This window comes from Podarcis melisellensis (assembly GCF_964234715.1).
Source record: "Podarcis melisellensis genome assembly, chromosome: 11".
Lineage (NCBI taxonomy): Eukaryota > Metazoa > Chordata > Lepidosauria > Squamata > Lacertidae > Podarcis > Podarcis melisellensis.
Window position 1 is genome coordinate 15,016,492 of NC_138543.1, and position 271,872 is coordinate 15,288,363.

A 271,872-nucleotide genomic window follows, 5' to 3' on the forward strand; every position below is an offset into this window, starting at 1 on the left:
AGCCAAGCACACGGTGCAGGTCCGCACGGATCACAAGAACTTAGAGTATTGGCGGACGGCTAAGTTGCAGACCCAGCGACACATGCGCTGGGCGGAGTTCTTCGCGGACTTCGACTTCAAAATAGAATACATCCCAGGAGACTCCAATGTTATTGCAGACGCGCTATCCCGAAAGCCGCAATACTTGGAGGAAGCAGCTCCAATCGCAGCAAAGCACATTTTCGCACCGCAGGCGTGGACGTGCGCTACCATCGCAGTCGACCTGGACGCGGTGCGACGCGCGTTGCAAAGGGATCAGTTTGCACAGTCTAAGATGGAGGAGCTACGCGGAGGGTCGCGAGACAACGATGAGTTTCACTTGCAAGATGGACTTTTGACTCGTAAGGGTGCCCTTTACGTGCCCACCGACGAGCTTCGAGCCAAGGTTCTGCAACAATTGCATGACGCCCCTAGTGCAGGCCATTTCGGCAAAGAGAAGACGATGGAGTTGGTGGCTAGAGACTTTTGGTGGCCCCAGATGAGAGGAGAGGTGGCGGACTACGTCGCCAGGTGTGATATCTGCCAGAGGTCCAAACCAGTGCACCAGAAGCAGGCGGGATTGCTAGAACCGCTGGAGACACCGCAGCAACCGTGGGAGAGGGTAGCGTTGGACTTTGTTACAGACCTGCCCAGCTCCAGAGGTAAGACGGCGGTGTTAGTGGTGGTGGACTTGTTCACCAAGATGGCGCACTTCATCCCTTGTGCCAAGGTGGCGACGGCAGAACAGACCGCAAAGCTCTTCATCGATCACGTCTTCAGAGTGCATGGACTTCCGCAGTCCGTCTTGTCCGACAGGGGGCGCCAGTTTGTTTCCACTTTCTGGCGAAAGCTTCTGGGCATCTTGCACGTCAAAATCAACCTGACATCGGCGAGGCATCCACAAACCAACGGTCAAGCGGAGAGGGTCAACGCGATCATGCAGCAGTACCTGCGGTGCTACGCCAACCAGCGACCTGCGGCGTGGGTGGACTATCTGCCGATGGCTGAATTCGCCTACAACAACACGAAACACGCATCCACCGGGGTGACGCCTTTCTTCGCGAACAATGGCCGTCATCCCAGGACCTTCCCGAGATTTGCGGCACCAGGAGGGGGGGGGCCTCAAGATGCCGACCAGTTTGCAGCGGAGTTGCAAGAGGTGCACGAGGAGCTGCGGAGACATTTGGAGCTGGCAAAACAGGCGTATAAGGTGCAGGCCGATAAGCACAGGAGGGCGGGAGAGGACATCCAGGTTGGGGACTGGGTGTGGTTAGCAGCCCACGCGATGCCGGCCAGGTCATTGGCCAAGAAGAAGTTAGGACACAGGCAGCTAGGGCCATATCAAGTTGAGGCTAAGATCAATCCGGTGGCTTTTCGTCTAGCCCTTCCGGAGGGTTCCAGGGTGCACCCGGTCTTTCATAGGTCGGTGCTCACTCCCTACAAAACCCCACACAGGTTTCAAGAGTCAGGAGCACCCCCAGAGCCACGTAGGAGGGCGCCTGAGAGGGGGGAATCGCCAAGACCAGAACCTCTTAACGAGGTCACAGAGATACTGGACTTGAGATGGGGGGAGGAGGGAGTTGAATATTTTCTCGCCAGGGAAGGCACTCCGGCCTCTGCCAATAGCTGGGTGCCGGGTTACGCGTTGGACGAACCCCTGTTGAAGGAGGAGTTCCATGCACTTTTTCCGCACAAGCCCATGCCCGAGGAGTATTTTGATGATTGGCTTTTCACGCCCACTTTGTCGGACAGCACGTTCGAGGGTTTCTCCTCGCCCGAGGGCCATACGCCCGAAACAAGCCCGACCAGGGATCCGAGACTGGGGGGGGAGGAGACAGGCCCTTGTTGGTGGGTGGATCAGCCAAGGGAGGCATGGAGTCAGAGATGGATGGTAGGTCCTTGGCAGGCAGCGCCAGGAGAAACAGTGATGGAGGAAGAGACTGTGATGTCTTTGGGTGGGGAACCCGAGTTCGAACACACATATACGGAGCTGCCAGAGGAGAACGTTGAAGTGGACAACCTGTATCCTGAACCGACCCCGGAAGAACCACGTTTTCCTCAACCTGCACCCGGCGAGCGGGAGGGGGGAAGGGGGGGCTTCGAGGGGGGGATGGATGTCAGGGTTTCTGGGAGAGAGGAGGAGATGACAGAGGAGACGGAGAGCGAGTGGGAGGAGGGGCAGAAGGATGAGGAAGAAGATGACGGAATTCTAAGGGAATCCACGAGTCTGAGCAGCGAGTCAGAGGATTCTCAAAAGGGGGTTACCTTAATCAAGCAAAAGGGAGGAGAAGGGAGAAGCGGAGAGGAGCCCAGTGGAAGACAGACGCAGCAAGAGGCGTCTCAGCTGGAACGGAGTAAAGGGGGTGGAGTCGTCAGCCTCTCGGAGGGAGCAGGATTAGGAGAGAACAGAGAAAGGGGGTTGGAGCAAGGTGTTCAGCCGGAAAGGGTGGAGAGCAGAACAAAGGGTGGTGTAGCGGTCGAAAGAAAGGTCAGGAGCAACGTACGCGCGCCAAGTTCAAACGTAGAGGCGCGCGGAAGTGGAGAGAGCTCAGGGGAGGAGCCCGGCCCCAAAGCCAGAAGGAGGGGGGAAGAGGCGGCAGAGGATTCAGCCTCAGGCGAGTCACGGAGAGAGGGAACCCAGGGGGGCAGGAAGACCCTGCGGAAAAGAAAGGAGAGGAAGAGGTGGTCTAGAGCCAGGCTATTAAGTTGGTGTGGAAGAGGGGAGGAGTCAGAGGGGACTTCAGCGTTCTAACGTGACAGACGTACGGCCACAATGCTGAACTGTATGAGAAGCAGAAATCTTCAATAAACTTTTCCTGTAAATAAACTGCAACGGAGTGAGGTCTCTTGTGAGCTGGGACCCATCCTGGGTGGCCGTGACAACACTGATCCTGCATGTTTCAGAAGATAAAAAAGGCTGAGAAAACACAATTAGGAATGGGCAAATAGTAAAATGATACCTTCGGCCTCTGAGCAAAACCTTGAGCTGTATTTTCTAAAGCCAGGAGCAAATGGGGAAAAACATCTAGCTGGCTGAATGAGAGCATTTTTGGGAAATCTTTTAAAGCTGTTTCTTTCTTAAACTGAGAGAGTTAAAAAGGTTAAAAATGTTGGGAAAGGCAACTGGCTTGGCTGGAGAAGAAGCTTCTTCCTATTTTATTTTGAGGCTGGAGAGGAGGGTGAAAGGGGGAGGTGTAAACTAAAAGAGGCTTCTTTAAAAGCTGTTTTTCACTGAGTTCCTTCCTTTTTACTTTACAAAGGTTTTATTCTTTTAAAAGGCTACCTATGATAATGTATGAAATATATTAGCTTAAATATATTGGCTTAAATGTAATTATGCAAAGGATTTAAGAAATGCTAGATTCTTAGAGTCATATTGCAATAGGAGACCAGAGGGGCAAATGAGCCTAGCCCCCCTTGCCAGACAGGAGACGCCATCGAACACTCCTGATATATAGTTGTCAGGCATTTGTTTAAAAGACCCTCAAATGAAGGAGATCTTTCAATGATGATTAACTCAAGATCCTTGAAGATAAAAATGTAAGATTAACCATTTGTTTTAGAAGGCAATAGGGCAAGGAGGGCAAGAGGTGAGCTGGTAATTAAGATTCCATGTAAGATATATTATTACTTATTTGTCATTTATATATAGCTCTTTGTCTCCCTTATAAGGATAGAAGGAAATGGGTGTATCTATTGTGATTGGTTCTAGCAAACAGCCAATAGGAATTTCAACCAGGCTGATTGGACAGAGGCAGCCACAGGAGGAGCAAAGGGGGCTGGATTAAGGGAATATAAGTGCTGGCCAGAATGGCAGGAGGCCAGGCCAGAGCTTGGTAACCATATACCACTGAGCCTCTCATTTATTTGTCTGACAAATAAATTATTATTTTAATTTCTCTATTGCTGCGTTGAATATTTCATTCCAGCTAAGCGTTAACCACAAGCAGAGGTGCTACAAAAGTATTGTATTGTAACCATAATCGAGGTCCTTTTCCACGATGTCCTGTTCTGTTCTGCTCCGGTGGAAGCTGCAAATTCCAAGAAATGGAAATGCTGCCTGCATCTTCCCACTTGCTCTCACGCCATTGCATTTTACATTCCGGTTTGCATTTTATATCGTAAGCAGCCCTGTCCTCCTTTGATTATTTATTTAATAAATAATAATTGTGACACACTGCACGCTGCCTTGCAGATCCTGACCTGGCATGCTAACTCCTTTGCTCTGTGCCTCAGAAGCCAGCGGCAACTTAATATGGAGCAGGATATGACAGTGATGAAGATCTTGCGGGATCAGTTGTCTGAGAATATGTTAGCAAGGGAGCTTCATGCGTCCTGCAGTTTCATTTAATTGCTGTCTGCCTCCCCCTCTCTCCTGAAGCATCCCTGCTTCTTGTGTGATGAAGCCAAAGCGGTGCTTCAACTGCGGGAATGTTGAGGATGGTAGGAGAGGATATATTGAGCTAGAAGCAGAACACATTCCCCTGTACATTGCAGGAAGCTAGTTGATGGATTCGTGAGAACCGTTTGAGTTAAGAAATCCAGTCTGGCTTGTCCAGATTGGAGTGTTCCTGGTAAATCCCCCTTTAGCTCCCTCTTGAAAACAGTAATGACACAGCAGTCTTCTTTTAAAGTAATGATAAGGATTATTTACATTCAGTTCACAGTATGATCCTAAAGGCAGGCTTTAGCTTGTAGTTACACTTACAGAGAAAAGTGTGGGTTCATCCTCTTGTGAGGGATGAGCCCATGTGCTGCTGGCTGAGAGCCAGCAGACAGCAAAAGGCATCAAGGAGAGATGGGATCAAGAGAGTGAGAGATGGCTTCGTGACTAGCCCCTTTATAGGGTCTGCCAGGGTCACACGCAAGTTGTGACAGGAAGTCCTCCTGCCTGGTGCAACAATCCCCTGTGAAATATGCTCGGAGTCCTATAGTGATTTCATGCTCTTTATTGCAGCTTGTAAAACAGTGATTAAATTGCTCCCCAAACCTCAGGCTTTTATATACATTATTTACACAATAAGTCCCATCTGATTGGCTGATTCTGCTTCCCTCCTAGAGCCTGATTGGTCTTTTCCTGCAGGCCAATCAGTTGTTGCATTCTCTGATCCTACCAGCCTAATAGGCTGATTAACTTCTTCCTGGAGCCTGATTGGTCTTCTCCTGCAAGCCAATCAGTTGTTGCATTCTACGATCCTACTTGCCTATTGTTCTAGGATCCAAGGTTAGTACATAACACCCTGTGTGTCTACTCTGGGCAAACAGGAAATGTTGTCTTTGACCGCTTCAGTGATGTTACACCCAACATGAACCATATGAACACAAGGTAATGTAGCAGAGCTATAGTTCTTTGGACGCATACAATAAAACACATAATTTAAAATGGCAACATTTTGGAGGAGGACTTTGATTGTGTTAACCTTTCCATGTTCTTTCTCCAACTTCCTTGAAAGGTTTGCACTGCCGAGTTCCATAATACTAATTCCCAGAAAGCGTTGTCTTCTTGTCCCCCTGCCCCCCGGCTTTATATTCTTCTGCTCTACATATATCTGGGTATCTGCACGCTTAGCTGCGTGGATGAAAATCAAGATACAGCAGTGTCAAGGTCAAAGCTGTCCATCACTCATTGACAGAGAAGATGAGCACCTTGTCAGGTGCAGCAAGGACGTGATACAAATCACTCACACTAAACTGCAATTAGGATGGCAATTTCTGGATTCATTTCCTGCTAGAAGCTTTAAGGTTGAGATATCAGATAGAGGAGGCTCTTCTTGATGTTAGTGGGCTACAGCACCGATGGGGGAATCACATCTGTTGACCAAATGCCCCTTTGGTTTCAGATAGTACTTGGGTAAAAGGTAAAGGGACCCCTGACCATTAGGTCCAGTCGCAGATGACTCTGGGGTTGCGGCGCTCATCTCACTTTATTGGCCAAGGGAGCTGGCATACAGCTTCCGGGTCATGTGGCCAGCATGACTAAGCTGCTTCTGGCGAACCAGAGCAGCGCACGGAAACGCCGTTTACCTTCCCGCAGGAGTGGTACCTATTTATCTACTTGTACTTTGACGTGCTTTCGAACTTCTAGGTTGGCAGGAGCAGGGACTGAGCAATGGGAGCTCACCCCATCGAAGGGATTCGAACCGCCGAACTTTTGATCGGCGAGTCCTAGGCTCTGTGGTTTAACTCACAGCGCCACCTGCGTAACCCCGTACATGAGTCTAAAAAGCCTAGGACACAAATTTTCACTGCCCTCTAGCAGCTACGGTGGCTGATTTACCAGAATGAATGTATTTAGTGTTAACTCTGGAAGTGTATACACGAATCTGACTGAACCAAGCCTCCTGGTGTATATTGTCCTCTAAGAAGCTTAGTTTGGTCAGGAACAATTACATAGTTTCAGAGTTAACACCAAATACATTACTTCTGGTAAATGAGCCACCATAGCCTCTAGAGGGCATGAAAATTTGCGTCCTGGGCTTTTTAGACTCATCGTACAATCTGAAACCAAAGAGGCACATTGGTTGCCAGACATGAACTATATTGGCATTATTTTCAGCTCTCCTACCTGACTCCGTGGAGTAAAGTGGTACCTTGGTTCTCAAACTTAATCCATTCCGGAAATCTGTTCCAAAACCAAAGCGTTCCAAAACCAAAGCACACTTTCCCATAGAAAGTAATGCAAAATGGATTATTTCCTTCCAGACTTTTAAAAACAACCCCTAAAAAAAGCAATTTAGCATGAATTTTACTAACAAGACCATTGATCCATAAAATGAAAGCAATAATAAATGTACTGTACTATAAAATAAATAAGACAGTATTGTAGAAGATAAAAATAAAAAACTTTTTTTTCCTTATGTGCACTGATGATAGTGTTTGGATTTTATCCATTTCCGCAGTCACACAATCAATCAATCAGTAGCTAAACTGGGTTCTACACAGTCACACACAAAAAACAAAAAGAGCCACAAAAACACAAAGTAAATAGCAAAAACAGACAGACCTTAGACTAACACTCAAAACAGAAGTGTGGCACTCAAATAATCAGTGTGGCACTCAAATCGGAAGTGTAACACTCAAAATGGAGCATGTTTGGCTTCCGAAAAATGTTTGTACACCGGAACACTTACTTCCGGGTTTGCAGTTTTTGAGTTCCAAGTTGTTTGAGTACCAAAGCGTTTGAGAACCACGGTACCATTGTAATTCTACCGGTCTCTGTAGCTCAGTAGGTGGGGAAGACATGCCTCATGTGAATCATTAAATCAGAGCTTTCCAAACTTTTCATGTTTCATTTCTTTTAAGATATACATTATTTAGTGATACAGTAATTCAGATTTACTAGCAAACTGGAGGTTCAACTAACCCATTTCCAGTCCTGGGAGCAGCAAGCAAGCGTTTGCACGACACACCTATACACACTGCAGGTGTCGCAACACAGAGTTTGGAAAACTCTGCCTTAAATGAAGTCTGGAATTAGCATCACAGGGGAGCAACTGGTGACCTTAAAGAGAGACAAGGCAACATGGGTGACCCCAGTCCCCTCATGCCAAGTTTTGAGTTAGCAGAAGAAGAAATCCTACTTACATTTTTAACGTTATGAAGTTTCTCTGTAGAAAGGTAATTTAAGACACACAACCAAAACCTATGTTTCTACCTCCCTAAAACCCACATAAGCTGCTCCAACCCCATCCCTAAATATCAGTCTAAAAATATACAAGGCTATGGGAAGCATTAAATAAAATGATGAATGAAAATGTGTAAATACCAAAACAAAATATAAATCCTCTTCTCCTCTCTCACACGCCCATGGACACATTCTCACACTGCTGCTACCACTCCTGACTCCTGGACTGGACACCTCTGGTTTGTGACTTTTAAGCCAGAATTCAAAAAGATGTCACAAAGGAGGGCAGGTCACTGTTACCTTGACAACCCACCTACCTGGGCATTGCTCTTCAGTCTTCAAAGTTCTTCAGAACTTTGAGGCACCTGGTAGTCTGTGTGAAACATCCTGTTGAAACATCTTTGTGTCTTGCCAAATGCGAGGTGGTTCTTTTTATGAGATTCAGAAGCCACTGGGAAGCCCTCAAGAAGAGGCAAAGTGACCCAAAGGTAGCCTAAGGTTGCGTGGCTAGATTTTTTTTGTTTCACTTACTAGAACATGTCAACTTGTTGTGGGTGTCTGACTCCTACCAGCACTTATAGACCCACCCAAATACCTCCAGGAAAGGGCCTCATGCGGACATGTTGGTGCTGAAAGGCATCTGGGGTGACTGTAGCCTATAGCCTGTGCATTGCCAAACTGTGGCATGACCTTGGAGGGATGGGAGCAGGAGGACTCCCAAATTTGCTGTGCAAGCTGCTGTAATCACAGAAGCCTTTAGGCATGAAACTTATTATTCTAGAATGAAATCTGGCATGTAGTTATGGGATCTGGCTGATTTTTATCCAAGTCTTGGGGAAAACCCACACACGCCAGTTTTATAAAAGTGGAACAATGGAGTTCTCCCATACCTAATGCACGCATTCTTATTCTTATTCTTTGGTGATTACTCATAGCCAAGTAAGATTGTCTTCCATAAACACAGTTTTAACAGTGAGTCCATAAGTGACTGTGGAGGCCAATTCTGGATCCACACATCCTTCCACAGTGGGGACATAGGTTTCCGGGTGGGAGTTGATCACAGTGAGGGTTTGCCAAGCATGCCTTCCTCTTAGCACATTTCTTGTCCTGAGTTCAAGTGTCTTCAAAGCCCATGCAACCTTTGGTAAAGGCTATTCACCAATTGGAGCACTTGCAGGCCAGTGTTTCCGAGTTGTCGATGTTTATACTACATTTTTTTAGATTTGCCTTGAGAGAGTCTTTGAACCTCTTTTGTGGACCACCAGCATTACGCTTTCCATTTTTAAGTACGGAATAGAGTGGTTGCTTTGGAAGACGATAATCAGGCATCCGCACAACATGACCCGTCCAACGAAGTTGATGTTGAAGAATCATCGCTTTGACATTGGTGATCTTTGCTTCTTCCAGTGCTTAATTCACCTATCTTCTCAAGTGATGTGTAAAAATTTTCGGGGACACCGTTGATGGAATCTTTTGAGGAGGTAGAGACGGCATTTATAAGTGGTCCCATGCTCTCCCATACCTAATTGGTATGCACTCTATTATATGCAGGCAGCTTAAGATTGCCACTTAGAAAGCCAACAGGCACGTCTACAGGGGAGGCAGCTGAAAATTACATTACTTTTCAATGTGCAGGCTGCCAATTTCAAAATTGCACATTTCTCTGGAACTAAACTGGCACAAGAATTCTTTCTCAAGAGCCAATTGATCTGTAGTGCACCTTCTCATTGAAGGTCCAACATCTGCTTGCTCAACTCATTCAGAAATTATTGCTGGCTGCACAAGATGGTATCCAATGAGTGTTTGTCTGCTGAAGGAAAACATCTTTCAGTGGAATGGGTTGGAAGGCAATTCTCAGTGATTCCTCCTTCCCCTATAGCTTCCTGTGTCCTCTGAAAATCTGTCCCACAAGGTCCTCTATTCCTTCTGAGCAGATTTTGGGCACCATGCAAAAGACCCAAAATGGTCTTGCATCCTATTGAATTGATGGGTGCCTTCCATCCATAGAAGAACCAATGGGATACCACCCATAATAAATGCAATGAAAAACTATTGTTTTAGAATAAACCAACTCTACACTCTGATTGTAAATGTATTTTCTTCAGAGGCCATTCCAGTTACTTCAGTGCAGCTAAGTAAGTATGCATCCTTCGTTTTTAAATGCTTCTTATTTGAGTTTTGCTGTCTTTAACAGTTTATTTTGCAGGAAGTGGACATCACTGTTCCAAACTGCTCATCCTGGTTTGGAAAGTACAAGTATGACATTCCTGTCTTTCATTTGAATGGGCAATTTCTAATGAAACATTGTGTGGATATACAAAAATTGGAGTATCGGCTGTTGAATCTGGAGCTGCAAGATAATGGCAGTGGGTGAAGAAAGGATTAGTGGTTCAGCTGTGGGCTGCAGAAGAATGCTTAGATCATTTTGTATCGCCTTCTTCACAAATGAATTGCATGCATTTCTTGAAATTCAATTTTATATGTTTAACTTGGTTTTGCAACCTTGATAAAAACCCTGCAGAGCAATGCATACCCAGCTCTGTTCCCATTTCTGGCTACCAAACAACTTGACTTTTAGATAAAAAAGAATCTTTGTCACCATCACGTTGGCCTCCATGTTGTTAAAATGATGCTCCTTGCAAATGAAGAAATGACAAGATTATGTCTGCATACTTCTGTGCTTGTAGGGATTTAACAATGCACTTCAATTTCTTTTGCTCAAAGCGGAAAGGAGAAAAGGCATATTTTAGATTAAATGTAACTTAGATGATGAAATACAGTTGCTTGGGACTCTAGAGTATCATTGCAGCTTTTCAGATACCTGACATGTGACACAGCACTAATATCTATGTAATCATTTATATTTATTGGGGAATCTTAAGCTCTTTGGAGTTCCTGCTAATACCATCTGCATCAGCTCATAAGTGTCTTTGTTGAAAGTCAACCAGCATAATGCGACTTGACCCTGAAATAAAATGGAACATACTGACTATGCTTCTCTGTGCCACCTTTCTCTCCACGTTATCAAAAGCGATACAATTTTCCTCGCAAGCCTGCTAGCAAAAGATTAGGGATGCTCACATTCTTCTTTTAAATTGCTACTAAGGGCAGGATATACAGTTTTCTAATGGTGCTGAAACATTGTTTTTGCTTAAGGGCCTTTGGGATTTATTGGATAGGAGAGCCATTTCAAACAATTGAAAAAGAGCTTGGGTTGCTGTTAAATGTGGTTGGCTAACCTGTGGCCCTCTAGATACTGCTGGACTACAAATCCCAACAGTTCCAGCCAACTTGCTGGTAAGAGATGATGGAACCACCGTCCAACAATATCTGAAGGTCCAAAGGTTATCCACCCCTGTTAAAGCTGGGGATCTGTAAATGTTACTGAGCCTAGAAATGAGTTCCACAGGCATGCATAGAACATGCCTCCCCAGCTTGGACTACAAGTCCCATCATCGTCATCCCCATTTATTAAATTTCTCCGTCATAGCCTGACCATTGGCCGTGCTGGCAGAGTTTGATCGGTTGTGAACACATTGCCAGCTTAAAAAGTAGCTAACTTATTTCCCCCTGTTGTGTTTCAAAGCACATTTGCACATTGATGTTAATGTGCAATTAGAAGTATTTCTAAATCGCCAGACTCCCCAACTTGAATAAAATATTGTGGGGGGCCAGGTGAGCCCCACTGCGCAAAATTGATCATAAGATGCGGCACACATCATTTGTTGCTTTTTTGAAATCATTTTTATTTGATTTTACAGGTGTAGAGTTACAACAATACAAAGTGCATATCCATATTTACAGATTTCTCCAAATCTCTAGAATTCCCACCATCCCCTCCCTGGGTCCTATTATAAACCTTTTCAACTACATATTATTTCATCATCCAAATTTTATATCTCTCCATTTTCTCCTTAATATCTTCCACATTACAAGTGTTACTGTAATCCTGCTAATGTTTTCATTTGCTTACAGTGGTCTCTCAAGTAAATTATATCCCCCCCCCCCGCCCATTCTTTATTGAAGTTTTGGTCTTCTTGGTTCCTGAGCTTTCTGGTCAGTTTTGCCATTTCGGCATAATCAAACAGCTTAGTTTGCCATTCTTATCTGGTGGGGACTTTGTCTTCTTTCCATCTCTGGGCTAGTAACATCCATGCGGCTGTTGTTGCATACATTAAAAAGTCTTTTCTGCTCCTTTGGGATCTCGGTACCTACAATTCCTAATAAAAAAGCTTCTGTGTGGTTTTTTTTTACAAAAGTTATTTTAAACATTTTCTTCAATTCATTGTAAATCGTTTCCCAGAATGCTTTTGTTACCATACACGCCCACCACATATGGTAGAAGGGTGGCACACGCCATTTGAATGGCAGCGGCCATCAACTTTGGGGTGCCCTGGCCCCCTCAAATATTTTAGGGGGGGATGAAGAGACCTTGGCCCCTAGGAGTTGGCTCCTATGGTCCGTCCACCCCAGTAGTCGCAGAGGGAGTGTGGATGCCTTCAAATGGCTTACATTTTGAAATCGGATCAAGGCTGGGTTTGGCAGGAAACGTATTAAAAAGCAAGAAAGTGTAGGATAGATGGGAATGGCGGCTAATGTGCACACACAGCTTCAAACCCGCAGTGGTGTGTGAATGCAGATGAAAGTATGTACACGGCCTGAGTTTGCTATTAGTACAGTGGTACCTCAGGTTAAGTACTTAATTCGTTCCAGAGGTCCGTACTTAACCTGAAACTGCTCTTAACCTGAAGCACCACTTTAGCTAATGAAGCCTCCGGCTGCTGCCGCACGATTTCTGTTCTCATCCTGAAGCAAAGTTCTTAACCTGAAGCACTATTTCTGGGTTAGTGGAGTCTTTAACTTGAAGCGTATGTAACCTGAAGCGTATGTAACCTGAGGTACCACTGTATATGTGTTTTCCTCACATCTGAAAACCCTGTTTATCTAGGAACAAAGTAAAGCTAAGCCGCACTCTTTCATATTGCTTTGAAAAAGAATACGTATTTATGGCGGAAGAAGCACACATCCAACTTCTTTGCTAACCTTGTTTCTACATAATTTCCCTTCTGCTGTAAGACTTTATTCTTAGTATGCTTATGCCTCATTAAATATCATTATAAGGAGCTACCATAAAGCAAGGCCCCTGCGTCAGCCCTGAGTGAAAGCCCCTGATGTGATTTGCTTTTACTCTCATGGAGATGTAGACAGAATGAGTTGAGAGGTTATCACAATCAGAGTAAGTGCACTTACTTTGAATAAAGGATCGAGAGATTCTGTACACAGTGATATTCAAGCTGGGCTTCCCAGTCAACTCAATCTGATAGAAGGCTTTTTATAATCTCTCTTCTAAAGAAAACTGCTTGAAGGACACTGTTTTCCCAGCAAACTCAAGAGCATTTTAAAAAGGGATAATTACGGTATTCATTAATGCCGAAAATTAAATATTTCAGTTGTCAGTTTAGTTGTTAGCTTTCTGAATAGATCTTTGGTAAATGGAGATTAATATTCCCTTTATGTGCTTTCTCTGCCCCGCTCTTTAAATCCTTTCCTCCCCCCCTTCATCCCCACTCTTTGATGCTTCTGGTTGCTTTGATTACAATTTGTGTTCTTTCTGCTTCGCACTTTGAACGACTAAAGCATATTGCTTTAAACAACGAGAGCTTATTACGGTTATGAACTCATTCATCTTCATAACTGGTCCAAGCTGTGAGTGAGATTTTTAATGCCCACCGTTCAAGCAGGGAAACGGAGGCTCCGGTCCAAAAACAATTGTGTGGAAAGTAAGTGGCTTTAAAGAGTTGAACTTTGGCACTGTGGCCCTGATCCAGGCATTTATGCAGCAGCAGATTGTATGCAAACTATTCTTCTGCAATAGCAAACTAGGCGCTGGCAACTTTGACAAGCACTGATCCCACCCAAAAGTGGGAATTTTGGAGTGACTGGAACAAGCCTTCCCACATCACCAGCATGTGATTGGAATTATCATCTGTCCATGGCAGTGGGGAGCGCACTTCTGAGTCCTATGGTTGGGTATTACCCAACTGAGCACCTTTGCCCATGGGACCCAATTGAGGAACACAGGTGGTGCTGTGGGTTAAACCACAGAGCCTAGGACTTGCCAATCAGAAGGTCAGCGGTTTGAATCCCCACGACAGGGTGAGCTCCCATTGCTCGGTCCCTGCTCCTGCCAACCTAGCAGTTCGAAAGCACGCTAGTGCAAGTAGATAAATAGGTACCGCTCCAGCGGGAAGGCAAACAGTGTTTCTGTGCACTGCTCTGGTTTGCCAGAAGCAGCTTAGTCATGTTGGCCACATGACCCGGAATCTATACGCTGGCTCCTAATGGTTAGGGGTCCCTTTACCCTTTACCCATGGGACCCAATTGAGGAGGTGATATACAGGTCACAGATTACCATTCTTGGTGAGAAATGAATGTGTTGAGGCATCCCTCCTCTCTCTGGGAGAGTTCTGCTTCGGGTTTTGTTAAACTTCAGTGCTATTTTTCTAGAAAAGGAGGTGCCAGAACTCACTGCAAATACCTCCCCTTTTCTCTTATAATGGCAATGGTGCCCAGTTGAGAGATGCCGAAACTGAGTTCCAGCTGGAAAAGCCCTGGTTATTTTAAACTCTACAAGACAACTACAAAGAAAGTGGTTTGCCCTATAGGTAAAGGTAAAGGACCCCTGGATGGTTAAATCCAACCAAAGGTGACTATGGGGTTCCGGCGCTCATCTTGCTTTCAGGCCAAGCGAGCCAGCGTTTGTCCACATGTGGCCAGCATGACTAAACTGCCTCTGGCGCAACGGGACACTGTGACGGAAACCAGAGCACACGGGAATGCCATTTACCATCCTGCCATGGTGGTACCTATTTATCTACTCGTGCTGGTGTGCATTCAAACTGCTAGGTTGGCAGGAGCTGGGACAGAGCCACGGGAGCTCACCCCGCCATGAAGATTTGAACTGCTGACCTTCCAATTGGCAAGCCCAAGAGGCTCGGTGGTTTAGACCACAGCACCACCTGCTCCCACAGGAAGTATAATAATAATAATAATAATAATAATAACAACAACAACAACAACAACAACAACAACAACAACAACAACAACAATTTATACCCCGCCCATCTGGCTGGGTTTCCCCAGCCACTCTGGGCGGCTTCCAACAAAGTACTAATATACAGTGGTCTGTTAAACATTAAAAGCTTCCCTAAACAGGGCTGCCTTCCGATGTCTTCTAAAAGTCTGGTAGTTGTTCTTCTCTTTGACATCTGGTGGGATGCTCCAGTAGTGCCCACCAAAGAAGAATGGATAAGTAAAGTGATGCGACCCTGTGGAATCCGCAGAGCTACCAGCTAAAATAAGAGAAATAAATAAGGGGGAGGGGGAGGAGATAAAATAAAATAAGAGAAGAACCTAATGGTGAACGTTTTGTGGAAGAATGGAAAGCTTTCTCGGACTATTTGGAACCGCCGACCTTCCTGTGGGCAAACCCAAGAGGCTCAGTGGTTTAGCGCCACGCGGGGACGAAGGAGTTAATGGGCAGGTGTGCGGCGCCAGCTGCATCCGCCGCATCTACCTGGAGCATCTTTCCGGCGCTCTTACCTGGACGCTTTTCCCGGTTGGCTTCCCCTCTGTGGCCACTAGGGGTCCTCCCCGCCGCCCTTTGTCCTCCTTAAACGCGGCTTCCTCCGCCCGGTTCCCTTTCCCAGGGCGAGGAAGGCAAAGAGGAGGCGGCTGTCAATCAGGAGAGCTGGCCCCTCCCCCCCCGCCTGGGCTGCCTCTCTTTCCAGCGCAGGCAAATAGATCCATGAATTGCCGGCGCGGGGGGCGGACTCGGCTGCTCGCCTGCCCGTCTCCGGATCCCGCAAGGGCAGAGACGCGGCTGCCCGGCGCCTCCCGTGCCGGAGGAGCTGCGCCTTGAGAAGCGGGACCCCTCCGGAGAAGGAAAGAAGAAAGAAAGAAAAAAGGGTGAGTGGATCTTTCTTTCTTCTCTCTCTCTCTCTCTCTCTCTCTCTCTCTCTCTCTCTCTCTCTCTCTCTCGCCGGGCTGGACCCGGTGGAGACGTGGAGTCTTCCATCAGGTCCGCGCGTGATTCCCTTCTTCCAGGCAAGAGCTTGCATAGGGACCCCCCCCTCCCCAGTTTGCAGAAAGGCTGGGCTCTTCCCTATCCCCTAACCCCCAACTTAGTTCATACCAGCCAGAGAGAGGAGAGGACGAGGGTTTTAAGAAGAGGTTGGCACGGAGCAGCGAGTCTCCTTTTGCAAACCTAAAACACAGGAGGCCGGAGAATGGTAGAGTTGGAAGGGACCCCGAGGGTCATCCAGACTGACCCCCTGCAATGCAGGAATCTCAGCCAAAGCATCCATGACACATGGCCATCCGACCTCTGCTTAGAAACCTCCAAGGAAGGAGAGAATCTGTTTCACAGTTGAACAGCTCAGAAAGTTTTTCCTGATGTTTAGTCTTGTAACTTGAAGCCATTGGAGTCCCATCTTCTAGAGCAGGAGGAGGAAAAAAAGAAAGCCACCTCCCCCGTTTCTCATATTTGTTACCTTTGCTCCCCCAGTATTTGCCCATCTGCTTGAGAAACTTCCGTTAAGGTAAAATCACAGGGTTGTTGCTCTGCTGAGAGCCACGGACTTTTAAAAATAGGTCTTTAAAATTGGGGACAACGGCGAATGGGGAAAAGTTGTCATCCTTCCTTGGCAGTAATTTTCTTCACAGTATTTGGTTTCTGTTTCCACCACCCAAAGGGCAGAGTATGCCGAGGGAAGCTTCCCTGATGGTGTTTCATACTGTAATGCGATAATTACCTGGTGTAAAGATGGAAAAAGCAATTAATGGAGCACACAGAAGGCTCTGTGTAATACAGATGTGCAATACAGAGCCTATGTCCTAAATAAACATGCATGCAAGCCATCTCTAATGCAGAGCGCAGTTGCTGTACATGTCAGAATTGTGTGTATGTGTGTTTATTACAAATATAACACATGCCATGGTAACTATTTGGTTGTAAACACAAACTAACAAAAGCTGGCTGGCTTGGACTAAATTTCCACTTGGGCTATCTTTTCTTCCTGTCTTAGAATAGCAAGAGATGGGAATAGTTTTTCTTAGGGCAAACAAATAAGTAGCCATCCTACCCTTAATTTATTTTCCTCCTATATGCTGGATTTGACAACAGGGGGAAATTTCAGTCACCATCCATGATAGTTGCCCAATGCCTCTTTCCGCATCTCTTGTTTGCAGGCTGTGTTAAGAGATGCTAATTTCTTTGGAGACTGTATGTGTAGTATTTTTTGTTTCCCTTCCTTTGTTTCAGTCCAGATGAGGAGCTGCAATGTATGTGAGAGGATTGTAATTCCGAATGCCAAGTCTTGAACTTCCCCTGCGCGGTTGGGGGATGGAGGCAGACTGCCTAGCGATGTGTACTCTGTGTGTGACCTCCTCTGTGTGCGACTGCGTACAAGTCTGAGTCTGCCTGTGTCCGTGAACTTTACGAGTGCTCGGTTCCAAATCATTCAGTGCAGATTCCACACGGCTTGCTGGTTTACAGCCCACAGTCTGCCAGCCAGCCCATCTGTTAAAACACACTCCAGACAGAGCTCAAGAATCCAGGAAAGAGTCGCAAAAAGAACACTGCCTTTCCTGAATCTTAAAACACAGTATGAAATTAGGCACGTTGTTGAACTTGTGTGTAGCTTTGGAAATGGTGGTTTTGAGAACCTGAGCACAACTGAGTTAACATCCTGGCAAATCAAGGGTCTGGAGGGCTTTTGTTGTTGTTGTTTTTTGGTCCCTTGCCAAATTGTTTTTAATGATAGGCTTCTGTGAATGGTTGGTTTGTTTGGGCTATTTTGAGGCTGAGAGGCAATGAAGAGTTATCTAATTAATGGGAAATCTTCACATCTTCGTCTGTGCCAAACCATAGCTGGTTAAGGAAATCTTGCATGCCGTTTTCCTTAACTGTTTGTCAATCCAAAGCTGTGCTGTGCCTGTAACAGGAAAAACTATTGCATTTGGTGCTAGAAACACAGACATTCTGCTGACCCTGAGGTTTATTGAAAAGTAAGTCCAATAGATTTCGGTAGCACTTACCGTGAAGTAAATATGCTCACAATGGTAACCTGAGAGGAATAAATGCACAGTGATTAAAGTGAGTATTCCACCTCAGTAACTGAATGGTTTACCAACAGGTTCTGTGGAAAACTCAGAATTCCTCTAGGTGATGGTAAAGGACACATTGCTGGCATATTCTAGATTTTGTGTGTGTGTTTTGTGTTTGCACTAGCTGCGTGTTTTGTGTGTGCACTAGCTGCAAAGAGATAATCCTGTCTGTCTTCACTTACTGGAAGGAGCAGCGTTGTGTATAGGAAATATTTGTTTAAAAATATAATTCTATAGACAAGATAGATATCTGTGCTGAACAGATATTGCACAAACTTCGAAAGGTGGGGGAAGAGGATTAAGGCCAAGTACAAACACTTTTTTGTTTTTATTGTAAGAGAGATATCCAAATCTGTACCGGGAGAGGCTGGACTGATGTCTATATGTGGGTCAATAAACGCAGACTCAATATCAATAAGGTGGAGCTTCTTTTGGTAGATGGTTACTCAGTCCAAGAATTGGGGAAACTTCCCTGATTCCAATTAATTCACAACTTTGTTATTTCTCCAAATTCCTTCAAATATGCTTCTATTACCTGCACATTTTCTACTCGATTTTCAATTATCAGCAAGGCGCCACCTGCAAATAAGCTCATTTTCTCTTTTCCTTTATTACCTTTCCCTTTTATATTTTCATCGTCTCTAATTACGTTGGCTAAAACTTCAATAAGTAATACAAATAAAATTGGAGAAAGGGGGCATCCTTGTCTTGTACCTCAGGTTTAGTGTTATTTGTTCCATTACGCCATCGTTCACTATGGCGCATGCCTTATTCCTTGAATATCATTGGCTTACAGGAATCAGGAAAAGTTCCTGTTCTGGGTAGCATAGAACTCCCCACCCCCAGAGAACAGGTGCATAAGCTGTTACTTGAGGCCCAAGTAGCTTCAGCTGTGAGGACTGCCTGCCCAGCTAGCTATGGACTTTCCTGTATCAGAGTAATCTGACTGCAGTGATTCATGCTGTAATAGCAATCTATGGGGCCACCTTGAAGACAGTCCGGAACCTGTTGCTGGTGAATTATGCCACTAAAGGTAAAGGGACCCCTGACCATTAGGTCCAGTCGTGGCCGACTCTGGAGTTGCGGCGCTCATCTTGCTTTATTGGCTGAGGGAGCCGACGTACAGCTTCCGGGTCATGTGGCCAGCATGTCTAAGCTGCTTCTGGCGAACCGGAGCAACAAACACACGGAAATGCTGTTTACCTTCCCGCTGGAGCGGTACCTATTTATCTACTTGCACTTTGAACTGCTAGGTTGGCAGGAGCAGGGACCGAGCAATGGGAGCTCACCCCGTTGCAGGGATTCAAACCACCAACCTTTTGATCGGCAAGTCTTAGGCTCTGTGGTTTAACCCACAGTACCAGGTTGCTATTGAGGAGCAGCAAGACGGGATCATGTGTTACTGATCCAGGCAGATGATTTGTGCTTCCTTGCAAGAGGGGATGGTTCCCGCCTGCTTGAAGGAGGCAGTGGTAAAACCACTCCTCAAGAAACCTCCCCCAGTTTCTGATCTCCCCTTCTGGGGCAAAGTTCTTGAGCAGGTGCTTGTAGACCAAATCCAGGCACCCTTGGAGGAAACTGATTTTCTACATCCATTTCAACTGGGGTTTAGGCCCAGTTTCAGGAAAAAAAACCTCTTTGATCACCGTGTCAAGAGAGAGGCAGAGGAAACATGTCCCTGTTAATTCTCCTCAACTTCTCAGCGGTGTTCAATACCATGGTATCCTTCTGGAGCGGCTGTCTAGGTTTTGGGTGGCATCACTTTGCAGTGGTTCCGGTCCTACTTGAATGGAGGTTTCCGGGGGGGTGATGCTTCAGCCCTATGGAGCCTTCAATGTGAGGCTCCTCAGGGTTCAATTTTATCCCCTATGCTGTTTAACATCTACATGAAACTGCAGAGTGGGGTTATCTGGAGGTTCAGAATACATTGTCAGCAATATGTTGATGGCACACAACTCTACTTCTCCTTTGCATCTGCTGGTGAGACAGTGGAAGTGCTGGACCATTATCTTGCCTCAGTAATGGACTGGATGATAGCCAATAAACAGAAGCTCAATCCAGATAAGACGGAGACCCTGTTAGTGGGTGGTTCCTAGACCAGGTGGATGGGAGGCTGCCCGCTCTTGATGAGGTTACACTCCCTCTGAAGGAGCAGGTATGCAGCTTGGGGTAATTCTGGATCCTTTGCAGTCCCTCGAGGGTCAGGGGCACAGATGAGGAGAGGCTTGTAGCCCCCTGCTCCTGTCCAGCAGCCCATGGGACCACACCACAAAACAGGGCCTTCTTGGTGCCAGTACTTTGCTTGAGGAACTCTTTCCCTGTGGAGATTTTGTTGTACCCCATGTAATTGTCAATTTAAAACATATTTGTTCAGGCCTTTGGTCTGCAATTTGAGTGGAGTTTAATAGTCCCACGTCCTGTTGTCTGCTGCGTCGTATTGTTAATGTTGTTTTTAATTATTGTGTTATGCTGACCATGAGGCAATTTTTCAAAGAACTAAAGCTGATCTATATCTCACAGCATCTCTTGGCTTTCTGCTGAGCCCTAAATGCATATTAGTAAGTGGTGATTCGCACAGACAAATGTACAAAGAGCCGTTATGGCAAATTATAATGAATCCAGAGAAATTGCTGGCAAAATCACCTGGCTGTTTTCAGTGGAGAAAAGGCAGACGTTAGGTTCAGGAATACCTGACTTGGGCTCACGTTTCTCTTCATTCATGGATGTTTGGTCCTTTGACAATTGTATGGTGTGACCAAGAGTTCATCCAACCTCAACTCTGATTGCTTTCTGGCAATAGTCTTTCCTGGTACAGCATTGACAGTGCACTGAGGGATGAATCTGAACATGTGAGATAAATTATTGGATTTGAGAATGAATGGTGAAATGCTGTCCCTGGTGATGGCACTTTGTACTAAGGAAGACCTTTCTATCACCTATGACAAAAAAAGCGAAGTCTCTTGTCCTTGATCTTCATGTGGTTTTCCCAGAAGGGAGAAGCACCTCAGTATAGGACCAGGCATTTGGCTTCATCCATACTTCCCAGAGCAGTCTAGCTAAGAGAGCTGATGCTAGGAAGGACTGGAATCCATAAATTCAGGACTTGTGTTCCACATCTGTCGCCTCTAAATTATACCCCAAATTCATCATTCAACATTAGCTCTTCTGGAGCCTTTAGTCTGCCTCACAAATGGCCTAGCCATGATTAGGCTAAATAACCAATGTGAGAGGGAGAAGGAACAGCAGACCCAAGACATTTTGCTACTTGAGCTAAAAGGCAATGTGGCAACCATCCTTCTGTACACAGAAGCTGACCAGACTGGAAGTTGCATCATGTTTCAACACTGATGGCAGGGCAATGTTCTTTGCCACATTGTGGGCACAGGGCAGGTTGTCTGGTGTTTGTACACACGCAGTTCTTGGTCACCCCTTCCCTTGTCTCCAGCATTTGCTGTCCGAGGTAGCTGCCTCGCCCTGCCTTACGGTAGGGCCAGCGCTATAACTATTTTTTATGTGGATAAAGCTCACAGTTATTTCCGTACTATAGCTTTCAATCTGAGCTGCCTCTTTCACCCAGCTTCACTTCATTTCTCCTGTGTGTTTGAAGTCTTTATTATAATGACATGCATTGAATGCCTTTGGAGAACTTCTGATACAGTTTCCAGACCCTACAAGTGTCCCTGTTTTCCAGGGACCATCCTGGTTTTACAGAAGCCGTCTGGGTTTCTGATTTGATTCCAAAATGTTCCGCTTTTACTTAGGACATCCCTATTTCCATCAGAGAAATGTTGGTGGGTATGGTAGGATGTCCCTATTTTCATTGGAGAAATGTTAGGGGGTATGGAGTTATCCAACCCCCTGAGTCATTTGAAGGCAGCCCTGTTTAGGGAAGTTTGTCAATGTTTAATTATGTTTTTATATGTGTTGGAAGCCACCCAGAGTGGCTGAGGCAATCGAGTCAGATGGGCAGGGTATAAATCAGGGGTCAGCAACCTTTTTCAGCCGTGGGCCAGTCCACCGTCCTTCAGACCATGTGGTGGGCCGGACTATATTTTTTTTTGGGGGGGGGACGAATTCCTATGCCCCACAAATAACCCAGAGATGCATTTTAAATAAAAGCACACATTCTGCTCATGTAAAAACATGCTAATTTCCGGATCGTCCATGGGCCGGATTGAGAAGGCAATTGGGCCGCATCCAGCCCCTGGGCCCTAGGTTGCCTACCCCTGATATAAATAGTAAAATTATTACTATCAAATAGGACGTCCCTATTTTCATCGGAGAAATGTTGGAGGGTATGAGTTTCTTTCCTTTATAATAAGCATATAGTTCAAAACACTTCACAGGAATATGGAAGTATCCTGCCTCTGTGGAAACCCAGCCAGATGGGTGGGGTATTAATAATAATAATAATAATAATAATAATAATAATAATAATAATAATAATAAGTGATATTAAAGGAGATATAGCCACAATGCCTAGTAGTCAATAATGCTCTTACCCACCATGAATTTGCCTAATCCCCCTTTGAAGCTATCAATTTGGCAACCATCACTGCATCTTGTGGTATCAAATGCTGTAGATTTTAACTATGTGTTACAATCTAGCATTGTGAGACAGTGAGGAAAACATCTCTCTGTCCCCTTTCTCCACGCGAAGCACAATGATATTCTCTTCTAACATGTTTCGTCCCTGAATCAACTACAAAGGCCCAAATGTTGCAATCTCCCCTCAGCCAGTCAGCATTTTCAGAGGACTATCCGCCATGACCCCAAGGTCTTGATCCCCGTCAGTCACTGAAGGTTCACCCCCTGTTAATGTATATGTGAATTTAGGAGTTTTTGCCCCAGCATGCATCACTCTGCATTTGCTTACATTGAACTTTTAATGTTTAATCCTTACAACCAGGGCATTTTTTCAGCTGGATCTCACCGGAACTCTCAGGTGGGCGCCATTGCCATTATAAGAGAACAAGAGAGTGGTTCATGGTGAGTTCCGGTACCTCTTTTTCTATAAAAAATAGCCCTGCTTACAACCACCCTTTAAGATAGATCCCTATTATATTTTCTGTACAGTGGTACCTCGGGTTAAGTACTTAATTCGTTCCGGAGGTTCGTACTTAACCTGAAACTGTTCTTAACCTGAAGCACCACTTTAGCTAATGGGGCCTCCTGCTGCTGCAGCACCGCCGGAGCACAATTTCTGTTCTCATCCTGAAGCAAAGTTCTTAACCTGAAGCACTATTTCTGGGTTAGCGGAGTCTGTAACCTGAAGCGTATGTAACCTGAGGTACCACTGTATATGAGGAGGAAGGGCAGGCAGAGAGACAGACAGACAGAGAGACAGACAGAGAAGTTTACTCAAGGCCACCGAATTTTGACAGAGGCAAGACTAAAACTCATGGCTCCCTGCTTCCAAGCTCGGCTTCTCAGCCGCTATACTACAGTATCTGAAAGCAGCCCGAGTGAATTTGATTTGAGGGACACGTGTGCTGTTAGACCCCTGCGAGCGAGGAGAATTGGGTCTTTAAAATAGAACTCTGACTGCTTGCTAGTTCTTCATGGGTGCTCTGATGACAGCTGAGGCAGAAGCCATCAGCCTCATCTGTCATCCGACACAGAAATGATGAGCCTGTAATACTGACCTTGAATAATGTTATGCTGAGTGAAGCATGCACAAGAATGGGGACTGGACCGGACTCCCAATTAATTTAGTCCTGGAAGTTGCAGCTTTTCGGCAATGCTGAAATGAACGGGGTAACTTTCCTAATAAAATCTGAACCGTCTCATTGCCGTTCACCAACACATTCAAACTTGCACCTTAGCAAAAGTTCACCTGTCCTGAAATAATGGCAACTTCAGCATGAAACAGGGATGCGCAGGTCAATGTGTGAAAACAATGGCGCAAGGAGCATTGCTCCTGTAGAAAAAAAGGCCTGAGTGTTTACACTAGGTTTGTGTGAATATCTGATCAGATCTGGAGATGAATTATTTTTTTAGGTATAACTTCAGTAGCCAAAATTTCATATGATCTAGGGTTGCCACATTTTGAAGAGCAAAAAAGAGGACACATTTGCCTACTTGCCCAATATACCTGAAGGAGCATCTCCACCCCATCGTTCAGCCCGGACACTGAGGTCCAGCTCCGAGGGCCTTCTGGCAGTTCCCTCACTGCAAGAAGTGAAGTTACAGGGAACCAGGCAGAGGGCCTTCTTGGTAGTGGCATCCGCCCTGTGGAACGCCCTCCCACCAGATGTCAAGGAAATAAGCAACTATTTGACTTTTAAAAGACATCTAAAGTTTAGGGAAGTTTTTAATGTTTGATATTTTATCGTATTTTTAATATTCTGTTGGAAGCTGCCCAGAGTGGCTGGGGAAACCCAGTCAGATGGGTGGGGTAATAATTAATAATAATAAAAACAATACTTCTGCTTTTAACTATGGATTGCTATGACAACTCTTATATTACATACCCATGAAAAAGAGACTGTGTCCTGCAAAAAGAGGACACATGGCAACCTTAATATGATCATGCATGGAATTCAAACAATTTCCAATTCATTATATGGCTCTGTTATTCTGTGACTATAGTACCTTCACCTGCTGCTCCAGTCAGGTTTGTTTACACTTTAGAGACTGAGTTACACATGTTGAAAGCAAGAGGAAGCATCTCTAGATGATGATAAGCTCTATGTTGTCCTCTGTTGTGATAACATTACCCTGTATATATAGGTAAAAATGGGCAAACACACAGTGGTCTGATACACTCTTTTGTTGCCTTTATCAACAACTTCTTAGGAATCCTTCCAGTATAGACAAGAGGTTGGTTTTCAGGTTAGCTCTAAACCAACAGTTGAGCATCCTTGATGGTATCTGCATATGGTCACTGATCAACAATGGAAATGGCAACACAAAATACCCATCACTATCATAATTGGCCCTTGATGAACAAGTGAATGCCCCAAAATTCAGGTAGTTTGAGGGAGCTATGCGGGATCTTTTTAGCTAATTTCTTAATGTATGCCAGCTTCCCCCAATCTTACGCCTTCCAGATGTTTCGAACCATTACTCCAATTGGCATAGCCATGTAGATTGGGGAAGGCTCATGTATACAAATTGGCTGTAATCTCTAGTTGTATATGGTGATGTCACCTTACTTTTATATGTAAAAACTATTAATATTTTAATATTAATTTGCAAGTGCCATGTTTGCTTTTAGCAAACTAACAAATACTATCAGTTAATGGAAATCTGTTTGTGAACTTCTTGAGCAAAGCAAAATGGAAAGATTGCTCATTCTGAGTTCTGAATTGCTGTGTCTGAATTATTGAAGTATATGTATCTAATTTTTTTTGTAATTTTCATTTATATACATTATGGCAATTATTTAACCATACTTTTAACATTTTAAATTCCGAGTCCCTTCCTCCTCTTTCTGCAGTTCCTTACATTTATTTTTGTCCTTTCCTGCATACTCCAAATTGCCTTAACTTATTCTTTTAGTCATCTATTCTCATATATATCTTGTATATATATTTAAAACAGCAGGTTTTTACGATAATCCTGCCAATGTCTTGATCTGTTTACAGTTTGTTTGTAAATACTTAATAAACCATTTCCATTCCTTTCTAAAAAGTTTGCTTCCTTGATTTCTCATTCTTCAGTAAGTTTCACCATTTCTGCATACTCCATTAGTATCTGTATCCATTTTTCTTTTGTCGGGAACCGCCAGAAGGCCCTCGGAGCTGGACCTCAGTGTCTGGGCTGAACGATGGGGGTGGAGACGCTCCTTCAGGTCTACTGGGCTGAGGCCATTTAGGGCTTTAAAAGTCAGCACCAACACTTTGAATTGTGCTTGGAAACGTACTGGGAGCCAATGTAGGTCTTTCAGGACCGGTGTTATATGGTCTCGGCAGCCGCTCCCAGTCACCTGTCTAGCTGCCTCATTCTGGATTAGTTGTAGTTTCCGGGTCACCTTCAAAGGTAGCCCCATATAGAGCGCATTGCAGTAGTCCAAGCGGGAGGTAACCAGAGCATGCTCTATTGCCATATTGTCATTCCATAGGAATGGGCCATAACTGAGTTTCATGCTGAGTTTTGTGAGTGTGTTGGAGAGTCTGAGGAGCCCCATGCATAGGCATCTACTCTGAGGGGCCGAGATCCCTTCAGGGGCCTCATAAAACATTTGAATCCCCCCCCCCCCCAGTATTGAGAACAATTGGGGGTGTAGAGGAGGTTGAGGGAGGAGCCGAGCTTCTAATGGCTTCTGTGGCTGGTGACTCCTTCTCCACCTCCTCTTTGTCCTCTTGCCATGTAGGGGAAAGAGAGGGGGAAACAGCCCCAGGCCAGTGGCGGCGAAAGGAGCAGGAACAGATCTGCCAGCCATTGAAACTGGGCTGCCGCTGCATTCAGCAACACCATCTGGCTTCTCCCAGCATCCCTGTGTCACAGAGACATCATGCCCATGTCATTGATCTTCTGCTCAAGTTGGTGCCTTTGACCCCACGTTACCTAAGAAGCCACTCCAAAATCATAAACGGCTCAGGACCGTAATACCTCAAGGACCGCCACTTTCCATACGAACCTACCTGGACCCTGAGATCATCTTCTGAGGCCCTTCTTCATGTGCCTCCTCCTTGAGAGGTCCGGAGGGTGGCAACACGAGAAGGGGGCCTTCTCTGCAGTGGCTTCCCATCTGTGGAATGCTCTCCCCAGGAAAGTTAGCCTGGCGCTTTCATTATTCACCTTTAGGCACCAGGCAAAAACCTTCTTTTTTTAACTAGGCCTTTGGTTGACCTGGGACGCGGGTGGCGCTGTGGGTTAAACCACAGAGCCTAGGGCTTGCCGATCAGAAGGTCGGCTGTTCGAATCCCTGCGACGGGGTGAGCTCCCGTTGCTCGGTCCCTGCTCCTGCCAACCTAGCAGTTCAAAAGTGCAAGTAGATAAATAGGTACTGCTCCGCCGAGAAGGTAAATGGCGTTTACCTGCGCTGCTCTGGTTCGCCAGAAGCGGCTTAGTCATGCTGGCCACATGACCCAGAAGCTGTACGCTGGCTCCCTCAGCCAATAAAGCGAGATGAGCACCACAACCCCAGAGTCGGCCACGACTGGACCTAATGGTCAGGGGTACCTTTACCTTTACCTTGGTTGACCTGATCGACATTCTATACCCTTTGAAAGTGCGGCTCTTTTTGGGGGGATGTTATTGGGCTATTGTTTTTATTTTGATTTTATATATTGTGATCTTTGTTGTGAACCACCCTGAGACCTCTGGCATAGGGCGGTATATAAATTCAATCAATCAATCAATATCAAAGGAGGCCTCCATCCGTTGCAATGCTAGGTACAGTGGTACCTCGGGTTAAGTACTTAATTCGTTCTGGAGGTCCATTCTTAACCTGAAACTGTTCTTAATCTGAAGTACCACTTTAGCTAATGGGGCCTCCTGCTGCTGCCGCGCTGCTGCTGCACGATTTCTGTTCTTATCCTGAAGCAAAGTTCTTAACCTGAGGTACTATTTCTGGGTTAGCGGAGTCTGTAACCTGAATTGTCTGTAACCCGAGGGACCACTGTACTGTATTTTGGAAATGTTTGAGAAGCACTTCTGTGTATATGTGGAAGCTGCATATGTCAAACCAAGTTTTTGGGTTCTCGCCATGTGCTGTAAGTTTCATATTTGGCCGGAAAATAAATGGAATGAAATATTATTTGGTCACCCATGTAACTAGTAAAGCTCTGCCCAAAATATACTTGTTTCAGGATAGATTCCGTATGACATCCTTCTTCTCGCTTGTTTAGCAATCCTACAGTAACTACTGTCTTCTAGAAAGTCAACATTAATAGGCAGCATCCTGTTTATCTGAAGTAATATTCTTTTACTGGATCTGCCTTTTGACATTTATTAACAGTAAAACAGCTTGCACAAACAGCTTCCAAATAACTTCTGACAAATAAAAATGAAAATCCCTGATAAATAACACCAGACACCACAACTTGGACAGATAACTATTATGTTATATCCTCCACTGTTAGCTGTAGGCCTAATTTGAGCCAAGGTTTGTGTGTTCAGACCCGGAAACCTCCCCCCCTAAATAAATGCACACATGGCTCAAATTTTTGGTTTGGTTTTTGGCAGAATTTAGGCCACAACTTTATTGATTACAGAAAGTGACTGGTTGCACAGGGTCTGGTTCGACTAGCTCCCTGCCATGCAGGTACCGCTGACCCAGGGTTCCAGCATAGGTCAGCCAAGGGTGAACACCTGGATAAGCGGAAAGCCGGACACGGGGTAACTCTGCCACCCAGATGTCCCCCTGGACTCAGGCATGGGCACAACCCCCTCTCAGGGGTTGACCAAACCATCGAGTCCCTGGATTCCTTTAACGGAATACCCTTCACATAGGGATGACGAGAGCATTCTCCCATCCCTATCACCTGAACCAGAGCCTATCCGCAACCTTACAAGTTTTGACGATTTGCTACGCGGCAGGCAAAACCCAAATGGCAACAGCCAATCAGCCAAGTGGGGAAAATTCCTGCCATGCCCCTGTCCTAACGACAGATGACACACGACGGCATAGCAAGGTCAAGTGCAACAAGCCCTAAAAGTAGAGAGAGGTGGGTGGGTGTTCTGAATGCACACGCCGAAAGAGGAAGCTCTGGGTCACGTACATGCACATAAATAGGTCCTTCGAACCGTTTGGACTGCGTCCCATCGGCCAGATTGTACCCAGCTTCAAGGGACCTTCCAATTGGGTGTTGTGGTTGACCAGTTGTACCCACCCACAACACAGGGTGTTGGTTTGCCAGGTCTCAATACAATACAATCCTCTTTAAGAGAGGACCCGATTTACTAGTAGAATAACAGTGTGCAACATTTATACAGTGCTTTCGGTGCCTTTCACACGCCATCTTCTTGCAGCAACCCTGTAAATCAATATTATTCCCCATATTGCAGATGGGAGGACTGAGGCAGAAATGGCATCTCTAAGCCTAATAGTGAGTTCATGGCCGAGATGAAATTTTATTGAAGGACCTCCTGATTGGCAGTCCAATTTCTTGGCCACTCTGCTACAGCATCTCTGGTTTTTAATACAAGGTGCAATCCTGGATCATGTGAAATCAGATGACTAGATATGAGCAGATAGAGTTGTTGACCTCGCTACTGAGTCACTCACATTCACGGCTCTTGTGATCTGGATCAAAAATAGATTCCATGCCAAGGAATGTGGCTTCCCTTCAGGATTGGGTCCTGTCCTCCTTTCAAAATAGTGCTAAGCAAGTGTCTGTAAAACTTTTTTTTAAAAAGAGTAAGCCAGTGGTCTGAGGAAATCATGAGGGTGAAGAGCAATCCTTCTGGTGAAAAGTCTACATCACAATGGAACGGCAAAGAGTTCGGCACCTCCTGAGGCGTGAAAGGTGTTGAAGGTTCCATACCCTCCAACATTTCTCCAATGGAAATAGGGACATCCCATTCCATAATGATAATTTTACTATTTATACCCCACACATCTGACTGGGTTGCCCCAGCCACTCGGGGCAGCTTCCAACATATATACAGTGGTACCTCAGGTTAAGAACTTTAAAAAATAAATAAAAAATTATTAAGTTTTCCATTTTAACAATCCAATCAGATCACACTCAGGTTAAGAACTTAATTCGTTCTGGAGGTCCGTTCTTAACCTGAAACTGTTCTTAACCTGAGGTACCACTTTAGCTAATGGAGCGTCCTGTTGCTGCCGCGCCGCTGCTGCGCGATTTCTGTTTTCATCCTGAAGCAAAGTTGTTAACCCAAGGTATTCTTTCTGGGCTAGTGGAGTCTGTAATGTGAAGCGTCTGTAACCTGAAGCATCTGTAACCTGAGGTACCACATAATAAAACATGAAACATTAAAAAAAAAATCCCTTTACAGAATTTCCTTCAGGTTGCTCGGTTGTCTGATAACTCCATACCCTTCAACATTTCTCCAATAAAATAGGAATGTCCTAAAGAAAACCGGGACATTATTGGATGAAATCAGAAACCAGGACAGCTTCTCTAAATCAGGGACGTTCCTGTAAAATAGGGACACTTGGAGGGACTGAGGTTCCTGTGCACACATTTAAATGAACATTAGTTACAGCTATTGCCATACTCTGGGAAATTAAAAAAATAACTTTGGAAAGCAAATGTCCCCTTTAAAAGGCAATTATATGCATCTTTGTCTTAAAATCATTGTTCCGCACCAAATATTCAGAGACACAATTTCATACAAATGTTGTCTCTACTGATCCTAGAAGTTTAAAAAAGAAAAGAAAAAACCCAGCTAGTCTTACCTTGGAAGCTCTGCACTTCAGAATTTTAAATAGAAACTATCGTAGGAGACCTTGAGCAGTAAACAAATCCTGTTTTTGCCTTGCAACTAGACATTCATCAGTCATAACCATGACATCTTCATCTTTTGGTCATGTGGGCCTTTCTCCTGTTGTTTTCCTAAGAGGCCCACCCAATGGCATCCCTGAAAGATCATCAGGATCAATGCGTCCTGCGAATATTGGGTTCTGTTTGTTTTATGATGAGATATAAAAGAGAAGCTGCCTCATTTCCCCTCTCCAGTTTGCCTACCAATAAAGCATTGCCACCAGTGAAATTTCATTTTTCATTGAAGTGTCAGAAAGCATTTAGGTCCTACTTCTGCAGGGAGCCCAATTTCCATAATGTTGTGCTACTGTTTCATTATTCCAATATTAGTTTGTTTGTGTGGTTCTGTTTTGTTATTTTAATTGTGATGTTTTTGTACCTTCTCGACCACCATTTGGCGAAGGGCGAAATAAATAAGAAATGGCAAACTTTAGACATGCTTTAGATTTTAGGCTTTTCTTGTGGCATTCCCTGACAGAAGTATGGTATGCACAAAATTATTTTGCTTCACTGTGGGGTATTTGTAGAATGTTGACGGAAATTGGAAATTCAGTGCAGAAGTTGGAATGTGATTTTTTTTTTTTTTTTTTTTTACAAGGCAGCAAGCAAATGGCAAAGATCACCATTGTTATACAGGATTAGCAATCTGTTATATAAATGTCCTGCGGTAATCTTCATGAACAGCAGGGACCCAGGCTGAGTGAGCCTTAGCTGTTGCCTGTTACTTTACGATTACTTCCTTCCAATTTTTCAACCCAGAGTAAAGAAAGATTATGGAAGTAATAGTGCATAGTGAATCCAGTCTTGGGTGACAGTTCAGCAAAGGAAATGAAACCACAAGAAAACAAAATTCAAATTTCGTAGGGGAGTTCCCATACGAGGCCGGGGGGGAAGCGTGTTGGCACATATGTCCTCATGTATTTTATTCACCTTATTTGGGTGTTCATTCATATGATTTTAAGAATCGTGTAGAGGGGAGAAAGGGACCATGCTCACTGGCTCACCTGTTTGGGAAATCTGGACTGTGTTAGAATCACTTCTGCCATTGTGGAAGCGCTTTCTCTAGTAGCGTTTTCTCCCAATCCACCTCCATCATGGACGTAGCTTCCGACTACTGCCTGTTTGGTCACCCAGCTGTTTCTATAATCAAAACCCTAGAAATCAATAAATGGTAGGGTTTTGATTATTTGGGATGTGAAGGGAGAAATCAGAGAATTCCTGGGCTAAGCCTATGCAAAATGACCTGGCCAAGCTAGGGCCGTTAAGAAACCATTGAGGGCCATTGGCAATGCAAGAGAACTGTCCTTCTCCCCTTGTCCTGAAGTGTCAACAGAGACTGGGCTTTGAAAGGTTGCCAGGGCAACTGGGTGTGAGGTTTTAACAGGCTGTTCTGCGAGGAAGAAGCAGAAAGAGAAAAAATCGGGATCCATCTTGGGCAGGTTGGCTGAAGGCTGGCTGGGAGAGATGGCTTGGACACCATGGACTGCTGTGGAGGACAATGAAATGACCGTGCTGTAAGATCTGGACTCCCTCCATGCACACTGAAGGTGAAGAAACCATATTTCTTAAAACTATGACAGTCTCCACCGTGTCTCAGTTCTCCAAAGGACCACAGGCCCTGGGTAAGTGCCTGGAACCCCCTGAGATCTTGCTGCAGCTCAGTTGGAGTAGAACTCAACTTTTGTAACACAGCGCCCAACCACTGCATGTTTGGTTACCCAGATGTTTCTCCCTGTAATCCTGTAATCAAAAATAGAAAGAAGCGGTCATCGTGCTTGTGTAGCTGGGCTTGGATTAATTCACATATTGGTAACAAGGAATGCTGTAACATCTCTTTTATGAAAAATAACAACTTGAAAATAACAATGTCCTCTACCAGGGCAAGCAGCCGGTGTCCCAGAGAGGCAAGAAACAAGCACACACCATCCTTTCCCTAATTTTGTTGCCAGAAATGGATTGTGTTCTTGCTGAAAGGCAAAGCGGCCCTAGTGATATATTAATGATCTGTTATAAACGATGAGACCAACTAAATCCATACTTTAAAATTACAACAGAGCCAGAATAGTTGTTCAGTGATACATGTGCTCTATCCTAAGCATTTGCTTGTTGGACAGCAATATATTAAATCTGAACAAGGAAAATGAATAGGTAAACACTGGCAAATAATTATACCTATAAACTGATCAACTTTGTTCTACTGTTAGAGAAACACATATACAATGGTACCTTGGTTCTCAAATGCCTTGGTTCCCTTGGTTCCCAAACGCCAAAAACCCAGAAGTAAATGTTCTGGTTTTTGAACGTTTTTTGGAAGCCAAAAGTCCGATGCGACTGTCAGTGCTTGCACCAATCAGAAGCTGCACCTTGGTTTTCGAACATTTTGGAAATCAAACAGACTTGCGGAACAGATTAAGTTTGGCGCTTTTGTTTTTGCTATTTATTTTGCGTTTTTGTTTCTGAGGCTTTTTAAAAACAGCCACTAGCACAGGGGGCAGCAAACTTTTTTGGGAAGGGGCCAGTTCACCGTCCCCCAGACCTAGTGGCGGGCCGGACTACTTGCGCAGGCGCGTGCACACTTGGTGCAGGGGGCTTCTCTCTCCCCCAGCCCCTCCCCTCCCCCTGCCTACCTCCTCCGCCACTCTGCCTGCAGTTGGGAGCTGGCGGCGGTGGCAACGCTGTTAGGATATAGTTCCATTCCACCTTAAAAGGAGCAGGCATGGCTGGTGTATCACATGCCTGTTTACTTCCAGCTCTCGCTGGGAACTTCCGTTTGTATATAGCTTTTGTATTGCTGCTGTTTTTCCTGGACATGGAGGCAAGCAGTCATGTTCTTCCTTTGTTCTGAACTAGGTTGAATAAAGCTGTAAATATGCGCTCTCTCTGTCTGCATCTTTCATTGTAGAGACTTACACACTGCTGAAAGGGCGTGCATGGGTCTTGGAACGTCTCTGAGGCTCGTGTTGCTAATTGACTGATGCTGTTCCACGGGAGACCGGTGATTGTCTGGAGACAACTGGGTGCCTGCCTGATGCCTCCGTCAGGGTGGAGTCAGTGTGGTCAGGAACCAGTGTGGTGTAGTGGTTAAGAGCAGTAGGTTCGTAATCTGGGGAACCGGGTTCGCGTCTCCGCTCCTCCACATGCAGCTGCTGGGTGACCTTGGTCTAGTCACACTTCTTTGAAGTCTCTCAGCCCCACTCACCTCACAGAGTGTTTGCTGTGGGGGAGGAAGGGAAAGGAGATTGATAGCCGCTTTGAGACTCCTTCGGGTAGTGATAAAGCGGGATATCAAATCCAAATTCTTCTTCTTCTCTTCTTCTGTCTCCCTGGACTTATCTGTGCTGGTCCCAGGGGGAAGGTTACCGTTTGCGTAGTCAAAGTCCGGTCCTGGGTCACTAGCCTGGAAACAGTTCACAAGGAGCAGGGCGAGGTAGGGCCAGGCAGGGACAGGAACACTGGAGGGTCACGTCTGGGTCCGGGCAGGAACAGGTACTCAACAACGACGCTGCTCCCGCAACCTGGGACCGGGATGACTGGCCTTTATCTTCTCTGAGGCCAGGGGCGGTCCCGGCCCCCAGGAGACCCGCCTCTCCTGGCCTTAAGGCAAGCACTCCTCCTGGGAGAAACCAGTTCCCTTCGCCTCTCTGCCCTGAGCCTCTGGAGTTCAGGAGAGGCTGAAGGGTTACTGGACCCAGGGGGAGACTCACCTGTAGGCACTGAGTCCTCAACCACCTCTGGGGCCAGAGTGGATTCACCTGGTACCTGCTCCTGAGGATCCGGCACGGGTGCAGGCACTTCAGAATCAAGGCCCTGCCCCAGTTCAGCCGGCCCTGGAGGCGGGGACTCCTGTGCAGGCTGGGATTCCTCCGGCTCAGCCTCTGAATTGGATTCCCAGGCCATCACAGTATCCCAACAAAAGTGCCTTTCCTTTTCGGGCCAGTTTTCTCGGACACCAGGCACGCCAAGCTCCAGCCCACAGCGCAGCCATGGGGAGAGGCGGGTGGTGAGGCTTCCTATCAGAGCCCAGCCCCCTTCCTCTGCAGGGCGGGGAGAAGCCAGGAAGGGGAAGGGAGGAGAAAAAATTGCAAAAAATGGCAGTCGCGTCGCTCCAAGCGGCGATTGCAGAACCGTTTGCGGGCCAGATCCAGAGGGCAATTGGGCCGGATCCGGCCCACGGACCTTAGTTTGCCGACCCCTGCACTAGCACAACTGCTTTGTTTTCTGCTTCCATAACAGCTAAGTTTGTGCGGAACTCAGTGGAAAGCAATCATGAGCTCTAAGCCACTCTTGGCATTTCCCCAGGTACCGAACAGTTCACAGTAAATCAAGTTCATTGGGGGAGACCTTGTTTATTCAGAAGACTTTTGCAAATGTCTTGCAGCATTCAATACGTTCTCCTACGCTCAGGCGAGTTGAAAAACAAAGCCATTAGAACAGAAACTTGTGTGATTTCTTGGCAGCAGCTGACTGCTGTCAATAGACGCGGTATGCCAAGACTTGCCGTATTAATAATACAAGGGGAGAAGGCAAGAAGAAGAAGAAAAATCTGATTGATTGATAAAATACCAGGTTCAATTGGCTTGTCTATCGAACAGGTCATGCATGTGTTTTCACTTCCTAACTTCTCGGGGTAGCAAAGCAGCATGAATTCATACAAAATGTATAGCATAAGTTTTTGCATATATATTTTTTAAAAAATTTAGATTCTGGAATGGGCACACATAGCTGGAATATTTCTCAAGTAATCTGAGCAATGCTCTTTGGGTAAAACCACAGCCGGGCATGTTCTGCTTCCTCTCTCTCTCTCTCTCTCCCCCCCCTTGTGCACACACTGTATTTTGAAAGCTCTTTTATGATGCACGAAAGCAGCTGTTTTGGAGCTGAAATGGCACCAGGCTTTTTAAAACGCCGTTTTAACTAGGTATGCTACAGACTACTTCCATCTGTGCTAGGCTATTTGGTGGAGCTGAGCCTTGGGAGTGATGGTGTTCGCCCACATTTTGCAATGCAGATAAACCTCAGTAGAAGATTTAGCTCTGCACCTGGCTGTAGTTTAAACAGGACTGCTTTCTTGCAAGCAACACAGCTGTGGTTGGTAGTGCCATTAAAAAGTAAGGTGTGTACCGGGATAGTAAAAAGCAAAATGTGTATTTTAGGAACATACCCGTTACCAGGGTCACATTCCTCATTACATTTTCTGGCGAGGCTTTAAGCATTGTTGTTGTGTTTGTTTGTTTTTTTAAATAAAAATCCCAGTGATTTTGAAATGGAGAGGGTCTTCATTAGATTTTATGAGGAAAAGGTGAGAACAGATTAATAATAATAATTTATTATTTATACCCCGCCCATCTGGCTGGGCTTCCCCAGCCACTCTGGGCGGCTTCCAACCGTATATTAAAATGCAGCAATACATCAAACATTAAAAGCTTCCCTGAACATGGCTGCCTTCAGATGTCTTCTAAAAGTTTGGTAAATGTTGTTCTCTTTGACATCTGGTGGGAGGGCGTTCCACAGGGCAGGGACCACTACTGAGAAGGCCCTCTGCCTGGTTCCCTGTAACTTGGCTTCTCGCAGTGAGGCAACCGCTAGAAGGCCCTTGGCGCTGGACCTCAGTGTCCCGGTAGAACGACTGGGGTGGAGATGCTCCTTCAGGTATACTGGACCGAGGTATATGGTAACATAATATTAAGACCAGTGTTCAAACATAGCCAGGCGCATTTTGCACCTGACTCTTGTCCACTTGCGACCAAGTGAAGAGGCCTGGGTGCCAGGATGGCACCTGACGTCTTCAACAGCGTTCAACACCTGACTCTTGTCCACTTGCGACCAAGTGAAGAGGCCTGGGTGCCAGGATGGCACCTGACGTCTTCAACAGTGTTCAAAACTTCCATTGTTCTGGGAACCATTTTTGTGACAGGAGATTTCATTAACACGAGCCGTTTCTGAGCTCAGGGTGCAGTACTGTGCCTGAGATTTCAGATTAAAACTGCTGAGTGGAAGGAAAGGAGGAGCTTTTTCTGCCTCCCCACTTCCAGCCGCTCTCTGAAGACCGTAGAAGAGACCCTCATAAGAATATTAAGGGGGTGACCCAAACTGTATAGAAATTTATTCATGTGTGCAGCTACAGCCACAAGAATGCTACTTGCCCAAAAATGGAAAGAAGAGGAAGTCCCAGTAAAGGAAGAATGGATACAAAAACTGATGGAATATGTGGAAAGGAGAAACATTACCTGAAAAATAGGAAATCAAGATACCAAACTTTTTATAAAAGAATGGAAATGGTTTACTGAATATTTACAAACAATCTGTAAACAGATAAGTACATTGGCAGGGTTATTGTAATAACCTCCAGTTTCATAAGAGTATATATTTAGAGAAGATGATCAAATGAGCAAATTAAGTTAATTAGGATATGCAGAAGATATTAAAAATAAATTTAAGGAACCCCAGAAGTCAAGTTTTGAAATGTCAAAATAATTGTAAAATCAGTGAAATGTATAAACCTAGAAAGTATAAATAAAAATTGAAAGAAAGAAAGAAAGAAAGAAAGAAAGAAAGAAAGAAAGGTAAGGCTATCGAGCCGTTTTGTCCTCAAATGGCAACCAGACATTCTGTTTTGGCATTCTTGGTTTCAGGAGCCATTTGGCACCTAGCTGATATATCTTGGGTTTCTAGCGCCGATTAAGCATCTTTGAAAAGGCAGTACAGTGGTACCTCGGGTTAAGTACTTAACTCGTTCTGGAGGTCCATTCTTAACCTGAAACTGTTCTTAACCTGAAGCACCACTTTAGCTAATGGGGGCCTCCCACTGCCGCTACGCCGCCAGAGCACGATTTCTGTTCTCATCCTGAAGCAAAGTTCTTAACCTGAAGCACTATTTCTGGGTTAGCGGAGTCTGTAACCTGAAGCGTATGTAACCTGAAGCATATGTTGTAACCCGAGGTACCACTGTAGTAACTTGTGAGTTAGTGACTTTTCTTTTCTGCACATAGCTAAGAAGCATCGTTTTTTCACCACGTCTTTCTGTTTCTTTGTTACATTTCAGGTTTGGCCAGTCGCCTTTGGTCCCAGCAAGCCAAGTTGGAGCGTTTCACCACCACCACCGTTAATCTAAAGCTCGCTGCCAAAATGACAACCGGCGTCAAAGGTATGGCCTCCGCCGCAAGTAACAGAAAGATGTTTTCCGATGCTCCAGTGAGAACGCTTGAGGGGAAGGGGGTTGTCTTTGTCCGTCCTTCCGTTGGCGCTTTGGTGAGGTGAGACGAGCCCCTTTGCCACTCGGATGACGCAGGTGGTAGCATGCTAGCCTATTCATTCCCTTTGCTGCAGGAACATGGAGTGATCAGGCTGAGAGCATGGGGAACTGTGACGCAGGTGTGTTCAGCAGCCCCTTGTGCAGAGCATATGGATGCGCCGTTTGCATGTGTGTAGGCCCTCTGGAACCCATCAAAATGAGGATTGTGCTCAGGCTTTCTATTGACCATTCAGATGGCCGAAAAGAAGCCGCGCATGCCTCGCCGTGCCAGTTTAACTCAGCACGGGGACTGACTGAACGGGTGGCAGGGTCCGCGGACCAGATTTACGAGCCTGGTAGGGCGCATCTGGCCTGCGGCCCGTAGTTTGCCGACCCCTGGTCATTGTTCTTCCCTTAATTCTTCCAGAGATGGTTGTAATGCTCCTCTTGAAGAAACTTGACCTCTCATTATTTCTCTGCCTAGCATCTAGTAGCAAATCTCCATTTGGGGGCAAGGTGCTTGAGCAAGTGTACTTAAAAGCTTCAGGTGCAATACTGATTTTCTGGACCCATTTCATTGTGGCTTCCAACCTGGTTATGGAATGGAAATCCCTTTGATTGTCCCCAATGACTGATCTATGCCAGATGTGTGATGGGGAGTGAATCCCTGATTATTCTACTGGATCTCTTGACTGAAAGTAAATTGGAAACACTGTTTCTCAGAAGATCTGCAAGTTGGTTCCAGAAGGTGATGTTGCCAGATTGGAATAGGGTATCATAGTACTTGTTTTATGGTATCTCAGTTCTGTTCTGTCCCCATGTTACTCGAAGCACAATTCAAAGTGTTGGTGCTGACCTTGAAAGCCCTAAACGGCCTCGACCCAGTATACCTGAAGGAGCATCTCCATCCCCATTGTTCAGCCCGGACACTGAGATCCAGCGGTGAGGGCCTTCTGGCGGTTCCTCACTGTGAGAAGTGAGGTTACAGGGAACCAGGCAAAGGGCCTTCTAGGTAGTGGCACCCACCGTGTGGAACGCAGATGTCAAGGAAATAAACATCTATCTGACTTTTAGAAGATAGGCAGCCCTGTTTAGGGTAGTTTTTAATGTTGGATGTTTGATTGTGTTTTTAATATTCTGTCGGGAGCCACCCAGAGTGGCTGGGGAAACCCAGCCAGATGGGTGGGGTATAAATATAATGTTGTTGTTGTTGTTGTTGTTGTTGTTGTTGTTATATTGCATTATGGGAATGGTCATCTGAAGTTGGGCGCTATCAATATGTGGAAGACACCCAACTCTGCTTCTTCTTTTCATTGGAACCTGGTGTAACTGTAAATAAATAACAGGTAGATGGAGTCAGTAATGGGCTGGATGTGGGTTAGTATACAGATTAATACAGACAAGACCGATGTGCTGTTTGTGGTTCACTTGTCAGCTGAGGGAAAGGATATTCAACCTGTTCTGAATGGGATTGTGTTCCCTCCTAAGGATCAGGTCTGCAGCTTGGGTGTGATTTTAAATCCCCGATTGCTGATAAGTGCACAGGTGGCATTCATAGCTCATATTGCCTTTCATCAGTTCTGGCATGTACGCCAGCTGCACCACTCCTTGGAGAGCTATACTCCGGTCACAGTTATTCCATCTCCAATGACATCCTATGGAATAGGGCATAAATTGGTTAGGGTTCACATGAATGTCCTCACTTCTTAATTCCAGCTTCCTGCACATAAACTAAAATGCATCAGTCCTTTGAAATTTGCACTTCTCTGCGTTTTGCAATGTTGTTTGACCATCAAAATGGGACAAAAATGTATGTTTGGGGAAAGTGTGTACACAAATGGGTATATTAGTGAAAGCAACGTGTAGAAAATTAATTATATCACAGGGAAACGACTTGCAAAAATGTGTATATCGGGCAACAATGTGTACAAAAATGTATGAAAGAGGAGTAAGGTACATGAAAATGCTTATCAGGTTTTGGATAGAGATTGCTATATAAAAATTGCAAATTGGTGCAGAAATGGGGTGAACTGGATATAAGACTGGAGAAATGAGAAACCAGGATTGCTGGATTGTTCCATCCCTGTGAGTCACCCATGGAGCTGCTTTTAAAAAGCTTTTTGCAACTATAGCTGGCACATTTGGGCTGACCACGGAGAACGTTTTACACCAGTGCCTAAATGATCTGCGCTGTCTGCTAGTTTGATGCTAGGTGGAATCCAAAGTGCTAGTCTTGCAATTCCCATCATCCCTGACCACTGGTCTTGCTAGCTAGGGATGATGGGAGTTGTAGTCTAAAAAATAGCTGGAGACCCAAGGTTGGGAAACACTGGTTTAGCACTTTAAAGGCCATCTATAGGGATGTGGGTGGCGCTGTGGGTTAAACCACAGAGCCTAGGGCTTGCCGATTGGAATGTCGGTGGTTCGAATCCCTGCAACGGGTTGAGGTCCCGTTGCTCGGTCCCAGCTCTTGCCAACCTAGCAGTTCGAAAGCATGCCAAAAAGTGCAAGTAGATAAATAGATACCACTCCGGCGGGAAGGTAAATGGCGTTTCCATGCATTGCTCTGGTTTCACCAGAAGTGTCTTAGTCATGCTGACCACATGACCCGGAAAACCTGTCTGCGGACAAACGCCGGCTCCCTCGGCCAGTAAAGCGAGATGAGCGCCGCAACCCCAGAGTCGTTCGTGACTGGACTTAACGGTCAGGGGTCATTTACCTTTACCTTTACCTTGAACCTGCCCATCAATTATAGTTTTTATCAGAAGCTCCTCTTAAGATTATTATAACAAACATTAAAGCAAGGGATATTTTTGCTATTAAATTCTATAAAATATTAAGGATTGGTTGTATTCATTCTTGATTTATAGCAGGCCCAATTAAGGCATGACTTCTCCTCCTTATTTGGTCAAGCCCACATCCACTTGCCCTATATCAGGAGTGGGTTGGGTTAAGTAATGGCTAAGACAAAAAAGGGGTTTGCAGGCTGTTTGTGGTCCTTTGTAAGTTTTGAAGATTTGTAGTGCTTGAAGAGACTGGTGTAGTTAAGGAGGATTGGAAACCTTTTATAAAATACTTAAAAAGTGATTGTAAACATACTAAAACACAAGTAGGATTTGAATAACGAACAGCCATGAACTATGTCTTTTGTAATAATATGGAGACGATAGGGTGCAAAGTGAGTATAATATGCAGCAACATTAGAAATTATGGGGAAACCACAGAGTGGAAGTCAAATGTTAGTTGAAAATTATGGGGGAATTTAAAGATGTATGTGTATTAAGCTTGTAACCTTTTGAAAATTAGTATTCTCAGAAGCCCCAACGATCTGCTGATTGTCACGGCTTCAAAGCACTGCACAGGGCTCTAATAATCAGGGTTGCAGGGGACCCTGTGCAAAGTTTTGAACCTCTCAGGGGCAAAAAATGGGTCACCTGACTTCATCATGTCAGGTGATTGACAGGCAGGCAGCCCCACCCACCTGGCAGAGGTGGCCAGCAGTCCCCTGCTTTACACTGTCATTAGTATATTTTAACATTTATATTAATACCAGAGATGTACGTGGCATTTCACAGAGGATCGTAGGTGAAAAGAAGCTTACAATTTAAATGTTGACGAGAGAGAATGAGACCAAGGCAAGGGCAGCTAGGGAAGAATGCAAGCAATATTGGAAAGATGGAACACTCTTATTAAATAGTTCTCCTCGCACAAATATGTTTAGAATCACAGAGTGTGGCTTTGTATCATAACAGACAGAAGAATATAAAAGAACCACACAAAGAATGCAATGCTTTTCAGAACCAGTGGTGGGCAGATCTAAAATAAAGATTTAGCGTTTCAGATTTGAGGTTTTTAAAAGCTCTGACAATCCTATAGAACAGAACAAGGAAAACACTCATATCAAACACGAGACAGGATATGTCATGGTAAGCCGAACTGATGCATTTTCCACCAGCCCTGACACTCCTCTTTGTACATTGTTGCCATCTGAAAGAGTTTCTGAACTATCTGAATTCATACCAGTCGGAGAGAATGAGCGGGAACCCTCTTTCCCCCAATTCGGATAATGCCCTTTTTCATTCGGGAAAAGGTAACTGAAGTATTTGGGCTTGTCTGCTGCTGTGATCTTAGAACCATGCGAGACATCAATGTCTGTGCTGTAATAAAGAAGCAATTGCTGTGGTGTAGCAGGAATGTGAAATAAGCTTGTTGCCGGTGGGGGGGAGAGAGAAGGGCTGAAAACACGTGAGAGAGCAACGTCTCCTTCTGAAGAGGAAAATGAGAAGGATGCCAAAGACCTCGGTTTTAAAACCAGCTTCCATAAACGTCAAGATTTAGAAGTTCACGTGGCCATCCGTTTGCTGTGATTTCTGCCATACGAAGGGACTTCATCTGTTTCCCACAAGTTATTTTCTGAAAACTGCAAACCATCTTCTTTAACCACTTTGTTGTGTATATTTATTTGCAAACTATGTACAGTGGTACCTCAGGTTAGAGATGCTGTAGGTTACAGACTCCGCTAACCCAGAAACAGTATCTCTGGTTAAGAACTTTGCTTCAGGATGAGAACAGAAATCGCGCAGCGGCGGTGCGGTGGGAGCGGGAGGCTCCATTAGCTAAAGTGGTGCCTCAGGTTAAGAACAGTTTCAGGTTAAGAATGGACCTCCGGAACGAATTAAGTTCTTAACTCGAGGTACCATTGTATTCCACTTTTCCAGTAAATTGTGCTCATATTAAAGCCCAGAGGCTGCCCTGTATACTTGAAGGAATGTCTCCACCCCCATCGTTCAGCCCAGACACTGAGGTCCAGCTCCGAGGGCCTTCTGGCAGTTCCCTCCCTGCAAGAAGTGAAGTTACAGGAGACCAGGCAGAGGGTCTTCTTGGTAGTGGTGCCCGCCCTGTGGAATGCCCTCCCACCAGATGTCAAGGAAAAAAACAACTCTCTGACTTTCAGAAGACATCTGAAGGCAGCCCTGTTTGGGGAAGTTTTTAATGTCTGATCTTTTATCGTGTCTTTAATATTCTGCTGGGAGCCGCCCCGAGTGGCTGGGGCAACCCAGTCAGATGGGCGCCATATAAATAATAAAGTTATTATTATAATAAAATTATAATCAGTGGGTACTACTCCCCTCTCAATTTTTCTGGAATTAATAAAATTGTCAAAATTGTCATAAGGAATGTTTTAAACAATGCTATTTTCATTAATTCACTGTTAAGATACAGTTCCAAGTTCTCTGTTAAGATACAGTTCCAAGTACTCTGGTACTGAACAGAGTATGCACATATGTCCTAAGAGCGTATTGTCATGAAAACTGTGCTGCCATTTCCGGCACAAGGGACATGATAGATTTCCTTAATAATATGCCAGCTCTTTCCTATGTTGGTGCCATCTTGTACCATGGGCACCCATAGTGTGGGACACATCTGCTTTTATTTCCTTTTCAGCTATTGTTAAGGGTATTTGATCTTCTGCGCTGGGTGTTATTAGATTGTGTATCTCCTAGTGCAGTCTTTCAAAGTTACACAATAGATTGATGCTTTTCTCTGAGACAAATGGAACCATCATCTGCACACACACCCCAATCCAATCTCTCAATGAGTTGCCAAAAATCCATTCATATCTTCTGGTTTGTAAAAGTTTGCAGTATACACATACTGAGGTCTAGCTTTGTGTGAACCCCTTTCTGTTGGGATTTTATAGCACAGTAATAACCCACCAATTGCTGTTTTGGGGAAACCAAGTTTGGGCAAATTGGAAAGTGGCTCAACGCATATGCAAGATCAGCCCAACATAAGATATTTTGATATGAAAGAGAGAGAAAGAGGGGGAATAAAGGAGCTTTAAAATAAGTTAGGATCATAAGTGACCTGCTGGATTGGGCCAAAGTCCCATCTAATCTAACATCCTCTTCTCACAATGGCAGCCGACTGCAGACCCTCCAAGTGTCCCTATTTTCCAGAGACAAACCCAGATGTACAGAAACCATCCTGGTTTCTGATTTGATCCAGGAATGTCCCACTTTTCCTTAGGACATCCCTATTTTCATGGGAGAAATGTTGGATGATATGGAGTTATGCAACCCCCGAGGCCAAGGAGATAAGCAACTGTACACCCTTTAGAAGATTTTTTAAAATGTTTAATAGGGAGGTTTTTTAATGTTTAATGTTTTATTATGTTTTTATACATGTTGGAAGCCACCCAGAGTGTATTATTATTATTATTATTATTATTATTATTATTATTATTATTATTATTATTATTTATTGATGTCCCTATTTTCATCAGATTAATGTTGGAGGGTACATAGCTGTGAATGAGAAGCCTGCCTGTAGATGGCACTTAGCATGGATTGACTTTAGAAATATGTGCATCTGAAACTTAAATCTTCTATATCTTCACCTGAGGGGTTCCTTACAGCCCCATGATTCTTGATTGTGAAACAGAAGTTTGATCAGAAGAGGATAAATAAAACCAGGAAGAGTGGTGGAGATTATCTTGACTTGATAGCTCTGGCAAAAGCGGTCAACTACCTGCTTTTGTTAAGGTGATTTGTCTCAATGGATGGTTTCTCCTTGATAGGAAAGAGCCATTTGGAAATCTAGGCTTATCCACCCCTCCCAAGGTTCCTTGTGTGAGAGATAAAGAGGGCAACAGTCTAGCAGTCTTGTGTGAAGTGAACACAGAAGCCTGCCGCTCTGTGAGAACCAAGTGTTGATGCACTTTTGAAACCTTATGTGGGTAAGCAAAAGTTAAAGGACCCCTGGATGGTTAAGTCCAATCAAAGGTGACTATGGGGTTGTGGCGCTCATCTCGCTTTCAGGCCGAGGGAGCCGGTGTTTGTCTACAGACAGCTTTCTGGGTCATGTGGCCAGCATGACTAAACCGCTTCTGGCACAACGGAACACTGTGACGGAAACCAGAGCGCACAGAAATGCTGTTTACCTTCCTGCTGCAGCGGTACCTATTTATCTATTTGCACTGGTGTTCTTTTGAACTGTTAGGTTGGCAGGAGCTGGGACAGAGTAATCGGAGCTCACCCCATAATGCGGATTTGAAGCATCGGCCTTGTGATCGACAAGCCCAAGAGGCTCAGTGGTTTAGACCAAAGCACCACCTGCATCCCGAATAAACAAGCACACAATCACTGATAGGTCCACCCGCCATTGTGAGGATCAAAGCAATAAAGATGATGCCTTCCCATCTGTTGCCATTGGCTGTGGGTTTCTTGTGATGTCACAAAAGCACTTGGCAACTAAGTGGATATAAAGGCAGGCCACGGGGAAAGCGCTTTTCTATTTCCAACAGGACACACCTGGCAATGGATGGGACATTCAGCACTGCCCAGGTTTCTTCCACTTGGAGGAGGCAAACTGATGAATGGAAGGAGGCAATCCTCTGGCAGTGGGATGCTAGGGAGTGATAATAAGGCAAGTTCACTTGCTTGAAGGCTGCTGGTATCTGTGGTTGGAAGCTGGAGGACGTCTCATGATGGACCTAACAGTAGCTTCTGGCACAATGGGACACCGTGACGGAAACCAGAGCACATGGAAACAGTTTACCTTCCCGCTGCAGCGGTACCTATTTATCTACTTGCACCAGTGTGCTTTCAAACTGCTAGATTGGCAGGAGCTGGGACAGAGCAATGGGAGCTCAGCCAGTCACAGAGATTCAAACTGCTGACCTTCTGATTGGCAAGCCCAAGAGGCTCAGTGGTTTAGACCACAGCGCCACCTGTGTCCCTTATGTGAGAGCAGAATTTGTTTGAGTGTTGATACTATGATTCCCCCCCCCCCCAATAATTTGTTTGGTCTGCTTTCATAAATAAAGCATTATCACAGAAACCCCATAGGTCTCCAGTAACCTTGTTCAAAGGAAGCAAACCCCATGGCATGAGGTGTACCCACTGAAATCTCTTGCCACTCGGAGACTGTGGTGCATGCTATATCATCAGATATGTTTAACTTGACTAAAAGAGCATGCCGGTATTTATTTCAGAGTTGCTGCTCTGTGTGCTGTTTTGGTAAGAGTGGTTTTCACTGAGGAAAATAAAATCTCAAGCCTTCATTCCCCCTGCACAAGGAAACTTACTTGCAAATCAGCTATGCTTGATAAAAGACACAGTTTCTATTTAGGTCCTTGGCAATCTCAAATTCTTAAGATGCAGGCTACGCAAGACCAACAAGATGAAATATCTAAGTTTATCTTTAACAATAATGATATTGTAGTGCTTGCTTCTAAGAATGGGGGTGCCGAAAACACAGCTTAGCATTCATAAGGCACTTTCTCTGTGTTGTAATCTTTACCCCTCTCATCTTTGCAACAAAGCTGGGAGGTAAGCTTTAATATTGGAATTAATAAATATGATCGCCACCAAAAACTTACTAGAATGGCCGCTTCCATTCTGTGAACTGTTGATCATAGAATAAATTTTTCCCCAGCATCGCTTTTTAATAATAAATGAGTAATCTGATTTATTTATTTACTGTTTTTTTTCTCCCTCGCTGCCACAAAGTTTTAAAATGCCACACAAATGCTTCCTATCAACAGCTTGATAGGCCTTGGCTGGGCTAACTGTGCTGCATGAATCAGTCTTGATCAGAGCACAACATGGATCTTGCCTTTGGGCATTTATTTTCATTTATATTTAAAATAATGTTTATATACCAGCTTTATCTCCCAATAATCTCAAGGTGGTGTGCATGAGGCGGGTTAAGTGAGCTTCCTGGCGGAGTGGGGATTTGAACCCTACTCTCCCGTGTCCTAGTCTAATGCTCTAACCATGGGTGGTGAAAGAACGCATGTGCTTCCTTTCCCTCTGCCATACATTGGACTTCTGCAATGCGCCGTTCTATGTGGGGCTACCTTTGAAGGTGACCTGGAAACTACAACTAATCCAGAATGCAGCAGCTAGACTGGAGACTGGGGGCGGCTGCCGAGACCATATAACATTGGTCCTGAAAGACCTACACTGGCTCCCAGTATGTTTCCAAGCAGAATTCAAAGTGTTGGTGCTGACATTTAAAGCCCTAAACCAGGCATAGGCAAACTTGGCCCTCCAGATGTTTCGGGACTACAATTCCCATCATCCCTAGCTAAAAGGACCAGTGGTCAGGGACGATGGGAATTGTAGTCTCAAAACACCTGAAGCGCCAAGTTTGCCTATGCCTGCCCTAAACAGCCTCGGCCCAGTGTACCTGAAGGAGTGCCTCCACCCCCATCGCTCAGCCCGGACACTGAGGTCCAGCTCCGAGGGCCTTCTGGTGGTTCCCTCACTGCAAGAAGTCAGGTTACAGAGAACCAGGCAGAGGGCCTTCTCGGTAGTGGCGCCCGCCCTGTGGAATGCCCTTCCTTCAGATGTCAAGGAAATAAAAACTATCTGACTTTTAGAGAACATCTGAAGGCAGCCCTGTTTAGGGAAGTTTTTAATGTTTGATGTTTTATCATGTTTTTAATAATCTGTTGGGAGCCAGCAGGGTATGAATCATAAATTGTTGTTGTTCTTGTTGTTGTTCTTCATGTTATTATTAAGAATGGTGTTTTCTGCTGCTCCAGAGAAGCGGACACGGAGCAATGGATCCAAACTACAAGAAAGAAGATTCCACCTAAACATTAGGAAGAACTTCCTGAGAGTAAGAGCTGTTCGGCAGTGGAATTTGTTGCCAAGGAGTGTGGTGGAGTCTCCTTCTTTGGAGGTCTTTAAGCAGAGGCTTGACAACCATATGTCAGGAGTGCTCTGATGGTGTTTCCTGCTTGGCAGGGGGTTGGACTCGATGGCCCTTGTGGTCTCTTCCAACTCTATGATTCTATGAATGCTATACAGTCATTCCTTGAGTTGACTGTGCTTTGGGTTGAGCGTGTTCGAGTTGCGCTCCGCGGCAACCCGGAAATAACAGAGCACGTTACTTCCGGGTTTCACTGCTCATGCATGCGCAGACGCTCAAAATGACGCCACGCGCATGCGCGGAAGCAGCAAAACGCCACACATGCAGACGCGCCGTCGCGTCTTATGTTCTGTTCGGAATGTGAATGGGGCTCCAGAACGGATCCCGTTTGCATCCCGAGGTACCACTGTATATGCATCCCAACCTCTTGGGACTTTAACGCTCCCACATGCGATGGGCCCTGCACAAGGCAAAGATAAGTAGTGGTGGCTGAACTCTCTTTTAGAGAAATTGTAATCTGCTGCTCATGATTGAGAAATTCCCAATTACGCAGTTGGTCAGAAACCCACGGGGTTTCTTGGAAAACAGTTTGAAAGCTGCTAATCAATCCTGAAAATACGTACGGATTTCTGTGCTTCGTTATGGATTAGTAGCAAGCCCCAAATCTTGTAGCTGAGATGCTTTTGTTCCCGGGCACTCCTGGAGGAGAGCATCTGCCTTCCGAGGACACTTCCCATGCTCTTGTTTGCGCACTGAACCAACAGCGTGGGAAGCTGCCATGTGGATGTGCCCTGAGATAACCATATGCCACAGAAAACTGCGCAGCACTTTGTTGCATAAACACTGGGTATTTATTGACGAGGCTTGAGTCGGCTTGGCAGCAACTGCAAACACCATCGTGCAAAATGACACCTGGGCTGTCAGGGTCCCTGTTCCCCATTGCTAAGGAGTACCATAATCTTAGAATTATTCATTTGGTTATTATTATTATTATTATTATTATTATTATTATTATTATTATATATTATTATATATTGTATATTGTATTGCACCCATCTGACTGGGTTGCCCCAGCCACTCTGGGTGGCTTTCAACTAGTGCTTTTTCCCTTTTTTTCTTTTATTGTTGTTAGCCACTCTGAGCCTGGCTTTGGCTGGGGAGGGCGGGATATAAATAAAATTCTATTATTTCTTCTTCTTCTTCTTCTTCTTCTTCTTCTTCTTATTATTATTATTATTATTATTATTATTATTATTAGAAAAAGAGGTGCTGGAACTCACCATGAAGTACAGTAAATCCCACACATTTTAACAACAACAAAAGAGGTGCCAGTATTTTGTACCCTTGGGTACCCCCTGGAGGAAAAAAAAAGACTGCTTCTAATGCATATAAATAAGAAAACATTTTGGAGGACTGCATTTGGGGAGAATAAATTTGTTTGGCAATCTTCCCCTTTTTTGTGTGGGTAATAAACTCTGAACAGGAGGAATGAAAGAGTCGGCTTTCTATGACTTGCAAGGTTCTGCAGTAAGCTAAGAAGCAGGGAGGCACCCCAAGTCAATTATTTGTGTATTGATAAAAGCACACACCAAAATTGAACATGCCGTTTGAAAAGCTTGCAGAGCACATTGCCATTCATCACGAGAGAGTGGGCCCTCTCTTCCGTCTCTAATTCCGTGTTTGCTGGTGCTACTTTGAATCTTTGCTTTGGATGGTGATAGAAACCATCCCCTCATGCTAGATTAAGCACTTGGATCCGTGCCCGAAATGCCTGGGGTTATTTGGATGCGTCGATGGAAGCATGCAGTGATGATTGAATTTGAATCTGTTATGAGAGCAAGTATTCCTTCATTTGCCAAACAGCAGAAATAACCTAAGCCTATGAACATAGGGTACCCTGCACAGATGGCTGTGGAGCTGTTGAAGTTAAGAGGCTGTTACTAGGCTTCCTCCCCCCATCCCTGCCCCCTATCCCCCCACCCTTAAGAGAGTTACATGCAATACATGCGTTGCCATCAAACCACCTTCTGAATGCGTATTCTCTCTCTTTTCCTTTCAAAGAAGTTTTTAGGGCATATTTTACCTGACATGAAGCTTACCAGGGCAAGGGACTATTTTGAAGTTTTTTGAAGTCCATCTTACTCAAGGCCAAGGCCGATGACCTAGTATTCCCTCTCCCTCCCCCAATTCTTTTAAAGAAACCGTGGTAGGTTGAGTTCCTGCCGAAAATAGCAGGGCATCACACATGTTTGGAAGAAGGATGCTACAGGAGGATTTTGAGCCCAGGAGGATCTTCCTTTTGCTTAAATGAGAAAGGAATAGATTGGTCTGCAGAGTGCTCTGCCCTTGAGGGTTTTGCTCCCTGCTGCCGCAAACAGAGGCATCGCTCTTTTTGCCTTCTGTCTCGCTTCATTCTCTCTGGTGCCAGACAAGGGTTTGGAGGGGGGGGGAAGGAGTTGTAAGCACATTATGGAGCAGTGTGATTGGTCTCTTGGGAAGATGCCAGATTCTCAGCTCTCCAGCATCTTTCCCCCACCCCTGGCAGAGAGCAGCAGTGATGTATTTTTTTAAAGAAATCTGGAGACGTCCCAGCGATCTGTCTCCAGCGATGAGGATAAAACTGAGTGACCGGGTAATAAAGCAGAGCTCTCACCTTTATGCTCACCTGGACTATGAGGTTGTTGCTTTTACTTGAAGCAAATAACTGAGACTGGAAATGCTGCTTTTCTGGGAGACCGACACTGGAGAATGACAATGTCACCAAACAGCACCGCTTTGGTAAGGATAGTGCAAATGTAGCCAAGAAGCTAAAATCAAAAAAGTTAAAAAAAAAGGTAAAGGACCTCGGGATGGTTAAGTCCAGTCAAAGGAGACTATGGGGTTGCGGCGCTCATCTTGCTTTCAGGCCGAGGGAGCTGGCGTTTGTTCACAGACAGCTTTTCAGGTCATATGGCCACCATGACTAAACCGTTTCTGGTGCAACAGGACACTGTGACGAGTGCCAGAGTGCACAGAAATGCCATTTGCCTTCCTGCCGCAGCAGGACCTATTTATCTACTTGCGCTGGCGTGCTTTCGAACTGCTAAATCAAATATATGACTTGACACTCCTCTTTGGAAATTAAACCAATGTCCAGACTTTAACATTCCAAAACTTTACTTGCAGAAACTTATAGATGAATTAGAGCATAATATTTACATGCTTCTCCAAGCATGGGCTTACAGTCTCTTCTTCTTACTTCCAAACAACGATATTTTCCTCTCTTTCCAGAGCTCAGCACTTTCAGCCTTCTGTATCTCAATTAGGCCATGCCTTGCAGCTCCTATGAGAGATTTCCACTTTTTCCTTCTCCTGCAGCTTTGCTTTTTCTCTTTCAAGCAGAGAAGAAGCACTCTGACACTCTACTCAACTTAGCTGTGTTCACAGTGGATTCTAAAACACAGTCACCTTGCATCACATAAAATCACTGGTTACCCTCCATGTGTCCAATGTCAGCCAATTACATGAGAACTACTAGAGAACTCTCTAGAATTCAGTTACCGAACTGTCAAATTTTAACACATAGTAAAGTATGTAATCATTTCAGTGAATTAAATTACTATACTTAACAGAGCTGGACATTGAATATGTGGTGGTATGTATATCACCTTGGCTATTGACTCCTTTGATGGAAATCCACTTGAGGCCTTACAGCTGTCTAATTAATTCATTCATTCATTCATTCATTCATTCATTATTGCTTAAGTATCCAATTTTTCTTCATGCAGCTCAAGGCAGCACACATGGTTCTCCTGCTCCTTATTTTATCCTCACAACAACCCTGTGAGGTAGGTTAGCCTGAGAGATAGTGACTAGCCCACTGTCACCCAGCGAGCCTCTTCATTGAGTGATGATTTGAACCCTGGTTTCCCAGGGTTCATTAAACAGGGCTGTTTTCAGATATCTTTCAATAGTGCTTCTGAAAGCTTAGAGAGGACTCATTTCATTTCCCCGGATTTTGAATTGCGACTTGAGCTCTGGGGAAAAGAAAAAAGATTGAATCAGCGTTCAATGAGTTCAGCACCTGGAATGGGCCCTATTTTGTCTCTGAAACTCTGTGCCTCTTGAAAACCTACTCCAGAAGGCTGGCGACATGGAGAAATGGCATGGGAGGTGGTATGGAGTCGGGGGAGGAATTGATGGAAATTTCCCACGCCCCTACTTCTACTTGTGGAAGACTCTAAGATCTAAGACCCTTGCATTCACAAAAGTGCATCTTATTTGAGTGAAAGACTCCTTGCTTTGGGGATCCAACCAATTGTCACTTGGGCAGAAATTCTGCCTTAAGGAAAGACAATGTTCCACAGCAAATCTTTTATAAATAAACGACCGTGCACTTGCTTCACTAGAAACTAATGCTCTGGCAACGTCCTTTAGCCTCAGTTTTCCTGCCTAGTAAAATGAGGACCATGATCACCATATTGGTCTGTTATGAGGATAAATTAGAACAGGGAAATGTGCTTCTCTGAGGTTTGGAGGAAAGCAAATTATTTGAAAATAGATAAGACAAAGCCGTTTGTTTACAGTGAGATAGTTCTAATGTTCTCCTTGAGAGATGTGCGACAGGATTGTGTTTAATCCATTTGAAAAGTGAACGAGAAATTACTGTTTTCAGAGTTGCAAATGACAGCAATACCTGCAGCAACTAATCCAGCTATGTCAAGATGATTACTTCATAAGTACACCCCTTCCTTCACCACAGGCTTCTACATCGGGAGAAATGTCTCTGTAACCAATTAGTTGTTTTGACCTTTCCTGGGTTCTTGCATTGTCCTCGGTCACAAAAATAGACAGCTGCCTTCAATGACTAGAGGCATGTATTGTTACAGGGGGGGGGGGGACGGGGACTCTGTGTCACAAGAGATGAGGGTGACAACATAGGAAAAACTGTTCAATCAATTTAACAGGCTCTGCTCCCTCAGGGAAGGCAAGCTGGAACTGTCTGTTTCGTTCGCTCTGGGCCAGTCCAGCTGTGGGTAACCTCATACTTCGCGCCTGTCTACTAAGGCATGGATGATGCACATGGGAACACTGAAGGCACACCAAGACATGCGTTTCCCCCCAAAACATTGGTTGATGAGCCTTTTCCAGGTGCCATTTCTGGGTTGTTTTTATTATTATTTGTATTCAAAATGGGGGGGAAGGGGTAGAATTCCTTTTAAAGTAAAGTGGTGTTGTTGTTTAGTCATTTAGTCGTGTCCGACTCTTCGTGACCCCATGGACCAAAGCACGCCAAGCACTCCTGTCTTACACTGCCTCCCGCAGTTTGGTCAAACTCATGCTGGTAGCTTCAAGAACACTATCCAACCATCTCGTCCTCTGTCATCCCCTTCTCCTTGTGCCCTCCATCTTTCCCAACATCAGGGTCTTTTCCAGGGAGTCTTCTCTTCTCATGAGGTGGCCAAAGTATTGGAGCCTCAGCTTCATGATCTGTCCTTCCAGTGAGCACTCAGGGCTGATTTCTTTCAGAATGGAGAGGTTTGATCTTCTTGCAGTCCATGGGACTCTCAAGAGTCTCCTCCATCACCATAATTCAAAAGCATCAATTCTTCGGCGATCAGCCTTCTTGATGGTCCAGCTCTCACTTCCATACATCACTACTGGGAAAACCATAGCTTTTACCATATGGACCTTTTTAATGTAAAGTATGACGCTCCAAACAACAACAACAACAATTTATTTATACCCTGCCCATCTGGCTGGGTTGCCCCAGCCACTCTGGGCAGCTCCCAACAGAATATTAAAAACACGATAAAACATCAAACATAAAAAACTTCCCTAAACAGTAATAAAAATGCAATTAAAAGTCATGCAGCACCTACAGTGTGGAATTGCGGTGTGTATTTTCCTTCTTCCGTTAGTCACTATGTGTAAGACAGTGAGCTATGAATGAGGGTAGATTGTGGTGTTTTGTGTGTGTGCTTGTCAAACTGATTTGATTTAATATTGGTCATGATGAGAAATTCCTGAAGTAATAGAAGATTTTTTTTTTTAAAAAAAAACTTTTTATTGGGAAAGATAAAACCTATTTAGAGAGGCTTATGAGTAACCTATAAATCAAATATAAGTATTTTAAATATATGTATATACAGGCCCCATTCTAGGCAGCTTTGAAAATTAACTGCAAAATTTCCTTTCTTGTGTTTGGTTTGACATGAAGAATAATTGCTTTAATTCTCCAAACTTGTAATCTATAAACACTGAGTTATGTTAACTGTCTGAGTTGGGCCAGGTGGTGATGTGGATCTTTAGGAAAAATAGCATTGGCTCTGAAAATGTTGCAGTACATGGAAGCAGGCAGCATTGATTTCTGTCTCATTTCTAGCCAGAATGCTGGAGTCACTTAGCCAACCCTGCAAAATACTGTTGCTGTTTTTTCAGATAGAGATCTAATAAACAAATCCAACCTTTTATGCTTAATTAAATTTCAATGTGTTTTTTTTAAAAAAACACACCTCACCAACCTCAATTTTTACTTCTTTGTATCCAAATAAACTTTCCATCTGCCTGGTTTTATGTCCAGATTTATTCATGGCAATCTATTCGTAACATCAGCTACGTTCAATAGCAGGATCAGAACTGCTCACATTGACCAAAGAAGTGTAGATAACTACCATATTTTTTGCTCTATAAGACTCACTTTTTCCCTCCTAAAAAGTAAGGGGAAATGTGTGTGCGTCTTATGGAGCGAATGCAGGCTGCACAGCTATCCCAGAAGCCAGAGCAGCAAGAGGGACGCTGCGCAGCAATCCCTCTTGCTGTTCTGGCTTCTGGGATTCAGAATATTTTTTTTCTTGTTTTCCTCCTTCAAAAACTAGGTGCGTCTTATGGTCTGGTGCATCTTAAAGAACGAAAAATACAGTATATGGTTTGAAATTGTGCCACAGAAGGCACCCTTAGTGCAGAATCTGGGAGCTATCATGCAAAAACTGAACACTCATTTTAAAACAATAGCGGATTTTCTGCTGTTGTTGCCAAGAAAACCTCTAGATATGAACAACTTGGTGCTTCTACCAGAGGCCTCAAGAGTATTGTTGAGTATGAAACTTCTTACTTCTGGCACAGATCCCACTTACCTGTTAACCCACAAAGGATCCTAAGTTATGCAATAAAAGGGCTAGTAGAAAATATGAACAACTGAACTTAATTTACTGACTCTTTTCATGCAGTGCTGGACCCAATTTGATCCTATGAATGCATCAGCATGGTCCCTGGGTGTTCTCTCTTTCTCTCTGAGTAGAGATTCGCTCTCATTAGAAAGCTACTCTTCTGACAGGCGGAATGAGATCTATGGAAATGTTATACTTTTCATACAAATCAATATTATTCCTGCGCTGAGCCTTGGAGAGGTTAGATTCTGTGGCCATCACAGCTGTGAAATGCAGTGCTCATAAAGTCGGCAAGATGCGCAGGTTCATTAAATGAGTTGCTTGTATGTTTATGTTATCCAGATGGCCTCTAAGAAGAATGGCCACTTCACCCTTGTGCTCTTATAATTCTGGAAGATTCCCAGGGGACACCTGGGGGAGGCAGACAGGAAGAGACTTATGATGGAAATGTCTCCCCAAAAAACAATTTTGGTTTATTTTTCAAAAAATAAAAGCCCACACGCATTGGAAATAAATCCACATATTGCATCTGCTCTGTAATCATCCTGCCATTCTTTGGGGGCAGTGCCCCTTTCCTAGGGGTGCTGCCAGTTCCAAACATTCAGACTTCATGCAGCTTTTGTAACCTCTGAAGGGCTAGTTCCATAAATGTTCCCCTGGCGTCTCCCTGCCAAAGGCCTAAAAGCTTCTCCCAGCTCAGGGAGGGAGGCATGATGCTCTGAAGGGTCCAAAGTCCCTCCCACCTTCCCACAGCCTCCTTGGATTTCGGAAGAAGAAAGGGCGGCTCCAGAATCCTGTCAGAGGCTGGTAACCTCCTTCCCAAACCTACCCGGCTTAGGGAGGGAGGCGCGATGCTCACATGCACAATATCAGGCGTGCAATGTCCCACATCGCCCTTGGAAGCTTGTGTCTGTTCCCCTGCGAAACATTTCACCACACGCCACTGGCTACTGTTGACCTCACATTTTGTGGACCTTTCAGGTAGTAATGTTCTTTTTGGAAGCCAACTTCCTGGGCTGAAATATACTTCCAGATATATGTATTAAGATCTCTTCTTTGGCGATCACTCGTAGCCGAGTAAGATTGTCTTCCAGAAACACAGTTTTAAAAGTGAGTCCGTAAGGGACTGTGGAGGCCAATTCTGGACCCACATGTCCTTTCACAGTGGAGACATGAGTTTCTGGGCAGGAGTTGATCATGGTGAGGGTTTGCCAAGTGTGCCTTCCTCTTAGCATGTTTCTCCCTTTCGTCCTGAGTTTGAGCGTCTTCACAACCCATGACACCTTTGCTAAAGGCTGTTCTTCAGTTGGAGCGCAGTGTTTCCCAGTTATAAGTGTTTATACTACGTTTTTAAAGATTTGCCTTGAGAGAGTCTTTAAACCTTTTTTGTTGACCACCAGCACTATGCTTTCCATTTTTAAATAGAGTACAGTGGTACCTCTGGATGCGAACAGGATCCGTTCTGGAGCCCCGTTCGCATCCTGAAGTGAATGTAAGATGCAACTGCTCGTCTGCGCGTGTACGGGTCATGTTTTGCCGCTTCCATGCATGCGTGTGATGTCATTTTGAGCGCCTGCGCATGCACGAGCAGCAAAACCCGGAAGTAACGTACTCCGTTACTTCTGGGTCGCCGCGGAGCGCAACCCGAAAACATTTAAGCTGAAGCGTATTCATCCCGAGGTATGACTGTAGTTGCTTTGGAAGGATGCAGGTGGCGCTGTTGTCTAAACCATAGAGCCTAGGGCTTGCCGATCAGAAGGTTGGCGGTTCAAATCCCCACGACGAGGTGAGCTCCCGTTGCTCGGTCCCTGCTCCTGCCAACCTAGCAGTTTGAAAGCACATCAAAGTGCATGTAGATAAATAGGTACTGTTCCAGCAGGAAGGTAAACAGCGTTTCTGTGCGCTGCTCTGGTTCGCCAGAAGTAGCTTTGTCATGCTGACCACATGACTTGGAAGCTGTACGCCGGCTCCCTCGGCCAGTAAAGCGAGATGAGCGCCGCAACCCCAGAGTCGTCCGTGACTGGACTTAACGGTCAGGCGTCCCTTTACCTTTCGAAGACGATAATTGGGCATCTGCACAACATGACCAGTCCAACAAATTTTATGTTGAAGAATCATTGCTTCGACACTGGTGATCTTTGCTTCTTCCAGTACACTAGCATTAGTTTGCCTGTCTTCCCAGGTGATATGTAAAATATTTCGGAGACACCGTTGATGGAATCTTTCAAGCAGGTGGAGATGGCGTTGATAAGTGGTTCCACGTTTCACAAGCATACAGTAAGGTTGGTAGTGCCATAGCTTTGTAAACGAGCATTTTGGTTTCCCATTAAGATATAGGTATGCAAACACACACCATGTTTGTGTGGAGGGGAGTTATTAATCTCCATAAATTGTAATATGGAAGGGATGTCACACTCTCCAAATGTTCAGTCAAAGGTGTGAGAGGGCAGATATCTCATATCCCCATGTCTACTGCTCCATCTCCTTCCATTTCCAAAGGGTGGAGACAATTGATGCTGCCATGTGTGGGGGCCTGAGGATTGAGGCTGGCATGCACAGCTCTGCACTTTTTAGATAAGTTTATGCTCTCGTGCCTTTGGCTGAGCACTATTGTGCCAGATCTGAACTTCACAAAATACCCTGGAAAATCTAAAAAGGGGGATAATAATAAAATGCCTTTGTCTCATCATAGCCATATGGTCCTTTGTCTTCAATTTATTTTCGTAATCACTTGTAAAGGTGGTTAATGCGGCACGCAGGAACCATTTTTAACTGAAACCGCTGTGCCCAGAAATCTGGGTGTTAAATGTTGGGTTTTTTTTTTATTTTGACTCATGTAAAGTTTTCCTGAGAAAGGATGTGATGTTGACGATGCGCTTTATCAGCCTTTGCTATGGCAACTAATGGCAACAAGATGGGCTCTTCTCCTGGGCAGAGAGTCTTCTACAAAACAACGGTACTAGTAGTTCTATCAAACAATGTTAAGAATGTTATTTTGAAGAGACAAGTGATATGTCAGCGGATATGTCAGACAAAGGAGATGGTGTTGGACTTTCGGAGGAAGAGAGGGGAACTAGCCCTGTTGTATATCAGGGGTGTGTGGAGAGAGTCTCCTCCTTTAAATTCCTGGGAGTTTACCTTAGTGAAGACCTCACTTGGAAAAACAATATAACTCGGGTGGTTAGGAAGGCCCAACAGAGACTCCATTTTCTCAAGGTCTTGCAAAAGAACAACGTTAAACAACAATTGATGACCTCCTTCTACCGGTCCACAATAGAAAATGTCCTCTCATATTGTATCACAGTGTGGTACGTTGGCTTGACAGCCATGGACAGAAAGTCTTTACAGAGGGTGGTGAACACAGCACATGATATCATGGGCTGTCCCCTGAGCCTGCTAGATGACATCGCAAGGGATCCTTTCCTTAGGAGAGCGAGAAAGATTCTCAGGGATGATTCACACCCCGGCCAGCACCTCTTTAATCTTCTACCCTCGGGCAGGAGATATAGAAGTATACAGTAATCAGTTGTATAAACAGTTTTTATCCGTGGGCTATTAGGCTGCTGAATGGAAAATAATATAGTGCAACTGACTTTCGGGGTTGGTGTTTTGTGCGACAAGCACAGAGTGCAATGAGATTGAGTTTTTTTGGGGGGGGGAGGCTTGGTTAATTTCATTGTACACAGGTTGTACGTTAACAATAAAGTTATTATTATTATTATTATATTTCCCTCTGCCACCTTCCACTTTTCTCTTTCCCAGTAGTCATTCTGCATTCTGTAGACCTCACTGGACTGTTTTCTGAGGGGAGATATATATATTGTTACTGGAATTTATGGAAAGGTGGGGGGGTGTTGCTCCTCCAGCTGATATCATACACTCCCCACAACTACCAAAATCAACACAATCACTCCTGCAAATGTCCCCACAAAACACTTCATCACACAGTTCCCCCACCACCACCTCTATTCAAAGGGCCTCCTCTGCACATTACCAAATGTTCACTGATACATGTCTGTATGTACTGGCTTATTAGGGAAGCGGATGGGTTAAACGACAGAACCTAGACTTGCCAATCAGAAGGTTGGCGGTTCAAATCCCCGTGATGTGGTGAGCTCCCATTGCTTGGTCCCTGCTCCTGCCAACCTAGCAGTTCGAAAGCACATCAAAGTGCAAGTAGATAAATAGGTACTGCTCCGGCGGGAAGATAAATGGCGTTTCCATGCACTCTCTGGTTCGCTAGAAGCGGCTTAGTCATGCTGACCACATGACCCAGAAGCTGTATGCCGGCTCCCTCAGCCAATAAAGCGAGATGAGCGCCGCAACCCCAGAGTTGGTCATGACTGGACCTAATGGTCAGGGGTCCCTTTACCTTTACTGGCTCATTGGGAAAGCTTTAGAAAGTCATATAAAATTGCTCCAGCATCAGAATTGCGCCATTCCAACTTTGTTCTGTTCAGGGAAGGAATGGCTACCAAGGGGGAAACCTGGAATGTGGGCAGCCATAATCCCTTAAGCCTGAGACCACATACTCAGCAGCCTCTTGCCTGGATGAAAATTGTTGGCATCCTGGCCCCTGAGTGCCAGACAGGTAGCCATTCCAGAAACAATGGTAAACCCAGCCTCAGTTGATTAGGATCTTGGTCAAGACAAAGGGGTGTGATTAACTTGACTGGGAGAACAGGAAAATGTACTGTCAGGGGCTCAGGAGCAGAGGCACAGGAAAGGGAGGAAATGGAGAGCGAGGGGGAGGAATCCGAAGGAAATGTAAGCGATGACAGTGGTCCGAGGTCTCTGAGTCTTTCCAGCGAATCGGAAGATTCACAGAAAGGGGCTCCCATGGTCAGAGCAAGGGGGTGCCTAGGGGGACACCCCAGGAAGAAGGGGCCAGAGGGGACCCAGAGAGCAGCAGTTGGAAATCAGGACCAGCTTCCCCACCAGAGCGCAGTAGGGGGGAGGAGTCCCAGGTATTGGGATCAGGCTGGTCACCACCAGCGGGAGGAGATGAGTCAGGATTGGCCACGCCTCCATCGGAGAGCGGGGAAACGGTCAAGAGGAAGGTTGGAGGCTGGGCGCGCGCGCCAAGTTCAAATGTACAGGCGAGCGGCACAGTCGGTAGCCCGGATAGGGAGCCAGGTCCTAAAGCCCGCCGAAAGGAGGGGCAGGAGTCAGGGGGGTCAGCGTCAGAAGAGTCCAGAAAGGAGGAGACCCAGGGGGGCAGAAGGACCCAGAGGAGAAAGGAGAGACAGAAGAGGTGGAGTAAGGCTAGAGTCTTAAATTGGTGTACAGGGGGTGGAGACTCAGACGGAGCTTCGCCGATCTAGCTTCTAGACGTAGAGCTGCACGCCGCAGCTTGTAAATGGAAACAGAACTTCAGTAAAGACTTTTGTACATTACTACCGGCTAGCGTTGGTCCTCTGTGAGCTGGGACCTGGAGGCAGCTCTGACACGTACATATGTACTCACCTTTTGTTTTACTTAATGGGTGTGAAGTGGAGGTCAAGGGAGGGATGGGGCCAAACCTAATACTCAGGTTTCTGCCAGGAGACCCTTCCCAGATTGTGATCTATAAATAATGTATGTGTGATGCTTCACTAAGGGTGTTGTGGGTAAAAAGGGAAACTTATAAAAGTTGGAGCCATCCTTTGTTCTGGGCTTCTTCCTGCTTCTTCCATGTGGTGGGTGGAGGTCCTGTTGCAACAGTTCCTTGAATAAAGATCAGGCCTACAAGCTGCTGTTTCGCTCCTATATTCTTGGCTGGTGTCTTTGTTTTGCAATCCAAGTGAGCCCAGGGATTTCCTATAACACACACACACACACACACACACACACACACTCTTTTAGGTTTGCAGTTTTTAAGAAAATGTTTTTTTAACACTTGTATAAACCTTTCTTTGTTTTTCTTTCTGTTTTTGCTTAGTTATTTATTAATTTATTAAAATATTTATATACCACTGTACAGTGGTAGCTCTGGATACGAACGGGATCCGTTCCGGAGCCCCATTCGCATCCTGAAGTAAACGTGATTCCCCGCTTCTGCGCATGCGCTCGATGTCATTTTGACCATCCGCGCATGCACGAGCGGCGAAACCCGAAAGTAACGCGTTCCGTTACTTCCGGGTCGTCGTGGAGCACAACCGAAAAACGCTCAACCTGAAGCAACTTCAACCCGAGGTATGACTGTATCTTAAAAAATATATCACAGTGGTTTGCAGCAATATCAAAACCAAAGTTCCCCTGAGTGTCTTCCTCTTCTTTCTCATGGACTCTGTTTCGACTCCAGTGAGGGGGTCTTTCCATTCGGAACTCCCCCCCCCGAACTCTGTTCCGGCACCGCTCAGGTGGGTGCCATTGCCATTCCAAGACAACAAGTGAGGTGTTTATGGTGAGTTCCAGCACCTCTTTTTCTAGAAAAAATAACCACCTGAGTTTGCTATTAGAAAGAGTGATCCTGCGTGATATAGGGCACTATGATGTCACTTTGTGGAGATGCACAAGAAATAAAAGAGAAGAAGAAGTGGGAAGCAGTGGCTCAAATTTTTGCATATAGCAATGGATTGTGTTGCTTTTCCCATCTGTTATTGTGCCTAAAAACGATTTAAGCATGAAAACATGTTGCAACAATGTGAGCCATCTCAATTCTGCAGCACTTTGGCTCGGTCCTTAATCATAAGCAAACTTCCTGGAACGTTTAAGTTCTATATTTTCTTATTTTGCATGCTCTCTTTTTTTGACAGGCCATTTAGTTCATTTAGCTGCTCTGCTTCCTTACTGCTTTGTGCTGATTCAGTTGCCCAACTCATTTTGCATCATTTCTGCCTATCACAGTTGTGTTGATCAGTGCAGAAATAAAATGGCTCTGCATCCTAATCTGCGTGAACTCACAGGAACTACAGGCCTTGGAGCCATGCGAAGTCCTTTATCCATGCCGTAAGCTGCAATTTCCAAGTGACCCAGGTATGTGTTTCCTGAGATGAAATTTGAGGCAATCTCATTTTAGGACCCAGCATTTCTTTAATGGAGCAAGCTGATGGGGGGCCTTCTCGGTAGTGGCACCCGCCCTGTGAAACGCCCTCCCATCAGATGTCAAGTAAATAAACAACTATCTGACTTTTAGAAGACACCTGAAGGCAGTCCTGTTTAGGGAAGTTCTTAAGGTTTGATCTTTTATCGTGTTTTTAATATTCTGTTGGGAGCTGCCCAGAGTGGCTGGGGAAACCCAGCCAGATGGGTGGGGTATAAATGTGTTATAATTCCTGCTCCGTTATTGCAGTCATGGGATTTTTGTCTATCACATGACGGTGTATGTTTTGACTCCACAGAGTGGGAAGTGATGGAGACAGGATATTTGTGTTACCAGTGGCGTAGCGTGGGTTGTCAGCACCCGGGGCAAGGCAAGTAATTTGTGCCCCCTAACCCGTGGATTTGCGCCCCCTGACCCTAACCCCCAGATGTTGCGCCCAGTGCGGCCGGCCCCCCTGCACCCCCCACGCTACGCCACTGTGTGTTACTGTGTTCCGTGAAGTGGGACTATTGTCCTTTGTTCTTCTTTCTCTTTGCTGTCTGGCGCTAGAGAGAGAGGGAGCCATGTTGCAGTGCTCCGTGTATGTTTATATGTAAATAAATTAGATTAGCCAAAATGCTGAGTTGCTGAGGTCTGTCACTCAAGCTGCGAAGACTCTGCGGATCCCTAAGTGTGCTGATGTCTGTTGGCATCGGTCGCTGTGATGTTCGGGCAGAAGAAAGCTTTTGAAGCTTGGAATGATCGACCAGGAGGGAGGGAGCATGCCAGTCGGACATGTGTCTCTGCCAGGGTCCTACTCGAGTGTAGGACTAGCTCCTGACAAAATGATGGTGATGATGATGTCTGGTCCTCAGCCAGAAGCCCCATATGAATGCAGCAAAACTAAAAGAATGTTCAGTTCAAGTATTTGCAACAAATAGCACACCCTCCAACATTTCTCCGATGAAAATAGGGATGTCCAATTAACTAAGAATAAGAATTTTATTATTTATACCCCACTCATCTGGCTGGGTTGCCCCAGCCACTCTGGGCAGTTTGTAACACACATAAAAACATAATAAACCATTAAACATTAAAATAAAAAAAACCCTTTCCTATACAGGTCTGCCTTTAGATGTATTCTAAAGGTTGCAAAGTTACTTATCTCCTTGGCTCGGGGGTCACATAACTACATACCCTCCAACATTTATCTGATGAAAATAGGGACGTCCTAAGGAAAAGCAGGACATTCTGGGATCAAATCAGAAACCAGGATGGCTTCTATAAATCCAGGAAAATGTTCTTGGAAAATAGGGACACTTAGAGGGTCTGCAACAGCACTTCAGACAATCATAAAATGATTGTTGAGTCATACAAATTTGCTCACCATTCTTCTTCTACCACAAACCATTTCGCACTTCTTTGAGCTTTACGCCATCTGCCCACACCTGTAATTCCTGTAGCACCTGGTATGTGTAATAGCTGTAGCTGAACTTTTGTTTATAGCGGAGCAGAACTTGTGTGCCATCACAAAGCCTCACATACAGTGGTGCCCCGCAAGACGAACGCCTCGCAAGACGAAAAACCCGCTAGACGAAAGGCTTTTCCGTTTTGGAGGCGCTTCGCAAAACGAATTCCCCTATGGGGTTGCTTCACAAGACGAAAAAAATCTTGCATCCCCCGCGGGGTTTTTTTGCTTTTTTTGCCCTTTTCTTAAGCCGCTAAGCCGCTTATCAGCTGTTCCGCTGATAAGCCGCTTAACAGCTGATCGCTGGAAGCCGCTTGACAGCTGTAGCGCTAATCCGCTAAGCTGTCAATGGGCTTGCTTCGCAAGACGAAAAAACCGCTATACGAAGAGCCTCACGGAACGGATTAATTTCGTCTTGCGAGGCACCACTGTACATCCATTACCAAGAGTACAACAACACCCACAGCACCTAATTGGTGGGTGACTGGAGAGTGATGTCAGCAGGACATGTTTTTTCCTTTTCTTGGAGGAGCTAATAAGAATAAAATATCATTGGAAATTAATAGGGCTAGTTTTCCAGTGGTGTAAAAGATCTGGTCTGCTATTAAGATTTTTTACAGCTATAGGTAACTGTGGATGTAACTGCATTGTGCCCCTCTGAAAGCAGCCCTATATCAGGAAATTTTATTTTTTTAATTTTTTTGTTAGAGCGTTTATTAATTTTCCATGTATCAGGAAATTTTTAATGTCTGATATTTTACAATTTTTTTTATATGCCCTGGAAGCCACTCAGAGTGTCTGGGGAAAACCAGCCAGATGAGTGGGGTATAAGTATTATTATTAGTATTATGCAGACATCTCCTGAGCAATATGCTTAAAACAATGAATATTGTTTAAGCTGCTCCTAGATTTTGTTCCCCACCTCCCAGTAGTTCAGGGGATCTCTTGTTACTGCCACAGATCTTCCTGGTTTTTGCAGCCCACTTTTGCCTCAGTAGCCGTTCAGCAGTTATTAATCCACCATGAAAGGAAAATGCGACTTCCTAGGACTCCTCTTGGAAATGAAATAGTGTCACACAAGGAGTCAGAAGAGCACCACTTCCAAATGCTGAACAGTTTTAAGTTGAAACAACCAGTTTTCACAGCTGTACCAGTCTTTACAGTACTTAGCGGATTTTTCTACTCAGGGAAAACCTTTGTAATGCTGCGTGACTCGCAGGCAGTGTGGGAAAAGAGATTGGGACACGTTCTGTTCCAGTGTTATGATGAGTTGATGTGCAGGTGAAATGAGTATCTGAGATGCTGCAAATGCAAAATGGCTGATGCTAGAAGCACCCTCTGTTACAGTAGTTCAAGGGGGGGCCACGCCATTCCTATCTTGAATGCTGCAGTTTGGCCAGAACAATGTACCAGATAGTATGGGAAACAGCCCTGGATGGTTAGGTCCAGTCAAAGGCGACTCTGGGGTTGTGGCGCTCATCTCGCTTTCAGGCTGAGGGAGCTGGCGTTTGTCCACAGACAGCTTTCCGGGTCAGGTGGCCAGCATGACTAAACCACTTCTGGAGCAACAGGACACCATGATGGAAACTAGAGTGCATAGAAACACTGTTTACCTTCCTGCCACAGTGGTACCTATTTATCTACTTCCTCTGGTGTGCTTTCGAACTGTTAGGTTGGCAGGAGCTGGGACAGAGCAATGGGAGCTCACCATGTCATGCGGATTTGAACCATCAACCTTGTGATCGGCAAGCCCAAGAGGCTCAGTGATTTAGACCACAGCTCCACCTGTGTCCCAAATAAACAAACACACAATCACTGATAGGATCACCTGCCATTGTGAGACTCAAAGCAATGAAGATGATGCCTCCCCAGCTGTTGCCATTGGCTGTGGGTTTCTTGTGATGTCACAAAAGCACTTGGCAACTGAGTGGATATAAAGTCAGGCCAAGAGAAAAGTCCTTTCTTTTATTTCCAAGAGGACACACCTGGCAATGGATGTGACATTCAGCACTGCCCAGGTTTCTTCCACTTGGAGGAGGCAAACTGGTGAATGGAAGGAGGCAATCCTCTGGCAGTGGGATGCTTGGGAGTAATAATAAGGCAAGTTTGCTTGTTTGAAGGCTGCTGGTATCTGTGGTTAGAAGCTGGTGGACATCTCGTGATGGACCTAACAGTAGCTTCTGGCACAATGGGACACCGTGACGGAAACCAGAGCCCATGGAAACCGTTTTCCTTCCTGCTGCAGAGGTACCTATTTATCTACTTGCACTGGTGTGCTTTCGAATTGCCAGATTGGCAGAAGCTGGGATAGAGCAACGGGAGCCCACCCCGTCATGGGGATTCAAACCGCCGACCTTCTGATTGGCAAGCCCAAGAGGCTCAGTGGTTTAGACCACAGCGCCACCCATTGCATTAATATATAAGGTAAAGTACAGGTCATGACCAGCTTACTTGAGGGACACCTTTATCCAGGGCTATTTTTCTAGAAAAGGGGGAGCTGGAGCTCACCATGAGCTCACCCTTGTTCTTTTAGAATGGCAATGGTGCCCACCTGAGAGGTGCCAGAACTGAGGTCCGCTGAGCTCCGTCTGGGGGGAAAAATTGCATATGTTAACTAACTGCACTTTCCAGAAACTATTTAAGATATTTTTGTTCTGGCAGGTTTTCCCAGCTAGATAAACTGGTCTCTACCACGAGTGTCTATTTTGTATGGTTTTTGTTTTGTTTTCAATGTATCTGCTTGCGTTTCCTTGTATGTTTTTAAATGTTTTAAATCTGTTTTGTGTTTTACATCACATTGAGGCAATTATACAGAAGATGATTAATAAATTAAATAATAATAATAATGAATTTGGTCTATGATTATTAAAACATTAAAGTTTATAAATCTTCAGTATCATGGTATTGTTCAATGACTATTTTAATAATGTATGTAAGATATTATCTTGGTAATTTGCACAATGATCCTGCAAGATAAACCAGTAATAATATCCCTAAGGCAGATACTTTTGTAGAGGTCTGATTTCCCTTCCTGTTTATTTCTCATATTATTTTAGCATTGTCTGCCTTTCCCGGGCCTTCTGCATGATTAGTTTAAAACACCAGTACAGCATTTTTCATTAGCGTGTTCAGGCCAGCATGCACCTGTAAAATCAACTCCATGCTCCATAAATTATACTAAATTACTATGGCTGTTGTGTCCCAATACATCATGCACCAAAAATTCTGACAATCCTTGCATTTCTATGTGATGCAGTAAATTATAAGATTTTTAATAGCCCAGCTTTTAAAGTTCTTCTTTGCTCTTGGCATGCAATAATTGAAGTGCTTGGAAAATCTCAATGCCAGACACAGCTTATCTTTTATTTTTACATGTAAGCCAATACCCACTACAGTCATAGAATAAAATCAATGTCCTCTTGTAGGTCATGAACTAGGTGCATAACAGGAAGCAGAGCATGGGCATAAATGCACTGTTTTCTCAACAGAGGGATGTAGAAAGTTGAGTCTTCCCAAGTGTCAATAGTGGAAGCTGTGCTTTTTAATTTGTTCATAAACAATCTAGACCAGGGTTTCCCAAAGTTGGTTCTCCAGCTGGTTTTGGACTACAATTCCCATCATCCCTGACCACTGGTTCTGCTAGGTAGGGATGATGGGTAGTCCAAAAACGGATGGAAACGTTTGGAAACTCTGATCTAGAGTTAAGTATAAGCATATCATCATATGCTGGTCATAATTGTTCAGGATCAACAAAAAGGGATTGCAAACTGCTTCAAAAGGACCTATTCAACCCGACAAAATGGGCCATAACAAGGCAAAATCCGGTACTGTCCCTGGAAAATGGAGACACTTGGGAAAGTCTGATACAGTGGTACCTTGGTACCTTGGTTTTTAAACGTAATCCGTTCTGGAAGACAGTTCAAGTTCTGAAATGTTCAAAAACCGAAAACTCAATAGCCAACAGCTACGCCTCCAGATCTTGCTGTTAGAATTCCTGCTCCATGATTGCAGTCATGGGATTGTTATCTATCACATGACAGTTTTGACTCCACAGAGGGGGAAGTGACAGGATGTTTGTGTTACTGTGTTCTGTGAAGTGGGACTATTGTCCTTTGTCCTTTTTCTCTTTGCTGTCTGATGCTAGAGAGAGAGGGAGCCATGTTGCAGTGCTCCGTGTGTGTTTATATGTACATAAAGTAGATTAGCCAAAATGCTGAGTTGCTGAGGTCTGTTACGCAAGCTGTGAAGACTCTGCAGATCCCTAAGTGTGCCAATGTCTGTTGGCATCGATCGCTGTGATGTTCAGGCTGAAGAAAGCTTTTGAAGCTCCCGAACGATTGACCAGGAGGCAGAGAACATGCCAGTCGGGCATGTGTCTCTGCCAGGGACCTACTCAAGTGTAGGACTAGCTCCTGACACTTGCAGTCAGCTGAAGCCGCGTGGCATGTTTGACTTCTGAGGCGTGTTTGAAAGCCGAAGCATTTCCTTCTGGCTTTACGGCGTTCGGGAACTGAAATGTTCATCAACAGAGACATTTGAAAACCGAGGTACCACTGTATACTTCTTTAGACACAGAACATTTTTAAATCTGTGGAATTTGCTCCTGCAAAAAAAGGGTTAGGGAAATCCATGGAGGATAAGGCTATCAGTGCCTGCTAGGCATGATGGCTATGCTTTTAGGGCTGGAAGCAGTATGCCCAGTATGCCCAGTTGCTGGAAAACACTGGAAGTGAGATTGCTCTTGTGCTCAGGTCCTGCTTATGGACTTCCCATGGACTTCTGGTTGGCCACTGTGGGGACAGGATGTTGGATTAGAAGGGCCACTGGGCTGATCCATCAGGTTCTTCTTATGTTTTTATATTCATAATAAAAACAAAACAAAACAAAAAAAATTCCTTCCAGTAGCACCTTAAAGACCAACTACATCTGAAGAAGTGTGCATGCACACGAAAGCTCATACCAAGAACTAACTTAGTTGGTCTTTAAGGTGCTACTGGAAGGATTTTTGTTTTGTTTTGTTTTGTTTTGACTATGGCAGACCAACACGGCTACCTATCTGTAACTATTCATAATAAATTAAAGAAGATGTCAGTTTACATTTCCTAGTGCTGAAAGTATTGATCTGATGTGTGGAGATCTTTCCTATTCTAATTAATTCAAGAGGGTTCTGAAAGCTTCTCTGTGTGAAAGAAACAAGCAGAAGGTTCATGTTGTTTGGGTTATTGCTTCAGAGAAGCTGAGTACAGCTGGCTTAAACTGGCTCTGTTATCTCTTTCTGTCAAGATCATGCTGACTATAATAATAAGGCCAGAAGGAGCCAGGGTTTACTTTCTATCGCTCTTTCCTTCTGGTGTGGTGTTCTGTATATAGTATGCTTAGTGTTGAGGTTTTAGACTTATTATAAGTTATTTTAAGTTTAAGTTAAGTCTGCTGCAACTGGATTTCTTATGGATAGGGCCAATCCTGATTGTATCGGATTTGTGACCATTATGCTCGTTTGCCTTCACTAGCAGTAAAGCTCTGCTGGATGAAATATTAATTGCCTCTGGTCTATTTTTGGGGAATCCTGCAATGTGTTTAGGTTTTTACTCTGGTAACTATATGTCGGAGTTCTGCTCTGGATCAATAAGAGTAGTATTTAATGACAGAAGAAGCCACTTATTACCCACTGGTTAAGTCTTAAAATATTTTAGAATCAATTAGTTCTAAAATATTTCAGAATTGTTACATCGTAAATATGCTACCACAAGAATGTGGAGTCCTGTGTCCTTAATGCCACAGAAACTGAGAGAGTTCTTCCAGTTTTAGTCATTGTAGTAGGGTATTTGGAATATGCCATTCCTAATTTGTCACGGGCTAATATGGGTTAGATCATAACAGCCACTTAGTTGTCTAGCTGGAAGAAAAGTGACTCCGTATTACTATAAATCTTTATCTTTGTTGCTTGGGTGGTAGCTTTTTTTATTTTCCTGTCATTGAAGAAGGAAAGACAGAGGCGAGCAACTGGTTATCTGATCTATCTGCTACAAGTAGAGCCGCTGATATAGCAAACATCACTACAAGCACTTGAAAATAATGGTTAGCACTGCTCAGTCAAAAGCTAGATCCACCAAGGGATATGACAGGTGACTGCTTCTTCATCTCCATCTTCTGCTTGTAGCACCGTTATAGAAGAAGAAAGAAATCCCACAAGAGTGGTCTGTGAATTAGAGCAGATCTGCACTTGTTTTCTCGCTGTCTTTTCCCCTACGTGCTGTTCAGATGATGTGACTAATATTACAAACATTGTGTTTTGTGTATGGCTACCCTTCTCAGCAACTGCCTTGCTATTGGAAAGTATTTTCGTTCCGTCCCCCTTTTTCCTCTCTCTCACTAGCGAAATTGATTGTAACGAAGGCTATTTGTTGATTTCCATCTGGTCAATTTTACCACGTCCACTGACCTTTTTCGGACCGTGGGAAGGCAATGCAATTAGGAATTATGAAAGGGAACAGGTCCCCCTCCTCTCTAGCCTTCATTTGTTGATTTGCCTCCTGATACTGAATCGGCAACTGTAGAATGACTGTAGAAATCACCTTTTTTGTTTTGTTCTGCCTATTAATCAGTATAATCATCTGTACAAGACAAAATACACCGTTTGGTACACACAAAAGAAAAGAAATGGAAACCAAAGTTAAGGCAGCTGAGATAAATAATCTTAACTATCACAGAAAACATGCTGAGAAATTAACCTAAAAAACCTGGCAGGGCAGCATAAAAAAATTGCCAGGTGTTGTTTCACGTATTTTCAATCCCCATCCCCACTGACTTCTTATTGTGAAAATATGTGGTGGCGACTTATATCAGACATTAAAAAGGATACAGTGGTACCTTTGTTTTCGAACATCTTGTAAGTCGAATGTTTCAGTTTTCGAATGCCGAAAACCCAGAAATAAATGCTTTGGTTTTCAAATGCTTTTCGGAAGTCGAACATTAAACATGGTTCCCGTATTGAGTTTTTTGCAAGTAAATGCTTCTGGAAGTAAATGCTTCAGTTTTCAAACGTTTCAGAACACAAACAGTCCTCCGAAACAGATTGCGTTCGAAAATAGTGGTACCACTGTAGCACAAAACAAACAGTTCAGTATAAAAAAAAGGTTTTAACCTTGATTAAAGTATTGTACACAGTATAAACCAGCATAAACAGATGTTGATACCATGGTGACAATTATGACAGCACCAAGAATTCTGAAAGAATTCTGAAATCTGGGTGACAAAACAAAGAAGCCACTCACCTAACTTCTGAAAAGCGGGAACCCGGATAAAGGTCTTAAAAATTATATTAACTGTTGAGAAAGTACACATGAGAGAAGGCAGACCATTAAATGCAGTACCAAGCCCCTTGTGATAAGATTACACCTTCAAGATAACCATAATATGCGGCCTGGCTCTCAGCCAATGGTGGTGATATTTTTTATATCGGTATTCACATATTCACAATCAACTAATGAAATGGCCCTTTCGGCACATGGTGGGACATATATTAGGGATTTTTTATAATTAAAAAGGGGGTTTTGAATAAAGTTTGTCAATATGACAGTCACCGTCACTCGAAACCCCCCCTGTTAAGGAAATTATACCTTACTGATATTTTAAAGGTAAAGGTAAAGGGACCCCTGACCATTAGGTCCAGTTGTGACCGACTCTGGGGTTGTGGCTCTCATCTCGCTTTATTGGCCAAGGGAGCAGGCATACAGCTTCTGGGTCATGTGGCCAGCGTGACTAAGCTGCTTCTGGCGAACCAAAGCAGTGCATGGAAATGCCGTTTACCTTCCCACCAGAGCAGGGACCGAGCAACGGGAGCTCACCCCGCCGCGGCGATTCGAACCGCGACCTTCTGATCGGCCAGTACTAAGCTCTGTGGTTTAACCCACAGCACCACTTGCGCCCCTACTGATATTTTACCATACTGCAATAAAGCATTTTTTAAAACTGGGGGGGGGGGAGAGAAAAAATAATGGAAGATCCTTCTCAGGTTTTATGAAAATCAGGACCAAGCCGAAATTGCCTTCCCAATGTCTTCCTGCCCCATTTGCAGGTGGTGACATGGGGAACATTTTGATGATTATGGGTGGGGGAATGAAACTGTTGCTTTCTGTTGCCGGCTGGCTGCTGCTATCTTTCCCCCAATATCCTCCATTCCTCCATCACAGTGATATTATGTCGCCACATAGCTGTGTTCCTTGGATTTTGGGGGGCGGTGGGAGGATGAGGAGTCAGCAGCTGTTGGAAGAATAGCAGTGGGATCTCGCTCTCACAAATTTTGTTCTTCTCCCTGAATTTTGCCAGGGGATTTTGAAACACTTTGGATTTCAGCTCCCCTTTTGTCCCCCCCCATCATAATTCAAGCTAAATTTGGACTCTAGCGTCTGAAGTCAGTTGAGGTTGATGTAAAAGGGTCATTGTGACACTCTGAACTTCTGTTAACTGAGGTGATGCAAGACCTCTGTGACATAACATTTCTTTTCCTCCCTGAACTTAAAATCCAGTCATGCATTTGACTTTTACACCTGGAAAGTATACATATATGAGTAAATAAGTTACTCTTTTTGGTGTTCCTGTTTATTTTGAAGGAGGAGAGTTCAAAGAAGAGACCTTTGCAGAGATGCGCCCTCTTTTAGAGGGTGGGCAATTCTGTGTCTGGAGCATTTGAAACCAGTTCCATCCTAGCCATTTCAAAGATGGCGCCTGCTTAGATCATGGTGTTGGATTCACAAGTCTTGAGCTTGAACAGGGGCAAAGCCAACAGTTATCCTTTAATTGTGGGCCTAGGCAAGTCATTTTTCTCTTTTACAACACAAATTTTAGAAATCACTGGATGAAGGAAATCTGATGAGTTTGGGAAGCTTTGGATAAGTGCTTAAGGACTCATTTTACCCAATTCCACCCTCCCCTCCCCCCACTTTGGGCTTAACAAATACTTTCCCTGGAATTGTTAGTGTTTGCAGAGCAAATATTTGGTCACTATGTGGCTTGAAGGAGACTAATTTGGTGCAAGGTTCGAGAGCGCTAAACTGCGCATTACACTAAGTTTGTGTGTTTATTTGTGTGGTTTGTGGTAACAACTGATTGTTTGGGGTTCTTTTTAGAGGGGGCTGTCTAGATTGGTAGAGAAAAAGTTCAACTCTTTTGTTAGGGTCATAGAGCTCACTAACTCTCTTCTTACCCCCCCCCCAAGAGCTGCCATAGGCTCCAAATCTATGGGGCCCTGGTCTCTTCAAACCCCCCAGTAGAGTATTTAGGGGAGCTCCCAAAAAAACATTTCCTGCAAGTTAGTGCCTTCTTCCCTCCCTTGGGCAGACACCTCCCTGCCCCCCCAGCCACACACCACCATCTTTTCCTGACTTGCCTACCAACTTTTGGCACCATTTCCAAGCACATCTGAGCCGGGGCAGCTGGAGAGGTCAGTAGGAGAGGTAGGTGGTGGGTGGGCATGGGGGCAAGCGGCAGGGTGTGGGAGGTGGGTGTGCAGGCAGAAATTTGTTGCAGGCATGCGGGGGGGCAAGAGGCAAAAAAAGGGGGGAAGGGGAGGCTTGTGCCCGGTTGCAAGCAGGGTCAGAAGGTGTGCGCTGCAGAAGTGCGAGGAGGGGGGAGAAGTGTGGTGTGCCCCCCCATTCAGGGGTACCTTGGTTCTCAAACGTAATCCGTTCCAGAAGTTTGTTCCAAAACCAAAGCGTTCCAAAACTGAGGCACGCTTTCCCATAGAAAGTAATGCAAAATGGATTAATCCCTTCCAGACTTTTGAAAACAACCCCTAAAACAGCAATTTAACATGAATTTTACTATCTAACAAGACCATTGATCCATAAAATGAAAGCAATCATCAATGTAAAGGTAAAGGGACCCCTGACCATTAGGTCCAGTTGTGACCGACTCTGGGGTTGTGGCACTCATCTCGCTTTATTGGCCGAGGGAGCCGGCATTTGTCTGCAGACAGCTTCCGGATCATGTGGCCAGCATGATTAAGCCACTTCTGGCGAACCAGAGCAGCGCACGGAAGCGCCGTTTACCTTACCGCCAGAGCGGTACCTATTTATCTACTTATTTATCTACTTGCACTTTGACAAAGAAGAAGACTTTGGATTTGATATCCCGCCTTTCACTCCCCTCCAGGAGTCTCAAAGCGGCTAACAATCTCCTTTCCCTTCCTCCCCCACAACAAACACTCTGTGAGGTGAGTGGGGCTGAGAGACTTCAAAGAAGTGTGACTGGCCCAAGGTCACCCAGCAGCTGCATGTGGAGGAGCGGAGACGCGAACCCAGTTCCCCAGATTACGTGACTACCGCTCTTAACCACTACACCACACTGGCTCTCAACGTGCTTTCGAACCGCCACTAGGTTGGCACAAGCTGGGACTGAACAACGGGAGCTCACCCCATCACGGGGATTCAAACTGCCGACCTTCTGATCAGCAAGTCCGAGGCTCTGTGGTTTAACCCACAGCGCCACCCGTGTCATCAATGTACTGTAATATAAATAAGACAGTATTGTAGATGGTGAATTTATTTTATTTTATTTTTCCATACCTGCACTGATGATAGTCATTGTTTGGATGGGGGGCTTTTATCCATTTCCGCAGTTGCACAATCAATCAATCAATCAATCAATCAATCAGTAGCTTAACTGGGTTCCACACAGTCACAAAAACAAATTAACCGAAAAAGCCTCAAAAACAAAAGTGCAAAATAAATAGCAAAAACAAAAGCACCAAACTTAATCCGTTCCGGAAGTCCATTTGACATCCAAAATGTTCTAAAATCAAGGCGCAGCTTCTGATTGGTACAGGCGCCCTGGAAACTATAGCCAACATTTGGACGTTTGGCTTCTGAAAAACGTTTGCAAACTGGAACACTTCCTTCCGGTTCTGGCGTTTGAGTACCAAAGCATTTGAGATCCAAGGTACCACTGTATTTTGTTCAAGTTGGCCCCAATGCAATCAGCTATTTGTCGCTGGAAGGAAGTTGCTTTTGGATCCAGTAAAGAAACTCTTGCTTTCCTGCATTTTAAGAATGTTTCCTCTCAATGAATGGTCTTGGATTCCATTAAGAGACTCTGAAGGCTCCTACTGGCAGAATAACAAGGCAATTTTTGCCAATTCTCCTTTCCTTCCATACTGCTCTGGCAGGTCTCTAGAGTAGATTTTGGGGAGAGTCGAGGGGGCTGTGAGGGCCTCCCCGCTTCTGCCAGTGGGGACCTTCTGTGAACAGGGTTCAGCTCTTAAGCAGTCTGGATCCAAGCCATTGCCTCTGCGGAGAACATGTCAAATAAAGCTATGATAATGCAATACAAGGAAAGGAATGGCCAATTATAGAAGAAGCTGTCAGTGTTGTCTGAGCTGTTCTGCAAGAGAGACTACCTAATGCTACTGCAGTATATGAAAAGCTTAACCAGTCCTGCTGAGGACCTTTGGAATTGCAGCTGAGGATCCTGTACTGATGCCAACAATATTTTCAAGCCAGTTGTATCGCCTCCACCTTCACCCACTTACGTTATCCTTTCTGGTTTCAGTTGCTGGATCAGTGCTATTGGCTTCAGGACAAATGTTTTCACTCAAGCCAGAGACAAGAGGAATCTCTGCCAAGCCAAGGCTAATGCAGTGTTGGTTTATTCTGTTTTTACAATTTGCCGAGTTTATCTGGCAGTCATTAACTGACATTCAACACATCTGCTCTATCGCTTGATATGCATTTTAATATAAAACCAAGTGATAAACAAAGCTTAGGATCTCAGGGTGCCAAGTTCTCATTTTTAAAAAAGTCAGAATGTCGATCCAAACTTCAAATGTGGAGTCCTGACTTTGTGTCTATAGAATAAGGCTTAGTAAATGTCTTCGCGGCTTTGCAATACAGTCGTACCTCTGGTTAAGAACTTAATTTGTCCGTTCTTAACCTGAAACCGTTCTTAACCACTTTAGATAATGGGGCCTCCCGCTGCCACCGCACAATTTCTGTTCTCATCCTGGGGCAAAGTTCTTAACCCGAGGTACTACTTCCGGGTTAGTGGAGTCTGTAACCCAAAATCTTTGTAACCCGAGGTGTTTGTAACCCGAGGTACCACTGTACAGTCATACCTTGGATCCCAAACACCTTGCGAGTTGAACGTCTTGGCTCCCAAAGGCCGCAAACCTGTAAGTAAGTGTTCCAGTTTGTGAACATTCTTTGGAACCCAAATGTCCAACGTGGCTTTCACGGCTTCTGATTGGCTGCAGGAGCTTCCTGCAGCCAATCGGAAGCCGTGCCTTGGTTTCAAAATGTTTTGGAAGTCAAACGGATTTCCGGAATGGATTCCGTTCGACTTCCGAGGTACCAGTATACATGGTTAAGAGATTTGCTTAATGGCAAGAAGTTGTAGTACATAACGATCAATATCCAATCTGGCACGTGGATGATTGTGCAGGGGGAATTTCCTGCTACTTCCTCCCCAGTGGAGACCCTGTTCACTCTCTAAAGCCTCTCCTAAGAATCCAGAGAACCCCAGGTAAAGCCTGAGAAATGAAAGTCATACCCTCCGACATTTTTCCAATGAAAATAAGGGTGTCCTATTCCATCATCATCATACTCAGCCCATCTGACTGGGCTGCCCCAGCCACTCTGGGCAGCTTCCAACATTTATAAAAAACATAATAAAACATTAAACCTGAAAACACTTCCCTCTACAGGGCTGCCTTCACATGTCTTCTAAAGGTTACATAGTTATCTCCTTGGCTTGGGGGTTGCATAACTCCATACCCTCCAACATTCCTCTGATGAAAATAGGGACGTCCTAAGGAAAATGGGGACATTCTGGGATCAAATCAGAAACCGGGATGGCTTCTGTAACTCCGGGACTTCTCCTAGAAAACAGAGACACTTGCAGGGGCTGGAAACTTGGGAGGGCTGCATTGAGAGCAGGCCACTGGGTAAAATTGGGTGAGGGCAGCTTATGAGAAAGTGCTGCGAGCACATAGGCAGTAATCCTTAAGATGGCAGCAGTGCAGGGCACGTGAAAATGATGCAACATGAGCAAGGAGGTCATGACAGGAAGTTAGCCAGTTGACATAATAAATGTACCCTATCCAGTTTTTACCTTTCAGTTTTCATCCAATGAACTACTCTATATTTCTTCTTTTTTATAAAGTTGAATCATTGTAGCTATGGTATGGCACGCCGATTCCAACTCCCAAGGTGGCTGGTAACAATGAATTAAACCCTGAATTGGGTCTGGAAATGAATGGGCAACCAAAACAGCAGTTTTAAAATGGGGGTTATTATCACAACCAGGAGGCATGTTCCATTTTTCTCCTCCAATCCCTATACAGTGGTACCTCAGGTTACATACGCTTCAGGTTACAGGCTCCGCTAACCCAGAAATAGTTCCTTGGGTTAAGAACTTTGCTTCAGGATGAGAACAGAAATTGTGCTCCGGCGGCACGGCAGCAGCGGCAGGCCCCATTAGCTAAAGTGGTGCTTCAGGTTAAGAACAGTTTCAGGTTAAGAACAGACCTCCGGAACTTATTAAGTACTTAACCCGAGGTACCACTGTAGTTTTTTGGGTTGGTTTTCTCCAATTTATGCTCCTGAAAATACCACTTGGAGAGACTTGGAAGTCTATAGATAGTCAATAGATAGGCTGGGATAGGAAATAGTATCCCAGGCTTCTCCAGTTTGGTGCTGGTCAGATGTTTGTTCGTCCCCATTGGTTGTGCTGGCTGAGGATAATGGGAATTATAGACCAACACACCTGGAGAGCGCGAGCTTGGGGGAAAGTGTGATATGCGATTAAATGACTAAAACAGTTCTTCAAACTATCCTGTTTTTTTAAGGAAACATCTATTGGGTATTCTGCATTGGCAGTAAGGAAATTAACCTTGTTTGCCAGTAGCTTTTCCAGAACATGCTTTGGAAAAAGATTCCAGAACTGAAAGGGGAAGGAACTGAAATTAAAGAGATTTGTTTATGTAAAAAGTTATATAAACAAGAGTCAAAGCTGTAACTTTTTTGTATTTTTTTTTTAAAGTTTGCCTCCCTTTATTGAGCACTCATGTTTAAAAAACAACGTCTATTTTTTGGCTGCTGCCTTGTATCCACTGAAGGTGACAGGACTTACTTCTGAGCAAATTTGTATGGGATGTCATGGCACGTGTTCATTTTCTTTTGGCTCAAGTTGCTTCAATATTTTTACAAAAAATACTCAGGCAAAGAAAAAAATGTGATCACACCTAAACTCATTATATGTTGTGAAAAAAAACAACTTTGATGATTATCCAAGCAATTATTCTTGGATGTAATTAGCATTCAGGATCAGAACTGAAGACTGAACAGTCATTTTCCTTTAAGACACTAATGTGTTTGTTAATGGTTTCAAACGTTCTTTGTTTCACTGTTGAAATAATGAAGCTGCAGATGATTCTTTTGCTTCGCCATTCAAGATCCACCATTTAAAGTGTTCATAATCCTTAGAGTACCTTTAAAAAAACCCCACAGAACCGACATATTATGGGAGAATTCTTATGACCATGCCTTTACTTTCATTTCAAAGAACGTCTAATAAGAACTGCACCAGATTAGCACAGGAGAATTTGCTAAAATTGATGAAGTTTGCTGGTGAATTTAGTTAGTATATTCAAAGATTAATTCTTGGCCCTCCATCACAATCTTCTTCATTTGTGATCACTTGTAGCTAAATGAGATTGTCTTCCATGAACACGGTCTTAGCAGAGTGTCAAAAGATGACACAATGTCACAGAGGCATCAACATAGTTTCTGCTCTTTAAAAAATCAAAACAAAATTCTTGAGTTGCCCTGGGGTCAACAAATGCTGGCTGCTCTTCCTAGGTCACACATAACATTAAACCATGGTTTTTTAAACTATGGCATCGTCCTAAATTGCTGGACAAGGTTCAAACATAACAATGGCTTGACAACAAACCACACCTAGGTTTGTTTTCAATATTGCTTGCTGTCTCACCTTCCTTAACCGTTCTTTGTTCTCTAGTAACATTTTCCAGTGGTTGCAAATAAGGATTCAGGTGTTGACAAGAAATCTCACTGTTTCTCAAAAGCTCCTGCAGAGATTTGTTGGGCTGAAGTGCAGACACAATGTGATTGCCTTTTGATAAAAACCCAGTACGTATTTCTTCTAGTTGGGTATCTGTTGCACGCCGTAGAAAACTCTCTCTGGACCTTGAAGTTACTTAAGCTCCTACACTTTTGCCAGAGAATTCCCAGAATTAGAAGCCTAACCTTGCTCAGAACTGTGGCTGGAGATCCTTCTTGCCTAGTGAACAAGTTCACCACGGCAATTACTCTATAGGAATTGAAGTTTAAAATGAATAAATAGATCCTATGCTGACTCCAGGGAAAATCCCACCATCTTTTACTTTTATCCCAGTTTACAAGAATCCTTTCTGGAGCTGAGCAGAAAGAAAGCAGTCATCTGAACGCTGCTGACCACTCAGAGCTTGGGGCTGCTTCTTTCAGCTGCTTCTGTCCGTCTTCATCACGCTGTTTGGGATCATCTAGGTGGTGCAAATGTTGAATCAGCTGTTGCTGAAGCTACTGCTCTTTTGCAAACACGTGGCCGGCAGGGACTGCAGGAAGCTGCGATTGTTCACTCAGGAAAGTGACACAAGTAAAGCAAGGATGTGATTGATGAATGTGGTTGGTTTTCTTGTGGTTCGCAGGATCAGAAAGACTGCTTTGACTCTCTCCGAAACGCAGGCTGAATGGACCACGAAACAAAGGGACTCGTGCCTTCTTAGCAGCATACAGCGCTTACTGGAATGCTAAGTCCTTTTGCGATGCTTTTAAGGACAAGCTCCTGCTCTTTTGCATATTGAAAGTCAATTCAGGTTAATTTGAGAATGGAGGTCTACAAAGGCAAGGCGCTTCATTATCACCATGACATTTCAGTAGCTTCTGGGGCAGTTGCAATGGATAAGGCAAAATACCAGCTCAGCAGAGATCTGTTCTGTGGCCCGAGTACACACTTCAGAGGATGGCATTTGGGTCATGCAGCTGCATGTACTTCATATAAGTCACTACCATATATGCTGGCTCAGCGGCTCAATTGCAAAAGCGGGGAGCTTAAAGGAAAGAGAGGAATGCCGGCAACCCATAAGCTAATTTTCGCAGCAATTTTGCTTGCTAATAAAATGTATGGAAATATGTCTGCATGGTGATGAAAAGAAAACCCACGTGGAAAGTTGCACACTTTACTTGATTAATGTCACCCACTAATCAATTGAAATTAAAATCTTGTTAAAATCTCCTCCTACTGCGGTTAATTGTTGGGGGCTGACAGGCCAGCACAATACATTTTCCTACCTGAAGATTAGGCCAAATGATCCTCTCCTTCTGTTTTTGTTTTTGTTTTTTTAAAAAAATAAATGTTGCAGGTTATGCATGAAAGAGCAAGCCCGAGGAGCTGAAAATTAAGTGAAGTCCTACATCTCTTTTAAGACCTACAGCCATATAGGCTATGCAAAATATCTTTTAAAAATACAAATAACACAATAGCTCATGTTGTTTGTATTATTGTTGCATACTCTCCAACATTTCTCCGATGAAAATAAGGACGTCCCATTCCATAATAATAATTTTACTGTTTATACCCCACACATCTTACTAGGTTGCCCCAGACACTTTGGGCAGCTTCCAACATATATAAAAACACAATAAAACATTAAACATTTTTTTAAAAAAAAACAAAACACTTCTCTATACAGGATTGCCTTCATATATAAATAAAATTAAAAAAATAGCACCTTAGAGACCAACTAAGTTTGTTCTTGGTATGAGCTTTTGTGTGTGACAATTTGTTTATTTTATTTATATATTTCTACTACATCAGACCAACTCGGCTACCTACCTGAATCTAGGATTGCCTTCAGATGGCTTGGAGGTTGGGTAACTCCCTACCCTCCAATATTTCACCAATGAAAATAGGGACAGCCTAAGGAAAAGTGAAGGACGTGGGTGGCGCTGTGGGTTAAACCACAGAGCCTAGGACTTGCCGATCAGAAGGTTGGCGGTTTGAATCCCTGCGACGGGGTGAGCTCCCGTTGTTCGGTCCCTGCTCCTGCCCACCTAGCAGTTCGAAAGCACGTCAAAGTGCAAGTGGATAAATAGGTACCACTCCGGTGGGAAGGTAAATGGCGTTTCCGTGCGCTGCTCTGGTTCGCCACATGACCCGGAAGCTGTACGCCGGCTCCCTCAGCCAATAAAGCGAGATGAGCGCCGCAACCCCAGTGTCAGCCACGACTGGATCTAATGGTCAGGGGTCCCTTTACCTTTTAAGGAAAAGTGGGACATTCCAGGATCAAATCAGAAACTGGGATGGCTTCTCTAAACCAGGGATGTCCCTGGAAAATAGGGACACTTGGAGGGTCTGTTGTTGTAATCTGAGCTTCTCTACTCAAAATTACACATTTCTGAAACTTCCCTTCCTTAGAGCAGACAAGCTGACAAGGTGTCTTCCAGATTGCAGCTCTCATCAGCCCCAACCACCAGGATCAGTGGTTAGAAATGATGAGTCTGTAGTCAACATCTGGAGAGCATCCTGTTAGCTACCCCTACCCTGGTGGAAGTGATTCTGAGTCTTGTTCCATGCATTCTTGTTTCCCACATAGTTCTTCCCTATAGCAGCTTTCTACATTTTTCACTATAGCTTTGAGCAGTGATGTTGGCGTTTAGGTGAAATAGGTGCCACTGTATTCTTTAAACCTGAATTTCCCACAGTAGTGATGTGTAGGTCTTTGACATCTTAATTTGTAGGTGCCCATTACGGATGTGGTTCTAATTCGGCCACATGCTTCATATTTCAAAATTTGAAATATAGGCAAAGAATGGTCTTTTGCAAAAAGCAAGCAAGCAAACAAACTTTCAGTTAACGAAACAGACAAGCCTGTTTGTTTGCTTCCTTCCTGATCCTTAAAAGCACTTTCGTTGGTGTGTGTGTTTGTGTGATAATTGCATCTTAATTCAATAAAATAATCAATTTGTTGATTTTAAAATCAATACCGAAGGAGAGGTCTGTATACAATCCCTGCCCCCCTACACACACACACACACACACACACACACACACACACTATTTTGCATTATTTCTGTGTTGTCTTCTATGCTCTAGCTCAATGGCAAGCCAGGATTCATTCAACAGAACTACAGTCGTACCTTGAAACCCGAATGCCCTGGAACTTGGACGATTTGGCTCCTGAACGCCGCAAACCCAGAAGTAATTGTACCAGTTTGTGAATGTTCTTTTGGAACCCGAACGTCTGATGGGGCTTCCGTGGCTTCTGATTGGCTGCAGGAGCTTCCTACAGCCAATCAGAAGCCATGATTTGGTTTTCAGACGTTTTGTAAGTCGAATGGGCTTCCGGAACAGATTCCATTTGACTTCCAAGGTACGACTGTACAAGCTTCTCCTGGATCTTGTGCTATATTTTAAACCTAGGCAAAGGTTTGGTAAAAGGTAATTATTCTGTATCCTGACCTTAGGGAAATTACTCAAATTCTAATTGGGTAATTGAATTATGTTTGCCTATGATTCTTCTTGATATGTTAAGCATTATATCATTGGCTGAAGCTTTCAGATACAGTTGCTAAATATCCACTGCACCCCCCATACTTAGGTTCCAGAATCATGGAGATGATATAATCTCTTCTTGGTTCATTTACTCAGTCCAAATATGTCCAACTTTACTGTGAATGCTTTCCCAGTATAGAGAATGGCTGTAATTGGACGGTACAAGATTAATGTCTTTACATAGCAAATGATTTGCTTGACTTCTTAGGCTGAAGACAGATGGTAGTTGCTCCAGAGGGTAGAGGATAGCATTGAAAAGGAATAATCACTCCTAATGCCTCCTCCATTTGCCTCTGGTGCAATCTGTTCTTCAGATTTTCACTTGGGACTCATCTATACAGCTGCAAATAAAAGGTTTTAAGCATGTTTTTAGTGCAATATGCAATGTGACACTAGATGGCGGTGGTGAGCCTCATGGAAAATTCAATGTATTTTTTAAAAAAGCTTTTAAAACAAAGCATTTTCAGACGGTTTTTTATCTGTGTGTAGATTCCACCTTGGTTTTGAAAATCTGCGAAATGCATTTGACTAGAGAGCTGGTGAAATTTGTGTGTACGTTATGGGAGACAAAGTCTCTCTTGCTAATTGGACAGTTCCCTTAAAATCCATTGTGATTCTCTAGTCTTTCAGGGCAAGTCTGAGCATGTTTACTTTGAAATACATCCCAATGCCTTCGTTGGTTATCATAGTCTGGAGGAGGGCCTAACCGGCTGGAATCTTGACTAGGAACATTCCTGTTAGAGGGCTAGGATACACTGCAACAATCTGTTGCAGACATCATGTGTCAAGTTCAAATCTGCCTAAAACGTCTTGCAAGCAACCTCTCATGCACTGGCTCAGTTTTGAAAGGAAATCTTCCAAAGAGTGCTTTTTTGATCTTCAGTTCTTGCAAAGCTTATCTCAGTTGTTGATAATACCGTTTAGAAAAAAAAATATCCCTGGACAAATACTTGAGATTAGTCACCTAAAATTAAACTTGGCAAACAGAAGAGATTAGTCACCTAAAATTAAACTTGGGCAGACAGAAGAAACAGTTGAGGTGATTAAGATGCAAAGGGGATACAAGGCTGCAGTCTGGAAATTGATGCTATGCCATTATTTTCTGTCCCACCTGGGAGATGTTGCAGTCACTTTTTCTCCCACAGGTTTTGCATATTTCCTAAGGGAAGGTGAGAAGCTACTGCTGACTCAGGAGACGCAGGTGGTGCTGTAGTCTAAACCACTGAGCTTCTTGGGCTTGCTGATCAGAAGGTTGGCAGTTTGAATCTCTGAGACAGGGTGAGCTCCCATTGCTTGGTCCCAGCTCCTGACAACCTAGCAGTTTGAAAGCATACCCGCGCAAGTAGATAAATTGGTACCACTGTGGTGGGAAGGTAAAGGGCGTTTCCATGCGCCCTGGTTTCCGTCACGGTGTCCCGTTGCTCCAGAAGCGGTTTAGTCATCCTGGCCACATGACCCGAAAAGCTGTCTGCAGACAAACACTGGCTCCCTCAGCCTGAAAGCCGCAACCTCATAGTTACCTTTGACTGGTCTTAACCATCCAGGGGTCCTTTACCTTTACCAAAAGGTTTGAAAACCAAGGAGCCGCTTCTGATTGGCTGCAGGAAGGTCCTGCAGCCAATCAGAAGCTGCAGAACCCCGTTTGGGTTCCAAAGAACATTCGCAAACCGGAACACTCACTTCTGGGTTTGCGCGTTCGGGTGCCAAAATGTTCGACTTGCAAGCTATTTGGGATCCAAGGTACGACTGTATATATATATATAAATCTGTATATATATATATAAATCTTAGACAATTAACTTAATGGTTTTACTGAGGGTCCTTTATGTGCTTCAGTTATGAAGCACTCAAATATCTCCTCCATCTCAGCAGGCAAAAACTGATCCTATGCATGGTGTCTCAGAAGTAAGTCCCGCTGTGTGGCGCAAACCTTATCCCCAAACCTCCTCTAAATTACGTCTTCTTAAATTACTGTATTCCTCCTAATTAATATTCTGCCTACATGACGATTGCCCCCAGTCAACTTCTCCTAATATATTATGCACTCAGATCCTGCCCTCTGCTCCCACCCTCATACGCCATAAGATTAAAACTTTCTATTTAGTTTGTGCACTGACCACAGGATTGGGTTCAGATCTGTCTCTGTCACTTTAGGAAGCAGTCTGATCTATTCTGCGTCTTTTTCTGAACCATCCAATTATACTTTTATTTCTGGTCTGAAGCTGTTTAGCTAAAATCAAAGCTCAGTTCCTCACCATTCAGTATTAGAGGGAATAAAAAGTGGCCATGTTATTATTATTATTATTATTATTATTATTATTATTATTATTATTATTAGCTTCTTTTCTAGAAGCGGATGACATTTGTAGGCATAGCATCCGCTCCTCAGAGTGGATTAAGACTGCCAATTTACAAGCAAATCCATCCAGGGGGCTTTAGGGCTGGGCATTTTGAAAAAGGAATTGCCTCCAACTTGTTCGTTGGAGGGGAGAACCGGATGAAATTTGCAGCAAAGGCATCGCTGCCAAATTTCAGAAGAATGGCTGTGATGCTTTTCCTGCAAGAACAGGCTTTGCAGTCTGGGATGTGTAAAAAAAGAAGAAGGAATCGCTCAATCACCCATAGTGTTTTGTGGCTTGAAAACTGAAGACACACGAGAGGTGCTCTTGAATAACAAACGCGTCAAATTGCAGACAAACAGATCCAGGGGCTTTTGTGCTTTAAAGTTGATTGCAGGTAAGTAAAATGGATTCACTTTCCTCTGTGTGGTCTTCTTTCTACTTACTTATCCCTCCCCCAAACCATTGTGACTGCAGAGCCATGGTAAATCTTCCCTGCTGGTTAAAAGTGAGACATGTCGAAAGACGCTCCCTTTTCTGCACATTTCCTTTGTATATTGTAAACTTTACATCTAGAAAGCTCCACCTTACCTCTATCCCAAAACAGGCGTTTCCTGTATGCAGTGGTGTTTTCTGGGGGTACGCATACCCCTAAACATTTTGTGAATCTTTGTACTTTGGTCCATTTACTGTATTTATTTCCCCCGATCTGAACTATAAAATGGTGATTTTCTTGAGTCAAAAGGAGAGTACCCCTAAACAATTTTTTTAAAGAATGAAAGCACTGTCCCTGTTATGTACTGTTCTCACCCTGGGCCAGCAGGAGGATACTGTAGATAGTTCAGGTCCACATATGCAAATAAGGAATTGAAAGTAACGTTCAGTGATTGGATAGTTACAGAAAATTGTTACAGTTATGTTGTACTGGAGCTCTATATAAGCAGGCTGGCTGAACCCTTCAGTTCAGTTCTGTTCTGACCTGTGAATAAACAAGAACTTTTTGGAGAATCGCTGTGTCGTCTGATATGTTCACCACAACTTAACAGTCCCTACCTGGAGATGTTTGGGATTGAACCTGAGAGCTCCTGCTTGTAAAGCAGATTGCCTAATGCTGTGTTATCGATATGCGTTTCGTATTGTATTTAAAAGGAGAGTGGGGTGGTTCTCTTAGAAATCAGGATAATCTGAAATGGAGATACGAATATAAACAGAGATGTTTCAACAAGAAGTATCAGGTGCCTCAACAAAGGTCCGTATAGTAAAAGCTATGGTTTTCCCAGTAGTGATATATGGAAGTGAAAGCTGGACCATAAAGAAGGCTGATCGCCGAAGAATTGATGCTTTTGAATTATGGTGCTGGAGGAGACTCTTGAGAGTCCCATGGACTGCAAGAAGATCAAACGCATCCATTCTTAAGGAAATCAGCCCTGAGTGCTCACTGGAAGGACAGGTCCTGAAGCTGAGGCTCCAATACTTTGGCCACCTCATGAGAAGAGAAGACTCCCTGGAAAAGACCCTGATGTTGGGAAGGGGACAACAGAGGATGAGATGGTTGGATAGTGTTCTCGAAGCTACCAGCGTGAGTTTGACCAAACTGCGGGAGGCAGTGGAAGACAGGAGTGCCTGGCGTGCTCTGGTCCACAGGGTCATGAAGAGTCGGACACGACTAAACGACTAAACAACAACAACAAATCAGGTGGCTCAAAGTTCTGAAGAACTTTGAAGACTGAGGAGCAGTGTCCAGGTTGGTGGGTTGTCAAGGTAACAGTGACCTGCCCTTCTTTGTGACATCTTTTTGAATTCTGGCTTAAAAGTCACAAACCAGATGTGTCCAGTCCGGGGGTCAGGAGGTAGAAAACATAGGTTTTGGTTGTGTGTTTCTACAGAGAAACTTCATAATGTTAAAAATGTAAGGATTTCTTCTGCTGCTACTCAGAACTTGGAGTGAGGGGACTGGGGTCACCCATGTTGCCTCGTCTCTCTTGAAGGTCACCAGTTGCTCCCCTGTGTTGCTGAGTCCAGACTTCATTTAATGCAGAGCTTTTCAAACTGTGTGTTGAGACACCGGCAGTGTGTATAGGTGTGTCGTGCAAACGCTTGCTTGCTTCTCCTGGGGCTGGAAATGGGTTGGTTTAACCTCCACTGTTTGGCGTTCTTCCTGTGTATTTCTCCCACTTCCAAACTGCAGCTCCAAGCTCCAGTTTTTCTGAGATCAGCGCTAGAGTGGTACCTCGGGTTACATACGCTTCAGGTTACAGACTCCGCTAACCCAGAAATAGTGCTTCAGATTAAGAACTTTGCTTCAGGATAAGAACAGAAATCGTGCTCCAGCGGCGTGGTGGCAGCAGGAGGCCCCGTTAGCTAAAGTGGTGCTTCAGGTTAAGAACAGTGTCAGGTTAAGTACAGACCTCCGGAACGAATTAAGTACTTAACCCGAGGTACCACTGTAGTTCAAAATCCACCCTATGCTCAGCTGGAAGGAATAAAGAGGTAGGTGCTTTATTTACACACACACACTCTTTGGGACCTGCCAACATCTGCCCAAAGGTCGGATGCTAATGCCGCGCCACTGGTTCCTTGTGATGCGTTTGCTAGTGTAATGCTCTCCCTTCCCTAACCCAGCTCTAAACGGTGGACATGACATCTTCCTATGTTAGCAATAAAAAATATTTGGTTCTGCTGATCACACTGATGCTTAATCAATGTTTGGTAATAATGGATGGTGGGAGCTCTGTTGTGAAGGATGCATTAATTTTCCGGGCCTGCGATGATCTTTCTCCTCTTGAAGCATCCTTGCCAGTCATGCCATCAAGTAGCTCTCTTAATGGATGTTGCACATCTAACCCTTAACAGCTGGAAGAAAAATGGCTTTGTTAATGGGCAGCGCAAGACGGAGCTTTGCATTCAAAACAGAGCTGCAGAATTAAGTGGTGGAAGGGCACTGGCCCTTGTATAACACCAAGCCCATTGTCTGCAGTTGGGGTTTTTAAGGTGGTTTGTTAATAGGGCAATAAAAACGTAGTAGTTAATAGCCAGGATTTTCATTTTTTCCTCAAGACTGTTTGGATATTTCCCCGATGGGAGCACATGTTTAATGTTTAATAAAAGGAATTATGTTTGCAGTTAAACCAATATTCTTAGGGTGATTTTCAGCTAGGTTTTACTCGGACTGGACTTCTTGAAATGAATGGACCAAAGTTAAGTCATGTTCATTAATTCCAGTGGTTTACTCCAAGTAAAACATAGTTGAACGCCACCCTTAATGCTTTCCTGCCTGAGATCATCACCGTCTGTTTATTCGTGTGCCACTTTCCCAGAAAATTGTTCTGTAAGCGATTCACGGCATATTAAGTGGTTAGTAAGTAAAACAATGCAGGAAACGAATGAGAAAAAATTAGAAATACCGTATTTTTCACCCTATAGGACGCACTTTTTCCCCTCCAAAAATGAAGGGGAAATGTGTGTGCGTCCTATGGGGCGAATGCAGGATTTCGCTGAAGCCTGGAGAGTGAGAGGGGTCGGTGCGCACCGACCCCTCTCGCTCTCCAGGCTTCAGGAGAGCCGCAGCGCCAGCCCCACAAGGTCGGGGGACAGCGGGGAGGTGGAACGCTGCCATCCCGCTGTCTCCCGATGTGGTTTGGAGGCTGACGGCGGGGAGACGCGTGCTTCTCCCCGCCGCCAGCCCCGCAAGCTCCAGGGACAGCGGGGAGGCGCAGCGCGTCTTCCCGCTGTCCCCGGACCTGGTCTGCAGGTGGGCAGTGGGGAGAAGAGCGCTTCTCCCCGCTGCCGGCCCCACAAGTGCCTGGGGGAAAATATTTTTTTTTCTTTATTTACCCCCCAAAAAACTTGGTGCGTCCTATGGGCCGGTGCGTCCTATGGGGTGAAAAATATGGTAATCATAATAGTAGTGAGCATTTTTTTTTCAAAAAACAAACACCCAACCTCCACAACATCAGCTTTTACATAACGTCACCTTTTAGTTCAGCTACTGTATGTACATTTCTCCGATGAAAATAGGGACGTTCTATTCTACATCTGCTATGCCAACCTAGCAGTTCGAAAGCATCCTCGGGTGCAAGTAGATAAATAGGGACCGCTTTCTAGCGGAAGGTAAACGGCGTTTCCGTGTGCAGCTCTGGCTCGCCAGAACAGCGATGTCACGCTGGCCACGTGACCCGGAAGTGTCTTCGGACAGCGCTGGCCCCTGGCCTCTTGAGTGAGATGGGCGCACAACCCCAGAGTCTGGCAAGACTTGCCCGTACGGGCAGGGGTACCTTTACCTTTACCTTTTTATTCTACATCAAGAAACCTCTTCCGCATTTGATCTCACTGAATATATGTATATGTCATAGACACATCTACATTAGTCACTGTGGGCCAATGGCAACCTCTCTGCTGAACTTACCTCACAGGATTATTGCAAAGGAAAAATGTGTGAGGGAAGGGATTGTGTGCATTATCTTCCACTGAGAAATGGAATGAAATATTCCTTTAGTGATAAGCTGTCTTGTGTCCCTGTCAGAAAAAGGCAGGGTATCATCATCACCATCATAACCAAGTGGATTGGTGACCTCTTCCTTCAAAATTATGGGAAGGGCTTCATATGCCCACTTCACCATTTCCTTCATTTGGTGCAGGTATTTTATTTTCAGTATACAGTAAACTCAATTTTTGCACCTACGCACAAACCCCACTTTTAATTGTTCTTTGAGACATGGAGGGGAGGAAAAAGGAAAAGCGGGACATTCTGGCATCAAATCAGAAACCGGGATGGCTTCTGTAATTCCAGGATTGTCCCTGGAATATAGGGACACTTGGAGGGTATAGACCAGGCTGTCAAGAGAGCTGCGCCCTGTGCCTACACCTACGGGTCAAATGTCTTCTCTTGCCTCCAGCACATCTATTTCCCATAAGGTTTTACCAGAATGGAATTCAGCAGTGCTCCCGTTTGCCAGGTATCAGCAAAGATAAACTTGCAGATTACAAGGATACAGGAAATTGTCTTACGCTGAGCCAGACCATCTAAGTCTTCTTCTTCTTCTGCGATCACTCGTAGCTGAGTAAGATTGTCTTCCTTGAACACGGTTTTAAAAGTGAGTCTGTAAGTGACTGTGGAGGCCAATTCTGGATCCACACATCCTTCCACAGTGGGGACATCAGTTTCCGGGTAGGAGCTGAACATAGTGAGGGTTTGCCAAATGTGCCTTCCTCTTAGCACTTTTCTCCCTTTCGTCCTAAGTTCGAGTGTCTTCAAAGCCCATGACACCTTTGGTAAAGGCTGCTCTCCAGTTGGAGTGCTCACAGGCCAGTGTTTCCCAGTTGTTGGTGTTTATTCTACATTTTTTTAGATCTGACTTGAGAGAGTCTTTTGTTGACCACCAGCATTATGCTTTCCATTTTTAAGTTCGGAATAGAGTAGTTGCTTTGGAAGACGATCATCAGGCATCAGCACAACATGACCAGTCCAATGAAGTTAATGTTGAAAAATCATTGCTAGTATCCATCTAAGTATTCTGTACACTGACCAGCAGTCCCTCTCCAGGGTTTCAAACAGAAGATACCTGGAATTGAACCTGGAACTTTTTACACGCAAAGCTGATGTTCTAGGACCAACCCTGCCTGTCAACATTTGCCGTAAAGAAATGATTTGAAACCAAAATTATCCTTCTCAGAAATGTCAGCATGTCACGGCAAGATTCAGGCACAGCTCAGCAGTAGCTCACAAGGTGCCAGGAAAGTCACTCTTTATTCAGAGAAACAAAACAGCGCAGGGCTAAGGAGCACAGCCACTTTCTTTCTCCAGCTCGTCCCTTTGTCTTTTATAGGAATCCTGTGGTTGAAGTACCTTCACAGACATACTCTTGCTAGGGGAAAATTTTCCATGTGAGCAGATAAGTAACTGCATGAAATAGTGGAGTAATATAAGGGGTAATTGGACCCATCTTTAAAAGACTCTGTTATGAGGCGAATGACTGCAATCGCCTGCCACTAAATTCATTCCATTTGAAATGGCTTATGGGCAGTAAAAAAAATTACGAACACGGTGAGTTTTGGTACCCTATGAGCATTGAAACTGCAGAATGGAATGGAATGATAAGGCTCTGAAAATGCAGCTTAGGTTTTTCTGGAGACTTTGGGATGCTTTTTTTTTTTTTTTTGAATGAATGAATGAAGAATATCAACTGACTAAAATAAGAATTTTAAGCACATGCATCCAAAATGTTAAGAACCAGGGTCATGACCCCAGTCAAGCTTGCAAAAATTTATCACTTGCCGGACAATAAATGTTGGAAATGTAAAGAAAATGAAGGTACATTCTTTCACCTTTGGAGGACGTGCCCAAAGATTAAGGCGTTCTGGGAAATGATATATAATGAACTGAAAAAGGTATTTAAATATACCTTTCTGAAGAAACCAGAGGCCTTTCTCTTGGGCATTGTCAGCCAATTGGTGCCAAAGAAGGATAGAACATTCTTTATGTATGCTACAACAGCAGCAAGAATACTCATCGCAAAGTATTGGAAGACACAAGATCTACCCACCTTGGAAGAATGGCAGATGAAGGTGATAGATTATATGGGACTGGCAGAGATGACTGGCAGAATCCGAGACAGCAGAAGAAGTTTGGAAGAAATTCAAGGACTATCTTAAGAAATACTGCAAAATTAATGAATGTTAGAATGATGTTGGTTTAGAAATTATGTGGTTTCCAGCTGTAATGGATAAGTAAAATAGAAAAGAGAGACTAAAAATTAAATAAAAAATAAAGGAAAGGATTTGCTGAATTAATAAATTAGAAATTGGAATACAGCAAGGGGAGGTATGAGGAAGTCGGGGAAGTAAGTTATAAGAAAATAAGGGATTGAAATTATACTTGTTTTTATTTTTGTTTGTTTGTATTACTGTATTGTTTTGTTTTGTTTTTATAAAATGTTTGAAACTTTAATAAAAATCTTTTTAAAAAAGACACAAAATGTTAAGAACCGCTCCATCTCTGGTCAAGTTGTGAGAGGAAACGGTCTAGGTTGTAGGGTACTACATGAAGTTGCTTCTGGTTCATTTGAAGAATTAGGGAGAAAGCAAAACAGGGCACCATTCTCTTGCATAGCCTCTGTTGAAGCAAAATGGAAGCTGGGTGAGCGGTGCTGGTTGTGCTTCTGGGGCAGTCTTCCTTCTCCTGAGGATCTCCAGATGGTTTCATATACAACTCCCAGCAGCCAGAGGCAGCATGGTTGATGGGACCTGTAGTCCAAAACATTTGGAAGGCACCAAGCTTGAGAAAACTAGCTTAGAAAGAGAACTAACCTTTGATGTCCTTAGAATTCCACCAGTCTTCAGATTCTCAGTATGTGACTTAGGAGTAGCAATATTTTTCAAAATAACTTTTGTTTTCTCTCTGAATGTGTGTGTTTTTTGGTAGCCGGAAATAGAAAATGGAAGGGTAATGATGCACTAGCTTAAAAGGAGCAGAATGTATTTCGGAAAGTGCTTTTATGAAAAGAAATTATACATACCAAGAGCTTTAGCCTAGAAATGGTGTGACAAGCTAGAGAGATAGCAAGCATTCAAGTGAATTGATCTGAAAAATCACCTACTATCCCAAATTATGCAAGAAAGCAAAACTTCAGATGGGGAAGGTTAATAATACTTAGAACTTTGGTTTCTTAGATTTCCGAAAGCTAGGAGATAGGCTGGAAGAGAGGGTGACAGACCCTCCAAGTGTCCCTATTTTCCAGGGGCAGTCCCAGATTTACAGAAGCCATTCTGGTTTCTGATTTGATCCTGGAATGTCCTGTTTTTCCTTAGGATGTCCCTATTTTCACCAGAGAAAGGTTGGAAGGCATGGAATAGGACGTCTCTATTTTCATCAGAGAAATGTTGGAGGGTATGGGGGTGAGTGTAGACCAAGATAGCTCAGTGAGCATCGTGGCTGAATGGGGATGTGAACCTGTGTCTCCACAGCCCTAATCTAACACTGTAACCCAGGGGTAGCCAACATGGTACTTTCCATATTGGTGAACTACAATTCCCATCATTCCTAGCCATTCCTGTCTAATACAACTTGCAGTTCAAGAACACATGGAAGGCATTATATTCACTACCCCTGCTCTAACCATTGCAATTCATGGGGTTGGACTAGATGCCCCTTAGAGTCTGTTCCAGTTCTATGATTCTTTGAACACTGCCCCCCACCTCCATATGATGATTTACAGTGGTACCTCGGGTTAAGTACTTAATTCGTTCCGGAGCTCCGTTCTTAACCTGAAACTGTTCTTAACCTGAAGCACCACTTTAGCTAATGGGGCCTCCTGCTGCTGCCGTGCCCCCGGAGCATGATTTCTGCTCTCATTCTGAAGCAAAGTTCTTAACCTGAAGCACTATTTCTGGGTTAGCGGAGTCTGTAACCTGAAGTGTATGTAACCCGAGGTACCACTGTAATCCCAAAAGGAACGAGGCCAGGATATCATACAGTGGTACCTCGGGTTACAAAAGCTTTGGGTTACAAACTCCGCTAATCCAGAAGTAGTACCTCGGGTTAAGAACTTTACCTCAGGATGAGAACAGAAATCACATGCTGGCGGCTCTGCGGCAGTGGGAGGCCCCATTAGCGAAAGCGTGCCTCAGGATAAGAATGGTTTCGGGTTAAGAACGGACCTCCAGAACGAATTAAGTTCGTAACCTGAGGTACCACTGTATATTCTTTGTAAATATTTTATTAGTTTTAAAAGGGCTGGTGTGATATCTACTATAGACGCTCCATTTCTCCATGTTTAATAGGTCATATTCACTTAAAACATTCAGCCCTGAGGCTAGCGGTTGTGCTCCTGGATTTCTAACATCATTCTTTGGCTTCTTTTCATCTTCTCTTTCCCAGCCTCCCAATGCTTTCCTACCGCTCCAAAAAATAAATAAACCCCTTTTAAAACTTGAGTCTGGAAATGTGAAGAATGGGAGGGATGAATGGGTTGACCTGTGAGGATGTATAGTCTAGAATCAAGGATGATCCTTTGATGCTTATCTTTGTTGTCATTCCTCAGTCCCAAGAATGTAAGGCTGGGAGATGAACTATGATAAAACAGCGATATCACCAAGGAAATAGAACTGTCACCGCTCAGTGATAAGTGCAGTGCTTTGCATGCGAAGGTGCTCCTAGGTGTAGTCTCTGGCATTTCCAGAGCTGGGCTGGGAGAGACCCCAACTCAGAGCCACTAGCCCCTGCCATTCAGTATGACAATACTTTTTGTTTCCTCCTTTAACTTTTGTGCATCTTTGGCTATCTCAGAAATACCAAACAATGTGCTGGAAGTGGAAAGACATTTCACTTACTTGGCTGGTTTGAGGAAGGAACTGGAAGTTCCCTTTTATTGTTTTTAAAATATCAAACTACAGCTACAATTAAATGCCGACTTCCTGTGTGTTGGCTTTGGGGGGGGTGGGGTTTGCATCTGTCTATAGCAGGTTGAAAGGAAAGATTTGAAAAGAATGGAGGTGTTATTTCCACATCAACCAGACCAAATTATTTGTAATCTCTCTACCCCAAGCCTTGCCTGTCTGGGAGAACAGAGCAAATAAGAGAAAAGAGATCAGCTTATTCTCATACTTAAAAAATAGGCAAAGGTAAAGGGACCCCTGACCATTAGGTCCAGTCGTGACTGACTCTAGGGTTGCGGCGCTCATCTCGCTTTATTGGCCGAGGGAGCTGGCGTACAACTTCCAGGTCATATGGCCAGCATGACTAAGCCACTTCTGGCAAACCAGAGCAGCGCACGGAAACGCCGTTTACCTTCCCGCCGGAGCGGTACCTATTTATCTACTTGCACTTTGATGCACTTTCAAACTGCTAGGTTGGCAGGAGCAGGGACCGAGCAATGGGAGCTCACCCCGTCGTGGGGATTCGAACCGCCAATGTTCTGATCGGCAAGTCCTAGGCTCTGTGGTTTAACCCACAGCGCCACCCGCATCCCTGTACTTAAAAAATAATAATGTGTTAATGTGTAATTTCCCACTTTTTCTAACTTGTGATCAAAGGCAACCTGCCAGCTAGGTAGGTGGGTTTATAAACTTTTGTTTTTTACGGCTTCCCTGGAACACAAAATGTTGAGGAAATGTCAAGCAACAGAGCATTGCCGTCTTGGGTTTGTTGAGTTACAAGTTGTGCAGACTTGCTCCATCAGCATTGAACCATTACAATAATATGGAAGGGTTTGGCTGGGGCTGGTGGAAATTGTAGTCCAAAACACCTGGAGAGCACCAGGTTGTTGAAGGTGATACATATGAGGTTATATGAGGTTGAATCCTGACAAGACAGAAGTACTGTTTTGGGGGCAGGTGGGTGTGGGGGACTCCCTGGTCCTGAATAGGGTAACTGTGCCCCCTGAAGGACCAGGTGCGCAGCCTGGGAGTCATTTTGGACTCACAGCTGTCAATGGAGGCACAGGTCAATTCTGTGTCCAAGGGCAGCTGTCTACCAACTCCACCTGGTACGCAGGCTAAGACCCTACCTGTCACGGACTGTCTCACCAGAGGGGTTCATGCTCTAATTATCTCCCTCTTGGAATACTGCAACGCGCTCTACGTGGGGCTACCTTTGAAGGTGACCCAGAAACTGCAATTAATCCAGAATGCGGCAGCTAGACTGGTGACTGGGAGTGGCCGCCGGGACCACATAACATCGCTTCTGAGAGATCTGCATTGGCTCCCAGTACGTTTCCAAGCACGATTCAAAGTGTTGGTGCTGACCTTTAAAGCCCTAAACGGCCTCGGTCCTGTATACCCGAAGGAGCATCTCCACCCCCATCGTTCAGCCCAGACACTGAGATCCAGCGCCGAGGGCCTTCTGGCGGTTCCCTCATTGTAAGAAGTGAGGTTACAGGGAACCAGACAGAGGGCCTTCTCGGTAGTGGCGCCTACCCTGTGGAACACCCTCCCTTCAGATGTGAAGGAAATAAGCAGCTATCCTATCTTTAAAAGACATCTGAAGGCAGCCCTGCTCAGGGAAGTTTTTAATATTTAGCATTGTACTGTTTTTAACACTTGATTGGGAGCCGCCCAGAGTGGCTGGGAAACTCAGCCAGATGGGCGGGGTATAAATAATAAATTATTATTATAATACAGAATAACACAATATTCCTGTTTTGGATGGAAGTGTTTGGTTCAGCAATTGATGGATAATAAACAACCGCCCAACAATAAATAGGTAATGTTACTGGAACATGAGTGGTTTTGCAACGCTTTATCATGAAGTAGGTGTAATATCAAAAGACAATCTAACAAACGTTTAGGAGGGGAAATAGAGGGACACAGGAAATTGTCTTGGCCCGGATTCAATCATCTGGTCCATTTCAAAGCGAGGACAAGAAGTCCGGTTATCTAATTGCATATCTGATGTTCTCATGACGATATCGCTCCTTACAAATAGCTCTCCTTACGTAAATAATTCATGGCAATGAACTTTGTGTTGCAGAGCAGTATGAAAGATTCTGAATGTTCAAACACACCCACAAAACCACACACAATCTGTAAAAGATCAGACATCAAGAGAGAGACTGAGACACAGGTACAGTGGTACCTCGGGTTAAGTACTTAATTTGTTCCGGAGGTCCGTTCTTAACCTGAAACTGTTCTTAACCTGAAGCACCACTTTAGCTAATGGGGCCTCCTGCTGCCGCTGCACCGCCAGAGCCTGATTTCTGTTCTTATCCTGAAGCAAAGTTCTTAACCTGAAGCACTATTTCTGGGTTAGCGGAGTCTGTAACCTGAAGCGTATGTAACCTGAAGCGTGTGTAACCCGAGGTACCACTGTATATGCGAAATAGATTTTAGACAGCCAAGTAGTACGAAATCCCTATTGAAAAGTACCGGGTGGATGAAAGGAATCTTGTGGCTTTTTGTGTAGGGATATCTCCTTTTCTTTTTATTTTGTTCCCAGTATTACCCTGTATAAATTGTGTACCTTAAGTCCCTAACCAAGGATGACTTCGGAGTTCATTGCGAGCACGGCTGGGATTTGCTTGTTCATTGAAATATTTTGTGGGTCTATACAGACAATACTCATTTTATGTTCCAGACTCCCGTGCAGGTTGAGGGAGTGTGCATAAGCCCGCCCTGCCCCTGCCCTTTGGGGGTCACTTCTGGCTTTGGCGCTGTGCGCACATGCGCAATTATGCGCCATTCAGATGGGCCTAAATCAGTTGTTGCTTGTAGTTGCTTATGTGTTTCCTTTTTCCCTCTCAGCTGAATACACTGATTTCTAGGGACTGGGATGCATATGGAATGGCTCCATCTTGACCCCTGCAGGGGACTTTGAATATTCCTTCTTTAACTGCTCCCCTTTCTAGCTCTTGTTTATAATGGATATAAGGTAAATGTAAAGGGACCCCTGACCATTAGGTCAAGTCGTGGCCGACTCTGGGGTTGCGGCGCTCATCTCGCTTTACTGGCCGAGGGAGCCGGCGTACAGCTTCTGGGTCATGTGGCCAGCAGGACTAAGCCGCTTCTGGCAAACCAGAGCAGCACACGGAAACGCCGTTTACCTTCCTGCCAGAGTGGTACCTATTTATCTACTTGCACTTTGACGTGCTTTCGAACTGCTAGGTTGGCAGGAGCAGGGACCGAGCAACGGGAGCTCACCCCGTTGCGGGGATTCGAACCGCTGACCTTCTGATCGGCAAGTCCTAGGCTCTGTGGTTTAACCCACAGTGCTACCCACGTCCCCTATAATGGGTATAGCATACACTGAAGCCTTATGATGGAAGAGCAAGAGTATAAATGTCAGGTAGCGGTGACATTATGAGCTCACAAAACTCAGAATAAAAAGGCAGTTAATGTCAAGTTGCTAATTTGCATTAATGATGCGCTAGTGGGGCATTCTGGTTTGATGATTGTGAAGATGGACATCAATACATTTTGGTTGGACTTTATTTACATTTTGGGATGCCACCTTGGAATATTTTGATGAAGTGCAGTAAAGAAATCACAGAATCAAAGAATTGTAGGAGGTGCCAAAAGGGTCATCTAATCCAACCCCCTGCAATCCAGAAATCTTTTGCAGAGATCGAACCCCTGAGATTAAGAGACTTGGGCTCTACCAACTGAGTTATACCAGCTACAAATGTTTTAAATTAATATGAGTTGGTAAGGTCAAAGCTTACTAGGAAATTATATATAATGAATTGAAAAGGATGTTTCAAATAACCTTTGTAAAGAAACCAGAAGCTTTTCTTTTGGGAACTATAGGGACAGAACTACCTAAATCGTATAGAAAATTATTTATGTATACTACTACAGCAGCAAGAGCATTACTCGCCCCAAAATGGAAAGAAGCAGAAGTCCTAGCAAAGGGAAAATGGATACAAAAATTATGGAATATGCAGAAATGGCAAAACTTACTGGAAGAATAAGAAATCAAGATAACAAACTTTTTATAAAAGAATGGAAATGGTTTATTTAATATTTACAGATAAGTTTCAAACAGATAAAAACATTAGCAGGATTATTGTAGTAACCTGCAGTTTAACAGGAGTATATATTTAAAGTAGATAAGCAAGTGAGCAAATTAAATGAATTTGAACATGCAGAAGATTATTTATATATATGTGTGTGTGTGTGTGTGTGTGTGTGTGTGGAACTGCAGAAAGAGGGGGAAGGAAGTCAAGTTTTGAAATGTTAAAATGATTGTAAAATTAAGGAAATGTATAAACCTGAAAAGTATAAATGCAAATTAATAAAATAAAATAAAATGAATACACTTTGAATGAAAAACTGCAGTTGCCGAGGTTAACCATGAAACACTAAAACACAAGCTAGCTTGGCATTTTGACTGAATTGGCACGGGATAAATACTGCTGTTTTGCACTAATTCTATGGCCTAGCAGTTGGGTGGTTCCACCATCACTGCCAGCCGAGGATGCCATGGCAGTCATTTGCTCAGTCGAAACTTTACTGGCTCAGTAGGCACCTTGGCAAATGAACTGAAAAGAAAGGCTGGGTTCCCACTTAGAAATATAACGAGGAGAGAGTAGGTCATCTCTTGCACCTGAAACATTAGAGATTTAGCAGGCTAACAGTCCAGTCCTCTAAGAATTTATAGTGCAGCTCCATAGATGTTTGTGCTAGATGACTGACTTGAGGATTTCTGGCCACTGGGGTCCTTTGTAGTAATTGGTAGTTCATTAAAAGGACTGTCTGGCAGCCAATGGTGCTGCACTTTCTGGGGGAAAAGGGAAGTTGATAACGGTTCCCATTTAATTTCATATAATGCAGTCGCAGGCTTTATTAGCAGAGAGCGAGGAGTGAAAAGAAATGTGCTGTCTTGACCTCTTCTAACTTGTGAGATACCGTTTTAACATTGTACCTGCTAAGGACAAAATAGTTGGATTTATATTTTTTTAAGCAAGAAGAATTTGCTTTGAACTGAAAGCCTCCAGTCATGGTGTTTGCAGCCATTTCATAAAAGTTTCTGAGCAGAAGAGCATGTTAATGAAGTCCTGGCTCATTTGTTTTAAAAGAGAAAATGTAACTAGAAAAAGGGACTTTAGATTAGCTCTGAATATGTGAGTGGTAACCTGGTTTTAATCACTGGATGGTCTTGAATAGCAATGACTCATTGCTAGGCTTTCCAAAGGCAAGGCAATGTTTTGCCTAATGTTTGCTGACATTCCCTCCAGGTTAGGATTAGGGCTGTTCCAGAAGTTGTGGGTTACCAGGTAGAGCAGGTAACCCACAGATTCTGCTTTGAGATAATGCTTCAGCGTGCTCACTTGTTATGGAAGGACCTGCAGTTTTAAGTGGGGTTAAACCTCTAAGACAAGGTTTTATCAGTTGTATTTCTTGTACCAGCAAGTTCAGCTGTTGCATCTTTTGCTAAGGTGTTGCTTTATTGATTGATGCTGGACTTGAGATAGCATATCATCTGTATGTGGATGAAACCCAGCTCTACCTCTCTTTTAAATCAGAACCAGTGAAGGCGGTAAAGGTCCTGTGTGAGTGTCTGGAGGCGGTTGGAGGATGGATGACGGCTAACAGATTTGGGTTGAATCTGGACTAAATACTGATTTGTGGGGGCAGGGGGTGGGCAGGTGTGGAGGACTCCCTGGTCCTGAATGGGGTAACTGTGCCCCTGAAGGACCAGGTGCGCAGCCTGGGAGTCATTTTGGACTCACAGCTGTCCATGGAGGTGCAGGTTAATTCTGTGTCCAGGGCAGCAGTCTATCAGCTCCATCTGGTACGCAGCCTGAGACCCTACCTGCCCGCACACTGTCTCGCCAGAGTGGCGCATGCTCCAGTTAACTCCTGCTTGGACTACTGCAATGTGCTCTATGTGGAGCTACCTTTGAAGGTGACCCAGAAACTACAACTAATCCAGAATGTGGCAGCTAGACTGGTGACTGGGAGTGGCCACCAAGACCATACAACATCAGTCCTGAAAGACCTACATTGGCTCCCAGTACGTTTCTGAGCACCATTCAAAGTGTTGGCACTGACCTTTAAAGCCCTAAACGGCCTCAGCCCAATACACCTGAAGGAGCATCTCCATCCCCATCATTCAGCCAGGACACTGAGGTCCATCTCCGAGGGCCTTCTGGTGGTTCCCTCACTGCAAGAAGTGAGGTTACAGGGAACCAGGCAGAGGGCCTTCTCTGTAGTGGCACCCACCCTTCCAGGATCGGGAATGGATCCTGGAGAGAGACGCTCTGTTAGATATCACAAAAATACAGAACCCAGGGTCCTCCCACTGGTTTCCCCGACTGAAAACAGTCAAAACCTGCGCCAATTACTTGGCGAATATCACCAATCCCACCCTTCGGAGAGCCTTCACCATGACCCGTTTTCAAACCATTCCTACGGCCTATCTGTCATGCAGATATGCAAAAATCCCAGTAGAGGAGCATATATGTCCTTGTCATATGAGAACCAAAGAGGATCTCACACATTACATGTTGTATTGTCCCATCTATTCGGCCTTCAGGGATGCGATGTTACAAACTATTCCCAAATCAATAGTCAACTCTGAGGACCAAGTAAAGTTTTTACTGGTGGACGCTGATCCACGGATTTCTCACGTGGTAGCGGTCTTTGTGGTGAAGGCTATGAAAACTAGGGTATGGTTCCTGGATGAAATGGTGAGGTCCCTCCCATTGTTCTCCTAACCTGTTGTTGTATCTTCTTTCCTGAATGGTGGGGTTTTTTGGGGTAGTTTCCTTGCTGGGACAGCATGGCATGAATTTTAGCTCATTTTTATAATTTGATTGTTTATCTTTTAATAATGTTTTATGGTATTTTGTGTAAAGGCATGGACCTCACAAATTTAATAAACTTGTTGTTGTTGTTGTATCAGATGTCAAGGAAATAAACAACTACCTGAGTTTTAGAAGACATCTGAAGGCAGCCCTGTTTAGGGAAGTTTATAATGTTTGATTGTGTTTTTAATATTCTGTTGGGAGCCGCCCAGAGTGGCTGGGGAAAGCCAGCCAGGTGGGTGGGGTATAAATAATAAATTATTATGATTATGATTACTACTGACCAGCCTCCTCACTATGGCAGTAAGTTCTTGCTGGGTGACAGTATGGTGTACAGGGAAATGAAATGTAAAAAATTCTCCTCAGAATATGATGGCTTATCCCTCGCCACAGAGAAACACTGGCCATGTCCCAAGTTTAACAAAACATAAGACCTAGTGGAGCAAAGTCTGTGGTTTGGTAAAGTCCCTTCCATTTTGAAACTTATTTGCAATCAGAAACTAGTGAAAGAGTCACCATGCAGTTATTTCCCCCATTGGTGGCATCCTGGTCAAATTGTCTTCTGCTTTAGTCCTCATGTGACAAAACCCCAGTGATAGAAAACAAGCTTGTGACAACTCGTCCATCTCTAGAAACAGTTATCATTCAAGCAGCCAGCTGTGTCTTCCCACCTCAATGATTTCAGCCAACGTAGGGAGTGTGTCGTGTGAGAGTCAAGTGCCATGTCTTTTTCATCTAGCAGCTACCCAATATTGACATGGATTCAGCAGCTGTGAGTAGATTTAACTGAGTCTTCCCTCTCCTTCCATAAGCTAACAGATCTCCTTTTCTCAACGATTAGTCTTCAGTTTGATGCCAACTAAACATCAAGTTGAATTGCTGTTGTGATGAGATGTCGCTGTGTACTCGCTGGGTGGCCTTAGGCTAGCTGCTAACTCCCCACCCCAGCAGGATTATTGAGATAACGCATATGAACTTCTTCAAACATTTGAAATGAGCTGCATAAATGCCAAGCGGCAGTAGAAGACGGTACAAAACTGAGCCACAGTTGTCATCCGATATTTTATTTCCTGCTATAATTGTTTGCTTTTTCAAATTAATAACCTGCATTTAAGCTACCAAATACCAGTTCTGTCATTTTCAGCTAAAATCCACAAGCCATTTATTTCAGTGCAGAGCTCTTTGTGTCTGTTGAAGAGCCCTTAAACGAACTGCTCTGGCTTTGCCGCCACCTCCTGTGCTACAGTTGAAGCAGTGATTGACAGAGGTTTTTTATGAATGTATACTCTTTCTCTCCTGCCAGTGGTCTCTCACACACGCACAAATACAAATGCTGCCTGAATTTGTCACATTAAAATGTTGGAAAGCGGCGTTGTTTACTCATGCCAGATGCTTGGCAAATCTGAGCTAGCTGAAAGCTGGCAGAGCCTTGCTGTCATAAGTCCATTACAGGGCAGGCGTTTGCTTTTCAAAGGACTGAATAAAGGCATAGGAATGGCACAAGATCAGTTGTCCTTTTCTGCTTATCAACTCATGGTATGTAAGAAAGATCCCAAGTCACTTGTTCAGTCTACAGCAGGCATCCTCAGATACAGAACCCACTTTTATTTTTTTATTATTCAATTTCACGCTATACATTTTTCAAACATTAAACATAATCGTCAACATTTAAGATTCCCTGAATCCTTCGACTTCCCTCCACCCCCTCCTTGGTTTCCATTATCAAACTTTTTTTACTGCATCATATAGTTTCTCCATTTTTCTCAAAATAGTCCATTTTTACCTCAGTTTTTAATACAAGTGTTACTCAAATCCTGCCAAAGTTTTTAGTTGTTTACAGTGTTCTCTGAAGTAAATTGTATTTTTCCCCCATTTCTTATTAAAGTTTCTATCTTCCTGTTTTCTGATTTCCCTGACCAATTTCGCCGTTTCGGCGTAGTCCATCATCTTCATCAACTGTTCGTCTCTGAGCTTGACTTTATCTTCTTTCCATATCTGGGCCAGTAGTATCCCGCGCTGCTGTCATCGCACACATGAATAATCGTTTCTGTTCCTTTGGTATCTCTGCATCTAAAATTCCTGTAAAAAAGCTTCAGTTTTTTTCACAAATGTTATTTTAAACATTTTTTCCAACTCATTATATATCATTTCCTAGAATGCTTTTGCCATCTTGCACATCCACCACATATGATAGAACGCGCCTTCCTTCTCCTTATACTTCCAACATACATCTGAAGCAGTTAGATACATTTTTGCTAATTTTGTGGGTGTTAAATACCAACAATACATCATTTTCATATAGTTCTCCTTCAACACATAGCATGCTGTAAATTTTCAGTCCTCCCTCCATAACTTTTCCCAAGATGACACAGAACCCACTTTTAATCGAAACACTCTTCTGGATACCTAGTTCTTAACTTTTTACCATATATTTGCATAGCGGTTGCGCTCCTGTTGTGACCCATAGTGGATCTGGCCACAGCCCATTACTGGACCCCAACCCACCAGTTGAAGACTGGTGGTCTAAAGCAGTGTTGGAGAACCTGTGTGCCTCCAGATGGACTAGACCTCCCATCATTCCTGACTATCTGCCAGGCTGATAGAGCTGTTGGGGGTTCAAGACCACCCACATCTGGAAAGTCACAGGTTCCCCACCCCTGATCTAGGAAGTTTAAAGTAAATATGAAAAGAGAAAGGAAAGAAGAAGGAGGAGGAGGAGGAGGAGGAGGAGGGAGGAGGAGGAGGAGGAGGGAGGAGGTAAATGTAAAGGATGCCTGGATGGTTAAGTCCAGTCAAAGGTGGCTATGGGGTTGTGCTGCTCACCTCGCTTTCAGGCCGAGGGAGCCGGCGTTTGTCCACAGCCAGCTTTCCGGGTCATGTAGCCAGCAGGACTAAACAGCTTCTGGCGCAACAGGACACCGTGACAGAAACCAAAGTGCACGGAAATGCCGTTTACCTTCCCACCACTGCGGTACCTTTTTATCTACTTGCAATGGCATGCTTTCGAACTGCTAGATTGGCAGGAGCTGGGATTCAAACCGCCAATGTTCTGATTGGGAAGCCCAAGAGGCTCAGTGGTTTAGACCACAGCTCCACCCGTGTCCCAAATAAACAAACACACAATCACTGATAGGTCCACCTGCCATTGTGAGACTCAAAGCAATGAAGGTGATGCCTCCCCAGCTGTTGCCATTGGCTGTAAATTTCTTGTGATGTCACAAAAGCACTTGGCAACTGAGTGGATATAAAGACAGGCCAAGGGGAAAGCCCTTTTTTGTTTCCAGCAGGACACACCTGGCAATGGATGTGACATTCAGCACGGCCCAGGTTTCTTCCACTTGGAGGAGGCAAAGCAGTGATTGGAAGGAGGCAATCCTCTGGCAGTGGGATGCTAGGGAGTGATAATAAGGCAAGTTTGCTTGCTTGAAGGCTGCTGGTATCCATGGTTGGAAGCTGGAGGACGTCTCGTGATGAACCTAACAGTAGCTTCTGGCACAATGGGACACCATGACAGAAGCCAGAATGCACAGAAATGCTGTTTACCTTCCCACCACAGCGGTACCTATTTATCTACTTGCACTGGCGTGCTTTTGAACTGCTAGATTGGCAGGAGCTGGGACAGAGCAACGGGAGCTCACTCTGTTGCAGGGATTCGAACCGCCTACCTTCCGATCGGAAGCCCAAGAGGCTCAGGGGTTTAGACCACAGCGCCATCCGCCTCCCTATGAAAAGAGTAAACGTGCAGGATATGCAACAAGCCCCCAATATTGCAATATTTATTTATTTTCTTTCTTTTGTAATTGATAAAATAATAGAAACTACTTAGCACTGTGCAGCTAAGCACCACAGACAGACCTTGGTCTCCTGATAATAACCCTGTGAAATTGGTATACCCTCTCCCTGTATTTCTGATGTCACAGAAGGTGGTTTGAAACTGAACTTGCATACCCTCCAACATTTCTCTGATGAAAATTAGGACGTTCTATTCCATTATTATTATTATTATTATTATTATTATTATTATTATTCCCCACCTATCTCACTGGACCCCAGCCACTCTGTGCTGCTTCCAACATATATTAAAGCATTAAACATTAAAATTTTTCCCAATACATGGCTGCCTTCAGATGTCTTCTGAAGGTTGTATAGTTACTTATCTCCTTGGCTTGGGGTTGCATAACTCCATAATCCCCTCCCCCGAATATTTCTCTGGTGAAAATAAGGATGTCCTAAGGAAAAGCAGGACATGCTGGGATCAAATCAGAAACTGTGACGGCTTCTGTAAATCTGGGGCTGTCGCTGGAAAACAGGGACACTTGGAGAGTCTGAACTTACCGTAAGTTCCTGATTTGTGGCCTAGGCTTCTAACCTGTGGACTGTACCTAGTAATGTTAGAGGCATATCAGTGAATATGCAACACGATTGGAGTCCTCATTTCTCCAAAATGAAGCAGATAAGCATGTGCTCCCGCTTTTTATCTGAAGTCAACGATTCACAATGCAATGCATCGTATCAGCATGTAATCATGTCAGCTGCACTTGGATTTAAAGGGGAAGGACATAAAATTAAACAAGATCATAGTGCCTATGGGACGATGTCAGAGTATTTGGAAGATAGTAGCAATTTTTTAAAAGGGACGTGGGTGGCACTGTGGGTTAAACCACTGAGCCTAGGACTTGCCAATCAGAAGGTTGGCGGTTGGAATCGCCGCGATGGGGTGAGCTCCCGTTGCTCGGTCCCTGCTCCTGCCAACCTAGCAGTTCGAAAGCATGTCAAAGCGCAAGTAGATAAATAGGTACCGCTCCAGCGGTAAGGTAAACGGCATTTCCGTGCGCTGCTCTGGTTCGCCAGAAGTGGCTTAGTCATGCTGGCCACATGACCCGGAAGCTGTATGCCAGCTCCCTCAGCCAATAAAACGAGATGAGCGCCGCAACCCCAGAATCGGTCACGACTGGACCTAATGGTCAGGCGTCCCTTTACCTTTACTAGCAATTTTTTAAAAAAATTAAAATTGTGACAAAACTTCCCAATCTCTCTCTCCTCTACCTTAACACCAAACTTTCAGCAATTGGACTGTATGTAGAATTACTGAGGCCATCATTCTTTTATTTTAGCAATCTGTCCAAACTACTCTGCAAAACACCGCCAACTTCCTTTCTTCTTTGGGTCCATCATCTGTCTGTGACGATAATAGGTTTCCGAGAATAGTGCATGCAAACATCAAAGTATTACAAAAGCAAAGTACAGTTTAAGCCAAAGGCAGTTGGAAAATGTGTTGCCTACCTGCTCAGGCACAAATCGTAATAGTGAGAATTGCCCCCCTTTCAGCTCTACAGAGCACAATGGCTGGTTAGTCCTGACTTGCCATAGGCTCTTTATTGCATAAACATTAGCGTGCTAATAGCCAGTGGTAGCTCATCAGAAATGACAGCCTTGCCTCTGGAGAAGAGAAGCAACAGAAACAAGCCTGAGGACCACTGCTGCTGTTAAGAGGTGCATCAAGGCGAACGCTCTTGCCGCATTTCATTCTCGTTATGTCACTCACTGCCCTGCCATGAATCTTTGCATGCTTTTTATAAGGCTATATGTGGTCGTTTTAAAGGGATCAGATCCCACAAACACATGTGTTAATCTTTTAAATGTGCAATAGCATCTGTGCATCCATATATACCCTAATAAATTTAATAGTGTCTCCAAAAGTTAGGGGTCTGGGCAAGATGAGCCAAACAAATGAAATTGCCAGGATCAGAAATCATGAATCAATTAAGTTTTAGCTTTGACGGAAAGAAATGATCAACGGGTCTCCAAATGCATGTCTGGGGTAAAGGTGGGGGTCCTGGATCTGCAAAGGGTGAATAAAACTTATTTCGTTTATACGTTGCCCCTTTAAACTAAAACTAAGTCCTGCAATGAGCTTGAGATGAATGGTAAGCTTACATTTTATAGCTGACATTTCCATTGGCGTGTGTGAAACTTGTGGGATGCAAAGCTGTCAGTCAAGTCCAACATTCCGAGAGGACCAAGTGCCTCTATGTGGCAGGCAGTTTGGTCAGTTGATCGGTTGGTCAGTTGCTGCTAGGAGTGTTAACTGGTAACTGCTCGGATGCAGTCTTCTCATGACTCCCTACTATCTAGGATGTAGTTTATCTGTTATGTAACCTAAGCCTGCCTTCAGAAACAACTCTGTAAACCCGAATGAATCTGATAGTAAAGTAAAAAGGTAAAGGGACCCCTGACCATTAGGTCCAGTTGTGACCGACTCTGGGGTTGCGGCGCTCATCTTGCTTTACTAGCCGAAGGAGCTGGTCAGGTGGCCAGCATGACTAAGCCGCTTCTGGTGAACCAGAGCAGTGCACGGAAACGATAGTAAAGTAGTTTATGTTAACATGATTCAGATTCATGTGTGTTTTCTTTAAGAGGTTCAGAAAGGGATTATCAACCAGGAAGGTATAATTATTGATAGGACGAGTTAGCAACCCGCTTGTCGCTGCATAAACTCAAACGGGATCATTTAAACTGTGCTAAATTATATAAACGTTCCCACAGAACTTTCTATCAGGGTGGTATCCCCCTCCTCTCTAACAATGGGATTTAATCTGGGTTTATGGTTGTTGTTAGCTGTTGTCCACTGTGGCCCCTCAATGCTTTCCTGCTAGAGTAGAGCTGGAAACTGAGTTTCTGTAGGCTTGTCACACTAGGAATCAGCTCCTCAGCCAGGCATGTGCAGAGTGGATGGGGGACAGTTGTGTACACTTGCGCCAGGCCTTGGAGAGATAAATTGGTCAGGGGCCCCCGCCAGGGACTGGCTGCTTTTTTGTTTGAGTTTATAGGTTAAAGGTAAAGGACCCCTGGACAGTTAAGTCCAGTCAAAGGTGACTATGGGGTTGTGGCGCTCATCTCGCTTTCAGGCTGAGGGAGCCAGCATTTGTCTGCAGACAGCTTTCTGAGTCATGTGGCCAGCATGACTAAACTGCTTCTGGCACAACGGGACACCATGATGGAAACCAGAGCGCACGGAAACACTGTTTACCTTCCTGCTGCAGCAGTACCTATTTATCTACTTGCACTACTGGCGTGCTTTCGAACTGCTAGGTTGGCAGGAACTGGGCCAGAGCTACGGGAGCTCATCCCGTCATGCGGATTCGAACCTCTGACCTTCTGATCAGCAAGCCCAAGAGGCCCAGTGGTTTAGGCCACAGCGCCACCCACGTCCCTTTTGAGTTTGAGTTTATAACCTTATTCTTACAGCCCTGGGCTTCAGACAAGCTCTGCATGGGCCAATCAGAAGCTGTACATTTTTACAAAAGTTAGCCACCATGAATTTAGCTTCTGGCACACAGAGTCTCTGCAGTGCTCTTGCTACACTTTTAGCTGATACTTTAATAAATTAAATAAATAAATGGGTGGTACTTGTTTCTCATACAGCTACCTCACTCGATGCTTCAGCAGGTCGAGGTGTAAGGGACTGTAGATTGTTTATGGGACGATGGTGGTGTCAGCTCAACTTCTGGCATGTTTGGAGCAAGCAGTTTATCTGGACCAAATTCTAGGAAGCCTCAGGCCCTTGCCTTGAAATTACCTTGGTCATCAGGGAAGAGGCAGGGGTTGTTCAACCTTGTTGAGCAGCTTTTGATCTTGTTGACCACAGCAACCCCTTGCAGCTTCTCCCTAGGGAATTGGAGACACAGTGGTTCTCATGAAAGGTAACTTTCAGAGGATAGCATTGAAATAAGACTGCTTGGCCCTATTGGAATTGGCCCAAGGTCCCATAGGACTAAGGGACGCGGGTGGCACTGTGGTCTAAACCACAGAGCCTGGGGCTTGCTGATCAGAGCCTAGGGCTTGCTGACCCCCGTCCCCCCTTCCTACGCCCCTGGTTCAAAGGCATTCGGCAGCCAAGGTACGACTGTATATTTAAAGAAGATAAATAAATGAGTAAATTAAGTTAATTTGGATATGCAGAAGATATTAAAAACAAATTTAAGGAACTACAGAAAGTGGGGGAAGAATGTCAAGTTCTGAAATGTCAAAATGATTGTAAAATTAGCGAAATGTATAAACTTGAAAAGTATGTATGTATATACAGTACATATGTATATAAATGAATGAATGAATGAACGAACTGCACGGGTTACCAATTTTTTTCTCAGTTCCAGGTGCTTATATCTAAATATAAAGTCCTGGACACCTTGGGAACCTCTTGGGAATATTTAAAATTATTCCTCCTCCAGTATTGGCCTGCCTATGGGCTTAAGATCTACCAGGGAACCCCAATTGTGATTCCAACAGAGGATTGGTGGTGTGAGAACTTGCGGCACGACCTCCCTGCTGAAGCCTTGTTCTGACTTCGTGGCATTTTGTCAACAGGTGAAGACACACCTGTTTGCCCAGGCTTCGGGGACAGAGTGAGGTTTACTGTCAGTTCTGTTATCCTCGGTTATTGATTTAATTTGCAGGCTGCTTCTGTGGGGCAGCAGCTTCTGACAGTTAAAGTATTGACTTAATTTTTTTGTGAGTATTGGATTTCAGATGAGTTATTTTATTGTTTTAATGTCATATATGAACTACTGTCCAGGGACCATGAACTGGCGGGTGGGTTTATAAAAGCTGTAACTAAAAAAAATAAAAATGATCATTATTTATTATACTGCTTAATGCTGGAGTAGGCTGACAATTAAAAATAGATTACATTACCCATCCGTATGTATCTCATCACTGCTGTGTCTGCAATTGTATACACATTTGCCTTGAAATAAGTCTTATAACTCAGTAGGGCTTGCTTCTGAGTAGACATTTATAGGAATACACTGTAATTCCCTGTTCTGTTTTTGGTTATAGTCTTCAGATGGGAGTTTTTTCACCAAATTTTCTTTTTAGGAAATAAGTTTCAATAGATGGTGTGGGAACACATGCTAAGCAGACATCCTTCTGGTTCATTGTTTCCTTCTGGTTTGGGGAGTTTAAAAAGAAACAATGGACTTTTTTTAGGCACCAAAGCTACGCATCATGTTTATATTGCAGCCTGACTATTGTGTCTGAAATCCAACAGTTCCTCGCTTCTCTTTTCTCTGCCCCACCTCTGTTTCCCCAGCTGTGGATATAACGAACCTAGGAGGAGGGAATTACTGGAAAGTATAAACTCTAGAGGAAACAATCTGCTGTACCAGAGTTGCTTTTGACAGACCATTAAACAAATTGACATCACATATGAATAACCCAGAACAATGCCCAGATGGTGTGGGAACTGTAATTAACCAGGAGCAATTCAGCCATCTCAACTGTGTGAATAGAAAACTTGAAGAATTAAAAGTGCATGAGGAGTTGGGGGGGGGGAGAGATCCTGATAATTGCACATAAGTGGGATTGCTGTCATGAAAAGAGGATCTTTCAGAGTTTCGAACGATGGCAGGGACTCCTCTCAATGTATTAATGGTCAGTTTTATAACCTTCAGTTCATGCCCCTGTGATCTCATTTAACCTAGACAGTTCTCACTGCTTTGACTTATTTGTACAGTACACACATATCTCCTAATGCCATCCTTCTTAAAAGGTGGCAGGTTTTTATTTTTGAAGAAGTGCATGAGCAGACATACTGGCTTTAGTATTTTGCAACCTCACATGCCCCATTAAATGCTTCTTGAAATTTTGTCACCAGTGTAATTCAAGTCTTTCTCTCCCCCCCTTCCTCTCCACCCCCCCCCCAAGTTTTTAAAGGATTGCTGGTATATTCTACAGTGGTACCTCGGGTTAAGAACTTAATTCATTCTTAAGGAGGTCCATTCTTAACCTGAAACTGTTCTTAACCTGAAGGACCACTTTAGCTAATGGGGCCTCCCGCTGCCGCTGCGCTGCCGCTGCACAATTTCTGTTCTCAACCTGAAGCAAAGTTCTTAACCCGAGGTACTATTTCTGGGTTAGCGGAGTCTGTAACCTGAAGCATCTGTAACCTGAGGTACACACACACACACACACACACACACACATATATATATATATATATATATTTGCTTTCGTAGATTTTCACGGGTACAGGAATGCAGGTTTTGGTGTCCTCGGGTGTCTTCCCGTGTAAAAGTTGGGGTGTCTAGGCGACGTTTCGACGAGGTCTCACTCGTCATCTTCAGGCTGGTGCTTTCGGCTTCTTGTTACTGGAACAGAGCAGGATCTCAGTGTTTGAGTTCCTATAAATACTGTTGAGGGGGTGTGGTGTATAGCCTCCAATGTTCTGGGCAGAGAGGAAGTTCCCAGGCTAGTGTGCCTTTTCTTCTTTTGTTCCTTAATTACTTGAGGGATATCTTGAGTGATTTCTTGAGTGATATCCTGAGTACCACTTAGGTGGGTCATTAGGTGTGGATTAGTTGCTAAAGTCTTTGTGTCTTGACCTCTTGAACTTTGTGAAGAGTTTTTCTGAGAAGATGGCTGTACTGCACTTAGTTGTGCTCTGGCTTGGCTTCGTGTATAGGGGCGAGCTGTGGTTTTGTGGCCTGTGTCAGCCTGGAAATTAGCCCTCCCCACAAAAACTGACACCAGATCCAGAGGCACACAGAACGCTATCACCAATCAACCACACCAGACCCAAACCCAGACCCTCTCCACAGATAAATTACAGACACCATCCAGTAGCCAAACCATGGTGGCACCTCCGGATGCTGCACCCCCCTGCAATCCCTACACAGATCTGGCTGACACAGGCCACAAAACCACAGCTCGCCCCTATACACGAAGCCAAGCCAGAGCACAACTAAGTGCAGTACAGCCATCTTCTCAGAAAAACTCTTCACAAAGTTCAAGAGATCAAGACACAAAGACTTTAGCAACTAATCCACACCTAATGACCCACCTAAGTGGTACTCAGGATATCACTCAAGAAATCACTCAAGATATCCCTCAAGTAATTAAGGAACAAAAGAAGAAAAGGCACACTAGCCTGGGAACTTCCTCTCTGCCCAGAACATTGGAGGCTATACACCACACCCCCTCAACAGTATTTATAGGAACTCAAACACTGAGATCCTGCTCTGTTCCAGTAACAAGAAGCCGAAAGCACCAGCCTGAAGATGACGAGTGAGACCTCGTCGAAACGTCGCCTAGACACCCCAACTTTTACACGGGAAGACACCCGAGGACACCAAAACCTGCATATATATATATATATATATTTGCTTTCGTAGATTTTCACGGGTACAGGAATGCAGGTTTTGGTGTCCTCGGGTGTCTTCCCGTGTAAAAGTTGGGGTGTCTAGGCGACGTTTCGACGAGGTCTCACTCGTCATCTTCAGGCTGGTGCTTTCGGCTTCTTGTTACTGGAACAGAGCAGGATCTCAGTGTTTGAGTTCCTATAAATACTGTTGAGGGGGTGTGGTGTATAGCCTCCAATGTTCTGGGCAGAGAGGAAGTTCCCAGGCTAGTGTGCCTTTTCTTCTTTTGTTCCTTAATTACTTGAGGGATATCTTGAGTGATTTCTTGAGTGATATCCTGAGTACCACTTAGGTGGGTCATTAGGTGTGGATTAGTTGCTAAAGTCTTTGTGTCTTGACCTCTTGAACTTTGTGAAGAGTTTTTCTGAGAAGATGGCTGTACTGCACTTAGTTGTGCTCTGGCTTGGCTTCGTGTATAGGGGCGAGCTGTGGTTTTGTGGCCTGTGTCAGCCAGATCTGTGTAGGGATTGCAGGGGGGTGCAGCATCCGGAGGTGCCACCATGGTTTGGCTACTGGATGGTGTCTGTAATTTATCTGTGGAGAGGGTCTGGGTTTGGGTCTTGATCACCAATCAACCACACCAGACCCAAACCCAGACCCTCTCCACAGATAAATTACAGACACCATCCAGTAGCCAAACCATGGTGGCACCTCCGGATGCTGCACCCCCCTGCAATCCCTACACAGATCTGGCTGACACAGGCCACAAAACCACAGCTCGCCCCTATACACGAAGCCAAGCCAGAGCACAACTAAGTGCAGTACAGCCATCTTCTCAGAAAAACTCTTCACAAAGTTCAAGAGGTCAAGACACAAAGACTTTAGCAACTAATCCACACCTAATGACCCACCTAAGTGGTACTCAGGATATCACTCAAGAAATCACTCAAGATATCCCTCAAGTAATTAAGGAACAAAAGAAGAAAAGGCACACTAGCCTGGGAACTTCCTCTCTGCCCAGAACATTGGAGGCTATACACCACACCCCCTCAACAGTATTTATAGGAACTCAAACACTGAGATCCTGCTCTGTTCCAGTAACAAGAAGCCGAAAGCACCAGCCTGAAGATGACGAGTGAGACCTCGTCGAAACGTCGCCTAGACACCCCAACTTTTACACGGGAAGACACCCGAGGACACCAAAACCTGCATATATATATATATATATATATATATATATATATATATATATATATATATATATAAAACTATAATTTAAGAACCTTCGGAAGCAAGAGGCCTTCTGCTAGCCATTGGGTTAGAGCAGGGCTTCCCAAACTTGGGTCTCCAGCTGTTTGGTTTTTTTTTTTACTACAACTCCCATCATCCCTAGCTAGCAGGAACTGTGGTTTGGGAAACCCTGGGCTATACATTACGGTCCAACATTCTTACTCCATTTCTCACTGTTTCCAAAGCGCTTCTAGCCCTAATCTTTAAGTGCTTTCGTTACTTCGTTCCTCAGTTAAGCAGAATATAGTGTGAAAATGAATCATAATCTGCATGCACTTTTCTTATTTAGCAGAGTTCAGTCCAAAAACCTGGGTCTTCTTGGCACAGGATTTGGAGTTTGTTACACGGTTGTGATTAAGCTGCCGTGACCTGCTTACCTATTCCATGGTGATCAGGAAATTCAATAATAGCTGTGTTAATTAAGCAAGAGACAACACTTGATGTGCCAGAGGTGTGCTTGGCATACAATGAAACTTTCATCCTGTCTTCACATCGCCTAATTCTTAAGGCTACAGCACATGCTTCAGTGGAACCATGAAAAAGTATTAAGAAGTATTAAGTTGCAATACAAAGCTGTAGTGAACATAATCATTCCAGCCATTTGTACACTGACATTCAAAAACATTTTCCCCAGAATGGTTTGCAAAACAATTAAAAATCCAGAGCAGCAGCAATAAAAATATATATGGTGAAATATTAATGACTAGTAAAACAATTTCAAAAATTTCTGAAATTGCCAGTGATTAAAATGCGAGGATAAAAACATCTTAACCTGGGGCCTTGAGAGCCAGTGTGGTGTAGTGGTTAAGAGTGGTAGATTCATAATCTGGTGAACCGGGTTTGCTTCCCCTCTCCTCCACATGCAGCTGCTGGGTGACCTTGGGCTAGTCACACTTCTCTGAAGTCTCTCAGCCTCACTCACCTCACAGAGTGTCTGTTGTGGGGGAGGAAGGGAAAGGAGAATGTTAGCCGCTTTGAGACTCCTTCGGGTACTGATAAAGCGGGATATCAAATCCAAACTCTTCTTCTCTTCTTAAAAGAGATTGGAAAAGGTGTACATCTTTTTGGGAGTGTTCCAGAACTGGGAAATCACAAATGAAAAAGTCCTTTGTTGCCACTTGCTGCTCCCAGTCACCAGTCTAGTTGCAGCATTCTGCATTAGTTGTGGTTTCCAGGTCACCTTCAAAGGTAGCCCCATGTAGAGCACATTGCAGTAGTCCAAGCAGCAGATAACCAGAGCATGCGCCACTCTGGTGAGACAGTCTGCGGGCGGGTAGGGTCTCAGCCTGCGTACCAGATGAAGCTGATAGTCCGCTGCCCTGAAGACAGAATAGACCTGCACCTCCATGGACAGCTGTGAGTCCAAAATGACTGGTCCTTCAGGGGCACAGTTACCCCATTCAGGACCAGGGAGTCTCCCACACACCCCATACCCCCTGTCCTCCAAAAACAGTACTTCTGCCTTGTCAGGATTCAACCTCAATCTGTTAGCTGCCATCCATCCTCCAACCGCCTCCAGACACTCACACAGGACCTTCACCACCTTCACTGGATCTGCTTTAAAAGAGAGGTAGAGCTGGGTATCAGGCAGAAAAACTTCTGCTTCTGCTAGCATTTGAGAAGACAGAATGTGGTCCCCTTATGGGCTATTCCAGTAGCCCAGAGCAGGGCCGGATTTAGGTTTGATAAGGCCCTAAGCTACTGAAGGTAATGGGGCCCTTTACAGTGGTACCTCAGGTTAAGTACTTAATTAGTTCCAGAGGTCTGTTCTTAACCTGAAACTGTTCTTAACCTGAAGCACCACTTTGGCTAATGGGGCTTCCTGCTGCCGCTGCGCCACCGGAGCCCAATTTCTGTACTTATCCTGAAGCAAAGTTCTTAACCTGAAGCACTATTTCTGGGTTAGCAGAGTATGTAACCTGAAGCATATGTAACCCAAGGCACCACTGTATATGTCCAGCTGTCCTTTGTCAACAACAAATTGTCACTGTATTTTTGTGTTGAATATATGCTATATGGTAATTTATGGACCTAATAGGAATCTAAAGCCATTTGCACATAACAAAATATGCATTTTATCGAAGTGATTGTTGAACTGAAATACAATTAAGAAGAAGTATATTAATAGTGAAATATAATTAAGAAGAAGTATATTTATAGTGAAATAATCATTAAGCTCTAACTTAAAATGATTTTTTATTCATAACAGACTTAATTATGCAAATACATTGGCATTTGGCAATAACAAATGTTCCTTTAGAAACACAATTTACAAAGACTCATAATTTTTGGGGGGGGCCCAAGAGAGTGGGGCCCTAAATTATAGCTTGTTTAGCTTATACATAAATCCGGCACTGGCCCAGAGATATGACTTCATGTGGCACTTCCAGTTTGTAGGAAACTAGTAAAACCAGCCAAATGCTAAGGTGTAAACCTAATCAATATTTTAGTTCAACCCAGGGGTCTTTTTTCTGGAACCCAAGAGCTGCACAGAGCACACTCTGTCACCTTCTCATTTGGCTTTTGCAGCCATGCTAACGTGCGGTGGTCTAGTTTTTCACTTTAGCCAGTAAATGTGAAAGTCAAACTGAGGTCAGGCTTGGAAGAAAAGATGCGCTGTAGTAAATCAATGTGTCATAGGATCGAATTAAGCCTTCCCTATTTTTGAAAATACACTGCAAGGAAAGGATCTTTTTATCTGCGCATAGATAGGAGGTCACCGTTTCTGCAGAGTACGGATTCTTGTGACTTTCTCCCTCGTTGCGAGAAATAAGGAAAGCTGCCTCCAATTCCTTTCCGAGCCACAGCCACCCAGCCATTATTTTGCTCTGTGGCTCCTCCAGCGATAAGAGAGATTTGCCAAGATTCATGATTCAATGAAGGCTGTTGCTGCTGAAGTTGCGAGATAGCGGTTCATTACAAGATGGAATTGACTTATCGCGAAGTACAAAGGACCTAGAGCTGTTTATCCAAACATTACCAGTTCCCATTTTAATGGACAGCCAAGAATAAAGAAATAAAAAGCAAACATAACATCCACAAAACAAGAAAGTTAACACATCGTCTACTGAGCAGGATGTTCGCAGTGCAACACATAGTAATATATTTTTTTTTAAAAGAAAATACAATGGCTTCAGTCCTAAGATAAGTTTACTTAAGGAACAAAAGCATCCCCTGCCACTGGCACATCTGAATAACTTCTCTGGGAAATTGGGGGGTTTGGGGTGGTGTGAGGGGACTTTTGGGGGTGGAGAGTCACTCAAAATCAGATGGCACATCCAACCATAGCCTTCCAAAATTCCCTGAGGCATTTTATTCATGCACACAATGTGCGGTTTGCTTTCATGTTTAAACAAACTTTTAAAAATAATATATATATATTTTTAAAAACACCCTGATATTGGAAGATTCCAAATCAGTGACATTTATTCCAAACACCAATTTCCATCATTGTATTTTACTTTTATCATCTTTTCCATTTTTTGCTACCCGTTTATTGCAGTGTATAATCTTCCATGAACTGTGCATGTAGTGAAATGGCGTTGCCAGTGAATGGATTTCATTATTCAGTTTTGCAAAGCAAAAAGAAGAAGAAACCATTGGCAGCAAATGGCTTGAAAATGAAATTAAGGCATATTGAGAAGTATCGTGAGTCATGGTTGTGCACTGAAAGTTTTTCTTTTAAGTGTGCAATAAATTGAGGAGTAGTTACAGTGGATTGCCTTAGCCCCTTTATCTAAAACTCATCATTAATTCTGGGAGAACAGCTCCTTGCTCCCCCAGTTGCATGGCGTAGGTAATTTATATAGATGTTCATAAAAGACCCTCGAAGCTCTGTGCAGTTACTTTCAGACCAACTCAGCTGAAAATTTCCTATACCCCAGAATCCAACGCAAGGGTGATACGAGACCAAAGAAAACCAGATAGATTTGCTTTTTCTGTGTTGATTAAATCTGGCATGGCTATATGTTGTAAAAGATTACTGCAGAATCCAGTGGGTTGCATCCAGTTGTCTCCCTTCACTGATGGAAGGCTCTTTGATCCGATGGCAAAAGCTTCCAAGAGCAGCAAGTGATTTTCGCTGATTCTCCGTTTGAGCTGGAAAATCGATGGTTTGCTTGTTGTGGACCGCGAGACTTTCAAATGACACTTTTTTGTCCCTGTCAAGAGGGCAGAATCAGATGACCACAGTGCAATCATTTAAAACTGTCCGTGTGGTGTCTGAAATCATGAGATAGTGACCTATATCCTCCAACCAGAATACCCACACATAGGGGAGGGTGATGTGATGTAGAATCCTGGTTTTGCGAGCATCTGCATTATATAGGGAGCTCACACAAGTAGAAACAGCCCCTCACACTTTAGACCAGTGGTTCCCAACCTTTTTTTGGCCGTGCCCCACCTAAGCATCTCTAAAATCCTGATGCCCCACCCCCGTGACATGTTATGTTTTCCATTGATATATTATTTGACATCTAAGTAATTTTTTAGCTTATTATATATCAGTGGCAGTAGTGGTGCTCTCTAATGATTTGCAGAGTAGCATTTCTTCAGCAAAAATCGTCTTTATTAATATACAGTGGTACCTTGGTTCTCAAACTTAATCCGTTCCAAAACCAAAGCGTTCCAAAACCAAAGTGCACTTTCCCATAGAAAGTAATGCAAAGTGGATTAACCCTTTCCAGACTTTTAAAAACACCCCTAAAACAGCAATTGAACATGAATTTTACTATCTAACAAGACCATTGATCCATAAAATGAAAGCAATAAGCAATGTACTGCAGTCACGCAATCAATCAATCAGTAGCTGGACTGGGTTCCACACAGTCACAAAAACAAAACAAAAAAGCCGCAAAACAAAAACGCAAAATAAATAGCAAAAACAGACAGACCTCAGCGTAACAGTCAAAATGGAAGTGTGGCACTCAAATCAGAAGCGTTGCTTTGAGGATGCCATGAGATAGGCATGCTCACCCGCTTGAGCTCTCTAGTGGAAAGGAGGGTAAAGATATAATAACGGTAAAATAAATGCAGACATAATCCCAATATTACTGCAGTTCGGATAGCTCAATTGGTAGAGCATGAGATTCCAGGGTTGTGGTAAGAGCCCCACGTTGGGTGAAAGATTCCCAGAATGCAGGTTAGATGACTCTTGTGAGGGATGCGGGTGGCACGGTGGTCTAAACCACTGAGCCTCTTGGGCTTGCCGATTGGAAAGTCGGTGATTCGAATCTCCACGACGGGGTGAGCTCCTGTTGCTCTGTCCCAGCTCCTGCCAACCTAACAGTTCGAAAACACACCAGTGCAAGTAGATAAATAGATAATGCTGTGGCAGGAAGGTAAACAGCATTTCTGTGCATTCTGGCTTCTGTCATGGTGTCCCATTGTGCCAGAAGCTACTGTTAGGTCCATCATGAGACGTCCGCCAGCTTCCAACCACAGATACCAGCAGCCTTCAAGGAAGCAAACTTGCCTTTTTATCGCTCCCCAGCATCCCACTGCCAAAGGATTGCCTCCTTCCATTCACCACTTCGCCTCCTCCAAGTGGAAGAAACCTGGGCAGTGCTGAATGTCACATCCATTGCCAGGTGTGTCCTGCTGGAAACAAAAAAGGGCTTTCCCCTTGGCCTGCCTTTATATCCACTCAGTTGCCAAGTGCTTTTGTGACATCACAAGAAACTCACAGCCAATGGTAACAGCTGGGGAGGCATCATCTTTATTGCTTTGAGCCTCACAATGGCAGGTGGACCTATCAGTGATTGTGTGCTTGTGTATTCGGGACACGGGTGGAGCTGTGGTCTAAACCACTGAGCCTCTTGGGCTTCCCAATCAGAACATTGGCGGTTCGAATCCCCGTGACGGGGTGAGCTCCTGTTGCTCTGTCCCAGCTCCTACCAGCCTAGCAGTTACAAAACATGTCAAAGTGCAAGTAGATAAATAGGTACCGCTGCAGCAGGAAGGTAAACGGTGTTTCCATGCGCTTTGGCTTCGTCACAGTGTCCCGTTTCGCCAGAAGCGGTTTAGTCCTGCTGGCCACATGACCCAGAAAGCTGTCCACGATCAAACGCTGGCTCTGAAGCAAGATGAGCACTGCACCCAATAGTCCCCTTTGACTGGATTTATAACCGTCCAGGGGTCCTTTAACTTTTTAGATGAGCCTTGTGGTCCCTTCCAACTCTAAAATTCTAAGATACTAATTCTTACTTTCTTTAATTTTTGTGTAGCATGGTAAACTTTATTTAAGGGACTACTGCATACATCCCTATTATTACGTGTTGAAGTTCTCACCCTGGCCACCAGGGGTATTGTGTATATAGTTTTCACTCAGGTCCACGTCAGTTAATTTAGGCAGGAAACCCTGGGTTGTTGTTGTTACAATGTTGACAGCCAGCTGCCTATAAAAGCAGGCCAGCTGAGCTATTTGCTGTTCTGTTCAGTTCAGTTCCAGCTTACTTATAAAGAACTACTTGGAGAAATCTCTGTGTCGTCTGCTATGTCCACCCACTACTTAATACCTATCATGCGAAACTATCCATATTTAAACTCCCATAAGGTTAATTTCAAACTTAACCTGGCTCCCCTCTCTTCTGATTAATGACAGTGATAGTTTTGCCCTTTGTGTGCCTCTAGTCTACAAACTGAGATTTCAGTGTACCTTTGAAAATTATTCTGCCTACTGAGCATATTTGCTAGCAGATAGTGTTGGTGCTGCTGTGATGATGTTGCAACGCCAGCATGACATCATGTTTTGGGAAGTTTATGTTAAATATAGCTTAGCAGCCACCCGAACCCTTCCATCCCATCTTGATCACTGAGATCATGTGTTATGGCATTTTTGGTTGTCTCCCAGTTAACTAAATAAGAAATATTCTCTCCCACCACCTAGCATTCCATGTACTGGGGCAACAGGTTCTAGGATGGGGTGGCAAACCTGTGCCCCCCACAAAAAATACAATATTTTTTAATGTCTGACTATGTTTTTTGCTAAATTTTGTTCGTCTAATCAGTTCTCATTCTACTTTACATTTCTCTTGCTTTCCTTTACATCAGAAGTTCTCAATGGACGTCAAAATATCCCCTTGTCTCTACATGCAGTGGGTGATTTGCAAAAACGTGAAATTATGCAAACTTGTATCTCAGTTTCAAAAGAGTCATAAATAGGCTGTAAGCCCTTAGCTTCATATTAAATTGGAAAATAATTAACCGTGGATAATGATTAACTTCCACAATCAATGGCATTTTAATAATTAAATATATTTGAACGTCAGCTAAAATACACATGGCATGTTTACCGCATGCCGACAGAATTTATAGTTTCTGGCACAGAATATAAAAACCAAGGATGATTATTTGCTTTCCCAACACACATATTTTTCATTTTCAGGGTGATCCTCCCCTAACTCCCTATTTTAAATAACTGGCTGCCAGGCTGTTAGGACAGCTTCCCTTGGTAACAAGCTAGTCGTATTTTTTCTTCCCTTGGTCTTAAAGTCTCAAAGCTGCAGGATACAAGTTTTTGAGTTGCATTTCTTGGAACTTAATAGGAGACTCCTGGGAATACTGTGAAATAGGAAGTTTAGTGTGGGTTTCTGAGTGCTTGAAAGCGTTTGAAGACTGCGGATGCATTCTGTGCTGTTTTTAATAAAGGTGCTGAAAAGGCACAAATGGGAAATTCACATAAGAGCTCTACTTCAATATTTGTATAACTTCTGCCTCCCACAGCTTACAGTATGAGAGCTTTTTTTGTCTCATGTGAATCAAAAACCACTCAGGGTTTTCTGCAGCGGCTCTGAGGGGAATCTCTCCAGGTTGAAATGGGGGGGGGGAGAGAGAGATCCACTTTGGTAATTGAATTCATCAACATGGTAGTTCTTGATGCAGTGGAGAAATGAGCTCAATTTATGCACGGTAGTCAAAAGTGCAATGAGGGCTCCAACTTGGCTTTCTGTTGTAAAAGCAAATGAGCCCGTGTTGAAATTCATCTCCAGGCTGGCAAGGCTGCCGTTTGACATCTCCATATGTTTGACTATAACTTAATAAGAATCCCTGGGCCTCGCTCGCAGGCATGTGCGGAGTCCTGCCGTTTTCCTTGATTTCAGAGCCACGCATCTCCTGCTACGCGGTCCTTCCGCGATGGAAAACGAGCACTTCATTGATGGGACCATTTGCAGAATTTCTTGCAAATACGTTGACAATAATGTTGCCTTGTTGGCATTGTCTTGGCATGAGAACTTACACATTGGGTCCCTCACTGCCTTGGGATTTCTCAGCGAATGATTGTGGTGATCACACAGGGTCCATGGACGTTTAGCGGTCTATTGATCCCTGTGCCACCACAGGGTAAAACACTGAGTCCAGACAGTTCTTAAAATTGAACCAAATAAAAAAGGTTAGTTTATAAGCATTAACAAGTTTATGGTTTCTCAGATATTATTCCTGTCGGTTTCTTAACTTTAGTTTCTTTACCGGCCTATACCTTCCTAATACCTTCTGACTGATTATATCAACTGTTTGACTGACTCCTCTTAACAGATTCTCTCACACCAGACTCGCCCAACCCACAGACTTATCCTCTCGGTCTCTTCTCTAACTCCAGACTGACTTCTCAACCACCCTAACTCTAAATAACTCCTCCCCTTGGGTTCCCATTGGCTAGTCATTTTACAATTAGTTACCCCTTTCCTTATGAACCCAGTATGATGTCACACACCCAGGAGGGCAAACGCCACAGTGATCGGCAGTGACATTTTGAATTCTCGAACACGATACCAAAGAGAGCAACCCCAGAGCTCCATATTGTATACAGTGGTACCTTGGGTTACATATGCTTCAGGTTACAGACTCCGCTAACCCAGAAATAGTGCTTCAGGTTAAGAACTTTGCTTCAGGATAAGAACAGAAATCGTGCAGCAGCGATGTGGCAGCAGCAGGAGGCCCCATTAGCTAAAGAGGTGCTTCAGGTTAAGAAGAGTTTCAGGTTAAGAACGGACCTCCGGAACGAATTAAGTACTTAACCCAAGGTACCACTGTACATTCATATTTTGAACACATACAGAGGGAGTGACATGATAAAATTGCAGTGGTACCTTGGGTTACGAACTTAATTTGTTCCGGAGGTCCGTTCTTAACCTGAAACCTTTCTTAACCCAAGGTGCACTTTTGCTAATGGGGCCTCCTGCTGCCACCTTGCTACTGGTGCATGGTTTCCATTCTCATCCTGGGGCAAAGTTTGCAACCCGAGGTAACTACTTCCGGGTTAGCAGAGTTTGTAACCTGAAGCATTTGTAACCCGAGGTACCACTGTGTATGTAAAATAATATTGACCTGAAGTGGATTAATGGAAGAGAATCATAGCTGTCAACATTTTCCTTTTTTCCCGAATAGGATTCCTCACAAGAAAAGGGAAAAGTTGACAGCTATGAACAGAATAAGGAAAGGAAAAATATTTTATCGAACTAATATTATTTAATTTAATGTATTATTTTGGGTGTCTGAACCTACAGGCTGAAAACGGATTACGGCGCTGGGAGAAAACTAGGCATGAACAAAAATACCCACACCTTAATATAAATTCACCAGTCCCAACAGATTTGAATCACAGCCTCTCTCTTTCTTTTTTTAGCTAATGGAAAGCTTTCAGTAAACGCTCAGCCTCGGACAAATTTCTAAGAGAAGTGAATCACACAACTTTAGGTCAGCCACAAATATCCTGTTTCTGATTCCCATTCTCCAGTGTGAATTGGAAGACTCTGTAGGTTGGTCTAATGGGTCATGTGGGGAAAAGGCAGTTTCTTTCAGTAGGAAACATTAAAGCCCACTAGAAGTGTGAAGGTCAAGCTATTACCTGGCTAGCCAACATGCTTGAAGTACTGGTGTAAGTACTCCAAACAAAGATTACCCCGTGTTGAGAATAAAGAAGTGATAGATACAGTTCTAGGAGAAATGTGACCTTCTACCTGCGGGCTCCATCCTTGCCCTACTTGGTTGATAGCATGTAGCAAGAGGGGATTTGACAAACTGCATCGATGAGATGATTAATGCCTCCTTGAAAACAGGAGGATTTTCCCAGCTCTAATTCTAGCCTTCCTGAAACGCAATCTTTGATCTTCCCAGCAAATTGTTAAAAGTACAGGTCTACACCTGGAGGATACGAGAACAGAAGACTATGCCTTAAGACTGTCCTAACTTCTTTGCATTCTGCCAAAATTGCTTCCCCAGTCTCTGCAACACTCTAGCTATACGTAGCATTGCTTTTCTATATCCATGCCTCACAGGAGAGCCAATTCATTAGCTGCAAGATTTTTAGCGCTCCTTGGAGGGGCGGTTGTGTGTGTTGCAGTGCCATCACCATTCAGCATCCCCACACGAGGAGTCAGTCGGGAGCAGTCTCACTCCCTGCACTTTTCACACCTGTCATTTAAATCAACAGCAGAGATGCAAAAGGGAAAAATTCGCCTGACTCCGTGATGCTCCCTTGAGGAACAAGTGGGTTGTAATGACAGTATTCTCTGCAGCAGCTAGCATGATTTCTTTCTCCTCCTTCTGCAAAAGAAATTTTTATGGTTTTTTTTAAAAAAAAATATTAAAAATTTACAACAAGTTTTAGCATAATTCAAATTACATTTTACATTTTCAATTACCCCCCCCCAGCTCTCCCAACTTCCGTTTCTGGTTTATAGCATACCGTATTTTTCGCTCTATAAGATGCACTTTTTCCCTCCTAAAAAGTAAGGGGAAATGTGTGTGCATCTTATGGAGCGGATGCAGGCTGCGCAGCTATCGCTGAAGCCAGAACAGCAAGAGGGAGAGCTGCGCAGCAATCCCTTTTGCTGTTCTGGCTTCAGAGATAGCCGTGCAAAGCCTCTTCAACAACATTTGATTCAGCATTATTTTTTTTCTTGTTTTCCTCCTCTAAAAACTATGGTCGGGTGTGTCTTATGGAGCGAGAAATACGGTGCTTATTTCTTCTGCTTATAATTTTATATGCCTTATGTACTAAGATTAAAATTGTACCTTGCCAACTGTTGTTAACATTTTAACCTCATATTTATATTTTCTGTTTATGTCTGTCCATTGTAAGTGTATTACTCGAATCCTGCAAGTGAGTTCATTTCAATGCATTGTTTCTGTATGTACATCATAAAAGGTTCCCAATCTTTTTTGAAGGCAATTGTTGTCATTATCTTTCTCAGTTATTTTCACCATTTCAGTATATTCAACTTTTCTTGCCGCTGTTCTTTTGTTGGTATTTCATCGCTTTTCCATTAAAATTTTAATTTCCCTTTGCCTACTTTCCCCCCAGTCCTCTGCCTTCTACACTGCAAGAAACAATATGCAGTATGGCAAGCATTCGAACTTACCTGTCACCTGAACGGGGCGAATCAGATAAACGGAACATCTTCCATGTGGTGCCCTTTCCTCTGTTGGGCAAGGTGCAGAATCATGCTTATAACCCACAAGTTTCAGAGCTTATTGGAAAACACATCAAAAGTACTTGGTGAAGTTGGGTGAGCAACCTGTTCACGAGAAGACTGAAGGCTAGAAATGCAGCTCTGCATTTATGTGTTTAACCAGACTTACAGAAGGAAGAAATGGTTTTTAATAGCAAGGGGCCACTTTTTCTCATTTCAACCATCTTGTTTGTTAAGACTGGCTTGAAGACAGTCTTTTTCAGAGGCTCCCCATTTTGGAGATTAGATGAGTGCCAACCCAACATTTTCAGTTGCAGCACCCCATCTCCCCAAAACATACTTTTAGGGACACCTATATGATCGTTTTGGTTCAGTGTTATATTTATTCAGTGCCAAAATTCCGCTTCTGTTGTCTAGCTCATAAGGTTATGAAGATAGCCTTGAAACTAGATGAGAAGTGTCAATGGGTTAATGGGAACCATCGAAGGAAGCTTAGCAGGATTTTTAGTGGCCAGAGAGCAATGTTTCGCTGTCCTACATTGCTCTCTGCTCCCTATCCCCTAAAAAATATGATTAGCAGAATCAGAATAAATTATGCAAGATAAGTAAATACATGTACATTTGCATGACTTAGGCAGGTTGCAGAATTCAGATTCCTTGGTGCAGAATTTAGATCATTCCATAAGCATATAAATCGGCAAAGGTCTTCTGCCTATATTCACCACCTCAGACCTATGTCTTAACAGCTCTTAACAACTGCCAAACCATGATGAAATGTGTGAATGACTAGAAGATCCCTGTGGTAGTCTTTTGGATTCTGACTTTTGTGATTTGGCAACCGTTTTCTGGTAGGTCCAGTACTCAGTCTCTTGGCTTCCCCTGGTTTTCTGACTCTCTGCTGTAATGATACAATATAGGCCTTGTCAGCATCTCTGAATGAACCTTATGGCCCTGAAAATGAACAATATCTGCTCATGGTCAAAAGCTATTTCCATGTGTTTCATATGAAAGCGCATAAAAAGAATACAGCAGCATTTATTCAGCCGGGGCTTTCTTAGGTAGCAAGATTTATTTTTGCTTTTGTATGCACTGGCATTGCCTTAGTCAATAGGTACTTCTCAGAACAATCATTCTTGATATTTACCTCCAGAGTTCAATATACGTTGCTTATTACTTACACCATTTTCAAAAGTGTATATCATGCTGCATTTTATGAGGGAGAATATTGAAAACAAACTCAACTGTTGGAATTGGATGAATTGCATTATAGGGCTTCTGCCAGGGTTGAATTATTATGATTTTTAATACATGTTCAAAAGGCTGGTATTTATTTTGTGTTGTCAGAGCTTTTCTAAAAATCAGAACTTTGGAAATCAGGGTGGCACCGGTAAAATGCTGGGATTAGACCTGTTTTCAAATGTCAACTTCGGCCATGAATGTCAGCTGCCTTGGCCAAGCTGCTCCCTCTTTTTCTGTCTTCCATATAACACAAATGATTTTCATCAGATTTCCAAGTGCCTTGAACAGCAGAAATCCCATATCCATTGAAATTAATAGTCAGATATTCCTATTTTAAAAATATGTTACCAAGCTGCTAAGAAGAAACATATTCTGCTGGGCTGCCCAAATAGCTCCCTCTCTTTTTTAAGTAGCCGCTAAAGCAAAGAGTTGTGCATATATTAATATTTTCCTCTTAACGGCATCATCTGGTGGTTAAGAAATACCCTTAAACTCCTCAACTGACTGACGGATGCCTTTGTCAAAGCATGGATGGTCACTTTATGCAGAATGATAATCTTCCTGCTGTACATAATGAGGTCAGCGAAGCAGTGAGCAAGGAAATGTATAATTCTGTAGCATGGGTCTATAAGCACAGCCCTGTCTAGGCTATTTAAGTTTAATGAGGCATCTACTGTGCTGCTGCATACTCTCGTTGAACAGTCTCAGCATGCATTTCAAAACTAAAATGTAGCTCATAATCCATGTTCCTACGCACACTCCTTTGAGAGTCTGTGGCTGCCGTTCTCATAAGGCTGCATTCTTTTGCATTTCTTTGTGTGCTAATGGTCTTGGAATTAGTCATTTGCTCCATTGTCATTGTATATGAGGATCACAACGCTATTCTTTTTCTCCATTGTTCTTTGAGCGTCAGAACTGCTACGAAGTAGCGCATAGGCAACATGCATGCTTCCTAGGGAATGTATTCTCTGCAAAAGTAGCTAAAGCCATCCCCGCAATGATAGGTGTATCGTCAAGCACTCGGCCCTGTTCGTAAATCTTCTTCTTCTTCTTCTTTGGCGATCACTCGTAGCCGAGTAAGATTGTCTTCCACAAACATGGTTTTAACAATGAGTCTGTAAGTGACTGTGGAGGCCAATTCTGGATCCACACATCCTTCCACAGTGAGGACATTGGTTCCCGGTTGGGAGTTGATCACGGTGTGGATTTGCCATGCGTGCCTTCCTCCTAGCACGTTTCTCCCTTGCGTCCTGAGTTTGAGTGTCTTCAAAGTCCATGACACCTTTGGTAAAGGCTGTTCTCCAACTGGAGCGCTAGCAGGCCAGTTTCCCAATTGTTGGTGTTTATACTACATTTTTTTAGATTTGCCTTGAGACAGTTTTTAAACCTCTTTTGTTGACCACCAGCATTACACTTTCCATTTTTAAGTTCAGAATAGAGTAGTTGCTTTGGAAGACGAACATCAGACATTAGCACAACATGACCAGTCCAACGAAATTGATGTTGAAGAATCATTGCTTCAACACTGGTGATCTATGGGAGTGGTATGGCATCCCTGATGTCTCTCGGCCTGGATCCAATTGCTTTCTTGCCTCAGCCAGCTGCTTGGCTAACTCTGGAAAGTGCCACAAAGTGCTTTGTGCCAGTTGATTATCAAACTACAAAAGGAATGGCCAAGGTTTCAATTTTTAAATTATTTTGGTGTTAAGGCAAGTAAAGTATGTCCTCCCTAAAAGAGGGCACGTGTTGCAGTGAGACCTGGAGACTGACCTCTTGGTTGTGGGTGGGTATATTGGACAGCCACAACACCCAATTGGTAGGTCCCTTATTGCTGGGTTTAATCTGGCCAATGGGGAGCTGTCTAAATGGGCCAAGGGACCTATATATACCTGTGCACGTGACCCTGAGCTTCCTCTTTCAGCTCATGCATCAGAGCACCTGCCCACCTCCCTATATTTAGGGGATTTTGTGATTGACCTTGCTATGCTGTCGTGTGTCATCTGTCATTGGGACAGGAGCACGGCAGGAGTTTTCCCCACTTGGCTGATTGGCTGTTACCATTTGGGTTTCACCTGCTGCGTAGCAAATCGTCACAACTTGTAAGGTTGCAGATAGGCTCTGGTTCAGGTGATAGGGATGGGAGAACGGTCTTGCCATCCCTATGTGAAGGGTATTCCGTTAAAGCAATCCAGGGACTCAACCTGGTTTGGTCAACCCCGAGAAGGGGTTGTGCCCATGCCTGAGTCCAGGGGAGCATCTGGGGAGTAGACATAGTCCGTTCCCGTTTTCACCTACCTCAGGTGTTCACCCTTGGCTTACCTATGCTGGTGCCCTGGGTCAGCGCTACCTGCAAGGGTGCAGGGAGCTAGTCGAACCAGAGCCTATGCAACCACTCACTTTCTGTAATCAATAAGGTTGTGGCCTAAATTCTGCCAAAAACCAAAACTAAAATTTGAGTCAAATGTGTGTTTATTTAGGGGGGAGGTATCTGGGTCTGAACACACTGAATGGTGTTCAGTACAGTATTTGGATTGTGTCTGCCATGCTCTATCATGGTTGTTTATATATATACAGTGTGTGTGTGTGTGTGTGGCCAGATTGGTGGCTTCTGCCTGTGGTATCTCAGCCATTGGAGCAGAGCTGATAATGCAGAATCTTACAACGTGACAAAATCATCATCTTAGTACTTGCTACAGGAGACTGAGAAAAGTGGGGTTGCAGAAGCTGCTGATTGCTGGAGCGACAGTGTATTTCCCATAATGCCTGGTTCTGCCCTTAGCATTGTGAAGACATTGGGGGGAGGGGAAGAGCCCTAGGGAGTCAGAATTCCCAAAGTGTTCTCCTGCCCTTTTTGTGCTCCACAAAAAAAACTATAAAAATGATTTACAAGAAAGAGGGAATAAACCTATCCCCGAGGAATCACACAGGCACTCACTTTGGGGAGGATGGGAATGAAAGGATAGGGCTCAGAAAAGGGAAGGGGGAGAGTATGAACATGATTGCTGGTACACACACAAGCACTCATCTCGCTTTATTGGCCGAAGGAGCCGGCGTACAGCTTCCGGGTCATGTGGCCAGCATGACTAAGCCGCTTCTGGCCGTTTACCTTCCTGCCGGAGCGGTACCTATTTATCTACTTGCACTTTGACGTGCTTTCGAACTGCTAGGTTGGCAGGAGCAGGGACCGAGCAACGGGAGCTCACCCCGTCGCGGGGATTCGAACAGCCGACCTTCTGATCGGCAAGTCCTAGGCTCTGTGGTTTAACCCACAGCGCCACCCGCGTCCCAGGTCAACCAAAGGCCTGGTTAAAAAAGAACGTTTTGCCTGGCGCCTAAAGGTGAATAATGAAGGCGCCAGGCTAACTTTACCTATTTATCTATTTGCACTTTGACGTGCTTTCAAACTGCTAGGTTGGCAGGAGCAGGGACCGAGCAACGGGAGCTCACCCCGTCGCAGGGATTCAAACTGTCAACCTTCTGATTGACAAGCCCTTGGCTATGTGGTTTAACCCACAGTGCCACCTGCATCCCTAAGCTGAGGTACTACTGTATACCACTGTATAAAAATATGTATTGGAAGAAGTTCCCCCTTATGCTGACCGAGTTGTAAGGTATGAGGAACATACTGGCATATGTGGTGTGGATGTCATTATGTACACAGGTTCTGGAAGCAGGTTACAATTGAGATTGGCATTATTGCTGGCAAACAGGCCGCCTTGGACCCTAGGCTATGTCTCTTAGCCATTTGGGGTGGTTCTGACCTTACTTCTCAACAGGGAAGTCTATATCCTTTGGTTGCTGCTCATCTAGTGATCTCTCAAGGATGGAAAGATGCATCTTGTTCTCCTGTGGCTCAACAGTTTAAAGAAGTCGTGTTCATTGCCTTTTCCGGAAAAATGACTGATAAAATACACGCCGCCAGGGGTGATGCAGACCCCTCCAACTTTGCTTCTACTTGGGGGCCATTTGTGACTTATATGACCAATCTTTCTCCTGGTTGGCTCAGTCCTTTCAAATATGAGTTTATTTGGCAACGCCCATGAATATTTGGTACGTTTGGTAGAAATATGAATCTTGTATTCCACTGCGGAATATATTTTATGCCACTCATTTTCTTTTAAGCTTTCTGTGGTGTTGTTGTTGATGATGAAGAAGTTGATGATTATGTTATCTGGTAATTTTATTCTTCCTGTTTTATTGGCTGTTTTTAAATCAGTAGAGTGAACCTACGGAATTAGCAGCTAGCCTCAGTCAGGCCTTTGAAACGTCCTTCGCTATTAGGGCCGCTGACTTCTAAGGAAAGGGCTTGTTCTGTGATGTTCGTATTTGAACAATCTGTCTGTGGTCTTTTATGTGCATAAACACACACACAGATACGTAGCATAATAACCAAAAATACAATACACTCACATCCTCAATAAAGCCTGGAGGTGCTGTTATACTCTCACCCTGGTTGAGGAGAGCAGGACATGGCACTTCCCAGTAAATTAACCCACATTTTCTAACGCTGCATATTTCTCTTGTTTGTGTTTCTGTGCAAAATGGGCCCCTAAACTGGGGGGGGGGTGCCCACTCCTGCCTATCACAAGTTCTGTTTTTCTGTACAATTACTGTCCAGCAAAACATTTTAAATGTCATTTACTTGAAATGCTTGGGAGAAAGGAGCACGGCATATACAAGTATGATTTCTATTTTTCGCCACCCCCCTCTAACCTTACCTTGCAGCCTGTGTTATTACTGCATGCAGGTTATCATTAAGGGGCCAGAGTCGTGGGGTTGGGGGAAGAAAACCCCTCTGTCATTAAATACTGATTTGGGTGTTGTGCTCCCTATTTGATGGTGTAACGCGCACTTCGTAATAACAGGTTATTTTCTCCGAGAGATTGCGAATTTATTTGGTACTTTTCTTGCGTTTATGGGGAAGAGGCTGACGTGCAGCTGAAGCGAGCCCTGGCTAGGTGTCCTTAGCACCTCACAACTGGGGGGGGGGGCGGTGGAAGGTGGTGGCAAGGGAGAGAGAGAGAGAGAGAGAGAGAGAGAGAGAGAGAGAGAGAGAGAGAGAGAGAGAGACAGACAAAAGGTTTTCAGCCTTTCCATTTATCACCAAGGCATTAAAGTCTGTGGAGAAAAGTAAAGGGAGAAAAATTGCTTTTCAAGATAATACACACTTCATAGAGACGCAGTTTCTCAACTCCACGTAATTGTGAGGCTGCCCATCCCCTGCAAATAGCAAGAGCAATTTTTAAAAAGGGGGAAAAAGAAATAGGAGGTGCAGGGGGGCCAGAGAGAGAAATATCTCATTTTCAAAGAGAATCAATAAGAGAGAGTTGTACACGGAGGTGCTTGCTGCATTGTTATTAACAATTCCTGCTTTTCTATTCTCTCCGCCCCCCCTTCACCTTTGTGTTAGAATATTTTTCTAATGGGAAGCAATGCTCTTTGAGTCCTGCTGAATTTTAATGATGGAGACGTTGGTGGTTTGTTGCATGTGTGTCTTGCCCGGCGTCCGCTCTCAGCAGCCCCTGCCTTCGATAAATTGTTTTCTAATCTTTCTTTCCTAGATGGAAATCCTGTATGAATGTGGAAGCCATTAGCAGAGTAATTGCTGTCTGTTACCATGACAACCAGCCGCTGCAGTCACCTGCCCGAAGTCTTACCAGACTGCACCAGCTCAGCTGCTCCGGTGGTGAAGACGGTGGAGGACTGTAGCAGCCTCGCGAATGGGCAACCGCAGTATGTCATGCAAGTTTCGGCCAAGGACGGGCAGCTGCTGTCATCAGTAGTACGGACGCTTGCCACACAGAGGTACGGTCGTACCGAGCCAAGGAAACATCCGATTGCTTGTTAAGCGTGGGGAAGAAAGTGCCAGGAAGGGGAGGGGGTTTGCGATTTCAAGACCCGAACCTCCCTAAGTGCACTTGGGGGTCTTTCATCTCCAAAGTCACAGCTCCGTTTCAGGGGCAGGCAGATGGGAATCTGCACGTTCAATTCTCCTGTATTGTTACAGCCATGCTCTCTGAATGATGCGCACGGCATTGCTCACTTTAAAGAGAGCAAAAGCTCGACTCCTCTTCGAGTTCGTAATGTGTTGCAACTTTGTCGCGATCCCCGGCGATTCGACCCGTTCCGCTTCGCGCAAGGAAGGGGGTGCGGGGACCGTTGGGGGAGGCAGGTGGCAAAGGGATGGAGAGGCCATTAATCCTCCTGAGGCGAAAGAGAAAAGTTCAGGAGTGACATTCTGCTGACTTGAGCATGGTGCTCGCAGCTTCCCAGTGAGGGCTGTCGTTTCACGTTTGCATGTGTGTGAGAGAGATTGGGAGGGAAACTCCTATTTAGCCCATCGCGTTCTGTGTGGAGTATTGTGGACTTTCATCTTTTATACTTCTAGACCACGTTTTGTGTAGCTGGGCAGCTGGGCAAACTTGATATTCAACACGATGCCCGATGCCTAGGTACAGAATTTGCTGGTCTTTTCCATGTCCATGGACTGGAGTGGGTCTTTGGGGTGGTATTGTATGAGATTTTTTTCACTGGTGGCAGGCAGCAGTTTGAGATGGTGTAAGTAAGCAGTGGTCATGTTATATATTTTTTAAAGTCCATTCAGAAGAATGTCTAATGGCTTGGTATGTCTATTGGTAGGCAATCAGCCAATGCGTGTAGAATATAGTATTTGGGAAAGTACTTATATTTGGGGGGGGGGCATGTTGTTCAACCAGTGCTGATTTCTAAAAAATCCCCTGTCATGCCCTTAACCGTAGCTTTTCTTTTCAGAAGGGTAGATTGGAAGCTCCTAGAGCGAGCTGATATCTTTCTTCAAAGTTTTGTGTATGAAGAGCTGTGCTTCAATTACATTTTTAAATTCATAGATTTGCCTTGCAATAAACCAGGCAGAGGGCCTCCTCGGTAGTGGCACCCACCCTGTGGAACGCCCTCCCACCAGATACCAAGGAAATAAGGACCTATCTGACTTTTAAAAGATATCTGATGGCAGCCCTGTTTAGGGAAGTTTTTAATGTTTGATGTCTTATTGTGTTTTTAATATTCTGTTGGGAGCCGCCCAGAGTGGCTGTGGAAACCCAGCCAGATCGACAGGGTATAAGTAATAAATAAGAATAATTATTAAATACTTTTTTATAGCAGTGTAGACAAGGGGTGCAGGTGGCACTGTGGGTTAAACCACAGAGCCTAGGACTTGCCGATCAGAAGGTTGGCGGTTTGAATCCCCGCAACAGGGTGAGCTCCCGTTGCTCGGTCCCTGCTCCTGCCAACCTAGCCATTCAGAAGCACGTCAAAGTGCAAGTAGATAATTAGGAACCACTCTGGCGGGAAGGTAAATAGTGTTTCTGTGCGCTGCTCTGGTTCACCAGAAGCAGCTTAGTCATGCTGGCCACATGGCCCGGAAGCTGTACGCTGGCTCCCTCGGCCAGTAAAGCGAGATGAGCGCCGCAACCCCAGAGTTGTCCGCGACTGGACCTAATGGTCAGGGGTCCCTTTACCTTTACCTTTATAGCATTGTAAGTGTGCTTTTTTTAAAAAAAATACAATTAGTTAGTTAGTTAGTTAGTTATCCATCCATCCATCCTATTTGTATCCTGCTTTTTCTCCAATGAGATCAAAGCAGGATACATGAAATTTGTTTAATCCTTGCAATAACTACCCTGCAGGGTTAGTGAGAGGTGATGCTGTGCACAAAGGCTACCCTGAAAGATGCATGACTGAGAGGGAATTTGAGCCTCCAAACCTACTACACCAGCCTTCCCCAACTTTGGTCCACCCAGCTGTTTTGCACAGTCACAATAATATCTGACCATTGGCCATGCTGGTTTGAGGCCGATGAGAATGGTGGTCTAAAATGCCACGCTATTGGGAGAAGCTACACTACGGTATACAGCCTTGAAATGGAAATACTTAAAATAAGCAGAAGAGGATCATATTGCTAAGCTATTTTTAACTGATGTAAGTCTGAATTAGGAATAAGACAGCTGAGCAAACGGTAATGTTTAAGAAAGAAAACAATGTATGAAAATATGCACAGGGACTCTCCTTTTCTTGGTTTGGCAAAAGTTGGATCAGGCCTTCCTTGGTTCTGATGGAAAGGAGAGACAAAGTTGTGTGTCGTCAGCATGGCTCCAAAACTCTGGTGAGCTCTCCCAGAGGTTTCATGTTTACGTATGTTAAACAGCATGGGACAAGATGGAGACCTGAGGGACCCCATATTTAAACCACCACAGGATTGAAGGGGAGACACACACCCCAGCACTACCTTCTGAATTTTCTCCTCTAAGAAGGGCAATATCCACTGTAAAATAGTGCCTTCAAGGCCCATCCGAGACAGACAGTCCAAAGCGATGCCATGGTTGATGGTCTCCAAAGCCACTGAGAGGTCCAGTTCACAATGCAGATCACACACCAAGGTAACCAAAGCAGTCTTCGTTTTACAGCCAGGCCTAAAACCAGATTGAAATGGATCTAGGTAATCTGTTTCATCCAGGAACCCTGATGCTGAGATGCCACCACATGCTCCTAACACCTTGTTGAGGAAGGGAAGATTGGAGACTGGTCTAGAATCAACCACAGGCCTAACCAGTGTTATTTTTCTAGAAAAATAGGTGTCAGAACTCACCGTGAACACCTCCCTCATTCTCTTAGAAAAGCAATGGTGCCCACCTGTTTGTGCTGAGCTAAATGTGCCAGGCCATTGCGAGCCTTCGAGATTCACCAATGATAACTCTTCCTTAGAAGGGCAGGATGCCTCTCCTCAACAAAGCAAGCCTCTCCTACTCCTTAAAGGTGAAGGGACCCCTGACCATTAGGTCCAGTCGTGACCGACTCTGGCGTTGCGGTGCTCATCTCACTTTATTGGCCGAGGGAGCCGGCGTACAGCTTCCGGATCATGTCCTGGTCTGGCGAACCAGAGCAGCGCACGGAAATGCCGTTTACCTTCCCGCCGGAGCGGCACCTATTTATCTACTTGCACTTTGACGTGCTTTCGAACTGCTAGGTGGGCAGGAGCAGAGACTGAGCAAAGGGAGCTCACCCCGTTGTGGGGATTCAAACTGCCGACCTTCTGATTGGCAAGTCCTAGGCTCTGTGGTTTAACCCACAGCGCCACCCGCCTCCCCCTCCTATTCCTACTCCTTGCTTACCACCAAACAAGAACAAGAGACAGTGCACCTGATCTTGGCAAAGCCAAATCCAGCCAGCATAAAAGAAAACTGGAAGTACAGATTGAACCTTTCGATGTACTTGGAAGAAGAGAGTAGCAGAGACAGGAACTGGTTCTACCTGGAAGAGGAGAGGTGATAGCTATGAGAAGAAAGCAGAAAGGAAGTTAGGGATCGATACCTGCTAGGGATCATATGTTAGCCAGCAAAATTCTATCGGGGAATAGAATTGCTATCTCCACAGAAAGTAGACTTGCTAAAGACGACAAGAGAGCTTGTGTTTCCATCTAGATCTGATAGTCGCAGTAGGCTGTATCTGGAGCATGCATCATAAAAACCTTGTACTTGACAAATGATGCATAGGTAATGTCAGAGAGTGTATGTTTAATCCTGTCTTTAAGGGGCACCAACTATGGTTTCACTTGGAAGAGAAGATACAGTTTTGATCATGTTTGGTGCGATTTTAAGTTTATCCTTCTTGAGCATACACTAAGTGCAATAACCAGAATGAATACAGGAATGGAGAACAGATTGAAAACGTTTAGCCTGTTCAGCCTGGCCAAAAGGAGTTGTAGAGTGCATATAACTGCACACTATGAATACACGAGAGAGACTGAGAAAGACCATGGGTATAAAAACTAATGGCTATACATGGTCCATTAAAAATTAAAACTTGGGAGCAGAATATGGTTTCCAAGGAAAAGAGGCGAAAAATTCTTAAACAGACTGCAAAATAGTCATCTGAGCAAAGAACCTCGCTGATCTCAAAGAACATTAACAAAGGATTTTCTTTTTTAAAATATTCATGTTTTGTGTACAGTAATGGCTAGGAAGTGTTCTTTTACCACCCAAGACTTTAGTATACCCTGCCATTTTTACAGCATGCAACAGTTTGCACAGAAAACGCTCTGCTACTGCTATAGAGGGGAGAGCAGGCTGTGCATATATTGTTCAGTCAGTGGGTGGTAGACACAAAGGTCCCAATGCCTTTAGTGCATTTATAGCCTAACTGTGCTGGTGAGAAAACAACCTAGGTTGCTGTGTCCCAGCAACATAATTTGGGAAAGTCACTGGCCTGGTTCAAATGTAACAGTATCCACAAACTCCCTTCTCTCTTAAGCATTAAAGCAGCACTTCGGGAGTGTGTTGAACTACAGCTTAAAGTCCAAAACAAAAGAAATTACAGCTTGAGACCTGGCTAAAAACAAACCATAAAAAGGTAAAGGTAAAGGGACCCCTGAGTGTTAAGTCCAGTCGCGGACAACTTATCTCGTTTTACAGGCCAAGGGAGCCAGCGTACAGCTTCCGAGTCATGTGGCCAGCATGACTAAGCTGCTTCTGGTGAACCATAGCAGCGCACGGAAACGCCGTTTACCTTCCTGCCAGAGTGGTACCTATTTATCTACTTGCACTTTGACGTGATTTCGAACAGCTAGGTGGGCAGGAGCAGGGACCGAGCAACCGGAGCTCACCCCGTTGCGGGGATTTGAACCGCCGACCTTCCGATCAACAATCCCTAGGCTCTGTGGTTTAGACCACAGCGCCACCTGCGTCCCTTAAAAACAAACTATAGTGTTGTGGTTTGGTCAAAATAAAGAAACTGCGGTTTTAACTAATGTGGTTTTGTATTAGAATCTTAGAATTGTAGAGTTGGAAGGGAGCCCAAAGGTCATCTAGGCCACGGCAGGAATCTCCACTAAAGCATCCAGGACAGATGGGCATCCAACCTCTGCTTAAAAACCTCCAAGGAGGGAAAGTCCACAGCATTCCGAGGGAGACTGTTCCTCTGTCAAACCCCTCTTGCTGTCAGAAGGTTCTTCCTAATGTTTAGTCAGAATCTCCTTTCTTGCAACTAGAAGCCATGGGTTTGAGCTCTGCCTTCCGGAGCAGGAGAAAACAAGCTTGCTCCCTCCTCCATGTGACAGCACTTGAGATATTTGAAGATGGCTATCATATCTCCTCTCAGTCTCCTCTTTTCCAGACTAAACATACCCAGCTCCTTCAACCTTTCCTGCTGCATTAAGGCACAAGAGAAAAGAAATGGATACAATACCAGTTGTGCCAGCAACTAGTGTAAATAGAGTTCCCTTCCTCAGCCTGGACACTGAGGTCCAGCTCTGGGGGCCTTCTGGCGGTTCCCTCACTGCGAGAAGTAAAGCTACAGGGAACCAGGCAGAGGGCCTTCTTGGTAGTGGCACCCGCCCTGTGGAATGCCCTCCCATCGGATGTCAATGAGATAAAACAACTATCTGACTTTTAGAAGACACCTGAGGGCAACCCTGTTTAGGGAAGTTTTTAATGTTTGATTGTGTTTTTAATATTCTATTGGGAGCCGCTGGGGAGTAGCTGAGGAAACCCAGCCAGATGGGCGGGGTATAAATAATAAATTGTTGTTGTTGTTGTTGTTACCCGGCTGAATTGCAGTGTACATTGCAGCACAGAAACAAAACACTGGGAGAAACTATACTATGGAACCAAAGATGTTACACCTCTCTAGAAAGTTTGTGTCTCGGAATTTGTTCTGCAGTTGGTTGTTCTCCATATCTGTGGGTGAGAAAAAATGTCACCCCAGGTCAGGTTAGCTAGTAGAGATGGAGGAGATACCGTACTTTCCCATCTATTAGACGCCCCCGTGTATAAGACTCCCCCACTATTTTGGGGGACTCAATTTTAAGAAGATGAGGTGAGATGGCCCAACGTTGTTAAGCCTCTCCCCCCACACAGCTGCGGGCAGGAAACACTCCCTAGATCATTTCCTGTGGGCAGGTAGCGAGTGATTCCCTCATGCAGCAGCATCGGGGGGGAAGCTGCGGGCCACTAGCCAGCACCCCCAGATCGCTCCCTGCATGCAGCAGCATCTTCCCCCCATGCCACTATCCGTGTATTGGACGACCCCACTTTTTTTACATGATTTTTGTGTGAAAAAACCTCATCCAATACACAGAAAAATAAGTGACACCTTCTTATGTGGGGTGGGATGTGACTGAGTCCCCTCAATGAGTGGAGCTACCTTGTATACTATTGTATGGTGCGGTTACTGTGGAAAGGCTTGTTATTGTGTGGTGATGAGTTGGCGTGGCAATGCGGTTGGGCCAGATAATCATCCCATTTCCTCCCCTCCGTGACTCCAGTACTAACCCACGACCCCTCTTCCTTGTCTTCCAGCCCTTTCAATGACCGACCAATGTGTAGGATTTGCCACGAAGGCAGCAGTCAAGAAGACTTGCTCTCTCCCTGTGAATGTACGGGAACCCTGGGGACTATACATCGCAGCTGCCTGGAGCACTGGCTGTCGTCTTCAAATACCACTTACTGTGAACTCTGCCACTTCAGGTTTGCAGTAGAGCGCAAACCAAGGCCGCTGGTCGAGGTCAGTAAACGGGGCATGTCCTCCAAAGCTTTGCTTTAATGATGTCTGTTTTTACACCAGGATCACAACAGATTTGCAGCTTCGATGAAGCAAAAGAAAAGCTATACATTTGGGGTGTTTTTAGAAGCGGGGGGAATGAAGGGCAGGAAGAGGGCAACCGTAATTAAAACCTTCATTTTTCAGCAAAGAACATGGGTGAGAACAATAGGACAAATGGTTTGGCTCCTTTGTAGGACTCTGCATACTTTGGGGGAGAATATTTACAGCATATATTTTGTTCTTTGCTTTAATGGAGACCTCTTGGGGGGGGACATAGATCTACAGAACACTATTTAAAAAAAACACATTACTGCAGATTGTAAAATGTAGATCAAGGATTAATGTTTTTAAAAGTCACCCCCATGGACGGATTTTTTGTATTGCCACTTTATAGTTTTAACGCTGGTTTGTTTATTGGCCAAACATTTTTCTTCTTCTGGTTACTTACGGTCTGGGACTTGCAGGTTGTGGATACAATTATTTTAAATAAATTGGACTGCACATAAAATTTCAATCTGCTCTCTGGGCTGCAGCCGCAGTCTCTTCCTTTCTTCTGAAATATGATATTATTACAGGTCACTTCTTTCCTTTAGGAATTTGAAAACGGAGCCGTGATGATGAGAATTCAGAGTCAGCTATGCAATGAATTATAGAAAGTTGGTTGAGAAAATGACAACATAAAAATAACTTATATCAATCACAGTGGGGGCAGCATAATTCTGATCACACAAAGCTGCATGGGTGCTTGTCTACAACAGTGGAGCCTTCCTTCATAGGGAGCTGTTTGGCCCATCTAGCTCTGGCGGTTCCCTCACTTGCAAGAAGTAAGGTTACAGGGAACCGGGGCCTTCTCAGTAGTGGCGCCCTCCCATCAGATATCAAGGAAATAAACAACTATCTGACTTTTAGAAGACATCTGAAGGCAGCCTTGTTTAGGGAAGTTTTCAATGTTTGATTTTTTTATCGTGTTTTTAATATTCTGTTGGGAGCCGCCCAGAGTGGCTGGGGAAACCCAACCAGATGGGGTATTAACAATATCAACAATTATTATTATTATTATTATTATTATTATTATTATTATTATTATTATTATTATCTTGTCTGCACTGATAGGCAGGTGTCTTTCTCCGCCCTTCCTGTGGATGACAGGGGTTTAAGCTGGGATCTTCTACGTGCAAAACTCTGCCATTAACCTACTACCCTTTCCATTTGAAATGTAAATGCCGACCACAAAAAATTGGTAATACAACAAAAGAAGTCCCTACGCACGTGCAGCACAGCTTAGCAGCCCCTGACAGTCCAGAATGTGCTTCCCTTCGGATTTTGTAGTGCAAGGGTAAATGGCAGTTGAAGGAGAGTATTCTTTCAGTCAGGGATCAGGAAATGAAGCTGCCTTCTTCTGTTCAGTCTCCAACTGATGGCTTGAGCCACGCTGTCATCTTTTTGTCCCGATATTCTTCCTGGCAAGGAGGCGGCCTAGTAATCCAGGAGCCCTTTAACCTCTTGCCAAAGAGTCCTTCCATCCAAGGACTGCAGTCTGAAGGTCACTGGCCATTTGATCCAAGTCTTCTTTCTGGCAGTTACATGGTTAGTTCGATTTGACAAAGTCTTGTGGTACCCTAAAGTCATTGTGGCGGGAGCTTTAGATTTCAGTTAAGCAGCTAAGTTTGGCTAACAAGACAGTGGCATCTTGTTGTTGTTTTTTAAAGAATATTTATTAAAGTTTTCAATAATAATACAATAAAAAGAAAAAATGGAAAAAAATGACAAAAATACAAAAATAAAAATAATTAAAAACACATAAAGTTTCCATTACTTATTTTTCATTAACTTATTTCCCAGACCTCCTCATACCTCCCTTTTTTGTATTCCAATTCACATTGTTAGTTCGGCAAATCCTTATCAATAAATTTTAACCTATTTCTAACCCTTTTTTTTCCATATTCTCTTAAAGCATCACAGCTGGAAACCACTTAATTTCTATCCGACATCATTCTAAGATTCATTAATTTTGCAATATTTCTGTAAATAGTCTTTGAATTTCTTCCAATCTTCTTCCGCCGTCTCTTCTCTCTGGTCCAAGACAGTGGCATCTTGAACAGGCGTGTTATACAGCAGAAGCCCCAAATCAACATTTTTGATTATCAATAAATGCAACTTTTGCGGTGGGGGGGAGGCAGGGGGGGACTGGAAGTCTACTAAGGTAAAGAAATGGTCATAAGATAGCATTGAGTAAATAAATAGATTTTAGGGCCCAGTTTATTGCAATTTCACCTTTGGGATTGAAAATGTTCTTTGTACAAATGGAATGTGACATTTCTTGAGAATTAATAGTGACTGGGGAAGTTGAAATTGAGCGTTAACCCTTCCAGAGCTGGAGAAGCTTTGCTTTTTAACATCCTATGGAGAAATGAACATTCCCTCTGACCAAAGGATAAAAGCAGACGAAATCAAGAAGCAACAAATACGTTTGTGTTTGTTTGCTCAATGGAGGGAAAAACAAAGGAGCAGTGGTAACCAAATTCAGGAAAACAAAATTCACAATACTAGTAACTATTTTATGGTTGCGGAATTTTCAGTCATCCTTCCCAGTAAACATTTGACTGGTATTGCAAGGCTTGCAGTAACAAAGTTCTAATTCATGGGTAGGCAAACTAAGACCCGGGGCCCGGATCTGGCCCAATCGCCTTCTAAATGTGGCCCGCATACCGTCTGGGAATCAGCGTGTTTTTACATTAGTAGAATGTGTGCTTTTATTTAAAATGCATCTCTGGGTTATTTGTGGGGCCTGTCTGGTGTTTTTACATGCATAGAATGTTTGTTTTTATTTAAAATGCATCTCTGGGTTATTTGTGGGGCATAGGAATTTGTTCATTTTATTTTTTTCAAAATATACTCCGGTCCTCCACAAGGTCTGAGCCCCCTGCTGGAAAAGTTTGCTGACCCCTGTTCTGATTTAAATAAAAAATATGTTCTAGATGTAAGAGATTGTTACTTTGTAGAAAGCCAGTGAACTAAGGCTTCATTAGAAACTGGAAGCATATAAAATATCAAAGTACAGTTAACAGGAACATATGCAAACAGTAAAGCCACTGAACTGATATACAGTATGAGATTTCCTCCCCAAATGGGCATTTTTTCCATTATCCCCTGAAGAAGTTGTAGAGCATGAGACTCTTAATCTCATGTTGGGCAAAATTTCCTGCATTGCCAGGCTTGCACTAGATGAGCTTCGTAGTTCCATAGAACTCTACAATCTATGATTCTATGACTTAAGAGCTGGCATATTGGTGGAATGGTTATATTTCTTGAAATACAACATAAGATCTGCAAATCAAGAGCCAATCCATAAGTGAGGGCAGGTGAGTTTTTTCATCCTAAATATAGGGGAGCACCTTTCCTGCATCCTCTGAACATGTCAACTGCTACATGCAGTGGCTTCCTAGCCACAGGTTGAGTGTACAGTCATACCTTGGTTGTTGAATGCCCCGGAACTCGGACGTTTTGGCTCCTGAACAATTGAAACCCGGAAGTGACTGTTCTGGTTTGTGAATGTTCTTTTGGAAGCCGAATGTCTGACAGGGCTTCCGCAGCTTCTGATTGGCTGCAGGAGCTTCCTGCAGCCAATCCAAAGCCACAATTGGAAGTCGAACGCTTTGGCAGTCGAACAGACTTCCGGAACAGATTCCATTTGACTTCTGAGGTACGACTGTACTCCATTGCCTGTCAGGGACTAGACTGAGGAAGAATGGTGAAGACCGCCCCCCCTCCCCTTGGACCTTCCAGAGACCAGTACAGTGGTACCTCAGGTTACAGACGCTTCAGGTTACAGACTCTGATAACCTGGAAGTAGTACCTCAGGTTAAGAACTTTGCTCCAGCATGAGAACAGAAATTGTGCGGCGGCAGCAGGAGGCCCCATTAGCTAAAGTGGTACCTCAGGTTAAGAACAGTTTCAGGTTAAGAACGGACCTCCGGAACGAATTAAGTTGTTAACCAGAGGTACCACGGTATAGATTTAGAACAGTTGTTTGCAGAAGGACATAGTTTGGAGGCTGCAGAGGGAGAAGCTGGGAAATATTGGAAGAGGAACAGCAGAAAGAAGCACAGGGGAGAGATAGCTAACAGACTCAGTGTTTTTGGAAAGCATTCCTGACCCCCTTCTCCCAGGACCAGGAGTTCATTGAGAGTAGTAGAACTGAAAGCTCAAGGGCAGAAACCTCAGTTCAGCTGATGCAAGGAGGATGTAGAATAGGAGAGAGGGAGGGGTGGGACCTTACTCGGAGCAACGCCATTATCTAGGGGAGACTGCATTCCTTCGTCTCTCTCTGTGAATAGTGAATAAATTACCATATTTTTCGCTCTATAAGACACACCCGACCATAAAATGCACCTAGTTTTTAGAGGAGGAAAACAAGAAAAGCCAGCACGGCTCTCTCTTGCTGGCTTTTCCGGGAGGTGGGAGAAGGAAGTGACAGGCTGCCCTCCGTCCCTTCTCCCACCTCCCTGAAAAGCCAGAGCAAGCTGCACAGCTATTTCTGAAGCAAGCACAGCAAGAGGGAGAGCTGTGCAGCGCCTCTTGGTCTGCTGGCTTCCCAGCGAATCAGGATGAGGGACGGAAGGAGCTCCGTAAGGATGGGAATGCACAGCCTGCATTCGCTCCATAAGACGCACACACATTTCCCCATACTTTTTAGGAAGAAAAAAGTGTGTCTTATGGAGCGAAAAATACGGTACTTGGTAAGAACTGTTTTTTGGTTTACCTGCTTCTTGGCTGCCACCGTGGGAGGGATCAGATTCCCTGAAGGCTGGCATTGCCCTACTAAATGACCCTTGGTGGATGTGGGGGCTGAGCATCCACACTGCAACCTGGCAGCAAAGTGTTGATCCTAGCCCAGCCTATGGACACTCCAGACCAGGGGTCAGCAAAGTTTTTGTGGCTTGGGACGGTTCATGGTCCTGCAGATGCCGCGGTGGGCTGGAGTGTTTGTGCGCGCAAATGCTATTTCCGGTCTCCTTCTGGCACGGAGGAGGTGTGCACAGCTTCCCATTGGCTGCAGCAGCTTCCTGCAGCCAATGGGAAGCCGGCCAGCATCGTGGAAGGCGGTCCCGCTCTGCTCTGCGCTGGTTTAGACCCTCACCCCAAGCCTGTAGCTTCACTGTTTTTACCAGTATTTCTTCCAAAGTAAACTCCCTCCCCGCACTAGTGTAAAAACTAAGGAGTCAGCATGGCTGCCCAAAAGTATCCCGCCATCATTCTTCATGGATGGTAGCCCTGCACTGTTGAGTTCTATTATACTTTATACGACTGATGAAATTAGAGAGTAGACACGTTTCCGTTGGGTACAGCTTTCAATGAGCTGTTGGACAAGACGACTTCTGTGACATGCTTAATCCTCCAGTCTCTTGTAGCTTTTTTTGTTTTGCTTTGTGGAGAACATGGATTTGTGCCAGAATCAGCCTTGACTTTACATTAGCCTTATGCCTCATTCATTGCGCAAAGCAGGTGGGCTTGAAGGCTTCAGTTTACAGCAGGGGTCAGCAGGGGGCCGGTCCACTGTCCCTCAGACCTTGTGGGGGCCGGACTATCTTTTTTTTGGGGGGATGAACAAATTCCTATGCCCCACAAATAACCCAGAGATGCATTTTAAATAAAAGGACACATTCTACTCATGTAAAAACACGCTGATTCCTGGACCGTCCGCAGGCCAGATTTAGAGGGTGATTGGGCCGGATCCGGCCCCCAGGCCTTAGTTTGCCTACTCCTAGTTTACAGATTCCTTTCTATTTTTATCTTACCACAACGTACTTGTGCTCCTTTTTTTCAGAGTAAACCTAGAGCATAGCTTTTTAAACATAGGCCAGGCATTATAGGTCTTCTCTTATTATTTCACAGTCTAGCCTAAGATCTTTTTCCGCGTGGAACAATAATCCTAGAGCGGAGTTTATGAGGTCAGCTGCATACTTTATAATTGTGAGGAAATGGAACCAGGAAAATGAAAATTCAGATGCCAGGCTTTGCGTGATGTTTTGATCTTCCTTTTGATAAGAGGCATCTTTTTCTTTTCTTTTTTGGCCCTAGTGGGAGAGATTAGATTTTTCTCATTTCTTTTTCCTGTTAAAAGACCACAGTGCTATAGATAAGAATTGTATGAGCAATATAAAAGAGGCTTGCTTCCTGCAGGCAGCAGAAGTTTTAACCAAATAGCAGAGATTCTGTTCTCACAAGATCAGGCATAAAAATGTAACGGACGTGATATAGTGAATAGGCATTCTGAAGGCGGACCAGTTTATATTTTACTGCGACAACGAAAACAAAAAAAAACCACATTTGCCATGTGCATCGCTGATGGTGCATGCCTTATCTACTGCTACGGAATGCTGCAAAACTCGGTTTTCCAAAGGAAGTTGCAGTTCACTAGGCAAAATATAGCACAGCACTCCCCCACTTTTTAATAATATTTTATTCTGACGTATCAGACTCATGTAGAATTTTAACTCTCTTCTTTCCCCCCAGCTGGACCCAAGAAACCACTGATTTGCTTCAGAAGCAACCACTAAACTATGGTCTAGCATCATGTTCATGAGACTGGGATGAGCCTCAGATGCACACATTTTCTCTCCTTCTTGTTGGACTTTTATGCTTGGCAATTGCCTGCTTCCATTCCTGGTTTGAGGCATATCATGGTTTGCCTTTCCTCCCAACCAGCAAAGTGTGGTTTGTGCTACTGTCAGGGACTGGATAGGAGGAGGAATGGTGCAGACTGCCTCCGCCTCCGCCTCCTCAACCTTCCAGAGAAGAGGAAGACAGTATAGATTTACAAGAGTGGTTTGTGGGAGGTTAATGCTCAGAGGTAGATGAGGGGTGAAGTTGGGAAATAATGGGAGAGGAGGAGGAGGCAGAGCCAGAGGGGCAGCTGGCTGACACATTATTACTAGAAAGCATTCCAGATCCCTCTTCTCCCAGAACCTGGCAAGCACTTAAAGTAGGAGAGCAAACGGCCTTAAGTGGCCACCGTAAGGTGTGTGATGCTGTTGACCAGGCATAGGCAAACTCGGCCCTCCAGATGTTTTGGGACTACAACGCCCATCATCCCTGACCACTGGTCCTGATGGCTAGGGATGATGGGAGTTGTAGTCCCAAAACATCTAGAGGGCCCAGAATTCCACATCAGATTTTGTATTTTTGTCTTTAATTCAAACTGCCCTTTCATGTTACATTTAGCTAAGTTTGCACATGTGGAATGACTCCCATATTTTCAAAAATATAACTGCTGATCCATTCATGAATGAAGGAGCGAATAGGTGTTGCAGGCAAATTTGCTTTGTCTTAATTATATGTGGGGAAACTAGTGATTTTCCTGACTTGGAGGAGCTCCATCATGACAAAATTTGATCATTCATTGATCTGATAAATGCCATTTCTCCTTTTTCTCTTCTGTTATCTTAGAACTGCTTAAACATAATATGAAAGAGTGAAACACACTGCATGAAGACGTGACAAAAACGTGTGTTATCATAGAGTCCTATAGGAAATGGACAACCCATTTCTGCGCTGCTGCTTCTTGTGGAAAGCACAGTAAAACTTCTAGAAGATTAAATTCAGTGACATGGATCACAAGACTAGAAAAGGTTTATTTTTGAGAATATCCACAGACTTTAGTACATAATAAAGAGTGAATGGTTTCTGGATTGTACTCTGGGTGTCAGTAATATAAGGAATTTGGGCATGAATTTCCAGGTCGATATTTTTATTTCCAGTGCTCAGGTGCACATAAATTTAAAAATAGAATCATGGGTTACTTTATAAGTTACTACTGTGTTCTTGTAACAAAGAATCATGTTATCTCTTACCAGATCATAAAGGACTATATACAGGCAGCCCCCCATTTTTGCGAGGGCAGGGGTGACAACTTGTGCCCCCCCCCACATTGGAGGGGGAAGCATTGTGTGACGCACCATGTGATGTCATGTGACATGTCCCACCCAGTGGGACATGCCGCCGGGCATGCTCTGGGGGCCAGTACACACAGAGAGCCAGTGTGCTGTAGTGGTTAAGAGCGGTAGATTCGTAATCTGGGGAACCGGGTTCACGTCTCTGCTCCTCCACATGCAGCTGCTGGGTGAGCTTGGGCCAGTCTCACTTCTCTGAAGTCTCTCAGCCCCACTCACCTCACAGAGTGTTTGTTGTGGGGGAGGAAGGGAAAGGAGAATGTTAGCGTTTTGAGACTCCTTTGGGTAGTGATAAAGCGGGATATCAAATCCAAACTCCTCCTCCTCCTCTTCTTCTTCTTCCCCCTCACTTGTTCCCTCCCGGGTGGGGGGTAAGGCACCTGGAGGGTGGTGGCGGGGGATGTCGCCCCCCTAAATATTGGGGGGCTGGGCCCCCTGGTTCAAAATATTGAGGGGGTGGTGCCCTCAGCGCCCCCTATACTCGGCGTTGGTGTGCGATGGTTATGTTCTGAGGCACCGCACGCATCAGTAAAACCGCGTATAATGGAAACCCGTTGAAAAAGCCTGCGAACGCCCTGCCTCCGTTCTGCCCTTTTAGTGGCATTTCAGTGACATCTTTATGACATTTCTGGGTTGGCGTGTTGCACTTAAACACAGTCACTCACATATTGCACGTGTACTTTAAACGAAAATGCAGGGAATGCTATAATCTAGTAAAATAAAAGTTAACATGCAATATAAAAATACATGCAAGCCGTCCTTTGATGCTCCTACTAAACTTTGCGTCTTGAGCCCTGCAATAAATATCATTGATTAGGACTTGTTACTTTCTTCCCTCCCTTTTTTTAACTTGGCAGCTGGGAAGCTGTTGCTGGGGGATGGGCAGTCAACTTCAAGCATGAAAGGATTAAGATGAGCTTGCTTAGTAATTGAAAGCTTTCTGAAGCCTTGTACTGAAATATGAAGCTCATCTGACTGTTTTTCCATGTAAAGCTTTGAACCGACTTCCGTTCCGTCCTCCCTTTTGTACATCCCAGCCCTCCGCTGTTCAGCGAAGCAGCAGTTTGGTATCCTGTTACCGCAGCAGAAGGCCAGATGCTCTCCGACACAGTTCACAAAGAGATCACTGTCAAGGCTAGAAGGGAAAAGGGGTTTTCGGCATGTAATCAGCGAGACGAAATGGCCCATTGGCTTTAAGGGCTAACGGAGGCAAGAGCTGGCAATCCACTCTGCTGAAGCCAAACAGGGGACAACTCAATTACACTCTCCTGAGGTGGTTAAAGGCAGGGCTGAAAGATTTATCTTTTTCTTTTAAAAGCTCATTTCAAAGAGTAGGAAACGAGAGCAGTGAGAGACATTAGGACAGAATAAAAATGATGGTGTCCAGCTAGAATAAACAGCTTGGAAATGCTGAAAGGGCTCCACTCTGTGTGTAAATAGTAAAGGTAAAGGTACCCCTGACCGTTAGGTCCAGTCGCAGATGACTTGGGTTACACGCTCATCTCGCTCTATAGGCCAAGGGAGCTGGTGTTTGTCCACATACCCAGTGCCCAGCATAACTAAACCACTTCTGGTGCACCAGAGCAGTGCACAGAAACGCCATTTACCTTGCTATGTTTGGGGTCTGGTAATAATGATCCCGTAGGACGCAGGTGGCGCTGTGGGTTAAACCACAGAGCCTAGGACTTGCCAATCAGAAGCTCGGCGGTTCGAATCCCCGTGACGGGGTGAGCTCCCGTTGCTCAGTCCCAACTACTGCCAACCTAGCAGTTTGAAAGCTCATCAAAGTGCAAGTAGATAAATAGGTACTGCTCCGGTGGGAAGGTAAACGGCGTTTCCGTGCGCTGCTCTGGTTTGCCAGAAGCGGCTTAGTCCTGCTGGCCACATGACCCGGAAGCTGTATGCCGGCTCCTTCGGCCAATAAAGCAAGATGAGCGCCGCAACCCCAGAGTCGGCCACGACTGGACCTAATGGTCAGGGGTCCCTTTACCTTTAATAATGATCCCAGTACCAACAGGAGATCTACATGAGGCCTTGTAGCTATATCCTATATACCTCAGCTGAGTGGTAACTTAAAAATGGTTGCTAGCACCCCAAAAACATTTTTTTGGTGCGATATATGTAGCTCAGGTGCGGCTGTGGCATAAAAACTCCTAATCTGGCTACCTCCCACGCCATCTACTCCTGCACCAATCTTAGGTTTCCAGTTTGCTCACGCACACACTCTGTTATGTGTTCTCATTATGAACTTCCATTGAGCGTTGTTGCCGCGTACTCTTTTAGAAAAAGCCCGACAGCTTTCAAAGTCCAGATTAAGAAGTGTATATTTATCCAATTACTGTAATTTGACATTTTTAAATCTCCCAAATCCTACTCTTTGTCTTGCATATTTCCTGGCAGCTGGTACAAAACAATGACTTTAGTGTCTTCTTGCCTGTGATGAAGTAAACCAATTTACGATAAAGCCTGCGTATTGATTCTAAGATGTGGATTTCTTTTAACATGAGCTGAAAACATGCTGTGACCTTTTAAAATGGCTTCTGTTGCCGATGGTGGTCATCCCATGTCCTTTATAACCTTCCCCCTTATATCTGATAGGCTAAACATTCGCTGTTGCAGTCTGCTGGAAGACTCTGTACTGATCTCGTATGTTTACAGCCAAATCTACAAAGTTATCCAGCTTGTGTGTTCAGCCTGAGCCTACTTTGTTCCTTAAACATTGCTGATTTTCACTGGTGAAGATTTAGATTTTGTATACATTTCCTTGGAAATAAATTCCACTAAGTGCATGGAATCTGCTCCCCAAATTATTCTGGATAGGATTGACATGCTATGCTCACTTACTTGGGGAGTGCCTTTGATTGAACATGGTGGTTTAACGTCTCAGCATTTTAGGATCGAGGTGTGTACATCTGTAATCCTATGCAAATATAGCTAGGCCAAAGTCTTATTAAAGTCAGTGACACTTATTTCTGAATCAACATGGTTAGGGTAGGGCTGATAAACCCAAATATTCAAGCTCTAGCTGCGGATCCATTCCTATTTAAATAGCTGATGAATTTAAAATTCCCCGAGGATTTAAATGACTGAGTGTTGGAAATTGCACTTAGATCTTCAGGCTAGCTAGAATATGTGCAGAGTCTTATGAGATGTGTTCACTATATGCTAATTGCTCATCCAGAGAAGGTCAAGAGTTCCCATTTAATCCACCTAAGGCAAATGATTGCTTGACATTTGCTTCTGTTCTGAAAAGTGCCTGTACAAAAATGGCACACTTTCCTTTAAGAAGTGCTCAGTGTTCATTCTCGTTAGCTGTGTAAAACTAAAACTCTTTAATCTTAGGGTTGGGGGTTTGTGCCCCACACTGGGCAAAAGATTCCTGCATTGCAGGAGGGTGGACTAGATTGGGGTTCCCCAACCTTGGGTCTCCATCTGTTTTTGGACTACAACTCCCATCATCCCTAACTAGCAGGACCAGTGGTCAGGGATGATGGGAACTGTAGTCCAAAAACAGCTGGAGACCCAAGACTGGACTAGATGATCCTCATGATCCCTTCCAGCTTTACAATTCTATGGTTCTATGAACTATTTGTTTCTTTTGTACAAAACAAGAGAGGCTCAAGACTATATATTGATATATGTGAGTATAAATTAAGATCTGGCAGTATACAGTGAGGGGGGGAAGTATTTGATCCCGTGCTAAATTTGCCCATTTGGCCTCTGACGAAGAAATGACCAGTCCATAATTTTAATGGTAGGTTTACTGTAGCTGTGAGAGACAGAATAACAACAGGAACCACCCCCCCCCCCAGAAACCCAGAAGACAAAAGTCAGAGATTGTTGTGCATTATAATGAGTGAAATAAGTATTTGATCCCTTTGCAAAAGATGTCTTAGTACTTGGTGGCAAAAGCCTTGTTGGCAATTACAGAGGTCAGACGTTTCTTGTAAGTGGCCACCAGGTTTGCACGCATCTCAGGAGGTATTTTGTCCCACTCCTCTTTGCAGATCCTCTCCAAGTCACTGCCATTTCAGAATCAGGATGATTAGAAAGATGTACGAAGCCATTCATATTTCCAATCCCGATGTTTTTGTCATTGTCATATGTCATGAAAACAGGTGACATCCCAGACAGTTGGATAGCTGGATTGATGGGTAAAGATAAAAGGTGAAGGACCCCTGGACGGTTAAGTCCAGTCAAAGGCGACTATGGGGTTGCAGCGCTCATCTCGCTTTCAGGCCGAGGGAGCCGGCGTTTGTCCACAGGCAGCTTTCCGGGTCATGTGGCCTGCAGGATTAAGCCACTTCTGACGCAACGGGACACTGTGATGGAAACCAGAGTGCACGGAAATGCTGTTTACATTCCCACCACAGCGGTACCCATTTATCTACTTGCACTGGTGTGCTTTCAAACTGCTAGGTGGGCAGGAGCAGGGACAGAGCAACGGGAGCTCACCCCGTCGCATAGATTCAAATGGCTGACCTTCCAATCGGCAAGCCCGAGAGGCTCAGTGGTTTAGACCACAGCGCCACCCATATCCCTAGGATTGACGAGTAAACATTACTGCCAATTTATTAAGGGGATGGGAGAATTATCCTAATCCTTGTCAGTGGCGTAGCGTGGGGGGTGCAGGGGGGGCTGGCCGCACCGGGCGCAACATCTGGGGCGGGGCGCACTCGCAGCTCTCTGCCCCTACCTGGCTCACTCACTCTCTCTCACTGCAGTGCTGGCTGTGCGAATCCGATCCGAGCCGCCGGGTCGCCCCCACTGTGGAGGGGGTGGGTGCCAGGCGTGCGGTGCGGAGAGAGAGCGAGGGACTATCTGGGGGAGGGACAGTGCAGCGGCCACCCAGCGCAGCGCTGAGCGCGGGAGAGAACCACACCAGACCAGACCAGGCAGCAGCAAGAAGAAGCTGGCAGCGGCAGCAGGTTAGGGGTTAGGGGGCGCAAATTACTTGCCTTGCCCCGGGTGCTGACAACCCACGCTACGCCACTGATCCTTGTCCACCTCAAGTGTTTCAGACTGTAGCAGGCTCGTGCAACTTTCAGATGAATCTTCCCATTTAAACGGCGTACTTACAGAAATGCATTTCTGCAGAGCTTTGTGGAGAGAGAAAAAACCACCCCATAGTATGTGATATTTTAGGGTCACCGGAGCATGGATAATAATTCTGCTGTTTGCCTCTGTTGTTAATAGCCATCCACTTAACAGATCTCTTCCCACTGGCATTTTCCATAGCTTTAATTTGTTTCTGTGCATGGTCACCTCCACATATGCACCCGTGGCATTACGCCCCAGACAGGAGTCGTTCACAGCTTGCTAGCACCTACCATATGTCTGCATCAAAAAGCCCATTCAGCACTTTATCGAGATCATTGTGCCTCCATGAATGGATCTGCTGGCTTGACTTTTTCCTCTGTAGGGTAGGTTGACGGTGCACTTTTCTGAAACACAGCCTGGAAACTACATTTAGAACAGAAACATGTCTAGGAAAAATTAGTGCATGCTATATTAGGATGTATGCATATGCCATTTTCAGTAACTGCTGATGCTTAATATCATACATCTTAATTTATACCAGAGGGTAAAATAACATGTAATGTATTCCGTTGTGTTCTGTGTATAGTGAAGATTTTCCAGTAATATATTTGTGTGGGGGTGGTGTACTTCTACTTATTTATTTTAGTCATATCCAGTCTTGCAATACAGTGGTACCTCGGGTTAAGTACTTATTTCGTTCCGGAGGTCCGTACTTAACCTGAAACTGTTCTTAACCTGAAGCACCACTTTAGCTAATGGGGCCTCCTGCTGTTGCCGTGCCGCCGCATCACAATTTCTGTTCTCATCCTGAAGCAAAGTTCTTAACCTGAAGCACTATTTCTGGGTTAGTGGAGTCTGTAACCTGAAGCGTATGTAACCCGAGGTACCACTGTATTGCTAGTCTTGGGCACCTGAACTTAGCCAGATGCCATTGTGACACTAATGTGAGGTCTAAATTTAGATGCTACCTTAATCCCACACTTTGGCTTCCTGTCTTATTTTCTTGTTTCAGAAAAAAAGAATTTGAAGGGCAGGGAATGCTGTTTCGTCATCACTGTGTTCATGTATACAGTGGTACCTTAGCTGTCGAACCTAATCCATTTCAAGAGTCCATTTGACTCCCGGAACCATTCATAAACCAAGGTGTGACTTTCGATTGGCTGCAGGAGCTTCTGGCACTCAATTGGAAAACACAGAAGCCGTGTCAGATGTTCGGCTTCCAAAAAAAAGTTTGCAAACTGGAACACTTGCTTCCGGGTTTGTGGCATTCGGGAGCCAATTTGTTCGGGAGCCAAGCGGTTCAACAACCAAGGTGCCACTGTAGAAGGATGGCTTGGCCAAATGCAGTTTAAAAGGTAAAGGGACCCCTGACCATTAGGTCCAGTCGTGGCCGACTCTGGGGTTGCGGCTCTCATCTCGCTCTATAGGCCAAGGGAGCCGGCATACAGCTTCCGGGTCATGTGGCCAGCATGACTAAGCCGCTTCTGGCAAACCAGAGCAGCGCATGGAAACGGCGTTTACCTTCCCATCGGAGCGGTACCTATTTATCTACTTGCACTTTGACGTGCTTTCGAACTGCTAGGTTGGCAGGAGCAGGGACTGAGCAACGGGAGCTCACCCCGTCACAGGGATTCGAACTGCCAACCTTCTGATCGGCAAGTCCTAGGCTCTGTGGTTTAACCCACAGCACCACCCGCGTTCCAAATGCAGTTTAAGGAATCTAATTTGAGTAAAATAGAATTGGAAACAAGGGGTCAAAGAAAACAAACTGAATTCAGTGGGGTTGTGCATAGAGAAGTTCCCAGTAGATTGAGCTCAGGTTCTGCACCTGCAGTTCCCACCACAATCAATGAAAAGTCCAGGTGTTCATTCTCTTACGCTACAGGTCACCTTTTAAGCAAACAACTTTCCCTCCAACTCTTTGGCTTTGAAAGAAGCACTTTCAAGTTCCTCTTGGTTGTCTTACAGTTTCTCATTACAAGGATTCATGGAAATTGAACAAGGTGTAGGTTGCAATCAATCATGTCTAGAAGCAGCCCAATTGTAATCTGGGATTGCAACAGCACCTTCATCCAGCTGCTATCCTCAGCGGTATTTTCTAAGGAAATGAGATAAATCCTAACAACAGAACCCTTCAACCTTGCATAAAATGCCCGAGAACTGCGCAAGAGTTCTGTCTGAATGTAATTTAACACACCGCTTTGTGTGTGTTTTTTTCTAAAATGTCATCTTCCCAACTGCCTTGCCAAAATGTTTGACTAACCTTGAGGTGACAGCAATAAGTGATATGCAAGGAAATCTGAACATTTAGTCCCCACGTTCAAGCAAAATTTGGCATTTGCAAAGACCCTCTATTCCAGAATTTTCTTTAAAAATGCCATTGAATTAATCCTCCAAAAGTATACCCCCCTGACCATTAAGTCCAGTCATGACCGACTCCGGGGTTGCGGCGCTCATCTCGCTTTATTGGCCGAGGGAGCTGGCGTACAGCTTCCGGGTCATGTGGCCAGCATGACTAAGCTGCTTCTGGCGAACCAGAGCAGCACACGGAAACGCCGTTTACCTCCCCGCCGGAGCGGTACCTATTTATCTACTTGCACTTTGACATGCTATCGAACTGCTAGGTTGGTTAATACATGCTAATCATTCCTTCATTACTGCAACCTCTGGTGATAAACATGAAATGTCATACCTTGGTTCAAAAATTCCTTGTGACTTGAACGTTTTGGCTCCTGAACACTGCAAACCCAGAAGTAAGTGTTCCAGTTCGCGAACTTTTTTTGGAAGCCAAACGTTTGACGCGGCTTCCGTGGCTTCCAATTGTGTGCAGGAAGCTCCTGCAGCCAATTGGTATTTGAACTTTTTCAGAAGTTGAACGGACTTCCAGAATGGATTCTGTTCGAGAACCAAGGTAAGACTGTATGTACAAATGAGCTGTTGCACATCTTGCAGCCCTGAGAGTATTCACACCTCCTGCTGTCACTACAAAATACATTGTTCCAGTGCAGTCATTGCTCACTTTCAGCTGCATGATCTGTAGATTAGGAGTGGAGAATTTTTCAAGCCTGGTGGGACTGGTTTTTCTTTCACTCACCCTTCATGGGCTATGTTAGACAGGTGGGTGGACCTGTCCATCTCCTGATGTCACAATGATGTCAGGAAGCCCTTTTTTTGCCCACAGGGATCTTCAGAAGCCACTCTGAAGATCTGAAGTCCAGTTAGAAGCACCTTGAGAGAAGCACCAGTTAGAAGCACCTTCTGAAGACGTGGTTGGATCACAAGAAGCCCATCCCACATCTTTGAAAGGGGCTTTCCTGGTGCCATCAATGTCATATATGATGTCAGGTGTTGAACAGGTGGCTGTTACATGGACAAAATGGCCTCGTGGGCCAACTGAAGGTGCCTGACAAGCCTAGCTAGACCTGTGCGTTGGGGTTTCCCCATTCCTCCTGTACAGTAACAGTTGATAGGCAAGCTGGTGTGAAGGCATGTTGAGATAGTTACTCCCATTTACAGGATCTGTCAGTGGGTCAAGAGAGGTAAAGAGCTGGAATGAGAATTTTGGATATCTGCTTGGCGCTAATGGCGGAAGGTTAGATCTCCCTTTGTCTTGTATGTGATGCACTGAGAATTGCCTTTCTGCACAGAAAGCGAAAGTGGATGAGCGTCGATGAGAACTTTGGATTACAGCAGGAAAATTAAGAAGGAGAAAATTAAAATATTTCGCACAGAACTACAAAGGCCTAACCCACTTGCTAAACGAATTCAGAGGCTGTTAAAAATAAATGAAGGATCAACATTGGAATTTTTTTATTGGGACTGTTTGGACTAATTAAGGAATGCAGTACAATATTAGATCATCACTCCCCGAACTTCAGAGTATGGGAAATCACCCAAAGATTTATAATTTGGCATGAATATTTGGCTTTTTTGATTGTATTATAATTTGGAATGTTTTGATGTGGTTTTTACTGGATTGTTAAAATGGAAAAGTTTATTACTATTATTATTATTATTATTATTATTATTATTATTATTATTATTATTATTAAAAGAGAGGTAAAGAGCAAACACACCAAGACTGAGAACAACATTTATGAGGGACTACACATGTGAAATGGATTTTATATTGATGAGAAGTAACAGAGGCACTGTATGTAAGGAGAGAATAATGGTCAGCTGTGATAATGGACTAACATCAAGTGAAGGATCAAGTGGATATTAAAGAAGAGATGAAGCGGAAGCGGGAAACCTGATTTTTTAAAAAAGAAATGGCATTAAAGTAATTTGGTCTGATCTGTAATAATTTGGAAAACCAATAAAAAAAATTATAAAAAAGAGAGGTAAAGAGCATGCCTGAAAATGCAACTAGCCTAGTGGTGAATTCAGACTCAAGGAGTTGAGATCTCAAGATGTTGCCACAGGTGAGGCTTCCTGTGTCAGCATTTCCTTCAACTGGCCGGCGGTGAATGTAAAAAACCTTTATTCCCAATCACTTATATGCAGTTTATCTTTGGCATTTGCATCCTATCTTGTAGTAAACAAATCTGTCCACACGTAGCGCACGGCAGGCACGAAACAGATTCTGCTGTGTGTGAAAAATCATCTCTGTGGTTCTGAAGCATGGAGTCTGCATTCAGACCAGGAGAGCTTGGCAGATATTTGTGTCTCTTGCAGGGAATGTGGCTACTGGTTGACGGATTGAGCATTTCATGAAAGAGCTTCACTATTTATCTGGGCCAAAGTCTCACTTTGTTTCCACAATGGCAGTTGTTGTACCTCTCATCCTTCATGAGTAGAGCCATTTTGTTTCCAGATTGTGTCCTGTCGGTTAACTTTTTGCCATTGCATTCGGAAAGGTGCTGTATCAATTTCTCCTGTGCTGTTGGCATCCTACTAATTCATTTTATGCTGATATTAAATCTAGGGAGTTCAAAGAGGTGCTATGGTGGTTGTTCCAGAAATGCAAGCTTTTTAGCTTGCCAGCTGGAATGATGCCACCTCCCTCTGTTCACTGTTCGGGGGGGGGGTTCCTAGTTCCCCCCTAAAGTATGGTTACCAGATATTTTTTTTAATGAATCCAGGGACACTTTTTTATTTTTATTTTATTTTTATTTTGAAGTTGAGTAGCAACAGGGGGTCAGTAGTGGGGATGTTGAGGCAAAAGACCCTGGACAATGGTGCCTCGCAAGATGAAAAGAATCCCTTCCGCGAGTCTCTTCGTCTTGCAGTTTTTTCGTCTTGCGAAGCAAGCCCATTAGCGGCTTAGCGATTAGCACTATTAGCGGATTAGAGGCTTAGAGGGCTTAGCGGATCAGCGGATCAGCTGATAAGTGGCTTAGCGGCTTAGCGGATCAGCTGATAAGCGGCTTAGCGGCTTAGCGGATCAGCTGTTAAGCGGCTTAGCGGCTTGGGAAAAGGGGGGGGGACCCTGCAGGAACTCGCAATACATTTTCGCCCTGCGAAGCAAGCCCATAGGAAATTCGTTTTGCGAAGCACCTCCAAAACGGAAAACCCTTTCGTCTAGCGGGTTTTCCGTCTTGCGAGGCATTTGTCTTGCGGGGCACCACTGTATTGTATAAAGGTGCAAAGCCCTTCTTTCGCACCCTGTGAAACATGAATGTGCAGAGTTTTAAAAAACTGGGCAATGGCGCACCGTCCGCAACTCCCAGGCCTCTCCCAATCAGTCAAAACAAAGGGGGAAGGGGGCAGGAGATGTGTACTGCCGGATGTCCCCGGTTCCCCTTTGGCAGTGGTGGCAGCAGCGGCAGTCAGCAGCCCTGAGCCAGCCTGGTAGCACAGTTGCCAGAAGTCCCCATATGATGTGTTGCACACAAGACACATCATATGGGGACTTCCAGAGAGGAAAAATGGTGGACCCAACAGCAGCGAGCAGCTCCTGAAGCCAGCCAGAGCCAACTGCACTACCAGGCTGACTCCGGGCTGCTGAGGCTGTCGCTGCCATGTTTCCCGGGGACATATTTGCAAATCCGGGGACTGTCCCCGGGAACCAGGGATGTCTGGGAACCCTACCCTAAAGTCTATTTTCCATTGCTCTATTGGAAGTTCTTGTGCAGGCTTCCAGTGATAGTCAGTAGAATCCCACCTATACCTTCTTCAAAAATCTACTTTAGGGTATTCTTCCACCTACTTCTCATCCCCTGCTTTTGGTAGATGCCATCCAACTTGTAGTGGGATAGATGCAATACACAGATGTAATAATTCAAATTCATAATGTATTAATAATAAAAAAATCCTGGAAAATTTAAGAAATAGATACAGGAGAAGTTAGAAGTACTGTTGCTTGATAGCAGAGGACAAAGTATATGATTGATTTGGGGTCTTTAGATTTCATGCTTACCCCAACCTGTTGGTTACAGCACAAATCTGACTAAGGTAAAGATGAAGGTACTGCTGACCATTAGGTCCAGTCGCGGACGACTCTGGGGTCGCACACTCATCTCACTCTATAAGCCGAGGGAGCCGGCGTTTGTCCGCAGACAGCTTCCAGGTCATGTGGCCAGCATGACTAAGCCGCTTCTGGTGAACCAGAGCAGCGCACGGAAACGGCGTTTACCTTCCCGCTGGAGTGGTGCTTATTTATTTACTTGTACTTTCACATGCTTTCAAACTGCTAGGTGGGCAGGAGCAGGGACCGAATAAGAGGAGCTCACCCCGTCACAGGGATTCGAACCGCCGACCTTCTGTTTGGCAAGTCCTAGGCTCCGTGGTTTAGACCACAGCGCCACCCGCATCCCTACAAATCTGACTAGTTCAGTTTAAACTGCATTTAAGGGAGGGGGGGTGTTTGACTTGTATGAGTTGCATTCCTTGTTCACTGATATGTTAAGTGTTATGTTGAGGCGGAAAAGGCCAACTAGATGTTTAGCAAATGTAAGTGGAATTATAGGAATATGAAATTTCTTTATCTCTACCTGTTTTGTTAGAGCTTCAGGATGGACGTGATTCCTTAAAGGAAATGATTATGTATCCTAGATTGTGAAGAATTTTCTGTATGGATTTATATTTTATTTGTTTTATTTTGGAAAAGTTTTACATCATAGTCTTTGCTGGTGCCAGCTCAGTGGGCACAGAAAAACATCTCGCAATCTCAACCCCAAGAGACTTCCATAAGAAATGTTCAGATTATTTTTTAAGTGCTGCACCTTCCTCGCCTGAAACAGAAATATTGAAAAACAAAATAGAATGTTTGTGAAATGGCATTTCTAGCCTTCTGGAAGAGAATGGCCTTGTTAGCATCGCCAGAAATCACTGCTGCGATCTCTTGTAGGATTAAAATAAGAAGACATGCAATTTAGACAGGTCACAGAACCCATTATTCTCACAAAGGAAATACAACCTTGAGGAAAGACGTCTGAATTGTGTGTGTGTTAAATAGATTACAGACTCATGGGCCAATTGCAACAGGTTCAGAGGAAGGAAACAACGATTGCCAGCAGTGTGGAGAATAAGTCCTATGAGAAAAGATTGGAAGAACTGGGTATGTTTAGCCTACAGAAGAGGAAATTGAGGTGGTGGTAGCAATGGGAAACATAAGGACATTTCCAAATAGCTGAATGCCACAAAAAGGGGAGGACAACTTGTTTACTGCTGCCCTAAAAGAGAGGGCAAGATGTTAAGGGTTTATGTTACAGGATGGTAGAATCAGCTGAACATCAGGAGAAATTCCTCTTACAATTAAGAGCAATTCAACAGCCAATTTCTGGGAATGTTCTAGGCTTCCTTTCCTGCATATAGGCCTGGTTTCCTGGTTCTGTTATTACAATTGTGCAGCTATCGTGCTTTAAAGCATTGAAGCCAAAGAATCTAAGACTCATGGAATCTACATGTGCCACTACTTTATTTTTTCATTGAAGAATGTAGCAAATAAAGCCACAAATAAGTCTCACACACTTTCATTTTTCAGCTTGTATGAATGTTAGAATTCCTGCTCCATGATTGCAGTCACGGGATTGTTGTCTATCACATGACAGTATATGTTTTGACTCCACAGAGGGGAAGTGATGGAAACAGGATGTTTGTGTTACTGTGTTCTGTGAAGTGGGACTATTGTCCTTTGTTCTTTCTCTCTTTGCTGTCTGATGCTAGAGAGAGAGGGAGCCATGTTGCAGTGCTCCGTGTGTGTATATGTAAATAGATTAGCCAAAATGCTGAGTTGCTGAGGTCTGTTAAGCATGATGCACAAACTCTGTGGATCCCTAAGTGTGCCAGTGTCGGTTGGCATCGGTCGCTGTGATGTTCGGGCTGAAGAAAGCTTTTGAAGCTCCTGAACGATTGACTAGGAGGGAGAGAACATGCCAGTCAAGCATGTGTCTCTGCCAGAGTCCTACTCGAGTGTAGGCTGAACTCCTGACAGTCCACACTGAATATTTTACCATTTGAAGCCATTCACGTGCTCCCCTCATGTTTGGTCTGGAGGGTCTCCCAACTTTCTGGAATGGATTTAGGGAGAGTTGCACAGGGAATTGCCATGAATCCGCCCCTGTTTCGCTGGTGGAACCTTACTGTCTCCTGAGTGACACTGTGGGCAACAGCCCAGTGATAAGAGGTACAAAGAAAAGGTTGCTTCCAGGTGACCTGTTGGTTGAGCATTCATAGAACCATAGAACTGTAGAGCTGGAAGGGACCCCAAGGGCCATCTAGTCCAACCCCCTGCAATGCAGGAATCTCAACTAGATCATACAGGGCAGGTAGCCACCCAAAAACCTCCAAGAACTCACCACTTTCCAAGGGAGTCCATTCCACAGTTGAGCTCTTACCATCCGAAAGTATTATTCTGTTTTTATATGTCCTGGAAGTTACCCAGAGAGGCTGGCAGATGGGTGGGTGGTAGTAGTAGTAGTAGTAGTAATGATGATGGTAATAATAATAATAATAATAATAATAATAATAATTATTATTATTATTATTATTATTATTATTATTATTATTATTATTATTATTTTATTTGTATCCCTCCCTCCCCGTCCAGGGTCAGGCTCAGAGCAACTAACATCATAAAAACAACACAATAAGCATAAAAACAGACATCAATTAATTAAAATACATCTTAAAATTAATTCAGACAAGTTAAAATCTGGGCAGGTGGCAATTATCAGGGTGGAATTGAGAGTGGTTAATAATTGCCAGGACCAAGTGTTTCCACTGATTATACAAGGAGCTGTGAGCAGTTTGGGGGCCTCCTTCGGGCTTGTTTTATACAAAGGAAAGTGAGTCAAACTGCATCCTGCCCAAAGGCGTGGTGGAACAGCTCCATCTTGCAGGCCCTGCGGAAAGATGTCAAATCCCACAAGGCCCTGGTCTCTTGTGGGGGAGCGTTCCACCAGGCCGGGGCCACGGCCAAAAAGGCCCTGGCTCTGGTCGAGGCCAGTCTAATTTCTAATAATAATAAAAGGTCTTCCTGATGTTTAGTCAAAATCATTTTGTTAGTTTTGCCCCAGTTTTCATTCACCCTGATTTGTTTGCAGAAGGTGTGTTGGGAGGTTAGACACTGTTTACTGAGCATTGCTATTCCACACTTGTCTATTTCCCCAGAAGTTGTTCTTGTTGTTACGGAAGGGAGTTTATTGCGCAAGGACATCAAATCGGCTTGAATTGCATGGGATGTGATTGAATCCCACCCACAAAATAACCACAGTCTGAAAATGACTTGAAATTGTCTTGGATCTACTAAAAGATGCATTTATCTGGGTGGTTTTAATGAATATTTTTTACAGTTATTAACACTTGAGAATTTTGCATTCTTCTCATTTTTTTAACAGGAGTTAAATTTTGCTGCGATCTTATAATTGAACTGTCGTATAAAAAACAATTAGAGCAAGTCAAAGGCTACAGATATGAGACCTGATATTTCTTTGCTACAGTTACCTTTCTGGTTTATTCCTCAGTTCATGATTCGTAGCATACAATGTAACTTGGGGAGATGGGGATATTATTAAGCCTGTTTTAGAGGGGGAAATGTAGCCATTAGAGATATGTTTCTGTATGCTTCTTGGTACAATTGTAGGAACTGAGAGATTTGTTTTCTCTGCTCTTGTTTTCCAAATCTTCCTTCCTATTTTGTGCAGACTTGGTGACATTTTGGCTCTTCCCATCTTCTTTTCCTCTGCCCTTTTCCCTCCTCCTCTCAATGGTTGAGATTTATTACTGGCTTCATATTACTTTTAGTATCTCAGTAACACAGGAGAAGTTTCTGAGGTTGGAAAACTCAATTGCAGCCTTACCCTCTCTTAGTTCATTGTGAAAAGTGCTTTGAGATTCGGCGCTGCAAATTAGAGTCAACTTAGTCAAATCCTTTGCTCTAAGGCAGGAAGAGACCCTGGCCACAACTCCAAACATCAAACAGAGTGGTCACTTCGGAACATGATTGGTTGCTAGAAAAATATCTAGACTCAGCAGGAAAAAATACAAGTCATGAGCCATATAGATTTTTTGATTTTTAAAAAAACGTAAAGGGACCCTGACCATTAGGTCCAGTCGTAGCCAACTCTGGGGTTGTGGCACTTATCTCACTTTATTGGCTGATGGAGCCGGCATACAGCTTCCGGGTCATGTGGCCAGCATGACTAAGCCGCTTCTGGCGAACCAGAGCAGCGCACGGAAATGCCGTTTACCTTCCCACCAGAGTGGTACCTATTTATCTACTTGCACTTTGGTGTGCTTTCGAACTGCTAGGTTGGCAGGGACCGAGCAACGGGAGCTCACCCCGTCATGGGGATTCGAACCGCTGACCTTCTGATCGGCAAGATTTCAGTGTGGAATACTTTTGTACCTCAGTGAAAACCAGTGTGGTCAAAACTCTTCTCATAAGAAGTATTACTAGCTCCACTGGGTGACCTTGAGCATGTCACTTTATCTCAGCCTAACCGACCCCACAAGGTGGCTGCAATGATAAAATTGAAGGGAGGATATCTGTGTACGTTGCCTTGAAAGGCAAGATGCACGTATAATTAACTGAACAGCAACAATCGTGCGATCTATAAGCAGGGATAGTGATCTCTACAGTTATTTCTCTAGGGGCTGGGATCTAAGTGAATAAGGATACTATAGACGTTTTAAGAGTTTAGGATTTTAAGTGCATTGGCTCTGCTAGTTTGAGAAAAGAGAGACACAACAGTTAAGCAGCACAACTTATTTATTCGTTAGCTTTCTTGGCTGCCCTTTACCATAATGTCGCAGGGTGGGGTACATTTTTTTTTATATACGATTATAAAACAAACAAAACAGTTACAACCATAAAACAGGAAAAGTGCAAAAACTGTGTGTGTGTGTGTGTGTGTGTGTGTGTGTGTAAACAGTTAAAATACAGTGATACCTCGGGTTACATACGCTTCAGGTTACAGACTCCGCTAACCCAGAAATAGTGCTTCAGGTTAAGAACTTTGCTTCAGGATGAGAACAGAAATCGTGCTCCAGCGACAGCAGGAGGCCCCATTAGCTAAAGTGGTGCTTCAGGTTAAGAACGGACCTCTGGAACGAATTAAGTACTTAACCTGAGGTACCACTGTAGTTCCAATATATGTGCAGGCTAGGATAAATATATCCACCTAAAATCCTTGTTGAAAGGTGAAGCTCCAAAAAGACAACATGGGTGGTACCTGTCTAATGTAACAGAAGGAAGTTCCAAAGAATAGGTCTCACCACACTGAAGGCCAGATTTCCACATTGCATGCATCTCCTGGTTAAGATGTTATCCGCAGGAGGCAATTTTGATGGTTGGTTGGATATATAAGGGGGGAAACGATCTTTTAGGTTTCCTGGTCCCAAACTGTAATACATGCACTACTCTTGCATTGTAATCTGAAACTGTTTAGCATTGCATTTTAGCTATTCCCTCTTTAAAGAAATAAGTACCCGGTAAGTAACAGGTTTCATGGCACCTCTAACAGCAGTGGTTTTCTCTCTCCCAGACCCTGCCTAGAGGCTTGCCAAATTATTAAAAAGAGTGATCTTTTCAGCCTGTTCCTATGCCCATGCCCATCCATTCACAAATATATAAATACAACACAAGGCTTATAGGCAGGTTATTGATGCTGTTTCAACAAGAGAGCCATTACTAGTCTTCATTAAATTAGTTTTACCTTCCGTTTCCAAAACACACCTGTAAAAGCCAGTATTCTCCAGATAAGCTGTGAAATGTCCAGATTTGGGAAAGGGTGGGAATAAGTGCTTTTCTGTCCTATATACTTGGTCTGTATGATTTTTTTTTCTAAGAGCCTTTTCAGCAGTTACCTCATATCTTTTAAACTCCCTCCCGCAAGAAGTTTGCTTGGCTCCCTCCCTATCTTCTTTTAGATAAGCATTAAGAGTGAAAGAGGGCAGGGCAGGTTTTAAACTGATACTGCTTTTAAAATGCTTTTAAATTACAGTACATTTGACTTAGTTTCCTGGTCTGAGTAATTTCGTGCTGCTGTTTTAACATTTTATATACTGGTTTTATATTTTCTATCTTTTTCCATTTGATTGTAAGCCACCTTGGAGCAGGGTGTGTGGGGTGTGGACTTTGTTTTGCAACGTGACACAGAAATTCTTAAATAATTTTTACAGCATTGAATGAATTATCAGCTATTTGCAAGTATTGCACCCCAGAAATGAAAAAAAAGTCAATGAAAACAGCAAATAAACCCAACTTGCCCTATTTCAGATGAAGCACCTTCACATTACCTCTTTATAATAATGGTTTTTAATAGCATTTTCTTTTTCCTTTTTGTTTGTTTGTTTGTTTTGACATAAATAACCATAATAATAACCATAAATAAATAAGAATAAACATGTGCCACTGAAACCATTCCATTGAAACTATCCAACCTCCCAAAATTTCAACACCTCTTGTGATGGCTTGACACCTTTCCATTTTAACAGTACAAATTCTACAAACACCTTCCATATCTCCTCAAAATCATTTCTCCTGCATATGCCCCGTCTTACCTTAATGGCACATGTTAATTTTTTGTTAATAGCTGTATCCCACACCTCTTTATACCATTCTTCCATTTTATATTCTGCTTGCCCCTTCCACTTCCCAGCTGTAATAATTCATGCAGCTGTCAATAAATTTGTGGGCAAGTCCTCCATAGCCTGTGAACCTTACCCCTTCCTTCCTTCCTTCCTTCCTTCCTTCCTTCCTTCCTTCCTTCCTTCCTTCCTTCCTTTCCAATCTTCTGGCTTGTGTTTTGGGTTGTTTGAACCATCCGTTTTACAAACAGAGCAGAGAACTAACTAAAAAGTGGAATGTTGTGAGTTGTGTTAAGGGAAGGAAGCCAAGTTATCCAGATGAAAGCATTGATTTTGCTGAGACTTATTCTGTGCTAATTCTTTCTACAGTGGCTAAGAAATCCCGGCCCCCAGCACGAGAAACGAACTTTGTTTGGGGACATGGTGTGCTTCTTGTTTATTACTCCGTTGGCTACCATCTCAGGCTGGCTGTGTCTTCGGGGAGCAGTGGACCACCTGCACTTTAGTAGTAGGCTAGAAGCTGTTGGCCTCATTGCACTCACTGTCGCACTCTTCACAATTTACCTCTTTTGGACACTAGTAAGTACTCTTTTTGTTGTTTTGTTGTTAAAGTTGATTTAGATTGGAGAGCCATGGTTTTTTTCATGTCGCCATGTTGTAGCAGTGTTCGGATATCACCCCGCACGACTCTTGTCTTATCAAAAGAGGATCTAGCTTTGTAACTTTGATTTTGACTGCGGAGATGTAAACTTATTATAAATTTATTGATTTGATTTTTCAACTTAAAAATTTACAGAAATATCTCGAACATAAATCATAAAAACCAGATTCCAAGGAATATCCTTGACTACCATCCTGCCCAGTGTGGGTCCTATTATTAATCAGTTCCTCCCACATATTTTATGATAATCCAAACCTTTTACTTCTTCCATTATGTCCAGAATCAACCTTAAAGTATGAGTGCTATTCCAATCCTACTAACAATTTTAACTGTTTATAGTGGTCTTTAAGATAAGTTATAAATTTCCCCCCTTCCTTGTTAAAATTTTGGTCTTCCTGATTTCTGACTCTTCTGGTCATTTTAGCCATTTCAGTGTAGTCCATTAACTTCATCCGTCATTCTTCTCTGGTAGGGACTTTATCTTCTTTCCATCTCTGGGCCAGTAACATCTGTGCAGCCGTGGTCACATACATAAATAGTCTTTTCTGCTCCTTTGGGATTTTGGCACCTGAGAGATGCAAAGTTAGCCTCTAAACATAGGAACCTTGGACAGACTCTAATTAGAAAACGGAGAAGTTGAATGGACTTGGAAAAATAGACTGAAGAGGCAGGGCACTTCAGCTTACGATTCAAACACGCAAAGGAGAGGCGGATGCTTCCCTCCTACAAAACAATACCTTTTCATATCAGCTAAATGCAAAATAAAATCTGGAGTATAGGGATCCCACCAAGCATACATTCCTTTCCTCAGTTAGTGGGTGTTGGAAGAAAATGCTTGAGACAAGTGTGCTTTCTTATTCTAATGCAAATTCTGCAAGACAGCTGAACTTGCCTCAGGACAAGAAGCTCACAAGAACTTTCTCAGTCTCCCTAAATAGGTCTTCTGTTGACACTGGGCAAGAGCAACCTGGAATGCACTGAACGAACTACAGTGGGAAAGAACTAAACCGTTCTCATTCCTTTGATATGGAGTGCCGAAAAGTCAACGTTTTCCAAGGCTCAGTGATGTTCAGAAATAACAAGTCTGAAGCTGTTAGCTTAACACTGTAGGTTAGACAACAATAATGTTGTTACAGTGTTGAAAGGGTGGTTTTGTGGGGGGGGGGGTTACTGCACTAATTTGAGTTTTAGCACTTTTAAAAATACAATCTGGTTTCCTCGTCTAGACATCTGTGACTTGGTGTCACTGACTGAACTTGCTCCTCTAATCTGTGGGAAAGGTTGGCAGCTCGATCACAGGTTCGTTGGAGACAGAATACATGAATACGTCAAGTTGGCCTTATCTGTTTCCAGGGGACTGCCAGTCTGATGCAGAGGCATGGAGGAATTGCACTGAATTCTCTTGCCTGGAAGATGTCTTATTGTGGTACATGGATTTGGGGAAAGGAGCAGCTTGTAAAGCAGGGATGGGGATGGGGAAACCTCTGGTGCTCCGGGTGTTAAGAAGAAGAAGAGGAGGAGTTTGGATTTGATACCCCGCTTTATCACTACCTGAAGGAGTCTCAAAGCGGCTAACATTCTCCTTTCCCTTCCTCCCCCAAAACAAACACTCTGTGAGGTGAGTGGGGCTGAGAGACTTCAAAGAAGTGTGACTGGCCCAAGGTCACCCAGCAGCTGCATGTGGAGGAGCAGAGACGTGAACCCGCTCTCAACCACTACACCACACTGGCTCTCAACTCCAGCTCCCCCTCAGCCCTAACCATTAGGCATGTTGGTTGCAGCAGATGAGAGTCTGAGTTCAGCACCCCACAGGCATTTTCACATGGAAGTAGAAGTGCTTTCGAAATTGCACTTGCAATACTTGCACTTTTTTGTGTATGTTACTATGAGATAGCAAGTTTAAACTGTGTGTACATCACATCTGAAATACCCTGATGTGAAAGGCAAAAACTGACATCCCTGAAATTGCTTCTCCTTACCTGAAATTTTGCAGTACCTGATCTGCTCCTCCATGCACCCTCCCCTCCTGCTTGTTGTAATAACCGAAGTTGTAGTAATGGAAACAAGTGAGTTCCATCTATGTTCAGGTTTTCAGCAATGTGCAATAACTAACCTGTTGACACACTAAATCGAGGGTGGGATCCTTTTTGGGTGCATTCCCTCATGCGGGGACTGGATCTCTTTGGTGGGCAGAGAGAGAGGCAGGTGGACCAACAGTCATGACTCTTACCTGTGCACAAAAGCCTACATTTTGAGACACACAAATGTCAGAAGTTTCTGTACAGACGCATATCTCCCCGGCCTCTATTCAGGGAAGCAAGTGGGCCTCATCATAGTTCAAGGACACATTCCAGCCAGGCAGAAGCTCTCAAGGTGGCTGTGGCATGAAGAGTCCCAAAGAATGAACAGAGGGCCCCATTCAGGTCCTGGGCCTGAGATTTCCCATCCCTGCATTAAATAGGTATTTTGAGTTTTGTGAATGAAAAATATTATGGCATCTTAAAGTAGCCTTGGGAATGCCATGCAGTAAGAGTGGGTTAGTGGACGGAGACACAGATATCTCCAAAACCAAAGTGCTGTGCCAACAAGTACAAAATAACCCCTCTGCAGCACCACAAATCCAACTCAATGGTGTAACACTGGAAAATGTCAATCACGTCTCCTACCTGGGCAGTTATCTTTCCACAAGGGCTGGCATTGATGCTGAAAATCCAGCATTGCCTGAGCTCTGTGAGTGGGGCTTTCTCCCAATTGAAGTGCAGAGTGTTCGAGGACCGGGACATTCGCAGGGAAACCAAAATGCTTGCTTACAAAGCTATTGTACTACCAACCTTACTTTATGCTTGTGAAACATGGACCACTTATAAACGCCATCTCCAACTCCTCGAAAGATTCCATCAATGGTGTCTCTGAAAAATTTTACACATCACTTGGGAAGACGGGCAAACTAATGCCAGTGTACTGGAAGAAGCAAAGATCACCAGTGTTGAAGCAATGATTCTTCAACATCAACTTCGTTGGACTGGTCATGTTGTGCGGATGCCTGATTATCATCTTCCAAAGCAACTACTCTATTCCAAACTTAAAAATGGAAAGCATAATGCTGGTGGTCAACAAAAGAGGTTTAAAGACTGTCTCAAGGCAAATCTAAAAAAAATGTAGTATAAACACCAACAACTGGGAAACACTTGCCTGCAAGCACTCCAATTGGAGAACAGCCTTTACCAAAGATGTCATGAGCTTTGAAGACACTTGAACTCAGGACGCAAGGGAGAAACATGCTAAGAGGAAGGCATGCTTCGCAAATCCACACCGTGATCAACACTGTGGAAGGACGTGTGGTTCCAGCATTGGCCTCCACAGTCACTTACGGACTCATTGTTAAAACCATGTTTATGGAAGACAATCTTACTCGGCTACAAGTGATCGCCAAAGAAGAAGAATCTCCATACCTCCCCCAGAAGCTCACCTGGTTTCTGTGCTAGCCATCAAGGGAGTAAAGTTCTTCCATGACCAGCATGGAAATGGCAAACAGGATGTAGAGTGATGTGTCTCTCATCTGTCATCCTACCCAGTGCAAGTTGAGTAGTCAGTATTTTTACACTGGCTGTGAAGGATGAGAACGTAGGTGACAAGTCTCTTAGTTGGCTAGCATTTGGGGGGGATAGGCTAGTGATTTTTATGGGCGTATCTACAAGTCTAGCAGATTTAGTGTGCCATAAGCTTTCAAAGATGCATGGAGTGTTATCCTCAGTTGTCAGAGAGAGAGAAATTACAGAGAGAGAGACCTACAAAGAAAATTGTAAGCAGCGGGACCAAAAGGTCATGCAGTGAGAGATACAGTCTGACATTCTGTGACTGTGCCTCTTGCATTTCGTGATCTTTTGGACCCCCCGTTCACATCCCACCCCCCACCCCCCTCCAAATGAGAATGACACTTCATATATCTGCTTAAGTGAGCTTTAGTCTACAAAAGCTTATGTGACAATAAATCTGTTTTGCCTTTAAGGTGCCAGAAGACTCTGGCAGCTTTTACATTGGGCTCTTACTGGAGAATAGCCACAGTGAGTTCCACTCACCTTTTACAGAGCATCCGTTCAATGTCATTAACACAACACCATTTCTTGTCTCTACTCTTCCCGCCCCCCCATATCTCAGAAAATCCAACCTTTAAAACTGATCACTATCGTTGCTTCTTTGAATGCTGCCTTTCCATAGTAAACCATCTTCAAGGTGGCTCCTGGCATCAAAACATGTTGTGTAATTCACTAACAGAAGATGTAACAAATGTAGTCCTGTAAACAATAAACTAATGAAAGTATCTCACATTGAAAAATTAGACAATCAGCTGATAGAGGTGAAGTTACAGGGAATCAGGCAGAGGGCCTTCTTGGTACTGGCACCCACCCATCAGAGGTCAAGGAGATAAGTAACTAGACAACCTGAAGCCAGCCCTGTATAGGGAAGTTTTTTAATGTTTAATGTTTTATTAGGTTTTTGTATATGTTGGAAGCTGCACATAGTGGCTGGAGCAGCTCAGTCAGATGAGGAGGGATTTACTTTATTATTATTATTATGGACGTGGATGGCGCTGTGGTCTAAACCACCGAGCCTCTTGGGCTTGCCGAATGTAAGGTCAGCGGTTTGAATCCCCGCAACGGGGTGAGCTTCTCTTGCTCTGTCCCAGCTCCTGCCAACCTAGCAGTTCAAAAGCAGGCCACTGCAAGTAGATAAATAGGTACCACTGTGGTGGGAAGGTAAACAATATTTCTGTGTGCTCTGGTTTCTGTCACGGTGTCCCGTGGTGCCAGAAGTGGTTCAGTCATTCTGGCCACATGACCCAGAAAGCTGTCTGCAGACAGATGTCGGCTCCCTCGGCCTGAAAGCGAGATTAGCGCCGCAACCCCATAGTCACTTTTGACTGAACTTAACCATCCAGGGGTCCTTTACCTTACATCACCATCATCACCATTATTATTATTATTATTATTATTATTATTATTATTATTATTATTATTATTGGGTTATGCTGTAAGACTCTTACCATGTGTAATTCTGACCTTATTTTCTTTTGCCTCCATCTGCCTCCCCAATTTCATAGCCTGCAATTTCACACTAACATTTTTCTGTTGCCACCACCCCACTGTTTGTTATCTGTTCCAGCCTTTGAAAGTCACCGGCTTTCTGATTACAGTGCAAGCAGTCTCCTCCAGTCAGTAAACCAAATGATTTGAAACCTGATTTGCTTCGGTCCCCTCCAAATATGTAACTTTCTAAAGAAATGCCATGTGCGTAGCTCTTTGACTGCCCCCAGTTAGGAAACCACTGGAGTGGACAAATATATATATATATATATATATATATATATATATATATATATGGTGCATATATGGTGCTTTTCTTTCTTTTTTTTATAAATATTTATTAAGGTTTTTACAGAAAAGGAAAAAAAACATCCAATAACAATAAACAGTATTACTTTGTTTAACAAAATTTCATATCATCTTTGAGCTTCCTCACGCCTCCCACTCCCATTTGCATCATTAATAAATTTTGTCCAGCAAATTATCATCTTATTTCCAAATTTTGTGACCGCTTATTTAATTACAATAAAATAGTTCTCCTGCAAATTTGTTTTTCTTAATCTCTCTTGTCATCAATTCCTGATCTATTTTAGTGATGGCCAATTATTTATAACTAAGCATCTTTCTTAACATTCCAATAAATCATAATATTTTTGTAAGTAAGTCTTAAATTTCTTCCAATCTTCTTCCATCCTTTCTTCTCCCAAGTCTCGAATTCTGCCAGTCATCTCCGCCAGTTGCATATAGTCCATCAGTTGCATCTGCCATTCTTCCAGTGTGGGTAGATCTTGAGTTTTCCAATTCTTAGCGAGTAGTATCCTTGCTGCTGTTGTCGCATACATAAAGAATGTTCTATCTTTTTTTAGCACCTTCTGTCGACAATGCCCAGAAGAAAGGCCTCTGGTTTCTTGGTGAAGGTATACTTAAATACCTTTTTCAACTCATTATATATCATTTCCCAGAAGGCCTTCACCTTAGGGCAAGTCCACCAGAGGTGATAGAATGTTCCTTCATTTTCCTTACATTTCCAGCATTTGTTATCTGACGAATGGTATATTTTAGCAAGTTTAACTGGGGTCATGTACCATCTGTATATCATTTTCATTACATTTTCTTTCAAAGCATTACATGCAGTAAAGTTCAGCCCAGTGGTCCACAACCTTTCCCAATCCTCAAACATAATATTATGCCCAATATCCTGTGCCCATTTTATCATAGCCGACTTAACCATTTCGTCTTGTGTATTCCATTTCAACAGCAAGTTATACATTCTTGAAAGTACCTTGGTCTTAGGTTCTAGCAGTTCTGTTTCCAACTTCGATTTCTCCACCTGGAATCCTAACTTTTTGTCACTTTTAAAAATTTCCTTAATCTGAGCGTAGTGTAACCAGTCTCGCACTTTGTCCTTCATTTTCTCCATACTCTGCAATTTCCAATTATCTCCGTCTTTTTCTAACAGTTCCCAATATTTTGGCCAGTAGGCTTCCATATTGGTTCCTTTTCGGGCCTTAGCTTCCAAAAGTGAAAGCCACCTTGGTGTTTTATTTTCCAGTAAGTCTTTATATTTTGTCCAGACATTAAACACTGCTTTTCTGACAATATGGTTCTTAAAGGCCTTATTGATCTTAACTTTATCATACCACAAATATGCATGCCAACCAAAAGCATTGTTGTAACCTTCGAGATCTAGCACATCAGTGTCCTCAAGAAGTAGCCAATCCTTTAGCCAGCAGAAAGCTGCGGCTTCATAGTACAACCTTAAGTCTGGCAGGGCAAAGCCCCCTCTTTCCTTTGCATCTGTTAATATCTTAAACTTGATTCTGGGCTTTTTGCCCTGCCAGACAAATTTAGAAATATCTCTCTGCCACCTCCGGAAACACTCTGTTTTGTCCACAATTTGCAATGTTTGAAACAAAAACAACATCTTTGGCAGCACATTCATCTTAATTGCAGCGATTCGGCCTAACAAAGAAAGCTTCAGCTTTGCCCAACTTTCCAAGTCTCTCTTAATTTCCGACCAACATTTTTCATAATTATCTTTAAATAGACTCAGATTTTTGGCTGTTATATTAACCCCTAGGTATTTTACCCTTTTCACCAGTGATAATTCTGTTTCTCTCTGAAACCGTTCTGACTCTGTATCTGTCATGTTTTTCCCTAACACCTTCGTTTTCTGTTTATTTAACTTAAATCCTGCCACCTGACCAAAATCATGTATCAATTGTAATACTCTTTTCGTACTAGATTCTGGCTCCTGCAATGTCAAAACTAGGTCATCTGCGAAAGCTTTTAGTTTATATTGTTTCGCTCCGACCTGGATCCCCTGCACCAGCCGGTCCCCTCTAATCAAATTCAGGAGCACCTCCAGAACTGAGATAAATAACAGAGGGGAAATCGGGCAGCCTTGTCGTGTTCCTTTTTCAATTTTAAATTCTTCTGTTACCACATTGTTAACTATCAATTTAGCTTTTTGTTCTGAATATATTGCGTCAATCCCATTTTCAAAACCCCGCCCCACTCCCATTTCTTTTAGATTTCCTTTCATAAATTTCCAAGAGATGTTGTCAAAGGCCTCATATATGGTGCTTTTCAAGTCTTTTTCTGTCTGATTTTCAAAAACTGCATCTTTGGCATTTACCTTAAGACCAAGTAAATGAAATAAATGTTCCAAAGTAGCCAAAAGAAATTGGTGCCTGTCAGCTGCACAACCTCTGCATAAGTTAAGCCGTTTAATTTTAGACGGGCTGCTATTTCTTTGTGTTGTCTAGCGTTCATAACGCTCAACATAAATCAATGGGTGGCTGGTGCCCTGTTCCCTCCGTCAGTTTGTGACGCTGCAGAAATCTTTATAGCCTTCAGTTTGACCTGGTCCACCCTCCCTTAAGGAAATCTCCACACCTAAACACGACAGCAGCTTGCGACACAACAGCCTTATCTCTGCAACCAGCAAAGGTTTTCAGGGAAGGAAGCTGTAGTATTAGTTATTGTCACTTCAGTACCCATATAGCTGTGAGACAATGGCAGCTTTCCTGGAAACAACTATTTTCACTTTCTGCCAAGCTGAGGGAGGAATAGGAACTCTAAATACAAAGGGAAAGGGTTATAAACGAAATATTATGCAGCTAAATTGGCACCATCTGCACACAAGCAGGTGGTATTTTCTGGCTTGGAAGAATCCTAAAGTTTGCAGAAATTAAGCTTTCCCTTAAAAGGGGGGGGGTCATTCTGCGTGCGGAAAACAGCTCATTGAGAACTGAATGTGCTCAGTAACCATGGAGTGGTTTTATTTTTAAGGGGGGGCACATAGAAAATGGAGGGAGAAGTGGAATGGATTGTCCTGGAGGAGGGTGTGGTCTGACTGCCTGGAACAATGAACAAGAACACTCTTCGCTGCAACATTTTAATGCAGATCGTACTTGTGATGCCCTAAAATAGCAGGCTCTTAAGAGGGATGGAAAATTCTGCAATCACCATTTCTGTAATTGCCTTATATCAAGTGGTGCTAAGAGCTGCTGTTCACCTCGGGGACTCTGAATGGGGTGGATTAAGGATCCCAGACAAAATATGAAAGGTTTTTGTGGAGACGCAGAATCTCTTAAAATAAAACAGTGCCATCTGCCAGGGCTGGCCTGCCTGAGATGATGGGCATGATGGTACCACTTATCTCGCCATTTCCATGTACAGGATCCTATCAGGCTGGCAACTGAATCTTGCTTCATCACGGCTGCTGTGACAGCACCCCACAACCTCCTCGCTTGAGGGCAGGAGGCTAGCTTAGGGGGCCCAAGATGGGCCCCATGGCATAGAAGGCTCCGTCCCCCAATATCTGCACCTGCATCACTTTGCCTCATATCCACAGGAGATGGGTTCCGCCCAACTTTGGGGGGGGGCCGTGCACAGGTGGCAGGAGGAGGTCTGATGGGGCCGGCCACTGGTGGGGCCCGGTGGGGCCTGTCATAGCCGGTGGGGGGGCTGGCGAGGCCAGTAGTAGGCCAAGGAATATTGAGGGGGCCCATCTCTCTGCTTAAAATTTGGAGGGTCCTCAGGAAGAAGAAGTTCCCACCAGAGAGGGATGGCAGACCAAACTGATGGACTACGCGGAGATGGCGAAAAGGACTGGGAAAATCAGAAACCAGGAAGAACAGAATTTCAATAAAGAGTGGGGGGAATTTATAACTTACCTTGGAGACCACTGTACACAGTGGAGTAATTTAGCAGGATTTGAATAACACTTGTAATGTAACTAGGGATATATGGGATATTTAAAAATTGGAGTGACTTAAAATATGCAGCAGAAAAGGACTATCGACGGAACCCATGGAGGGGTGGGCGGGGAATCCAGAGATGTGGTTGAATCGTTGTTTATTTTTTCATAATTCATGATTTTGAATGTAAATTTTAATTTGTAAAACTAAATTACACACACACACACACACACACAGTGGTACCTCGGGTTACATACGCTTCAGGTTACATACGCTTCAGGTTCCACTAACCCAGAAATAGTGCTTCAGGTTAAGAACTTTGCTTCAGGATGAGAACAGAAATTGTGCTCTGGTGGCGCGGCGGCAGCAGGAGGCCCCATTAGCTAAAGTGGTGCTTCAGGTTAAGAACAGTTTCAGGTTAAGTACGGACCTTCGGAACGAATTAAGTACTTAACCCGAGGTACCATTGTATACACACACACACACACACACACAATTGGGGGATCCTCAGCCCTCCGGACCCCATAGATCGTGCCCCCGCTAATAGCAGAGCCAACCCTACAGCCAAGCTCCTGCAGCCAATCGGAAGCCACAGAAGCCCTGTCAGACGTTCAGGTTCCAAAAATAGTTCACAAACCGGAGCACTCACTTCCTCGTTTTTGATGTTCAGGAGCCAAAATGTTTGGGAGCTAAGCTGTTCAACTTCCAAGGTACGACTACACACACACACACACACACACAACACACAACACATATAAACACTGAAAAAATAGGCAAATAACAAAGGAGGGAAAGTAATACCTCTTTTTAATACAGATCTTTTTCATATTTCTCTAGTATATTATATTCCTTTAATAAGCATTTACATGGTGGTCAGCCTTTCATAACGGATTCTCTTCTCTCCAGAAAATAGCTGTTCAAAGAAAAGGGCTGTGAAACTATTACTCTGTGCACATTAAGAGCATACAGAGCATATTAACACTTTTATCACGGATGGTTTCTATTTTCCAGTAATGTTTCTTTGCTGCACTCCATGGACTGTAAATGTCATTTTAAGTTGACATTTTAACTATAGGGTGCAGTCCGCTCTTTCTCTGGGCCCTGAAAGCTTCCTATTTTTTATTATGTCTCCCAAATTGCTGCTAGTGACTTGGAGTGATGTAGGAGGAGCTCTTTCCTGAAACACAGTATTTAACTTGCACCGTGAATATGCTTAATCGCTGCTCAGGTGAATATGCATTTTAACTGTGAATGCTAACAACTATTTATCAGTGCAACTCCTCAGAATAATTTGCATCTTGAAATAACTCATGAGATTATCATTTTTAAAGTATTTTTCAGCCAGGAACAAAATATCTATAAGCTGCACATATTTTTTGCATTGTTTCCCATTTTTATATATCGTGGTCATAAGCCTGATACAAATACTAGATAGATGAGTGTACTTCTAATAAATTATCAATTGCATGGTAACCTATAGCTTGTCTTTGCTGCCAAGTGGGAGATCTGATTCCATTCCTATTCTATTAAGTCCAACAGGAGGGGGCTTTATTAATGAGGCAATGTGCTCTCCAGCTCAGGCGAGGAAGAGATTTCAAATTTTCGTTGTGTATCAGCAGGGGATCAATTTAATAGGGAACATACATAACTGTTGGAACACAAAGCTGGCAATATAATAAGAGGACGCAGTGTGTATACAGAGGACTTGTACACTGTAGTGCTAAACATATATAATGGGAACAAGTTCCATAGGAAACTATGCGACACGCGGCCCGAGCATGTGGCCTATGCGCTGGAGGAAGCTGCAAACTCACACACGTCCCCCACTGAATGGCTGCATAGCTCAGTGGTAGAGCATCTTCCCTGCATGCAGAAAAGGCCCAGATTCAATGCCTAACATTTCCTGGTAGGGCTGGGCAGTGGCGTAGCACGGGTTACCAGTGCCCGGGGCTGCACAGAAGCAGGGTAGGAAGGAAATGGATGGAGTATGCATGCACATGCAACTGCCTAAGGTGTCCACATCACCCAGGAGATCACAGGGTTAAGAAGAGTCGTATTGTCTGGAGAGGTCATTCCTGGTACTCATTGAGAAGTTGTTTTCAGTGGAGCCCAGAGACGGAAGCATGTAGCTGTATTGAGGCGGTGCCAGGTATTGAAATTTTGTGCTCAGGGCAACCGCCCCTGTGGCCCCCTTCCCCACGCCACACCACTGGAGCTGGGACTTTCCCCTGGCTGAAATCCTGGAGAACCATTACTGGTGCGCAGACCATTATGAGCTAGATGGACCCGTTGCCCAACTCCATGTATGACAACTTCCTGCGTTCCACTGGAAGTTTTAGTGCATAGTGGGGCAGCCGGCATGATTCATTCATGAAAAGTGGGGCACAGATGTTGTTAGGCCCAAGCGTAAAGGCTGTGGTTCACATTGAAGGTTCTGTACATAATGGGAGATGGTACAAATCTGAGCCTTACTTTCACCTAGCTCTCTGTCCAGTCTAGAGGCTGCCCTACAGGCAAACCAACCCTTGTTGCCAAACGGAATCCGTTCCGGGAGTTGGTTCGACTTCCTAAAACATTTGACAACCAGGGTGCAGCTTCCGATTGGCTGCAGGAACTTCCTGCACTCAATCAGAAGCTGCATTGGACGTTCGGCTTCCAAAGATTGTTCGCAAACTGGAACACTCACTTCCAGGTTTGTGGCGTTCAGGAGCCAAAACATTCAAGTCACAAGGTGTTCAAGATCCAAAGTACAACTGTATGTGTCTTGTTCTGTAAGGCACTGTTGAGCAGAGTATGGAATGACTTGCCTTGATCTGTTATAGGGGTCTTCACTATTGAGATGGGAGGCAATTCTGATCTGCTTGCCAGCTGAATCCCTAATGGGTCAACATAGTTGCCCCAAAGTCATAGAATCATAGTTGAACGGGATCCCATGGATCCTCTAGTCCATGGGTAGGCAAACTAAGGCCCGGGGGCCGGATCCGGCCCAATCGCCTTCTAAATCTGGCCCGCGGATGGTCCGCGAATCAGCGTGTTTTTTACATGAGTAGAATGTGTGCTTTTATTTAAAATGCATCTCTTGGTTATTTGTGGGACCTGCCTGGTGTTTTTACATGAGTAGAATGTGTGCTTTTAATTAAAATGCATCTCGGGGTTATTTGTGGGGCATAGGAATTCGTTCATTTCCCCCCCAAAAAATATACTGTATTTTTTGCCCTATAGGACACACTTTTTCCCCTCCAAAAATGAAGGGGAAATGTGTGTGTGTCCTATGGGGCGAATGCAGGCTTTCGCTGAAGCCTGGAGAGCGAGGGGGGTCGGTGCGCACCGACCCCTCTCGCTCTCCAGGCTTCAGGAAGCTAGCCGCTAGCCGTGGGAGACCCAGCTCTCCCACGGCTAGCGGAGACCTTGCCGGCACCCAGAAGCTTGGGGCGCGCTGAGCTCCGCACACCCCAAGCTTCGGGATTAGCACAGAGCACCTGGGGGGGGGGAATAATTTTTTCCCCTTTATTTCCCCCCCAAAAAACTAGGTGCGTCCTATGGGCCAGTGCGTCCTATGGGGCAAAAAATACGGTAGTCCGGCCCGCCACAACCTCTGAGGGACAGTGGACCGGCCCCCTGCTGAAAAAGTTTGCTGACCCCTGATATTTTAGTCCAGCCCCCTGCAATGCAGGAATATACGCCCATACAGGGCTCAAACCTATGACTTTGACGTTATCAGCACCACGATCTCACCGACTGATCTCACCGGCAAGGCTCGGTACAACTAACCTCCTGGGATGCTATATAGATGTTTTCAAGCCCTATCTCAATTTCTGTCCGGCTGCATGCCGAGTTTTGATATTTCAGTGTGCTTCATTAGGTCCTGTTGCTTAAAAGTATTGACACTGGATCATTGTTCTTAGATTCACTCACAATGGCCCAGCAGGTGACCCCAAACTACACAGTGATCATTATAGGCGAATCTAATTGTTCCTTTGCTCGGACAAACACTCGTAACATTCGACTGTAATATTCCCTGAGCACTTTGGCTTCAAATGTTGTATGGTGCTTATTTTTAGCCCATTAAAAACTCTTTGGCAGGAAAGACATGAGTGCAGCTCCGATAATTCACGCTGCCTAATCGCACACACGGCCAAATAATCACAGAAAGTAGCTAGCCAAACTTTAAGTTTGGTAGTGACCTCAGTCTGCTAGCTTCCAAAAAGCCAATGCAATTCTGGGCTGCATCAATAGGAGTATAGCTTCTAGATCAAGGGAAGTAATAGTGCCACTGTATTCTGCTCTGGTCAGACCTCACCTGGAGTACTGTGCCCAGTTCTGGGCACCACAGTTCAAGAAGGACACTGACAAACTGGAACGTGTCCAGAGGAGGGCAACCAAAACGGTCAAAGGCCTGGAAACGATGCCTTATGAGGAACGGCTAAGGGAGCTGGGCATGTTTAGCCTGGAGAAGAGGAGGTTAAGGGGTGATATGATAGCCATGTTCAAATATATAAAAGGATGTCACATAGAGGAGGGAGAAAGGTTGTTTTCTGCTGCTCCAGAGAAGCGGACACGGAGCAATGGATCCAAACTACAAGGAAGAAGATTCCACCTACACATTAGGAAGAACTTCCTGACAGTAAGAGCTGTTGACAGTGGAATTTGCTGCCAAGGAGTGTGGTGGAGTCTCCTTCTTTGGAGGTCTTTAAGGAGTGCTCTGATGGTGTTTCCTGCTTGGCAGGGGGTTGGACTCGATGGCCCTTGTGGTCTCTTCCAACTCTATGATTCTATGATTCTATGAAAATGTGCTGGCTTTTCTGTTTCTAATAGTTGCAGTCCATTTGCCGCCTTGCAGTGCTTTTGGCTACCACAACTGAGTAGTGGCCAAAGAGAAGCATTCCATGTGCCAGTTGAATCACAAGAGGATAGATGAATCCATGGGTGCTTGATTAAACTTTGCCACCCAGTGGCACCCATTTAATTTTGGCTTTGAGATGCCCACAGATAGGTTGAGGCCAAATGACTTGCTCAGGACATTTCTTAGTCTTGTAATGGCAATGCCTAGAGGAATGGTTACCATAGCAGACCCTCCAAGTGTCCCTAATTTTCCAGGGACGTCCCTAATTTAGAGAAGCCATCACGGTTTCCAGTTTGATCCTGGAATGTCCTGCTTTTTCTTAGGACGTCCCTATTTTCATCGGAGAAATGTTGGAGGTTATGGTAGAGAAAACAAATAGTTCTTGTGGTTATTTATGGTATTTGGGTACCGTGCCATAAAAAAGGTGTGGTTATTTATGGTATTTGGGTACCGTGCCATTAAAATGTCTTTTTTTAAGTTACAGACCTTCCAAGGGTCCCTTTTTTCCAGGGGTAGACCCAGATTTTTAGAAGCCACCCTGGTTTCTGATTTGATCCCGTAATGTCCCACTTTTTCATCGGAGAAATGTTGGAGGGTGTGGAGTCATGCGACCCCCGAGCCTAGGAGATAAGTAACTAGACAACCAGTAGTAGTAGTTGTAGTAATAATAGTAGTATTTTTTTATTTATACCCTGCCCATCTGGCTGGGTTTCTCCAGCCACCCTGGGCAGCTCCCCACAGAATATTAAAAATACGATAAAACATCAAACATTAAAAACTTCCCTAAACAGGGTTGCCTGTTGGAAGCCACCCAGAGTGGCTGGGGCAACCCAATCAGATGGGCAGGGTTTAAATGATAAAATTATCGCCATCACCATCATTGTTATGGAATAGGTTGTCCCTACAGTGGTACCTCTGGATACGAACCACCCCCTTTGTGAATGCTTCAGGCTATGCATGCGGCAAACCCAGAAATAAAGGAAAGGCTTCCACTGGTAGCTCCTGCACAGAACAGTGTACCTCTGGATGTGAATGTTTTGGGGTAAGAATGGACACCCGGAACAACTTAAGTTCGTATCCAGAGGTACCACTGTATTTTCATCGGATAAATGTTGGAGGGTATGATGGAGGGTATGCATATATCAAAAGCTGCCCTCTGGGCAAGCAATGCACTACTGCAGCCCATTGAACTTAAGAGTTTAGTGGAAGTAACTATTTTCAGAACAGAGACCCATACATTTGCAGAGAAGCTCTTTTCCGTCATCCTTAAATAAGATCCTGTCTCCCACAGAGACTGCTGTTGATCCATTTGAATGAATCTCATCATTGTTTCCCTGATCAACACACAAACCTCGTCTCTGTTCTGCACAGGAAAGCTTTTGAATCCAAGATTCTGGGGTGGGTGTTTTTTTTAAGCATTGAAGGGGCAAATCCTTCCTTGGCTCATTGAGCCTCGCCTCAGCAAGATTGCACAGAATTACATCTCCCTAGAATGGCTGATAGTTCACCAAAGATACTGCACAGTGTTTCAGTAAACTCAAAGGGGAATTTAGAAATGGTTAGGCTTCACGTTTTGGGTTTGTGAACTATTTCTCTAACACTTGAGCAAGTTGCAGCTGCTGCCCAGAGAGCTTGCTGGCGAAACGCGAGGCTGAGCTGTCCTGGCCGCTGCTGAAATTTCAGTAGCTGACATCACTTGGAGATTGCCTGAAGGCAAGAACCCGTTGTAAACAAGCTGTCAGGCTTAACTAGGATATCCTGTGAAAATGTCTTAAACAAACGAGCAGCCACTTGGAGCCTGGCTCAATAAAGCAGCTATTCCTGGAGAAGCCTTTCTTGAGCTTGCATGGTGATCTTAAGAGAAAATCCTGCTTTTTCAAGAGGCGCCACTAGGTTTTTCCAGCCAAAATTTTACATCCTAAATTGTACCCAGGTGGTTGTTCACCACCCTACAAAAGGATATCAGTATGATGGCGAACATGGAAGCCAAATGGCCACTGTGAAGTAGGCAGCTGCAACCACTGAATATTTTTTTTAACCCAAACCTAATTTTTATTTTTATTTTTTGGCTTAAAATGGGGAATCATTTTCAACCGAGTGCTGCATTGCCTATTGGCACACCACCTGGGGGTTTCATGACAGTGGTGACCAATGACCACTGGCAGCAGTGGGCACAATTGACACCACTTAGCCATATTCAAGCATTCATTTCTCTTAGGTTCCTTCCCCACAAATCTGGCAAGATCTCCCCACTCCAGCCTGTCAGTCTCCATTTTAACAGTTGACCATCATTCTTACAAAGTGGAAAGTTTTCTACTTCTGGAGGGTCCCCCTGTTATTTAGAAGCCTTCCATCATATCAAGGGACATAGCTTCCCCCGCCCCTGGCATCTAATAATCAGCATTTTTTATGTTGCTAGCAAATTAAAATTTGTTTCTCATCAGAGGGGTTTTTTTTTCCTAGTGGCAATCCACAATATGGATTGAATGTACTTCCGTTTCTTAATACGCATTTATTGGTTGTGTTAGGTGGAACTGGGAGTAGAAAGCTAATATACGAAGTCCTACTGCAATGTGCTCTACATGGAGCTACCTTTGAAGTTGACCCAGAAACAACCATTAATCCAGAATATGGCAGCTAGACTGGTGACTGGGAGTGGCCACTGAGACCATATTAGACCAGTCCTGAAAGACCTACATTGGCTCCCAGTACGTTTCCGAGCACAATTCAAAGTGTTGGTGCTGACATTTAAAGCCCTAAATGGCCTCGGCTCAGTATACCTGAAGGAGCGTCTCCACCCACATCGTTCAGCCCGGACACTGAGATCCAGCTCCGAGGGCCTTCTGGCGGTTCCCTCACTGCGAGAAGTGAGGTTACAGGGAACCAGGCAGAGGGCCTTCTCAATAGTGGCACCCACCTTGTGGAACGCCCTCCCATCAGATGTCAAGGAAATAAACAACTATCTGACATTTAGAAAACATCCAAAGGCAGCCCTGTTTAGGGAAGCTTTTAAAGTTTGATGTTTTATCGCTTTATTATTATTAATAATAATATTCTGTTGGGAGCTGCCCAGAGTGGCTGGGGTATAAATTTGTTGTTGTTGTTGTTGTTAAATTAAATAATTTAAAATACATGGACATGGAACAAGAACAAGTTGGGCTAAGTTGGCTATACATCCTGCCAGAATTTTGGCTGACCTGGGATTGGAACAGACTTAGAGCAGGGGTGGGGAATATTGTAGGACTGCAAATCTCATCATCCCTGACTATTGGCCATGCTGGTTGCAGCTAATGAGAGCTAGAGCCCAATATCACCTGGAAAGCCAAATCTCCCATCCCTCACATAGAGCATAGAACCAACCTTTGATTGGTGGTGCCAATCACTGGGAGCTGCCCAATAGGCATTGACCCATGGCAGAGCCTATTGGGTGGTAGGTCCCCATTTGTGGAGGCCCACCTTAGTGAAGTCCATCTGTCTCCCTTACTGACATCCAGGCATTTGATGGCTGAAAGGTACTGGGTGAAATTCACTGTCACTCTGAGACAGTGCAAGCATTTTAGCTTGCCAGATGCAAAGAACTCCCCCCTCTTCCCCCAACACCCCCAAGCCATTTTTTTTTGGGGGGGGGGAGAATACAGGGAGAGAAGCCCTGTTGTGAAGCAGAAGTCTTTGCTCAGGGCTTCAATTCACGGGACTTGCTGAGTGTATCACGTCCATCGTTCCTGGCACCACTGAAACCCCTGGTTGAGAAAATGTATTTAACCGTTTTTTAGAATGCTATTAGCAGTGTTTTCAGTATTGATGTGTTTGTGACCCTGGGCTCCTTTGGGAGGAGGAGGGGCAGAAAATAAGTTAATGAAATAATCATACCTCCCTACTGTGAGCTTATACATTGCACAGCTGGGTGGCTCTTTATAATCTTGCAAGAGCCTCAGAACTGCCTCTCGATGACTGGACCTCAACCTTCTTCTGTAATGTTGAATAGGTCTGGTCCTGTTATGAGTGCGCACCTGGACTCACATGTATGTTCATATACACAACTGCTGAGAGGTTTGGGATCTTTAGCTGGTGTTATGGCGTACGCTTGTTATGGACGTGTGTTAACGTTATGCCCACAGGATGCTCTCATAAAGAAATAAAGAACATTTGGTTTATTAGATGAAATGGAAGCGACAGAATCTATAAAGATGCTGCTTTAGACAGCAAACTTACATTCTAAGCAGGTGGCAAATTATGATACAGACACACCTTGATTAAAGATTCCCTAACTGTTCTGAAAGGCTTACAAAAACGTGGGCATAAACTTGAAGTGAAGAGAAGGGGGGGGGAGGAAAGTATACCTACCCTTTAAGTGAAGCAGAAATATGCTGAGTCCTGGGGAGCAGTGGGGTAAGTGCTGTCCTGTTGCAGCTAGCCAGCTAACCTCGTGGTGCTGTGGTCTAAACCACTGAGCCTCTTGGGTTTTCAATCAGAAGGTTGGAGGTTCAAATCCCCACAACAGAGTGAGCTCCTGTTGCTCTGTTCCAGCTCCTGCCAACCTAGCTGTTCGAAAGCACACCAGTGCAAGTAAATAAATAGGTACTGCTATGGTGGGAAGGTAAACAGTATTTCCGTGCACTCTGTTTTTTGTCACGTTCTGTTGCACCAGAAGTGGTTTAGTCATGCTGGCCACATGACCCGGAAAGCTGTCTGTGGACAAATGTCGGCTCCCTCGGCCTGAAAGCGAGATGAGCGCCGCAACCCCATAGTCGCCTAACCATCCAGGGGTCCTTTACCGTTTCACCTTTACCTGTATATAATGGTTTTTTGTATACCTTTTTGCCAAGGTATGCCCGTTGAGAGGGGAGGGGCTGTAGAATGTGTCTGACAATTTGCAGAATCCCTTCCAAACTTTCCTGCCTAGTTCTCACCTTGCCCATCTTTGGCCATCCTGTTCCTGATTGCTTAACAAAAGAGCAAAAGACTTTGATGGTATCTGCACCTGCCCATCTCTGTCGGTGATCTGCCTTTACATCACCTTACCATTGTGAGGATGGCTCTCACTGAGGAGTTGAGTATCATGTACATAACTTGGTTTTTGAACAGCTCAGTTCTCAAATGTTTTGGCTCCCAAACGCCACAAACCCGGAAGTGAGTGTTACGATTTGTGAACTATTTTTGGAAGCCAAACTCCCAACGGGGCTTCCGATTGGCTGCATGAGCTTCCTGCAGCCAATCAGAAGCCACACTTTGGTTTCTGACTGTTTTGGCAGTTGAACGGACTTCCAGAATGGATTCCATTTGACTTTCAAGGTACGACTGTACTTGAAAACTAAATTTGCATGTGTTTGTCTTTTGGTCATTTATGGGTCAACTCAGGATACGCCCAAATGCCTTTCAGCAGGGGGCTGGAATCTGGCTTCTTCCAGGATCACCAAAGCTCATGATGGAGGGTCTCATGTCATATTAGAGTTCATCTTATACTTATGCCACGGTCTATAGAGATAAACCGTATCATAAATTCAGATTAATGCTGGACCTTGAAATGCTATAGCTAAGATGCACTATATGAAATGCACTTTTTTTTTGCTCTCCATGTTTCGCTCTTCTCATCTCAAATATGCCCTTTCCCCTTTTTTCTTCCTGCAGGTATCCTTTAGGTACCACTGTAGATTATATAATGAATGGCGTCGGACCAATCAAAGAGTTATCCTCCTCATCCCAAAGTCTGTCAGCATCCCTTCAAACCAGCAGTCATTGCTGGGCCTGCATTCGGTCAAAAGGAACTCAAAAGAGACAATCGTTTAATTGTGATAATCATGAGCTGGGGCCATGAACTACATGCGGGGGTCTAATTCCATCCAAACCTGATAGTGATTATTATGAAAAGACAAGACTCTTTACGCCGAAGAGAGGACACGACTGTTGGAATTGAAATCATGGATGCTGCAATCATATGATATTTGCTGAGCTGCCAAACCTGCTTAAACTTTAGCAGATACTGTATGAAATTCCTCAATCCCATGTTGATAGCTGCATCGCTAACGATGCAACCCTTTTTTATTGTTGTTTAAAGATTATTAAACTATGATGGCAAACAATGCAAAACACGTCTGTGTAGGTATTTCTTTAAGTGGTTCGACAGGTTTCCTGCCGCATTCCTCCTCTCCCACCTATATTAAACGAGAAGAATAGGAGGATGTTGTGCTGCAATTGAACTTTAATAAGTGAAATGCCATTTGAAAAGAGAGAGAAGTATTGGTTTGACACACACAGCGTATTGGTCTCATAAGAGACTTACGATTTTCTGCTCAAGCCTCATGAAGACTTGCCAAATGTGCAAGTCTGTTTACTGATCACCCTTTATTTGGTTAACATACATGGGAACAAGAGCTTCCCAATTATTTTCAATGGCATATTTTCAAATTCTGCTCCTGCGTGCCTTTCCTCTGATAATGGGGAAGGTAGCTGCTGCTCAGGTATGGAGTTATAACTCCCACCATCTCTGACCATTGACCATGTTAGCTGCAGCTGATGAAAGCTGGGAGTCCGACATCTGCCCTCCCCCGCTTTAAATGCTTAAAACCTGCAAATTAGGTAGCGATTAGCATAATCTGCCAAATGTTGGATGGTCTGCTCCATTCATGAGCTCCATGCAAGGTGAAAATATTTTGATTGGTTTCTTTAAAATTATCATCTTAAGAGCAGAGAAAAGCAAGGAAGAAAACACTTATTTTGGCCATGCTAAAGATAATGGACGGGATGCAGGTGGCGCTATGGTCTAAACCACTGAGCCTCTCAGGCTTGCCAATCAGGTCGGCGGTTCAAATCCCCACGATGGGGTGAGCTCCCGTTGCTCAGTCCCACGTTCTGCCAACCTAGCAGTTCAAAAGCATGCCAGTGCAAGTAGATAAATAGGTACTGCTGTGGTGGGAAGGTAAACAGTGTTTCTGCGTGCTCTGGTTTCTGTCACGGTGTTCTGTTGCACCAGAAGCGGTTTGGTCATGCTGGCCACATGACCTGGAAAGCTGTCTGTGGACAAATGTCGGCTCCCTTGGCCTGAAAGTGAGATGAGCGCTGCAACCCCATAGTCGCCTTTGAGTGGACTTAACCATCCAGGGGTCCTTTACCTTTACCTTTAAAGATAATGGACTGGTTACTAACAGCAGAACCTTGTACACGTTTAGTCAGAAATAAGTCCTGTTGAGTTCAGAGAGACTTCTTTCCAGGAAAGTAGGAATAGGATTATAGCTAACCATGAATGCCGAGTTTGCAGAGGAGAATAGGCAATGTATAGTACAGGCTTTGCTGGCCTCGCACCCTGCAGAAGCTTGAGCTACAGTTCCCACACCACCCAGCAATGTTAGCTGGGGCTGACAGTTGTACAGTGGTACCTCAGGTTAAGAACTTAATTTGTTCTGGAGGTCCGTTCTTAACCTGAGGTACCACTTCAGCTAACGGGGCCTCCTGCTGCCGCTGGGCGATTTCTGTTCTCATCCTGAGGCAAAGTTCTTAACCCGAGGTACTATTTCTGGGTTAGCGGAGTCTGTAACCTGAAGCGTCTGTAGCCCCAGGTTCCACTGTAGTCTCTAAAACATCCGATATCGTATCTGACCAGATGAAATTTCCTTGAGGGATATACAGGAGATTCTGCATGTTTTCCTATCGATCCCCTCCTTCCGGGATTCATAGAAGAACATCTTGCGGCATTACTCTAGAAGGCCAGAGTAATGATGTAACTTCATACCTCACGTATCAAGCCCTTTGCATGCTTGGTTTCAAAAAGCTGCTGGTGGTATATGAGGAAGCACATATCAGTGCCATAAATACTGGTGTAAATCTTGAGTGAGCCACGTTACATCAGAACAGAGTTTTGCCCTAGTTCTCCAGATTTATTTTGTAAGAGGAGCTTCTGCATACATAAAGGACTGCTTCATTAGACATGTTCTAGGAAGCCTGGGCCTGAGTTGCATAACAATCAAGGAAAGCTACAATTCTCTGCTGGATTTTCCGCTTGACAGGTAAATTTAGATGAGAGTATAAGAGACTGTACTTCTTCGTACCAGTGAGACTTCAGGTCTATTTGTGAACAAATGTTTACAGCAAGCTTTGTAATTGTGGCCAATTCCAATTTGGAATTCTTTTTTTAAATTCCTGGGTGGTGGTACGCCTTGCTTACAACTGCCCCTTCCTAAAGAGAAAAAAAAAGGACACAGGTGGCGCTGTGGGTTAAAGCCTCAGCGCCTAGGACTTGCCGATCGAAAGGTTGGCGGTTCGAATCCCTGCGGCGGGGTGCGCTCCCGCTGCTCGGTCCCAGCGCCTGCCAACCTAGCAGTTCGAAAGCACCTCCGGGTGCAAGTAGATAAATAGGGACCGCTTTCTAGCGGGAAGGTAAACGGCGTTTCCGTGTGCAGCTCTGGCTCGCCAGAGCAGCGATGTCACGCTGGCCATGTGACCCAGAAGTGTCTCCGGACAGCGCTGGCCCCTGGCCTCTTAAGTGAGATGGGCGCACAACCCCAGAGTCTGTCAAGACTGGCCCGTACGGGCAGGGGTACCTTTACCTTTACCTTTAAAGAGAAAAAAAGAATTGTTTTATTCACCCCCTTACCCTTTTTAGAGTTAAGCTATCCAATGGACTTGCTTGTACCAAGAATTACCGCTGGCAAGGCAGTGACATGTAGCTTATGTGCAATTTATTATCTTTTTCAAAGTCATGGCAAATATATAGGGGGCAAGCCCTGCATTTGGCTTGCATTTCCTGTGCAGTTGTGGGGGGTCGAATGGGAGGGGATATGTAAAAAATATGGCTTATATTTCAGATGGAATAAGCAACTGTTATTTGGCAAAACAAAACAAAACCCACGTAATTAAACTAAGACATTTGACCACCTGACTTTTTGAACAGATGAATTTATCCTTCTATAATTTTGAATACATTCAAAACAAGAGCATGGGTGCCCTTTATATACTGCAAAATTCTTCGAAATGACAAATCAGTAAAAGCTATGATATTAGGACTTCAATATTTCATTTATTTCAGCAGTGCACCAGAGCCTGAGGTCCTTCACTCAAAACCCTAATTAAAATGGCCCCCCACTGCCCAATCTATACCTGCTTGGTATGTGAGCAACGAGTGCCAAAGCTCCGGAGGCTTATTCAAAGGATTAGCTCTGCAGCTTCATCATAGCCCCTATGTGACTTAAGACTCCAGAGCCAAGGATTTATGCCTTCTCAGGCTTTTGGCACTGGAAGGCCTATTTACGCCTTATGCAGGGGTTTCTTACCCCTTCCCAGAACACTGGTAGGAGGTGCCTAAGGGGGGCTTTCATGACGAAGAAACACAGATTGGCCCGCTGATTAGATTGTATACCTGAAGGAGCATCTGCACCTCATTGTTCAGCCTGGATAAGTGAAGTTACAGGGAACCAGGCATAGGGCCTTCTCAGTAGTGGCACCCACTCTGTGGAACACCCTGCCATCAGATGTCAAGGCGTAACTATACAACCTTTAGAAGACATCTGAAGGCAGCCTTGTATTGGGAAGTTTTTAATGTTTGAAAGTCGCCCAGACTACTACTACTACTAATAATAATAATAACATGCAGCAACAAACCTAAGTTCATTAAGCCCTGGTAGGCTCTCATATTCAGAGGATGAGTTGTGTTCAGGATCACCATGTATCCTAGTCTTCAAAGGACAGTCTCTATTTTGAAGGATCCAAGTGTTGATGAGGAACTATAAGGGAGAACTGAAGATGCCCATGAAACGTTTAACACATGCGCAACAGACTTAGCAGGGACAGAAGCCACCTGGTACCAGTCTTCTCAACTATGGCAAAATGTAGTGTATTTCTACTTAGAGTGAACTGGCACCTATGAATTAGCATGCACAAATTTTATGCAAAGCTGTATCTTTTATCATCTCCTTTTGAGAATGTGTGAAGTGGTCCGCTGGGTGTGTTTGGCCTAGTGAACCATAAATAGTGCAATGAACAAACTAGAAAGGGGTAAAATGCCTCGTTCCAGTTTGTCGGTGCACCACCTACACAGGGAAGACTCAAAAAGCCTGTCCATTTTCTTAGGACAGGAACATAAACTTCAAATGCGAGTGTTGACCTGTCCATCAACTTGTACCTGGGTAGAGAAGGCTCTCAGGGTTCTACAATTTGAGAAACAACTTTCTATTGTTTAGTTAACACAACTGAGAATCATGCAATTAAATACTTTAATGGGGGGGCGGGAATCATTTGCAAGGCATTTTTCAGGTTTTGCTGTTTCCTCATCTATCCAACTCAGGCGCAAAAATACAAGACGGGGCAGCAAAGAGAAGCATAAGGAAAGGCTTTCCATCACTCCCTGGGGACAGCGGCCTTGCAATGTGAGAATTCCGCTATCAGCATTTTAGACATGCGATAAATCCATTTTTAACTTTCAGAATCCGAAAGGCTGATCTTAGTAGATACCAAAATCTTCACACTTTACAGTTTAATTGTAAGAGTACATTCAATAGGGAAAGCAAAGAGAAATATTTCTGTGTGGTTTTTATCCTAGAATAAAGCTGATCTAAGAAGTAGGTTCTACATTATTGCTTAGCTCAGCAGAAGGCAGAAAGAAGTGCTTCCCAAGCAGCAACTGTGTCACCAAGTGACAAAAAAAAAGTTATTCTAGGGTACCTTGCCATCTAACCAAGAGAAAATATTTAGCATTGGTAGCAAAGTTCTGATGCAAAATTGGATGAGGGGGTTTGTGATACTGTTGTGGCATTTCGATCAATGTGCAATCAGAAATTTAGTATAATAGAAGTTCTAATACATACATTTGACGAGCAAGACATATTTCAAAGTATAGCTGCATTTGACTGTACCCTGAGCTTTCACTGAGAACACAGAGGTTCAATAAGAAAGCTTTTTCACTACTCCAGTCTGGTAAATAACGTTTTATGGTCCAGGAAAGCTAAGGGGATGACCAATATTATGTTAAGAGATGAACCCAGGGAGAAAGCACAACAAAGCTCTCAATTTGAGATACTGGTTTATGCATGAAGTTGCATTCTGTGAAGGATCATTACCCAAGATGTAACAAACAGTAATCCAGTAACAGGTAGGTAGCCGTGTTGGTCTGCCGTAGTCGAAACAAAATAAAAAAATTCCTTCCAGTAGCACCTTAGAGACCAACTAAGTTTGTTTTTGGTATGAGCTTTCATGTGCATGCACACTTCTTCAGATACACTGAAACAGAAGTCACCAGACCCTTCTATATAGTAAGAGGGTGGGGAGGGGTATTACTCGGAAGCGTGGTGGGAATGGGTGATTGGCTGATAGGTGTGGTAAACCTGTTACAACTGCAATTGGACTTGCAGGAAAAAAGCAAGGGGTGAGATGGCTAAAAACAGCTTTATCATGTATAACGAGATAAGAATCCAATGTCTCTATTAAGACCAGGTCTCTCCATGGTTTTAAGTTTGGTAGTAGTAAGTTGCAATTCAGCAACTTCTCTTCCCAGTCTATTTCTTAAATTCTTCTGTAATATGACAGCTACTTTGAGATTTGTATAGAAACGTCCTGGGAGACTGAAGTGTTCTCCTACTGGTTTCTCTGTCTTGTGGTTCCTGGTGTCAGATTTATCCTTTGGCATAGGGTTTGGCCTGTTTGTCCAATATAAATTTAGGGCAGGTATGGCGATCATAGGGGAGATGATAAGTGATTAACTTCATTACAGAATGAACAAAGAAAAACAAGTCTAGAAACCTCATAGCTTCAAAAAACACAAAATAGCAAGGTGATCAAAGTATGAAATGGTTGAGGAGCGTATAACTGTGTTATATAGTCACAACGGGATCAATTTTTGTTTTTGGGGTGTAAGGCAGGCAGAACAGTGTCTCAGCTAAGACAAATTATTAGTAGAGCTATCTATGAAGGGTGTCTGCATCACGGCTTCCTTCTTGGGAGATGTTTTGTAGCTCCCACCTCTCTATCATCTGACTACCGCCTATGCCGGGCTGTAACCTTGTACAAAAAGCAGACAGATACAGAACTTGCCATTGCGATGCATTCAGACAGTAAAATAAACTGGGAACGGGAATAAAAAAAAATTCCTTCCAGTAGCACCTTAAAGACCAACTAAGTTAGTTCTTGGTATGAGCTTTCGGGAATGTTATAAAATACAGGCATTATTGTAAAATCTTAGCAGATACCACAATGCAGCGAACCTGCTGAGATACGAAGACTACACCTTATGTTGCAGTGATAAGTCTAATTAACAATTTAGCATGAAAAAAATGGGGTTAGGTTTAAGGACTTGCCAAATCCAAAAAAACTTGGAGTATCGTTATGACAGCCCTGATATTTAATTGAGAGGGAAAGAGAGAATGCAAAACAACAACTACCTCTAGTACCTCATTAGAAAGAAAACAATTGTTTTGGGTCTATAGTCCAGGCAAATCTTAGCTACTCCGAGTAAAAAAAATCAGAGAAAGATATAATTTTAAAAGCAATAGGGCTTCCCATGAAGAACCAATTCTCTGTGCAAACAGCCTCCAGAGCAAAAGCCATGAAGCTAGATATTGTAAATATATCACAATGAGCCATTACTAGGCTTGGGCAAAACATTTGCTGCAATTCACAATTATACAGGGAAAGATAACATTGGAGCCTTCTCTAAATATTAGCCGCCACCAAGTATCTGAAATTACTACTAAAACAAAAAATGAAACTTCAATTTCAATAAATGTTTGTAAACCAGGAGGGTGGTGGTTGGAAACAGCTTTTCACAGTAGCAGATTCATTAATTTCCAACAGAAAGTTATATAATATAGAGGCATTTCAAAGAAGAGGATGAGCGGTATTTAATACAGGTAAATAGTTTGTGCCATCTGATAGATTCTCAGTAGAAAGCTATGCTTTTAAAAAGTTCATTTTCTATCCTGTAGTTTTTGTTACCATGTTAAATTCCAAAGCAACTTTGTGCCAGTTTTTGAAAGGCCTGCTTTTATACAAACTTTTTTTTTTTTTTTTGCTTTTATACAAACTTGAGATTAAAAATTATACAGGTTATGATAAATTTATTCCTTGCAGCTGTAAAGGGAAATTTGTCCAGAACAAATGGAATTAAAATGACAATGAAGAAGTTTGTTGCCTGTTTCTTCCCATGCTTCTTCTCCCAGCTACTGAACAAGATGCCAAGATTTGTCTTAACAAAAAAAAAACTAGATAGAATTCAAACTATCATAGGAAAAGCAAAAACATCTCTTTTTTTACAGCTAACAGGAACCAGCAGCCATCAACCTAATGAACATTTCCTAGTACTGGAAACTATTTCAAAATAATAATAATAATAATAATAATAATAATAATAATAATAATAATAATAATTTATTTATACCCTGCCCATCTGGCTGAGTTTCCCCAGCCACTCTGGGTGGCTCCCAATCAGTGTTAAAAACAGTACAGCATTACATATTAAAAACTTCCCTGAACAGGGCTGCCTTAAGATGTCTTCTGAATGTCAGGTAATTCTTTATCTCTTTGACATCTGATGGGAGGGTGTTCCACAGGGTGGGCGCCACTACCGAGAAGGCCCTCTGTCTGGTTCCCTGTAGCCTCACTTCTCGCAATGAGGGAACCGCCAGAAGGCCCTCGGCGCTGGATCTCAGTGTCAGGGCTGAACGATGGGGGTGGAGACGCTCCTTCAGGTATACAGGACCGAGGCCGTTTAGGGCTTTCAAGGTCAGCACCAACACTTTGAATCGTGCTCGGAAACGTACTGGGAGCCAATGCAGATCTCTCAGAACCGGTGTTATGTGGTCCCGGCGGCCACTCCCAGTCACCAGTCTAGCTGCCGCATTCTGGATTAATTGCAGTTTCCGGGTCACCTTCAAAGGTAGCCCCACGTAGAATGCGTTGCAGTAGTCCAAGCGTGAGATAACTAGAGCATGCACCACTCTGGCGAGACAGTCCGTGGGGAGGTAGGGTCTTAGCCTGCGTACCAGGTGGAGCTGGTAGACAGCTGCCCTGGACACAGAGTTAACCTGCGCCTCCATGGACAGCTGTGAGTCCAAAATGAATCCCAGGCTGCGCACCTGGTCCTTCAGGGGCACAGTTACCCCATTCAGGACCAGGGAATCCTCCACACCTGCCCGCCTCCTGTCCCCCAAAAACAGTACTTCTGTCTTGTCAGGATTCAACCTCAATCTGTTAGCCGCCATCCAACCTCCAACCACCTCCAGGCACTCACACAGGACCTTCACCGCCTTCACTGGTTCTGATTTAAAGGAGAGGTAGAGCTGTGTGTCATCTGCATACTGATGAACACCCAGTCCAAACCCCCTGATGATCTCTCCCAGCGGCTTCATATAGATATTAAAAAGCATGGGGGAGAGGACAGAACCCTGAGGCACCCCACAAGTGAAGAGCCCAGGGGTCTGAACACTCACCCCCCACCACCACTTTCTGGACACGGCCCAGGAGGAATGAGCGGAACCACTGTATGACAGTGCCCCCAGCTCCCAGCCCCTCTAGATGGTCCAGAAGGATGTTATGGTCGATGGTGTCAAAGGCGGCTGAGAGATCCAGCAGAACTAGGAAACAGCTCTCACCTTTGTCCCTAGCCCGCCGGAGATCATCAACCAGCGTGACCAAGGCAGTTTCAGTCCCATGGTGAGGCCTGAATCCCGATTGGAAGGGATCCAAATGGTCCGTTTCATCCAGGTGTGCTTGGAGTTGTTCAGCAACCACCCGCTCAATCACCTTGCCCATGAATGGCAGATTTGAGACTGGGCGATAGTTGGCCAAATTGGCCGGGTCTAAAGATGTTTTTTTAAGAAGCGGTTTAATGACCGCCTCTTTCAGCGGGTCTGGGAAGGCTCCCTCACAGAGCTTGGATTTGGCATGAAAATCCCTTTCCACTGAACCCCCTTCCCCATCCTACGTCATGCAGGGAGGTTCACCGATTGTCTCAAGATGCTTTGCCAAAGCAGTAAGATCTGTACACCTTGACACTTAGCAAAAGTGCAAATCCTACTTCAGCCTTTGGTATAGAAGTTATTGACAAGCAGGGCTTTGGATTTCTCCCAAGAAAATGCCTTGACCAGAACTAACCAAATTAGAACAGCTGAAGTTCACTTTTCTGGCTTGTCACCCAACAGGAAATTTCAAAAATAAGATGAGGCAGAGCTTGCCGACAACAGAATATGTAACACTTTCTCCTCCAAAGGAAGAACATGTCTCATCACTGCATCTTTAGCTGACATTCAAATACAATCGTACATTTTATTATTCCCTAATTGCACATCAAAGACACTCATCAGGCCAGCTGATAAGAGGGACTATGGCTCGGTCAGTAGAACTGGAGACTCTTAAATCTGAGGGTCATGGGTTTGAGCGAAGAATTCCTGCATCGCTGGGGACAAGAGGATTCCCTTCCAACTACCTGATTCTATGAGTCCATGTTAGCTTCCCCAGCCTAGTACCCTCCAGAAGTTTTGGATTCAAACTCCCATCATCCCATCAAGCTGGGGAAAGTTGATCTAGATTGATCTATGTATTTTTTGTAGATCTATGTATTTTCCCCCCAACTACATGTTCAACTCATCCAGTATCCTTAGTTATAACAGGAGAGGGACTGCCTGCATGTATTAGATGAATTTGTACATAAATATGGGTGGAAAGACAAAATATGGCCTAGCGACTGCCTCTCTTTTAATCCTATTAATGTGCATACTGTCAAGTGACCTCTTGGCTTATCGTGCTCTTTCTTCTACCATGGAAAAAGAAGGTATACTACTTTTGCCAAGATTCTCTCACAATCACAAGATACAGAATTAGGCAATTTATCCTATAAAGATCCTTTACATAACATTACACCATCTGATGATATTTTATGACACTGCAAAAAATGATCAAATTAGATGCTAATCAGCAAGTAGCTGTCCCTTTCCTGGTGTCTTAACAGTACTGAAGAGAGCAAAAGATCTAACATGTAAGCAACTCTACTTCAGCTCCTCAGCACACAAAGTCTATCATTTAGAATGATTTTCAAAGTATCTTTAAGCAAATCCCATTTTATTTTAATTTCCCATGACTCCAATACACTATTTTGATAAACAAGAACAAATGTCTACAAACCTGAATTTCATGGCTTCTTCTCAGAGCTATTTAGCTAGAGCACTATTTCTGTTACTAGACTAAACTTTAAATGGGCATTAATTTTGGTTAACATTTACCAACTTTCTTACACACTTCCCTGCCAAACATTACTCATACAGAACTAAAGGGTGCAGGAGGATGACCACTTTTAGGTCCTGTCATCAACATTATTTTTTTATTTCACACACCCTATGAGACACTTGTAGCCTATTTCAAACACATTATCAACCTGAGTTCAACACAGACTACTTTCCTCCATCCTCAGCTTGAACCAAGCACCACCCAGTTTATCCTCTTTGGGGGGATAAACAGTCCAAATCTTCACACATTAAAAGGTATTGTGGGGAAGGATAACAGAAGTGAATGGGTAAGTGGTGTTTCATTTCAACGACATTCGTATCCTTAGGTAACAACTGTTGTATGCTAGCTAATAAAGCACACAAATGTAGCATCCTTCTTGGACATTAAGCAGGTATTAGACAATTTTAATTTCCAGTACTTCAGCACAGCTCAAATGTTTACTTCTTGGGTTTGATACGGTGCTGTAATGAACCTGGCCAAAGTGGAAGTCAATTTTATCAGTGAATTGCCCTTTTCCTATCTTCAATGAACACTCCAATAGCAAGACTCCCATCTTGTGGCGGAATGGATCGTTGTAGAACATGAATCGCCAAAGAAAGCTTTTGGCTTTCATGGCATTCAGAATAGGTCATGTCTATTTCTGATTTCCGTATCCTTTCTCAAAATTTGTATCGTTGAACATTCCTCTTCATGGCTGGAAGCCAATTTAGCTTGATTTTGTATCCTGGCAAAGGAACATTTCTGCTTGCAAAACATTTAAAACAATGCACCTACAAGCCATAATATTTGTTTTTTTCACTTTCATTAACTGAGATCACTAACAAAAAAAGGCACATTCCACTTTCCCAATTATAACCAACTATATCAAGGCTTCTCTGTAGCCAACCTATGGAGCTCTAATCAATCCAACTAATAACAGAGGGTTAACACCCACTCAATAAGAAAAAGACAATCTGTAATAAGACCAATGAACAAAGGGAAAGCATCTATGAACAATAGAGATGGTTCTGAGATGCTTGCTGACCCAGCTGTAAGCACGGAATCTCTAGTTTGGTTGAGACATAGTAGATGCAGACAATGTAAGGTTGCCTAAAGGACTAGAAGTCCTCCTTTACCTACTTCATATATCAAACTTCTATTAGTGTTTTATTAGCATGAAAAAATAATTTCTTCTAAATATCAAATGCGGGTGACCCTTTACAGGGGTGAGGAATCCCTGGTCTACAGGTCAATTCTTGCTTCCTTTCAGAAAACAGCCTAAGGGGAGAAAGACATTGAGGTTCTCGTGTCTTGGAAGAGCAGTGAGGAGCAAGGGATCTCTCGGACCTTGAATAAAATTGGACGGTTTGCAAAGCAGAGGGATGGTCTCCCAAATATGCTCCAGGCGGGGTGAAAGGCACCTCCTTGCCTTGGAGAAATGCACCTCAGGAGCATCCAGTCTACAAGACGCTTGACAAAAGCAGAAAGACTGCTCCCCATCTTGAAAACCTGTTCTAGGCTGGGTACAAGATCAGGTGGTGAAACTCCAAACACATAAACACCCCAAGAAAAATCTAAGCAGTATTTTGTTGTGGTTACTGAAAGCCGATTGATGTTTTAAAGGTGTAAGTGACAAGCATATTGTAAAATGTTGAAGGCAAGTACAATTGGGATTGAGGACAGGAGTGATCATTCTGTGATATTATGGCAGTGGACAAAGCTGTATTGTAACTTTTGAATAAATGTTTAATAAAAATAAAGACAAGTACATCGCTAAAAAGAATTGGTCTAAGCACAAAAGGTACACCAGTCATTAAAGACAGTTTCTTTCACCAACAAATCTGATGGTTCAACATTTCATTTCTAAAGGAAAAGAGTACCCCCCCCCCCCGCCAAAAAAAATACAAGTACCTTCTTAAGGTAACTTTTATTTGTTAATTTGACATGAAAAGGTATGCAGGTTACACTAGAATTTAAAAAACACACCTAACACATTATCATAAGCCTGATTTGTGGTAAAGTTTCTAAGTGAAGCAAAACTAGCAAACAAATTTTATTGAATCCTTCATCCTTCTATTTATGATGCAATTGTTGGATAATGTTCTTTACAAATGTTCCAAGTAAAACTTGTATAACCTGATAGCTAAAATACAAAAGTTTTCAGTACAAAAGGTTTTGTTGAGTGCCCCTTTACTTCCCCTTCAAAAACAAAATCTAATAATGTAAAAGGACAAAGAGTAGATGGCTAATCTAACTAACAAACCCCCCCCACACAGTAGTTTATTATTCTTAAATGAAGATATTAGAAAAGGACCAGCATAAAAATGAGGGCTGTTTTTGAAAAACAGTACATTATTCAGTGTCAATATTTCACATTTCAAAAAGCTATATATATGGGTTTCACTTACAAAAAGCTCCATCTCTGTGACAAATGAAATTAAGGCCAGACACAGCTTTAAAATTCACAAAAGGAAATACAAAAATATTGTGCTTCCAAGCAGGTTCTCCTCTGCAGGAAGGGATTAACATAACTGAGGATAAACAGATGACGAGTTTACATGATTGCACAGCTTTTGTTGGCTGTTCGTGGGTCTCCCTGTTTTAAAGAGAGGAAAGACAGCTTTAATTAAGGTTAAAGTAGGGACATTTTAAGTATCTTTCAATAATTGTAGTTTGATGAACTGTTTTTAACAGTCTGCCTTCTTCACTGAGCTTTTTGTCATGGGAACTGTTTGTGGACAAATTCATGGGCACATGTTTTATCAAGCAGGAAACACTTTGAGCCAGGGGTGGAGAACATGTACTTTCTTCAGATATTGTTCACTCCCATCAGTCCCTGCCAGCATGAGCAATGTTCAGGGATGGAAACCTTTGAAGGGTTTGAGCAGGAGTTCATGTGAAAAGGATAACTACCAGTACATTCTAAATTCATGGCTGATGAGCAAGGAGATCTTGCTGAGAGAGGAACCAAAACCACTGCTTTCCACAATATTGAAAAGCCAAGTTTCAAAATGTAATGCTTGGTATAAAAGTGTAGGCTGCACAATGAGTTAAACAGAATATTGCCTGCCACAGCTCGAGGCCATGATTTTGATGTAGTGCAATACAAGCCATGCATGTTTAAAGCTGTGATGAGCAATACAATTTAGTTTCAGCCCTTTTAGCCAGAGTTGGCCCACATGTTCTCTAGCAAATCAGTGTCTCTGCAGCCATGAGACTCTCAAATTACCAATGAGAGCCTATGTTAGGGATGGGGAACCCATGGTCCTCCTGTTTGGACTACAACTCCCATCATCCCTGACCATTAAGTCATCCTGGCTGGGGCTGATGAAACTTAGCCCAATAACATCTGGAGGGCTAGGTTCCCCACCTTTGGGCTCTGCTTGGGACTCACATAATGCTTACCTCTATAGTAGCCACTAAAATTGCTACATCTTAAGACCTTTATATACACAGAAGGTTACTATGGACATAACTTTACTTCACTGTGGCAATATGATAGAGTTGCAGAATTCTTCCAAATACCGATATTTTGATTTTTTAAGAAACAATTAACTGGATTGTTCTCCTGCCAAGGTCACTACGGAAATAGGTTAATTTTCCATATCACTATTTAAGTTGCAGGGAGCAATTGGCGCTGTGGTCTAAACCACTGAGCCTCTTGGGATTGCCAATCGGAAGGTCGGCGGTTCAAATCCGCATGACAGCGGTGAGCTCCTGTTGCTCTGTCCCAGCTCCTGCCAACCTAGCAGTTCGAAAGCATACCAGTGCGAGTAAGTTATAAGATACCTGCTGGTGGAATAGATCCTCTTCTTCTACAGCTTCAGCTGGTTCTTCATCTACTTCCTCAACTTCTTCAACTTCAAGTAAAGTTGTCTTGAAGACGGTGCTTCTCTGAGCAACTTCCTGTAACAGATGCAGCTGTTCAGTTATTCAATGCTTGCAACATTAAGGTAATGTTAAGCTATCTGGCATTTTTTAGTGACCATTTGCTGGATGTTAGTATGACTGTGGTCAATCTAGGATCTGGCACAGACTGTACTAGTGGCATGTACACTGTATATACACTGTATATCCAAGCAAAAAGTACAGTTCTGTTCCACTTTGGGGACTATTCTCATTATACAAATTAGTTTGTGATGAGCATAGGTTAGCCAGTTTTCCAACATTACCTCTCCCTGAGAGTTTTTCAGCACAACTTTCACATCTTTGCCAGTGCCCCAAGAGTTTTGGTTCTTCCAGATGAGGTCAGAAGGAGGACTGGCTGTTACTCCGGCATTAGCAGCCCATATCTGGTAAAGGGAAAGATACGTCAATCAGGATTAAAGTACGTCTTCCAGAAAAGAATGATGCAAGCTCTATCTATAGCAATAGTTCTGGAAGCAAATAAATGGTGGAAGACCTAGACAAAAACATTCAGCTTAAAGGGATTGATCCATAATAACTGCATTTGTAATGAGTTAAATTTTCTTAGCTGAACTTTATAAAAAGCGATTTATAGAGCACCATACAAGTTGCACCCTATTTGCAATATCTGTAGATAATGCAAATATCTGCAGGGTGGAGTCATGCCCTTCCAAAACAGACCCAGGACCAACAGCTTTCTGGAGAGTTCTGTAATTGCCATGGGTGCAGGTTAGGTGGCTCACACCTGAGCTTTCCAAACGTTTCCAGTTGGTGACACACTTTTCGCACATGCATGCTCTATTTTGCCTCTCATGTTTAGATGTGTCTAAGTGCAAAGTAGCATCACTCGCTAAGCAGGAGTTACTGTTTCCCTCAGAATACTGACACAGGAAAACTGATGTTGGGGATAAGTGACAAACCCACCCATCTCCACCTTTTACATTTTGCCTCTAACCAGGCTCAGCACCAGAAAGCCTGGCAGTAGAAGAAACAGCCCAAGTCTGAGAGAAAAATACCGAGACTGGCACAGGGAAAAGGTTAAAAGCTCATTCTGTTCCAACCATATAAATATTCCACCACCATTTTCCTATTATTCCACCAAAGCGTTTTCAAGAGATGAATTTACTAGGATCACTGTGTGTAAACAATGTTTGCAACTTTTTAGGAAGCCACTGAGAGTCCTTAATAGAAAATGAAATACATACACCTAGATTGGAGCAGTAGCAGCAATTACCAAAGAACCCACGTTAGACCCCAAGCACGTTTCCAACACACTAATCCCAAGTTACATTTTGATATCTCAAAAAGTAGGTTTCACTTACTGTAACAGTCTGGCCTGCCTTCAGCACATATCTTGAGGTATATTTGTAAGTGACGGAAGAGTCTCCTATTTTCCTTATCATCTCCCAACCTCCCATTGGTTGGTCCTAAACAAAAGCAGGTGATGTTTTCATGTGAAGCCATTATGTACTCATTTCTGAACATTAAAACTGCAGTCTTATAAACCAGGTTTTTTTCATCCCCACCCGACTCCTTATGAGCGAAGTTTGACACAGACAGGCTGCCCACCTGTCAACATCACCTTTTTTGCCTGCAGGGGTCTTCAGAAATCCCTGTGATCTTGCACAGCACATTGAAAAGGGCTTTGCCAACTGCCAGTGCCTGCAGGCATCCCTTTCAGTTAGTAAGGTTTTTACCTGCTCCCCCCGCCAGCCCATCATATATGTCAAATGTAGGACAGGTGTGCATGGCTTGGGACAAAATTCTCTGGTGGGCATGATTAAGACCACAGGCCAGAGGTACCCCACTTCAACTATATATGGTTTGGAAAGCTATATATGGTTACCTGGGAGGAAGTCCTGCTGAATTCAATGGGGGGTACTTCTGAATATCAATGTAGGATATCACTACAGTGCACTTGCAAGTTATATGCGTTTAACATGCGCGCATTCAGCTTGACAAAAATATTAATTAAAAATGGGGCGGAAAGAAGGGGGGCATTTGGAGGGGGAGGGCTTTGGCAATCCCACCTGCCATGGCACCCAGTTTGTTTTAACTAGATATGATTTTGGCCTTAGGCACTATCCCTGGAACTTCCAAGTAGCTGGCTTACCATATAAGTCATTATATACACTTGAACATTAAGCCATTCAAAACACAGGGAGGATGGTGAAATAGATATGCCCTCTAACTCTTTCTATCAACTCGATCACTATGCAACCCTTATTGGGGACACATCTTGTAAGACCATTTAAGAGTTTTACACTCTTGAACCACTCTCAACTTTTGCAGGACAAGTCATCAGTCACAGGAGAACCTTTGTTTGTTGTTGCTGCTGCTTTCTCCAGTCATCCAGGGAAATGTTACCTACATTTTAACCACCTCATCTGATTATTCAGGTTTCCATACCTGCTCAGAAGTGTTTTTCAAGCGGATAAACTTCCCGTCTACATCTATTTCCTCAATGCAGATATTTCCAGTAGCGGAAGCTGAATGAGAGATGCTAACGCTACTACTGGCCTCAGATTCCTCAACATCAACCCTCTTCCTCTTTCCCCTGGTTGTGCGCACACTGCGGCTGGATGATGCCCGAGAGACTGTCACACGAGAAGATGGGCTGGGAGTAAGTTTCAATCTGTGGAAGAAGAGAAAAAAGGAAACCCATCAACACACACTTTTCAAGTGTGCTTTCATCTCTCTCCTTCTCAGGCAGCATGGATTAGTAACATGTTTTTATAAACTCTGATAATTACTTTGAGTATATTAATGACCTGCAAGGTTGGATTTCAAGCAAGTATGTGCATTTTGGATTATTTCCCCACCATTTAGAGTGCGTGGGAAGAACCAGGGCTGGGACTAAGGGTTTTCAAGGATAGGGTTGGCCTGGGAATGAGGGATTAAGTTTTCTTTAAAAATTATTATTATACTATTTCAGTTGGGAGTGCCCAGGGTGAAGAGCAACATTTAAATCAACCATTAAAACTTCAAGAGAAAATATTTACCTTGCAAAACACCAAGCATAAGAGGAGTAGTTTGGCTGGGTATACCTATAAACCATAATTTAAATGCCTTCTATTTCATAAGACATTATACCTGGAGAGATACTAGTGTTCATATTCAGCAACTGGGAAAAAGTTTTACAATTGGCTGAGAAGCTGTTTCCCTCATTCATCTCTAGTTGTCAAAACATTTTGCTCTTCACATGTAGCCAATATCCCTTCCCCTTCTTAAACATGGACTGCAAGTACCTGGAGTAATTGGGCAGGTACTTGGAGTACATAATCTTTAGGATAACTTCCATTCGTCTGTAAATTACAACTATTTCTTACCTTTCTTCTTCACCTTCCAAGAGCTTTCTGTATGCACTGATCTCCATGTCAAGTGCCAATTTTACATCAAGGAGTTGTTCATAATCACTCAACTGCTGTTGCATTTGGTCTCTTATCTCTGCCATCTCTCTCTCTTTATCAGACAGTGCCCTGCGAAAGTTATCTCTTTCTTTAGCCAGGATATCCTCCAGTTCTTGCATCCTTTCTAGCCATTCTCTAGACTAAAAAATAAAATAAAAAATGCACAGACACCAACTTTAGGAATTTTAATTTCCAATAGCCAATATTCAAAGACGTAGAATGAATATGAAGAGCAATGCAAGTGTTACATTCCTGTTTTTAATACAAATTGCCTGTTGTGCAAGGTATTGTGTCTATTGCTTCATATTTTAAAGTGGCAAAGCTGATGTCTATGGTTGTGAATCTGTTTTGAAAAAAAAGCACAAAAAGAACACACACACGTACAGACACTTCCTATGTTGGGCAAGAATAAATCTAGCAAGTCACTGAACAATTGCAGAACTGGCTCATTACTGGAACACAGGCAAGCTATAGCACTTCTTATATTTTCTCATTTGCTAGCTTATTACGAAAAGGGCAAGGGCATGGCTTAAGAAAAGGAATGGCATTAAGATGTTATGCACACTGAACAGAAAATGGAAAGTGAACCAAAATAATCTCTATTTTGCAACCCATATAGTTCTGTAAATTAAGCAAGCTTGCATAAATGTCTGGGTTTTACCAGTTATAAGAGGGGGGCTATGAAGGACCATTTTGATTTTACTAGTTATAAGAAGGGGCTATGGAGGACATTGAAGCCCTACTCCAGACACTGCAAATAATGTTTGGGCCCCTCCAATCTTCTGAGGCATCACTACATATCTCTACTGTTTATAAATTTCACCCTCCTATCCTGACATTGCAAGAGAAGTCAACCAGGCTTTGTTGAGTGAGATTGAGCCAAAGGCTTCTTCCTGGGACCAAAGCTATGGGGCGGGGGGGGGGGGGATGAAAGTCTGTCATTTGTTTTAGCTCTGTATTTACTGGATAACAAGACGAGATCCCAGACCATCCTTGACCTCCCCTCACTGACTCCAACCCTTGAGAGGGGCTGCAGCACCAACTGACAGGCAAAACAAACAATTCCACCCCTCCCCAGTGGCAAGTTGGAGAGGAACAATATAGGAGTTTCTGTTTGCTCCTGAAGTGCTATGTTTCAAAGATGCAGCATAAGGTCAGGGAGAAGTCCCCACTCTTTTGGGCATGTCCTAGTGACAAGTTTTTAGTTGGCCAACAAAGTCACCCAAAATTTGGGTATTCCCTACAAACATTCCAGCATATCCTCATAAACATAAAGGCCAAAAATACAGTTTATTATTTAAAAATTAGAAATGAAAGCTGAGAATCTCAGGAAACTGAATTCTATGCTCCAGCAGAATTATAGCACAAACACACAACTACAGCTGTGTGACCAATGAATTCCTCTTTTCAGTAATCAATTTTTCAGTAATCAATACAATGGAGTCAAACTTAATGATAGTAAGAGTTTCATAAATCAAGAGGGGAACAAAGGGTGGAATTGACCCAAAAATGGACAACAAATTGGCCCAGTATATTTCAAACGCAGGACTATTATTATTATTTTTTAAAAAAGAATAAAAAGATTAAAGTACAACACACACAACAGTAGCCCGGAAAACCACTGAACTACTTGTAATGGAATGTATAGAATATCTGAGAAGTACTTACCTGCTACTAAGGTGATAAAGACAGGATTGTGGAATCCCTTACCTCTTTCTGCAAATTAGCCAGTTGGGAAGAGAGGCTGTCAATGCGCATGCGACTTTCCATGAGTTCTTCTCTGACAGTGTTGGCTGCAGAGCTAGACATTTCAGAAGAGAGTCTGGCGTTCTCAAGCTGCAGGAAAACAAGCAGAACACACTCCACATTTGGTCTGCCAACAAATAGAGAAGCAAGTGCTTGTACTTTAAAATATCTGCAACAACATTAAGTAAGGCGCACATTGCGTGTAATACAGGAAACCTGTCATGCAGGCTTTTCTGAAAATCTGACAGCTAAGAACATATGTAATATTTCTCCGGGACAACCCCTCCAACCACAAAAAATATTCAGATTCTTTTATCCTTATTTTCCCCTTAGGCCACGTGCCATTTCCTCAACTCTTTTATCAACTAAATATGGAAGCATTTAATAAGCAAAGGAACTAAGATAGCAAATAATGTTCAAAGGAATGCAAGGATTTAATAGAAAAACCATCAAAGTGACCTTCTGAACTTATAGAATTGCTCCTCAATAACTTTCAACAGTGATCCAAAACTGTTCAGAGTCATATAGCTACAAGTGAACTCAATTTAGTTGAAGGTAATGGTGTTGTTGCTTAATGCTTTTAAAAGAAAACAATCCACATCAGCTATACTGCAGTTGCAAGTTTTCCAATGCAATGAAGTACAGCTTCACAAGACAGCACATAGATTAACAGACAGTATCTTAAGAATGCCTTCTGGGGCTAGCTAGGTTTTAAGGCTACATATGAAGGAAAGAAACACAGTAAGCAGGAAATTCATTTGACTGCCAAATGACTCCGTCTTGGAAAAGCAACTAGTCATACCTCATGTTACATTTGCTTCAGGTTGAGCATTTTCAGGTTGCATTCCGCGGCGACCCAAAAGTACCAGAAAGGGTTACTTCCGGGTTTCACTGCTTGTGCACGTGCAGACGCTCAAAATGCCGTCACGTGCACGCACAGAAGCGGCGAATCATGACCCGCACAGACACAGGTTGCGTTCTGCTTATGTTGCAAACGGGCCTCCGGAACGGATCCCGTTCGCAACCAGAGGTACCACTGTATTCACCATGTTAAGACCTTCAAGATCTCCATAGAAGTAAATCTACAAATGCGAGCAGGAGTCTTTAGGTGCATAGCAAAGGCCCTTCCTGCTCAACTGCAACTAAGTAGGATGCACAAGACAGGGAAATGGGATAGCCTGGAATGTTGGCCAGATATGGAGGCCTAGTGGTAACTTTGGCGGCACTGATTGGATAGCACTTAAATGGTGTGGGCCTGCACTGCCTTTTCTTAAGCAAGTGTTTTCTGAACAGCTCATTCTGTACTAGATCAGTCAAGTACAACATAGGGAAGCCTGCAGCCCCAGGTTAACTATAAGAAAACGCCCTGCTCTTCAAACATTCCAATTGTCTACAGTAACTCATCTTTAACGTTAGCAAAGCTTTTCTGAAATGTTAACATGCACCCCTCTTGATTTGAATATATATTCCACTTTGCTTCTTTGCCCATATTTAAAAAAATCGTGTTGAGTTTTATTCGCTACAGCTACACTAGTTCAAAATAAATTTTGTTTTTAAAAGGAGCATTCACGTTAAAGGAAATTTCTATTTTGAATGTTGGTGCTTAACCCATTACTACCTATCAATCTCTAGAAGAAATGAAATTTAAGCTCACATCCAGAAACAGTTTCTATTTCAATTATCCAGGCAAAGTTTTTGTAACACAACTATCAGGATTTTATTATATGCAAGAGTAAATATTAATACTTTGGCATGGTACGTCTCTTCAAGCTCCTCCTTATACATTTTCACTTGCACATCATGCTGCTCTCTCATTTCTTGAAGCGCCTGAGCAAGTTTGTGCTCATAATCTATCCGACGCCCGGAGTCCACCTCAACAAGACGGGTCTCATGCTTTCTTCTTGTCTCATTGATTTCCTAAGGAGGAATAACATTACTTTTCAATAACACAATTTCACTAAGCAAAGAAAAGCAAGGATGGCATATTAAATAAAGTATGACCCCATTGGCTTTCCAGCTAGATTGCAATTGCTTTGTGTACTGATAAGAAGGAAAGTCTTGCTTAAATAGGTTTCTTGGGGCTCAGCTTTTAAGAGAAATACTCCAAATATATATTTTTGGGTATGCCACTTTTATGAGGATGCCCCCCCCCTCAAAATCTTCTTACTAAATGTGCTCCAATATATTACTGTTATGAGCTTGGGGATTAGAATGGGTATCCTCTTGGGATAGCTTCCAGTCTTTATTTGGAAGACACACATGTGCAAAATTGACACAGATCAGAAATAGACTGATCCATCTATCACTACTTGGAGGCAGACACAGAGACCTGATTTGAAGCCAGGGTGCACACTGGCTTGTCACTGCATAACATTACCTTAGACCCTGAACTATATTACCTCTTCATAAATATTTTTCCGGAACTCCAGGTCTTCAATCAAACTTTGACAGCGATTTTCAAGATCCACTTTCAGTAAAGTTTCATCCACGAGCTGCTTCTTAGCAGCAGCTAAAGCGGCTTCAAGCTTGAAAGAAATAATTACAAATTAGCAAAAACACAATTCCAGCATAAAATAATTCTCACAAGTAAAAATTAAGTGCCATCTGGCAAAGTTTTCACAAAGCTGGCCAACTATAGAATAAAACACATTTGAGGCACTGAAGTTAAGTTCACTCTTCATTAAGTACTGCTCATTTACTGATCCACAATGTCTCACGTACTGTTGTTTGGTTTATCATCATGGGAAGAAGCAACAGCAGGTCTTGGGGCTCACACACTGCACCCCTTTGCCTGGCATAAAGAGCTGGGAGGTTTTTGCTTCAGTTCCAAACTAACATTAGATAAGTATTATATGTGAACCCAGACAAGCCACAGTTAGTCTTAGCCAGTGTGAAAAATGCATATATAAACTAGGCACCAAATAGCTCCCCTTAAATCAAGGTTACACTCACCAAAATGGAATGTCTAGTTGCCATTTTGGGGCAAGACAGCTCTATAGCCTTATTGTTCAAATGGACTGACTGTGATTATCAGTTAAACATATGGCTAGTTCAGATGACAACTCTGGGCAAGGTCAAAAGCATTGAGAACTTAAAGAAGACTGTTGATTCAGCAACAGTCCGCATATATACTGGCCTATTCCAACCTCTTTTTCTTAATGGTGACTGTTCCTGCTCAGGGTGCACAGAAAACGTAATTTGGTTCCAGAAATTCATTGATTGTGCAGATAACATATAACTAATAGAATTCTACAATATGGGGTCTTAGTGTGTGAAAACAGTCCATTCAATGATCCCCAGATGGTGGATATGCCAGGTGCCATCCTGGTGCAAGTGGTCAAAAGCTAGCTGCAAAATGCGCCTGGCACCTGGCTAATGTCAAAAACTGGTCTTAGCAATGATTGGCCAAAACAAGAAAATTTGAACCCATAGTTTAGGGAAACGGATCTGCTTCAAATAACCATAGTTAGGATTAACTAATTTACAGTCTGACCACAATGCTAAACTGTAGTTGATTTAAATCAAAAGTTAAAGGTTTTGATTGCCTCCTGGCTGCACCAAAACAGCTGAGGTGCGAGTGCATGAGATCTAGGCTACTGTACATTACAGTAACCATTATCATTACATCCAATTATGAGAAACTAAGTTGCTTCCTATGGTGTCGCAGTGCACAAATGCAATAGACTTCAAGTTGCACAACAGACTTCACCTTCCTTTCCCACCCCCCATTGTAGCCTCCTGTTCGCACCAAAATCTGCTCTGGTGTGCAGATCCCACCCTGTAATTTCTCAACACACTCACCAGTTTTGTTTTAATTAAAATAGTGAGCATTATTAACTACTCAACGAGCTGTAGCCACATTTGTAAGATGCTGTTGCTGCTTATTCCAAGCTGGCCTGAAGCACATTGTGTAGTAACTTATATATTTACCTGAGCAATCTGATCTTTTAAATCTTCAAGGTCCACCTCCAGGCTTTTCTTATCACCAAGTGCTGTGGCAAGTGCAGCTTCTTTAGCATTCAGAGCAGCTTCAAACTCTCGAAGCTTAAGCATTGCTCCATTTAGATCAGATTCTTTTTTTGCATAGCTAAAAACAAGAATAAAAAAAACAGAAAAACGTAGTTCAATAAGTTGCCTCAAATATTTTCTCCAATGCAAGATGAAACTTAAAAAGAGCTGTATGACTATAGTTGGATTCCACTGGGTTGTGGGGAATGGAAAATCTTCTAAAAGACTGAAACTCTGGTGAGATGTAATTTACTCCATCCTTACAGTTCTTAATATATAAGCCATGTGAAGAGAAAAGCCTTATTCTGTGTAATCATTTCTAGTGAAGAACTAGTACAGTGGTACCTCGGGTTACAGACGCTTCAGGCTACGGACTTCGCTAACCCAGAAATAGTACCTTTGGTTAAGAACTTTGCTTCAGGATGGGAACAGAAATTGCACAGCGACGGTGCGGCAGCAGCGGGAGGTCCCATTAGCTAAAGTGGTGCTTCAGGTTAAGAACAGTTTCAGGTTAAGATCAGACCTCCAGAACAAATTGAGTTCTTAACCCGAGGTACCACTGTAACACTAAATTATTATTTTATCATAGTACATAGCTAGATTTTCATAAGCGATTAAGATTTTGCTGGCTGTATATAAACCAATCAACAGCAGTTAGCTATTTTTGCAACGCAAGCACTTTATGCCAAAACAGTGAAGAATAAGATTGCAGAGATGCTAAGATTAAGTATAGCCTCTATTTTATAGAGAAAAACCAAAGTGCAATATTAACTTGCTGAATGACTGTAGAACCTGAAGTTCAAGTTATTCAGCACACTCAACTGCTTTTAGCACCATCATAAAATTGTTATTGTGCGGCTGGGATACTAGCACTGTAAAAAGTAAAAGCCCAAAGCATATCTACAAAAAACTTTGAATTTTGTACAATCCAAATTATGTACCAAGGAAAACAGTTCTGTGACCTGAATAAAATACATAAGCAGAACAAATGTGTACAATCTACTCTGCTTTTCCTAGTCATGGGGAAAAGGCAAGCAGCTACTCAAGTTACTAAAACTCCACTCACAGCCACTGGAATAAATTTAATGGGTCTACGCTGAGTAAAACTTGGTTGGATATGACCTATAATTTTCTCTCTCCTTGCTGCACATTCTTTGGTCCTACACAATCACAACATCTATAGAGCTCTTAGGTAGAAAACTTAGATGAAGAGTGATTTGATTTGAGGTCCTTCAGGCCCCAGAATGGAAGCTACCCCAACAGTACGCAAGTTGGTGGGCAGGCCTGCAGCAGAGACCAAAAAATCCACAATTCTTCCCAAAGCAAACACTGGGGTGGACCTTCATAAATTTCATAGGAAGCCAGCTTATGAAATCCTCATCTTAATGAGAACATACTAGAGAGTTTCTATATGTAACAAGTACTTTTCCAAGCATTTGCTTATTTGCTTAAGTGTTGTACAACTGTGGCTTTTATGTATTTGTTTATTTATAAACTACTTCACAGCTAAAGCTATCAAAGCTGTGTGATGTTATAATGCAGTTCCTTATTGTGGGGTGCCATACCCCATAACTGGAATATCCATTGTTCTCCATACTGTCACCAAGATGAGTCCGGGCTACAGAGAAGAAACAGAAATTCCATTCTCAGCAAATACAATAGCTCAGGGAACAGATTTGTCTGACCCGGAAGAGATAACAAGAGGTGGAACATACTAAGAAGGCACACATTTATTCATTTTTACCAGGAGCCTGGTTTACCTCTTGGGCAAAACTGAGTTTCTTTTCTTTTACTTACTATTACCCTTCTGGGTTTCCAGAATACTGAGCAAGATGGTCTGGGTTAGTAAAGGGCAGTTTCTGAGTCTCCTAGGTAAAAATGCAAGTAGTCTCAAACCCTTTACCACAACACTATTCGCAAAACATGGGTTTCAGGGCCACTACAGTTTCACCACAGCTAGGGCTTGCAATTCAATGGGCTAGACTGAATGTAAAGGAAGCAGGAAGCTGCTGGCCAAACAAACCAGTAGGGGTGCTAGGTTCACACATGCCACTGAGCCACTGTTCGGTACTAGGAAACCTCCAGTCTGGAGCCTAATTAGGGTTAGGTCTGCCAGGCCTCCCCATTTGGCCCATGACATGATTTGGCTTGAACGATGCCCACCTGTTTATCACCTGGCATCAGGCGCAGCACAGCTAATCCTGTGTGGCAAATTAATCACCAAGCATCAGGAGTGCATTCGAAGGGCACTCTTGAGTCTTCCTTTGCTGCTAGTGGTATACTTCACTGCTTTTTAAATTTGGCACCCAATTAAAAAAAAAAACAGTAAATTACTGTAATGTAGATGGTCATTTGTTCTCTCTTTCCTGGGAACCTAAGTTTGTTCCCTGCCCCTAGCCCATATATGCTTTTAAAAAGTGAAAAGGCAATAAAAAACCCCAGTGAAAAGTATCTTAGTTTTAGGATTTCAAGCACAGCCTTAAAAAACGTATAGTGTCTAATTACTACAGGCTGTAATATTCAGCACCAATGACCTTAAAAGAATAATATTGACTAACTTTTTCTCTCTGCATTATTATTGTCCTTAGTTATCAATGGCTTTTTACACCATCAGCTCAAGATGATGTACAATAAAACCAGCAAAAACACAGTTAAACACACAAAAACAGCAGATTTATTTAAATCAAAACAATACAAAATAGACACTCATGGCAGAGACCCAGTCACCCAGCAGGTAAATTCTGTTTCTAGAAAGCTCAGATAGTGTATACCTATCTTATCTTGAAAAGAATGCCACTCTACATGCATGCCCTATTTGGGGGTGGGGGAAGGTATGCCAAGGAGTATCTGAGATATATTAAATTCATGAAAGTTCAAAAACTCTTGATTTAAGAGTACTGTGTTACACCAAACACGTGGGGCCAGCACATGACAAATTGGACAGTTTTCAGTAAATACTTGAAGTGACCCAGCTGCCTTACTTTGCCGTAACCATATGGCACATTTGGCAAATCACCGAAAAGCTTACAATCATAGTAGTTGTATGCTGAATCAGAGTAAATGACAGACAAGAGCTTCATCTACCTATAGTCTGATTTCACAAGGATTCAAACACTGAAAATAATCATTGTGCCAACAGTACAACGGCCATGTGCAAAAGGGATGATTTGGATAATAGTCTGAATTGCAACTGAGGGAGAAACATTCATTTAAATCAGATTATACTAACTCTCCTATTGAGGTCCATAATTTAACACAGCAATATGGACTTGGGACAGCTGTTTCAACTATGTTTACCCTCTGAACAGTTGCCCTGTGCTCCAGCTGAACTATACTTAACATTTGCTGAATCAATCAAGTCATTGTCTTAATAACAGGCCCATAGGGACGTAGATTTTCAATGCAATTTCATAAATATGCCTTTTTTAAAAATGGAAGCAGGAAAGTAAGAATGAAAAAAACGTTATTTCCTTAAAAGAAATCTTCTGTTCCTGGAACTGGATGATAGTAACAGAAAAAAAAATTGTACAAGATTCTGTTCCTCTTAGCTGCTGGCAATCTTACTATGTAAGCTAAATGATTGACAGCTAATAGATACTGTACAACCTTTCACGTCTGCAGCTGTGTGCTTAAGAGTTTCTCTTGTGGCAATCCTCAACTTAGTAGTTCCAAAATATAGTCTATACACTTATTCACCACAGAACGTTCAAACACTACGGTATTGATTAATGTGAAATTGGCACTACATGCAGTATATTCTTCTTAAATTGTGTTCTAGTTTATTTAACTGTTTTAAAACTTACTTTTCATAACATTTAAATAATATGAGGAAAATTTAGACACAAAGTCTGAAGATTACAGAAGCCCCTGTTACTGATATGAAGTCTAGTTTTCCACAATAATATTTAGATGGCAAAAGTACCATGCTTTACAATTTACTCTTAGGCAAGATTTCACAATCTTGCAAGCAATTTGAAACTGATGTATTTGGTTTCAGGTAATGCCACCCAATACAGATTTTACAAGCATTAAGTATTATACCACAGAACTTCACATATCCATTTCACTTTTCCAACCCTGTCAAACTTATTTTGACCATATTCAAAATCATGCAGTAGCAGCACAAGGAATGAAGCAAAGTTGAGGTACAATTAACAAGCCGCTAGGTTTCTGTTTCCTACAGTAGAATGCACAAGGGTAATAGGCAATGCACTTACCAAGGACACAAATCCATCCTATTTACTGCTATATGTATGCAGGCAACTCCCATTTACATGTGATCTATTTGTATGTGACTGCACATATGCGTGGTGCCGGGTATCTGGAAATAGGGAGCACACTCCTGGCTTGCAAGGAAACTAACCCCAGAGGATCTCATCGTGAACTGGAGGGGCAGCGGGGCTTTGTTGAACTGTTCAGCCTCACTGCCTAACAACTGACGTGCAGGCTGGGTTCGAAATTAGAAGGGTGCCAGGCACATTTCACGCCTAAAGGTTCTCCATTTGCAAGCACCTCAAAAAAGTCTGGGTGCCATTTTTTGCACCTGGCTTACACTAAAGGATTACCGAACTATATGTGCTTTGAAGCCTTGAAGTATACAATAAGGATAGACAATATGTTAAGGAGTTTAACAATAAAGAGTACAGTGGTGCCCCGCAAGACGAACGCCTCGCAAGACGAAAAACCCGCTAGACGAAAGGGTTTTCCGTTTTGGAGGCGCTTCGTAAAACAAATTCCCCTATGGGGTTGCTTCGCAAGACGAAAAAAATCTTGTATCCCCCCGCAGGTTTTTTTCGCTTTTTTCTTCCTTTTTTAAAGCCGCTAAGCCGCTTATCAGCTGTTCCGCTGATAAGCCGCTTAACAGCTGATCGCTGGAAGCCGCTTGACAGCTGTAGCGCTAATCCGCTAAGCTGTCAATGGGCTTGCTTCGCAAGACAAAAAAACCGCTATACGAAGAGCCTCACGGAACGGATTAATTTCGTCTTGCGAGGCACCACTGTAGTGTGTTTTGAAAACTGAAGCATGATACCAATATTTTTAGTATAAACACCAAATTAAACAAGTATTAACAATTTCTGCTAAAAATGTGATATTAACAATGTGTCACTTATGTGAATTGCGTATTAGTTCATGCTTATCAAAATAATAAATAGAAAGTGTGGCCGACCCCCCTCCCCCAAAATGGCCCATAGACATTCTGTTTTGGCATCCACAATCCAGGTCCCAGGAACCATTTGGCTCTTAGCTTTTCTATCCCAGTTTCTAACACTGTGTGCTGGGTAGCGCAGCAGCAGCCGCATCCCAGTGCATCAGCTGAGCAAGCCCTGCTGCCCCTCCAGCTCACGCTGAGATGATCTTTGGGTTCTGGGGACACGTCTAATGCTAGGAAGTGAGGCTGAGCAGCTCAATAAAGCCCCACTGCCCCTCCAGCTTGCGAGGAGATCCTTCCCAGAGCCCAAAGAGGTCCTCTTTGGGATCTCAGGTGGGTTTTCTCACGAGCCACTATGGTTCTCCAGGGTGCTCACCTGTATACAGTAATATCTCTTACAAGGGTCTTTCTCACTGGGTTGTTACTCATTTTAACAGCAGAAGTTAAGTAGTTCACCCAGAACTGAGTGCTTATACAGGATTATTCTTAACATTACTGGAGAAAGCAGCTCTCTATAATATTGGTTTTTCCCTTCTTAGCTTCCAGAAAGCCAACCTGCTACTTAAAGTTGAATACAACCTTAAGAGATGTGTCAAAACACACCACCCACAATTAGGAATCACAGATTTCTGCATTTTATCTGGCTATTAATATAAGCTAATATAAGAAGTAACAAAGGAACCAGTGATTATATTAAACTTAAGTATTATACTTACGTGTAAGTGCACATTTCACAGCTCAAACAGGAGTTACCACAGATGTACTTTAATCCAAGCCCTACTTCTAAATCACATAAAATTTGCTCCTAACTCAAAACCTTTGCAAAAAAAATAAATAAAGTTTCAACTCGTTTTTGAGGTAGGAATACAATAACTCAACCACCATCCGATTAATTAGAACATGACATCTAAATACCCCACATGGGCTTGGAACTAGATAAACTGCTTTGCTTTTGCCAATCATGTGCAAATCAGGCCTTAAGATGAGAAGCAGGGCCTGAGGATTTAAAACAAATAGATGAGAATCAAATTACTGGCACTTTAAGATATCCCTCCCACCCCCGGTTTCCAACCTTTTTTTCATTAATATGGAAAAGCCTGTTTATTAAAGGTTTAAGGGGGTAGTCTGCACAGAAATTCCTGTCCCTTCAAAAGATGTACATTTACTTTGATCTCAAAGTATCCCATTCACCATAATTACTCTAGCAATTTGCAAATCCAGCTTTTCAGTGGTAAGCTGGAGTTCCCAGAGAAATAGAATCCATATCAAGAGTTACATGATTCAGTCACTAGGCAGAAAACCACATCATATTTCTACTATAAGATGCTTCAGAGCTAATTATGGCAAGCGAACACATGCACAGCACTAGTTTATTTTCCCGGTTTTAAAAAAAGAATAAATGTAATTTAGAAAGCGTACAACTTGAACAGAAGCAACAAGAAAAGGGGCAACAGTTAAGCACAATATTTCTCAACTTCATTCTGCTACAGATTTAACAAAGCTACTCTTTTTGGAATTGACTGACAAATGATGAAGTGCCTGGAGACACACAGTCAGGTCATGTATCCACAGCACTGACCAGAGGAGAAATGGCCGCTGGAGGAGCACAGAGAAAAGAGATGTCATGACGCATCTGTAGCAGTGAAACCAGATGCCTTCATCTGCCCCAGCTGCAATAAAACATGTCTCTCCTGTATTGATCTCTATAGCCCTAGCAGACGCTGTAACTCTCCAATGGTTTGACTATACACCCAAAGGTGCACTCTTCCACTGTATCTAAAGACAGAAGGAATGAATGAGTTCATCCTCCTGCAATCATTTCTGGACCCATGCACTGCTTTTTCAAGTAATGATTTTTAGGGCAAAATCCAGCAGAGGCATCTGCTAACTTAAGAAAAGAGGAGGCATTTTTGCTGATTCCCTCTTCATCCCTCCTCTACATGCCACTTACCACAGGAGGGTCCCCCAAAACCATCTAGAACATTACTGGAGAGAATGCAGTGGACTGAGAAGTAATAAAAAAATCTCTTTAATTAGCAGACACTTCTGCTGGATTAAAAGCCATTTCACATGCATAATTCCCACACTTAATTTCACCCTTACAATTTAGCCCAGCCATACAAAACCCTAGAAGTTACTGCTACATGGAAACCTAAATATAAAAAGAGCAAGGTAACAGAAACCCAGTAAAGATGGCCTCAAGATTTAAGAACCACCACCAAGCCACAAGCAATGGTCTTCACAAAAGCAGAACACCGTAACTCCAACCTAATATTGTGGATTCTCCTATTCTACTGCCAACATATGAAAACATAATTTTATCTCAACCACTCTAGTCAATTTGAAAGTGCCCAGCAAAAAATTAACGAGTGTGTGTTTGTGTGTACAGATAGATGGTTCTACAAATTTATCCTTCATGACTCCATTACCACCACATATGGATTGATGGATGTGCAACGTATCTCCTAACACAAAAAGATACATACCTGGCTCTACAGGAATGATAGCATCACCTTCTTTTCCTCACTGCAAGACAAAGTCCCTAAGCTGCAGCAGCTGGACACATTATTCTTCTTCTCAAATATTTATATATACTAATACACCTCACAAAACCAGAAGGCTGTTATCTGAGACTATTACTAATGTTTAGAAGTAGCTTTTCCCAAGCTTTAAAACTTGCCCACCACAAATTATACCACAGCAAATGTTGCTGAGAAGGCACAATTAGTAAAACAGAGCTTTGAATATGGTGGCAACAAAGCTTTGAACTCTAATTTATAGCATTAAAAAACCAGTTAGCAGTTCAAACGTGCAAGTTGAATCAAGAAAAGCATGCAAGCAGACGCAAAGAAGGACGCCATAAGCATAACAGCAAAATAAACATAACTTTCTTCTTGAAGCAGCTTTTAGATCATGGATCAAAGGCAGTCAGCAGGTAAGATGCAACCACTGCAGCAATTTTATCCAATTTAAATATGTGGACAGGGATGATCCAATAGACATTGCATACATGGTACTTTCAAAAAGCTTTTACTATCGGGTCCCTTACCAAAGTGATCTTAACACATGGGATAGGAGGACAGACCCTCTTATGGATCAGTAACTGGTTAAAGAACAAGAAGCAGAGTGTAGGCTTAAATGGACAGAATGTAAGAAGTGGGTCCCTCAAGGATCTGTATTGGAACCAATACAGTCATACCTCGGGTTACAGCCCCTTCAGGTTGCGTTTTTTTGGGTTATGGACCGCTGAAACCCAGAAGTACCAGAACGGGTTACTTCCGGGTTTTGGTGGTTGCGCATGCGCAGAAGCACTGAATCGCAACCCACATGTGCGCAGACACGGGTTGCAAATGTGCATCCCGCACAGATCACGTTTGCAGCCCGAGCGTGCACTGTAATATATATATATATATATATATATATATATATATATATATATATATATATATATATATATATGCAGGTTTTGGTGTCCTCGGGTGTCTTCCCGTGTAAAAGTTGGGGTGTCTAGGCGACGTTTCGACGAGGTCTCACTCGTCATCTTCAGGCTGGTGCTTTCGGCTTCTTGTTACTGGAACAGAGCAGGATCTCAGTGTTTGAGTTCCTATAAATACTGTTGAGGGGGTGTGGTGTATAGCCTCCAATGTTCTGGGCAGAGTTCTCTGGCAAGCGGGATGTGTCGTCACGCTTGTTCATGTTGTGAGGGTGTTTCTCTATCTCGATGGCTTCCATGATTATTCTCTTGTGGTGATGTTCCACATCCCGCTTGCCAGACATCTGGAAATTAGCCCTCCCCACAAAAACTGACACCAGATCCAGAGGCACACAGAACGCCATCACCAATCAACCACACCAGACCCAAACCCAGACCCTCTCCACAGATAAATTACAGACACCATCCAGTAGCCAAACCATGGTGGCACCTCCGGATGCTGCACCCCCCTGCAATCCCTACACAGATCTGGCTGACACAGGCCACAAAACCACAGCTCGCCCCTATACACGAAGCCAAGCCAGAGCACAACTAAGTGCAGTACAGCCATCTTCTCAGAAAAACTCTTCACAAAGTTCAAGAGGTCAAGACACAAAGACTTTAGCAACTAATCCACACCTAATGACCCACCTAAGTGGTACTCAGGATATCACTCAAGAAATCACTCAAGATATCCCTCAAGTAATTAAGGAACAAAAGAAGAAAAGGCACACTAGCCTGGGAACTTCCTCTCTGCCCAGAACATTGGAGGCTATACACCACACCCCCTCAACAGTATTTATAGGAACTCAAACACTGAGATCCTGCTCTGTTCCAGTAACAAGAAGCCGAAAGCACCAGCCTGAAGATGACGAGTGAGACCTCGTCGAAACGTCGCCTAGACACCCCAACTTTTACACGGGAAGACACCCGAGGACACCAAAACCTGCATATATATATATATAAATAAAATTATGCAGTTGGGGTGAGCAGTGAATTGACCAGGTTTTCAGATGACACCAAATTATTCAGAGCATTAAAAACAGAAAGAGACCGCAAGGAGTTCCAATCATCATCTGAGGCGCTTCTTTGCTCCCTCCACAAGACACCTGGAGAGTGGCAACATGATAAAGGGCCTTTTCTACATTGGCTCCCTGTTTGCGGGATGATCTCCACAGGGAGGCTCCCCTGGCACCAGAGTTTGAAATTAGAAGGGTGCCAGGAGCATTTTGCACCTAAAGATTCTCCATTTGCGAACACCTCAAAAAGTCTGGATGCCATTCCCCTCCCCCTGGCTGACACTCAAGGATTACTGAAATGTATGGAGCCTTGAAGTGTACGTTAAGGATAGACAATATGTTAAGGAGTTTCACAATAAAGAGTAGTGTGTTTTGAAAACTGAAGCATGGTACCAATTTTTTTTATTGTAAACACCAAATTAAACATGTATTAACAATTTCTGCTAAAAATGTGGTATTAACAATGTGTCACTTATGTGAATTGCTATTAGTTCATGCTTATCAAAATAATAAATAAAAATTGTTGCCAACCCCCCCCCTTAGACATTCTGTTTTGGTGCCCACAAGCCAGATCCCAGAAGCCATTTGGCTCCTAGCTTTTCTATCCCAGTTTCTAACATTGCCTGGTGCCTTAATTACCTTAATTAGGCACCAGGCAAAAACATTCTACTTCTCCTAGGCCACTGGAGAGGCACATTTGCAGCACATTCTTTTCCTCAAAGAATTCTGGAACTGTAGTTTCCTGCCCCCTCAGAGTTGTAATTCCAGGAGTACTGCCATAAGAATACAGAAGTTGGCCAACTTTGATGATGAAGTGAGCAAAAGATGATTACTTTGCATAGTTTTGCAACAAAAATTGCAACACCTGAACCATTTTTTCAAGGTATCCAAAATTGTCCTAAATACAAAATTGTCCTAAATGAATTTTTAAAAGCTTTTAGAACATATAATTAAATACATCTTACCCAATTTCACTTACACGATTGCAGCTGTACACTGCCAACAAACAAACGCAGAGCTGGGGAGGGGGATCAGAGAAGAGAACAGGAAAAATGGCAGGCAACAAGACTTCTAGTGCCTTTCTGCTACCCCTCCACTATGCCCATTCTGTTTCAGAATAAGACTGGGGGACAGAGGTCTACAGGGAGAAAAGTCTTCTCACCCCAAGTGTATGGCCACACACCAGATTTGAAAATGGTTAAAAAAACAAGAAATAGCACAAGTGAAAGCTTCCTAAGAAACAAATTTTGAATGCCATTAACAAAAAATAAAAAGGCAAAGCAACAGCAAACTGACAGCACACAACTGTTAAAGGAAAGCTTTGATGGCACCCCTGAAAGCATTCCTCTGCAGAGCTCTGGAGGTGTATGAATCAAGCTTTGGAATGAGCAGTGCAAGCAAGCACCTGCTCATTCCAAAGAAGTGAAGCCAGCCAGCAAAAGGAACAAACCCAATACCAGAAAGCATACAAAATAAAAAGGTTCCACGGAGTTATGAACCAAATTATTCACTGAGCACTGGAGAAAAGGAGCAATCTGCCTTCTTCCAAAGTTACACACATTTCTTTAGGCAGTAAAAAGGTAAAGGTAAAGGTACCCCTGCCCGTACGGGCCAGTCTTGACAGACTCTGGGGTTGTGCGCCCATCTCACTTAAGAGGCCAGGGGCCAGCGCTGTCCAGAGACACTTCCGGGTCACGTGGCCAGCGTGACATCGCTGCTCTGGCGAGCCAGAGCCGCACACGGAAACGCCGTTTACCTTCCCGCTGGTAAGCGGTCCCTATTTATCTACTTGCACCCGGAGGTGCTTTCGAACTGCTAGGTTGGCAGGCGCTGGGACCGAGCAGCGGGAGCGCACCCCGCCGCAGGGATTCGAACCGCCGACCTTTCGATCAGCAAGTCCTAGGCGCTGAGGCAGCTCTGCAAAGCTCAAAAACGTAACATGAACATAAGTAGGAGTGATTTCAATTCTCACATGCATTGTTAATGCTTGAACAGGAATGCTCTTACCAAAATAGGGAAAAATTCGTATTAAACGCTTCTCTTTCAAGAACTGCATTTAAAGTAAGTACCTATGTTGTTGCAATATATCTTGTGGGTTTTTTTCTAAAATCAACAAAAGCAAACACAGAAAAACTTCCCCTTCTATTTTAAGCTCTAAAGGGGACTACCACTTTAGATAAGCTATTTTAAAAGTTAGCCAAATTGTGCAAGTTGACAACTTTGTAGATAAGTATCACATGTTAATGACCCATGTATCTAGATCAAATCTGAACATATGAAATGATGATGAAAACATGGCCCACCCCAGTGTCATACACCTCATACTGTCAGTTAGGCCGGAAACTGCTCTTAAGAAACTGCCTCCCAGGCCTCTTTTTCATTCATTCAAATATTACCACACTAGCTATAGCACATGGCAGCAGCTAGAGGAGTCAGACTAATATCCTCACTACTCGAGAAATGAATGGGAGGAAAGGGGAGGAGACAATAACACGCTCTCAAACCATGCCTGATTCTCATCTTTCAACGGAGTAAAAAGGTGGATTTTGAATCTGTTGTTAGCTCAGGTTTTGCCTTGTTTTAAAGTGAAGTTTACAAAAAATGCTCTTACTTTACTGCTCACCTTTACAAATAGAGCATAGAGAACATGCATGGACAGAAATACAAATAAATTAACAGAAGGAACCAGAAAGGAGGAACCGAACATCATGAGCACCTCTATAAAACAGGATGAAAAGTGTTGCTGAGGGAAACACATGAATAAAGAGTTCTCTCACACCAACATTTCTCCGTAGATAGCCTGATTCTAACTTCTGACATGGTATCTCCCCAAACATGAAAGTGAGGGGAAGTTATCAAACCCTCTTATGAAACGAATTTCATGGAGAGGAGTTCCACACTGACCTATATTAACTGCTTTGGGGGCACGCAAATCTAAGGTGGCCACCCCAAGCGGGGGTACAGAAGGCATGGGTGGGAGGAAGTATGGTGTGGAGATTCCAAGGGACAGGGTGGGGTCGGAGGCAGTTATTTAGAAGGCAGGAAATGGAAGAGGGTCTATGACGTCAACATGCAAGCAGCAGAGACCCAGACCCAGCAGGCAGTCAGCCTCAGTCATGTGGTGCAATGAGAGAAGGGAGCCTCTTGGGGACCAAGAGAGGCCACATGCTCCTGGCCTGATGACCCCATCAAGGGTGCCAGCCAGTGTTAGAAAGTTCGATATGAAAGCTAGTAGCTAAACGGCACCTTAAAACGAGGTTACAGGCGCAACAACGGAATGTCTGGGCACTTGCTTTCTATAACAAGAATACAGTGCTGAAAATGAATGAACGGCAGCTAAAATATTATGTTCATTTTTCATTCATTTTAGAGGGGTTTAGCCCACCCCTCTAATATCCTTAAGAGGGTCTCTTCTCCGGTGGCAGTGGGGAGGCAAGAAAAGCTCCTCTTTTCCTTCCATTCTGCAATTTTAATCGAAAATCTAAGGCGCAGTGCTGTGCCCAGAGCTCAGAAACAGCACGCAAAACGTGCCCAGAACAATGGGTGTTTCGAACACCGAGTGCCAACTGGAATGAAATATTGGGGGGGAGGGAGCCCCGCCTCACACAATCACATGATGTTGTGCACGCGCAACATTTGAATGCCCATCAGCTTTGGGGAGGGGGGGCAGACCCTCTCACATATTTTATTGATGGGGGGGGAGGGGGCTAGCCCTAGGAATTAGCTCCTATGAACTCTTATTGGAGCCAAGAAAGGAAGAGGGATCGAGGGGGCCTCCGTCTCCTCCTCGGCCACTTACTTGCCCAGGAGCTGGTCGTGCTCGTTGCGGATCTTGCCCAGCTCGATCTGCAGTTTGGCCCTTTCCCGGGCCGTGTCGTCCAAGGCTCTCCGGGCATCGGCGAGCTCGGCTTCGTAGAGGGACTTGAGGCCGGTGAGCTCCCGGCCGCGCACCTCCTCTCGCTCGGTGACCTGGAGGTGGAGCGCGCTGTTCTCGATCTCCAAGCTGCGCACCTTGTCGATGTAGACGGCCAGGCGGTCGTTGAGCTCGCGCAGCTCTTCCTTCTCTTGCAGGCGGCTGATGCGCGTGGGGCTCAGGGGGGTGCTCGCCGCGCTGCCCCGCGAGCGCTGCCCCGACGGCGTCGAGGCCATGGCCGCCACCGCCGCCGCCATGGCGCGCAAAAAACGCGCGGGGAAAGGGGGGGGAGAGGGGGAGGCAGGAGGAAAAAAGAGCTCGAAAGCGGAGAACTTGGCAATGCAAAGGTTAAAAAAAAAGCACCACAGGAATCCTAAAAGCAAATTGCAAAACGAGCAGCGAGGCAGCGAGAGGGAAAAGTGAAGCGCGAAAGGGAACGAACCGAGGATGCAAATGAATGAACAAAAAAATAATAACCCGCGAGGGTGAGGAATGGAGCGAGCGGGAAAAAAAGGGGGAAAGAGGAGGAGCGAAAAGAAACGAAGGCGGCTCTGCAGGTGCTTCGCTGAGGCGAAATGGATGGTCCACGCAAATCAAGAAAGGGAGCGAGGAGAAGCGGCTCCTGCTCAGCTGGGACTCGGCGCTGCTGCAAGGAGCGGAGCCGCCCGCCCGGCCAGCCTCGCGTATCCCGCCTCCGGCCGCTCCTCCCCGGGCAGAACACACAAAACAGGCGGGCTCTGCTCCGAACCAATATGGCCGTCGCGCGCTCGAGCGCCGGCCCTCCCTCTCTTCCCTTCCTCCTCCTCCTCCGCTCGCCTATGCCCCCACCGCACGTGACCCGCGCTCAACCAATAGGGCGCCGAGCGGGGCTCCTCGCCGAGGTCTAGACGCTAAATTCAAAACCCTCAACTGCCGGCGAGGCAGCGGCGCGCGCGCGCTCTCTCTCTCGCACACACACGCCCACCCACGGCTGAAACCCCCAAGTGCGCGTGCGCGGTTAGGCCGCCGACGTTCCTTTCTTCTCTCCCTCGCTCTCCGCCATCTCTTGTGGAGGAGGAGGAGGCGGAGGAAAGGAGCGGGCGGGCGGGCTGCTTGTTTATGGGGCCCTGGAGCGCTTGGAAGGAGCCGCTGTGTTGTTTTTCTTTCCCCTCGCACACGCACTTGTCCTTCCCGGCTATATGTGAGGGCTGGCGGCATGAAACTTCCCCTGGCCGCTGTTAAGCATCCTCTCCCGTTCGGTCTGTTTGAACGCGCGGACCGTTGGCTTTCGGCGGGAAAACCCTGAGGGGAACCGAAGGGGCCGCGATGGGCGGCTCAGGGTGGCGTCCAAGATGCGGGGATGGGAAGGCCAAGGTTGTGAAACAGGCGGGCTCAGCCCTGACGTTGAGGAGACAGGTGAGCGCTTCAGGCGCCCCGTCGAAAGGGTCTCGTCCCGTTTTGATGGATACAATAATGGAATACTGAATGGTTTGGTTTTTGTAAAATATGCTGGGATTTATGATATGCAAAATGAATTATGGAAAGAGAAGAAGGGAAGTCAATGATTTTAAGGATGTTTAAATGAGTATTTTAAATGGCAAAACTGGAAATTTGTGTTTGTGTGTACGTACGTGTGTGTGTACACACACACACACATATATATATATATATATATATATATGCACACACACACACAAAAGGTCTTGTCCTTTTCTGCCAAGGATGTTCTATGTTCTTCCGCAGGCACCCGAGAAGTGGAATGAAGAAATATTCCCGGCAACAAGGGCATTGGCAGGGTTATTGTAATAACTAGCAGTTTCATAAGAGTAAATCGTTAAAGTCAATGAATAAAAGAAGTTAATTTAGAATGGGCAGGAAATGATAAAATAAATTAAGGAACGGCACAAAGAGGAGGAAGGAAGTCAGGTTTCGAAATGTTAAAATGACAGTAAAACTATTGAAATAACTGAAAATCATACATATAAAAAATAATGATAAAGTAACTTGGCCCCACACGTCTCCATTGACAGGGATGCCTTTTGCTGCTCTCTGTCTTGTTAGTTCTTACGTTTGTACACTTCCCTTCAGCTGAACCTCACAGGGCAGTTCACAACATAAAGAAAACAAAACCATATTTGACTGTCGCAGTGCTAACTGGCCTTTAAATCTGCGCTCCAAGGTTTGAGGAGGAAAAGGGGAGTCTTCTTTAAAAAGGCCTGCCTTTTCTCCGCAAATAAATTCAGATTACATGTATTCAGATTTAGGAAATTCTTTGAAGGGAGTGCCTCCCCGCCTGTCCTACCTTGCCAGGAAAGTGGGAGCAAGTGGCTGTTTCGTTACAGCCTGCCAGGTCCTCTACCCCCCGTAAATATGTACTCCATTTCTGCAAAGCTACAGCTTTTCCCTTGCCTCAACGAAGAGAGACCTCCTTTCTGCAACGGGTGGAGGTTTCTTGGCATTTCGCTTGGAGGCAATGGACACAGGACAAACTAAGATTTATAAGACAATACTGATCAGATCTAAACGTATCCCTGTAATGAAAACAAAAACTCATCAGCAGGTTCTCTTCCAATAAGCCACCGCTAACATCATTTGTCAACAGCAGTCCTGTACACCTGACATACTGTGGACGCTCGCGTTGCGAACGTGATCCATGTGGGATGCACGTTCACAACCCGCAGTGGCACATCTGCGCACATGCAGGTTGCGATTCAGCGCTTCTGCACATGCACGAAGCGCGATTTAGCACTTCTGCGCATGCTCAATCGCCGAAACCCAGAAGTAACCTGTTCCGGTACTTCCGGGTTTCGGCAGGTCCGTAACCCGAAAAAATGCAACCTGAAGCATCTGTAACCCAAGGTATGACTGTATAGGAAAGCTGGACTCTGATCTCTTGTGCACCTTTCCTTGGAGACTAAAAACCAAGAGAGAGAGAAATGTTTTATCGTGTGATAATATGTGTGGCAGCCTCTGAACATGGATGGGAAGCTTCAGGACATGCAGAATTCAGAGGCCAAGTTGCTCACTGGGGGAAGACAGTTTAAGCAATCCTAGTTGGACTGCACTGGCAGCCAATAGTTTCCAGGTCCAATTCAAAGTGCTGGCTTTTACCTATAAAGCCTTAAATGGCTCAGGACCGCAATACCTCAAAGATCGCCTCTCTGCATGTGAACCAACCTGGACTCCGCAATTGCCATCTGAGACCCTTTATGTCTGCTCACTCCAGAGGGTTGCAACATGAGAACAGACCTTTTCTGCAATAGCTCCCTGTTTGTGGTATGCTCTCTCCATGGTGGCTCGTCTGCCGCCTTCATTATCTTTAGGTGCCAGGCAAAAACATTCCCCGTCTCCAGGCCTTTGACTAATTACCATATTTACTTGAATCTAATGCACACCTTTTTTTGCCAAATCGCATTGCAAAAATTTAAGTTGTGCATTAGATTCGATGGCACATTTACATACGCCAAATACTTTTACATTACAAATACTTTTTTGTCAATGATCAAGGGTGATTGGGAGCTGCAGTCTTAATTACATCTCTGGAGGGCCGGAGAGTACCATCCCCTGGGGTAGCGTAAAGCATAAGCCCAGTACTGTATGTATAAAAGACTACATACACGAAAAGGTAACTGAAACAAATCACTTGTTTTATTGATGCATAATGCATCATTCAGAAACTAATGTTACAAATTCAGTGAACTTTGAAGGGAAATGTAGCAACATAGAGGAAATGGCAGGCAGCTTATTTAGAAAATGATATAATAATAATAATATTTTTTTATTTATACCCCACCCTCCCCAGCCAAGGCCAGGCTCAGAGCGGCTTACAAGCAATAATAAAAACAAGATGAATGATTACAACTTAAAAACAAAAATAAAATACAACATTAAAATAATGGAACATTAAAATATTAAAATGTAGCCTCATCGCAGGAGGAGAAGGAAAAGAAAGGGGGGGGAGAGAGGGAGGGAGGGAATCAAATTGGATTAAGAATTACATAATTGCACTTCCAAAGTAATGCAGGGTAAACTGAATAGGCATATAAGGCCATGTCTATATTATGGTCTTAAAATACAGCCAAGTTCTTTTTTCAATTCATACTGAAACTAGTTTGGGTTAAAATTAATCAAAACAATATTTTATGAGACAGGAGATATATGGCTAATATTCTATGTACTATGCTTTTCCTTATCATAACTGAAAATCTTGAAGCTCTGTTGAAGTTCCTATTTCAGCATACAGAGTTTTCCAAAAGTATTTCTAAGTTTCCTGGCATTTTGAAATGAAGTACTTCTAAAAGTCAGATTGTTGTTTATTTCCTTGACATCTGATGGGAGGGCGTTCCACGGGGCAGACGCCTCCACCGAGCAGGCCGTCTGCTTGGTTACCTGTAACCTCACTTCCCGCAGTGAGAGAACCACCAGAAGGCCCTTGGAGCTGGACTTCAGTGTCCGGGCTGAACGATGGGGGTGGAGATGCTCCTTCAGGTATACTGGGCCGAGGCCATTTAGGGTTTTAAAGTTCAGCACCAACACTTTGAATGGTGCTCAGAAACGTACTGGGAGCCAATGTACTTAAGTCTCCCTACATTGGAAGAGGTGGTAATCCTTTGTTCCTTATTCACACTGCTCACAATAAATCTAGCTTTCCATTTTTGACTCACCACACACTGATTTGGTAGACTTCCTCTTTCATCTGTTAGTCATCAGTACAAACCAGCTTCCTCTCACAAGCACTAATCCTGATCTCAAACTATCTAAATCTCAGCATTAGAATCTCAGGAGAGCTGTGGCAATTCTGCACCTAGGAATGTTTACTTGGAAGAAGTCCCACTGAGTTCAAGAGAGTGCTTTTTCAAGGAAACACGGACAGAAATATATAGTCTTTAACATTTGCTAGAAATCTAAAGTACATGTGGAGTGGTGAAATCTGCAGATAAAATGAAGTCAGGAAGCATTGGTTATACGAAATTATACGAGATTAACTGTATCATCTCATGTTCTGGAGTAATAGAAATGGAATGTAATTCATAAGTAAATGCCTCTGGAGGCAAATGACTGTACAACTAGGCATTGTGAGTGCAGGAGCAAAGGACAGTAATTCAGCAAGGCCAAAGCACCACAGGTCCGAAAGCAAGAGTCATAGTCCCTTAAAGAGAGAGAATATACAAGTGTTTATATGCTAATGCTAGAAGCCTCTGAGCCAAGATGGGTGAAACAGAGTGCGTAGTCTTAGAGGACTGCATTGATATAATAGGAATAATGCAAAACTGGAGGAATAGAGACACCAGTGGGACATTGTTATATCTGGATATAATGCTTTAGGAAGGTCAGAGAAGAATGTACTGGAGCTGGTATCATTCTGTATATTAAAGAGGTCATTGACCGAGCCCAACATGCTAGAAATCCCAAAAGGGACAGACTACTCCACAGAAACATTGTGGGTGGTGAACCTGTCCCTAAGAATAGTAAGGGGGTGTGCTACCGTCCCACTGACGAAAATGCTCAAGGAAATCTTAAGAAGAAGAATGAAATCAAGGAAGCATCCAGAAGAAGAAATGTTGGTTATGTTAGTAATGGGTTAGTAATGCGAGAACTAGTCTCACATAGACTGGCTACATATGTGTTCCAGTCACAACGAAAAGGAAAAATTTCTAGATACCCTAATATGACTCTGCCCTAGAACAGTTGCTCATGGAACTGATCAGAGGAGTGGTGACCCTAGAACCTGGCACGAGGTATAAGAAGTGCTGTTAAGCCAGTTGGAAGCAGTAGCCATAGTGCTATTAAATGAAATATACATGTACATGGCCAATTGCCAAGAAAAGCCAGCATGGTCAAATCTGAATCAAAAGAGGAAACTACCCCCCCCACACACACACACAAGCAGATGAATGTTAAAAAAGAATTTGAAAGACAAAGGCTTTTAACAGTGAGTCCGTAAGTGGCTGTGGAGGCCAATTCTGGATCCACACATCCTTCCACACTGGGGACATAGGTTTCCAAGCAGATCTTGGCGAGAGTTTACCAAGTGTGCCTTCCTCTTGGCACATTTCTCCCTTTCGTCCTGAGTTTCAGCGTCTTCAAAGTCCACAACACCTTTGGTCAAGGCTGTTCTCCAACTGGAGCGCTCGCAAGCCAGTGTTTCCCAGTTGGCAGTGTCTATACTACATTTTTAAAGATTTGCCTTGAGAGAGTCTTTAAACCTCTTTTGTTGCCCACCAGCATTACGCTTTCCATTTTTAAGTTCGGAATTTACAAATTTACATTGGAACAACTCTGAAAGCATACTCACCATGCTCTGGTCAGCTATCCCTATCGCTTTCCAGAGTTGAGCTTCAGGAAACTAATTCAACTCATTGTCAGCAGAAGCTGGCCTCTGGTGCGCATGATGCTGATTGGTTGGTTCTGTGGTGTCACAATGTCTCCCTCATCCTTCAATCCAGGAGAGGTTTGAGAAAATTAAAAACGCACTGTGCTTTTTGAAAGAAAGAAAAAGAAAAAAGACGGACGGAAGGAAGGAAGGACAAGGCACCAATGGATGCTAAATTGAATAAAGGAGCATGTACATAGTCCTTTGAAAAGGTAAAGAAATAAAGTCTACCTGAACCATGTCTGAACATTGGAGTTTTTGGAAAAATATGCAGGAGGAATCCAGGCGCACCTCAGGGGAGACTAAAACTGTAGCAACTGCTGCTATGTACAGTATACATTCATACCACACCCTATTGGTCCTTTATAAAAAACATTAAAGAGCAGTGTCCTCTCTCTTTTTTACACAGTTCAGGCCTTTAAAGATATAGGTTTTTCCTCTCCGCTTTCGCCAGTCTGTTGTAAGCAGAAGGGATGCCTTAAGAACAAGAGCTACGGAAAAAGCTGCCTGCGACTTTGCCGCACCTGCCACATTATAAAGTTGCCATAGAGTTAGGATTACAGCATTAAATAGCTCTGTGTAGCAGCTGGCACTGAAGTGAAAGAGTCTGTGTGCACACATAACCTCAGAGCCAAAATAATAAAATTGTGTGCGGTGCTGAGGAAGTTGAGGTCCCCTCCAGGTGTTTTGTGCTGGCTTCAATTCCCTTTCTTAGGCTGCCGCCTGGGCTCAAAGTGGCTTACTTCTGGGTACATACATATAAAAAGTTTCACAGCTTAACAAATATTTATTTCCTGTAAAAAAAACACGGAATCTTTTCCTTGAGTAGAATATAAGGGGATATCCAAAAAACATGCCATTAAGCCATCTTACAAGGCAAAAGGCCCAACAGGTAATCAAGGTAGGGTTGGCATATTTCAAAACGTAAAATTCCTGACACCTGAAAAGTTGTTGGGCTTTTTTAAAAGAGAACCACCAAAATTGTTGTAATTTTAAGCTGCTTTTTCCATACACCTGAGTTTTTCCGGACATTTTGCAGATTCCCCCCGACGCCATTTTTACACCCAAAAAGCAGGACATGGCAGGAATTTTCCTCATGTATGGCAAGCCTAGAAGAAGGAAGAGGTTCCCACGGCAACGGGGTTGTGATGTCATAAAAGTCCTTTTACATGGGGTTTGTTTTTTGGGGTTTTTGCAAGGTTTTCTGGGAAGAAGGAGGAGGAAGCAAGGAAAACACCGTGCTGTGATGAGAAATATTATAAATAAATATGAAATGTGGGTGGTTCTGTGGCTATCTCAGAGCACTGGGCGTGCTTATCTGTGATGTGAATGCCCCGTGTTTGCACATGTGATGTGAGCACACCCTGTGGCGTGTGCGCACAGCCACTGCAGAATTTGGGGGGCCTGTCCCCACCCAGCCCCCTTGGCGCACCTGCTGATTATCTTCAGGTCATGGCAAAACTAGATGGATTCAGTTAGCTGACTGCAATGCCTCTATTGGAAAATGGAGTGGAATCAATCAATGGATCTGTTTCCATAGGTGCGTGTCAGCTATCATGGAGCTTCAGTTTGGCCCTTTCAGTGGACTCAGGTAAAGGTAAAGGACCCCTGACAGTTAAGTCCAGTCGTGAACGACTCTGGGGTTGCAGAGCTCATCTCGCTTTACTGGCCAAGGGAGCCGATGTTTGTCCGCAGACAGTTTTTCCGAGTCATGTGGCCAGCATGACTAAACCACTTCTGGTGCAATGGGACACTGTGACAGAAACCAGAGCACACAGAAACACCGTTTACCTGGCGCAGTGGTACCTATTTATCTACTTGCACTGGCATGCTTTCAAACTGCTATGTTGGCAGAAGCTTTGACAGAGCAACAGGAGCTCACCCCATCACGGGGATTCAAACCGCCAACGTTCTGATTGGGAAGCCCAAGAGGCTCAGTGGTTTAGACCACAGCATCACCCATGTCCCAAATAAACAAGCACACAATCACTGATAGGTCCACCCGCCATTGTGAGGCTCAAAGCAATGAAGATGATGCCTCCTCAGCTGTTGCCATTGGCTGTGGGTTTCTTGTGATGTCACAAAAGCACTTGGCAACTGAGTGGATATAAAGACCCTAGGCTCATTGGTTTAGAGCACAGCATCACCCGCGTCCCAGGACTCAGCTACACAGCTGCAAATAAAATGTTTTAAGTGTTTTGTAAAGGGCATTATACAAATGAGACACTTTACAGCGATGGTGAGCTATAGCAAATTCAATATATTTTTTCATAACTTTTTTTTAAAGAAACATTTTCACAACGTTTTTAATACGCGTCTAGATTCCACCCAGTCTCTCTCGCTGTCTTGCTTACTGCACATATGAACAATTGCAGATACAAATAGGCGTAGGAGGTTTTATAAGAATTGTAAGATCATATATGAAAAAATAAATGTTCATAACTGTATATATAAACCACATGTCTGAAACCCCATAGAAAAGGTCCTGAACAAATTGACCTCAAATATTTCTCTGCAAGGTCAAAGTGGGAAACCTCCCCATTGTCTCTTTCCTCACAAATCCTGTCTTAAGGGCACATTCAAGATATGATCAGGGCCAGGATGCCATTTAATCCGATCAGCTAACCTGCCAGACAGGAAGAAACAACACACCCAGATTTCTATTCCTTTTCTGCCGTGTTAAGGGAGTGGTCTGGGCTACACCTCTTCTGTGATGTATTCTGTGATGTATTTATGATGCTTTTGGAGGTGGTCTTGTTCTCCAGGGCAGGCAATTTCAAATGTCTATATAAGGGCTTATGCACCTGTGCTCGAGGTCTCTCCCCCCCCATATGGGGGGAGCACCCTGTTGCAACAGCTTTAATAAAGATCAGGCTTACTAGCTGCCTTGCTTCTCAATATTCTCTGGTTGGCCTCTGTTATTCTCTCCTATAGACAGAGAACCTAAAAAGAGGACTCTATATGGGCTCTTGGGTACCCCATAAGGGGAAAAGAGCAGGTTTTTTTCTTATAACAGAGGTAACTTGGAAAGGAAGAAAAAGTTTAAGAACTTTTAAAGTCATGTAAACAACACTTTCAAGCTTTAGCAAGTGGAATGACCAGTTCTCCATCTTTATTGTATAACCAGTTTTCAGCCGGAATGAGGAAAGTAAAGCAATAGCCAAGATTCTATCTTGTTCATTTTGAACACGATCACTTTACATAACTTTTGATTTCTGCAGTGTATGCATTTTATTCTTTATGCATATGCTGCCTTTTTAATCTTTCCTATGCATAAAGGTAAAGGTAAAGGTACCCCTGCCCGTACGGGCCAGTCTTGACAGACTCTGGGGTTGTGCGCCCATCTCACTTAAGAGGCCAGGGGCCAGCGCTGTCCGGAGACACTTCCGGGTCACGTGGCCAGCGTGACATCGCTGCTCTGGCGAGCCAGAGCCGCACACGGAAACGCCGTTTACCTTCCCGCTGGTAAGCGGTCCCTATTTATCTACTTGCACCCGGAGGTGCTTTCGAACTGCTAGGTTGGCAGGCGCTGGGACCGAGCAGCGGGAGCGCACCCCGCCGCAGGGATTCGAACCGCCGACCTTTCGATCGGCAAGTCCTAGGCGCTGAGGCTTTAACCCACAGCGCCACCTGCGTCCCTTCCTATGCATACAGTAGGGTTAAACCACAGAGCCTAGGACTTGCCAATCAGAAGGTTGGCGGTTCGAATCCCCGCAATGGGGTGAGCTCCCGTTGCTCGGTCCCTGCTTCTGCCAACCTAGCAGCTCAAAAGCACGTCAAGGTACAAGTAGATAAATAGGTACCACTCCGGCGGGAAGGTAAATGGCATTTCTGTGCGCTGCTCTGGTTCACCAGAAGCGGCTTAGTCATGCTGGCCACATGACCCGGAAGCTGGATGCTGGCTCCCTCAGCCAATAAAGCGAGATGAGCGCCGCAACCCCACAGTCGGCCACGACTGGACCTAATGGTCAGGCGTCCCTTTACCTTTATGCATACAGTGGAACCTTGACTTACATACGGCTCTACTTACGTACAATTCCAGTTACGACCTTCAGTAGGTGCTTCGACTTTTGAACGTTCCTCTAGATATGAACAGAGGCCTTGCCAGCAGCCCAGAGCTCGCCTGGCTTCAGCAAGGTGGTGTCCTCATATGTTTTCAGACTCTACCCTGACAACCATAAATCAGCCACCTAAACATGTTTCAGAATATCAATTATATTTAAGTGCTGAGTTTCGCACACCATCGGTGCTGGAGGCACAGTTGCGGAAACTTACATTATGATTTCACCTCTTAAATGTCCCTGTTGCGCTGTAGAATCAAGATCAGCAGAAGTAGCAATCATGGTGATGTGCGAATCAGGCATATATTTAAAATTAATTCCACTTGAAACGGACACTGTAACAAACACTCCAAACCCTGCTCTCCCTCAAAATATGTCTTGTTTGCCATGAACCTTTCTTCCACCCACCAAGGAAAGGAAGATCAGGGATGACTATTATCAGACAGAAAGAGGCAAACATCTGAGACAGCAGATACAGGGGGGTCAGCCCTGAGGGAGACTCTTTTTACTCGTAAGGTCCAAGCAAGCATCTTCATTCGTGTGTGTGTTTGTGTGTGTGTGTTTCAACTGCAAACTCATAAATAATATAATGGAGCCTGCACAATAAAATAATTAAAACAGCATCAAATCATAAAACCCTTCAAACACAATAAATAGGGATTGTAGAACAAGATCTGCGAAGAAAAGTAAAGAACTTATTTATGTATGCCACAACAGTGGCAAGAGTCTTGTTAACAAAAAGATGGAAGAATGAGGAAATCCCAATGAAAGAACTGTGACAAGAAAAATTGATGAGCTATGTGGAATTTGGCCAAATTGACATATAAACTATGTGAAAAGGACAACTGTGACCTCGAGGAGGAATTGGAGCTTTTTACAAGCTATCTAAAAAGACAACAAAATGAACTGGACATTCACAAATTTATTAGCTGAACATATGATAGACAAAGTAAGGATATGTACAATTTTATAACATGCAGAAAACAATAAATGTAAAGAAATCAGGGAGGGGAGCTGAGGGAAGTCTGTTGTGGGGGAGAGGGAGGGTTGGGGGGGAGGGGGAAAATAATGTACCGGTAATTGGTTAAGAAGATTGATAAATTGTTATGTGGAAATTGGTTAATAATTTTTTTAAAAAAACACAATAATATAGCAAAATCCAAAGCAAAGGTTTAGTTTGTGTAGAAAGAAGCTAAATAAATGTAATCAATGTTGGGTAATCAGGATGACTCCTCCAAATAATCACAGTGATCTGCCTAAGGGACAAGGTAATCTAGGTCATTTAGGATTTTATACGCTTGAACTTTGCTCAGGAATGTACCGGCAGCTGGTGCATTCTGCACTAGCTACAATTTCTCAATGAAAGACAAGCGCAGCGTAGAGCACATTGCCAGCAGTTCAGACTGCAGGTTAGCAGCTTGCTGCCTCACTGCATCTGTCCAGGAACAGCTGTACCAGATAAAGCTGCAAGGACTCTTCAGCAGTACTAAGGACACCTGTGCCTCCGTTGACAGTGACGGATCTAAGAGATTTCCCAAGCTACATACCTGCTCCTTCACAAGACAGTGCAACCCTGCCAAGAGCAGGCAACCAACAGGGAACAACTCACTCACACAGGGCTTACATCATACTAGAATTTCAGCCTCAATTTATTAACTCGGGGCCGTCTTAAGCATATCCGGTGCAGTGGTGCAAAGATCCCTCCAGCGCCCCACCCCACCCCCCATTTCCCAGAGTTGTCGACCTTTTCCCAAGCCTCTGCAGGGATCACTCTCCTCCCGTGGAGGCTTGGGGGACAAGCTGCACGCCCGCCAGCCATATGGTTGAAGGGGCGCAGCTGGCAGGCATGCAGGAGGGAAAGGGGAGGCCGCTGGCAAAGCCGCACAGCTTCCCTACTCACTGGGGCGCCCCTGAGAGGCCGGCACCCTGGTGCAACATACCAGTAAGCCCAATGGGAAAGACGGCTCTGTATTAACCGTCATGTAGCCCGTCACTGGGACATGGGTGGCGCTGTGGGTTAAACCACAGAGCCTAGGACTTGCCAATCAGAAGGTTGGTGGTTCGAATCCCCGCAATGGGGTGATCTCCCATTGCTTGGTCCCTGCTCCTGCCAACCTAGCATTTTGAAAGCACATCAAAGTGCAAGTAGATAAATAGGTACTGCTCTAGTGGGAAGGTAAACAGTAGAAGGTCACATCCATTGCCAGGTGTGTCCTGCTGGAAACAGAAAAGGGCTTTCCCCTTGGCCTGCCTTTATATCCACTCAGTTGCCAAGTGCTTTTGTGACATCACAAGAAACCCACAGCCAATGGTAACAGCTGGGGAGGCATCATCTTCATTGCTCTGAGCCTCACAATGGCGGGGGGACCTATCAGTGATTGTGTGCTTGTTTATTGGGGACACGGGTGGTGCTGTGGTCTAAACCACTGAGTCTCTTTGGCTTGCCGATTGGAAGGTCGGCGGTTCAAATCCGTGTGACGGGGTGAGCTCCCATTGCTCAGTCCCTGCTCCTGCCAACCTAGCAGTTCAAAAGCACATCAAAATGCAAGTAGATAAATAGGTACTGCTCCGGCGGGAAGGTAAACAGCGTTTCCGTGCGCTGCTCTGGTTCTGCTGGCCACATGACCTGGAAGCTGTACGCCGGCTCCCTCGGCCTATAGAGCGAGATGAGCACCACAACCCCAGAGTTGGCCACAACTGGACCTAATGGTCAGGGGTCCTTTACCTTTACGTTTTTGCCCATCACTAACACCAGACATTGGTCCAGGACTTGCCTCACTTCATTTGTAGTCTATCAACATCTAAATGGCCGCAGGTTAATAAGCCACCCCTGAGTCTAGAACTACATGCACGACCTGAAATGAACCCATGGAAAGCTCTGGGGTCACACAATGCCCTGTCCTCTTCCAGGAGGACTTTGTCCGGGTTAGTTTCCCTTTCGCCATTTCTTGCGAACCGGGGAGATTGGTTGATCACAAACTCCAGTTAGTAAAACGAGCCAGATTGAAATAAAGTTGGCTCGATCAGAGTAGGATTTGCAGTGAACCAAGATATCTGGTTCTACATTTCAAAGGATGTGGGTTTCCCCACTGTGATTTTCATATTATAATTGCTCTTGTGGTTAAACTGTTTCAAGACCTACTTTTTGCTAGAAAATGTTAAGACAGCAACTGTTTAACTGCTGCTTTTCAAGACCTTTGATAAAAAACTAAATTTGTTGTGGTTTCACCTTGGCTTAATGACTTTGTTTTCATTTCCGTAGCTTGTGGACTTTACTCACCTCTTTATCTAGCTTACTGAACTGGCTCAGTCCGTAAGGAAGTTGATAGGAAATGACAAAGTTATACAGTAGTGGGTTAAGGGCTGTTTTAGTGGAGGCAACCAGGGAAAACACAGTTTGTGACAATGGCTTACATTGTTTTTGGTCCTATACTTCTCTCTCCTCTATGATGCATGCATCTCAAAACAAGCTGAGCAAATGTTTTCACACTTGTTCTCTTTGCATGCATATTGATACACTGCCAGTTCAAATAAGCGCAGGGAGTGCAAATCATTAATCCATTGCTGTATGAAAGGTTACGATCTCTTCCTCTAGTGTGCCAACATCATGTGTTTGGCTGACTCTAATGCATACATAACCCATAATTCATGGTCCGGTGCTAAATTTCAAATAGCAGGAATGTAATTAATTAAAGGATGCATATCACTGTGGTATAGTAAGGCTTCCAAGATTAAATTAATAACTAAACTCAGTGGGACTTACTTATGAGTAAAATGCAAATAACTTTGCTGAAAAGCTGTGATCATTTGCAATTTCTTTTGGGAGTACAGTGGTACCTCGGGTTAAGAACTTAATTCATTCTGGAGGTTCATTCTTAACCTGAAACAGTTCTTAATCTGAAGTACCACTTTAGCTAATGGGGCCTCCCGCTGACGCCACGCCTCCAGGGCACGATTTCTGTTCTCATCTTGAAGCAAATTTCTTAACCCGAGGTAATATTTCTGGGTTAGCGGAGTCTGTAACCTGAAGTGTCTGTAACCTGAAGCGTCTGTAACCCGAGGTACCACTGTAATTCCTTGGTCTGCAATCCTACACACTTAACTAAAGAGTGTGTCTGAATGCAGTAGGAGTTCACATCCAGTGCCGGATTTACATATGAGCTAAACAAGCTCTAACTTAGGGCCCCACTCTCTTGGGGGGCTCCCCAAAAAAGGAAAAAAACCTGGATGTACATTTCCAAAATATAAAATAAAAAACAAATAAAATAAAACCTACATACAGCAACAGTGTTTTGTGTTGTGTAGGCTCCTATGATGTAAGTAATGGGCCCCGCCTGCTCCCTAAAATATCCCTAGTTTGCTCATTTCAGCAGCCACGAAATTAAAAGACGCCTGCTTCTTGGGAGAAGGGCAATGACAGGCCTAGACAGCATCTTGAGAAGTAGAGACATCACCTTGCCAACAAAGGTTCGTATAGCTAAAGCTATGGTTTTCCCAGTAGTGATGTATGGAAGTGAGAGCTGGACCATAAAGAAGGCTGATCACCGAAGAATTGATGCTTTTGAATTATGGTGCTGGAGGAGACTCTTGAGAGTCCCATGGACTGCAAGAAGATCAAACCTCTCCATACTGAAGGAAATCAACCCTGAGTGCTCACTGGAAGGACAGATTGTGAAGCTGAGGCTCCAGTACTTTGGCCACCTCATGAGAAGAGAAGACTCCCTGGAGAAGACCCTGATGTTGGGAAAGATGGAGGGTGCAAGGAGAAGGGGACGACCGAGGACGAGATGGTTGGATAGTGTTTTCGAGGTTACCAGCATGAGTTTGACCAAACTGCGGGAGGCAGTGGAGGACAGAGGTGCCTGGCGTTCTCTGGTCCATGGGGTCACGAAGAGTCGGACACGACTAAACGACTAAACAACAACAACAACATATCTTGGGTGCCTACATTCTGCATGGGACGCAGGTGGCGCTGTGGGGTAAACCACAGAACCTAGGACTTGCCAATCAGAAGGTTGGCGGTTCGAATCCCCGTGACGGGGTGAGCTCCCGTTGCTCGGTCCCTGCTCCTGCCAACCTAGCAGTTCGAAAGCACGTCAAAGTGCAAGCAGATAAATAGGTACCGCTTCAGTGGGAAGGTAAATGGCGTTTCCGTGCGCTGCTCTGGTTTGCCAGAAGTGGCTTAGTCATGCTGGCCACATGACCCGGCTCCCTCGGCCAATAAAGCGTGATGAGCACCGCAACCCCAGAGTCGGCCACGACTGGACCTAATGGTCAGGCTTAACATTCTGCATAGACTGGTTGCTTGGCAGCATGCAGACTGCAGTGCAGCACAGTTGAACATATAAAGGGCCCAATTCCCTTCAGTAGCTTAGGGCCATATGAAGCCTAAATCCGGCCCTGTTCACATCTTATGCTATGTACCCACCATACATAGCTTCTGTAGGAGTAAATAATGTGCTTTAAATGTATGGCATGTATGCAGTCTCAGCAAATATGATTAGGAGTGCATTGCAAATCCCATTTACATCCAAGTGAAGGCTAATAGAATTGACCCGAGATACGCAGAGATAACATTGACCCTCAGCTGAGGAGACTTGCTAACCTTTCGGATAAGTCTAAACTCAATTTTCTCCTCTTAGGCAAAGACCACAAGACGACCTGGATGGTTGCCAGATTCTGCATGCAGATTTGCAGGCACAGACCACTCCATGAAACAAATTAGTTCACTAGGAAAACAGTCAAAGTCGGTCTCCATGGTGGCAGGGCCAATTTGTACGGTAGCCCAAATTTTAGGTCTTTATGTGTATATGCATTTATCTCAGATTTTAATCTTTAAATTGATGTTGTACAATGTTTTAAATGTATATTTTATTCATGTGGAAGCTGTCTCAGTTGTGCTTTTCGAGCTGGTCTTTGACCGTAATAAAATTATGAAAATGCAATAGTAGAATTGACCGGTAAGACAATATTGTGACATAAAGTTCTGCGGATTAAAACCGACTTTGTCCAACAGATTAAGTAATCTAGAAAGTTGATGGGTAAGATTTAAGAAGATCGCTAAGATGAACAAATATTTTATGCCATGTGACTTAAAAGGAGAAGAAATAACAATAGGTGCATTAATGTTTGCTGTTGTTGTTGCAATGCACAAATAAATTCAAAATCCAATCGTATGCATTGCGGAATTCTGTACTGTGGATAAAATATTCAGTAATGCTAATTGGTATAGGTTTAGAATCATGGGTTGCAACAGTACATTTAGAATTTGATTGATAAATGAGGCTGATCATGGAGTTTCTGCTGATGCTATTTACCATATCTATGGAATGCTAAACACCTTTTTTAATAGTATATTGCAGATGGCGGTTTTTCGTCTGCTGCATTTTTGGCCGTGTGTTGGAGTCTCACAAGACTATAATCTTTTAATTAAAAATGGATATGTTAATCCCTAGTATATTCTTAATTTAATATTATAGGCCATTCCTTCCAGGCTTCACATTAGTGCTACGTTTCAGCATCCAGTGAAACAGTTTTTCTAAAACCTATTTGCTTTTTAATTAAGAAGTACATAAAGTTAATGCAGCCATTTAATAGCTAGTGCAGAAGCAATCAGCCACTTCTAACAAAGCACATTCACCTGCTATTAATAACCTTCTGCATGTTTGGTTCCACTGCAGCTGGTAATATTCATTTAAAAAGTTAAGGGCACTTTCTGGTTGGGTAGCTTCCTGGAGCAGAAATTCAGTAAGGGGTTGTTTTTCCTTCTTTTGTGATACTAAAAAATATCAGCAAACAGCCCGATATGAATGTTAGTCTCAGCTACTTTTAATTCTTTGCTGAAACCATCAATGGTTCATCCCTGTTTTTCAGACTTTCGGAGAATGATTAATTGTTGTTGTTTTTAACTCGGCTTCATTGTTGACAATAGGCAATGGAAACGGTTGTGTTTTCTGGCCTTTTATAGGAATATATCATTGCCCGTTACAGCAACATTTTTGCAAATGAAGAAAGGCTTTGGGCACTTTGAAAAAAATGACTTTTTTGAGGGGAAGCACATCACTTTATACAGTGGTACCTCGGGTAATTAATTCATTCCGGAGGTCCGTACTTAACCTGAAACTGTTCTTAAGCTGAAGCACCACTTTAGCTAATGGGGTCTCCTGCTGCTGCTACGCCGGCGGAGCACAATTTCTGTTCTCATCCTGAAGCAAAGTTCTTAACCTGAAGCACTATTTCTGGGTTAGCGGAGTCTGTAACCTGAAGCGTATGTAACCCGAGGTACCACTGTATAGCATAGTGCACGCTAACTTTTAGGGATGCGGGTGGCGTGTGGTCTAAACCACTGAGCCTCTTGGGCTTGCTGATCAGAAGGTCAGTGGCTCAAATCCCCACGATGGGGGTGAGCTCCCATTGCTCTGTCCCAGCTCCTGCCAACCTAGCAGTTTGAAAGCATACCAATGCAAGGAGATAAATAGGTACTGCTGTGGCAGGAAGGTAAACAGCATTTCTGTGCATTGTGGCTTCTGTCACGGTGTTCTGTTGCGCCAGAAGCGGTTTAGTCCTGCTGGCCACAAGACCCGGAAAGTTGTCTCTGCACAAACGCCGGCTCCCTCAGCCTGAAAGCGAGATGAGCGCTGCAACCCCATAGTCGCCTTTGACTGGACTTAACCGTCCAGGAGTCCTTTCCCTTTTTCAATCTCTCACTGCTAGCGGTATCATATTGAATGCTGGCGCAATTCTGGCTGAAGTTAAATATGAGAATAACCAACATGTCTGGAGGATCCTTATGCTGTTCTGAGCAATGTTGCTGATTCCTGACAGAGAAAGACTGAATTTCTTTGTAAGCAATCGTGAAAAATGCTCTTGGCAATCTATATCCAGGTGATTCAAACTAAGGAGCCAGAACTAAGATCTTCGAGAAAGCAGTATAAGGCTCTCGCTTGCCTCTGTGGTGGTTGCGTCAAGGTTACTGCAGGCGTGCTCTGCACTGCAAGGCCTCCACACAGGCTGAAGTTCCTTTGGCCCTGGACTGCTACACCTGATGGTGGCGGCCTGCTCCATGCAGAATAAAAAACATAATTGTTCAGTTGTGGGTGAACATATCAGACGACACAGGGATTCTTCAAACAGCTCTTGTTTATTCACAGGCCAGGACAGAACTGAACTGAAGGCTTCAGCCAGCCTGTTTATATAGAGCTCCACTAGGACGCAACAGTAACCATTTCCTAAAACTATCCAATCACTGAACATCACTTTCGATCCCTTATTTGCATAACTATCTACAGTATCCCCCTGCTGGCCCAGGGTGAGAACTTCATTACATAACAATAATAAAACAAAATAAGGTATTTGACTCATTGTGTGGGGAAGCAAAACCGATACTGTGGTACCTCGGGTTACAGATGCTTCAGGTTACAGACGTTTCAGGTTACAGACTCCGCTAACCCAGAAATAGTACCTCAGGTTAAGAACTTTGCTTCAAGATAAGAACAGAATTTGCGGCGTGGCGGCAGCGGGAGGCCCCATGAGCTAACGTGGTACCTCAGGTTAAGAACAGTTTCAGGTTAAGAATGGACCTCCAGAATGAATTAAGTTCTTAACCCAAGGTATCACTGTATAAAGAATGGCCCAAATCCAAAGTGTTTGGAGAACCTTTTCTATGGTCACAGATGTTTGGAGGGAACACACAATAAAATAAATTTACTTATTGAAAGAGACATGTCTGGAGAGGCTTGCCTAAACAATTTTTTTAAAAGGTTGCTGTAAACAGTACAGGGAAAACACCTGCCTGATATCAATGGACAGGAATTCTACCATGTACGGTCTGCCAGGTGGAAGGATCAATTTCTTGCAGTAGCAGAACAAGCATTATGTGGTACTTGTAAAAGTGCCCGTGTCGCAGATTGAAGCGGCTGACTAGGCATATATAGGGTAAGGGGATCCTTAACTTAGCTTACCATAAGTTCTAGGCCATTGTTTTTATTTAACTAACAAAATATCACATCGAACTAAGTAATGCAACCTTATTCCATAACAATAAAGATGATCGATTCAAGGTAAATTCAGCGGAAGGACTGCGGCTCAGGTGTAGACAGTGTCATGGTCAGAAAGTTTTCTGTTGCCTAAGTTCTCTACTAATAATGAATGGCTTCCAATTACACATACAATATCAAACCTAACAACATTTCTCCAATGAAAATAGGAATGGCCTATTCCAATAATAATAATAATAATAATAATAATAATAATAATAATAATAATAAATTTTATTATTTATACACCACCTATCTGACTAGGTTGGGACGCAGGTGGCACTGTGGGTTAAACCACAGTGCCTAGGGCTTGCCAATCAGAAGGTCAGCGGTTCGAATCCCCGTGACGGGGTGAGCTCCCTTTGCTCGGTCCCTGCTCCTGCCAACCTAGCAGTTCGAAAGCACGTCAAAGTGCAAGTAGATATATAGGTACCGCTCTGGCGGGAAGGTAAACAGCGTTTCCGTGTGCTGCTCTGGTTTGGCAGAAGCGGCTTAGTCATGCTGGCCACATGACCGGGAATCTGTACGCCGTCTCCCTCGGCCAGTAAAGCGAGATGAGCGCCGCAACCCCAGAGTCGGCCACGACTGGACCTAATGGTCAGGGGTCCCTTTACCTTTACCTATCTGACTAGGTTGCCCCAGCCACTCTAGGAGGTTTCCAACATATATGAAAACATAATAAAACATTTAAAAACTTCCCTAAAGATTGTCTAGTTACTTATCTCCTTGTCACTTTCTCTAGGAGGGCATCCAAATATTTTCCAGCACAAACTGTCCATCTCTCTAGGCAAATTACCCAAATTTGCATGGAAAACCTTTTCAGATTTTTCCAATTAACAGCTGGGATTTGGGTTTAATTGTACATTTTCTGTTACAATTGATTTAACTTGTGTCATATACAGCTCTGGGATAGACAACAGAAATGTCAGTACAGAAGTGCCTTAAATAGGCAAATAAATGATTGGACGACCCATGTAAGACACGATTCTGCTGTTATCAGGTGTCAAAATTAATATACGTAATGCTCTGATGAAGAGAACAAATGGTGAATGTAATGTACAGTATTTCCAATCTTAAAAGGATGTCCCAAAATGTTGATGTTCCAAACTTTCCTTTTTTGACACTCTGAATTTTCCATTTTTAGTTCTTGCTTCATAAAAGATTGATAGTTAAGAATTTCCATTTTTTTGAGGCGTATGTCTAATGAAGCAATTTGAAACTGCTTAGTTGTGCTTTTAGAGTCGTATTTGAAAGATTAACTCTTCTGCATTTGATTAGATGGCCGTTGAGAATTAACTTAAAAAATGCAAAATAGCATCCCTCCTCCCATTGCTCTTGTAAATAAGTCAAACCATTTAAAACAAAATGGAAATGGTCTCTCTCCGATCCTGCAGCAAGGAGGAAATTTGTACTAATCTTTTGCACTATTAAGCTGCAGTATTAGACACACTTACTTGGGAATGAAATTCACAAGTGGGATCTGTAGCAAAATGTGAACCAGGAAGTGACTATCCAGACAATTAGATTGTTTTTCTAGATTTATATTTTTAAAATCTGTCTCCTTCTCTTTTCCAGTCATTCCATTTCCTTCATCAGCCAGTTTTGCTCCTTCCAGATCATAATCACAAAGCACTATGTTACCGCTTTAAACAATCATGGCTTCCCCCCCCCCCAAACAAAATTGGGGAGCTGCAGTTTTTTAAGGAAGCTGACAATCATTATTTTTAAAATAAATTTTATTTGGTTTTCCAAAATATAAACATACAACAAAAACAATTCCCAATCTAATTATCGAAATTACTCTGAATCTCCTGAATTCCCTCCATCCCTTCCATGGGTCCTATTGATTCTGTTTTCAACTACATATCAATCCTTCTCCAATTTTTCATCTTCCTAGGTTGTCTATACAGTGGTGCCTTGCAAGACGAAATTAATTCATTCCGCAAGTTTTTCTTCTTGCGAGTTTTTCGTCTTGCGAAGCACGGTTTCCCATAGGAATGCATTGAAAATCAATTAATGCGTTCCTATGGAGACCGCTTGCCAGGCTGGCAGTGCGGAGAAGGGCTTTTCTCCCCACCACAAGCCTTCAGGACAGGTACAGGAACAGAGGGGAAGGCGTGCAGCGCTTCTCCTCCGTTCCCAGGGCTGTTCCCGGGTCTTCCCGGGGCTTGCGGTGGGATTCCCCCCCCCCACGCCAACATTCAGAACAGCATTCTGAAAGTTGGCGGTGGGAAGGAAAACCCTCCTCCCACCACAAGTCTTCAGGACAGCCATCCAAAGGCTGGCGCGGGGAGAAGGTCTCTCCGCCCCACCGCCAGCCTTCGGAGCAGCCATTCCAAGGCTGGCGGTGGGAGGAGGTCTCTCCGCCCCACCACCAGCCTTCGGAGCAGCCTTCCGAAGGCTGCCGGTGGGGCGGAGAGACCTCCTCCCGCCGCCTGCCTTCGGAGCAGCCATCCCAAGGCTGGCGGCGGGAGGAGGTCTCTCCGCCCCACCGCCAGCCTTCGGAGCAGCCTTCTGAAGGCTGCCGGTGGGGCGGAGAGACCTCCTCCCGCCGCCAGCCTTCGGAGCAGCCATCCGAAGGCTGGCGGTGGGAGGAGGGATCGTTGTGCAGTGAAAGCAGCAATCTCTCTTGCTGTTCTGGCTTCTGGGATAGCTGCACAGCCTGCATTCGCTCCATAAGACGCACACACATTCCCCCTTACTTTTTAGGAGGGGAAAAGTGAGTCTTATAGAGCAAAAAATACGGTACCTTATAAACATTTCCCATTCTTTTTTAAATTTATTGTCTTCTTGATAGTTGAGCTTCCCAGTTAGTTTTGACATTTCGGCATAGTCCATCAACTTGATTTGCCATAGGAAGCTGACAATTGATGGGTGACCCCTACTCCCTTTGTAGAGCTACAATTTTCGGTGTGTTTAACGACCAATCCTTCGCAGTGAACTCTGGAAATTGGAGGGGGCTAGGACCCAGTAGTGATGTATGGAAGTGAAAGCTGGACCATAAAGAAGGCTGATTGCCAAAGAATTGATGCTTTTATCAATATGGGACACTCCCCCCCCCCCCCGTACGCCCCTCCAAAATTTGCTTCAACTGTCTACTTACAGAGCTTTGATCTTGCTCATATGCAGCGCATTCTGCAGATGTTTCTGCTAGGTTTTCCTGACACTAGGTCAGCTAATGAAATACAGCTTTAATATTTCTGCTTCCTCCCCTGCCAGAGTTATATTTCTGTTTTCATTGAATTATTAAAGGATTACACTCAGGCTTTGCTGGTGCCAAAAGAATGCTTGGAATCCTAAAAATTAGCTTTTTGTGGCTAAGCAGATAAGAATATAATTTAATGTGGCATCTCATGAAGGGTTAGATTCCATCGTGGTATGTTTGGCAGCTGTATTTTCGGAGAAATTGACCTGCCTGCAACTGATGAAAGATTTTGGTCTTTGTAATGTTTATTAACACAAAGATATTTGCTGTGTTGGAGTACATACTGGGAGTATTATGCATGTCTTGAACAAGTTAATACAAGTCTTCACAACTACCTTGATGTTGAATTGATTCTCTGTTGAGTTTCCTTTGCAAGGATGTCATCTGCTTAGATATGGAATGACAGCTTCATTGTGTTCTTGTATTCCTGTGCCAAAAGAAGAGATTTATGAGCTTGCATAAGATAAGAGAATGCCTTGCTAAGTAGGGTTTTATTCCTCAACAAATGCAGTTAATAGAATGTTTGTTGGGGTTTTCCAGTGTTTGTGGTACACCATTCAATGAAAGCTGAGCAATGAAGAGTCTAGACACACCTCTGCAGGGAAGACATTCCTCAGTTTATCACTTTGTTACACCCACTGTTGGAGTATGAAAATGATGGCTGCCAAAATTCAAATTGGCTGCGATGCTATAAAAAAAATATTTAAACTATTCCTGGCGCAGGCCCCAATATGTAGTTGTAGGAAGAACTCAAGCACAGTGGATAAGGACATTGGGTGCAAAAGGTCACAGGTTCACTCTCTAGCCCTCTAGGTATGGTTGTCTGAAACTGCACAACCAGGGATGGAGAACCTATGCCCTTGCTGGTCTCTTAACGCCCACCAGCCTCAGCCAGCATAGCCAGGGATTGTGGGAGTCACAGTCCTGCAACAGCCTGAAGGGCCTCAGGTGTTCCCTACCTCAGCATGGATAATACTGAGATAATAATAATAATAATAATAATAATAATAATAATAATAATAATAACAACAACAACAACAACAACAACAACAACAACAACATTCATTTATATCCCACCCTCCCCAGCCGAAGCCAGGCTCAGAGCGGCTAGCAACAGTAAAATTATACAGCATTCTAAAATCAATTCATTATAAAATCAGTTCAAATCAAATTGATGGCAACCATTGGGCTAGAGTTCTATGAGGATTACCAAAGGAGGGGGTCAGACTGTGCCTAGGCCAAAGGCCTGGTGGAACAGCTCTGTCTTGCAGGCCCTGCAGAAAGATATCAAGTCCCGCAGGGCCCTAGTCTCTTGTGACAGAACGTTCCACCAGATTGGAGCCACAGCCTAAAAAGCCCTGGCTCTGGTTGAGGCCAGCCTAACGTCTCTGTGGCCCAGGACCTCCAAGATGTTTTTGTTTGAAGACCATAAGGTCCTCCGTGGGACATACCAGAAGAGGCTAGAGATAGATGGACAAATGTTCTGACTTTGTGGAGGCAGCCCCCACGACACTGGGAGATCATTGGTGAAGGAAAAACAAGGATGATTGAGGGCAAATTCCCCCCAGGGACAGGGGGAATGGGCTTCATTCACAGTTCATCTCAGTAACCTGGCTCTTTCTCCGGCATGGAATATAGGGGGCAGGGGAGGCACTGGGTGCAAAAACACTTCACCTGGTGAAAACCCTTCAATGGCACCATTAAGAAGCAGAGATTCACCTGTTTATGCTCCTTACCCTCCCCATCTAACAGCTGACATGCGAGGTAGCACAGCAGCAGCAGCAGCATCTGCTTTCCCATGTGTCCTCCAGCCTCCTGCCAGCCCCAGAGCTTCATTTCTGGTTGTGGATATTTTTTGATACAGTGTTTTTGGTATGGATTGAGGAGAGAGCAGCAGAGAGGGCATTGAAAGGGTATTTAGAACGTGCTCCTCACTTTACGCAATTTCACTTACGGTGGCACAGAACGTTACCCCTGCGTATGGGGGGAGTCGGCTATGCAGTGCTACCTCAGGTTACAGACACTTCAGGTTACAGACTCCACTAACCCAGAAATAGTACCTCGGGTTAAGAACTTTGCTTCAGGATGAGAACAGAAATTGTGCTCCGGCAGCGCGGCAGCAGCAGGAGGCCCCATTAGCTAAATTGGTGCTTCAGGTTAAGAACAGTTTCAGGTTAAGGACAGACCTCCAGAACGAATTAAGTTCTTAACCTGAGGTGCCACTGTACTGTTAATGTAGTCTCAGATGCCATGGGCCTGTAACCCCAAAGCGACATGCCAGCATAATTAAGATGGCTTGCTAGTTCTCTGGTATCAACAGACTGTCTATAGCAGGATGAATCCACCCATTTCTAGGAAGTGTGAGCAAGCTGTGCTCCCTGTGGTTGTGCATCTGGCCTAGTGAATGAGGGGACAACTCATTTACTTCATCAGGAGGAGCTGCATGAACTCTTCCTGAATTGGGAGCCCACCCATGTCCCCACAGTGAAGAAGTGAATGCTCATACTTCCTACATGACCCAATAATTTCAAAGAGAAACACAGTTCCTCTTTTGGGCGTTTTATTTGATCATTCTTCCTTGGAGAACATATGCTTCTATTTCCTTTATAAGTGCATTTTTCTTTCTTCCCGAGTGAAACTGGCACAGTTAACAGCCCAAATGTTCTCTGCATGGAAAGAAATAAAGAGATTTCTCAAAACATGAGAACAATAGCGACGCATATCTAGAAATGTGCCATTCGTATGAAGCACTTTGTTTTGATGTTTTTGCTTATTATTAATGCATTTCTCAATAAAAATTTAAATGTCTGTCTAGGAGAGACATAGAAGGAAGATGGCTAGCATGCTGTGCTGTGTCCACAATGCACACTGAATGTGTTTCTAATAGGTAAGCAATGAAAACCAGAGAAAACCTCAAAAGAAAGAAGGCATCGTATTACATTCCACCCTATATTTGTTCCATGCTGTGCTCTTTCCTGTTCTTCTGTAGTTCATCTTCTGCTCAAAACTGCATTATAGTCTTGTTATCTGTTGTGGTGAAATTATATAACTTATGGGGGGAGCAGGTGGCGCTGTGGTCTAAAGAACTGAGCCTCTTGGGCTTGCCCATCAGAAGGTCAGCGGTTCAAATCCCCATGACAAGGTGAGCTCCTATCGCTCTGTCCCAGCTCCTGCCAAGCTAGCAATTCGAAAGCATCCCAGTGCAAGTAGATAAACAGGTACTGCTGCAGCAGGAATGTAAACGGTGTTTCCATGCGCTCTGGTTTCCGTCACAGTGTTCCATTGTGCCAGAAGCGGTTTAGTCTTGCTGGCCACATGTCCTAGAAAGCTGGCTGTGGACAAATGCTGGCTCCCTCAGCCTGAAAGCGAGATGAGTGCCACAATCCCATAGTTGCCTTTGACTGGACTTAACCACCCAGGGGTCCTTTTGTTGTTGTTTAGTCGTTCAGTCGTGTCCTACTCTTCCTGACCCCATGGACCAGAGCACGCCAGGCACTCCTGTTTTCCACGGCTTCCCGCAGTTTGGTCAAACTCATGCTGGTAGCTTCGAGAACACTGTCCTCTGTCGTCCCCTTCTCCTTGTGTCCTCCATCTTTCCCAACATCAGGGTCTTTTCCAGGGAGTCTTCTCTTCTCATGAGGTGGCCAAAGTATTGGAGCCTCTGCTTCAGGATCTGTCCTTCCAGTGAGCACTCAGGGCTGATTTCCTTCAGAATGGAGAGGTTTGATCTTCTTGCAGTCCATGGGACTCTCAAGAGTCTCCTCCAGCACCATAATTCAAAAGCACCAATTCTTCAGCGATCAGCCTTCTTTATGGTACAGCTCTCACTTCCATACATCACTACTGGAGGTGTCCTTTACTTTTACCTTTTTATATAACTTACATAATTTATTATGTGAATTATGCTGTCATTCTTTTATTCCACCCCTGGCATGGGTTCTCCTTTAGCCGTCATGGAGTGGGTGCTCTGAAGAAGAATGAGAGGAGCTCAGAAAGCTGGGCAACCCTTTGGAGGGTTCTGTGGGTTGGAGGAAGTGTCAGTTGGACCCATGAAATTGTCCAAGCCTAGGGACATGTCTGATAGCCTGGGGGATGATGAGCCAGGGAGGCACCAAATGGGCTAGCAGAAGAGTGTTCTGCTCTGGTGACACCAGACACCCCATGTCAGATCTGTCCTATTTGACCTGAAGGAGCGTCTCCCCACCCCCATCATTCTGGCCGGATGCTGAGGTCCAGCGCCGAGGGCCTTCTGGTGGTTCCATCAATGTGAGAAGCAAAGCTACAGGGAACCAGGCAGAGGGCCTTCTCGGTAGTGACGCCCGCACTGTGGAACGCCCTCCCATCAGATGTCAAAGAGATAAACAACTACCTGACATTCAGAAGACATCTGAAGGCAGCCCTGTTCAGGGAAGTTTTTAATGTGTGACATCTTAGTGTATTTTTGGTCCTTGTTGGAAGCTGCCCAGAGTGGCTGGGCGGCGTACTAATAATAAATTACTACTACTGCTACTACTATTATGGAACCAGTGCTTCTCCCTGTCAGTGATGAGCCTTCTTCAAAGAACGGAACTGCTGAGACTAAGTCAGATACTGAACCAGCATAGACATCATCTCCATCTCCTCAGACATGGAGACACCAGTGGTGGTGCAAACAGGCCTTACAAGCTCAACCAACCCAGAGGAGTGCCAGTTTGCTTGCAAATCGCACTACGGCTATTTCCCGTGCTAAGTTCTGTGCCCAACCCATCCTTCCAAAGGAAAGTGTGGCAGGTGTGACTCACTTGCTGGATCAGTACATTCGCTTGCACTTAGCCTTGTATCTAATCCCCTTGCATACCTGTTGAACCATGTCAATGTTCCTTGTTTATGTACCTCTCTAGTTTCTGGCAGAAGCCCAGCTGGGGGTTCATGTTCTTCATCAGCGATGAGGCTTCATCGCCAGCTCCATTCATTTCAATGCAAATGAAACTCAACGAAAGCGCAGGAAGGGGGTGTCATCAATGAAAGCAGAACAGAGCAGAACGTGGATGGAGCAAAATGGAAGAGGGTGGATCACATTTTGGCCTCAAATAGTATGATGCTGAAATTTGAAAGACTGAAGTTCATCCCTGATTAAAGCAACAACAACAGGGTTGATTTTCATCCTGGGCATGGGCAAATAAGCGAACATGGGCAATTTCCATTTCCATTTTTGTCAGAACTCTCCAACAGCCTTATGCATAAAGGTAAAGGTAAAGGGACCCCTGACCATTAGGTCCAGTCGTGACCAACTCTGGGGCTGTGGCGCTCATCTCGCTTTATTGGCCGAGGGAGCCGGCGTACAGCTTCCAGGTCATGTGGCCAGCATGACTAAGCCGCTTCTGGCAAACCAGAGCAGCACACGGAAACACCATTTACCTTCCCGCTGGAGCGGTACCTATTTATCTACTTGCACTTTGACGTGCTTTTGAACTGCTAGGTTGGCAGGAGCAGGGACCGAGCAATGGGAGCTCACCCCGTCACGGGGATTTGAACCGCCAACCTTCTGATCGGCAAGTCCTAGGCTCTGTGGTTTAACCCACAGTGCCACCCGCATCCCATAGGGTTGCCATATTTCAACAGGCGGATGTGAGGGTGATCTGGCTGCAACATCTGTCACCCCATTGATCGCCAGGGTTGATTCGGCTGATCTGGCTGGCTAGGCGGTTGTCCCCTTCCTCCCTCACCGCTCCATGTGCGTGCCTCCCAAAGCTGCGCACTCGGTGGAAGAGGATGACCATCCCAGAGAGAAGGAGTGTACAGTGGACGCTCTGGTTGTGAACGTGATTTGTGGGGGATGCATGTTCGCAACCCGCAGCATTCGCAACCCACGTCTGTGCAGGCACGGGTTGCGATTTAGTGCTTCTGCGCATGTGCGACTGCTGAAACCCGGAAGTAACCCGTTCCGGTACTTCCGGGTGTCGGCAGTCCATAACATGGAAAAACGCAACCTGAAGCCTCTGTAACCCGAGGTATGACTGTACCATTCTTCAGTCAAGGGTATACGATAGCTGCGCTTGCCTGCTAGAACCTCCAAACAAGCTCAAGGCCATATTTCAAGAGGTAAAAATCCGGAAACAATTTTTTTTTAAGGGCAATTGCCTGACAGCCCCTCTGCCACTGCCAAGCTCAAGTCTGAGCCACCAAAGCCAGAGCCCAAGCCAAAACCTGGGTTGCCCAAGTCAGAGCCAGAGCCTGAACCAGAGCCGCCAGAGCAGATACATTTAGATACAGCTACAGATACAGATACAGATACCCAGTGCTTTTTTTCTAAATACAGTGGTGCCTCACAAGACGAAATTAATCCGTTCCGCGAGTCTCTTCGTCTTGCGGTTTTTTCGTCTTGCGAAGCACAGCTATTAGTGGCTTAGCGGCATTCGTCTTGCGAGGTACCACTGTAAAATTGTTTAGGAGTACTCTCATTTTCCTACTTATATTGAAATACTGCCCCTCAATGAGGCCAAACTTAGATTCTCAAAATGTTTAGGGGTATGCGTACCCCTGTGTCCCCCCAGAAAAAAGCACGGCATATACATATATTAAAAAACCCCAAATCCCAGATATTTGCTTTAAAATGTTAAATTCCCCTTGGTTGGGCATGTAGGACCCCCCAAAAGAAGACATGTCTTTGTGATGTAATATGATAATGTTTGCCGATGTAACATAAGAACTTTAATAAATAAATAAAATTATGGAATTCCTGGATGTATGGCAACCCTACTTATGCATGAGTAATCTTCCAAACTATTTAGCACAAATCAAATAAATTTGCAGCCTACACGATTGCTATTTCTTGCAAGAAACAGTTTTCGTAAATTTTCAGGATTAATGTGCAAGGTCAAATTATGCAGAAAGTGAAAAAATAACCCACTGATGACAATATTAGAGACTGATGAAGTATTTTTAATATTTGTGTGCTCTCCAGGTAGTACCCAGTATTTATCGCTTTCCGCATAGATGCCACCCATTCGCCAAACTTTGCATATGAAGTTATGGATCAAAAAAGTGTATGTGACTCCACTCAAATAATCTCATCAGCAGAGAAAGGAAACATTTAATTCATGCCACAAGCAACCAATTTCTTACTGAACAACGATAGCGTGTCTCAACAGAGATCACAAAGATGCATTAATACTGCATTTGTTTCCAACCTCTTGGATAACTGACAAGAGATTGTGGGACTGACACATCTGATGAATGAAAAGATGAATAGAATCACTTGTTTAACCTCTAGGCTACATCTTGCTAGTATTTTTGGGTGCTGACTCATTACGAAACCACCTCCACTTAACAAAAGCTGGCTGACAAGTCGCCCCTCCTGCAGAACTCCAGCCTTTCCAAGAACAACATCTGTCAGGCTTTTACACAGAGGCAATTTGTCTTGCCCAAACATGATAGGCTTTCCACTTAACTCTCTTCTTGACCTTGATCACATGTGTAAAAACAAAGGCTGCTTCTCATTCTCAGGTTTCCTGCTAGTGTGAATGCCCCGTTGGTTGGTTTTTAAGAGAGATAATTTGTATTAAAGATTTTCCCCGTTTTCAAAAAGCACATGCACCGTCTCTTTCTTCAGGTTGTGCTTTCTACAGATCAGTTACATTTGTCGTGAGACATCTGTGTTATATGCAGAAAAGGGTTGGGATGAAAACGGCGGGGGGGCGGAGAGAGGGGCTGGGGTGGTAAAGCTTATGTTCTTTTACTTAGTCCATGCATGGGAATTTTGTGTCAGCACCACTTGGGTAGGCTCTCTTTCTATTTGCTTGTTATGTCCCCTTGGCGGCGAGCCGTCCCGGATTTATGTATAAGCTAAACAAGCTATTGCTTAGGGCCCCAATCTCTTGGGCCCCCCAAAAAAATTATGAGTTTTTGTAAATTGTGTTTCTAAAGGAACTTTTGTTATTGCCAAATGCCAATGAGTTTGCATTATTAAGTTTGTATGAATAAAAAATCATTTTAAGTTAGAGCTTAATAATTATTTCACTACAGTGGTACCTCGGGTAAAGTACTTAATTCGTTCCAGTGGTCCGTTCTTAACCTGAAACTGTTCTTAACCTGAAGCATCACTTTAGCTAATGGGGCCTCCTGCTGCTGCTGCGCCGCCGCAGCACGATTTCTGTTCTCATCCTGAAGCAAAGTTCTTAACCTGAAGCACTATTTCTGGGTTAGCGGAGTCTGTAACCTGAAGCGTATGTAACCCGAGGTACCACTGTATTAATATACTTCTTCTTAATTGTATTTTACTGTTAATATACTTGGGGAGCGGGTGGCGCTGTGGTCTAAGCCACAGAGCCTAGGATTTGCCGATCAGAAGGTTGGCAGTTCGAATCCCTGCGACGGGGTGAGCTCCCATTGCTCTGTCCCAGCTGCTGCCAACCTAGCAGTTCGAAAGCACACCAGTGCAAGTAGATAAATAGGTACCGCTGTGGCAGGCAGGTAAACAGCATTTCTGTGCATTCTGGCTTCTGTCATTGTGTCCCATTGCACCAGAAGCTACTGTTAGGTCCATCATGAGACGTCCGCCAGCTTCCAGCCATGGATACCAGAAGCCTTCAAGCAAGCAAACTTGCCTTATTATCGCTCCCTAGCATCCCCCTGCCAGAGGATTGCCTCCTTCCATTCACCACTTTGCCTCCTCCAAGTGGAAGAAACCTGGGCAGTGCTGAATGTCACATTCATTGCCAGGTGTGTCCTGCTGGAAATATAAAAGGGCTTTCCCCTTGGCCTGTCTTTATATCCACTCAGTTGCCAAGTGCTTTTGTGACATCACAAGAAACCCACAGCCAATGGCAGCAGCTGGGGAGGCATCATCTTCATTGCTTTGAGCCTCACAATGGCTGTTTTGGGATTAATTCCGGGGCTTTGTTGCCCAATAATTGAACTAACAAGACTTCCAGATATGACAAGGTAAACCTTCTTCCGAGATATTTACAAAAGTGAGTTGCTAAGGATTTCAAATGGAAAAAATGGAAAAGAACTCAGAATTAAATTGAATTGCAAGGACAGGACTTAACTAGGGAGAAATTACTAGTGAAAAAGCAGTTTAACAGAAAAGCAAGGACAGAAAGAGAAACTCCTCTCAGACCTGGGAGATAACAAACTATAAACAATATGGAACCAAAGGAACACCTGCGTTGAAAAATAACTAAATCGCACGGAGCAAACGTACAAAAGTGTCTCTGGCGCCATCTGGTGGCCAAAAGGGAAACGAAAAGTGAAATAGAAAGAGAAAGGAAAATAGAAAGAGAGAATAATGTACTGAAATGAATATATAGACATTGGGGGAAGGAACGGAAAGGGAAAAGAAGGAGGGAGCAAGTGAATATAATAAGATTAAGGTTGAGAAAAGAGAAATGGCAACAAAAGGAAAGCAGGCACCCCGGCCAAGGAGAGAGGATTGGCGCAAGAAGGGGAAGCCAATATAATGGAAATAAGGAAAAATTTACAAAGCCACTCTATGAAAGTTGATGGGTTCTGGCTGAAAAAAAGACCCGCATATACAGTGGTACCTTGGGTTACATACGCTTCAGGTTACATACACTTCAGGTTACAGACTCCGCTAACCCAGAAATAGTACCTCGGGTTAAGAACTTTGCTTCAGGATGAGAACAGAAATCATGCTCCGGCAGTGCGGTGGCAGCAGGAGGCCCCATTAGCTAAAGCGGTGCTTCAGGTTAAGAACAGTTTCAGGTTAAGAACGGGCCTCCGGAATGAATTAAGTACGTAACCAGTGGTACCACTGTACAGGACACACGCAGAGATTTAATGACCAGGCGCAAACAGGAGTCGACACGTCGAAAAAGTGTCTCAGGATCGAATGCAGGCCTTTAAAAGGGTCTGTCTGTCAAGTAAATGAAAAGCAGCAGCAAAGAATGCCAGATGAAACTGATGGAGAGATGGCGAAACTGACGGGGAAGATCCAAAACCAGGAAGCTCAAGTATTTTCTAAAGATTGGAGCAAATCCGTAATTTATTTAAAAGACCCCTGTAAACAGTTAAAATCACTGGCAGGGATGTAATGACACTTGTAATGTGGAATTTCTAAAATGATAACTATGGATATTTAACAGATGGATAATGGTAAAAGATGCAGCAAATTTAATCTTAAACATGGAAGCCATGGAGGGAGAGAAGGAGGTCAGAGGGTTCAAAAGAACCTTATACTTTAATGTTTGAAATGGTCATGATAAAAGGTATAAAACTGGGGGGGTGGGGCGAGTAAAAAAATTATAAAAGAAAAGTAGCAGCAAAGGGACGTAAAGCCAGCGTCTGATTAATCGAGCTCCTGAGTTCCTAATTCCATTAACAGGAATGGTTTAGATCAGGCAAGTCCATTTCCTAAATCCTAAAAAAAGCTCAACAACCTTGGTCGGCCCTCATGCATGTTCACTTCATCAAGTCTGGCGCTCTTTGAAGAAAGTTTGGATACCCCTGGTTTAGATGGACTTGCAATTTATGTTCTGTGGGTGCTCTTGCGACTCATTATGCTGCAGTATTGTGCATTGCTTCTCAAAGGGGTGAAGCGGCTTGGCTATGGCGTCCACAGAGGTGCTTGGCTGCACTTGGCTGAAAAAGGAGAAGGCAGTGACCAAATGGGACAGAACAGAGTAGCAGCTTTGTGTATCTCTCCACTTGCTCCACCATATGAAGTAGGGATGGATCGAAAAGCCACAGCAGGGCTTGCCCAGAGCTGGAAAGACGATAAGAGACCTACAAGGGCGGACTGGCAGATGAAACTGTTGGACTATGCATAGATGGCAAGGTTAACTGGGGAAATCAGAAATCGGGAGGATCAAGACTTAAGCAAAGAACTGGACAAATATAGATTGTATTTGAAAGACCACTGTAAACACTTGAACTCTTTGGCAGGCTTTAAATAACTCTTGCAATGGTACTAGATTCAGGTCAGGTAGGTAGCCGTGTTGGTCTGATGCAGTTGAAATATATTAAAAAAATCATCCAGTAGCACCTTAGAGACCAACTAAGTTTGTTCTTGGTATGAGCTTTCGTGTGCATGCACGCTTCTTCAGATACACTGAAACAGAAGTCACCAGACCCTTATATATAGTGGGAGGGTGGGGTAGGGCTTTTCTCAGAAGGGTCATAGGAGATGAGTGATTGACCCAATGGGTATGGTAAACCTGTTGACGGCTGTTAACAAATGCAAATAGTCCTACTACAGGAAAAAGCAAGGGACAGTATGCAGATGATTAGCATATGTAATGAGACAGGAATCCAATATCTCTTTTAAGACTAGCTCTCTCCATAGTTTTCAGTTTAGTGATAAGTTGTAATTCAGCAACTTCTCTTTCAAGTCTGTTTCTGAAATTCTTTTGTAATAAGACAGCTGATTTGAGATCCTGTATTGAATGTCATGGGAGACTGAAGTGTTCTCCTACTGGTTTCTCTGTCTTGTGATTCCTGATGTCAGATTTATCCTTTGGTGTCTGGTCTGTCCTACAGGAAATCTTGCAATGGTACATAGACTTTGGATATACTGGAGGGCTGTAAACTGGATGGACTTAAAATATGCAGTTGGAAAGTTTTTTTAATGGACCCACGAAGGGAAGGAGGGAAGTCTTGGGATTCGAAAGAATCTTGTGTGAAATTCTAATATTTGCAAGAATATTTTTATGTGAATGAATTTGTAAAACCCAATAATTTTTTTTAAAGAAGAAAAGCCACAGCTGGCCATTTTACACAGATATATTCTTCATCAGAGTACCTGCAAGGACATGCATCAACACAAAGCCCTCCTTTCCCACAAATCCTATATAATCGTATAATTATGTGGTTTCCTCTCTTTGCAAGATTCTCATTTCACAAATGAGCATGGTGCTGGCCCAGATGGAAGTCGGCATATCAGCCACACAAAATATTTATCTTGGGGTTTTTTAATTGCATTTGTTGTCTCCTCCTCCTCTGAATTTATATACTGCCTTATACCCAGATGTCTCAGGGCAGTTCACAGAACAAAGTCAGAATATAAAACCACAAAATATAGAATCGAAATAAAAACAACAACCCAATAACCACCCACCCATGCCAAAAAAACCCCACATTTTAAAAGGGCATAGGATGCAATGAAATTTTTTGCATTGTATCTTATTATCAAAGCAAAAGACAATACAGTGGTACCTCAAATTACAGACGCTTCAGGTTACAGATGCTTCAGGTTACAGACTCCGCTAACCCAGAAATAGTACCTTGGGTTAAGAACTTTGCTTCAGGATGAGAGAAATCAGCAGCAGCGGGAGTCCCCATTAGCTAAAGTGCTGCTTCAGGTTAAGAACAGTTTCAGGTTAAGAATGGACGTCCGGAACGAATTAAGTACGTAACCAGAGGTACCACTGTATAAGAAATAAAAATAGTGATACACATGCATTTGGAAATCATACATGTTCTAGCGCCGCACATTGCAATTGCTACAGAAAGGAGGCAGAAAAAATCATTAAGTCGTCTGAGACCACTGAGACCTCTATGGCTTTTAAGCGGTTCATGGGGAAAATGTTTGGGAGCCACAGCGCTGCAGAAAAATAAGGAAGTGGGAGGGATGAACATAGTTAGAGTCATGCTGAAAAGTCAAGGAGAGGCCAACGGCAAATCATAATGGTTTTGCAGCAGGCATGGCTGGAGAATGAACTAATTTAGACTGCAATCCTATGCCCACTTAACTGTGAGAGCAGGCATGCCCTTTCAGTATCATTTGGATATCAGAATTATCGCGCTTAGTTAAATGCTTTCGGCATGTCACATACCATAAATGAATCTCCTTGGTTCAACAAATAGGATTCAATGTCCTTGTTTTCAAAAGCTTAATGTGGTAAAAGAAATGCGCAGTCATTATCTGCTGGCCATTTTGCTTCATTTTTCCGCCAGTAATAGTTGTTTGAGTGTTCATTATTTGTAGCTGTGGTTTCAGGCAAGCGCTGGCATCTTAAATCAGTGTTCTTGATCTTTCCATTACATCTGAATTGAAAAGAGATAGCATCTCTCTAATAGAATTGCCATTCAAAAATCGGGACCATCGCTGTAAACAATGCTATCACTAACTCCTTTTTTTTTTAACGTATTGCCATTAATTTCAGATCTCATTCAGATTGATTCTTACAGGAAAATATTTTAATAAAGTTTGACATTGTCCTCAAAGCAGGCAAACCTGACGAGCAAAGCGATCGGCTGCCCTCTGCTGGAAATACGTAAGTTTTGACTAAGGAACGACTTCAGCATCAAAATATAACTTTATTTCAGTTGTATATAACTAAATATATATGAAGTGTTTCAGTAGCAGCCTGAAAGACTAGAAAATACCAGTTGAAATGGTTAATTTAATGCAAGCCAATCAATTCCAAAAGCATTAAGAGGCATGTTTTGAAAATTCTGCAAAATCTTAATCCACACATTGCATAAAGTTCAATTAGTTGCGGTTTAACATCAAGATCTTTCCCTGGCTCCTGATTCGCACTGATTATTTTTGCTCTGGTAAATAAAATAGCGAATGACATCTGTGAAATAGTTTTTTTAATTACTTCTAATATGTATAACGCTATCCAATCATAATTTTAAAATTTGGGCCATTATCCATGGCATTTGATGCCGTAAGAGTCATAAGAATTCACAACCACATTATTATTTATTTTTACTTTCAGTAATATTTTTAAAAAAGACTTGTATCACTCAAGATGGCGTTTTCTCCTTTATGCCAGAATTCATTTTTTTTCCAAGCTCGTGTTGGATTTGCTTAAGTTCAGAATAGTCTGTGTTTTGCAGAACTCAATGAAATAGACCTAATAGTTTCGCCATAGTCTTTTCATTTAAATAAATGGTGTTAAATGATGTTGTGAGCCACTTTGCGCAATCATGGAAAGGCAAGCTCCATACACATTTATCTGGGAATCGGTCCCATTGAGCTCAGTAAGGCTTGCTTCTGAGTAGACACACATACGGTTGCCCTTGTCAATCAAGTGCTTGCCTGCATGAGTGCCATCCTTGATCTCTCAACATATTCACTTTTCTGTAATAAAGGTCTGTTCTCCAAACATCTGCCGCCACCCAAGGATAAATTGAAGCACACACCCTATTTCAAGAACGGCTCCCATATCCATTCTAGAAAGGGGGAAAGTATATGCAACAAATTGCTGCATATCCATTGCTCAGTGGCAGATCACACACCCCTCCCCCCCGTTTTTATGTATTTGTATTTTTTACTTTTCAAGTTTAGACATTTCACTAATTTTGCGCATGCATATGCCCCGGGCACCAACAAACGACGCTATGCCACTGGTTCACAGCATAAAAGATGTAGACGACACTGAACGTCCATCAGCCAGAGCGAATTAGCTGCCTAGGGTGGCAGATCAGTGGAGTAGCGTGGGGGGTGCGGGGGGGGCCCGGCTGCACCGGGCGCAACATCTAGGGGTTAGGGGGCGCAAATCCACGGGTTAGGGGGCACAAATTACTTGCCTTGCCCCGGGTGCTGATAACCCACGCTACGCCACTGTGGCAGATGCTGACAGGGGGGCAGTGAAGTGATGGAGGAGAGGTGGCAAGCTCTGTGAGCCACTTAGGACACCCATCACCCTTAAAGTTAGCCTGCTGAACTTAGTTGTAGTGGTGGTGGGTCCGTCCCCCCCCGTCATCAGTGTGGAAGTTAGACTCAGCTGCCAGTTCAGTTGGCTTCTGTACATGTCATGGAAGGCCACCATCTTGTCCTTTGAGCAGCAAAATGACTTAGGCCAATCTAAGCAGCCTTCCAGAGCATGACAGGTGTACAGACTTTGACCAAGAGGCTTATCCAGGCACATACATCAGTGGCGGAAACAGCACCAAGAAGAAAGAAGATGAAACCCAGCAAAGAGGACTCGTTTGCAACATTAGATACAAGCCTTTCCCTTGCAGAAGATGAAGCACTAGTATTACATCTGCTCAACAACCAAAGCTAATTCCCCCTCCCTCTTATTTCAAATCTATTTTTGTCTTTGTATCAGAAAAGCACTCGGCCAATTTGGTTGCCAATAAATATCACCACAGACTTTTCTGGGATCATGGTTTTTCCAACTACAGTGGTACCTCAGGTTAAGTACTTAACTTGTTCTGGAGGTCCGTACTTAACCTGAGACTGTTCTTAACCTGAAGCACCACTTTAGCTAATGGGGCCTCCTGCAGCCGCTGCACCGCCGGAGCCCGATTTCTGTTCTTATCCTGAAGCAAAGTTCTTAACCTGAAGCACTATTTCAGGGTTAGCGGAGTGTGTAACCTGAAGCGTATGTAACCTGAAGCGTATGTAACCCGAGGTACCGTTGTGAGGATCCTATGTGGGGGTTTTTTGGGGGGGCTATTGGGTTGTTGTTGTTTTTTTGATTATGCATTTTGTGGTTTTATATTTATTTTATTCCATGAACCGCCCTGAGACCTCCAGGTATAGGGCAGTACATAACTTCAATACGACGACAACAATAACAACAACAACAGCAGCAGCAACAACCCTCTTTCGGAACCTAACTTTATCTATCTGACAGATTCAACTGAGGAAAATTCAGTCGTAAGCAGAAACATCTCGATTTCTATTTCTCTCGACTCCAGATCTCTAAGGTAGAATTCCTCACAAAAACACATCCTTGAAACCTGAACATTGGTATTCAGAAACCACTTTTGGTTTCTCATGCTTTCCTCGCAGAAGTACATAAAGCATGGTTGTTGCAAAATAATCAGGATGAAGGGAGAGAAGGAGCCAGCGCTCTTTTATAGCACAAAGCTCTCAGTCCTGGAGATGGATCAAGATAAAATTTAACCTCTCCATCCCCATATATTCCTCTGTTCCGCTTGGCTTTGCCAAAAACTGGAGTTTGACTGCCTCATAAATCTAGGCAATGCGAGGTCACAGCCATTTTGCAATGCCACCACATGGAGAAAAGAGGTTGAAATGTTATTTGGACCTTAACGCTGTTTTACTGAAAACAGAAACTCCATTGATGGAAAGAAGAATGCTTCACAAAACATACTTTGGACAGTCTACTGAATTCAGACCAGAAAGTTTATGCTGTGAGGCTCAGGTCTTGTTGTTTGCAAGATTTAAAAGATGAGATCGAGTGTAGGAGAGAAAGCAACAACAACCTCCAGCTGGACATATGAGGCACCGCAGAAAGATCAATAACTCGTTAAAAGCGACAGTTTGAGCGCGAAGGAAGCTCAGCCTGTCTTTGAAGACTTCGGTTCAACTTAACAAATGAGTTCCGCGGAGCACCACCGATGCTCATGTGTGATACATCTCGGGCCATTTCTATAGACAAGGTAATCCCGAATGCTTCAGTGGGAAAAATAGGTGTGTTGATGGTCAGTTCAGGAGCCGCAAGAATTCGAGAGCTTGTAACGGAATCACAGAATCATAGATATGGAAGGGAATTACGGTATTTTGTATTTTCGCTCTATAAGACGCACCAGACCATAAGATGCAACTAGTTTTTAGAGGAGGAAAACAAGAAAAAAAATTATTATGAATCCCAGAAGCCAGAACAGCAAGAGGGATCACTGTGCAGTGATCCCTCTCGCTGTTCTGGCTTCTGGGATAGCTGCGAAGCCTTGTATTCACTCCATAAGACGCACACACATTTCCCCTTACTTTTTAGGAGGGAAAAGGTGTATCTTATAGAGCGAAAAATACGGTATGTGGAACAGTGGCATGCGGTCATTGGACTTAAGGGACTAGGCTAGTTCCCTAAATGTTCCCCTGGCGTCTCCTTCCCAAACCCCAGGAAGCTTCTGCCCAGCTGAGGGAGGGAAGTGTGAGGCTCTGATGGGTCCAAGCAGGTCAGGTGGTACCCAGTGCAGAAAATTTATTGTCAACCCCCTCCATTCAAATTATTAAAAGAAGGAAAAATAAGATACAGTCGCAAGTGTTCTTTTCTGGTTTATTTACTGAACATTGTGAGCATAAGCAGCTTTGGCTTAGCGACCCAGGAGGTCGTCCATGGTGCCCACGCCCCCCAGAGCCCAACCGCTGTTGGTGGCCTCCTCGGTCTCTGTAGGCCACCTCAGGCGGCCTTGGCCTTTGCAGGCTGTTGCTTCCTTGGCAGGTTGCCACAGCGGCCCAAAAAACCCAACTGCTGCTGGCAGTTCGTACGGAGCCCCCGGTCATCTCACGGACTATTGACCCGTACGCCACTAATCCGCTGCCACCAACCAGGTCCTCCCTGGTAAAATCACTTCAGTCTCAGTTAGCTTTTAATAAAGAAGAGTGTATTTTATTTCAGACACAAACAAAACTTTTACAGCATTCCAAACATTGTTGCTCTTTCCTTTCTTAGTCTTATTTTCCTCTCTCTATCTCTTCTACCTCCACACACTCAAGAACCAACTGCCCTAACTGTCTCTCTGTTACCAACTGCCTTTCCCAACTAGCCAACCCACGAAATCCAACCAACTAAGGAAATCAGCCTTGGCAGCATCAGGAAGTCGGTTTTGGCAGCACCAGTCCTTTCCTTGCCTTTGCCCCACCCCCAGCCCACAGCCGATTGGCCAGCTGGGTTGGGGGTGGGGCGAAGGTCCCAAGGCAAGGAGAGTGGCATCCGGGACCCGGGAAGCCCCACCCACCTCTCGGAGAGGAGCTTCAATAAGTTTATTTTTTAGATACTTATTTTTCTCCAGTTTGTCACCCCCCTCAGCGGTGACACCCAGAGTGAGACACCCCTACCTCACCCCCGTTCCTATGCCACTGGGTCCAAGAGCCATCCTGCCATCTTCCCAAAGCCCATCCAGCTTTGGGAAGGAGCCACAAGGGCTTCAGCATCCCTTAAGAGCCCTGGCACCTCCTGGCCGGCTTAGGAAGGGAGACACAAGGCTCATGCACACAACGTTGGGACGTCACGTCACACGTGTGACGTGGACATCCCTCTCAGAAGCTGGTGCCTCTGGTGCTCCCCTACAAAAAAAATCACCACACACCCCTGATGTGGAAAGCAATTAATAAGCAACAAGAACAGATTACAAGGGCCGAAGGTCAGCGCTTCTTGTACCTCAACAAGGAAGCTGTTCCACAGAATGAGGGCAGCTATGCCGAAAGCCCTGCAATGAGCTATTCTGGATCATGGTGCCTACATGTGAGCAACAATGCCTGAAAGGGGTATCTGTAGTCCTGGTGGTCTTCCGGTTGCCATATTTCAAGAATATGGTGGCGCTGTGGTCTAAACCACTGAGCCACTTGGGCTTACCAATCGGAAGGTCGGCGGTTCGAATCCCCGCGATGGGGTGAGCTCCTGTTGCTCTGTCCCAGCTCCTGCCAACCTAGCATTTTGAAAGCACACCGGTGCAAGTAGATATATAGGTACCACTGCGGTGGGAAGCTAAACAGCATTTCTGTGCGCTCTGGTTTCCATCACGGTGTCCCGTTGCGCCAGAAGCGGCTTAGTCCTGCTGGCACATGACCTGGAAAGCTGTCTGTGGACAATAGTCAGCTCCCTTGGCCTGAAAGCGAGATGAATGCCACAACCCCATAGTCGCCTTTGACTGGACTTACCGTATTTTTCGCCCCATAGGGCGCACCGGCCCATAGGGCGCACCTAGTTTTTTGGGGTGCGGAATAAATAAAAGAAAAAAATTCCCCCAGGCACGGGGCTGGGGCGGGGGAAGCCCGAGCTTCCCCCGCCTCCAGGCCCCAGAACAGGCTGCTATCCGCAAGCCTTGGGAGCCCGGCGGGAACTCCTGCTGGTCTCCCCAGGCTTGCGGATATCTGCCCGAGACGCACTGCTCAGCGTGCCCCAGTCTTTGGGATGCAGGCTGCTATCTGCTAGCCTGCGGAGACCAGCGGGAAGTTGCACCGGGCTCCCAAGGCTTGCAGAGAGCTGCCTGTTCCTCGGGTTTTGGGCTGCAGGCTGCTGTCCGCAAGCCTTTGGAGCCCAGCGGGAAGTCGCGCCGGGCTCCCAAGGCTTGAGGAGAGCTGCCCGAAGCCCGGGGTGCGCTGAGCAGCGCGCCCCAGGCTTCGGGATGCAGGCTGCTATCCACAAGCCTGGGGAGACCGGCGGAAACTTTCAGCGAAAGCCTGCATTCACCCCATAGGACACACACATTTCCCCTTCATTTTTGGAGGGGGGAAAGTGCGTCCTATAGGGCGAAAAATACGGTAGCCGTCCAGGGGTCCTTTACCTTATTTCAAGAAGTAACAAATCTGGACATTGTTCAAAAAGTTGTTGAGCTGTTTCGGGGTGGACGGCAGGGTGGCGATCGGGCTTCCAAAATCGCCATCTAGGAGGCAACAAGGAGCTGAACGCTGCCCAGTGCTTCTGCTGGGGAACAGATAAAATCCAGGGCATTTACTATTGATTTAACCCCGGGGAACCAATTTAGCCCCCACCTCCTGGACATTACTGGAATTTTCCGGTACATATGGTGACCCTACTTCAGATGAAAAGTGGAACTCAAAATTCTAACTATTCTTTTACATTTCTCTTTGGTACCTGAAAGGGGGGGGGGATGATATTTTATATTGCTGCACCTCAGGCGTTTCTTATCTGATTTTCCTGAAATTTGTCTCCTTCCGCTGTAATAGTCGTGATGCTGGGCTGTTTCTAAGTGGTTGTTTCTGGTTTGCGTTGATTCATTAATTATAATTTTTATTACATTTTTATTACATTGCTGTGAACTCAAAGAGAGTCCTTCTTGGAAAAAGAATGGTGATGTATACCGTCTTGGATTTTTAAAAACCCTATTTGGAAGTGCTGAAAGAGGAGCGAAAAAGTCACAAAGGTTTAATAACTATTTTGACTGCAATCTCCCTTTCTTGCTATAAATATTGCATTACGTGATGTAGAGAGTATCTACCGTGTAACTTTGAAGGGGGGGGAAACCCAGTAATATATATGTTCTACTTCTATTCAAGGGGGGGGTTACACCTGCTGTTTAGAATGATTATACCTGCTTTTTAAAAAATATAATCTCTGTAGATGGACAATACTAAGCACATATAAAGTGTAGTTAAGTGTTTTATTTTTTTAAAAAACCCCTCTGCTTGTCTGTTTCCATGGCAACTTCAGAACTGTAAGTCCTTAATTGTTTAAAAATTGCTTCTCCCTGCAGTGTGCTTATTGGCGAGAAATCCTCCCCAGACCCCCAAATCTGGAATTAATTTAAATAAACGCTCAGAATTATGTATTTGTATCAGTGCTGCAGAGTTTTAAAAGTATCTCGGTGCATTGGTATATTTTACATTTAGTTACTGTATTACACTTCACAGCCAAGTCCGGTGATTAATGGTCTTTGTAAATAGTATGGGCAATCTAAAAGCTTCTCATCAAATGCTTCTCCCTTCTGCCCCTAGCCCAACGTTTCATCTGGCATATCTGCTTAAATCATGAACGGAAAGTGTTTTGAGCATTTGGGGCAAGTGTCGTGGAGATAATAATTAGCAGTTCTACAGTATTTGAGAGCATTCAAAGCAATTCCCGCACATTATCATCCACCACCACCATCATTTTATTTTCATGCCGCCTTTCCATAGTTAAAGCAATGCTCAAGGCTGCTTACAACATGACAAGATTTACACACCGTATTTTTCGCTCTATAAGACGCACCAGACCATAAGACGCACCTAGTTTTTGGAGGAAGAAAACAAGAAAAAAAATATTCTGAATCTCAGAAGCCAGAACAGCAAGAGGGATCGCTGCGCAGTGAAAGCAGCAATCCCATTTGCTGTTCTGGCTTCTGGGATAGCTGCGCAGCCTGCATTCGCTCCATAAGACGCACACACATTTCCCCTTACTTTTAAGGAGGGGAAAAGTGAGTCTTATAGAGCAAAAAATACAGTAATTACCAACGTAACAAAAGTCATAAGCAATAAATAAAACACATCAAAAAGTACATCACCAAATGGAAAACAATTTCCACATAAATCATAAAATCTAAAACTAAGAATACAACATTAATATCAGTTACAATTTAAACTGACATAGATAAAAAATAAAAGCATTTTTTTAAAAAGCCCAGATGGAAGGAGACCGGCAAGGCCCTTCAGGCCCTCAGCAGCAGGTGAGTCCCAGAATTCCCTGCAACAATCCTGTTATTCCCCACTTTGGACCGCGCCAGCCTGTGGATTTGCAGAGGTGGACCAGGCTATGTGCCTCCTGCTGACAACAGAATCTGCATGAGAGTGCCTGTGTTTTTTTGGGTGCACCCTCTGGGCTCCAGGCACCTGTCTCCTCTCTTACTTACCCCCCTCTATTTTGGGGAAGTTTGCACATATTTATACCTCTGTAGGGATGCGGGTGGCGCTGTGGGTTAAACCACAGAGCCTAGGACTTGCGTGCTGAGGTCCCACAAACCCCCTACCCCAATAACTCAGACATCACACATAATTTTGTTTTGGTTTTTGGCATAATTTTTGGCCACAACTTTATTTTATACAAATTGAGAGTGGTTGCTTAGGCATTGGTATGACTACCTGTCCCCACCCCGCCTTGGGGGACAGCACTGACTCCTTAGCCAGTCCCGGAGGAATCATGGTCAGAGTCAGATGGAGCTGCGTAACAGACTCTCACTGCTCCGCGCATGTTCCTTGAAGCTTACGCGGCCCGCACCCTGCCGTCAGGGTTTGGACGAAGGGGATGGTAAGCTTCAGAATTCCTTTAACGGAATACCCGTCAGCAGCAGCATTGGAGGGGCAGGCACAGCCAATCCATACCCCTCCACCAACCAATTTTTACCAATGCCTAACCGCCAACCTTACAAGTTGTGACGATTTGCTAAGCAGTAGGCAAAACCCCAAAGGCACGCACTAATCAGCCAATTGGGCAAATTCCTACTGGGCCCTCGCACCAATGCGAGCGACCCCATGACAGGCAGAGCAAGGTCAAAGCGCAAGCCCAAATCAAGGGAGGGCGGGCGGGAGATCCGATGTCCACAGCAAAAGAGAAAGAGAAAGCTGTGGACCCTGCTTATATATGGGGACTAAACCCACCCCTAAATTAGCAACATCATTTTTGCCCCAGTAACAACTTCAACCAATCTGCTCCAGCCCATTGCCCTTAATGGGCTGGTCACTAGCTGGGTTTTGTTTGGCCCCATCCGCAACACGTGCTCTCTCTTTTATGAGAACACGCTTTGCGTGCTGAGGTCCCACAAACCCCCTACCCCAATAACTCAGACATCACACATAATTTTGTTTTGGTTTTTGGCATAATTTTTGGCCACAACTTTATTTTATACAAATTGAGAGTGGTTGCTTAGGCATTGGTATGACTACCTGTCCCCACCCCGCCTTGGGGGACAGCACTGACTCCTTAGCCAGTCCCGGAGGAATCATGGTCAGAGTCAGATGGAGCTGCGTAACAGACTCTCACTGCTCCGCGCATGTTCCTTGAAGCTTACGCGGCCCGCACCCTGCCGTCAGGGTTTGGACGAAGGGGATGGTAAGCTTCAGAATTCCTTTAACGGAATACCCGTCAGCAGCAGCATTGGAGGGGCAGGCACAGCCAATCCATACCCCTCCACCAACCAATTTTTACCAATGCCTAACCGCCATTCGAGCTCTTACGCTCGCCGCCAACCACTCACAAATTAAACCACACCCTCAGCCTGGACACTAGAGCATCCAGCCACACATCATTCCCAACTGGCGAAAGATGAACCCCATCCTCCCTATAAAATTCAATCGCCTTGAATGAAATCAGAGGGTGCGGGATTACAGCCCCGCCCAGAGTCACCACCAGCTTGCTCGCTGCGGAATTAATCCGTTTTCTTACACGCTCGGTGGCAACCGGGCAAGGACTACCTCGCCAAACACGGCGTTGCAATAGCTGTGACCAAATTAGCTTAGTTGATGGCACCAGTGCCGCCAACTCTCCAAGGTCCTGTAATATGGCAGCACGCAGCACATGGCAGGAAGAGGAAACCATATCGTTCTCCCCGAGCTGCACCACGATCGCTGAAGGAGGGCTACATTGGAGGACACGCCTTCGCATGAGGGGTAAAAATTCCCTCCACAACATCCCCCTTCTGGAAATCCAGGACACCTGAACGTGGCGCGGGAACCCCAGGCCGTCACCCAATCCGGACTGGCGAGCTCTGTCCGCAGCCCAGTGCACAATACTGTGCCCTACTATCCAGATACGGATAGGCGCCCGACCTAGGGTAAAACACAAACGTGTAAGTACAAACACATCACTTCCGCACATATGCCTTGAACGCATCTGATCGCCACCGACCCAGATCCTTTATCCTCTTAACTGACAAGCCCCAGTGTGCGGCCGTTGTAGCCGCTCCAATCCTAAAGGAATGAGGGGCAAACTCGGCAGCCGGAAGGCCGCAAGCCGCCACAGCTTTCCGCAACACGCCAGTAAACTGGTGTCTCACCAGCGGGCGGCCATTTTCGTGCTTGAACAAGGGCCCTTCGCCACCAGGCCGCAAGGCTAAATACTTCTTAAGGTCCTTCACTGGGCAAGGGCCACCTCGACCAGTTGCAGGGAGTGTAATAACAGCGCCCCTGCCTAGTTGGTCCGTTTTTGAATTCCTGACATGAACCTGCAAGTCCCGTGAAGACACACTAACGTCCTGTATCAGCAAGCCCCTAGAACCTCCGTCCCGCTTGGGCTCGAGGACCACTTCTCCTATTCTCAGGGCCCCAAAGAAAGTTAACGAAAAGGCAGCTGAAAATAGCCGCGCCTCAAATTTCGACCAGCAGATGCTCGGCAGCTTAGACCGCATCTGCGTCAGCAATTCAAATGTAATGGGTCGTCTGGAGATGGGCCTGGAAGGAGTGAGACGCCCCCAACCCTCTAGGGCCCTACGCACTACGAACTTCCCACACGGATCCTTGTTAAAATAAGCCTTACTAAAAAAGGAAATTGCTGCAGAGTGCAGGCGTAGGGTCCTAGCTGCCCGATGCATCTGGAACAGGTGTGCCAGGTACCTGAGCACCTGAGAGGTGGAATGGGGGGTGGCAACCTCCCCTACAGGCTGCCCATTAAATAACAAAAAATCCGCCCAGGCCTTTTTATAAGATCTCAAGGTAGAAGGTGCAACAGATGCAGCTACTCCCCGTAAAACTAGGTCCTGCCAAGGTTCCAGAGATGATCCGGGAAAATCTCCGGACGGTCTCGAGCCAGTGGCACCAAGGACCTGAAACGCTCCATCTGAAAACGGGACAGAGCATCAGCAATTTCGTTAGAAATTCCCGGGACAAAACGGGCAGAAAACACAATGTTAAAACGCAAGCAATGCAAAACGAAGGCCCGAAGAAGGGCAGATACCCGAGGGGATCGTGAAGACTGCTTGGCCAGTACATTCACCACCGCTTGGTTATCAGTCCAGAAACAAACACGGTGATCCCTGAAACGCTCAACCCACAAGTGCACTGCCACTACAATGGGAAAAAACTCAAGAAAGGTTAGGTCCCGAGTTATAGCCTGCCCCCGCCAGGCCGGAGGCCAGCGCTCCGCGCACCACCTGCCGTCCCAATACAAGCCAAACCCCAAGGACCCCGCAGCATCAGAATGCACCTGGAAGTCGTTGTGGAGGTTCAAGGTGTCCTGCCACAAGGACACCCCATTGAATTCCACCAAAAATTCCAGCCAGATAGCAAGGTCCGCCCGTACCTGAGAGGGAAGGCGGACCCTGTGATGCGGGGCCCGCAAGCCCGAGGTAAGTCTGGCCAAGCGGGAACAAAATGGACGGCCAGGAGAGACCACTCTACAAGCGAAATTCAGATGGCCCAGTAATGACTGAAGCTGCCGCAGGGAAACCTTCTCCAACGGAATCATATCCTCAATAACCTTCCTCAAGGTGGTTATTTTTTCAGGCGGCAAGCTAGAGGTTTGAGCCACGGTATCTAACAAGATACCCAGGTAAGTCAGCTGCGTAGAAGGACCCTCGGTCTTCCCAGCTGCCAACGGGACGCCCAGATCTTCCGTTAAGGAAGCGAAGGCCTGCAATAAAATTACGCAATCCCCTGTATCGCCAGCCGAGGCGACCAAAAAATCATCGAGATAATGCGTGACACCGCTTAAACCGGTTTTTTCACGCAAAGCCCATTCCAAAAATGAACTAAAACTCTCAAACGCCGCACAGGCAACTGAGCAGCCCATGGGCATAGCCTTATCAAAGTAAAAACTTCCCTCAAACTGAAATCCCAGCAACCAGAAATCGTCGGGGTGAATAGGAAGCAGCCGAAATGCTGATTCGATGTCGCATTTTGCCAGTAAGGCGCCCGTTCCAAATTTCCGTATCATCTTGATCGCATGATCAAGAGAAGCATACCTCACCGAGCAAAGTTCCGGGGGAATCACATCATTTACTGATGTGCCTCTAGGATGTGAGAGATTATGAATCAGGCGAAATTCCCCCGGGGCTTTTTTGGGAACTATGCCCAATGGGGAAATATGCAATTTGGGAAAAGGAGGGACTGCAAAAGGGCCAGCCATGCGCCCTAAGGCTAATTCCTTAGCAATTTTCTTACGCGCCACCTCCGGCATCTCCCTAATCGATTTCTGGTTCGCTGGGTTTCTGGCAACCGGGGTAGAGACCACCGGGATTCTAAAACCTAAAGAAAAACCTTCGCGCAAATAGGACGCCGCCTTGGCATCGGGGTACAACTCAAGCCAAGAAAGCAGCGGCTGTAATTTTACCGGGGTGTAAGCTAAAGGGGAGATCAAACTACTTTCCTGCTCCCGGGGCAGGGGCTGGAGCAGCGGTCTTTGGGGGCTGCTGGGAGCCCCCTCCCTTCCGAAAGGGGCGGCGGCCTGTCTGGCACGCGGACCCAGCATGATTCCCTGAACACTTGTCACACGCGTGTGCGTATTTACAGGATTGCCGTGTACAAACACCCTTATTAAAGTCCCAGCAAAAGGGTTTACGCCCTAACTTTGCAGGGGCAGCCTTGAACTTCTGGGTATCAGGGACCTTCTTATCTATACGGGGGGCCACGTAAGTGGTCCATACATCTAAGTCCTTCCGATCCCAGCGGGCCGTAGGGATCTTTGCCGCCCTGCGCCTAAAATTCTGGTCATAAGCTAAGGCCGCAATTTCTCCTGCCATTGTGAAGGCAGAGCGGACAATGGATAAATACACCCAAAGATGTAAGGATCTCCTGGGATAGGCTGAGGCCACAACTCCAGCAAAGACCTGGAAACTATCCAACCAGCGTTCGAAGGTCCTATCGGCCTTAGCTATGAGCATCCGCTTCTTAGGAGCTGGCAGGCCCTTATCCAAAGGCTCCTGACCTTCCAACGGGGGGGCTAAGCTAAAAATATCCACATAGCGACCGTCCAATATCCTAGAACGCAACTTGGCCGACAGGTGTGCTCCCGGAATGATGTCCCTGGCCGAGTTGGTGGAGACCTTTACGTCCGGCACCAGGGCCCCATCAAGGCAGTCTAACACTGCCCCGTACCTGGCCCTATGGGAATTCGCCCTCCGCTCCCAAACCCACTTTGGGAGCCCTGAGGATTCCCCAAAACCCCAGTATAACTTAAGGGGCGCTTCCTCGTCACTACTAGATGTCTGGGATGACGCACCTGATGAAGAGGACGAGGTGTCTCGACGCCTCTTCCTGGCACGCCTCTTTGAACTTTTCTTACGGCGGCGGTGACCACCTGAAGACGACTTCGGAGGAATAGGAAGGCTATCCTCGACCGACGACTCCGATGCATCGCCCGGCTGCGGCACGGCTGGAAGTGACTGAAAAGACCCAACCAGTGAATTATCAGGATCCATACTGCCCGCAACTGCGGGTTGCGCAGGTATACCCCGCACAAGAAGGCCCCGAGCCGGAGCCCTCCTCCCAGCCCCCGCCCGGGCTGAGACCCGACCCCGTGGCACGGCCACCTGAGACACAGGCGGCTCAGAGGACTGCGCCTGTGGTGCGTCAGGCAAGTAGCCACTAGCTGGCAGTGGTTCTCCCTCTTCTTCGCTGGATGAGGACGGAGGAAGCGAAGCATCCAAGGGGGGAACCAGCGTGGCAGAAGAAGTAGACGGGGTCGAGCGGCGCTGCATCAAGCCATCCAGCTCCGCCTCCATCCTTGCCAGAGCCACCGGGTCACCAGCCAAACTAGAGACCATGGATTGAATACGTTGCAATGACTGGCCAGGTTGAGGAGAACGCAAGGCTTGAGATGGTCCTTTTATGGGCCGCTTGGCAATGAGGACAGGAGCCGACTTCCTTGACGCCTTCTTTGGGGCCATGTCCTGCAACTGACTCAAACAAAGTTCAAGTAAAAGAAAGAAAAAGAAAGAAAAAAAAAAATATTGAAAAGAAATGGAATCAAAGATGAGTAAAATTAAATAATAATAACAAAATACAATAAAGAATAACAAATAATTCGTCAAAGAAAACCAGCAGGCAGCAGTCAGAGCCCAACGCCCGAAAAGTATTTGGATACTACAAGCAGTTGCACAATCAACAGTGATTAACAGGCAACCCAAGCAAGCAAAATAAAAATACCCTGCAATACCAGAACGGCCACTAGAGGCCACTGCAGGGTAAAACTAATCACAGCTAAGCAGACCTTGCAGTACCCAGGCTGGCCAGCAGAGGCCGCTGATACTTAAGAAAATTAGGAGGCAAGATGGCGCTCCCGCCAAAACTGCCCGCCAGAATGGAGGATCCCCAGCAAACAACAAGGCCAGGCCAGCACTAGGGCTCGATGTACCAGGAGCCCCCCCCCGCCACCGAAGGAGAAGGCCCCGCGGTTCAGGTAGGGTGCCTCGCGGCCTGCGCTGTCTCCCCCGGCACCCCCCGGGGGGGGGCGAAGGAACGGGAGGGTGAAAAAAGGGGGAAGGGGAGGAAAGGGTTAACCACCCCCGGGCAGGATCTAGGAGGGCCCACAGGCCCCGACGGCCAAGCAGCGGCCCTGGCCGCACAGGCCCCAGCCGCGGACAAAATCCCCCGCGCCGCCGGAGCAACCCACGGCGCGGCGCGGCAGCCCTGCCGGAACCGACCCCCACGCCACGCTCAAGGCGCCCCCCAGCTGGCCGCGCACCGGCGCCGCCGCGGCAGCGAGCCCCCCCCGGCACCCCCGGGCCCTACCGATAGGGCGGCCCAGGCCGAGCAGGCCTCAGCCGCGCCGAGGGAGCGCGCTCACCGCCCGCGCCGCCGTACACAGCCGACA

At 44.3% G+C, this 271,872-nt stretch overlaps 2 protein-coding genes and 1 long non-coding RNA gene across 5 annotated transcripts; 1 reads left to right on the forward strand and 2 right to left on the reverse strand.

Annotated features, from left to right (window-relative positions):
* Positions 1 to 37,249: 37,249 nt before the first annotated feature.
* Positions 37,250 to 184,401, forward strand: MARCHF3 (membrane associated ring-CH-type finger 3). Of its 2 annotated transcripts, none has more exons than XM_081930771.1 (5): positions 37,250 to 37,351; positions 130,543 to 130,786; positions 137,311 to 137,515; positions 163,891 to 164,100; positions 183,943 to 184,401. In XM_081930771.1, the coding sequence occupies exons 2-5, from the start codon at positions 130,599 to 130,601 to the stop codon at positions 184,099 to 184,101; spliced, it is 762 nt and encodes a 253-aa protein (XP_081786897.1). In that variant the 5' UTR covers positions 37,250 to 37,351; positions 130,543 to 130,598; the 3' UTR covers positions 184,102 to 184,401. The 2 variants fall into 2 exon arrangements, with proteins under 2 accessions (XP_081786897.1, XP_081786898.1); XM_081930772.1 differs by lacking the exon at positions 37,250 to 37,351 and adding an exon at positions 84,043 to 84,062.
* Positions 184,402 to 186,161: 1,760 nt separating this feature from the next.
* Positions 186,162 to 188,486, reverse strand: LOC309380408. The gene is made up of 2 exons (XR_014172914.1): positions 187,906 to 188,486; positions 186,162 to 186,484 (listed from the first exon to the last, which is right to left on the reverse strand). It is a non-coding gene; the product is annotated as an uncharacterized lncRNA (long non-coding RNA).
* A 7,919-nt stretch (positions 188,487 to 196,405) lies between these two features.
* On the reverse strand, positions 196,406 to 223,603 carry LMNB1 (lamin B1). Of its 2 annotated transcripts, none has more exons than XM_081930620.1 (11): positions 223,398 to 223,603; positions 207,486 to 207,642; positions 205,955 to 206,080; positions 205,302 to 205,472; positions 203,520 to 203,645; positions 201,729 to 201,949; positions 200,809 to 201,034; positions 199,722 to 199,826; positions 198,666 to 198,785; positions 198,283 to 198,399; positions 196,406 to 197,089 (listed from the first exon to the last, which is right to left on the reverse strand). In XM_081930620.1, the coding sequence occupies exons 2-11, from the start codon at positions 207,606 to 207,608 to the stop codon at positions 197,048 to 197,050; spliced, it is 1,377 nt and encodes a 458-aa protein (XP_081786746.1). In that variant the 5' UTR covers positions 207,609 to 207,642; positions 223,398 to 223,603; the 3' UTR covers positions 196,406 to 197,047. The 2 variants fall into 2 exon arrangements, with proteins under 2 accessions (XP_081786746.1, XP_081786745.1); XM_081930619.1 differs by lacking the exon at positions 223,398 to 223,603 and adding an exon at positions 221,003 to 221,388.
* Positions 223,604 to 271,872: the final 48,269 nt, after the last annotated feature.

Coding starts and splice junctions, on each gene's coding strand:
- MARCHF3 (XM_081930771.1), top strand. CDS start 130,599: ATGACAACCAGCCGCTGCAGTCACCTGCCCGAAGTCTTACCAGACTGC. Junction 137,516..163,890: donor AACCAAGGCCGCTGGTCGAG/GTCAGTAAACGG, acceptor TTCTTTCTACAG/TGGCTAAGAAATCCCGGCCC. Junction 164,101..183,942: donor TTTACCTCTTTTGGACACTA/GTAAGTACTCTT, acceptor TTCTTCCTGCAG/GTATCCTTTAGGTACCACTG.
- LMNB1 (XM_081930619.1), bottom strand. CDS start 221,373: ATGGCGGCGGCGGTGGCGGCCATGGCCTCGACGCCGTCGGGGCAGCGC. Junction 206,081..207,485: donor TAAAAGATCAGATTGCTCAG/GTAAATATATAA, acceptor ATTTCTTTCAAG/CTTGAAGCCGCTTTAGCTGC. Junction 198,786..199,721: donor AGGCAGGCCAGACTGTTACA/GTAAGTGAAACC, acceptor TCCCTTTACCAG/ATATGGGCTGCTAATGCCGG.